Source organism: Eretmochelys imbricata, chromosome 5 (genome assembly GCF_965152235.1).
Source record: "Eretmochelys imbricata isolate rEreImb1 chromosome 5, rEreImb1.hap1, whole genome shotgun sequence".
NCBI lineage: Eukaryota > Metazoa > Chordata > Testudines > Cheloniidae > Eretmochelys > Eretmochelys imbricata.
In genome coordinates this window covers 78,489,364-78,766,260 of record NC_135576.1, presented here as the reverse complement: position 1 = coordinate 78,766,260, position 276,897 = coordinate 78,489,364, and the positions used below count along the sequence as shown (strand labels likewise).

The window sequence follows — 276,897 nt, the reverse complement described above, 5'->3', positions numbered from 1 at the left end:
ACTTAGAGAGCTGTTGTGACCAAACCATTTTTAAAGGAAAATGAAAGAGAGAGAGAGAGAGAGAGAGAGAGATTTCCTCTGACTGGGATCTTTTTCTGTTTAAATCTAAGGAGACATGTTCTTGACCATACTTCTCCTTTCTCTTAATCAACAGTATGACAGCCAGTAAGACTTTAAAATGATCAGTGACCGCTTGATAGCTAAAATGTGCCATTCAGCTTTCCAAGATCTCATCTAACGCCCCCAAAGTACACCCTGAGTGTGTTCCTAGAGTGTCTTTGATTCTAGTAGATGTATGGAGCTGAATTTTCAAAAAAGGTGCCTAAGATGTGCAGGCAAATTAATGCATGAACAGGTGCAAACAGTTACATACTCAAAATACACACAACCACTTATCTGCAGTTAGCAGCTTTGTACATGAAAGTATATTTTTTCCTCATACGTACTGCCTTATATCAAGGATGCATATTTTATGAGTACAACTTAAACATCCATTTTGGAAAAGTTTGTCCAAGCTATTTATATGAGCAGGGGTGCAGTAGAAAGAGAATCCAAAAATTATTAAACTTGTGATGGCAACAGAGGAACAGGGCATATTTTGTGTGATTATAACTTTCATATCTCAAGGCTAATATAAGTGAAATTGAATCCTAGTGTGAAAAAAGAAGGACATTAGCAGAGAAAACAAGAACCTGGACAGAGCCAGTATTTTAAAAACTTTTGGAACTTTGTGGTTTCTGTAATTCAGACTCTTGAAGAATTTTAAGATTTTGTTCCATTTATTTTAGAATGTTTTTTGGTTTGTTTTAAAGTTCTGACTTTTTTGGCTCTCCTTTCTACAACGTCTAGTTTGAAATATATATTTTGGAACAATACTAGTCTAATTATCAATTGCCAACTTGCACATTTTCTATTTAATATAATTAGAAGTAATTAAAAAATATTCCATCTCTATCCAAGGAAAGGCTACAAAGTTGAGGAGAACATTCAGTACTGAATATAGGCCTAAAGCAAATGACCATTTATGACTTTGACATTGGGAGTGCAGGCAGCATCAAAGTTTTCCTGGAAGCTTCGACTGAAATGGTTATATAATTCCCTATTCACTATGTTGACTAAAATGTAGGTATATCTCTGTTTAGTGGAACTCATCAACTATATTATTTTAGGAAAATATTGCAATAATTTGGCTTCTTAAAGTTTATAGTGTTTCTGTCAACATTTTTGCAATAGCACAACACAGGATTTTTGACTGAAATTTGTTTTTATACTGTGAAACTTCTCACACATCTTCCCCCCCCCCCAAATAAAAATACTTTTAAGCAAGATTTGGTTTCATAAATCTAACCTCTAAAGAAATTAGATATAAAAAAAAAATCCTAGGGGGCTTTGTATCATCCCACCATGTCTTAACTTTGCTGGTTTTATAAGCTTCCAATCAGCTGACTGGCAATTGTACATTTATGGCAGTTTTCTATTTGCTAATCTGCTCAGAGAAGAGTTAGCGTCCAATATACCACAACACTCAGAAGCCACTAGCACAGCCTCCATCTTTAATCAATTTTTTTCACTAACAACATTTCAAGCTTGACTATTGTTTAAACAAGTGTTTGTAAGTCTATTGCTTAACAGTAGTCTTAATACTTCTACTGTGTGTGCTGAATTAATTGAATTTATACAGACTACTTCAGGCCATTTAGACTGAGCATCTCCTGCTTTCAAAAATGTATGTCCCATAAATGGTCCAGCATAGACTATGTGCGTTCATTGCCATGGATAGTTGGCCTCTCGCCAGGATGCAAAGAAGCATGTTTAGGCATTGATGCATTTGGTGATAATCTTGACATTGTTTTACTATTTCTTCTGTTTGTGTATCAATCCCTGACCACCTCACAAAACTCCAGGCAAGCACTTTCCCAAATAGCCTTTGTGTATTTTTTGTAGCATACATGACCTGAGTTTTGTAGAAATAATTATTCTGATGCCCCATGTTAGGCAAACTTGATTAATAATCAGGTTTATTGCAATGTTGTCTAAAGGTAAACCAAGTGTTGGTCCCCAATTATGCTAGGCAACTATACAAACACAAAGAGCCCCAAAGAGCTTACAATCCAAAAAAAGACAAGATGAGCTCAGGGTGGGGAAAGGGTAGAACACACAAGCAGAGTGAACAATGGGATGGCAGCAAACAGCACGTTAGTGCCACAGTTTTTTGTGGGGGGTAAGGTGAAAGTTAGTTAGGAGGGTATAAGCTAAATAGAAGGGAAATGGAGAGGGTGAGGACAGGGCAGGGGAGAAAAGTGCAAGAGGGGCAGGTGTGGAGTGAAGCTGAGGTGAAACAACTGTGAGGAAAATGGTGGGAGAGGGTTGGAGCAGAGAAAGTCCAGTCAGCACTGTAGGAAGTTCTCTGAATGTCCAGAAGGCCTTGCTTTGGCTGCTCCTCTTCCTCCTGGCTGGAGTCTCTGACTGGTTCTTTTCTACCCATGTGTGGAGATGTGCCACCTGAGTCCTAGAGCCCCAAGACTGTGCATAGGGAGGAGCGTCTCCCCTACACAGCTCTGGATCCAAAGGGTGCTCGGGAAAAAGGTACACACTTTATTTACACTTATCTATTTTCAAGTAAATAAAGCTGGAAACAGGCGTTTGTGTGCATAAGTCCATTCATTCATTGGAATGTCATGCACTTTAATCAGTACTGGATCAGTTTTAGTTTCGTGTTGTACCATGGCACTTGTCACTGGCAAGGTTTCCATTTGTGCCACACAGAGCATATCGACTGTCTGTGGTTGCACGTTTGCATCTTTACCAATGGCAAGCATGACAAGCAATCTGCATGTGCATATTAGTTGATCTCTTTGAACTCAATATTGTAACACACAGTGAGCACCCAAGAATATTACCCTTCTCTGTAATTGTGCTGCAGTGATTGTCGGGTCTCCGCTTGTTCATTAAAACTTGAAACTAGGGGCTGATTATCTATACCCAGAATAAATCTTTTCTCTTACAGATACTGGTGAAACCTTTTAACTCCTCACACTAAACTCGGAACTTCTCTATCAACGTGAGCATAGTTCATTCCTCAAAGGTAAGAGATGTAGGAGTAAAAGCATTAGGCCTTTCCATGTGATCTGCTATCCTATGTGACATTATTGTTCCTATTCCATATGGAGAGGTGTAAATAGGTAGGCAAAGATGCATTGTAGTGTGTAAGAAGGACCATTTCAGTGACTGTAAACTTCTTGGCCTCATCAAAAGCCTTGACACACTGGGTGGGGCCAACATCATTTCTGTCCATTGTGTAACAGATCATTTAGAGAATGTAACGCTCACTGTATTAGGCAAGAACACATCTTGTGGCAGGGCTGCCGTATGGATAGCTTCAGCATTGTTTTCTGATTTATACAAATCATCTTCAGTGGTATGGCAACAGTAAGCAATTTAATCTTTGAAAAATTGACATTTTTCCTTGTTTGCTCTAAACAAAGCCTTGCAAAGTTTGCTCACAGAGCCGTGCAGAGGTTCTAGGTGTTCTTCATTAGCAGCTCCCATGGCCACTGAGTGCCAGGAGTAATATCTGTAATATCCAGTCCAAGGGTCACTGCCAAAAGGCAGTGTGGATGCTAGTCCACTAGCCTGTTATATTGAAATAAGCCCTGGAGTTTGTTAATCATGGGGTATTTCTTGTCATTGTCTTCAATCTTTATTTGTAGATTGGCTTAGGCTGGATTGATCTCAGATAAATGCTTATCACCAGCTAATAAGGCAAATATATCCTCTATTTTAGGTAATGGATATCTATCTGCATGCAATACTGGGTTAATGGTAACCTTGACATCATCACAGACATGGACAGCCCCACTCTTTGTCATTGGGCCAGAGAGAGAATGACTCTATAGCCTGGTGGTTAGGGCACCCACCTGGGAGGTGGAAGACCCAGGACCTGGTTTCCCGCCTCTAAAGACTATTTATGTATACACAATGGAACAGCTTCAACAGGAGACACTAAGGGAATGTCACATCAGACTATCCCATAGCTCAATGGTTAGAGTACTCCTCTGAGAGGCAGGAGACCCCTGTTCAAACCACTTTCCCAAAATAGACATCTTGCTGCAGTCCTGACTTAGGCACCTAACTCCAATATAGAGACAGATCTTAGGACACACCCCTCTCATTAGCATGGCCCACGGGTTACCTTATGCTCATGAAGGATAGGTCCATCAATGGCTATTAGCCAAGGTCATTACTGCTGCAACTCCAGGCTCTGGTATCTCTAAATCTCTGACTGCCAGAATCTGGGACTGGACCACAGGGAATGGACCACTTGAAATTGCCCTGTACTGATCATTCTCTTTGAAGCATCTGTCACCAGGCACTGTCAAAAACAGGACACTGGTCTCACCCAGTATGGCCATTCTTATGTTCCTTCAGTTTCACTAGGCCTCCACTGTCATTCTATTTTACTGTATTCTTGGCTTAGAATCCCATCCTCATCACCAGTTGTGTCTTCTGCTCTTTATAGAACACGCTGAGGGTGAAGCAACCGCACAGGCACAGTGAGGTCCAAATAATCATATTTACTAGGTGAACAGGACATGAAAGGCCTAGCTATTTATTACTGCTCTGACAAGGTTCTGGTAGCTTCTGCCACGAGAGGGCTCACAAACTATTTAAAGGAACACTACCCAATTCCTATATGCTGTCTCCTGAGAAATGGCTGAACTGTTTTAAACTTTGAGGGGAAAATAAAAAATACAACTTCAAACAGGGACAAAGCCCAGAAGGGTAGGGTGAGAAAAAATAATCATCCAAAGAGGTGATTGATTTTTTTTTCCAGTGTAAACAACTAGAAGTTGGGGTTTGAAATGGAAACACTAGGCAATCATAACATTTGGGATGGTTGCTCTTCTTATAATAACTAATTTCAGCTGTAGCCTTCAGCTCAGTGCCAGAACTACGGTTGGTGCTTAAAAATTGCTGTGTGACAGGACTATGCAAGCATCCCCAATTTGCCCAATTGTTTTGAGAGAACTTTACCTCATTAAAATACTCTCTACTTTTACTCATGGGTGTAAGACTCACTAGCCCTTCATTGTCACCTTGCAGACAGTTACTTCAGTGCTACCTTTAATCATACAGCATTTATATAACCATGGTGGTAAGTGCATTAGAAATATCTGCAGAAATAGATATTCCTAGCTAAGCTTTCCCACTTAAAGATTTCATCTGGAAAAGTTGCTCACCTGATTTAATTCCTCTAAAATTATAAATTAAAGACAAACACAAGTATAAACCAGATGAACAAGTGCATCTAAGAATCAATGCATTATGTCCTACACAATCCCACTTTCTCCCCTGATCAGTGGGTGTAGTCTATACTTGGCTCTAAATTTGTTTGTGAAGTTCTAGTATATTTCTAGGCTCAAAGTTAACCTTCTCAAACTTGTTTTGCTTCCTTTTAAAATGAGTAATGTATATATATAGAGAGAGAATGAAATTAGGGCTGCCAATTAATCGCAGTTAACTCTCGCGATTAACTCAAAAAAATTAATCGCAATTTAAAAAATTCTGATTAATCACACTGTTAAACAATAGAATACCAATTGAAATTTATTAAATATTTTTGGATGTTTTCTACATTTTCTAATATATTGATTTCAATTACAACACAGAATACAAAGTGTATAGTGCTCACTTTATTTTTTATTACAAATATTTGCACTGTAAAAAACAAAAGTATTTTTCAATTCACCTAATACAAATACTGTAGTGCACATCCCTGGGCCCGCACCGCTTCCCACAGCCCCCATTGGGCTGGAGCAGCAAACCGCAGCCACTGGGAGCCGCGATCAGCCGAACCTGCGGATGCAGCAGGTAAACAAACCGGCCCGGCCCGCCAGGGGGCTTACCCTGGTGGGCCGCATGCCAAAGGTTGCCAATCCCTGCTGTAGTGCCATCTCTTTATCATGAAAGTTGAACTTATAAATGTAGAATTATGTATAAAAAAAACTGCATTCAAAAATAAAACAAAGTAAAACTTTAGAGCCTACAAGTCCACTCAATCCTACTTCAGCCAATTGCTCAGGCAAACAAGTTTGGTTAAAATTTGCGGCAGATAATGCTGCCTGCTTCTTGTTTACAATGTCACCTGAAAGTGAGAACAGGCATTCACATGACACTTTTGTATTCAGCGTTGCAAGGTATTTACGTTTCAGATATGCTAAACATTTGTATGCCGCTTCCATGCTTTGGCCACCATTCCAGAGGACATGCTTCCATGCTGATGATGCTCGTTAAAAAAATAATGCGTCAATTACATTTGTGACTGAACTCCTTGGGGAAGAATTGTATGTCCCCTGTTTTGTTTTACCTGCATTCTGACATATGTTTCATGTCATAGCAGTCTCAGATGACCCAGCACATGTTCGTTTTAAGAACACTTTCACAGCAGATTTGACAAAACGCAAAGAAGGTACCAATGTGAGATTTCTAAAAATAGCTACAGCACTGGACCCAAAGTTTAAGAATCTGAAATGCCATCCAAAATCTGAGAGGGACGAGGTGTGGAGCATGCTTTTAGAAGACTTAAAAGAGTAAGTCTCAGATGCAGAAACTACAGAACCTGAACCACCAAAAAAGAAAATCAACCTTCTGTTGGTGGCAGCTGACTCAGATGATGAAAATGAACGTGCGTCGGTATGCACTACTTTGGATTGTTATCAAGCAGAACCCATCATCAGCATGGACACGTCCTCTGGAATGGTGGATGAAGCATGAAGGGACATATGAATCTTTAGGGCATCTGGCATATAAATATCTTGCAGTGGCAGGTACAATAGGACCATGTGAACACCTGTTCTCACCTTGTAAACAAGAAGTGAGACGCATTAGCTCCTGAAAATGTAAACAAACTTCTTTGTCTGAGTGATTGGCTGAACAAGAAGTAGGGCTGAATGGACTTGAGGGTTCTAAAATTTTACATTGTATTATTTTTGAATGCAATTTATTTTGTACATAATTCTACATTTGTAAGTTCAACTTTCATGATAATGAGATTGCACTATAGTACTTGTACTAGGTGAATTGAAGAATACTATTTATTTTGGTTTTTTACAGTGCAAATACTTGTAATCAACAAACAATAAATATAAAGTGAGGACTGTATACTTTGTATTCTCTGTTGTAATTGAAATCAATATATTTGAAAATGTAGAAAATATCCAAAAATATTTAAATAAATGGTACTATTCTATTATTGTTTAACAGCGTGAATAATCGTGATTAATTTTTTTAATCACTTGACAGCCCTAAATGAAATACATATAGAAAGCCAATTAAGCTCATCCATTGTTGGAGACAAACACTTTAGGAGATTTTATGATGGACAGTATTCATTTTTTACTGCAGTTCAGCATGCTAATAATGCCCTATGTCACTACACCATTATGTATGTGCTTTTGAGGGCTGCTGAATTTTCCTGTACATCACAATTTCAGAAATGCCTGATTTACATAACTTGTTAAAATAGATGCATTCACATTTTCTGAATAAACCCATTAAAATGACTCATTTATCTGTGTTGTAGCCTGCTATAAGGTACGTTGTGAATATTAAACACTAGTTAACTTGTAAGGAGGTACAGAATATAAACAGATTAGGAGCACTGGTAAAGGTAGGTAACTCAATCTGTCCTTCTCCGTCCCTCAATCAACAAGTCTTATTTAAATGAATGCCATGATTCTTTTTTTTTAAATGTGTATTGGGATGAGAAAGTAAGCTGCTCAACTCACTGGAAGGGAGCAAGAATTCCTTTTGCCCACATCTGCTCATCAAGTTCAGCCCATCTCTGGTTATTAATGTTCATATTAAATGTATTCCTGTCCGGTTTAGTTTACTTATGTTTCCAGTATGTGAACCTATTCTTTCCCCTACGTTAAACAAATCTAATGATTTGTATCCATAGCAAATGCTGAGTTGCTGAACAAATGGAAGATAAAGATGCTATTATTCCTTTGTGTTCATCTATTCCATTTAAGATTCTTGTCATGCTCTGGGCATTCTAGCTGTCTGATGCTGTTCCTTTATTTCCAATTGCAAAGCTTTCTCGACTGTCCAGAGCATTTGGTACACTGCCTAGCACCAAGCAAAATCTGCTTGCAATGTAAGAACATGTGGAGAAATTATGTGTTTTTGTCACACCCTATTAAATGGTATTCAAAACACAATGCCCCAGAAACTAAATTGATTGTAGGTTTTATAACCCTTTTCAGGCTAATGGAAACAATTTAGTACCATGAACGAAAACATAGCTAGTGCAGCTGTGGGAATCTTAAATTGCTCGGCTCAGCAGTTCTGTTCCAGCTTAAGTAGGATAAAGTAGTTAAAGTTCAGTTGGATTCCATTCTTCTAGATCTTTGACAGATCATTTCAGATTAATGTCTTCAAAGTTTTCAGCATTCCCCATAAAAGATTGTTTCTGTGGAATTCCTGATGTGTGCTTTTAACTTTTTTGCAGACCAGGAATTGGGGATGGGTAGTAAGGGATGTCAGCTGGTATATAAAACATTTTAACTTGTCTTCCTCTGTTCAGTTTATTATTATTATTCATGCACCAGTGGAAAAAAAACTCTGTTTTCATAACATTAAGAGTCTGGCTCCAAGCCACAAAAGCCAGGAAATGCAGAGACAAAACTGAAACTCTGTCCTTAAGTCCCCCCTTCATGCTTTGATATTGCAATTGACCTGGTATGTAAGATCACACCACTATTCTAAGGACCCTGACCCCAATAGCTGATCACATGAGCTATTAGAGACACACAGAGTTTCACTATTACTCATTCACATTTCTATATTTAAAATTAAATGCCATGATTAAAATCTTATCAGAGAAGAAGAAAACATGAATGTAATTAGTTTGATTAAGAACTCCAACTCTAAGCTACACTTCTCAAAACAAATTCTGTATCTTGCCACATACGAGAAGAAATCATTCATATGGCCATTAGCTGCACTGTAGTACCAGAAAAACATCTGTGAACATTATTTTAAAAACTGATCACTAAATGAGCCCTTAGCTAAAGGAGTTTTTGGATCGACTTGAGGAAAGCAGGATGCCGTATAACACAAATGCTTACAGATGCAAAACACTGATTGGGGGTGGGGGGGGGGAATGTTCAGGAAGAATAGTAGTAATAAAGCAAGCCTAGCATGAAAATGTACTCTTTCAAAAAGTAAGCCATTTATGAGACGCAGTAGTAAAAACTGCTTAATTCTCCTGTGCCTCTAGGGAGAAATCTAAGTATTTTGAGAAGTGATGGAGAGAAAAATGAAGCCAATGGTGTGTTTGTCAGTGAGAGAATGCTGTGGAAACACAGTTAGTAATTTTACTATTCTTGCTTGCCAAGAGCTGACAGGTGTGCAGTTTCTTATTGTTCTGAAAGGCAGCCAGAAACCACAGTTTAATATGCATCTACTTCTTTACAGTAGGAGAGAAAACAGCTGTCTCTCTGGCTCATGATACAAGACAAAAATATTGAGACAGGCTCTTCTGTACAGTATGTTATCATCATCTGAATGGCTTTGTTTGAGCTCCGAACAAAACATATAGCTGAGGACAGAAAGGGCTGAAGCCTAGCTCAGATAAGACCTGATCTTGCAACCTCTGCTCCCACAAATAGTTTCATTTATTTCAGAGAGACTACTCGCTTGAATAAGGATTATTCACATGAGGAAGGTTGAAGGACTGGGTCCATAGTTTCAACAAAGAGGATATGAAGATTTCCTATAAACAAGCCAATTCAAACTTGAAAGTAAACAAAAGCAGGAAAATACCAAGACTAGGTTATTTCAGATAAACATGCGGTAATCATTTACAAACACATTTAAAGAATGACTCCCATAAATCCTTCAGTTTTCATACTGCTGAGAGATGTTTGTGATTAATAAATCCTTTGAACACAAAAGGTTTCCTCACTCAAGAAAGATGTGTGCTTTCCTGTAATATGTGGCAAAGAGATCATTTTAAATCCAAGCTCCCTAGAGGAGTTTTAAAAAAATTCACAATGTACCAGATGCAATAGGCTGTAAGAAACATTAGGCTGTGTTATATTAAATTTCCTTTCTGCATGGAGTATGCTACAGTATTAAAAGCTCATGATAACTGGCTGGCAGATTGTCATGGGATATGCAGAAAATGTCTGCAGTGTGTCCAGGCTTGTATGGCTTGATCATTTGATACATGTAAATTTAGGCAATATGACTTGGACACTTTATATTTACCAGGGGGAAGGGAGGGATTATTCATTCAAATAATAAAATGGAATTTTAGAAATGCTGATGCTCTCCCCAAAGTACTGACATTTTACTAGTAAACTTCAAAAAGGCCTACACAGTATGACATAATAGTAAGACAATGATATATAATATCCCTCAGGTTTACACCGGAGCATATTATAGCAATACAATCATAACATCAATGGCGATGGGATTGAATTACCCACAAAAATAAGGCAATTCTGAGTTAAGAACAGAGCAGTCCTCCAACAGAGGGGCCTTAGCAGAGGGGCAATTTGGCTCACTTCAATGGCTCTAACTCTTGCAGTTCCTAAAATGTGTTAGCAGGAAAGTAACCATTTCAGCATAGGAGGGTTTTCTTTTTAATTTAAATTTTAACATAACCACGAAACATCAGTTGGGGCTATTGTTTTCAAGGGACACAGAAGAAAAAAGTCAGCTAATGAAGACTGGAATAATGTCAGACAGAAAGAATATTACTTTACGCGATCTACTCTCCTGGAATAATTCGTTAAATCGCTGACAGTCCTAGCTAAACCGCAGACTGCTGTTTCTTGCCTTTGTGAAAGGGATACTAGTTACTCCCCTTCATATAAGATTACCTACTGTCAGCCTGCAGCGAGACACCATTTAAACTACAATACAAGCATCTCAGCAAAGTGAGTTAAGAGCACAGTGTGAGCACTATTTTTACTTGCTTAACCCTCTTCTACCAGAGAATCACTCTGACCTCAGCTCTAAATTCCCTGGGTTTGGGGTTAAGATCAGACCATTTACATTTGTTTCAAAAAGCGAACAGGGGTAAAAATTAGGTTTCGGAAACATTAATTTAACATGTAGTAGGATACTTGTACCAAACAAATCTCCCACACAAGGTTATGGAAAATTAATATTTTCTAATTACTCTTGAATAGGCAAATCAATACATGAAGCAAAAGGAAGAAAGAGAAACTATATTCCCCCTGGGGCTGATGCACAAGTCGACTGCAGCTTTGCTTGGAACCCATCTGCACTACAACTGTCACTGGGCCAACACACATTTGTCTGGGACAGTTAAGATCATCCATATCCCAGTCTGGTTTTGTAATGTGGACAGAACATGACCTAAAGCTGTGACATGATTCCCCAACACATTTCTATAATTGTGTTGTCTAGTTCATGCAACAAACTCAAAAAGTGTTATAACAAGTATGCCCCTAACTGAGCCAGAGAGCCATGAACTACACAAACACAATTAGAGCAATGGTAGCAGTTGGTGCTAGAATTCATCATGAACATCAGTCATGATGGCATGGTGCTCCTATCAGGCCTCAGCCAATGGCTGTAGATTTTAATAGAGAGAGATCAGTCTATTAGTTATTTTTAAAGCACTTATCTTCGTATCTAAGGGCCATATCCTCAAAGCTATGTCGTCACCTAATTCCTGTTGATTTTAGTGGGCACTATGCACCTTCATACTTTTGAGGAGGTGGGCTCAGGTATCTTATTGATTCCCTGCTCTCCTGTTTGAGGATCTCAACAAGAATGCCAAATAATGATATTACGGATAGGGGAAAGATTGAGATACGGTCATCAGGCTATTAGGGAATGCATTGAGATCACCAATTTATTCCTGAGAGCCCACTGAGCAGAGATCAGCCTCTGTATATTATGAAAATCATCAATTTATTAAAAACTGGTCACAGAACAATGGGTTTCTCTTATTGTATGTGATAAACATATGTTTACCAAAATATATGTTTCTCTTAACATGAAATGCTATTGCATATTGTTCTTGTTATTTAAAGTGCTATTCAAATAGGCAGTGAAATTAATGTCAGATCTAATACTAGAGACTGGGTCTAATCAAAATGTCAGTTACAGACACACTTGGAATTCAGGGGACTTTAAAAAACAAACCTCAAATCCAAATTTGAAAAACAATCCCTATTTTATAAAGGACCAAACCAAAACCCAGATCGGAACAGCACTGAACTTTGGAGTGAGTACGGGGTTGAATTCTGGATTGGAATTTTGCATCTGGAACTTGTCTGTAATATAATATCAAATTATAATAATGCAAAGGTAAACAAAAAACACACTCACTTGCTGCTTCAAAACACCAAAAGGGTGTTATGGCTTCTACCCATAACAGTTGAGGATTATCATCCTGGTTTTTTTATTGAAGAGCTGAGAAATGCATGGTTTCATTGCCAATCTATAATCTAAAAACAGATTTAAAGATTAAGACAATTTCTGTGAATAACTCTGAGTGCAGCTAAGCTATTTCTGTACTATATTTCTACCAGCTCTGAACAGAAATGTCTGACTTTAAAATCTGAAAACTGCATTTACAAATACATAAGAAATGCTCAGTAGGGGAAATGATCACCCAGAGTGTCGAGGCGACAGAGAGCTCCCAGTGCAACAGAATGAAGACAAAAAGAACAAGGAGTACTTGTGGCACCTTAGAGACTAACAAATTTATTTGAGCATGAGCTTTCGTGATGGACAGATGCATGAAGTGGGCTTTAGCCCACGAAAGCTTATGCTCAAATAAATTTGTTAGTCTCTAAGGTGCCACAAGTCCTCCTTGTTCTTTCTGCTGATACAGACTAACATGTCTACCACTCCGAAGAATGAAGACAGTTTTTCAGCACAGGGGGAAGCCTATAGAGCAAGAGTAATCAATAGTTTTTTGTCAAGGTCCAAATTTCAGGATCAAGGTATAGTCAAGGTCCAGACTCCAGAGAAAATAATACAAAAATAATGACAATTATGATAAGTAAATAAAAAGATTTAGTGGTCCGTTCAAAAGCATGTGGTAGTCTGGATCTGGTTCCTGGTCCGCCTATTGACTACTCCTGCTATAGAGAGACTGCATACCATGTGTGTGCATGGAGCTGGATTACAGGGAGCCAACTCTTTTGAAACATTTAGGATTGGCCAAAACAACAGGTGGTCGTGTGCTCTCTGGATCCACTTACATCGATTCAGTGGCCATAAAAGGGATATTCAGGAGTCACTGGATCTATTCCAGCCCAGAGACTTCAGTAGCAGCAATGGAGAGGCTGTGGAGCTCCCCTACACCTTTCCCAAAGCATGTGGATCCCCTCTCGTCCAGCCCCCACTTAATTCATTACCCAAAGGTCAGGCGGTTGCGTCCTTGGTGTGTGGGGGCGGGGGTGTAAATTTTGTGTGTATGTAATGTAATGTATGTATGTATATAAAAGACAGCTCATACACAGGCTCATTAAGTACTTTTTAACCCATTTATTTTTAAATTGAAATTTTGCAGCTGGGAAAGGGGCTACAGTGGAAAGTGTGACCTACAGGTTAGAGCACTACACTGGGACTCAGAAGATCTGGGTTTTTACTCCGAGATATGCAACTGGCCTACTGGGTGACATTGGACAAATCACTTCACCTCCCAGTGCCTCAGTTTCCCCATAGGTAAAATGGGGATAATGATGCTGACCGTTTTTGTAAAGTGTGTTGATAACTAGGTATTCATTTATTGTTAATTGAGATTCTGACTGCAAAAAAAAAAAAGCTACTATGCACAAACTTTCCCATACCAATCCCCACCGTTGTGTTTCAATTTACTCTCCTTTGAAGTGATGACATCTAGCAACCAGACAACAGTTCAGTCCTGATTTACCTAATGAGATTATACTGTGTGATGTGGGTGTTGTCTTAAAAATGGAACAAGATTCCAATTCTTAAAATTTAACTCAGGTTACTGAACAACCAATAGGTCACAAGATTTCCAAGGTTCTTGGTGATGGCTTATTCCTTATTTGGAGTCTGAGCCTGCATGATGTCTTTAGCTTCCACTGAAATCAGTGTCTGGCAGGATCAGCTCATGCTACTTAATCATAAGGATCAGACTATTTCAGTTCAGACACATTCATTTATCAACCAACAATTACGCCCTCATTTTCATGAGCACTAAAATCACTCACAAATTAAAAGCTGAGACATGAAAAAGATGAGAGAATTGTTAAGTGTATTTGGTTCCCCCCGCCCCCATGTAGGATCCATGTGTGCTCTTGATTGTAATGGGAAATGTTAGCCAGCACTTTGAACAAAGTACCCTCTTTAGAATGGTGGTGTGCTATCCAGGGGCCAAGGAAAGATGCAAGTAAAAATCTACCAGATGGTGGTACTTGCTAGATACTAAGTTCTGAATTTAATTCTTTGTGTGTGTTTATTCCCAAGACACTATCATTTCTGAATAACGAAGGAAATGACATATTTTCCCAACTAACATACTCAGAACACAAAATAATCATTACATCATTTGAATTTCTGAGAGCAATGATACTTTTTATTCTCCTTTGTAAAAACACACACAGGAGAGTTCAGCTGTACATGCTAACTGTTAAGCATGATGAGAAGCGAGACTTCTGGAATATTTATTTTTCGAGTGACTTGTGTAGAAACACTTGATTTCTTTTTAGGATCCTGTAAAGTGAAGCTTCCAAAAAAATCAATCAATCAATCAATCAATCAATCAGAAGTTCTACTCCTCCATTACTGGTTTGGTTTTTTTTGCATTACTATATTGTACACATACATTAATATTATTACTGAGAAGACACATGGGCACACATGGTGCTTTACAGACCGAATATGAGTCCTTCTCCAAAGTTTATAAACCAGGACCCTGACCTGGCAATCTGATCCATTAGCTCAGACACCCACATCCAAGCATCCCATTTACTTCAATGGGTGCCCCAGACTAGAGATCAGATTATAGGTTACCCTATAAGCAAATCATGGGAAAATAAATTAATACACTTTGTCAGTAGCAACAAGATTTCTTTGCCTAGACAAACCAAGATCCCTCCCTACCATGAGAATGTGTGTACCCAAAGCAGTGGTGCTTTTGGATGCTACACAAATTACAGTCATGCACTAGAAAGGTAGAAATCATAGAATTATTCTTAACACTGATATTATGGTAGAGTTTAGCAGCCAGCCAGGTCATGGTCCCATTCTACTAGGCACTGTACAAGACATAGTAAGTAAGTGACAGTTCTTGCCCCAAAGAGCTTAAAGTCTAAAAGACAGGACAAAATGGATGGATGGGACAAGCACATAGATTTGAGTGACGAGTGGAGGAGTTGAAGGAACTAGACTACATGATATGAGCAATTATTAGCCAATCAGGAGCAATAGTTAAAACTCCCCACCTGTCTAGCCACAGGAAAATGCTGTGACAGCAGAGCTGCTGTAATTGGCTGGCTGACTGGGCTAGGCTTGAAAAATGATCCAGAAAAAGGGGAGATAAAATTCACAAGAATTAAAGCAATCAATAACAAAACAAATTAAGGGTTAATTTTTCCCAGCACATTGCACCTATGTTCACAGTTAGGGAGCATTGCCTCTTACGTACTTGGAGCTTCTGCCTGAAGAAAAATAAAGCAGGCTTCTGACATACACCCACATTGCCTTAGCCACTGGTCACCACTGAGTGCTGCACCTGTGATTTCCTTAAATTAGCTGGCACTGGCCTAATAGCAGACAATTGATAAAAATTAACTGAAAGCAGATTCAGATTTTCTTTCAGGAAAGAACTAGCCACTAATTTACCTTTGTGTACAAGCCTTGTCATTCACTAGGAGAATGTAAATGCAAAATACCCTATCTACAGATCCCAGGTCCACAAACAGCACAAACATACGTTCAGTCAGAATTACCCAGATTTTAAGTTAAGAGAGCAAGTGGGGGGGAAAGGTAAATGATCCATGGGAGAACAAGGGTGACCAGATGTCCCAATTTTATAGGGACAGTCCCGATATTTGGGGCTTTGTCTTATATAGGTGCCTATTACCCCTCACCCCATCCTGATTTTTCACACTTGCTATCTGGTCACCCTAGGGAGAATACACAGTGTGTCCCTTCTAAAACAATATAAACATACAATGGCTGCCTATCTCTACATACAGCAGAGTTGCTAGAGTTGTAAATATGCAGGGCAAGATGCACAAAGGGACCCACCCTCCCCATTTTATGTGGAGTTAGGTGTGCTCAGAGCATGTTTACCGGATCATGCCCCACACAGATTATAGGCAGGGGAATACCTATCTTCCCCTGGTTTGAGGATCTGACTGGGGCTTACACAGGAGATAGGAATCTGGGCACCTGCCTGAGACAGCAGCCTGCATGTCCAGATGCAGAAATGTAAGTGCCCAGAGAACTTTTGCAGCAGAAATTTATGTACCTACAGAGTTAGGTGGTAGCTGAGCAGGGGTTTTGTGGATCACAATAGTGCCTAAATCTGGGGTCTAATTAAGACTATATATATTAAAACACGATATGGCAAGCAGGCAATTCATTCATGTTCTCAGTTATTTTTCAAATATATACATATATCTCACAATCCTATGAAAGTCATTTTTGAATATGTATGTGGAAGGGGAACCACATACACATGCAAGGCTACTAGTCTGTAAAAATTAAATGTCTTTGATAAATGAAAATATTTATATCTATGATGGGGGGGAAGCATCTGAAACAATTTGTCTGACATTAAAAAGAGAAAGAAAATTTTGTGCTGTGTACCAAATTTCAGCCCACTGCATTTTTAAACGACAGAGCTATAAACCACTTCAATCAAGCTTTATAATGGAAATGCTGCTAGATCCTTAACTTTAATGGCTCTTCCAAGTGCTTCTAAAGCAGGCATTACTTTTAGTGTCATAAAATGACGTTTAAAACACTACAGAATTTTCTCAAGACAGATAAGCAGGTGTTCAAGAGGGCAGCAGTATTTAAACCTTATTGATTTATGGGATATGCTATATTAAAGGTCAAAGATCTTTATGGATACTTGCAGTAGAAATTCCAGACTTTAGCATACATAGTACAACCATTGTTTGAAGACCACTGATATGTATTAGTTTTCACTTTGTAACAACTGAGCTCCTGCATTTTGTACATGTTACCAGTAGTAAAATGTGAGCCTCATCCTGTAGAGTAAGGCTTTCTTTTTATTGGTATACTTTTCATAGTGTATTGCATGTAATCAAATCCACTGTGCAGCTACTTGATCACGTAATACTGTATCAGGTACATAGTTCCCCTACTAATAATTTTAGTGACACTATTTCTGGCTTTTTCCAAGAGTCAGAAATGGGACAGCTTTCCTCAGATGGAAGTGAAAGGGGAAATATACATTAAAACCCCACCTGCAACTATGCCCAGTGGTCAATATTCTCCTTCTGGAAGCAATGTAACCATCATAAAAGCAACCAATAAACCATTAAACCATTTTATGCAATCGATTAGCATTTTCTGCTTGTTAACACAAAAATCAATAATCGTATAGCTGTGGGTGCCAGTCCTAATGATTTAGTGAAATTGTAATTTATTGCAGAATAAAAAAGCAACACTATTAAGTCTCAATAGCAAATATAATTAGAGAAAGCTAATAGCAAAAAGACCATTATTGCTTAGTCTGTGGGTAGTGACAAAATACCTGGTACATGGGGATAATTACATCTACCTTCTCTTAAAAACCAAAGTGGCTGTATTTATTTCCTTTCAGTATATTTGTGGTGTAATAAAAAAAATAATACTTTACAATGCCATAGTACTTTCCATCCAAAAATCTCCACTGGCTGTACAAACAATGAATGTAGCTCACACATACCGACAAGATAAGTGCCTATTTATCCCTGTGTTATGGATGGGGTAACTCAAGCACAGAAAAGAGATTAAGGTCCTGATCCAGCTTCCCTTGAAATCAATAGAAGCCTTCCACTAACTTCCCTGGAAGTTGGATTAGTGTCCAAAAGACTGACCCAACATCTCATAAGAATTAAGCAGCATAACCAGAAAAAATACCCAGATCTCCTGGGTCCTTGACTTGCATCTAAAACCACAAAAGTTTCTTTGTTCCCCTTCAAGCCATTAGGGTACATCAACTGGTGTAGTTGATATACTAGCAACTAAGTAGAATATTATGTAGTGGTAACACTAATTGAACATTTACAGGATATGCAGTGCTGAGTAGTAAAATACTCTTACTATTACACTTTAGCCAATACTTTATGTTTAGTGTTCTCAAGCTAAAAGTCAGCCTTTTGGCATTTTCCACCGAGCTGTGCCATGTGAGCAAAATGATAAGAGACACAGGAAGTAGAGAAAGAACTGTACAGTGTGTGTAATCAGGGGTCTGCAGCAGAAAACAAAATAATTTTGGTACAAGAATGTGCTTTGTAGTATATGAAAGCAAATTTGCAACAGGGGCTGGTGTAGTTCTTGTGCTACTTGTACCAGCACCTATGTCAATGTTATTTAATGAATGAGTAACTAAATTTTGCCATCCAAAGTGTGATAAGACTTGCCCTGCACGTATTTGTAGGGTACACTAGGGTATTGTAGTCACTGCACGTGAGAATTGTGTGTGGGTACAAGTAAGATTAAGCATTAGGCATATCAGAGCTGTAGTAAATCTCATACCCCTTGTTTACTTGCTCCCTTACTCACAAATTCATATAGTAAAAACAGGGACAGGGTACAAGGAGAGAATTGTCCTGCCTGTGGCAAAATGGACTTGAGTGTAATCATCATCGTGGTAATAAAATACATCTGTGCAATTCCTTCATGGGTTTTTCTCTTGCTACTCTGAAGTAGTGATTGTTGGCCACAAAGCAGGTTCTCATACAGGGTGAGGTTCCCTTGCACTCACTGTTCTGCTTATCTCTATTTATCTTGAGCTTATTCACACAACAGTCCATATCTGCTCTGTGCAAAATCAAGATCTAAGATTAGAATGAATGCAAGAAAAATCAAGTGGCAGAAGTTTAAGAGCAAGTGAGAGAGAGAGACAGAAAAAATGCTTGGCCATTATTTGTCCATCAGGCAATCTAGAGATGGGTGAAAATCAAGTTCTCTCTTTGCAGGGGTTTGTGTGATTGTGTTCTTCATTATCTCCCTGTAAGGAGGTTAATGTGCCCAGATTTGGGGTTAAAATGAACCCTAGATTTCAAATGAAATTCTGGTCACAAATGTCTCATTGCATCTGCTTTTCCTCTGAAACCATACAGTACCATTCATTTCACATGACAACAGTGCAGAAACCAGGCCATGATTGATCAGATCTGGGCCTGTGTAGGTTGAAAGATTTGCCAGGCAGTATTGAACTTTTCACAGCATGTGGTCTGAGCATAGAGTTTGTGACAAAATCTACAACCAACCCCCTTTAGGTAGTGTTAGGTTTCATGTGGGCATTTTTACACTTACATACTTTCCTTCCAGTTCATGCCCCTCTATAGCCGCACCTTGAGACTGTCAAGCTCAACAGCCCCCAAAATGACCACTTTCTCCAGCCTTGAAAAATTATTTTTCTACACTGCCTAGATGATGGTGATCAGGCAAGAGGGGATAACTATGGATGAGGGGCTTTCAGCCATCCAAAGCAAGAGCTTCAACCAAGTTAAAATTACAGTGCCTTAGAAGAGTGACCAAACACCTCACAATCCAGGGCATGGAAGTTTGATGCAACCATGACATATTGTGCCATTTCCCTGAACTTCTCCTGGATCCCATTCTTCAAGCCTACAGGGAACACTATAGACAACATTGCACCTCGCTAAGGTGTTCAGAGAGCTGCCATCTTGTCCCCTTCAGTCTCCTGCTGGTTCAAACAATAGGAGTCAATAGGGAGAACAGTTCAATGTGCTTACAGGTAATCGGAAGAACTCCACATGGTGGTTGGATCACTTACCCAAGGAAACAGTAATTTAACACTCTTGCAGCATCTCTCTTCAAACCTTCTCACCATTAATAGGACTACATGAAAAAATGCTGGGGGGTTTTGTGGGGAGGGAGATTTTTTTTTTGTCCTTGCCATTTTAAAAGATATTTGAAAGGATACTCAACCTACTTGTAAAACTGCCAACCTGCATACCATAATACAAACATACAGAGTGGTCTCAATAGTCATGGGCCAGGGTGGCAATCATCTATTATTACTGAGATCACTGTAAATACTAATTTATGCACTCACCACTGTCCTTGTTATCTTGTCCTCCCACTCTCTCCCTCCGTTTTGTGAGTTTACTCACCTGCTTTGTATTGTCTAAATCCTTCTTTCTGCTATTTATTTGTATGGTGCTTAGTACAATGGGGTCCTAATCCATGTATGTGGTCCCTCGGCACTACTGCAATAAAAATAACCTCGTCTCAGTAACTTGTCCTTACTTCCTGCATATTTGTACCAGCCTGTTTCCCTTCAGATGAGTTTGAGTCCTTGCCCTTTTATATGCCACACTCAGCTATATCGCTAGTATTTTAGCTGTAGTATTTTGCTCATTTATAAATATTAAATAAATGTTATGGGGGTGAAATTATATCTAGATCAGTTTTTAAAAACAAAAATGTACAGTGCATGGCAGAGAATGTCTTTAAAACACCTTGAAGAGGTTTCCATCCAACATCCCGAGTTTTATTCAGCAAATGTGAAAATGTTCTGCCAATTTTCCACAGCAGATCAACACAAAGCTCTTTAGTACAGGTGTTTCCGGGATTGGGATTCATTATGAAAACTCACAGTGAAGTTACGGCCGTTTTAAAGCTTTAAAAGGTCTCCAGCATTTGTCAAGGTCCTGTTGGTAATAGCTATGAATTTCTGGCTAAGACAACTCATCACAACTTTGATTATTAGAAAATGGGACTACAGTATAATATTACAAAATATTTTAACCTCTAAAGAGTACTAGAGCCTGCATTTTTTATTGTCATATATTACAAATATACTTGGCAGCCAATTAGCATAGAGTCTTTAATCCCACCACTCAATCACCAAATGATGTATAGGGGCACAGTTAGGCTATTGTGATGGGCAACTATTTCTTAAAGAAACATAACTCTAGATTACAGCTCATGTTAACAGACCATTCTTACTGACTTATTGCCAGTCCTAAGAGTAACCACAGTACTGTTTAATAACAATGTGCAGTTTCTGACATTTATTTATAGTATACTAAAACCAAAATCAGGCTGGGTGGCAAGAGTTTTAGACCACCTGAGATGTCTTTCAATGTTCAGCACGTTTAAGTGCAGAAGGACTAGCAACAATCCCAAATACGTACTCATCACCGTAGGCTGATCCATCTTTTAATGTTATAGATTCATTTCAGGGAACTATTCTTCCCATCTGCCTTTTTAAAAATAAAAATGGGTTAAGTGATGGAGAAATACTTGGAAAGACAACAATGACTTTTTTTTTTTTTTATAAACCAGGCCATGTGTGCACACTGAGTTGATGGATCTTTTCTGGAATTAACTGAATTTTCTTTTACCTTCCTGTGTGCCTTGCATGATGCTAAAAGGGTGCCTTTAGTGTAAAAACAGCCTGGACAATGTCAATGATTTGTTTACAGATGTGCGTGAGTGAGTGAGAAAGAGCGCATGATTGATTGTGAATGTAAATCATGCACATTGTAGTAACTATGTGCTCTGAAGCCTTAGCTCTTTCTATTAAAGCTTTGTTTAGATCAGTGATACTCAGACCTCAGTGGTTGGGGAGCCAAATTAGTGATCAACATTACCCAAAAGAGCCACAGGAGTGTGGATTAATTCTCATTCTCTCTGTATATGTGTGTGTGTGCGCATGTATATGTATATGGGTGTGTCTGTGTGTGTGTGTGTGTGTGTGTGTGTGTGTGTGTGTGTGTGTGTGTGTATGTATATATATATATTCATCTCACAGCAAAATGACTGACCAAGTATTCTACAATTGGTTAATAACCTAGTAAAAGCATCCATATTGGTTAATAATTAAATCACATGATCTTTTAATATCATGTGCTGCAAAGAGCCACAGGAGACACATTAAAGAGCCACTTGCAGCTCCCGAAACTCAGTCTCAGTATCACTGGTTTAGATAGAGGCATTCATTAAAATAAGTGTGGGGGTCAATATGGAAGGAAGATACACACAATTAAATGACTGTATGGACAATACCATTTTTACTGAACTGTGGGACAGATTCTGCCACCCTTAATCATGCTGAATGGTTCCTTACTCCGTGAGTGGTGCCATTTTGAAACCATAAAGTACTAAGCTTTGGCCCCAATTCAGCAAAACACTTAAGTATGTGCATAGTCTTGGCTTAAAGTTAAATATGTACTTAAGTGTTGTACTGGATAACAGCCTTCCTCCACAAGCCTGACAGAAGTAAGCCTTTTCATTATTTATATCAATACAACAATATTCATAGTACAGTATTTCAAAAACTGTCTTTTCCCCCCTATTTTCTAATTTGATGAATAAGACTGCAAAGACATTGGTCCAATACATAATTTAGCTTTTAAAAAAATAGTGAAAAGAAAGCAAAATTACGATAATTGGTGTATGAAAGCAGACTGACAATAATTTGACACTTAAAAATATATATTGAACCACAGTTTCAACTGGCACAAATCAGCATAGCCTCAAACATCTGAGGGTTGTGAACCCCCAACTTCCATTTATTCATATGAGACAACGTTTTTAACCTAAATTCCACTGAACCTCGTTTTAAAATGCTGTGCTATTCTACTCGTAAAGAAAGCTGTTATGGAAAATGAGTAGAGGCACCATAAGCCGGTCATCTCCACTGGCTGACCAGTGATGGAAACGGACATTATTTCTTACCTAGACCTTTGAACTAATAGACTGAATAGGCTATGCAGCTGGAAAGACTTTGTCTGTGCTAGGCTGTCAAACAAGCTCCCATCCCATGGCCTATTTGACTCTCCGATTTTTAAGATGCAAGCATTTCTTGCATGAAACAGAACCCCAGTCCTGAGCTGGGAGCAGGTTGGGACGGGGGTTTGCTTAGGATTGTGATGAGGTGGGGAAGACAAGGCGGAGCTTATTCAGTAAAGAAGCAACATTTATTTGGGGACGTGTGGTTTTGTTTGGATGCATAAATAAAATTGCATAAGGATGATAAGGATGTAGTGAAAGACAAATCCTCGTCTGCCATTTGAAATGAAATCAAGCATTGGCTAAGTGCACACTCTTTTTGATGGTAAGTGTTTAGAGACCGCTCTGGAACTATTGGGATATACAGATATAAAGGCATTGTTCAGGAATCTCTTCCAAAAGTGTCCCTTTTTCTTCCCCTTCCTGTACAAACCTTATTTTTAATCAAATATTCTTTCTAGCCTCCATGTAGAAAAGCCAATTTGCTGTTGAAAATGCTTGCTACTAAGTGATGGAATGTGCAGTCATGCACCAACAATTGAGTCCTGAAATTCAACTTGCCCAAGCTATGAAGGAAAAAGCTCTTGGTTCAAGCGTGCACTCTATTACAAGGGGAGGAACTTAAATACATGAAGGGGAGGCCATGCATTTTATTTCAGAAAACAAATAGATCTTGGAATGTGGAGCTTTAATGTTATTCAAATGCTAACAATATACCATTTCCTCCAAGTGCTCAATACATTGGAATAAAAAGACATAATTTGCTAACATTGTGCTGAACACTTCCTGTCCAGAATACTGATCAACAATCGTCGTTCAGTTTCCAAGGCGAAGCCACCCAAAATAACCCTCAGCATAACCTTTAAATTGTTCTTCTAACACTTTAAAATTCCAGTTAAAATAATTTACCATTTTACAAAATAAAATGATGGAACAAAGACTATAACTATATTTTCACTCAGCTTCTAAAATGCAGTTCCAGTGCCCCAGGGACTCCTTTCATCTAGTGTAAGTGCTGGCATATGATGTGATTGTTAACATAGCTGGCCACCAGATGAAGTGAATTATCTAAACTGCCAAGGTTCCTACTTTCATTCCAATTTAAACATCAATTTAACACAGAAACTGAAGGGTATTATGAAAGCTTTAATATGAACCATTTCAGACATGAAAAAGAACTAGAAGGATTTTTCAAACCACCAAAACAAACAAATGTGTAATTTATTGAACCTGAAGATGAGTTGGAAAATGAACAGTTCACAGGGGCATAACAGCACATGCCTGTCTTACACTTTGCCAGCTGATAAGCTCTTCTGGTTCTTAAATTAATGTACTATACTCTGGACATCTTTTTAAAAGTAAAAAACCTGTGTGAATCCATAAGGACATTAACCAAATACAATTGTTTAGTACCAAATGGCTAAAATATTGACTCTGATGGTTAGATACATGTATGCTTAGTGCAGGTGAGTATAATTTGAAATACATTATTATTTTTCTTCTGTTCATTATGATTCCTATCAGAGAGAGGGAGGATGTTTTCTGGCAAAGGCACTGTTACAGACTGTCTGCTACAGTACAGACTGCATGTGTGGCCTTGAGTGAATCACTATCTCTGAGCCTCAGTCCCCCACCTGTAAAATAGGGATAATATTTCCTTTATCCTATGCTTTGTCTGCCTGGTCTAATTAGATTATCATCTCTTTCTAGCAAGGACTGTCTCTTATTACGCATATGTACACTCGAGACATCGAGACAACTAATAAAAACAACACAAACTGCCTTTCATGCAGTAGCCAGCTTCCTTCTCTCTTGCACAATGCGCAAGAACTCTCGGGACAAACATTCCTGGGGAGACAGGCATTTGGGGATAGTTCGTATAGAAGGGGAGGGAAAAAATATGTAAAAAATAACAGGGTTTGAGCGGAGGGGAGGGGAAATGTTAAGGAAGTACAAAAAATTACAAACTGACAGGAAGTTTTTAAAATAGTGGAAAATGTTAAATGATTTGGAAAGGTCACATTGGACACATTGTAAACTCTCGTTTGTTGGGTCTTGTTTTTAAATTTAATCCTTGAATAGGGCATGGCAGGAGCTTGAGGGCCAATGCTAGAAGATTGCAATGCAGCAGGAAGTCACCTTAATGAGACTAGTCACAGTGCATACAGTTAGGCACATACGTACGGGTTCATAGGATCAAAACCTAAGGTATGGGACCCTTTCACCTTTAGGCCAGGTGGAAAGAACTATGCTTTCAGGACAATATTTTGAACATTCAGAGGAAAGTTTCTGAGTGAAAAAGGCAGAGAGGAAGTTCCAAATGGTGGGAAGGGCATGGATGAGTACTGTAATGTGGTATGAAACCACATCTGGTATACTGTATGCATTTTGGTCAATAGATGGCAGAATGGACAATGCCATGACTGCAAAGGGCAAATTATCCCGGAGTTTTGAGGGTACATTTTGCAAGGAGAGGTTAAGGTTAAGAGGTTAAAACTTTGTTTCCAGCACTGAAGGGAAAAGGGCCAAGTGAAAGAATATGAAAGAACCAGAAAGACAGGGAATGGAATCAAGCTAATAAGATGTTCAAAATAATAACTGATTAAAAACAAGATGTTTTTATGGATGATTGTGAAAGAAAAGACCAGTCTGAACTTCTGTACATAAACAGTGACTGAGTATGGAAGAAAGTACCAAAGTAAGCAAAAGCAGTAAGTGGTGAAAATCAATTCAAAAGGGAGTTTGAAAAATTTCTGGTGAAGAAATTAATCGGTTAGTACAGTCATTAAGTGGTCTCTTTTGGAATAGCTGATGAGCCACAGATCATTTCCTTAGGTTTATGGGCAAGCTTGGATCACGTAGTATTTTTCTGCATCAATACTATGTTTACAGCAGCGTTTCCTAAAGTGCAGGGTATGAAGGACTAGTTGGGGAGCAAGGGGATGTGGAAGATGTATAAATTAATGCATGTAGGCCTTTAATGATAGACTGTGGAACTCAAGGGGATGCAAATGGTTTAAATTTGCCAAAGGGAGGCTCCACTTTCAAAAATGTAGGGGACACTGAGTTAGAGTCTGACCAAAATGATTATGACATGTAAGTACTTCCAAACTGGGGCAACTAAAATAGGCTAGGTTTGGTACTTAGAATGGTCCAGACTTGTGCTGGAGCGGGATCCCAGAATCCCCATGCTTAAATCTGCCAGCAAGATAAAAGAAGTGTTGTTGCAATTTCCCTGCTTCTGATGATTTCTATCTCCCACTTGTATGGATACTGCTCAACCATCCTTGCTCGAGATGACTTTGCCACATTGTCTAGAGTGGCTCATGACTGAAAGTGCCAACCTCAGGGCAGACTGTTACTGGCTTGCTGAAATCTAATTAAAAAACATACCACCGGTTTGGGTGTCTGCCCCGTTTTTGTTTGGTTGGTTGGTTGGGGGTTTTTTTGGACAAATATTAACCATGGAGTCATAGACAGTCCCCTTAGACTCTCCCGTTTCATCTTGCCACCCAGATGGATGGAGTGATAAATATTCGTGACGCCAGGTGTTAGAAAAAATGGTCATTACACCCCGCCCCCTATCCAACCCTTCCTCCTTTCCCTGCTCTCCCCAACCCACGTTACCTGTGGGGTGGGGGAAAGGCGGGGGGCTCAGTCCTTTCCCTGTGTGTTTCCCCTGTTCGTCTGGCTGCTCTCCCTGGCAGTTGGGCATGGTTTGCTCTCTGTCTGGGCTTAGCTGCTGGGGACAGAGCCAAGCATGCTGGGGGTGGAGGGAGGCCCTGGCTTGCTCTGCTCCTGTCCCCAGCAGCAGGGCCCAGGACCCTTGACTGTCCCCCTGCAACCCCCGCTGCTTCTTGCCGCCCCCGCCCCTGCCCAGGACTCCCCCTGCTCCCCACCCCCTGACCGCGCCGCCCTGGAGCACCAGGGCTGGTGGCGTTATAGCCATGCCGCCCAGGCGCTGGGGGAACTGTGACTGCGAGGGGGGCAGGGAGGGGCCAGGGGCTAGCCTTCGCTCTGCTCAGCACACTGCTGGGGAGTTGGGCTGGCTCCTCCACAAGCCTGTCCTGATGCTGCTCCCCGGCAGGAGCTCATGGGCCAGGGGGAAGGGTCCTGCCTTAGAGCATGGACTACAGACAGTACAAGAAAAATTAATGCATGCAGAAAACATGCATATATGCTAAAAACATATAGCGTCTAAACACTTAAAAGATTTATATAAGACTAATACCTATTTTGAGCAACACTAACCCATAACTGAACTGGTCTGGTCGACAGCTGTGAGTTTGTCAGTTCTTAGCTGATGTTTGCAACCTTGGCAAGAGCTGGCACCTCACCTGACCTGTAAACATCACTTGTCTGAAAATAGATCATGGATGATAGTGCTTTTATTGATTACTGATCGTGTGTTGAGCAACACAAGCTTGATCCTGGATTAGTGGTCTCTTCTCCCAAAGCCAGCAAATAGCTGGGTCTGGGGAATAGGTAGTAGAATTCCAGCCTTGGCTGGATTTAAGCACAGGTCATTTTCTGGATTGGGACTGTCTTCTTGTGGTGGTCCTCCCCCCAGGGACTGCATGAACTAGGTTCCTCTCTAACAAATCTTAACCCCTTTAAAAAATGAAAAGGAAATGCTCCGCAAAAAATTAATTATGCTGAAGTTAAAGTTGCAAGAAGATACCCATATTTTATCTTTCAAGAACATGAGTTTTTTTAAGTTTCGAATTTCCACTACTAGCCACAGTCAATCAAATATTTACTAAAAATCGTAACTCTGCCCCAATAAAGACAGCAAAAGCCAAAACTCATATCTGAAGGGACGGTAGCCACAGAATTCCATTACACTAAAGTGTCATCAGGACGTGCATGTGAAGTGGCTGTATTACTAAAGCAGGAAGATGGCTCCCTGCAGAGCACCTGCAATAAATACACTTCTCAATACACTCTATTGCAGATTCCATACACACATCCAAAATATCAGGTTTATACATTCTGCCACTGTGCAAGACCACTTTCAAACTCAAAGTAGACACAGGGTCGGCTCCTTTTCAGAACTTCAGATGCAAAATGATTGTCTGGTTCTAATTTAAAAATTAGATGCAATTAACTATCTTATCAAGGTGTCTTACATTATTAAAGCATTTTTAAAACCATAGTGTTTGTATATAAATGTAGTCCTAAATCAAGAAGTCAACTATCGTGCCATTCCTCCCCTTATTAAATGTTAAAAGGTGCAGACAGATCTTCAAAGTTATAGGCAGCAAACTTTTTATGTTGGTATTTACAGACAGTAAACATTTTTCAAATGACCTTCCATGCTAGACATTTGTGCACAGAGTTGGATAGATAGCCCTTAAATCAAGTCAGCAATTTCACCGTCACTCTTAACTGACCTCTCTCACTTGAAGATAGCCAGCTGAAAACACAGACATCCTTAAGCCGAACTGCAAAAACAACATTGTGCAATACTTCCTAAATCAATCTGAGAATGGTACTGTAAGGATGTGCCAACCTCACAATGATAAAAGAAATGGAAGACATAAGAGCAATACTTACTGGCTGGGAGGGAAGGAAGATAAAGTCAAAAGCATCCAGCTGCCAGGCTGCTGTAGGGCTGGAGCTGCTTGTCTCTGTCAAATTTAAAGGGCCAGCTAGCACAAAAACGTGCTGGAAAAGAACGACTATATATTGAGAAGTTTTAGTACTGACCTGAAAGGTGTTTGTAATGAAGGAGCTGAATTGTGACTTTTTTGAGGGCAAGGCATCTGGTTGAAAGTCATCCTCAGGTTTTCCATTTGGGAGCCTGATGATAAATTAGATGCGTCTTTTTTAGAGCTGGCCAGAAAACATCAATTCCATGTTGCGAAATACTGAGGTTTTGACATGTAGTTTCATTCCGATGCAGAATGAAAGAGACCTTGACAAATTTTTCCACTTGGGGGGGCAGGGGGGACGACACCTAGAGTGTTAGAGAGACCGACCCCAGAAGAGCCTGGTGGTTAGGGTCATCTTTGGGATGTGGTATACCCAGGTTTGAGTCTCTACGCCAAATCAGGCAGAATAGGAACTTGAGTCTTCCACATCCCATGTAAGTGTCCTAACCACCAGGCTATTGACTATTTTGGGGATGCGGCTTTATCTCTCTCACCCCATAGAATGCTATCAAAACTTATGATTCCACAAAACATTTCAGTTTTGACAAAATGGCATTTTTCTACCAAAAAAATTGTCAAAAAATTTTCTACCACCTCTCGTCTTTTTTATATTGTCTTTCGGTGATAAAACATGAGGTGCAACTTTGACCAACAACTTACTGCATTTGGGGTGAAATCCTGGCCCCATTGAAATCAGTGGGGGTTTTTTGCTGTTAACTTAAATGGAACCAGAATTTCACCTTTAGTGTAACACCCTAGGGCCCACATTTACTCAACTCAATTTTTGCATCTCTACTGAAGTAGTTAAGGTTATGATGGTTACGTGAGCGGTGATTGTCCAGCTTTTTGTAAAAGTGGAACCCCCAACTCAGCATTTTCTAGGTTTCTAGTATTTTTGTTGTTGTGTCTATTTTTAACTCTAATTTTCTTAAGTGGTAAGTGGCTGTCCATAAATTACGTAACACACTGGGGGCTGGGAGGGTCCTTAATTTTGCATATTTGTTTCAGTGTCACAAAATGTTACAAGGGGTGGGTGTGTCTTGGAAAATATTACCAAAAATGTGTTATGTAATTTACAGACAGCCCCAACAGACACTCAAAACACTATTTTGTGCCAGCAACCTTAATTTCATCGATTTCAAGGCCATAAGGGACCATTGTGATCATCTAGGCACCTTTCTTGAGTTTGTGTGTGAATATAAACAAGAACACACAATGCAGATCAGCCAACTTTTACTGTGTGTGTTTACAGATTTAAAATGGCCTCTGTGAGCCCATAGTTTTTAAGGTAAATTATTGATTCAAGGCAAGGCCGCACAATACAAACACATCATCCCCTTGACATGCAAATTTAACTCAGGCAACGTTTTTCAAAGATGTAAAGGCAGGTACAATCAAAATACAAATGAACACGGGGGAACACTGATTTCTTGCACTCCTCTTGAACTTGCAGATCTTACCCATTCTGCTCAAGACCATTTATAGTGGTTCCAAATGCTGACTTTGTTAATGCAGAGGCCTCAGCAGGACAAGAAGTGTTGAGGATGATTGACTGAAATTCAGAGCACCTTACAGAATGATTTGTTTGACATACCCAGTAGGAGACTCTTGTTTGTTGAACTTATTATTCATTCATGTATTCATGAAAAAAATACAATAAAAGCATAATCTCTACATAGTACCTGAATGATTACACTGAAATGAACCTAGAGCTTTGAGGTGCTAAGCAAGGTCTTTAGTTTGCAACAGAACAGTTTTACATTGCAATATCATTAACTGTGCCTCAAGTTTACATTATACTTATAAATCAGCAAGGGAAATTTAACCTGAATTGTAATCTAAGGTTATGCTGAGAATCAGACATTAAGAATACACATGCATAATAATAACTACTTATGTTACTTTTTGGTTTTCTTCCTCCTGAATGATTTAACAATTACCTTGCTGAAATGTAACTGAGTCTGTGAATCTAGTGTTTGTGTTTTGACTTTTTGACAACTGTAATACAGGCCAAAAAGAAATGGAGAAATTATACTAAACATCCTTTGGTGATTTGGGAGAATGGTTCTTGAAAGAGGCCATTGTTGAATGAGAAACATGCTGTTATTTGAAAAACAACTACTTTAAGTGATTTAACACAACTGTTTTTACTATGTTTAAAACATAGAAGTCAGCGCTTTATAAAAAGTGGCAAACCTTCTTACTGCACAGAATTTACTCTCATAAGTGCAAAGGGTGTGTATGGAAGGATATTGTGCAGTGCAGTGTCTACAAGAAAGATTGTGGTTTCCGCTTTGCTACTAAACAGTGTTGTTCTTCTTAGGCTAAACCTTTGGATATGCCCCTTCAAGCCGTAATCACAACCTATTTTTGTTAGTTTTACTTACATCATTTTTTGAAACCCATTCTCCCCATCCCCAAAGGAACAGTATTAGAGTCACTGCTGTTTCTTTGTGCATTATTACATCATTCATAGAGTGTGTGTCAAAGTGAGGCTACTCCAATAATTTATGAAGACTGTATGTTGACCGGCTTATTGGGATGTTCACTGTATGACTATATTGAGTTAAATCAACAGGAATGTTGGGAAACAGCTTCACTCATTGATTCCCCTGCCAGACTAACACCCATCCCCATCAAACACTTGTGGGTTGTAACAAGACAAGGGGATAGCCATTGACTCTGGGAGGAGGGCAAGCCACTCCCTTTGAGCTCACCAAACTGATTTTGGAGAGCAGAGCCAAAAAGCCCCAGAAACTGAGATAACAGAGGACTTCTGAATGGATAAAAGTGACACACTCTCCAGGAAGGGTATGTAATTATCTGAGACACATATAAAGGAAACAGACTGAACACCCAGATGCCAGAGGTTAGGAGACAGTGGGAAAGTGAGACCTGCCTCTACTTTTGGTTATTTTTAAATCCTTTTTCTTTTATGTTATGCTTATGCTATGTAATGTTCCTAGTATTAAGGTTAAACATACTTTAGCTGTCTGGTCACTCTATTCAATACTGGTCACAGACTAGCAAGGGAAAGAACCAAAGGTGTTGAAGTCAGTCAGACCTTGTGTGTAAGCACAGGGGATCCACAGAGACCTGTAGCCTAGGGATCAATCAAAGAGTGAGAGAATGCTTGGCAGGAAAGGTGAATTGCATGATCCAAGCCCATAAGGTCTGACACTGGAAGGGGGGCACTCACCGAGCGACCAAGGAGGGGATAGAGGTGCAACTAGTTCTGCAACTGTGATAGACTGCTGTTACTATCCAGCCCTAGATTTATTCAGTGAGAGGCCGCAGAGCCAAGTGGAGCGAGCACTGGAATATATGACTCAGGAGACCTGGATTCTGTTCCACACTCTGCCACTGGTCTGTTGTGCGACCTTGCACAAGTCACTTAAGTGCTCTGTGCAAGTTTCTCTTCCCGCTCTGCTTTGTCTATATCAACCTCAATCCTGCAAAGACTTACACACTTAACCTTATGCACTGTGAGTGGGTCCCATTGACTTCCAAGATGCCTTTGCTGGATCAGAATCTTAGACCATAAGTTCTTTTGGCAGTGAGTGACTGTCTTTTACTATGTGTATGTACAATGCCTAGCACAATACATACAAGAGTGTTCAAAAGCATTTTCAGTCTTCCAGTCCTTTCTGAGTACATGGTACTTAAACACAGTGTTGGAGATATCCCTTAAGTTTGGTTTCAGAGTATAATTCTCTTTTTAAGAGACTAACTCCATTAATATACTCATTATGGATAAAAAATGATCCTGTACACAGAAAGGTTTAAACTCCTTGTCCTTGTAATAACAGTTAAAAACAATCATTGACTTGATCATCTGCTACTGCTGATAAATATTTTGCTCTTTCACATATGCAAAGATGAATATGGATGTCTAAGACAAAAAAAGTGATATTTTGTATAATGAATTAATAGCTTTTATACATTTAGAAGAAATTTTTCACGTGCAGCATAACATCAATTCATTATCTGCCTGTCATCACTTCACCTACTACTTCTGAAATAACTTTCAGCTCTCTTTTGTGAATTCTTTTTTTCTCATGATCATTAATGGCATTGGCTATAAATCAAAACACTATAAGCATTAAAAAGGACTGGATAGCAGCTAACAAGGTATACTGCTAACAAGGCATTTGACAATAAAACTTCCACTACATTTGGGACCTGTAAATTTGTCATTTTAGAAACAATGTCAACATTGCTTAAATCAAGCGATGACTGTGATTTGAGTCAAATTGGAAATCATAGAGAAAACCAAACCTGCAAAATAAGATCACAAATTGCAGAACTCCTAGATTAAAAGCAGGAGGAGATTTTTCAGTCAAATAAGTAACTGCACAGTGCTTCTATTTAAATTATGGAGTCAAATGGCCAAAGCAAGGGCTGTTTTGGTTCAGTTTGGGGAAATAAGGCTGCATAACCTCATAGACTCATAGACTTTAAGGTCAGAAGGGACCATTATGATCATCTAATCTGACCTCCTGCAAAACGCAGGTCACACAGAATCTCACCCACCCACTCCTATTGAAATTATCTTTAAAAGAAAACTTAGGTTTTCATTTCTTTTAAATGTATGGACTGCTACAAAATATTATGGGCTCAAGTCTTTGTCGATGTATGGGCTTGAACCAAAGCTCATTGAAGTCAATGGGAGTCTTCTGGAGCCCTAACTTCCCACAATTTACTTCACTGGAGTTTTCCACATTTACATCAGCAGTGAATACGTCCCAATGTCTATTGCATTCAACAGCTCTTTATCATATTTACTTAATCCTAACCACTAGCCAATAATTCAAGTAGTACAATTTTTTAGAGGGATCAGACAGCATATCCTAAAATGTCTGCTTTGTATCCTGTTGCCTCTACCCTACTCTTTTCCAGCTTTATATCAATCTTACAGCAGTCTTTCCTGCTGCCCTTCAAGCCTATGAGCATTTTGCCAGCTCATTTCAACGGGCTGTGAAAATGCCAGTGATTAGACAAGTATAGACCCTACACACATGGAGTTCATTGCAAGGTCAGGGGTTCAGCCAATGCAGCAGCAATTTTCTTGTAATATACCAATATTCACAGTGTTACCATGGAATCCTGTTATAAGGATGGATGTGGGCAAACAATTTTGATTATTATAGTTAAATGATCACTATTTCTAGGTCCAACAAGCATTTCAGATATATTCTTAGAAGCAAAATTTCCATTTACCAAGGACAGAACAAGTTGACATAGGCATTGTAATATCAATGCCAGTCAGCTTATAATCATGCCTAACTGGCACTTGCAGAAGTTGCAGCTAAGACGCATTCAAAAAGGGTAGATTTCTGCCAAACTTGGAGATCCAAGAAAATCAAGGAAATTACTTTCAATCTGATCTTACAATAAAATGCTCAACAGTTCAATATTAAAAAGGAAAACCTCAGCACCAACTGGAAAAGGCTTTTGGAAAGTAATTTTTGATCCCAGTAGCCAACTAATCAGTACAATTGAATTTCCCTGAATATCTTAATGTAACTAAAGTAGTAAGAGGAAGTCGATTTAGAGAATGAAGTGGGGAACCTTCTGGGAACATTTAAAATACTGTAAATTAGCAGATTTTTAAAAAATATGATTTTGATCTGGTGAACTCAGCTTTCCTGATTACGATTGGAAGAGAATAGAGAAGTGTAATGGAACAGAGCAGCAGGTTAAGCAAAATAAATCTCCTCTTGACTGATGATGCTGAATGCTGTATCAGCAGTTACCAAAACACATAGCCTACTGATCAAACAGACAACCAAGCTAGGCCGGGGCATGTGTGTTTTGTGTACACTAATAGGAAAATGTGCATATTGAATACTCCCTCCAGCAAAACAAGTGCATTTTCTCTACTGGTGGCCCAAGGCACTTCTGGCCTCAAGCAGACGCTCTTCCTGTCTCCCCTTTGGATAAATCATGCAAAGCATGCAGAAGTGAAAACAGCCACTAGCTTCTTTTGTGCTGCCTGACACCAATGTGACACAAAACTTGGATAACATAACTTATTCTTGTATGGTAACAATAGTGTAAAGATGGGTTTGTAAGAGCAGGTTTATTTTGTAATTATTCAGGAAAAGGTCTCTATCTACACTACATAATTTCTTGCAGAGATACTATATCATCTGAGCATCTGAAGTTCTGTTCACCTGGCAAATGTAATCTACAATGAAGAAAAAAATGTACAATAGCATGACCATTATGTCTCTGCAAAGCAAAAAACGCCTGCAGTAAAAAACACCACACTGATTTAAGCTCCGCTGTCAACATTTGCTTCTTTTAGGCCCCAAGGACCAATACACACATACAGGGAAGCAAATTTGGGTCTTATAGACAGACAAAGCTCCTAGAAATGATTATTCACAGTCAGGTCCCCAGAAACTCTTAACACATTTCATATTTTTCAGTTTGAAAGAATGCACTACTTATCTCAAAATCTCCTTTCTCCCAGAAATGTAATCCATCAAGAAAAACATAACATCAGCAAAAAAAAAAAATTGTAGAACTAAATGTTTGCCTGTTTGTGGTTTTCCCTTAAGTGTCCTATAAATTGATATATGACTACCTAGCTGAAAAATCGTTATCCAACACTACTGTCCATAACCATAAAATTGTACTATAGACTGACTGACATGAAGCTGAGTAGAGGGTCTCCATAACTAGCAGCTCCTGTGGTAACCATCATTGTCACAGGCCCTGTGCCCTAATTGCATCTATATTTTTGCCTCTAGGGTGAGCAAGCAACACCAAGAGACTGAATTCCTGTCACTTAAGTTATTGTTATAATAATTACTCATTCACTGGCGTGTCTCACAGCTTTTCCCACCTCCTTGAAATGTAACTTGAAAATTGTTTTAACAGTCAATAAAGGATAAAAAAAAAAGAGGGGGGGCTTGTCAAGTTGGACAGGAAATGAGTAACTGCATTCATTTCAGGAAAGTTTTGCTCAAACACCTGGAAATGCTGACGTGCACGTGACTTACAATATTTTATGGTGCATTACTTTTTCTTCTCTTTTTGATGATTGACATTGACATTTATGCTTATGATACCAAGTGCAAGATAGATTGAAAAGTTACCAAAACAACTGAGAGGAAAAGAAAAGGGCATATTTACAAGAATAATTATTTCTCAGGTCCAAAGGATTTGATCTGAACTTGAATGAATGTCATTGAGGTTTGTGGTTCTTATAAGGGGGGAAAAAAGCAAACCTATTAAAGATTTACTGCATTTCACTTCATATCACAGCATGTCAAATTTCACATCCACCAACTAATCTTTTGTGTGACCTTATTGTAAAACATTCAAGGATTTCTTCAGTGTAAATGGCTGTAACTCCTCCTATTTTCCTCTTGTCTTGACACGTTTTGTAACTTGCGAATTATGCGTGTGCAAAGAGGGGAAAATACAGCCTCCCTAGAACCAAACACCCCAAAACAACAGAGGTGTTCAGAAGCTGGCTACAGATCTGAAATTTTTTGATTCATAGAGTCCAAGGTCAGAAGGGACCATTGTGATCATCTAGTCAACTTCCTATATAACACAGGCCACAGAACTTCTCCAAAATCATTTCTAGAGTATATATTTTAGAAAAAAATTCAGTTTTTATTTAAATATTGTCAGTGATGGAGAATCCACCATGACCCTTGGGTACATTATTCCAATAGTTAATTACTCTCACTATTAAAAATGTATACTTTATTTCCAGTCTGAATTTGTCTAGCTTCAAATTCCACCCATTGGATCACATTATACTTTTCTCTGCTAGACTGAAGAGCCCATTGTTAAATATTTGTTCCCCATGTAGATGCTTATAGACTCTGATCAAGTCACCCCTTAAGCTCTCTTTGTTAAGCTAAATAGATTGAGCTTTTCAGTCTATCACTATAGGGCATGTTTTCTGATCCTTTAATCATTCTTGTGGCTCATCTCTGAACCTCTTCAATTTATTAACATTGTTCTTGAACTGTGGTCACCAGAACTGGACACAATATTCCAAGCAGTAGTAGCAACATTGCCAAATATAGAGGTAAAATAATCTCTACTTCTACTCGAGATTCCTCTGTTTATGCATCCCAGGATCACATTAGCTCTTTTGCTGGAATCCATTTCTGCTTCACCAGTTCCTTTGGTAGTTTACCTACATAGGTACAGACATCCTTGGATCATATGGTAACTAGAGAAGATCTGAAAAATTTGGCAGAATGTTAGTACTAACTTGTATGTGACTTGTGTGGGCTTTTGCAAAGCAAATCAAGCTATGAAATGTAATAACAAAGGCACAGCACCTCCTACCTTACCTATAAATTCCCTCTCTATACCACCATTTGAATATTCACAAGTGCATTCAATTCACACCTGTGCAGACAGCTAGGACAATGCTCATGCACCACTTACATCCCACTTAAACCAATGGGTCTATGTCCCACTTGACCCATAGGGCATAGGCCTCATGCGGGTCCTCTGCACAGGGGTTAATTTCAACTATTTGTGAATTTCTGAATATGAAACCAGACCTAAGACTTTATACACACTGCTACATCAAAATACCCATCCGTTAAAGGTGAACTGGTTAAAGGGGAGACTACAACAGGTCATTGGGGTATAGAACGGCTTCCATATGAGCGGAGATTAATAAGACTGGGACTTTTCAGCTTGGAAAAGAGGCGACTAAGGGGGGATATGATAGAGGTCTATAAAATCATGAGTGGTATAGAGAAAGTAAATAAGGAAGTGTTATTTACTCCTTCTCATAATACAAGAACAAGAGGCCACCAAATGAAATTAATAGGTAGCAGGTTTAAAACAAATACAAGAAAGTATTTTTTCACACAACACACTGTCATCCTCTAGAACTCCTTGCCAGAGGGTGTTGTGAAGGCCAATACTATAACGGGGTTCAAAAGAAAGCTAGATAGATTCACGGAAGATAGGTCCACCAATGGCTAATTGCACAGGATGAGCAGGAATGGTGTCCTTAGCCTCTGTTTGCCAGAAGCTGGGATTGGGTGACAGGGCATGGATCACTTGATGATAACCTGTCTGTTCATTCCCTTGGGGCACCTACCATTGGCCACTATCAAAGGACAGGATACTGAGCTTGATGGACCTTTGGTCTGACCCAGTATGGCCATTCCTATGTTCTTATGCTGAAAGGTGAACTTTCAGGCTCGAGAGAAGTTACTAGTGGAGTTCTTCAGGGATCAGTCTTGGGACCAGTCTTATTTAATATTTTTATTAATGACCTTGGCACAAAAAATGTGTATGTGCTAATAAAATTTGTGAATGACACAAAAGTGGGAGGTATTGCCAGTATGGAAGAGGACTGGAATATCATACAAGAAGATCTACACAACCTTGAATCCTGGAGTAATAGAAATTTAATAGTAAATGAAATAGTAAATGAAATTTAATAGTGCAAAGTGCAAGTTCATGCACTTAGGGACTAAGACCAAGAATTTTTGCTATAAGCTTGGACTTGTCAAGTAATAGAAGTAATAGATGAGGAAGAAAGAATTGGGTGTACTGGTTGATCACAGGATGACTATGAGTTGCCAATGTGATGCAGCCATGAAAAAGGCTAATACAATATTAGGATACATCAGGCAAGGTATTTCCAGTACAGTTAGGGAAGTGTTAGTACATAGGAATGACCATACTGGGTCAGACCAACAGTCCACCTAGCCCAGTATCCTGTCTTCCGACAGTATGCCCCATGCCAATGCCAGGTGCCCCAGAGGAAATTAACAGAACAGGTAATCATCAAGTGATCCATTCCCTGTCACCCACTCCCAGCTTCTGGCAAACAGAGGCTAGGGACACCATCCCTGCCCATCCTGGCTAATAGCCATTGATGGACCTATCCTCCATGAACTTATCTGGCCCTTTTTTGAACCCTGTTATAGTCTTGGCCTTCACAACATCTTCTGGCAAAAAGTTCCACAGACTGACTGTGCATTGTGCGAAGAAATACTTCCTTTTGTTTGTTTTCAACCTGCTGCTTATTAATTTCATTAGGTGACCCCTAGTTCTTGTGTTATGAGAAGGAATAAATAACGTTTCTTTATTTTACTTTCTCCACGTGTCATGATTTTATAGACCTCAATCATATTCCCCCTTAGTTGTCTCTTTTCCAAGCTGAAAAGTCCCAGTCTTATTAATCTCTCCTCAAATAGAAGCCATTTTATACCCCTAATCATTTTTGTTGCCCTTTTTGGAACCTTTTCCAATTCCAATATATCTTTTTGAGATGGGGCGACCACATCTGCACGCAGTATTCAAGATGTGGGTGTATCATGGATTTATAAAGAGGCATTATGATATTTTCTTTCTTATTATCTATCCCTTTCTTAATGAGTCCCAACATTCTGTTTGTTTTTTTGATCATCCACACAATGTGCAGCGGTATTTTCAGAGAACTATCCACAATTACTTCAAGATCTCTTTCTTGACTCGTAACAGCTAATTTAGACCCGATCATTTTATATGTATAGTTGGAATGATATTTTCCAGTGTGCATTACTTTGCATTTATCAACAATGAATTTCATCTGCCATTTTGTTGCCCAGTCAACCAGTTTTGTGAGATCCTTTCGTAGCTCTTTGCAGTTTGCTTGGGACTTAATTATCTTGAGTAGTTTTGTATCATCTGCAAATTTTGCCACCTCATTGTTTATCCCTTTTTCCAGATCATTTATAAATATGTTAAATAGGACTGGTCCCAGTACAGACCCCCTAGGGGACACCACTATTTACCTCTCTCCATTCTGAAAACTGACCACTTATTGCTACCCCTTGTTTCTTATCTTTTAATCAATTCCAGATCCAAGCGAGGACCTTCCCTCTTATCCCATGACAATTAGACCATTAGACAAGGCACTGTTGAGACCTCATCTGGAATACTGTGTGCAATTCTGGCCTCCCATGTTTAAGAAAGATGAATTCAAACTGGAACAGATGCAGAGAAGGATTACCAGCATGATCAGAGGAATGGAAAACTTTTCTTGTGACAGGAGACTCAAAGAGCTTGTCCTGTTTAGCTTAACCAAATGAAGGCTGAAAGGAGATATGACTGTTCTCTATAAAAACATCTCAGGGATAAATACCAGGGAGGTATTTAAATTAAGTTCCAATGAGGACCCCACAACAAATGGATATAAACCGGCCATCAACAAGATTAGGGTTGAAATTAGACATAGATTTCTAACCATTGGAGGAGTAAAGTTCTGGAACAGCCTTCCAAGGGGAGCAGATGGGGCAAAAGAACCTAACTGGCTTCAAGACTGAGCTTGACAAGTGTATGGAGGGTATGATATGATGAAACTGTCTACAATGGCATGTAGCTGATCCATGACTGATAGCAGCAAATATCTCCAGCAGCTGCTGATGGGATACTAGATAGGAAAGTCTTCGATTTACTACAGAAAATTCTTTCCCATGTGTCTGGGTGGTGGGTCTTGCACACAAGTTCAGGGTCTAACTGATCGTCATATTCGGGGTTGGGAAGGAATTTTCCCGTGGGTCAGATTGGCAGAGACCCTGGGGAAGGGGACTCTCCTTCCTCTGCAGCACGGGGCCTGGTTCACTTGCAGGTTTACACTAGTGTAAATGGTGGAGTCTCTGTAACTTTAAGTCTTTAAATCATGATTTGAGGACTTCAGTAATGCAGCCGGACCTTATGGGTCTATTACAGGAGTGGACGGGTGAGGTTTTGTGGCCTGCAATGTGTAAGAGGTCAGACTAGATGATCATGATGGTCCCTTCTGGCCTTAAAAGTCTATAAGACAAAAATAGAATGTGTGCCATTTGCCACTTCTTTATGAAGTACAGTGGTGGATTATTCTATTTTTTAACACCTTTTCTGTTTGTTTTTTTGGGGGGAGCTGGAAGGAGTTAGGCTGACTGTAAGGTGCAGCATTTGAAACCATTGCTCAAGGAGGTGTGTTTATTAAGTCAGATTGTCCAAGGCCCTGTCTATGCAAGGAACATGGCCCATGTTCACAAGGCATGTAAACAATGGGTCTTTCATCAGCTGAGGTTGAATATAGTTTGGACACGCAAAGCTAATGTAAACATTCATCAAAAAAATTCTAAGGTTCAACATCTCCTGTAACCTGCAAATAAATATAACCACAATGTCTCCACTTGTTTATAACCTGCTACTACAGCTATCTTCATTTAATATCCTATGACTGTTGCAATTTCTCCACTGCTAGGAGTCTGCGGTGAAAGTTAAACTGCAGAGCAGGGAATTTCGAGTCACTTCCTGTATGGTGTCTTTGCAGAGTGTTAAACTGGCAAAGGCTGTTTAAATGTGTCCAAAAATGTTAAAATTTTGTCTTTCGAGTAGTTAATGCCATTCAGAATAAAACTCCTGATATTTTCAAATGATGATAGACTGGGTTATATCTATTATTTGAGCACAGCAATCGTACAGCCTCTTGTGTTTCTGCTGCTCGCCTAATATCTGATGAATAAAAGCAATACAGGAGGTAACAACTGAAAATATACTACAACTATGAAAACAGGAGTAACTGTATATCCAATAAAGTTAGGCCCAAACCACAGGGCCATCCTTAGGCATATACAGCATACGCGGCTGCATAGGGCACCCGAAAATTTGGAGCACCACCGGGACCATAGGCGCAGACTTCTCTCCGCTGGGGGATTGCTTGACCCCTCACCCCGCTCCAGGCCCCACCCCTACTCCACCCCTTCCCCCAAGTCCCTGCCCCACCTCTTCCTGTCCCCGCTCCTCCCCTTCCCTCCTGGAGCTTGAACGCTGCAAATCACCTGTTCGCGGCACTCTGGAAGTGCTGGGAGGGATGGGAAGAGTTGGTAAGCGCGGGGTCGCTGGTGGGCGAGAGGCGTGGGGGGAGATGGGGAGTTTGGCACCATGGGTGCTCTGCACCCACTAAATTTTCCTTGTGGGTGCTCCAGCCCCGGAACACCCACCCATGGAGTCCACGCCTATGACCAGGACAGCAGGTAAGAACAGGTAGGCTCCCGCACACCCAGCACACACTGCAGTCTCCTTATTAGGCAGAAGGCAGGGGTCGTATTCATTTTGTGTTGCTAAGATCAAGTCAGGCATAGGGGCACCAGTTTAATAATACTGCATAGGGCCCCATAAATCCTAAGGATGGCCCTGCAAACCACCAACTTTGGATTCAGACATTCCAAAGTTCAGGGGAGATTGGGTTTTGGTTTGGGCCCATTTGTACGATCTAACACCACAAATAAAGGAAGTTTTTCTTCCTCTCTCTTTTCAGACTAATTTTACTCACAGGACTTTTTAAGTACAAAAATGATATTCCTAAATGTAATTGTTCATCTGTTCTGCATGGATTTCCTCATTACACAGCTATAAAATGTCTCATTTTGGTAGATTGTTTGCATCTACTCACTTTCATAATTTCTGCCATTTTCTTCTGGAGAATCTCATGAGCCAGTGTTTCTGATGATGAGGAAGACACTTTGCAAAGGTATTTATTATTGTTATTTGTACTGCAATAGCTTTCAGAGGCCTGGTCAGGAACAGGGCCCAGTAGTATTAGGCATGGTACCACTACATGTTCTTTTACACCAGGAAGTACAGTTATACCAGTCACACCTACTGCAGTTTTTGGTTCCCTATCCATTACTAAAAGTGATGAGAAAGCATCAATTTGAAGCACAATACACATCCAATAGTTTCCAGGCTAGTGTCTATGCACTTCTGAAGTCTCACATAGGATTTATATGGCTCTGGAGATTCAGATGCCACTGACATTTCAGGGAACCAATTCTAGGGAATCCACAGTCTGCAAAGTCTGGGAGAGTTTGGAGATCACAGTATAAGGTCCAGAAGGTCCTGTTACTGGACTCATCACCGGAGACTGAAGCAGACCGCAGTGCTGAAGAAAACTTGCCAAAGGAAAGGGTTGGGAAAATGGTCTTGTTTGTGTGACCTTTCCTCTGCTGAGATCTAGTCACCAAGTAGGTGGGGATGAGAAATAAAAGCCACTTTTTCAGAAACATTCAGACACAGGTTGCTGCATTTGTAAAATATGTGATTACCTGTTTTGCACGTTGGGCTTGCTAGTTATCCATTTTGTAAATGCAATGACATATTTCTATTGGTAAGGCACTGGGAAAACAAGGAGATTCCGCGGTCTGGATCTTAAGGAAATAGAGACATAGAACTGAATGCCATCAACTTATTGTTGTCACTGTCACCCCAAATGCCTCCAAAGGAACCTGCACATTGAACTTGAAGGTTAACAGATTATAACCCAGCAGGATCTCACATGAGAAGAGCTACAGATTGGCTGAGCAATTACCCAGTACCATTTTCTGACACCTCTCATAAAGGAAGGAACAAAGCCACTAAAGAACAACACAATCCAGATCTGACAGGAAAGTCAGCAACACCTCATGGTCAATGGTATCAAATGCTGCTGAGCTAATAAAAATCTATCTAGACACCTGATTTTCATCCACTCCCCAAAAGAATTTCTTGACACAGGACACGAATATAGTCTCTTTAGAAGACTGTTAGGGACTCCTAAAGAAGCCACATTGATCTAACACAACCGTTCTTCATTTATATACACTCCCTTTCAGGTATTTCTAGGAGTGCCCTTCACAGTAGTATCTGAGTGCTACATACATTTGTGTAGATTTGCACAGGTTTGTCCATAGGACACAGTTCTGCCCATTGGCTTTCCTAGATTTTAGGAAGCTTTGATTCCTTATTTTCATTTATTTGATCTTTTGTTGAATGTCAGTAATCCTTTGTCTTCACTCATGGCAGGAAGGCTACAGGAAACTGATGGGAAACAGTGTGCTCTGAAGATGAACAGGTTTTGCTTCAATTTCATCACTGCTTTCTCAGTAACCTAATCCAGCGAGGGCAGAGATAGTATTCAATAATTAGAACATCCCTGCTGTACCAGCCCTAGGTCTTTTTTGAGAAGGGCTTACCAATTGTACCAAATTGTGTGATTATTGTGTTATGTAGTTAAATGTGCAGTAAGTTACTGGGATCAAAAGACTAAACTAATTTTCATTAGTGACCTCAGGATTGAAACTTAGCTCTCCAGAGGACAACAGAGGTTTATTAATCTTTTATGCCATTTACCCCCTTCTACTTTACTATCAAAACAGCAAGACCCTTCAACAATTAATGAAGTCTGATAATTAGAAAATCCACAAAGAACACAGAGACCTTTAGAGGCAGCTTGTCACTACGTCACTATGAGACCAAAAAAAAAAAGAATGAAGTGAAGACACTGAAAGCTCATGAAAAAAAATTGAAAGTGGCATTAAAACAATATAGATATTTAATCCAAGTCTCATCAAGTTGCACAGCCCCAGAATAATCCTTCATAGACATCTTCAAGCCCTAACACGAAAAAAATAACAAAACACCCAATGTAGACTACATAATAGAATGAGGTTCAAGAAGGTAGTATTCCTCTGAAAATCAAATTTAGGCTAGGGTCTGAGGCTGAATCAGAGTTAGGGTTCATGTTTGGATCTGATAGCACTGAACTTTCAAAAGACTCAGGGCCAAAATTGCAGAAATCTTTCAGGATTATGTGATCTCATGAGATTTCTACCACTGTGAGCTGAAAACTCATAAGAACAGCTGCTGTTATGAGATTTCTGATACAACTGAATTAACTCAGGAAATGGGTCCCTTTTGATTTTTGATGTGCCCTGAAATGACACATCTAGTTTGGGCTCAAAGTTCCAACTTTGACCCAGAGGTTTAGTAAAAGGGCAATCTGCTTGTCCCAAAACAAATAAAAATTGCAATTAGTTTTTACTAAAGTAACACTAGTAGGCAAGCACCACTTCACCAGACCTATAAACAGTCCACAAATGCAAGCATTCCATCAGCACTTCACTTAATAAAAGTGAGTCAACTCTCATTATATCAATTGTACCTCAGAGCAATGAAGGAATCTGCAAAGTGTTTTGGTCAAACCTTTGAAATCTCACTCCTCTAACTGCCCCAGCTTAACCATACGTAAATACAATTAAACTCAGCAGCTATAACCTAAATCATACACTTACTAGTCTTCTTCCCGCAAGCCTTGAAGCCTAAACGTTACCATGGAAACAAATTCCACACTTCCACCAATCAAAGGAGCCAGTAAAAAACAAAAAAGATGAAATCATTAATTACACCTCAACAAAGTATAAAAGCAGCCAACAGAAAACAGGAGCCAAATGCTAAAACTAACCAGAATGCAGCAGGAGCCCAGTTCCCTACAAAAACACAGAAAAGAACAAAGACTAAACAAAACACACTATTTATAGTATATAAAGAACCACTATTTATAGTATATTTGCAATGAGTTTAATATGTCATTGCTACTGGTAACATGTAATAAAAAGAAAAGCTACCACACCAGAGGCAACCCCATAAACCCCATTTTGGAGTGGGATAGGAATGGTGATCTTATAGAGGAGATATTACAAAAGCCATGAGTTCAATTCCTACTTCTGACACAGACTTCCTGTGTGATCTTATTCATAGATTCCAAAGCCAGAAAGGACCATTGTGATCATCTAGTCTGATCCCCTGTCTAACACAGGCCATAGAACTTCCCCCAAAATAATTCCTAGAGCAGATCTTTTAGGAAGAAAACCCCAGCCAATCTTGATTTAAAAATTGCCAGTGATGGAGAGTCCACTACAACCCTTGGTAAATTGCCCCAATTGTTTTTTATTCTCCCAATTAAAAATGTACACCTTATTTCCAATCTGAATTTGTCTAGCTTCAACTTCCAGCCATTGGATAGTGTTATACCCTTCTCTTGGGCAAATAATTTAACCTCCCTTTGCCTCTGTTTCCTAACTGACAGAAGTATTGTAAGAATAATTCTGTTAATGTTTGTGAGGTGGTCCATTCCTACAGTGGTGGGAGATATCTAGGCACGTGTATTAAAGGGCAGCCTAAAGTATGATTTTTTTTAAATTACAGCCTGTCACACAATGTTCTGTTTATATTTCATGAAAGTGGCCAATAAACTCTAAGCAGTGTGAAGGGACCATAACTAGCAAGAGAACCTGCTCCTGAATCTTTAGAGGTGACTTCATGCAAAACAAAAGATGTGTCTCCTGAGATCTATTGTTTACTAGAGTTTGACATGTTAAAGTTCATAGACACGGTGTTGGGAGTCTAGTACACACTCATCTATAGAGAAATCCTGGCTCCACTGAAGTCAATCAGAGTTAGCCACTGACTTATGGGGTCAGGGTTTTACCACAGGAATCCACTTGTCATCAGTAAAGGGCAGGGTGAACCAGAAATTGTTCTGATGTGGGAAAGCTGCTCCCAAAGTCTCCTGCCAATAGCTGACGTTGTTCTCAAATTATCTGCAATTGCAGGGCATCACCCTCAAATTCAGTCACCTAGTTCATTCTCCAAAACACTCATTATCCACTTCTGAAGTTGGTCCTTAACTTATTTAGTCCCAGCCTTGATCCCATCCTTTGAGCTTACTGAAATTGCCAACAAATGTGACAGTTGTAATGACGGTTAGTGACATGTGAACTCCCATCATTTAAGAACTAGTTTGAGAGCACAAAGGGCACTAAACAGCCATGAGATGGTAACTACTTTCAGTCTGAGTCACATTTGAAACAGTGACCTGGAGTCAATGGGTTTTGGAGCCCACTGCATATCAAAAATAATGAGCATATTGAATAGGATATAAAAATGTAGTTGAAAAGCTCAGTTTTTTATTATATTGTTATTATTAATTATTATTATTATTATTTGTACTGAGGTAACCTATGGGGATCACAATCATGGAACAGGGCCCCACCGTGTTAGGTGCTGTACAAACATAACAAAATGACACTCCCTGTTCCAAAGAGCTTACAAGACAAGAGACAACAGATGGGTACAGACAGACTGAAGGGGGAGCACAAGCTGACAATAAGACAATGCGGGTCAACCTGAAAAGCAGTAGTCAAAGCACACCAGCTGTCGCATCATTGTTGAGTTTTCCGTAGACATCAAATCAGAAGCATGTTTCAAGAGAGATTTGAAGGAGACAATGAGGGTAGCTTTTAAACATTTTTCTTAGATGGACCATTTTGCAAATATTTAAAAACATTTCCCCTACAATTGCCAAAAAAAAAAAATTAAGCACCCAACTACAAATGAGGCATTTTAAAAACAGTACAAGTTACTCTTTTAATACTTTTATCTTGGAACGTTCTCAGACAAAAAATAGTTGTCATCGTCTTGACCTCATTTGTAAAGAAGTGAAGCTAATACTGGCAGCATAGAGGAAGAAAGAAAATAACAGCAGCTTTCTAAAAAAAGACAACCAACTGTCCAAAAGAACCGGTCTCTCTCTTTTCTACAAGAAAGGGTAACAGTAACAATGGGGATGGAATTTGTTTGTTTTAAACACACTACAGAAAGACTTCTGGTGTTCCTTGAGGACAAAAATAGCTACGAAGAGAGATCCTGGTCCTACTGGAGTCAATGAGATTATCCAGATGCGTTAGGACTGCTCAAGCGAGTAATGGTTTACAGGATCAAGCTCACAGTCTGCCTATTACACTCTCTCTTTTTTTTTTTTTTTTTTTTGCCATGCAATAAAGACTTTTTTTAAATCAAATCTCAGTATGCAAAAAAGGTGTAAAGTAGCTACCAGGAAGTTAATATGCTCTTAAATCCAATACATTGGCAATATTTTTTTTTTAAAGAGCTGGATAATTTTACAACTGTGAGCAACTGTAGCAACTGAGTTTAAGATAATCAAGAGAAAACTGATGACCCCTGTTAATCAGGAAGAAATTCCATATACACTCTCCATGTATATCTTCGCAATATTGGCTAGTTGCATTATGGCAGTTTTCAGTTTCCTTTGTATCATTGATAGATTGGTCACTGCTGGAGGCAGTTTTCTAGACTACATGGACCAATGGCCAGATCCAGAATGAAACTAAACCCAACAGAACCGCACCAAGACCTTTTGTTAGCATGGCCTCAATATTCATTCATATGGGGTAACATACAAAGCCAGTTTTCACTAGTCGTATGATTGTTATCTATGAGAGAGAGAGAGAGAGTGCATGCTATAAGCCCGTTATTTTTTGGTTTTCCAACTTCATTAAAATCCATCACAAACACCAGTTTTATTATGCAAGTCTCTAATATTAAACAACTCCTTTTGCTTCCAAAGAACAGCCTTTTAAAGAGACTGTCATAGGGGGAATCTTTAGCATGCTTTTTGAGGCCCTTTACATAATTCCAGCCCTTTTGCCCAGCACAAAGGTACCAAAGTAGGGGTGAAGATCTCACCCAGAGTGTGGAGCATAGATGTAATACACTTACCACCCTGCCACACTCAGAAGGCTGCCAGACATGTTCTTCAATATGTGACATTTCCTGGCAGCCTTTGTGGTGAAGCCCTTTGTTACCTCCAGGCCAGGCTATTGCAAAAGGGCTATTAAGGTCTTCACCAGAGAGGAGAAGGCATGATCTTTTGGCCTAATGAAAGTGGGAAAGGCCATTTCTGGCCTCTGCTGTCATCGGGGATCCTCAGAAGCAGAGATGTCGCTAGTAGGACCCTGAGATTGTATTCCATTTTGACAATGGGTAAACGCATTCACTCAAATGGTGGTGCAATCATAGACTTTCCACCTCCTCCTGTCCAGGTTGTGCTTAAGCCAACTCACTCTCAGCCAAGTCCCTATTTTTGCCACACACAAAGTAGTGAATACTATCAGCATGCAGAACACAGAGACCAGGCAATAGAGAGGAAAGTCACCTTAACAGAACATTTCTTAAAGACGGAGCCATCAGCTCTCACATGTTTGAAGACTGCTTGCCCTTGGCTTGCCCTCACTTAAAGACACATTAACAATCCTTGCCAACAATAGGCCCAGAAATATACCCTACTGGCTTTCACCATCCACAAAGGGCACTGATCCAACTTGCACATGTTTAGGCAGATCTTCCAAGTGCATCTACAGACTCTGAGCGGGACACTGGATATGACTCAATTAGGGTAGACTCTGCATTTATCCCTTCCTGCCTTGATACCACTAAAACTGCTCCAGAGCAGCAGTTCTTATAGCCAATCAATCAGCCTGATCTGCAAAGTAAATTGACATATCTTCAGATGTGCCCCTCAATAAGTATCCCTCTTTTAAAGTGACATTCTTCTCAAATACCTTCAACACTAGTATTCCCTTTCTAGAAGGAAAACGCCAATCAGACTTTAGAGGATGCACATTGTTTTTAAATCATTAGAAAACATAATGCAGCTTGAGAAGGAATCCAACAAAGGAGGTTCGAGGGAGGGGAAATGGATAAAAAGGATAAAAAAAAATATTAATTTAAGCCTTGAGTTATCAATTGGTTCTGGCTACCTTTGTTGCTATCCTGCGAAATGTGTTACCATGGCCAGATTATTACCTTTGCATTTTTAGTAGTCTTATCAGCACTGTTGGGTTCCCAGACTACCACGTACATTTCATAAACCCTTGTTTGTATGGTAAATAGGCTCTATCTGGTTACCTAGGGAAGATAGAAGCATTTTATATGTAATGAATATAAAATTAAACATCTAAAAATGCAAATGTAAGAAATACCTAATGTTTTGTGCCAGTATAGGATTCATATTTAACATCTATAATTTCCTGTCAAATTTGCAAGCAATGCAAGTGAATAGTATTTAACGTAATTTAATTTTAACTCCTATGCTAATTGCCAGTGACCTTTAAACTCTGACAGTAGTGCTGCTGTCCATGTGGCAAATATAATTATGGAATTTGATTTCCTATATGTAGTAGGCTATGAAACTGTTTTAATTGACACTGATATATATTTGTAATAACTTCTGTACAAATTAAGAATCAATGCCAATTTCAATTCCCTGGATAATATTTTTTATTGAACTGCTAGTTATTTCTCAAGGGTTGAAGCATATGCAAAAGCAAATCCTTTGCTGACCACACAATATATGTTTTTAATCCCAACAGGTATGCATGTCATTCAGGATAGAAAATTGGCATGTCTTCCTCTCACACTTATGCACACATAAATCCCATTAAAACATGGCTGCCTTAGTGAGATTTTGGCCTCTAGCTGATTTTTGATTGTTGGGCACTCTTTGCATTGACTGAGTAGAGATAATATTGTACTAGCTGATATCAATGTTTCAGTGCATCAAACATATTTAAGACGGGTATTCAAGAGAACATCAAAGGAAGGCTCTTTATTCAGTAACATTTTACTTTCAATCTGTATAGGGCTGCCTGGATTAAGCAAACCTTTCTTCTTCATTCTGCTTACACAGAAATACTCTGCAAATGTTGCAGATGTGTTCCCTGTTTGTATGGTCATTTCTTTGTTCACATCACCATTGATGTAATGTGGGAAAACGGGCCATGACTATAAATATCTCAAGTGAAGTAACAACTTCATATAGAGCTTTATTTAAAAATAAAATCGAGTACTCTGCCATCTGGAGCGAGGTGTTCTTCATGAATCAGGTACACGCTAGATTATGCCTTGAATTGGGCACAACGTGCTATAGTTTAAAAAGAGAAAAAAAAGGGAAAAAAGTATTTTTAGAGTTCCAAACAAAAAATAGCTGGTTTGTATGAAATATTTTTCTGTCATCATAAAACCCATAATTGTTCATTATTTTGGACTGAAAAATTAAAAGGATACAAAAGGACACGTTTCAAACTGTGTTTAATCTTTAATAACGATAACACTGTGAGCCATAGATTGGAAAATGGACTGGAGCATAATGAAAGGAGCAGGAATGCTGGCAGTTCAGAGTTTTTTCTCTCTCTCTCTCTCTCTCTCACACACACACACACACACACACGGCTTGATCTAGTCTCACATTAGGTACATACTGCTGTGAGCATGGACTTCCTTCCTTCTTTGCATAAATCTAAATACATAAAACGGGAGTTACACGGCTTTTAAACCGGTGAGAGTGAAAGAAAAATGCAGCTCAGGAAATGCTCAGCTATGCTGCCTGTCCCATTGTTTGAGTCTCCTGTTTGTTCATGCCCCGCTATTCCTTAGCAAGACAGCTGGAAAACAGCTCCAATGGTTCACTGCTACAGAACACCAGGAGAATACTGTGCCGCACAGAAACAGCATTTCCCCCAGAAATAAAAACAGTCAAATAACGGCACCCAACTCGCATGTGCTTGTTTCTAAACAGGAACATATGTTTTACTTCCTTCAGACTAGAAGCACTAGGCTGTCACTGCTCCTCCCAGCAAGAGATCTGCCGCCAGTAAGTTTGGAGGCTTGTTAAGAATGTGTCCCCGTCCCCAGGAGAGAATTGTTGCCAAGCTAAGCACTTGAGACCATTTTCAGCACACAGGCTGGGGGGGGGGGGGGGGGGGGGAAGCTTGCTTAAGACACAGCCTTCTCTTCCAAACACAATTGATTTCTGCCAGCTTGCAGATTGAAACACACACTGCTTCTGCACATCAGGGGTTTCATTCCAAGCAACTTCTCATGAATAAATCTCTCTCAAAACCATAAACACTAGAGGAAAAAACTTTTCATCAGACAGACGCTCCAAATGGGGCAGAAGCCAACAGAACTGGGTCTAACTGTTCTTGTATTTTACGCAGTGACTAAACCTTCACCTTTGTGCATTTTTTTTCAGATGTAGGCAACAAGCACCTTAATATTATAAAGCTTATCTATGCCTGTAAAGGCCATTTTCCTACAGATATTTCAAATGTAGTGAAATAATGCCCCACTAATCTGTAAGACTGTTTTTCAGTAATAGATGTGTTTTCTCACTAAATCAATTCAGAGGCTAATTGGGGTGGAAGGTGACTATCTCTAGTGGTTATAAATACATTTGCATTGCTATCAATCTTTTTGCACGGCGGATGTTAAACGAAGCTGAACAAGATCTCAGTCTAGCTTTAGGGCAATAAAGCTCCGCACGAACCCGTAGTCAATGCTGCCATCACGTGGCCAAACTAAAAGTTGCAGAATGGCCAATAAAGTTTCCTTCACTAATGGTTATGCTGTGGTTTTCCACCCCTGGTCTGCCACACCAAGAGCACCACAGGGGCCTGCCTGGGGTACAATTCCTTTCCCACTCCCTACCTTGCCCCACTGCTTCTAATGTGCTACTGGCTCTTACCAAGGGCACTTACTGGCCAGCACCTTGCAGGGTCAGAGGCCAGACTCAGCCTCCTCCCCACCTCCAGGCTCAGGATGTGGGGGAAGAGTAGCAAAGGCAGAACACCTGTCCATATGGGCCTAGCCCCAAGGTCCAGGGAGACCACAAAGGGTGGCTTACTCTCTCCCTTACAATTCCATGCAGTCATGGCTATGATCCACCCCCAAATCCTCGGTACAAGGGTAAAAAATGATAATCCGGTAAAAATGTTTCATGCCCTGGCAGAGCCCCTGAATCATAAAACAACCACAGAGACCCTTTCCCCACATAAACATGTCTATATGGACATCTGAGAAAGAATGAAATGCCTAGTCTGCACCCTACATGGGGCCTGATCTTGCAAGGTGCTGAACATCTACCTCCCAGTGAACTCAATCAGAGGTGAGGATCCTGAGGATCTCAAGGGATAGAACCCATAATGCCTATCAACCTGAGTTTCTCCAAGCACTTCACAAACAACAGGCTTCACAATACCTCTGTGAGGTAAACAAACACAATAGCCAACAAATACTTAAGATTTGTTTCCAACCTGAAATACACATCAACCCTATTCCTAATACACAGGCCTCTACCTCAAGGATGGGCACTACAAATGAATAGGGAACAGTACTCCAGAGTTGGGGAAGCTGGGAGGAAAAGAGCTACAGCTTCCCATTTAAACTGAGAAGTGCTTCCTTGGACTCAGCTTCTACTTTAATGCACGCTTCCTAACCATCAAGTTACCTCAGACCTACCTGAGGGTTGTGTGTGAACCAGGCTGCCTCCTCATGCATAGAAGAAACCCACATGAAGGGGCCAAAGGGGAAAGACAATTCAGAAAGGTGAACCTTGAAGATCTCCTGCAAATAATCCTTCAAAGGAGGTAAAGTTCACAGGGGTCAGGGCATGGACAAGAAACCCCAGATCTATGAAGTCAGCAACTTACACCTCTGCTGCTCTCCCATAGCCTGGCAGCTTGACCCCAATAGGAACCATACTATCATTGGCCAGGTCACCCACTAACTGTTTGGTAGCATCTACACAGGGGACACAGAAGGAGTTAATGCTTAATACTACTACAATGTCCCCGCTTGAACATCCTCAGGTTGGTGAGAGGATGGCACTTTATAGTCTAGCAGCTACCTTGTTCCATCTCTTCTCAAATAATCCCACAAGGCTCCTTCCACACAGTAAGGCAGCGCTCCCCACTTCTTCCCTGAAGGATCCCTTCCTCTGCAAGGACAAGAGAAGATGATCTGAGCCAATTATTTTGTCCGGGTGTGCAACCATTTAATGATCAACCTATTGGAAGCACCGGCCACTGCAATCTCACACTTGGTGGAATGGAACACACATTCATTTTATTATTTCTTTGAGAGGTATCAGGTAATGAAAGAATGAAAAAGGTGCAATCACAATCTTTGCCAGGCTATATCATTGTTGGTGCTCTGCAAAGCTTTAGCAGCAAGAACTTACTGAGAATAGCCAGTGGCTCAAGCCCAGATGGCGAAAGGGCTGATTGTACTTCAGTCAGCTGTTATGACTCCAGCATGTTGCTTTCACGTGCCTAACGTTGCAGTAAACAGTTCATAAACTGTAAGTAATGGTATTAAGGCAGTATGGAAGAAACCCGTGTCCTAACCCTTGATTATTTAACATTTGCATACATAATATGTCATGGCAATACAATTTGGCTTCCTTGACCACGGGATGCATTACTGGGATCCTTCAGGGATGCTGTCCATAAAGAAGTGAAAAGCGCTGCCTTACTGTGTGGAAGGAACCTTGTGGGATTATTTGAGAAGGGACGGAGCAAGGTAGCTGCGTGGCTATATAGTGCATCCTTTCACCAACCTGAGGATGTTCAAGCGGGGACATTGTAGTAGTATTAAGCATTAACTCCTTCTGTGTCCCCTGTGTAGATGCTACCAAACAGTTAGTGGGTGACCTGGCCAATGGTAGTATGGTTCCTATTGGGGTCAAGCTGCCAGGCTATGCTCAGGAAGGACCAGCAGGGAAAAAAGGGAGGAGGTGTTGCCTTATATATTAAAAATGTATACACTTGGACTGAGGTTGAGATGGAAAGAGGGGACAGACTTGTTGGAAGTCCCTAGCTAAGAATAAAAGGGGTAAAAACAAGGGTGATGTCATGGTAGGGGTCTACTACAGGCCACCTAACCAGGAAAAAGAGGTGAATGAGGCTTTTTTAAAAACAACAAAATCATCCAAAGCACAGGACTTGGTGGTGATGGGGGACTTCATCTACCCAGACATCTGTTGGGAAAATAACACAGCGTAGCACAGATTATCCAACGAATTCCTGGAATGTATTGGAGACAATTTTTTATTTCAGAAGGTGGGGAAAGCAACTAGGGGAGAGGCTGTTCTAGATTTGATTTTGACAATAGAGAGGAACTGAAAGTGGAAGGCAGCTTGGGTGAAAATGATCATGAAATCATAGTGTTCATGATTCTAAAGTATGGTAGGAAGGAAAACAGCACTATAAAGATAATGGATTTCAAGAAGACAGACTTTAGCAAACTCAGGGAATTGATAGATAAGATCCCATGGGAAGCAAGTCTAAGGGGAAAAACAGTTCAAGAGGGGTGGCAATTTTTCAAAGACACATTATTAGGGGCACAAGTGCAAACTATCCCACTGCATAGGAAAGATAGGACGTATGGCAAGAGACCAGCCTGGCTTAACCCGGAGATCTTCAATGATCTGAAGCTCAAAAAAGAATCCTACAAAAAGTGAAAACTAGATCAAATTACAAAGAACGAATATAAACAAATAACACAAGTATGTAGGAGCAAAATTAGAAAGGCCAGGACACAAAATGAAATTAAACTAGCTAGAGACATAAAGGGTACCAAGAAAACATTCTAGAAATACATTAGAACCAAGGGGAAGACAAAGGACAAGGTAGGCCCATTACTGAGTGAGGCTGGGTGGAGGGGGAGGGGAACAATAACAGAAAATGTGAAAAGAGTAGAGGTGCTAAAGGAATTTTTAATTTCAGTTTTCATCAAAAAGTTTAGTAGCGATTGGATGTCTAACATAGTGAATGCCAGTGAAAATGAAGTAGGATCAGAGGCTAACATAGGGAAATCAGTTAATCAGTGTTAATCAGTCCAGGCTCCTGGGGGTGCTAGAGAGGTACATAAGAGGCTCCTCCTCCTCTCTCCCCCTGCAGCTCCTGCTGCTTTCTGTTATTCCCTCTTACCTTTCCTCCTGCCTGTTACGTCTCTTGTGTCTCCTTCCACCAGCACAGCACTCCACCATCTCTGTGCATCTAGAGCAGAGAGAATACATATGCACCAGCAGCAGACACAATTTTCTACTCTGGGTCCTAGTGGCGCCCCCACAGTCTGGCACCTGAGGCAGCCGCCTCAGTTCGCCTCATAGTAAGGTCAGCCCTGCACAGATACAAAATGGGGAATGACTGCCTAGGAAGGAATACTGCAGAAAGTGATCTGGGATCATAGTAGATCACAAGCTAAATGTGAGTCAACAATGTAACACTGTTGCAAAAAAAGTGAACAGCATTCTGGGATGTATTAGCAGGAGTGTTGTAAGCAAGACATGAGAAGTTATTCTTCTGCTCTACTACACACTGATTAGGCTTCAGCTGGAGTATTGTGTCCACTTCTGAGTGCCACATTTCTGGAAAGAGGTGGAAAAATTGGATAAAGTCCAGAGAAGAGTCACAAAAAATGATTAAAGGTCTAGAAAACATGACCTATGAGGGAAGATTGAAAAAATTGGGTTTGTTTCGTCTGGAGAAGAGAAGACAGAGAGGGGACGTGATAACAGTTTTCAAGTACATAAAAGTACGTACAAGGAGGAGGGAGAAAAACTATTATCCTCTGAGGATAGGACAAGAAGCAATGGCCTTAAATTGCAGCAACGGTGGTTTAGGTTGGACATTAGGAAAAACTTCCTGTCAGGGTGGTTAAGCATTGGAATAAAGTGCCCAGGGAGGCTGTGGAATCTCCTTCATTGGAGATTTTTAAGAGCAGGTTTGACTAACACCTGTCAGGGATGGTCTAGATAATACTTAGTCTTGCCATGAGTTCAGGGGATTGGAAATAGATGACCTCTTGAGGTCCCTTCCAGTCCTACGATTCTATGGTTTCCATCAAAACTACTAACGTTATAGCATGCCACTTTACATAGCAAATAAAGACATAGCCCTTGACCTGATGAGCTTATAACCTAAACTGATAGAGATACAAGGAAAGATATCAGGCAAGAGCAAGGGGTATCAGGAATGAATACATAGAATAAGGTTATGGGGCTGCCTAACTGGTACAGTGTGTGCATAATGTTAACTTAATGGGGAGAGGGTTGCTAGTTACATTGTTTATTTAAATTCTTGTTTAAAGGGAATTAAATAATTATCTGAGTGTTTGTGGAAACAGTTTTGAGAAGGTATTTGGGATATAGGCCACACAGTTCATTCCAAAATTAAAATGGAGTTGATCAAACTTCAGCCTTGAAGGCCTGCAGGGACACTGGGAACCAACCCTCAAATCTCTTGTGCTAAAATGTGGTACATAGCTTGTACTATTAAAATTTCTTCTCTTGAGTGCTCCAAGTGCTATTTGCATATGGACCTTTTTAATTTTTGCCTCATGTACATTTATTTTAAACAAAGATGTCTATAATTAAGGGGAAATAACCAAACAGCCCACATTTTATCATTTATTAGTTACTCAGAAATAGAGACCTTCACTGTTTATTGAAAATTGATTTGATCAACTTCCCAGTTACTGAGCACCAAATGAGGAGAATTCTAGCTAGTCCATACAATACAAATGGAAGTGTAGATGACAATCCAAACACCAAAAACACAAGCCAGGAGAGCCTTGGGACAGGCTCAGGTAAAAGTGGACCATAAATGAGGAAAGGGATGGCAGTGTTGGGTTTCTAGTTTTTATTGTTATCGGGGAGATAGGGGTGGGACATTGGTATAGCCTAGTGGTTTGAGTATTGGCCTGCTAAACCCAGGGTTGTGAGTTCAATCCTTGAGGGGGCCATTTAGGGATCTGGGGCAAAAAAAAAATTGGGGTTTGGTCCTGCTTTGAGCAGGGGGTTGGACTAGATGATCTCCTGAGGTCCCTTCCAACTCTGATATTCTATGATTCTAAAAGCTGCAACAGAAATAATTGATTCATCTAATCAAAAAGAAAAAAAAGCAGCAATATTTGGTCTGAAAGCCTAGGAAAGTGAAAACAGTCAGAAAATACCACTACAACTAATGGTGGCTCCATATGTAAACTTCCCCACCACTCTTTTCATGGTGGATAGCAATAGTGAGAGTGCTAACAGAGTCAGGCCTGCAATGGCTTAACAGTGCATTATCAAATCCTGCTCACTGACAATCTAAGACAACACCGCTCTTAAAATGCTGTTAGCCTTCTGCACCTGGTCTACACAAGAGCTCTGACTGAAACAAAAAACAATTTTGAAATTGCAGAATTTCCCATGATATGGAAATTCAGGTTCCCACACAGCTGTAGTCACCACCTGTCAGGCTCAGGACTCCTGCTAAGCCCTCGTAGTTTGGCTGTTTTCATCAAGATGGTTGAATCACAGGCCCACTGATTGATTGTTCTTGTCCCTGACAGCTCAGGGGCAGCAAGAATTCTAATCTGGGGATGGTCTTTTGGGCTTCCCTGCAAACTGAAATTGTGTCATGACCCGCAGGTCTTGAACCCAGGTCTGTAGTGCTCAAGGAAGCAGGCACACTCCAATCTTCCATCTGGCAGTGTGCTTACAACTACTTACCTAGGACCCATGAAGCCCAGTCCCACTTTGATGCTCCACCCCAAAGGCCCTATTGGCAGAGTCCCAGAGCAGCTGATTGGCCCACTGGCCCTACTTAAGCTAGCAGCAGGAAGCTGTCCGAACAACTGGGGTCCTCCTTGTTCTAGACCGTATGCCTTGTGCTTCCTGCTCCCCCAGCTTTATTTCCTGGCATCTGACTCATAGTTCCGACCTTCAGTTTGTCTCCTATCTCTGACCTCTTGGCATCCTGAGCTGGCCTGACTCCAGTTTGCAAATCGTGGTTCTGATCTCAAGTTTGTCTCCTGCTTCTGATCTCCCAGTATCCTGACCCAGCTGACTCTCAACTCCTGTTTCATGAATATAAACTCTGGCTCCTCATGATCTGTCCCTGACAATTTATGCCCTTGGCTCTCCATCTCCTCCTATAGGCTAGATCCCTCTTACGTGATTGTGAGGTTATTGAGCTTCACTATTGTATTGTTTCACCTTCATTTATATGCAAAAAGAAAAGGAATACTTGTAGCACCTTAGAGACTAACAAATTTATTTGAGCATAATCTTTCGTGAGCTACAGCTCACTTCATCGGATGATTGAGCTGTAGCTCACGAAAGCTTATGCTCAGATAAATTTGTTAGTCTCTAAGGTGCCACAAGTACTCCTTTTCTTTTTGCAAATACAGACTAACACGGCTGCTACTCTGAAACCTGTCATTTATATACAGAATCCTGAGTGATGTGTACATAACATACACTTTGCATGCAAAGCACTATGTTTACTAAAAGCAAGGCAGAAACAAATGTAACATCTGAGATGATCTTTAATATTTTAGTTATGCTACCTATTTGTAATGTTTGAATTTAAACCACTAAAGTTACCCAATATCCATCAAGTTCCATTATAAAATAGATACTTCAAAAGCCAGAACAGCCAGCCTGTTTCTATACTTCCTGATGTTGCTTTGTTTATATCTGACAGCAACATTCAGGGAAGAATAAATCTACTTCTGCAGCATGGAAGAATCACCCACATGGAAACCAAACACAGTTTTTGCTAAATCAGGCCCCAATTTATGCCACGTGTTTCATCCAGTAGAAACATATCACCTTAACTGTAATACGTTACCACGTATTAAAACAAAATTGGAATAATCTTTTCAATCCTACAGCTTGCCTTAAAATGCTCTTATAGGCAGGTTTGACCTTTACATTATGAATTGCATTTCATAGTGAGCTCTTACATTTATGTTACTGCTTAACATGAACTCTCATTGAAATGTGACCTGACAATTTCTATCTGTATTTATTCACACTGAGCTTTCTGCTTAACTACCCATCAGGCTGCAAATGTACTGGAGAAATATTATTTCCTGTTATTTCAGAACCGTGAAGGTCACACCAGCTTCATGGGAAAGGAAATGAAATGCTTCATGTTTTTCAATTGTGTTGTAGAATTTACATGCCTTTTTAAAATCGCTTGCAGTACGATGTTTGCCACTATTTATTTTTACTGTCTTCTTTTTTCCTCTAAGTTGGCTGTCCTGTTTATCATCATTAGCACTGCACCACCTACAGGATAAAGATACCACATGCAGCCATTCAAAATGTAGTAAGCCGCACAGACAAATATGGAACTGTTTTGTGAACACTTAAGGATTTTTGCTGTGGCTGAGTTTCAATCATGTGTATTTATTCTCGACAAAATAATTTTTCCTTTTCTGAATCTTGCAAACAAATGAAAGGATCCCATAGAGATTTATAAGCTGTTAGCTTTGTGTTCTTATTAACACACATCAATATTAATAAATGCACAAGTCTAGTTCCTTGATGAATGACCTGTAATCTATTTCCAATTCGGCTCCACGTGGACACCAACTTTTCAGTTTCTGGGTGGTCATTAGTATACAGTAACTATAGCTACTGCACTTTGTACTAGCTTTTGGGACATAGATTTTTTTTTTAAACACATAAAATTACATGGATAATTGGAAGATACAAGGAATCAGAATAATTATAAATGATTTCTGCAACTAATTCGAGCTCATTCACTTTTTCTATGCCAAGAACACTTAGAATTGCTGTGTTTTATATATATGGTAGTTATGTTTCCATCATAGATACCAGTATAGAGTAAAGAAAATTACCACAAAAGAGTGCCATTAACTTCAATATTGTTGTAGCGTAAAATGCAATACAATATAATACTACTTTGTAATTAATATAAATTATGGAAAAATATCTTCTAACATTTTAAGTTTCCTTAAGGAAGCTTTACAGTCAAAGTAATTATATAACTTGGTTCATTTAGAGTATTGCTCTAATCCATATGCAAACATTTGGTGACATGTTTGATAAAATTAATACAACTATAATTATATCTTACAGGATAGTTACAATATTATGGGACACCTATTTAAATGTACATAAGGATGTCAAAATTTAAGTGTTTAAAATGAAACGATGAAATGAATATTAGATTGAAAAAATGTATTTTGGTTAGGAAAATGGAGCATTTTATTAATTATTATGTATTTAATTAAGCACCTGATTACATATATTTTATTTGGAAACTGCTTTAGTAATGTAGATTATGACATATGTTAATTACAGTTATTAAATATGTATGCTACATGGTAGAAATAATGGACAAGTAATCACATATTACAAAGATTTAAGCTCTATTTAGGGTTTCCAGTATCATGATATTAACATGAGTAGAGTCAATGAGTACCCAACATGAGTACCCAAATGAAAACATCAAGCAACACACACTGTTGTACGTTTGTTTGTATGTTACGTGGCAACATTCTGAAACCTGGATGTCTAAAGTTAGGTTTCTAAAGAAAAACACCTCTGAAAAACAGGCGAAATTTTCATTTAAGAGTATAAATATGGATTTAGGAGTCTAACTTTAGGCACCCAGGTTTGAAAATATTGGCCAGAAGGTTTTATATGAAATTTCTTATTATGTATTCCAAAAAAGTTATAGACCTACTTATATGCTGCATGCTGTCTGTTGGATTATGGGATTTTTTAGGAAGTATGTTTTATAGTTGAGCCATAAGCTATTTCAGCATCAACATATTTAGTTTTATTTACTGTGCTGTCATATATTATATATGAAAATTAATATTGTTATCTTCTTAAACAACAAATTTGAAAGCCTTGTATCATTATAGAGTAAAATACTGTATCATAATACAGGGTTTCAAAACTGAAAAGGAGTACTTGTGGCACATTAGAGACTAACAAATTTGTCTGAGCATAAGCTTTCGTGAGCTACAGCTCACTTCATCGGATGCATTCACGAAAGCTTATGCTCAGATAAATTTGTTAGTCTCTAAGGTGCCACAAGTCCTCCTTTTCTTTTTGCGAATACAGACTAACACGGCTGCTACTCTGAAACCAGTTTCAAAACTGCTATTTAAAAAAAAGCAACAGAATATTAATCTCCATTCTTCTGTATTGAGTTTTCAGTATCAACTAAGAATGATAGACATGACTCTCTAAAAAAAGTGAAAGTTTGTCTGTCTGTGCTCACTGATAGCTGCATGATGTTAGTGAGCTATAATGTTAGTACTGTTAATACAATGAAATATTTATACTATAGGTGTCTTGTGTCTGAGTCCATACTAAGTGTTCAATAAATGTTAATGAGATAAATGACATTACTTGACAGAAATGACCTGAACTCTAACAGTACCACTACTAAAGCATGCCCATTGTGTCCAGAGATTTTAATTTAATAAATGACATTGTAGACATAGGCATTAAAGAAAACAAATATTTGCTACAAGGAGTCTTTTTTGTTTTGTTTTTCAAGAAAGGAGAGAAGAGAATTTCAGGTAATCGCAGAATACTGAAGCCCATTTCTTGCACCCATGCTCAGATTATTAGTCAAAGAGTTGTAGTCTGCGTCTCTCAAGCTACTGTATACATAGTTCTTTCAACACAGAGTCTGGTGGATCAACGGCCCTTATCAAATACCTGATAGTTATGTCCATAGTTTATCAGGATTCCTGCCAACATACCAAGTGGGGACCAGTTGTCAAATACTGTTTTTCACATTTTCAAAGCAAAGTAATAAATAACCATATAAAGCAGTAATGTAACTCAAACGTTTAAAATTTGAGAGCCAATGTTTCATAGGGATTACAGCTGGGCCTCAGGAGTCCAGACTCCTAGGTTCTATTCCCATTTCTGCCATTAACTTGCTGTGTGACTTTGGGCAATCACCTACCAATAGAAATAACCACAGATGCAAGTACCTACCTCAGATGTGGGTGGTGAGGCTTCATTCTGATAAAACTCTGATATCCTTAGATGTAGGCTTATATATTAGTGCAATGTGTAATAAAATAAGGTTAAAATAAACATGGCATCAGAGTTCATGTTCATGTACAATGATGTGACAAACGATTCATGGGAATGCCAAAACCAAATTTAATGCGAGCAAAAGTGCTGTAACTTCATTACAGATGTCCCCAGTTATGCCAGCTGTGAATTTGAGCTTTACCTTAAAAGAATGCAGACTACTGTCATACTGTAAACTATCATTGACCCAAATGACATGTTATTTACAGATTTCAGTAGAGTTTCTATAACATACATGTTTAATCACCTCTACGGTTCCCTCCGCTAAATTAACGAACATGGATTCTAAAAAACAACTTCATAGGACTCTGCCACATTTGACTAGCCCATTTCAAATTAGCGCTTACAGTTATGTATCTTAAAATATACTTTCTCATGGATGCATCATGGTTATCTAATGTGCCAGTAACTCATCCAGCAAATACAATAGGTACTCAGAAAAAGCTCCTTTATGGCAGGAATAACAAAGAAAAGCTGACCAGCTAAAAGCTTGAATATAATTATCTTCACTGGAGCATAAAAATAATACCTATCAATCAAAACCACACTTTAAGATGTGCGCCCTTTATTGCTAATCCTAAAAATACAGTGTTAAATAGGGCTTAATTTTCTGGATCATTCAAATCAAGACTACACAGTATCATATGTTCTTTTTGAAAACTACATATATAGGGATTAGGTTTTTCTCTTTTAAATATCTCCTGTGTGCAAAGTTCTTTATCCTATTGCCTCCTAATCTTTCCCTCTCAGATTCCTTTATGCATGGGATGGTTAATTCAACAAGTTTTACATTACAATTACACTCCAAACACAGAGAAGCCTGGAATTAAGCAGCGTAGTAGATCAATATACTAGCATTTTACCTCTGAAGAACAAAGCATAAATACCTTGTTTTGATCACATTTATAAAGTATTTGATGGAGTCGCAACTTATTTTCTAGTTGACGTTTGTCCACATCACACAATTCCCTCATGCCACCACTCTCTAGCATATTTGACAATTTCTGCCAATAGACCTACCCAGAAGTAATACCCCTTCCAACTGTCAACTCATCAAAATTAGAAACTGATAGACAGCTTATGATTTTGGTGAGCTAGTGATTGTGGACTAGAACATCTTTTGGTGGGCTGGAATTTTTAGATGCAAAATCATTTGACATCTATAAAACTGATGATAGATATATCTGCTAAAACTACCTTAAGGCACCATTAAGGCAGCAAACTCAATACACAAGTTAAGGTTGAACCTCAACCACAACACTGTGCGTGTACAGTATACATAACATACAGACTTTTTGATGACATTAATTCTCATATACACCATAATTCCTTCCTCTTAGGGACACCACACACTTTTCTCTGGGCAAGAGCACCATCTTCTAGGCAGCAGCCCTCAGACTACACAGAGCACATCGATCTACTGAAAACTTATGGTTATACTGCAGGGGTATTAAAGAATGAATGGTATCTTCACCTGGGGAAACAACAGTCTTCCCATTGTGAGTGCAGGGTTTAGCACCTCAGGAAGCTTTACAGGGAAACCTAAAGTATCCTACTTATACGAATGGGAGATACACAACTAAATGAGTAGGTGAGTCAGTTGCACACTCTCTCTCTCTCTCACTCACACACACAGAGGGTATGTCTACAATTAAAAATCCATGGCTGGCATGTTCCAGCTGACTTGGGTCATAGGGCTCAGGCTAAGGGGCTGTTTAATTGCAATGTACACATTTGGGCTCAGGATGGAGCCTGGGCTCTTAGACCTTGCAAGTGTCTCAGAACACCACAATTAAACAACCCCTTAGCCCGAACACCGCAAGCCCCAGTCAGCTGGCAGTGGCCAGCCACAGGTGTCTAATTGCAATGAGTGTAGACATAACCTTTGACAGTGAAAACCCTGAGGATGGGCATTCCACCCTGAGTGGTTTTGTTTAAACTAAGGGGGTAGGAAATACGAACCCAGGAAATTATAGATAAATGTAATGCCCACAAACCAATACTATAAACCAGCCCTTTCCTCCCAAACAACCTTCCTCCCAAAACCACACTCAACAAACGGATTCTTCTCATGCAAAGGCTAATTTTACATTTGAGGGACACAACTGACAAATGAAGAAACAGAGAGATATCCACCAAAAGAAATTAGATACTGGTTGTATTTAACATTCATGATTTGTATAAATAATTTACTTCCCTTTAATGCAGACATGAAAAGTACTTCTGCTTGGATTCACACTGTGAGTAAACTAACCCTACTGCTTCTCTGTAGCAGATTTCTTAAACTCAGAAACCTTTCTTTTTTCTTTTTAAAGGAGAGTGACATAGAAAACTGCTTCAGGATAAAAAGAAAAATCAGCAGCAAACCAACTCAGTCGGTACAGATTAAGCTAAAATTTCATGTTGGGCCGTCCAATTTTTTGGCATTAAAATGGTTTTAAAACTACTTTTATACGAAATACTAAGTAAATAACCCAACAAAAACTGCAAAATAAATTAAAATTTAGTGGCTTACCAGGCAGGCCTAAGTGGAGAAATGATCTGTTAATCTGTACAGGATACAATTGAATTATACAGCACCATCAGGTAAAAATCCAATTTGAAAGTACTTATTGAAGGGGTTTGAATGTGTAAAGGCCTTTGTGGTAGAATAGCTCATCACTGTCGGGTGGGGTGGCATGAAGGAGTTGTTCACTGATTTCTTTGGGTTCCATATTAAGGGATTTTAGCCCTTGTATTCCAAATAATCCAAATATCTCATCCAGGAACTTTCCATGATTGTTTCCTTAATGTATCGGTCAGGTTTACTAGCAGTGCCAGCAGAATTTCAACAAGCGTGACACCTGCCAAAATCCTTGATGCTTTGCAATCAGGATTCCAAATGAGGCACACCATGAAGACAGCACTTCTGGCACTAAATGATGAGCATGGATCCTAGAAATCAGTTTGCCACAGAAAAATGCGGAATTTGCGCTTTTACAAAGAATCTTTAGTTTTTACATTTTGTGAAAAAATAAAAACACGTATTAATTAAATTTTACTGAAGGTAGCAGTGTCACTTATTCAATGCATGCAACCTCCCTGTTTTGTGGTTGATTTTTGAATGCACTTTAAATTTACAGTGGAACCTTGTTTTTCTGATCTAATTGGGACGGGGGCCAGATAGGATCATCAAAAATTGAGATAATCAGAAAACTGGCAAAGAGCATTCTATTACTTATTTTAAGATGGGGGGTGAGGGGGCTCAGGCTGACAGCCAAGTCCCGGGCGGCTGATGGTTCAGTTAATACAGAGAGCTGGATAATGGAGGATAGGATAAACGGGGTTCTACTATATATCAACAAAACATTCTGTTCAACTGATACCTATATATACTGTGGCTAGGGAAACTAAAGTTCAGCGTTTCATTTTAATCGCGGAAAAACACTGATTTTAATTTTTTTTAATCAGAGATTTTTGGGGGGTTTTTGTCATGGAAAAGTAAGATCCCTGATGATAAGTTTCTCATAGCTATGGATAGAGACCACATACCAATGCTAATATTACACCCACCCTTCCCCATCGTTTAACACAGTTGATCACAATGTGCTTCTGACCGATCTACATGATGTACCTGGAATACATGGCACAGCTATGCAATGATTCCAATCATTCCTCTTCAACACAGCTCAGAGAGGGGTGGTTAACTGCTCCTTCTCTTCCAAGAGTCCTCACCTGTGGAATCCATTCTCTCTCATTTGCTCTTCAACAGCTACAACTTAGAGAGGTGGCAAGGTGCCACAGACATCCAGATGCGCAGCACATTTTCCATAGATTGTCAGCACCATCACAAGGATGCCACAATGCCTGCAAGAGATCAGCTGGATAAAAGGAAGTGGTTCAAACTTAAACCAGGCAAGAGTGAGGCAATGCTGTCTAGGAGGGGAAAAGGCTTCCAAGAGCCTGCTGGACCTTGTCCCCCTTCAGGGTACTGAGGATTCTATTTCTTGTGAAAATGTAGGACATCACCTCCACCTGTCATGTCCCCACCCAGCACAGCCCCATCACTCATTCTGAGGGCTCGTCTCCACTTACTGGGGGATCGATGCATGAAGACCCACTAAATCGACCACCAATTGCTCTCCTGTTGACTCTGGTACTCCACTGGAATGAGAAGCATAAGGTAAGTCAATGGGAGAGTTTCTCCCATCGACCCAGAGTGGTGTAGACACCACAAAAGGTCAACCTAAAGTACATCGACTCCAGCTATGTGAGTAACATAGCCGGAGTTGCATAACTTAGGTTGACTGAGCCCCATAATGTAGACCTGCCTTAAGTGGTGTGTGGGCCTTGCATTGCCCCATCACACCACAATGGATTTCACTCTGAACTAATACATCTGCTAAAAAATGGTCTCTCTCTTCAGAATTGATTGCTGCTTTTTAAAGCCCCATTCCTTTTACAGAATATCAAATCTCACCCTTTATTTCATTTTAAAATGCTCTCTTGTGTCTTATCAATATAAAAATGGCTACTCCATGTTTTGTTAATGGTAAACTATAAAAACAAACTGCACTGCACAAATAAATCACAAAAAATGCATTTAGATCCCAAGAGACTGGTTGTAATATTTTAAAACAATATATTCAAAATCAGTCCTTCCTTAATTTACATGCCAAGAGCTGAGTTTGAGATTCTGTTTCCACTCCTACTGTTGATGGCTTCACATGAACATCTCCTGTACAGCAGGGAACCAGCGCAATCTCCTTCTTTGCTTCAAGACTTAGTGCTGCCACCAGCTGTGAAATAGAAATTTGAAGTCTGACCTTGGCAGGTCTCAATTTACCTTCTAATAAAATACCAAAGATTAATGGGAAGCACGTTACTATTCAGAGTGAAATCAGCCACCACATTTAGTCTGGGAAATCAAAACAAACGCGGTACACAGCATTAAAAATAATTCTGTTTATACATTTTATTTTTTATCATCTAATCTTTGTCAATTTATTTAAAATCTACAACCAGAACATGTCTGGGCTGTGATTTGTCACACCATTCCTATATAAAGCAGGCAAAGAAGGTCACTTTTTTGCTTGTTGAGACTTCAAAACAGTATAGTGCCTCAGAGGCACATTAAACAAAGTATGAGTAATTCTTCCATCTAGCACTCCTGCAGCTAACTAATTATTAATTTAGCATGTTATTTTCTGAGTTACATTAAAGATGCTTGCTGAAGACTGGGAATGAATATCACGAACAAGCACAAAAATGCAGAAAGAAGAGCTGTCCAGACATTTGGAAAGAAGACATTGAAAAAAGTATTGGCTAAGACTAAACAAAATATAATTTTCAGTGTATGAGGTATTTCACTGTATGCTATGATAACATAGAATTTGCTCATGTGAAAAATAAAGAGAAATAACATATCTTGTCTCACAATGGCTGTTCAAGTGCTTTACAGTTTTTACAAAATGGCAATATATTTGAACAACTTCACCCACCACAGAAATGCACCCGTCTTTGAGGTGAAATAATTCTAACTGGCCGATAGTTACAGCAACATTAGCGCAAAGTAAATACCTTACTCCTTTGAAGGTACAGTGGAAATTAGGTACACAGGACTTTATCACTTAAATTGAAATTTGGTTAAGACAAGGGGCCTAAAAAGCCCAACTCTTGCAAAAGATGCCAACATTTTTAATGATAGAGATCCTTGGTTTTGCATATATTAGAAACATTGCTAGCAATAAAGTTCCCCTTGTGATCATACTGATGCATTGGTTTAGCACCAACTCTGAGAAAAGAGAGTTAGCTACTGAAACAACTTCATTTCTTGTCGCCCTCTAAGTTTTCCATCCAAGTATTGGCCCAGACCAAACCTTAACCTATAAGATCTGATGAAAGAACATATAGCTCCAGGAGACTAAAACTGCAGTCATAGATTTGAGTCTTGCTATAGCAGTCCTTATACTATTTTAAGGAAACAGCGCACGCAGAGAGGCTACTTACCCGTCAGTTACTTTAAATTGTCAGTGTGGATCCATACTCTGGGGATGCACATGCACCTAAGGTATTTAATTAGAACATTCTAGAAGGCAGTGATTGCTGGCACCATACAACTGCTTCCCCCATTTCTCCCAAACCAGAAGTTCAGTCGAAGGGTAAGAGTCAAATCCTAGTTTTTAGTTCCTTCCACTTACTCAGAATCCACAACAGACACTCTAAAGGAGTAGGAATGTGGGGAAGGGAATATTGGTCCATCTTGACCATCTCCTTGAAGTTGCACAGTTGTTGGTCAGTAACTGTTTCTCCTGGCAATCATTTTCATCCCAATTGCTAGACCAGCACCCAGTCCATCTCCCAGCTGACAAACCCACACAATATCCCCAACTAAGAGTTTTGAAATTACCCACAACCCAATGGTTGAAGCCGTTGTACATGGTTATATGCAGCCAGATACTTGAACAAAGGGCTCCCTCTTACTCTGATAAACCCCTTCTACCAGAAGTATGAGCACCTGCAAACAGGAGGGGCGAGGAGCCACTCATTGATCATCCTATTTAAACAATATTGTTTTCCAGCAACATCAACCAAGGAAGGAGACGGTAGCACTTGGCAAGCAAACACAGTAGGTGCATTTTTTTGTTCATGCTTAGTAATTTTTTAAATAACAATCTATTGAAGAGCAAAGTATAATGTAATTTGGGGAAGGAAATAGAGAAGACAATCTCAATTTGTTGCACAGAATCAGCAGCAGTTTTTAATTTGTGATCATTTTTTAAATGGGATCCCTGCATTAGTTCCAGTCTTTGGTGAATCAAGTGCCTGTTATGGGTCAATGAAAGCTTTAGTTCTCATGCTAAGAGCTCAAAATGAGGAGGATTTTGCTGAGGACAAAAGTTAACATTATAGTCAAAACCTAAGCTGCTAAGGAGCTACTATCTTTAGAGCTAGATGGATGAATAGGCAAAGAAACTACTCTTCGGTGAACTTGAATTTCTCCTGGCCTTTGAACAATCCAAAGTTCTCTTAAGGAAAGATGGCATCTCTGTATGCAAACCACTTCTGCATAGGACTTCACTGACATTAAAAAAAAAATTTTAATGACAACTTACAGCAAACCTGTAGCATGTGATGCTTCTGCTCTTGACCAAGACACACACACTGAACAAATATTTTACTTTATGGGTTGATTTTGAGAAGCATTTGCCATTCACACAGTGCTTGCACACACACATCTGATTTTCAGGTACAGTCGTTTTGTTAGTCAAATAAATGCTATGAAATGTGCCCAAAATAATTGTGGGTGCAGTTTTGTACCTGTAAAATCCAAAGGCCAGCTACAGAGTGAAAAGTTCCAGTTTTTCAGCTTATTAGCAATTAACAGTGAAAAAAGCATTTTAAAATAATTTAGTGGATGCCCATGCAAATAAGGGTAATACATAATTTTACTGCTTTCACACTAAAATGTCCTTCTTCATTAGCAGTTTGCTTCATTAAACAAAAATATCTTTGCCACTATCTTGTTCCTGCTACAAATATACAACATTGGAAATTGCTATATGTAGAATTCACTAATGAATAATTATATAAAGTGGATAAAGCAACTGAAAACATCTAATGACTACTGTGATCATGTCATCCATTATTAATTGTGTTTTTGCAATGTAAGGCCATGGCTGAATAGACATGTTTCCTGTTCCTTCATGAAGTCTCAAGAGATCCAGAGTCTTTCTGAAAAGGAAGCAGCTCTGGTTTCCACATTATCTATTTACAGATAATCAGAGGATCAAGAGAGCATAATAGGTAGATGTCAGGCATGAGGATTAAAAATTTCAGCTCATGCCCAGGCAGGTTACTACTTTGATGAAGATCACCTGGAGCAATGAGAACATGAGGGTCACATTTTAATGTGCCATTTCTATTAAATTGAATGCCAACACTGATGTCCATATAGTAGATGCCATTGCAGTAAGTTCTGCATTCTGTATTTCATTAATGTTTTATTTTTCTGTAAACAAATGTAAGACTGTCTTTAAATACCACCCTAAAGGAAGAGTTACCTAATGGTATTCTAGACTGTAATCTCTTCAGAATAGCAAGTTTTGTGTTTTATGACTGGCCTACACTTAAAAAGTTTTACTGGTAACTATGTCAAGTTAGGGGTATGATTTTTTAAAATCAACATAGTTATACCAGTAAAAGCTCTTCTGTGGATGCAGTTATACTGGAATACAGGTGCTTACACCAGTGCAGTTTATTTTGGTTTCCAAACCAGAATAAGCTATATGGGCATAAGCACTTTTATACCAGTACAACTGCATCCACACAACGGGGATTTTGCTGCTTTAACTACACAAGCAAAGAGGATTCTCTTGGAGTGAAATATATATCACGGGCAAATTGTAATTCTCTCCTTTTCCTCATCCTGCAAATAGTTACATCAGGCTACATGGTTCAACTCACCAAAGAAAAGGAGACAAAGGAAATTCATTACTCCTCTGTAAGTAGTAATGCCTCCCCCACCCTACTCAGTTGGAGTATTTCCAAAGCAAAAAGCACTTAACCATAAAACTGGGACGGGGGGTGAGGGGTGAAGTAGGATGGGATAGAGGAGAAGACAAACAAGTACAGGTAAATACATTTTTGCACACCGTTTTTCTCATCCTATAAAGAGAACACTACTGCATCATGCTGATATAGCAAGCCATGCAAGCAAATGTTTTACTTTAACCAAGGGCTTGAAATGCACACAGCTACCCATGCAGACAATGAACAGGTAGCTATTCTGCATGTTTTATCCATTGTGGTTTCAGCTTTTACCCAAGAACACAGATTTATTACAGGATAAGCCTGAATAGCTTAGACATGTTTTTACCCGCTTTCAAGCTAATTATTATTTTTAATCAATTTACAAAAAAACCCCACACCCTTCTGAATTTTTTTTAAACTTCTGTTGTTACAGCATCTAAGATGGTTAAGCTAAAATGAAAGATTAAGGGGGGGGAATCTATATTTCCAAGTTTGTTTACTTTTTGTGTTTGGCAGTTTCCCTGGTTTTAGTGCATCTTACAAACAGCAACAGGGGAGAGGGAGAAACATTTTTAAAAGATAAATATAAAACTAGGGCCATTGACAAAGGTACTCAGAGACACACACACAGAGTACTACTTTCAACTGACATTTTCACTACTTTCATCTAACTTTTTGAAACTGACTAGATTTAAAGTTAATGACATCCCTATATATTATTTAACTATTGAGGAAGCACGACCTTAGCAGCCTCTTTGCCCATCTTAGCAAAGCCTTTAGCTGAAGGTCTTTTGTGTAGCTGGATAAAATTGGGTAATCTGAAAGAGAGGTAAATAAGTCAGCAAGTCTGAAGGCAAATAAAAACAGTTCCCATGAGAGAAAATTAAAGATGGGAGGAAGGGGTGTCTAGACAACATCCCTAACTCAATGAACTTTAGACAAGACAATCTTCCTTCCAAAATTACGGAAACCTGACTCTGAGGCCCAGAGTTCTAAAGGCAACATCCTTTTTTCATTGGTGCAATTTTCTGTCAGCAAAAGTTACCACTTTGTGTGCGTGCACGCGCAAATCTTACAATTCAGCCTGATAAGTATCTGATGATGATTGTACTTGGCCACCCAAGTGACAAGGTTTGTAACTCCAAAAAGGGATGCCCAACTGAAAATTGGACCCTAATCCTCTAACTTGAGAGTCACTCTACTTCAGGATTCCAGGAGAAATCTACTAACCGAGGACTATGGGTAAATCTCATCTATGGGCACGAAAGAATCTCAGAAATAATGGATCAAATTATAGAAATTAAAGGGGAAAAAAAAATCAAACTCATTTATCCAAGAGAACCTGAAGGCTAAGATGCATGCACTCACTCATGGAACTTGTCCTAAATCTCTCAAAAATGAAATCCAGAACCTTGTACTTCCGAAGGTGAGGTTTAATTTTCCTGGCTTTATACCATCTGTAGGGAGCATGATGTAGGTGACTCTCAGAAATACAGGTTCCCATCTTGAGGTGGGACCCTACGTCAAATAATGTGATATTTACATTGAATGACAAAAAGGCCAGGGGTTTGGAATATCTGATAGTTAAAAGAAATAGAAATTAAAAGGGCCTATGTATTCCAAATCTAAAAATGATTAAGACCTAGGCATTGGACATCTAGGAAGCAGGAAAGTTTAGCCAACAGAAGACAATCACCTTTACTACCCTTACTCTCAAATCTCTGACCGTGACCAGTCAAAGTGAATAATTTCTATTATTTTATTTCAGATGGAGCAGGACAGGTTTCTCACGGGTATTATAGGCAGAGCTGGTAATACCATCTATAGTAAAGGTTACCCAATACTTCTCTTTTTAAGACCCAGTTTTCAGTTGCTTATAATTTGGCTAAACTTTAATAGTCTGTGCCTAAATTTCCCATGCTGAAAATTTTGCCTCAGGCTGATTTTTCAAAAGTTTCAGCTAAAATGGTTCAGCCATGTTTTGAGAACAAGATTAAGGAAAAATACATTTTGCCCATCTTAAAATTCTTACAACCATTTTGTTGAGATGCTCTAACATCTCCATGATCTGGAGCAAAATCTTGAAAATCAGAAGCAGGTGTGGATGGGCTGTTTTTGTGTCAGGGAGGTGCCTTTTGTAGTCCCATTGAAAAAAACTGTCCACATTTGGGCAAGTTATAACTAGGGCACTACCAAATTCATGGTCCATTTTGGTTAATTTTACAGTCAGAGGATTTTAAGAACTGTAAATTTCATGATTTCAGATATTTAAATCTGAAATATCATGGTGTTGTAACTGTAGGGGTCCTGACCCAAAAAGTAACTGTGTTGGGGGAGAGGTCACAAGTCGTACTGTAGTGGGGGTTGCGGTACTGCTACCCTTACTTCTGCGCTGATGCTGGCAACAGTGCTGCTATCAGAGCTTGGCGGCCGGAGAGCAGCGGCTGCTGGCCGGGAGCCCAGCTCCGAAGGCAGAGCCGCCGCCAGCAGCAGTGCAGAAATAACGGGGCATGGTATGGTATTGCCACCCTTTCTTCTGCACAGCTGTCGGTGCAGTGCAGCCTTCAGAGCTGGGTGCCCAGCCAACAGCCACCGCTCTCTGGCCGCCCAGCTCTGAAGGCAGCAGTGCAGAAATAAGGGTGGCAATATTGCAACCCCCTAAAATAACTTTGCAACCCCCTGCAACTCCCTTTTGGGTCAGGACCCCCAATTTCAGAAACATTGGTCTCCCCTATGAAATCTATATAGTAGAGGGTAAAAGCACACAAAAGACCAGATTTCATGGGGGGGGGGAGACCAGATTTCACAGTCCTTGACGCTTTTTTCATGGCTGTGAATTTGGTAGGGCCCTAGTTATAATCCTTTGCAAAATCTCAGTTCCTATGTGCCCAGTAGAGATTTAAGAGTCTGGCACCTAACAAGATTGTTTATACTTCAGCTCAGGCTACTGGACTCTCTGCAGAATGTTCCCTGCAAGTGCTGCTTATCGCTGCCAGGGGCTGCTGCAGTGCCAGGCACAGGAATGGAGAAGAGACTCTCCTCTGCTCTCAAATTCCCTGGAACCCTGGTTTGAGAATTGAGAGGCAAGGGGAGAAAGAGTGGGATGAGGATCTGAGGCAAGGACTGGCAGAGGGTCAGGCTTAGAGAGGAAAGGGACAAAAAGGGGGATGACAACTAAAGAGTAGTCCCTTCCAAAATTTGGGGATGGAACCCAAGATTCCTGATGTGATCATTCCTCTGCTGTCAGCAAAATATCTGTGAAACCCACTGGCAAAATGGATCTTGTCCCCCTCTAATAGCTGGTCTACATATAGGAATGACAACTAATACTGCTCTCAGTTATGTTAACTCAAGAGGCAGAAGTCCATGCTATGAATCTAAAGATTCCAACCTTACTGATAAACTAATCCTGTTTTCCCAGTTTGCTTTTTTTTAAAAAAAAAAACCCTAGCAAATTATACAGAAAAATGGGTTTTAAGTCAAGCACTCAAAAGCTGGGAAGTTCCAGAATTATGGTTGCCTGTCTAACGTTAGCCTCCCTTGTTCATATGCATTTTGCTTCAGTCTAATTGCATGATCACATCTTATTTTATTCACAGAACCCCTGCTTCATTTATTGCACAGGATGCACCTGCTCTAGGGAAGAAATAAGGTTGTATAGTAAAGAACAGTTACTAACCTTTCTGTAACTGTTGCTTTTCAAGATGTGTTGCTCGTGTCTATTCCAATGTAGGTGTGCGCTAGCCCTGAGCATCGCTGCTGGAAAGTTTTCCCCCCAGTGTTATCCAACAGGTCGGCTCTGGTGCTCCCTGGAGTCTCGTGCTTGTAGTGCCAGTATAAAGGGCCCTGCCAACCCGCAGTCCCCTGAGATCCTTCTTCCCGGTTAACTCCAACAGAGGGATGTGAGGAGTGGGTTAGATCGGACACATCTCAAAGAACAACAGTTATGTATAGGTTAGTAACCTTTTCTTTTTTTCTTCGAGTGCTTGCTCACGTCCATTCCAATGTAGGTGACTCCCAAGCAGTTGTGCAGGTGGAGGGTTCGGAGTTTATTGACATGCTGATTGTAACATCGTTCAGCCAAATCCAGCATTATCTTTAGCCTGACGGGTGATGGTGTCCGTAAGATGCAAAAGCGTGACCTGACAACCATGTTGCTGCTCTACAAATGTCTTCAATAGGAACTTGTGCCACGAATGCTGCTGAAGATGCTTGGGCCCTTGTGGAATGTGCTGTCAGGGCAGGGACCCTTGCCAGGTCATAGGATATGCGGATACATGAAGTGATCCATAATAAAAATCTCTGGGCTGAGACTGGAAGACCTTTCATCCTGTCTGCAATAGCCACGAATAGTTGAGTAAATTTCTGAAATGACTTAACCATTTCTATGTAGGAGCCTCCATTCCTTTCTATTGACATGCGGTTTCAGATAGAAGACCAGTAAGAAGATATCCTGGCTATTATGGATTTGTGAGACCACCATTGGAAGGAAAGCTGGATGAGGACGCAATTGGACCTTGCCCTTGAAGAACACAGTGTATGATCCTGAAGTCAGGACCCACATCTCCAAGGCCCTTCTTGCAGAAGTAATGGCCACCAGGAAGGTCATCTTCCAGGACAGGTAGGACAGAAGGAAGGTTGCCAGCAGCTCAAATGGGGGTACTGTCAGTCTTGACAATACCAGGTTGAGATCCCAGGGAGAGACTGGTTGCCATACCTGGGGACACAATCTCTCAGTGCCCTTAAGAAAATGACTACAGACGGTGTTTGAGAACATGAAATGACCGTTCACCCATGGTGAAAAGCTGAGATTGTGGCCAGATAGACCCTAATAGATGACACAGTTTGCCCTTGTTGTTTCAGGGACAGTAAGTAGTCTAGAACAGTGGTCTCCAAACTGGGGTGCGCACACCCCAGGGGGTGTGCAAGATGATCCCAGGGGGTGCGCGGCAGCAGGAGCACCTCTGGACAGCACTCTGCCATTTTTTTTCTTCGGCAGCAACTCTGCATGTCCACGGCTGGCGTTCACCTCTGGCGGCGCGTCTGCGGCAGGTCTGCCGGTCTTCTTCCGTCGGCGGCGTGTCTGCGGCAGGTCTGCCGGTCTTCTTCCGTCGGCCTTTTTTATATATATATTATTTGAGGGGGCTTCATAGGCCACAGTTACCAAGTGTTTCCCTTTGCAATTTATATGTGCTGATAGTTAGAAGATGTAGTTAGCACATACTGCTTAGCCGTGTTATTGGGGGCCACCACCTCCCACACATTGCTATGGACCACCCAGTTTTAGAGGCAGCCTTTTGAAAGGCCTGGTTGGATTTTTATAGCAGGGGCCCATACTTTTTTTTATGGGACCAAAGGCCATGAAGGAGCAGGCTATGCCTGTGTACTTGTAGTTAGTGAGCCTTTAGAAACAGCGAAAAGGCCACTGCTTCCGGGGAATCCCTGAGTGGGAATGGATTTCCCCGGGCCAGGCTTTACAGAGCACATATTTTTGGATGCTATGGACTTGTTGGGTTAAATATTGTTGGACCTGGGAGCACACAGAATTTTACGCTAGTTGATCCCCGGCCTCAATTATGGTTTTCATTAGTTTTTGCAAGGTATTTTGCGTGTGGAGGGCCAATTTGGCAGTGTGTTTGAGGGTGGAGGTGGCCGCTGTAAGGTGGGTGAGATTTGCATCTGTGACCAGCCTTATGGCTTTTTAAAATTGTTTTAATTGTTTTTTATGGCCCCTTGCTGAATATTTTAAATGCTAGCTGCCGTATTGGCCCCATTTTACAAGGAGCTTACTAAGGTTTGCCCTTTTTTTGGAGGGGGTCGGGACAAGGACAACATTTGCCTGAGGAGGCCAAATTGGAGGGTGGCCACCCTGGTACAATTGGGAAGACGGGGACCTGAAAGCATGTTAGGGGTAGGTAAATATTTAAAGCTTTTAAGGTCGCATTAAGGCAGATTTAGCATTGAGTGGCTGCCTCCCAGTTGGTGGCTGGTAACATCTGCCACCATCGCTGGTGGGGGGAGATGTGGAGGTGCTTTTTTAGAATTACTTTTTGAAGACTAGGGGCTAAGCGGAGGAGGCTACAATTTAGAAGGAATGCTGGAAATCGTTTGGGGCATGTAATATTTATCTTCCCACGCTGGAGGGACTTGTGTGTGGATGAGTGGGTGATATAAATACGTGATATACCAAGATTTGGAATTGTAGGGGTTAGGTTGAACCCTATATTATTTGGGGATTAATATGGCAATTACCTCCCCATGCCAGCTGTCAATGTGGAGCGTTGATTTGGACGGCATGTTTTTTGTGATATTGAAAATTTTTAAATTGTTTTTTTATTGGTGGTTTATTTGAGCTATTGCTTTTAATTTTTTTTTTTTTTTTGGTGGAATTATAAGCGCAGGCAGTATGGATAGAGTTGGGTTTTTTTGTTGTTTTTTTTTTTTTTTTTTTTTTTTTTTTTTAAAGGTAGGGGTTATTGTTTCCGGGTGGAAAAAAAAATTTTGGGAGGGGGGTTTAGGTGGCAATGTGATGTAACATTGTTTTTTGTGGTTCTACCTGGTGGGGTATGCGGGTTTTTTGGGTTAATTTTGTTTGGGATTTAATTGGGGAGGGATAGGCAGGGCCAGGGGACCTGGGGCTTCTGGCAGGGGGCCACCCCTGGAAAAATACCCAGGTAATACGTGATGTCACATTTCCAGGATGCTAAGCCACAATTGCCCCCCTGTCAATGGATAACTGACCTTTTTTTTTTTATTATGGCTAATTTTGAAGAGTGGTAAAATTAACAAAGGATGAAAAAAGCAGTGGACATTCGAGGATTTTTACAGATATGTATTACTATATATACATGATATTACATTGATGAATTTTGCAGGCCTGAAGCAGCAAGAGCAGTTCTATCACTTTTGTTTAGGGTATTTTGGGGCTTTTGCTATTATTGACCTGTTTTGTTAATAAAGCAAAAGGGGGAGGGGGAAAAACAAAGAACATAAATGCATTTATTGGAGAAACTGAAGCAGGTTTAGAAAATTTTAAGGCATTAGTTGTTTTGTTACAGCCTTTTTTGGCTTTTGTTATGGATGTTGTTTGCCTGGTTTAGGAGGTTATAACAACAATATCTTGTTTAGGGATTAGGGATTGCTATTGCTTGCCAAAGGGCTTTTTATTTTGCTTTAGGCTATTATATGAGGAAGAGGGTTTGTCCCTTTGGAATTTATGGAAGGTTTGGGGCCATCCACCAGGAGGTATTTTGCTGTGGCCCTATGGTGTTTGTTTAGACTATACATTGCCCCCATGGCTTTTTCCCTCCAGCCTTGCGCCACACTGTGGCTTGGACCCATTGTAAGCTTGAACCATGGAGAGCTCTTGGAGGGTTTTTTGTTTATTTGTTTTTTAAAATAATTATTATTTAAATGATTTTATGAACAGATGGAGACCAGGATGGTTTGGGCCAGTGGCTGGTCCACAGCCGAGGCCCATGACGCCATGACCAGAAAGCTAGGAAGAAACATATGTTTTGAGCTGATTGGCATGCGCCCATTTTAGTTTGCTGGGTAACTGAAGTTGGTACACTACTGGGGAGATGCGATTTACAATGGAGTACGGACCCACCCACTTGGCGTCCAGAGTGTGGGTCGCCTTCCCCAGCTTTTGCAACATTACCTTGTGTTTAAATTTGCTATTATTGGATGTTTTTAATGACTATTTTTTTATGCTTGGCTTTTTTTTTTTAATTTAAAGTGGACTTTATGGCTTTGTGGGTTTTATATAGCTTTTTTTTTTTAAACTGGGCAAAGTGAGACTTTTTTGATTGTGGCAAATAGTAAATGTGATTACTGGTAAACAGTACTTACATTACATTTACATTTGTTTATTTAGCAGGTTGCTAATTTTTTTTTTTAAAAGGTGTTTTTTTTTTTAAGGAATTAACACATACATATTGCCCATTATACAGTACTTTGGTTTTATTATTTAATTTATTTTATATACAGGATTTTAGTGAAATGTTTTTATTACAGGGCTTTGGAGCAACAGGCAAGGACAAGCACACCCACTTTTGAGGCATTTACTTGTTACGAACTTTGGTGTTTAATGGCCTTTTTTTCCTCCCCAGCCCGCTGGCTTGAGGTTTGGGGTAGCCAGAAGGATTTTATGTGCCATATGAGGAGTGGGCTAACTTTTTATATTTTTGCTTGTAGAGTTTGTTGGTGTGTGTTTTTAACAACAATTTTTTTAATTAAAAGGCCTGGCCTTACTATGCTAGAAACATACTGCATTTATTTGTATTGATAAGTATTAAACAGTGATTTTTTTTGCTTTGCTTTAGCAAGTGTATTAAAATTTTAGTATTTTTTGATATTACCCAAAACATTTTGTGTTTTAAGGTGGATAAAGCAAGTATTTGCATTTTAGTACATTTTATAGCTATAACAGTATGTTTTTTTTATTTTTATTTGTTTTTGTATTACGCTGTTTTGTAGCTGGGACAGAGAGCTTAATTTATTTTTAATTATTTTTAGGTTTATTGTATTTATGATTTTTGCTTTAAAACCATTTTTTTTTAATATGGTGCTTACTACTTGAGGATTTTTTTTTTGGTAGTATTTTTTTTTAATATACAACAGTGCTAGCAACAAGACAAACAACACAAGACAAAACAGAACACAGAACACAATTTTTATTGTGACAGTAGATTTATGGAATTTTGGGATGCTTTCTAGCTGGTGTTATTTTTGACTTTCCAAAAATCAAAAAAAGCTAACATGTTTTTACCCCTTTGGGGTGGCAGATTATTGCTTAAAATATATATATATATTATAAATATTTTTGCTGATTGCAGGAAAAACAGAGGAATTACTCCCATATTTTTTTGTGTTTGTTTTATAGGCAGGCCAGGTTTTAATGGCTTCTACCTTTATTAGTTAGATAATTTGCATTAACACAGGCGCTTTTTGGTTTGCATTTGGATTCAAAGCCATTAGCAGCTCAGACACTCTGTCTTAAAAGGGACACAATTAACTTTTACCAGAGTTTTGATTACATTTAATTTTTAATTTTTGTTTTTAAAACATACAACAGATAGAAAAAGAAAACAAGCTATTGTGGCTTTTTTTGGAGCCCTAATAGGATTTAATAAAGTAGCATGGTGTGTTTCCTTTTTTTTTTTTTTTTTTTTTTTTTAACTCCTTCTGCAATATACACTGCTTTGTTTTACATAGCTGTACATAGATGACTTTTTTTTTATACATTTGGGGCAGTTAAGTTTTAAGAGAAGCCCCTTACATTTTTTTTTTTTTTAGCAAATTTGACTAAATTGTTTTTAGTCAAATGATTTTAATTAGATCTTTTTTTTCTTGGATTATTTACAGACTTTTTTGGGGAAAGAGCCCTCCTCCCCCCCTTTTTTTTTAGAATGGCTGCAAAGAAATCAAGAATTTTTTATAATACTTTTTTAAAAATATTGTTATGTTTAATTGCTTAATTCCCTCCAGCCTCTGCAGAGTTAATTTTTTACTTTTTTTAAATTACTTGCTTATTTTTTAAAATGACATGTTTATTAATTTAGATTTTACCATTTTAAGTACTATTTTAGAGATTTGAATTTTTTATGTTTGCACTTACTTTTTTTTTGGGGCGGGGGAAGGGAGCTTTATGCCCTTAGGGCTTTTAACCTGTTTTTTAATTGTTTTATTTGTTGCCTGCCTGCTTGTTCGGGTCCGATCCTGTTTTCCTTGCTGCGCCATCCCTTTTCCTGGGCACAGGCTTTGTTCCACTACCAATTTAGCAAGGAGAGTGGGCTCCTTAATTAGCCCCCACCCCTCCTTGTTCCTTTCCTTAAGTATTTCTTTTAAAATTGTGAAAGTACCACAATATTACTTACAAGAAATACTACACTGCCCAAACTCATATTCTTCAGAGTTTGGTTTAACAGAGCAAGATTTGTTTAACAGGTGTAATTTTTTGAACAAAGTATTATTTTTGGATTGCTTTTTTTTAAAAACACATTTTTTACCACTATTTGACCACACTTTTATATTTTTTGAGAATTGGGTTTTATATAGAAAATACCGCCTGAACATTTTTTTTTTTTTTTTTTTTATTTTTATAACTTTTTTGTAACAATTTGTTAGTACAGCTTTTAAGGTTTTTTTAGTTACTTAAAATTTTACGTTGGCCATGCCGGCACTGGAGCTTACAATGTCCACCCCGCCTAGGCTGGAGGGAGAGACGTTAAGCCTCCCTCCATATTACTCGGTCTAATACCACTGAGGGTTCATACACCAAATAAAACCGTTCCCGGGCAGAGAGAGACACCCTAAGTTCTCCTCTTTAACTCAGGCATGCTATGGCTGAGGGTTTATGCACTGAGGATTGTTTGCTTGGAGCGAGAATCTCTAAGTCCTCTTTCTCCTATTACCCGGGACTTCTACAACCGGGGGTGTACCCACCTGCAACGGCTTCCCCCACTGCCGAAATGGACCGGGGTGGAGAGAGGAATGCTAAACCCCTCTCTATTTCTCAGGTATACTACGGCTGAGGGTGGGCACACCTTTAATCATAAAATCCTCCACATGAAATACCAACAGTGCTGGACAGAGCAAACGTGAAATACCAAGGGCAGAACAGTTGGTGTGCTCCGCAGGGCCTCTCCCCTGCCTCAATTCTCCACCAAAACTGTGACAGAGGCATTAGGTGATCAGGCTGAGGCCGCAGGATTGTTAGGGGAGGAGATAAAGGAGCACACCAAGTGACTAAGTTTAAAGCTTTATTAATAAAATTAAGTAAAACAACAGCGGAGAGTGCTGGGGGTTCCCCACGGCACTCAGAGGAAGGAAGAAAGCGTTAGTGCCCTAAACCCTAACCCAGTTTCATACTTACACATGCACTACCTGAGGCTGGCCAAGCCCGGGTGTAACGTAAGAAGAACAGGGGGAGAGGTGGATGGGAGTTCTGTCCTGTGCACAGATCATCCAGGGTTTGCTGTTGATCTCCGATTTGTTTCAGGTCCCGGGAGGGTCTTCAGTCCTGAGGGTTTTGGGGGGCGTCTTGTTCAGGGACCTCTGTCCCGCGTGCTCTTTGTACCAGTCCAAACCAGCCTTCTATGGCTTCCTCAGCTTGCCCAAAACACACCGGCTTCAAGGACACGGAAACCGTCGTTTTCCCCCTCGCTGGCCTTTACTGTTTTACTAGTTTTTGCAGCCCCTGCAGTTCTATGCAGCTGAATCCTCCTTTCTCACAGCTAGTCGGGGTTCGAATCCAGGCTGCACCATCTTTCTTGGCAGGCAGCTGAGAGTCAGTTGTGTGCGGTGGCCTTGGACTGGAGTCAGCTTATCTTCGGATCTAGCTGAAGCGTCAAGTTAACTCATTCCCGTCTCTCTCTTCCTCCTCCTTCGCCTCTCGCAACCTGCAAAGGAATATTTACTTCACACTCACACCTTTAACCCTTCCCAAAATACCTTGCAATGCGTGAAACAGTATTAGCAACATACAATGCCAATCTGCCTCCCCAAGGGACCCCCTGAGGGAGGGGGCCATTAGGTTGTGACACGGACATGCATTTGCTTGCCATATGGGGCAAGCCAGGCAAACCATTCTGAGCTCACTGATGCTGAAGTTTAGCGAGAAATCTTCTGGAGACCAGAGGCCTTGAGTTCTGAGGGACCCCAAGTGAGCCCCCCTCTTCCCATCACTGAAGCATCTGTGACGAGACACACTGATGGCTGTGGTCTTGAGAATGGGACTGTTGCACACACCACCAGTGGGTCTAGCCACAAATAAAGGGAGACATTCACCAACTGTGATGACTATGTCTAAATGATGTCGGTTTGGTAAGTATACAGATGCCAGCCATGCCAGGAGAGGTCTGAACCAAAGTCTTGCATGCTGCACCACATAGGTGCATGATGCCACGTGGCCCAGGAGCTTCAAGCAGTTCCTCACTGTGGTGATGGTGAGGCTCACTATAAGGATCACTATTGTTTGGAACCATGATTCAGGGAGGAAGGCTCTGGCTTGTATCGAGTCAAGGATTGCCTTGATGAACTCTATCCTTTGAGCTGGGAAGAGAGAAGACTTCTGCACATTTATCAGCAGACCTAAGTTCTGGAATGTTGACTGTATTAACTTTACATTGCACTCCACCTGAACATTGGTCCAACTTTTGACCAGCCAGTTGTTGAGATAAGGGTATACCTGAGCCCCTTGTCTTCTCAGGAAGGCTGGGACAACGGCCATGCACTTCATGAATACCCAAGGGACCACTGACAGGCCAAATGGGAGAACTGCAAATTGGTAGTGCACATGGTTCATGATGAACCTGAGGAACCTTCTGTGTCCCTGAAAGATTAAGATATGGAAGTAAGCACCCTTAAAATCGAGGCCAGCGTAACAGTCCCCTAGATACAGGGAGGGGATGATGGATGCCAAGGAAACCATGCAGAACTTCAGCTTCTTCAAAAATCTGTGGTCCAGATTTTGCAGGTCCAGAATCAGTCTGAGACTGTGTTTGGCTTTCGGAATTAGGGGCGGCAAACAGTGGAGAGGCTAACAGAGGAAGTTTGCCTGGGATCTATCCGAGAGGAGGTACGCTAAGTGCTGCATTAGGTGGGCTGTGTTGGTGAGTATCTGAGTGTCTGTTGCAGGGACAGTTTGTCAGTTTGACCAAGTGCTTAATTGTTTGAAAAGTGTGAATTGGGAGTGCTTTGTTCCCGGTGAGCCTTGAGTGGGCCTGACTGTTATAAAAAGCCAGTCAGTTGTGAACCAGCAGAGTGGCGAACAGCGGAGAGGCTAACAGAGGGAGTTTGCCTGGGGAGTGCCCACTGAGTCTTTCATCTTGCAGGCTTCACTGAATATTTTCTGCAACAGCTGGGGAAACTCTTAGAAGGAAGGTAATACGGATGGTGAGCATTCAGCTGTTGTTACCTGCACAGGATATACTATGTTTGTCTTCCTTCCATGGGACAGAAGCAACTTTGTCTGTACAAAGTGCAAGCTAGTCTCCATATTGGAAGAGAAACAAGTGTCGACCCTGCGTTGCATAAGAGAAACTGAAGATTTCCTGGACAGATGTCAGGATATGCTTCTATGGGCACAATATTCTGAAGAATCAGAGCAGGCTACGCAGCAGGGACAGAAGGATGGTGAAGAAATTTGGAAGCATGTGACCTCCAGAAGAAGAAAGAGGAGCATCCATATACCAGCAATGCAGATACAGGTGAGCAACCATTTTCATGTTCTCTCCACAGGTACTAATGTGGAGAGTGGATTTGATGATACATCAGAGGGAAGGGAGCAGAAGGCGACTGCACCGATTGAAAGGCGTGAGATGCACCACCCTAGGGATGGGGGTTCCATCCCTCCTTAGGGGGACTGAGTCATCTATCTGCCACCCTGACCAGGAAGACCAAGAAGTCTGCTGCTTGCCAGGAGCAAGGATTCACAATGTGACGGAGAGACTGCCGAGACTCATCAAGCCCTCGGATCACTACCCCTTCCTGCTTCTCCACATGGGCAACAATGATACTGCCAAGAATGACCTTGAGTGAATCACTGCAGACTACAGGGCTCTGGGAAGAAGGATAAAGGAGTTTGAGGTGCCAGTGGTGTTCTCGTCCATCCTCCCTGTGGAAGGAAAATGCCCAGGTAGAGACCGTTGAATCATGGAAGTCAATGAATGGCTACGCAGGTGGTGTCGGAGAGAAAGCTGTGTATTCTTTGACCATGGGATGGTGTTCCAAGAAGGAGGAGTGCTAGGCAGAGATGGGCTCCACCTAACAAAGAGAGGGAAGAGCATCTTCGCAAGCAGGCTGGCTAACCTAGTGAGGACTTTAAACTAGGTTCACCGGGGGAAGGAGACCAAAGCCCTGAGGTAAGTGGGGAAGTGGAATACTGGGAGGAAGCACGAGCAGGAGCGCACAAGAGGGGAGGACTCCTGCGTCATACTGAGAAAGTGGGACAATCAGCGAGTTATCTTAAGTGCCTATACACAAATGCAAGAAGCCTGGGAAACAAGCAGGGAGAACTGGAAGTCCTGGCACAGTCAAGGAATTATGATGTGATTGGAATAAGAGAGACTTGGTCGAGTTTAGGATCCTGACACAAGGAAGAAAGGAAAGCAACAGAATACGGACCCTGGACTTCAGAAAAGCAGACTTTGATTCCCTCAGGGAACTGATGGGCAAGATCCCCTGGGAGAATAACATGAGGGGGAAAGGAGTCCAGGAGAGCTGGCTGTATTTTAAAGAATCCTTATTGAGGTTACAGGGACAAACCATCCCGATGTGTAGAAAGAATAGTAAATATGGCAGGCGACCAGTCTGGCTTAACAGTGAAATCCTTGCTGATCTTAAATACAAAAAAGAAGCTTACAAGAAGTGAAAGATTGGACAAATGACCAGGGAGGAGTATAAAAATATTGCTCGGGCATGCAGGAGTGAAATCAGGAAGGCCAAATCACACCTGGAGTTGCAAGAGATATTAAGAGTAACAAGAAGGGTTTCTTCAGGTATGTTCGCAACAAGAAGAAAGTCAAGGAAAGTGTGGGCTCCTTACTGAATGAGGGAGGCAACCTAGTGACAGAGGATGTGAAAAAAGCTAATGTACTCAATGCTTTTTTTGCCTCTGTCTTCACTAACAAGGTCATCTCCCAGACTGCTGCACTGGGCAGCACAGCATGGGGAGGAGGTGACCAGCCCTCTGTGGAGAAAGAAGTGGTTTGGGACTATTTAGAAAAGCTGGACGTGCACAAGTCCATGGGGCCGGATGCGTTGCATCCGAGAGTGCTAAAGGAGTTGGCGGATGTGATTGCAGAGCCATTGGCCATTATCTTTGAAAACTCATGGCAATCGGGTGAAGTCCCAGATAACTGGAAAAAGACTAATGTAGTGCCCATCTTTAAAAAAGGGAAGAAGGAGGATCCTGGGAACTACAGGCCAGTCAGCCTCACCTCAGTCCCTGGAAAAATCATGGAGCAGGTCCTCAAGGAATCAATTCTAGTGATCAATGGCTCCATGTCTAGTTGGCAGCTGGTATCAAGTGGAGTGCCCCAAGAGACGGTCCTGGTGCCGGTTTTGTTCAATATCTTCATAAATGATCTGGAGGATGGTGTGGATTGCACCCTCAGCAAGTTTGCAGATGACACTAAACTGGGAGGAGAGGTAGATACGCTGGAGGGTAGGGATAGGATACAGAGGGACCTAGACAAATTGGAGGATTGGGCCAAAAGAAATCTGATGAGGTTCAACAAGGACAAGTGCAGAGTCCTGCACTTAGGACGGAAGAATCCCGTGCACCGCTACAGACTAGGGACCGAATGGCTCGACAGCAGTTCTGCAGAAAAGGACCTAGGGGTTACAGTGGACGAGAAGCTGGATATGAGTCAACAGTGTGCCCTTGTTGCCAAGAAGGCCAATGGCATTTTGGGATGTATACATAGGGGCATTGCCAGCAGATCGAGGGACATGATCATTCCCCTCTATTCGACATTGGTGAGGCCTCATCTGGAGTCCTGTGTCCAGTTTTGGGCCCCACACTACAAGAAGGATGTGGAAAAATTGGAAAGTGTCCAGCGGAGGGCAACAAAAATGATTAGGGGGCTGGAGCACATGATTTATGAGGAGAGGCTGAGGGAACTGGGATTGTTTAGTCTGCAGAAGAGAAGAATGAGGGGGGATTTGATAGCTGCTTTCAACTACCTGAAAGGGGGTTCCAAAGAGGATGGATCTAGATGTTCTCAGTGATAGCAGATGACAGAACAAGGAGTAATGGTATCAAGTTGCAGTAGGGGAGGTTTAGGTTGGAGGTTAGGAAAAACTTTTTCACTAGGAGGAGGATGAAGCACTGGAATGGATTACCTGGGGAGGTGGTGGATTCTGCTTCCTTAGGAGGTTTTCAAGGGCAGGCTTGACAAATCCCTGGCTGGGATGATTTAGTTGGGGATTGGTCCTGCTTTGAGCAGGGGGTTGGACTAGATGACCTCCTGAGGTCCCTTCCAACTCTGATATTCTAGGATTCTATGAAATAACAGGAATAGAACCCCCAGTCCCTTAACTCCAGTGGAACCTCCTCCATGGCTCCCATCCTTAGAAGCGATTACACCTCTTAGGTTAGAAGTTGCTCATGAGAAGGATTCCTTAATAGGGACAGAGAGGACAGGGGAGAACAACTGAACTGAAGGGTGTATCCCACTGCTATCGTGCTTAGTACCCCGTGATCTGAGGTAATACGGGCCCACACCCAATAAAAATGGGATAAATGGTCCACAAAGACAGGGCAGGTTGGAATGAAGTTCTGTCCTGGTACATCATTCCCAAGTGTCCCATCAAAAGGGCCTCCTTAGACCCCAGAGTGTCAGAGGCGGGGAGCAGATGCATATGAGGATTGGGGTGAGGGTCTTCTCCTAAAGCCCATGCTCCTTCTCCTATGGTAATCTTGCCAGACAGGTGGCAGGAAGAATTAAGCAGCTGGCTGAAGCTTATAAAATGTTTCCTTGAGGGTGCTCGTGAATAAAGTTCTAGGGACTCCAGGATGGCCCTCAAGTCCTTTTGGCTGTGCAGCTTTGAGTCTGTCTGCTCAGAAAATAGCAATGTATCCTCAAAAGGAAGGTCCTGCAAGGTCTGTTGAACCTCACGTGGTAGGCCTGAGGATTGAAGCCAAGAGGTTCTATGCATTGCCACCACTGAGGCCATGGATCAGGCTGGGGAGTCTGTCACATCCAAGGCTGCTTTCAGGGACACCTTTGCCACTGATTTCCCTTCCTCCATGAGAGCTGCAAATTCTCATCTGGACTCCTCTGGTAGTAACTCCTTAAATTTCAGCACAGTGCCCCAGGAATTAAAATCATATCTGCTCAGGAGCACCTGCTGATTCACGATCCTGAGCTAGAGGCCTTTCTACCTAAGAGGTCTAATTTTCTGGTGTCCTTGGCCTTGGGGGTTGGCCCCTACCATTTCCTCTAATTGGCGGCTCAAACAAAGAGCCCAGTGGTGGGCATGTGTAAAGGAATTCATAACCCTTAGCTGGGACAAAGTATTTCTTTTCTTCAGTTTTCTTTGTTGTTGGCTGAAGGGACACTGGGGTCTGTCACAATGCCTTGATGGGGTTCATAATAGTATCATTCAAGAGCAATGGTACTCTTGAAGGACCTGTTGCCATTAGAATGTCTACCAGGGCATGGGAGGACGCCCTTACCTCCTCTACCTGGATCCCCAGGTTTTGAGCCACTCTCTTGAGGAGCTCCCAGTGTGCCTTGTAATCATCCTGGGAGAATGCTATGTCAGCTCCTGTGACAGCTTCATCCAGAGAAGAGGAGGAGGACTCATGTACCAGGAGAAGGCACTTCTTCACCCTCAGCACTGGACAGATCTCGTGGTGCCGGTTCTTGATATTTGGCACCAATCTTGATACCGGAACCTGGATTTTGCCTTAACTGGAGGGGTGCTCTGAACTCCAAATACCATAGAGTATGACCTTCTAGACTGTGACTCCTCCATCAGTGGGAAAGCCCGAGGATTCCAGAAAGGCCACTGTACTGGCATCTGCCAATGTCCCAGGGGCTATGCCATGGGTGGGATGCCTTGGCCGGATAGTGCCAACTGGAGTGATGGTAACATCTCCTGCCACAGAAATATGACTCTGCCTCAGAGTCCATCTCTGAATCCTCCCTTCCTGGAGACGAGGGTGGAGCAGTGCTGACTGCTGCTGGTGAGTGATGCCAGGAGGGAGAAGATGTGAATGGGCCATCATGGCCAAATTTCCCCTTTGAAAGTACCCAGGGCTTCAATGCTGTGGAGGTCCTTCCTACCAGTGCCACATCTGTCAGCTCCCTGATGGCTGGAGATGTACCAGTAGAGAGAGTAAATCTCTTGCTGCAGCAAATGCCTCTGGCATCGATGGTACCATCAGGGCGCTGGAACTCCGGTTGTGAGGAGTCCATCAGTGCCGGACTCAAAGGTACCCATGCCAGGGCTAGAATCAACAGCGCTGCACGGGTTATTGGAGTCACAGAGTGCCTGCTGAGGGTCGCACTCTACTAGCATCTCTCTCCCCCCGCCAAACTTGGGGTTGGGGATCAACCTCTCTGAATCTTTTTCTGCCTTTTTCTCAGCACTGGTGATGAAGAATGGAACTGAGGTTCCCTAACTAGAGCGTTTTTCTTTGGCACTGGGGATGGCAGATGGTGCAGAGACCCTCAAGAAGCAGAAGGAGCATCTTTTCTCGGTGCCAGTGCTGAGGGATGGTGCTGAGTATCTCAAAGGGTAGCCAGGGTGCTCCTCACTGAGGCTGACGTGCTCGGTTCAGAGTCTGACTGATCCGGACCCAAGGGAGATCATAGTGCTGCCTCCATGAGGATAAATCTTAGCTTTAAATCTTAGCTTGTCTCTATCCTTTTTGGTACAGGGCCTGAAGTCTTTACAGATCTTACAGCACTCCCCCACGTGAGCTTCCCCAGGCACTTAAGGCAGCTGGAATGGGGGTGACTCACAGGCACAGGCTTGTGGCATGAAGCACAAGGCTTAAACCCCAGAGAGAGAGGCATGCCCTGCTACCAGGCAGGAACTAACCTCCTTGAGCCGGGTTCTCCTAATCTATTTATCTAAAAACTGAAACTTAACTACTAAGAACAAGATAACTATATACAATGAAGTTTGAAAAAAGTCCACTGAGGGAGTACTTGCAGAACACAAGGACGAGGTAGTTCCAGAGATCGTCATGGGTGGTAAGAAGGAACTGATGGGACTATGCAGGACGCTTTACACTGGCGATATGAGTGCAAAACTCCAGGGGGCACCAGAGCTGACCCGATGGATACCCCTGGGGGAAAAACTTTCTGACTGTGATGCTCAGGGTAAGCACACACTTACATTGGAATGGACATGAGCAAGCACTCAAAAAAGAATGGAAGTTGTTGTCTGTGAGATCCCTGCCTCATTTGTTAAAGAAGTGGGAAGGTGTGTAGTAAGTCAGATAGGCAACAGCAGGAAGAGAAAGGATGGTCTCATGGTTCTATTCTACATAGGTTCTTATGCCATGCTTAATCACCAACAGTGTATTAAACAATGCAACTAACATCTATCACGTTTGTTATCGCCATCCTTTCCACAGGGGAGACGTGTATATATTATGTAGGCGCACTGCTAAATGGTTATGTTATAGAGGCTAAGGTCTATGAAATGCATCCTGCACATAGAGCAGAAGGCAGTGAGATTTGTGATGGTCCTTAGTTCCTGGGGGAGTTCATTCCAGTCTTAGGCCAGATCCCAAGAAAGCTTTACTTTTATTGTATACATATTGCTGAGGAGGTATACTACAGCATTCTGTATCCAGTAGCATTTCATAAACCCTGAAGACATGCATAACTGAGACCATGTTATCATTTGCCAGAATGAGAGTCTTCTAGCCAACTGGAGGTGACAGAAAGTGTTTCACAGATGCTGCTATAAAAGAGCTTAGAGTCAGCGAGTAAACAAGGAGCACTCATATGCTACGGACTGAGATAATTGTGGGTGTGGATCTTCAAGCAAAGGAGACTTCCCTGTGCCTGCAAACTCTTCAAAATGCTTTCCTGTCCTCTGTCTTGCTCATGTTCAGCTTCAAACAGTTGTCCTTCATCCATGAACTTATCTCTAAGCACTGGGCCTTTTTTGTAGTAGTAGCATGGTCAAAAGGAGAGGTAGACTTATGTGTCATTTACATATTGCTGGCGCCTGAGGCCATGTTGTCTGACCAGTTCACTTAGTGGCTCATGTAGATGTTGAATACAGGAAATTGATCATTGTGATCATCATCCACAAGCGAGGAGTCTAGTAATAGAGGTGCAGTTTCCCATTATTACTCATGGGGTCCATCCCTCAAGGAAGAACTCAAACAATTATTGTGCATTATCCTGGCTCATTCTACCTTTGTTAGGGAGACAGCAACATCTCATGATCAACAGTGTTGAACGCTGCAGAGAGAGCCGGGAGGATAAGAATGAATGTCTGCCCTCTAGCCATTGACAGCAGAAGATCATCATCAGTGCCAGTAAAGCAGTTTCAATTCCATATTCTAGCCTAAATCAACACTGTGGCCAGTCTAGGATATTAGCTTCAATTAGATGAGCTTGAGGTTGGCCTTTGGCTAACCTTTTCTATGAGCTTGCTCAAGAATGGAAGGTTTGACACTTAATGATAGTTGTCTAGAACCAATGTATTCAGGGTGGGTTTCTTCAATGTTGGTTGAGCTATTGTGCATGTTTGAGAAAGGAAAGGAAGGTTACCTTTCATGGATGAGGCATTGGCTATTTCAGTCATGAGTGCAAACAGCTGCTCATGAAAGAAGGTCATAAGCCAGGAAGGGTAGGGGTGGAATTCACAAATTTTGAGGGGGAAGTTTTTTAGGGTAGTCAGAACTTCTTGATGAGTGAATGTATAAAACTCTGAATGCAGGCAGGCTATTGGGTAGTGGGTGGGCTATTGGTTAGTAGGATCCAGGCTGTTTAGGAAGCCTTCCTGAATGAGCATAGCCTGTCTAGGGAAGTAGGATGATAGCTCTTTGCAGCTCTTGATACTTTGTTCTGTTGCAAGAGAAGGTTACTCACCTTGCAGTAACTGAGGTTCTTCAAGATGTGTGTCCCTGTGGGTGCTCCACTCCAGGTGATGGTACATCCAGGCACCATTGATCGGAGATCTTCGGTAGCAGTGCCTGTTCGGGATGCACATGCCCAAGCTGCTGTCTCACGGTCTAGTTAGAGTCTGCTTGAGTGTGCGCGTCCACATCCCCCACAGTTCATTCTCTACTGTGGAGATGTCAGAATAGTACTCCAAAGTAGAAGGGAGGAAGGCGGGGTGTGGAGCACCCACAGGGACACACATCTCGAAGAACCTCAGTTACTGCGAGGTGAGTAACCTTCTCCTCTTCTTCGAGTGCAGTACCCACTATGGCTGGTGGGACTTTGGAGTTGCAGCAGTGATGACTGTAGACAGTATTGTGTGTCCTACTATGGTGTCTGCCATGGTATCCTGTGTGATAGCATAATGTTTGGTAAACGTATGGTCAGATGTCCACATAGCCACCTTGCAGATATCAGTAATAGTTACGTTATGGAGGAAAGCAATGGATGTTGACATCGCCCGAGTAGAATGAGTTCTGATGCCCTCAGGTGGTTGGGCATTCTGAGTTTGGTAACAGGATCTGATGCAGTCAGAGATCCACTTGGAAAGTCGTTGCTTAGAGATAGCCACACCCTTCAATCTCTTGGTAGAGAAGACAAATAGTTGAGGGGATTTACGAAATGGTTTAGTCCTGTCTAGATAAAAGGTGATTGCCCGTCTGACATTGAGGGTATGTAGAGCTGCTTCGTGCGGAATCTTATGAGGCTTGGGATAGAATGCAGTTAAGTTTATTGGTTGGTTAAGGTGGAAGGTGGACACCACTTTAGGGAGAAATTTCGGGTGCGGTCGCAAGATGACTATCTTTGGAGAAGATTGTGTAGGGAGGATAGGCCATCGGGTGCTTATTTCCCCTACTCTCCTTGCTAATGTTATGGACACCAAGAAATCTACCTTCATGGACGTGGACAAGGGATGAGGTAGCTAAGGGCTCGAAGGAAGGTTTCATAAGCCCGCGAAGAACTAGGTTGAGATTCCAGGTGGCTGCCGATGGATGAATCTCAGGGTAGAGATTTTGCAGGCCTGTGAGAAAGCGTTTTATTGTGGAGTGGACAAAGAATGAATATCCATCCAGCAAATCATGAAAGGTGGTAAGGGCTGGAGGTGTACTCTGATGGAGCTGAGGGAGAGCCTGTCCTGTTTTAGTTTCAAAAGGTAGTCTAGGATATTAGGTAGGGTCACGGTGTAGGGCATCAAGCATTTATGGGAGCACCACATGGAGAAGCGTTTCCACTTTTGCAGATAAGTCTTATGAGTGGAGTCTCTTCTACTGTGCAGGAGGACATACCGGACTTGCTCAGAACAGGCTAGTTTGTGGGTTTGGAACCATGAAGTAACCACACCGTCAGATGGAGTTTCTGGAGCTACGGAAAAAGAAGCCACCTGTTGTCCTGAGAAAGCAGATCTGGTCTGTAGGGGAGAGTCCGTGGAGGATGGATGGACATGCATAGCAGGTAAAGACACCATGTCTGTCTCGGCCAAGCTGGGGCAATAAGTATAACCCAGGCCTTGTCATCTCTGATCTTGCATAGAACCCCGTGTATCAGAGGGATCGGTGGAAAGACGTACATGAGGGAGTTGTTCCACGGGATGAGGAACACGTCTCCTAGGGATGCATTCCCGAGTCCCGCCCTGGAGCAAAATAGATGGCATTTGCGATTCTAGGTTGTGGCAAAGAGGTCTATTGACAGCATGCCCCAGTGGGAGAAGAGCTTTTGTAGTATTGTGGGATGTAATTCCCATTCCTGTTCCTCGGAGAAGTGTCTGCTGAGTGTGTCGGCGGTAGTGTTGTGACATCCAGGTAGGCATGAAGCGGTAATTTCTATGTGGTGTTGTATACACTAATTCCATAACTGGATGGCCTCCATGCATAGGGGGTGCTATCGGGCTCCCCCGTCTTTTGATGTAAAACATACATGTTATATTGTCTGTTAGGACCTGGATAGATTTGTTCTTTATGAGGGGCAGAAAGTGAAGGCAGGTGGGTCTGACTGCTCTGAGCTCTAGGAGATTTATGTGCAGACGCATCTCTGACAGAGACCAGTAGCCCTGTGCCGTGTGTCCCCCCAGGTGTGCTCCCCAACTGATCAGGGAAGTGTCCGTGGTGAGCATGAGTGCTGGGGAGCGTTGCTGGAAGGGAACGCACATGCAGAGTTTCTCTGGTCTTGTCCACCATTGTAGGGAGGCTAATATGTTTGCTGGAGGAGTTAGCATCATGCAGAAACTGTGTCTGCTGGGTTTGTAGTTGGAGTTGAGCCAACCCTGAAGACATCTCATGTGCAGTGGTGTACTTGACCATGAAGGTGGTGGCTGCCATGTGGCCAAGGAGCTGTAGGCAAATTCTTGCCTGTATCCTGGGATGAACGGAGAGCGTGCGTAAGAGATTTGTAATAGCGAGGAATCTGTTATGTGGGAGTGAGGCTCTAGTTTGAATTGAGTCCAGGTGAGCTCCAGTGAACTCGATCCGCTGTGTGGATGTCAGGGTGGATTTTTGAAAGTTTTATTTGCAGACCTAAGCTGTGGAACAGGGAGATGGCAAAACAGGTAGCTCATAATGTCTTATCGTATGAGCTGCCGTGGATGAGACAATCATCTAGGTAGGGGAAAAGTATGATCTAGTGTCTGCAGAGGTGGGCCACGACTATGGCTAGGGTCTTGGAGAATACTCTCGGTGCTGCAGAGAGTCCAAAAGGGAGTATCCTGTATTGAAAATGTTCGTGTCCGAGTGTGAATCGCAGGAAGCATCTGTGTGCCGGATGAATGGATATGTGAAAATAGGCGTCCTGTAGGCCGAGGGCTGTGAACCAGTCCCCTTATTCCAGTGCAGGTATTATTGTGCCCAATGTGACCATCTTGAATTTCTGTACACGTACAAATTTGTTCGGTCAGCGTAGGTCTAGTACAGGTCTTCATCCCCCAGTCTTCTTTCAGGTCAAAGTAGTGGGAGTAGAACCCTTTTCCTCGATGTTGTGTCGGCACAGGTTCCACTGCACCTAACTGTAGAAGATGAGCCACTTCTACACAAAGTAGGTGCTCTTGAGAGGAGTCCCTGAAGAGAGACGGGGAAGGGGGAAGCATGGGAGGGTAGGATATAAACGGGATGGAGCAACTGGACTGAACTATTTCCAGGACCCCGTTTCCAGGCATGGCAGAAACCCAGGAAGTGGCGGCCAAATGGTCAAATAGGTGGTGGAGTCAAGGGGTGGTTGCACAGACCCTCGACCAATGCTTATTGTAACTGTCGAAGTCGTAGCTTGCAAGTAGGGCGGAATGTTCCATCAGGAACATTTTCAGTCGCAGGTCCCTGTCACAACAAGGCCTGGTTTTCAGGCTGGTACAATGGACACACTTGGCAGGGACGTGTGTCTCGCCGAGGCACTTCACACAGTGTGTCTGTCGGACTGTGATATAGACTCTTGACAGGAGGTACATTTCTTAAATGCTTAAGACCCTAGCATTATTGCACTAGGAATCATAGAATATCAGGGTTGGAAGGGACCTCAGGAGGTCATCTAGTCCATCCCCCTGCTCAAAGCAGGACCAATCCCCAACTATATCATCCCGGCCAGGGCTTTGCCAGGGGCGAGTGTGTCAACAGGAGATGAACTTGAGGAAAAAGAAGCTTTTTGGTTTTTGAAACTAGATAACTATTCTAAAGGAAGGGAAATAACTGGCATGTTTCTGACTAACTATTTCTATGTCTATGTACTTGTTTCCTTCAGTGACCAGGGAAGACGTTCAGCACTGCCCCGAGACCTGTCTTCAGCCAAAGACAGTTGAGAAGGAACTGAGAGGGGTGCGGGACGCACACGCTCAGGCAGACTCTAATGAGACTGTGAGACAGCAGTTGGGCGTGTGCGTCCCGACCAGGCACAGCTACCAAAGATCTCCTATCAATGGTGCCGGGACGCACTGTCACCTGGAGCTGGAAGAGATTTGACCATTGCCTTAATGAGGTGAGGATGTGTCCAAGACAGTGGAACATTTCCGTGGAGACTTTGATTCTATCTGCCACACAGTTCCTATGTGATACTAAGCAAGTCATTTAAATCAAACTTTTCACAGTTGTAACTCACTTTTCCTCACTTTCTGGGAGTCCAACTTGAGACTCTTGGGCTGAGCACCTACAGCTACAACTGAAGTCACTGGGAACTGTGCTTTGAACATATTAAGTGCTATAAGACACTAAGTACTCTGGAAAAAAAATCAGGTCCTACATCTCTCAAATTGGGCACCAAAAATTAGAGGATGGTTCTCACAACTAACACCTCTGTGCCTCAGTTCCCCCCTGTGTAAAATCACCCCAATGGGGTGTTGTGAAATTAAATGAATTGGTGTTTGTGAAGCACTCCGTTGCTATTATGATGAACACCACAGAAATCCCCAGAATGAAGTTTTTAATTCTGTATTCAGAGCAGGGTTTGAATAGTGTGCAGTAAATAAGGCATGAGTCCACCCATTGAATCATGAGGGGAAAGCAAAATATAGAATAGTTGCTCCCTCAATATGGTCCATATTGTGCACTGAACGACGCAGGGTTGTGGGGAAAAAGTGTGATAATGGAATTAAAGGCCATCATAATGCATATGCATACAGGAAGCTGAAGTTAAGTTGTACATGCAACTTCAATACTGGCATTTCCTAACTTCTAAGTAAACTGAAAAAATAAATTCCATCACTTGGAATCATACTGACCTCCATGTGGGTCTTCCCCACAGGTTGAATCTTTAGATCCACAGTATGGATTTCTACCACATGAACTAGTGGATTAACTGGTAGCAGCAGATTTACGTTCTGTGTGATCCAGCCACTCAAAGGGAAATAAACATTTGCCGGTGGGTTTCATAGCGCTTTTCTAAATGCCTCACAATCTTTAATGTATTTAAGCTCACAACACTTCTGTGAGGTACGGATTTTTACAGATAGGGAATTGAGGCACAGAAAGACTAAATGACTGGAAGTAAGTTTGTGGCGGAGTAGGGAATTGGGCCCTAACCACTAGAGCATCTCCTGTCTGTCTCCCACTACTCTGCATCTGAATCAAACTACTTCCTCCAACATAGTGCCTGGGTTCAAGAAGCAGGACCATTCAGAGCACAGAAGAGAGTCTCCCTACTCTCAATTCCAGTGCACAGCACCACAGTAGCCTGCACAAAATAGAACTGTATGGAAAATGCTGCTCGGCCTGCAGTATGCTCAGCTGCTGTATGGGAAGAGCGCATACTCATCCCACTTGACTGAGTGAGAATCTTGAGTATAATGCTGGCAGTCTCTAGCAAAACTATACCAAGTATGAGTGAATCATGATATTCAAAGGCTTATACTGTGGCAAGATTTGGACAGGTTTTATTTATTTATTTACCTACCTGGATGACAAAAGGCACATACCTGACATAGGGATGGCCCATCTATTAACATTAGGGCTGTTGATTCATCACAGCTAACTCAAGTGATTAATTCAAAAAAAATAATCATGATTAATCACAGTTTTAATCATACTGTTAAGAAATAGAATACCAAGTGAAATTTATTATATTGATTTCAATTAGAACACAGAATACAAAGTGTACAGAGCTCACTTTATATTATTTTTGATTACTAATATTTGCACTCTAAAAATGATAAACAAAAATAGTATTTTTCAATTCACCTCATAAAAGTACTGTAGTGCAATCTCTTTATCATGAAAGTGTAACTTGCAAATGTAGATTTTTATTTTTTTAATATAACTGCACTCAAAAACAAAACAATGTAAAACTTCAGAACAATGGTGGGCAACCTGTGGCCCGTCAGGGGTAATCCGTCTCTGGGCCATGAGACAGTTTGTCACCTGAAAGTGAGAACAGGCATTCACATGGCACTTTTGTAGCAGGCATTGCAAGGTATTTACATGCTAGATATGCTAAACATTCATATGTCCCTTCATGCTTCAGCCACCATTCAGGAGGACATGCTTCCATGGTAATGATGCTCGTTAAAAAAAAATTCATTAATTAAATTTGTGATTGAACTCTTTTGAGGGAGAACTGTATGTCTCCTGCTCTGTTTTACCCTATTCTGCCATATATTTCATGTTATAGCAGTCTCGGCTGATCACTCAGCACATATTCATTTTAAGAACACTTCCACTGCAGATTTGACCAAACGCAAAGAAGGTATCAATGTGAGATTTCTAAAAATAACTACAGCACTCTACCCAAGGTTTAAGAATCTGAAGCGCCTTACAAAATCTGAAAGGGATGAGGTGTGGAGCATGCTTTCAGAAGACTTAAAAGAGCAACATTCAGATACGGAAACTACAGAACCTGAACCACCAAAAAGGAAAATCAGCCTTCTGCTGGTGGCATCTGACTCAGATGATGAAAATGAACATGCATCGGTCTGCTCTGCTTGGGATCATTATCGAGCAGAACCCATCATCAGCATGGACGCATGTCCGCTGGAATGCTGGTTGAAGCATGAAGGGACATATGAATCTTTAGGGCATCCAGCATGTCAATATCTTGTGATGCTGGCTACAACAGTGCCATGAGAACGCCTATTCTCATTTTCAGGTGACAGGTAAATAAGAAGTGGCAGCATTATCTCCTGCAAATGTAAACAAATTTGTTTGTCTGAGTGATTGGCTGAACAAGAAGTAGGACTGATTGGACTTGTAGGCTCTACAGTTTGACACTGTTTTATTTTTGAATTCAGGTTTTGTACATAATTCTACATTGGTAAGTTAAACTTTCATGAGAAAGAGATTGCACTACAATACTTGCAATGGGGGAATTGAAAAATACTATTTCTTTTGTTTTTTATAGTGCAAATATTTGTAATAAAAATGTAAAGTGAGCACTGTATAGTTTTTATTCTGTGTTGTAATTAAAATCAATATATTTGAAAATGTAGAAAACATCTAAAAATATTTAAATAAATGGTATTCTATTATTGTTTAACAGCGCAATTAATCGCAATTAATTTTTTTAATCGCTGGACAGCCCTAATTAAAATTCAAGTCCTTGCTCGACAGCATACAGATGCTGAACCTTCTCAATGAAATGGTTAAGATTTTCTTCCGTCCGGGCAACATAGGCAAACCAATGTATTTTTTCCCTAATCTCATATTTGGAAACTGTGGAGCTATTTTATCTTAAATGTTTAAAAAATTTTAAAAATTTCACCTGAGACAGGCATCTGGCATGGAAAATGTCAGCCTGAACAGTTAAAGTTTGGAGAAGTTATAAGCAACTGAAATCATGGCATTATATAGGAAACTGTTAGGCAACCAACTCCACTAGAATATTTTTCTTAAAATATATGCCAGACACTGTTGCAAATACCCTATTGCAACCATGGGCAGCTCCCAAAGAGTGAATACCACATCATAGAGCAGATTCCAATCAGACTTATGTACTTCCATCCATTTGCTGTCTAAATGCATCATCAGGCTGCCATTTTTAGTGACTTTCTTTTACAAGAGCAATGCTTTGGGAGTCCAGTCCAAATAGAGTGATTATAACTGCTTGGGAGGCCCCAGACTAATGACTTCCACTATTATATCCAACACTGTCAGAAAGGGGGGAAAAGACAAGTTAAAAAAACTACCATTTTATTTTTTTTTCTTCTTCAGTTACATAATTTTAAACAGGTATTTATTTCATTATTCTGACATTCAGGCAATGTTGACTTCATTAGTTTAGAAGGGGAAAAGCACACAAACGCAAAACGTTGGCTTAACCTGAACATACCTGCTTTACTTATTATTGACCAGTGTGTGTTGCCAGAAGGAAATGTTCCTCGGCATTAAAATTGAGCACTTAAAAATATTGCTAAAAAGCAAAATGTCTAGATACTGGTCTTTGCAGCAAATTAACAGATTTTATAATTTTTTTATATTTAAGTCCATAATTGGATTAATATACACATCTTGTTGTGTGTAAGGAGTTCAGATCATATAAACACTGTACAGGCCAAACATCCCTTGAGAATTGAACTAAACTGTATGATAAGAAAGACAACACTGCATGTATTTACAAATATTATGGAGTGACAAATTTGGTCAAATACTGCAAAGAAAGACAGGTTTTCACATTAGAATGGTCAAGTCAACCTACTTTTTCAATTCAAATCAAAATAAAGAACATTATGTAACTGTCCATGAGTTTAAGACAATCAGTAATACAAACAGGTTGAGTGGAAACTGTTGACCCAGTTATACAGTATATACTTTTGTAGGCCAAGTTCAGGTTTTTAACACAAAAATTTAACAAGAACATTAACAGCAACAGTGACAATGACCAGATTACACATTTTTGTGTTCATGTGAGCACATAATTCATCAAAACAATGCACTGCAGTTTTGGCAGTTAAGAAAAAATAAATTATAAAAAACAACTAAAATTCCCGTAAATGCAATAATGAATTCAAAGGTGTGCATTTGTCTATTTTAATACACATTTTGAATGTTACCACAAAACAGATTTAAAAATAAATAGGTATGCCAGAAGGCATATGTTGGCAGAAAAAAAAATAAGTTAGCTCTAGAAGGCTTTTTTAAAAATTGTAAGAATTAATCTGAGTTTTGGTCAACAAGTCTGTCTAGCCACTTCCGTCCTTTTATTCCATCTCTCCAAGTACTTGCAGCTAAATATGACAAAAGCATACCTCTGTCATTATGGCTTTAAATGAAGCAGACTTGAAAAAATGGAATGGGCTGCCTTTTCTACAGAACAGCTGGTTTATAGATATTGCAGGCACTTCAAAGGACTGTGGGGGAAAAGTACCTGAACCATCCTTTCCCTAATATCTTACATCAGTTGCAATATTACACAGAAAGTTAAGAAGGTTCCAGAAAACCACAGCGAAGTTTTAGGTACTACAGTCTAGTACACAGAGAAGGCATATAAGTTCCACCCATTTCCATTGCCCTTTAAAAAAAAAAAAAAGAAAATCGATGAGTAAAATAATTTACCAACAAGATCTAACAGTTACATGGCACATCCAAATTTTCAGTTTAAGGAGGATGTTGTCATTCAGCAGTAGCCTGAATGGGAATTGTAGGCTTTAATTCCCATTCCACTTTAAGCAGATTCACATTTATTTCTTCTTAGTGTATTTTATAACCCTTAAATATCTTCTCTTTTGAAGGTATTTCATCTTCCTGTCTAATGTAACCAGAAGCACAACTTATATTATACAAACATTTGTATTTTTGTACAAGCATTGCTGCCATTTCTACTATACTGCAACTCCATTAGAGCCACAACAAAAGCACATTTTCAAACTCAGAGTCGACTGATGATATCTTTTTGTTCATTAGCAATTACAGCGTAGACCACTGTCATTAGCTGAATCCATCTAGCTTCATCCTCAGTATCTCCAGGTAGTGACTGTACCATGATATCATGGAGAGGATTTAATGCTAATACAATACAGTTTGGGACTGCAGTACCATCAGTAATACTGAACAATCAATGCAGATGTCACAGACAATAAGAAATCTTAAGGTAAGACTTTTTATTATTTTTAAATGCTTGGGCAACTATACTTTTCTTTTTTCATTATCCACTTGAAAAGACTGCTTTCAACATGCTGCTATAGAACTCATCAAAAACCAGATTTATGACATATCTGATCTTCAGCTAAGATACTGCTAATTGCTTTCTAGGACAGAAGAAATGCTTTTGAAGTTTAGTTTTGCTGAAGATAGAGCAGTGTTCATTTGTACCATTTCACTAGTCCATTTACTGATGGTCAAAGAAGCACTCACGTTTCATAAAACTTTAAAGCTTCCAGAAGAGATGGATGAAAAATAAAATACAAATGAAGGACAACCAAACCAAAGCATGGAGGCATGACATTTTTGTTTAAGATGGAGTCTTTGAAAATAATTTGTAGTCACTACAGAAATGATTTTTTTTTTTTAAAATCACAAGACAGCAGATGAACAAGAAAGTAATTCCCCATGTTCTGCCTGCTTCCAGAGTCATTTGTGGCGTTGAATGGTTTTCCTTTTCCTTCGCTTGAAAAAACAACAGCACCTGCAAGTGTGACAGGAAATATGAGATTTAACAAAAAAAGGAAGCACAAAAATAAATCATATCTAATGCCATACTTGTTTAATTTAAAATATGCAGTTAAAACTCTTATAAAGTTATATACCACTGCAAGGTACATATTAATCTCCATTGAGGGTGACTGAGGCCTGGTCTACACTGCGCGGGGGGTGGGGGGGAAATCGATCTAAGTACGTCGACTTCAGCTACATTATTCACATAGCTGAAGTTGATGTACTTAGATCGACTTACCGTGGTGTCTTCACTGCGGTGAGTCGACTGCTGCCACTCCCCTGTCGACTCTGCCTGCGCCTCTTGCCAAGCTGGAGTACAGGAGTCGACGGGAGAGTGCTCGGCGGGTCGATTTATCACGTCTAGACTAGACGCGATAAATCGAACCCTGCTAGATCGATCACTGCCCACCGATCCTAACTCTTTTCACCCTTTCTTTGGAGACAGTCAAATAAGTTACATAATAGACAAGAGAGTTACAAATAAAAGTGACCATTATAGTTTCATGCCAAGACAGAACAGCCGTATTAGTTTGAGAATTATAATAAAGCATTATATATGGAGGATGAAAGGTGTATTTTTGGAAATAAAAGTGTTTTGATATCCCATGTATTACTTTTCATTAAGTGCTAGTATGACAAACAGGAATGTAAATGTATTTTAAATATTTATTTAAAATACTGACCACTACACTAAAATTCACTAATATTGCTGTTGCTACCCAACATAATTTAAAAGGCACCCTTTAAGCACTCAGAGTTTGGGAAAGGATTTGTTGGGTTTTTTTGAAATGTCTCAAACCAAACCAATGTTTAACAATAATTTTAAAATTCACATTCTGATTCAGTGCCGTGAAGAAACATCAACGAAGCTAGAATCTGAACTCAAAGTAGAATGGTACAGTATACTGGTATCCGTTCGTCTGCTTCATTATATACTGAGGGAAAATGTGAAGCTGACAAAAATTTGTCAATTGCAATGTAGTGACAGAGTGGAGAGTCAGGTAGGAGCAAAGGGGTAGGAGTATTAGAAGAGCAAACAAATACAGATGAATGAAAAAAATGAGGGAAAATAAAAAAAAAGGAGAAACACAAGACACAGAAGAAAGGAGATGTGTTTTTAAAAATCAAAGACTAAACAAGAGAAAAAATACTGGGAGAAGACAACAAAAAGAGGACCAAAGGAACAGACAGATGGAAGAAACGACACTTGTGGCATTTTCCTTGCTATGTTAGCATAAAGGAATTTAGCCCTCTCTAAAACCCCAAGATAAAACCTGCTGAGACTTCCTGGAGATCTGCTCTAAGGTTAAAATGAACAATGGAGAAAATATCCATATTATCTTTTTTATTTATTATAATTTCAGAAGTGAATGGGGCAAACTTTATTTTAGAATATAGGATAGCTGGCCCAGTACACATTCTGTGATTTGTTGGTAGTGCTCTATAGTACTGTGCTGCACACTAGGTAAGGATTGCTATCCATAGCCTCTCCTTCTCGAGGTGAGAAGTGCTGTGGAAGTGACATATTCTACAGCTACTGCAGTGAAGAGGATCAGTGTGCTTTCACTATCTCAGCAGTCCTTCAGCTCATCAAGCATCAGCATCAGTTATGTTCTAGAAGGAATCCTGCCTGCTTGGTTGAGATGTGGATTTTGAAATGGAGAAAAAGTAAGGGTCATTAGTGTTCCAAGAGAGATGAGGAATCCATCCATAGTGAGAGGAGGGAGGAAGAATCGCTCTCTCAAAATATTATCAAAGGGCAATCTGTAGCTCAATCACGAACAGAACTGGGGGACAGACTCAGACCAAGGATGGTCAGAGTTACGTGACTTTCAGTAGAAAAAAACATTAGTTATTAATAATGAGGAAACCCACAATTAGAAGACCATAGAAGAATCTATATAGATTAAATAATTATTTTCAAGATATAGGTACCAGCAATATAATGTTATTTATATAGTCCTTATGAAAAAATAGAACATAGCAGATCTTGAAGAATAACAAATGCACCTAAAATCTGTCCATAAATCCTTAGATTTTTTTGGTGATCCATGTACAAATGGCCAAGCTATGACCACTACAGTTTATGCTTAGGTTCTGAACCTGAAAGCACATCTGCAGAAATTGGTTCAATGACAACTCCTCATTCACTGAATCCCTTTGCAAGCTTTCATTCACCATTCACTACTAGCTATCACACCTTTGGAGGCATGGCACAATCACTCATCAATGCACTGTTTAACAAAACACATGGCATAATACCAGGACATTTAATCTTAGGGTTCTGGTGATATGCCACTTGGGCTCCTGCCTCCATTTATTATGTTTCCAGCTCTCAGAAGGTTTCACCTTGTATTATAGGTTCACTTAGGGCTTGTCTACACAAACATTTAGTTTGTGGCAAACTGAGGCGTGTATCTACCCCACACTAGCCTGCCATGGACTAACTGTCTGTGTGGACCATGCTGAAGCACATTAACAGTTTTTTAATGTGCTCTGATCTAGGGACGTTGGTTCTGCATGCTTCCTTCCCTATCGGGTTTCAGTCTTTCCTTAGTTGTGATCTATACATTATGCGTGTACTGCTTTACTAGTTCCTGCTCTTATTAGTTTGCTCCTTCCATGCCAACTACATGTGGACTTTGCACAACTGCCAATGCAACTGGCACTGGGCATGCAGAAAAATTCCATCCTTAACCAATCCAGACAGTATCTCCCATCAACTCCATGAACCTCATGAACTTTGAAGTATTACTATTCCAAAGATCTCTTCTATTAATGGATATTGATCTTAATTCTAACAGGGTATCTCAATTAAGAGGATTTCTCTATAAAATGCTGAAGTCATAAAGCTATTGGTAAGGGGAAATAAATCCTTGAATTTTAATATGTATTATTAAAGTTTTTTGTTGGAGGAACATAAATATACATTCCAAATCATTAAACTGCCTTGAAAGCTCTGACATTACAAATATACAATTAACATCTGAAGTGTTGGAACTCTCAAAGCCTCTAATTTTAATAAATGTCATTCAAATATATCTAAATTTATGTAAGAAAATGTAGACATCTATTTTAAAATCTCCCAACATAAAAGCTCTTATGGCAAGATTCAACATAGAGCTAAATTTATACCTTAATATACACTTTAACAGACCTAAAACCACCTTCACTCAATGATACTCCACCAAGAAGCAGATTGCGTCAGAATGGGCAACCCCTATACCACAAGAGAACATACTTCAATACAGGAAAAAAAAAAACCTTTGACTGTACACCCCTAGTTGTCACCTACCACTCCATACTGGAACGTTTACAGGTTATCACTAAACAGTTACCACCCATATTTTAAGGGGACCATATCCTGAAAGAAATCTTTCCTGAAACCTCTCTTCTGGCCTTCAAGCCTCCCCCCATCCTCCAGTTCATCAGCAGAAGCAAGTTCCCCACAGACCAGGACACCAACTCAAAGCAACACAACCTCTCCCATAACACCAGATGCAAAGCAAAACCTGCAGACGTATCTTCACTGATATGATGGTCAATACCACAACACATCTTTCAAGATCCATGGGTCCTACGCATGCCTATCACAACACGTGGTGTACTTCATCCAGTGCACAAAATGCCCCAACAACTACATGGGTGAAAACAGACAATCACTACACTCTTAAAAGAGCTCACACAGAAAATAATAAACGACAAAAAAAATATCATATCACCCATAGTTAAACACTTTTCAAGTCCTCTGTCTTCATCCTCAAAGGAAACTTGCACAAACCCAGCAAAGGATGAGCCTGGGAACTTAAATTCATAACTCTGCTAGACACCAAAATTCACAGATTCACCAAAAATCATAGATTGAATAAAGACACTGGATTTATGGCTCACTACAAAAATCTATAACCCACTAACCCTTTTTTGTCCTGTGACTGTAGAGCTGTTAAGTGCACATTTTACCTTGAATGGATTCTTGCCAAATGTGTTAACTCCTTATCTCTTCCACCCTTTAATTTAACTGTGACATTCTGAGTACCTCTCCCAGACCTGAACAGCTCTGCGTAATCTTGAAAGCTTGTCTCTTTCACCAACAGAAATTAGTCCAAAAAAAGATATTACCTCACCCACCTTGTGTCTCTAAATTTATACAAACAGTTTACAAACCCTTGACGAATACAGTTTGTAACAAAAATCCTGCGGTGTTCAAATATGCTGTCACTAGAGGGCCTCACTATCGAACAAACTATTGAACTGCTATAAAACTATTTTAATAGTCCACAAATTCTCTGTGCATTTAAATGTTTGAAACACACAGCTACCACAACTTTAAGAATGCACACAAATATCTATGGATGTTAAAAGTTACTATTATACTTATACTTAATAGGAAAGAAGGTATCCACAATCTGCAAGGCATGTTCTCATGTATTAACAAATATTTTATGCCATTAAAAATGTTTTCTATATGACAAAAGTTGATCATGTTTTCTAAACTTTTTGCTTGTGGGTGTAATAACTTTCACCTGTTGCATAAACAGCGATTATCCTACCTAAGGGAAGGCAACAGTTTATCCCCCTTTTCTACCCAAGGTAAAACTACCTTTATGATATAACCTATGCCTGCAATCTCAATGTTATGTTTAAAAGTCTTCCTCCCTTCTCCCCATCAAGTGTATTAGCAAATCTTGTTTTTTGTTCAATATCTCCAAAATACTACTTAATCCCCACTGCTAAAAATGTTGACCCAAGGTTTAGAGCTCTACACATGAAAGATAATTCAAAATGAAATAGGGTTTGAATTTAAAGAGGATTAACTATTCCTGATTAACTATGTGTGGAAATTCTTATTCCAGAATAAGAGTGCTTAATTCCAAATTAGCTTAATCGATTTTGGAATAAGAGTGTCCACAGATGGAGTTAACTATTCCTAATTAAACAGGATTAACTATTCCCTGTATAGACAAGCCTTTGTTCTTTCCTCCTTTGTTTACTGCCACTACTTCATCTTCTCTGACCTTCGAGTTCCACCTCACTTTAGTCTAGTTTATCCAAAATTTCATGACTATAAACATTTATCTACCTTACTGCTACAATGTCACTGCACTTCTCAAGTCTCTCATTGCTCAGCCTCCTTCCACCTCTCTCTCGTGCCTATCTCGAGGCAAGGTTTTTTGTTATTTTGCTCTTGCCTCTCATATACCCTTCGCTCAGTTAATTCTAAACTTTTTCTTGTTGCTTTTATCTCCTCCCTCCAAATCATGTTCTCGCGCATGCTGCTCCCTATACCTTGGGCAACGTCTTACTTCCACTGTACCAAGCAGCTTCACTCTCCTTCAATTTGCCTCTAAGATGCTAAATATTAAACCTTCTCTTTTGGCTCTGATGCTACCACACTAGCCTCCACTCAGGTACTTCCCCACGTACCACTCCTATTCTTATCCAGGATATGATTATATTTTAATGAGGCCATCATAATAAAGCACCCCCAAAAGATTTTCCCTGGTCTCCCTGTTTTATTATCACTTCGATTTTATTCATGTGTTGATATTTGTATGCATTTTATCTGTTATTTAATATTCATATTACAATCATTCCCACCGACCCCATCAGGATTGGCACTTCACTGTGCCAGGCTCTGTACATACAAAGACCCTGTCTGGGAGGGCTTACAATTTCAAAAAATTAGTGGAACTGATCAACAACTGGAAGTTCCATCCCAGGGGAAAAAACAGTTACTAATCTTTTGTAACTGTTGTTCTTCAAGATGTGTTGCTCATGCCCATTCTATTGTACGTGTGTGTGCTCGCCACATGCAGCATTGCTGGAAGTTTTCCCCTCAGTAGTATCTGTCGGGGACCGGCTCTGGCGCCCTTTGGAGTGGAACTTGTATGCACCGCTACAAAGGGCGCTGCTGGCTCCCCCATTCCTTCTTACTGGAACTCTGACAGAGGAGAAGGAGGGTGGGTCATGGAATGGACATGAGCAACACATCTCAAAGAACAGTTACAAAAGGTTAGTAACTGTTTTTTCTTCAAGCGATTGCTCATGACCATTCCATTGCAGGTGATTCCCAAGTAGTACGTCTTGAGGCAGGGACTAGTTCATGGACATGTCTATTGCAACACAGCTCTACCAAATCCAGTGTCATCTCTGGCTTGCTGGGTAATGGCGTAATGAGTCATGTACGTGTGTACCGAAGACCACGACACAGTCCTGAAGATGTCCTGGATAGGGACATGTGCTAGGAAAGCTGCCGAAGACACCTGTGTCCATGTTGAATGAGCCTTCACTATCGGTGGAAGCACAGCCCCTGCTATCTCATAGCAAGTACAGATGCAGGTGGTGATCCAGGTTGAAATCCTCTGAGAGGACAAAGGAAGGCCCTTCTTATCCTGTCAGTTACCGCAATAAAGAGCTGAGTCTATCTGCGGAAAGCCTTGGAGTGCTCCAAGTAGAAAGTCAGTGCATGCCTGACATCTAGAGTATGCAGATGCCTCTACTCATTTGTCGTATGAGGCTTTGGCTAGAACACCTGGAGGAAAAATATCCTGATTGACATGGAAGTGCAATGCCACCTTTGGCAGGAAGGTCAGATGGGGCTGCAGCTGAGCCTTGTCCTTATAGAACACCGTGTGCAGGGGCTCTGAAGTAAGGGCTCTAATCTCAGAGACTCATCTCACCGAGGTAATAGCTACAAGAATGTGACCTTCCACGACAGGTGGGAGGGAACAAGAAGCCATAGGCTCAAAGGGTGGGCCCATGAGCCTGGAGAGGACCAGGTCTCGGTCCCATTGGAGGACCAGGTCTTGGACCAGTGGAAAGAGTTTTCACGGCCTTTCAGGAACCTAATAGTCATCTCATGCGAGAATACTGATCTACCCTGGACGTGGTTCCACCCTCATATTGTCACCAGGAAAACCTTGATCGAAGAGAAGGCAAGGCCCTGGTGCTTTAAGTGAAGCAGGTAATCCAGAATGGACTGCAGAGACAACTGGGTTGGGGAGATACTCCACTCCAACACCCAGCAGGAGAAACACTTTGCCAGATAAGTTGCTCTGATAGTGGGCTCCCTCCTCTCCAAGAGGACCTGCTGTACCTGACTAGAGCAGGACTGTTCCTCTGGATTCAGCCACGCAGCATCAAAGCTGTGAGGTGGAGAGAGGCAAGGTTCGGGTGCAGGAGCCAACCGTGATCCTGTGACAGTAGCCCATGGGGCTGGGAAGTGGCCATGGGGCTGCTACAGCTAAGTCCATGAGCATGCTGAACCAATGCTGGCGAGGCCATGCCGAGGCGATCATAATGACCCGTGCTTTGTCCCTCTTGATTTCTAAGAGGACTTTACTGATGAGTGGAATGGGCAGGAAAGCATACATTTCCTGACCATAACAGGAGAAAGGCACTGGAAAGTGAGGCTCTGCTGATGCCTTGCAGAGAGCAGAACTGACGAAACTTTTTGTTCTGTCTGGTGGTGAACTGGTCCACACGGGGAGCTCCCCACTTCTGGAAGAGTGAAGGGATCACTCGTGATGAGAGAAGAAGGATCTGTGAGGTGATCTGCCAACATGTTCCGCATGCCGGGGAGGTACGAGGCTTCCAGATGGATTGTATGCTGAATGCAGAAGTCCCACAGACTGAGAGCCTCCTGGCACATAGTTGACAAATGAGCTCCCCACTGCCTGTTGACATAGAACATGGAGGCTGTGTTGTCCATCAACACCTGCATCACCCGACCAGACAGTTGGGGAAGGAACACTCCGGAAGACAGAGGAATGGCTCTGAGCTCCCTGACGTTTATATGTAACTCGAGTTTCTCTCGTGATCATAACCCCTGAGTCCACAGTATACTGAGATCTGCTTCCCAATCAAGGTCGGACACATCTGAAATCAGATAGACTGTGGGTCGCGGGCTCAGGAACAGCACACCTTCCAACATCAGAATCTGGTCAGACCACCACTGCAGGGAGGTAAGTACCCACAGTGGGATCATGAGGCGCTTGTCCAGGTGACGTCTGGCTGGTGAGTAGACCGACGCCAGCCACATCTGGGAGGGGAAACAGGCTGAGTCTTGCATGCTAGACAACGTACTTGCATGCCACCATGTGCCCCATAATCTGAGACAGACCCAGGCAGTGGTGAGCAGATGGGCAGTGATGCTGGCAATCAGATCTGACATTGCCGTGAATCTGGCCTCTGGCAGGAATGCTCTATCTCGGGTAAAGTTGAGTACCACTCTGATAAACTATATCCTTTGGACCGGGACCAACGTTGATTTTCATTCATTTATCAACAGGCCTAGAGCTTGACAAGTGGCTGGCAACGTCTCAACGCTGCACTGGACCTGGATCGGCCCTTGATGAGCCAGTCATCGACGTACAGGTAGATCTGGATACCCTGACATCTGAGGTAGGCCACCACCACCGACATGCACTTCGTAAACTCCCTTGTCACCATTGCTAGGCTAAAAGGGAGTCTGCAAATTGGTAGTGGGAAGTCCCAATGACGAAACTTAGGAACCATCTGTGTCCGTGAAGTATGTGAAAGTAAGCATCTTTCAGGTCGAGGGCGGAGTACCAGTCTCCTGGATCCAGGGAGACCATGCAGATCTTCAACTTCTTGAGATACTTGTTGAGGCTCCGCAGCTTGACGATGAGGCTTGGCCTTTGGGATAAAAACAAAGCGGGATTCAAACCCTTCCCCCCTCAAGCACAGAGGGACTCTGTCCACAGCTCCCACCCGCAGAAGGCACTGCACCTAATAAGCGAGCAGATGCTCACGAGAAGGGTCCCTGAAGAGGGATGGGGGAGGGGGCAATAGAAATAAACTGGAGGGTATACCTCCCTGCTGCTGTGCTGAGGACCCACTAATCTGATGTTATAGAGGCCCAGGCAGAGAGGAAGGAAGACAAGTGGTTGGAAAAAAGTAGGGGTGCTGAAAAGCCTCCGGCGCGGACGGCATCGTCAGGTGCCAAGTACCTCTGCTGCTTCTCAGGGTGGCAGGCAGATCTCAAAAAGGGCTCGACAACTCAACAGGTGCTGGAGTCTGGCCACCGGCTGGAGGGGAGGCGCTGCCCCGCGTGGGTCTTTGCTCTCCTCCAGCGCTCTCCTTCCCTTTATGGGACATAGAAGAACGCCCTCTCCCTGCCTTTCTTTGCTTTTTAGCCAGTACCAGGGATGGGGATTGGTGCCAGTTGGAGGCTGGTGCTGGCGGTGAACTCCGCACCAATGCTGTAGTGCTTGGAGCAGAGTCCGATCTAGCCAGCTCTGAGGCTGGTGCAAGGGCCGACTCCCTAAGGAGCGCTCTAATTCGAATGTCCTGCTCCTTTCTGATTCGCGGCTTGAAACTTTTACAAATGCAACACTTGTCACGTATGTGGGTCTCCCCCAAACACCTCAGACAGCTTCGGTAGGGATTACTGACTGCCATAGGTTTTCTGTAGTGGTCACAAGGCTTGAAGCCCGTGGATCGGGGCATGCCCTGTCCGTAGGCTAAGTCCCATAGGGTACTAACTAACTATTTCTAACTTATGCACTAAGGGAAATAATAAACTATACAAACTTTATAAGAACTATATACAAGAGATTCACAACTAGGCACAGTTGAGAAGGAAAGCATGCCAAGGCAAAGAGACGTTCCAGCACCATCACTGGTGGTAAGAAATAACTGAGGGAGGGGGAGCTGTCGGTGCCCCTTATACCAGTGCATATGCGCGCCACTCCAGAGGGAGCCAGAGCTGGTCCCCTACGGATACCACTGGGGGAAAAACTTCCGGGACTGTTGCATGTGGCAAGCCCACACACCACAATGCAATGGACATGAGCAATCACTCCAAGAAGTTTATATTTCAACATTTTAAATTTGACCTGAATCAGAACAAAAGTTAAAACATTGAAATTTTCACAGAATAAAATGTTGCAAAAAAATCTGATTTCAAAATGTTGGAACATTTTGATCAATATGGAACACTGCCGTTCGAGCATCAAAACACTGAGTTTGTGCTTAGTTTGGCTCTGAACTGCATTTGTCTGAGCTGCTGCAGTGCTTCACAGGAGTTGTAGTTCGGGGTCCTCATGTCCCCAATCTTCCCTATTAGCCAGGCTCCCTGGCCAGAATACATCTTCTGTGAAGTGCAATAGTGATGCAGCCAGAGGACAGACTGTGCTGCTTCATGGGATATGTAACTTAGTTAAGGAGCCCAACCCGCAATGGACAATGGAGACATGAAGCATCTGAAACACAAACTCCCATAAAGCACTGCAACAGCTTAGGCAGATGCAATTCAGTGTTGAACTGAACTGAGCTGAAATGAAATGTTTTGATTTGGTTCCACAAATCAAAGTATTTCCATTCAAGACAACCTGAGCCAAAACAAAATATTTTTATTGTTACTTTTGCCAAAATTTTATTTTCCCTACAGAAAATTTTGATTTTGTGGAAACTGTATTTTCCACAGAAAAAACAATGACAAAATCCCTAACTCTTAAAATTTGTTTGTGAATTCTTTGGGATAGGAACTTGGTCCTAAAGCTATAAAACATCATGCAAACTTACAGCACCATAAAATAATTAAATAGTCATACAGAAATAGAAAACATTTAATTTAAAGGTTTCAGAGTAGCAGCCGTGTTAGTCTGTATCAGCAACAAGAACAGGAGTTCTTGTGGCACCTTAGAGACTAACAAATTTATTAGAGCATAAGCTTTCGTGAGCTACAGCCCATTTCATTGGATGTATAGAATTAGTTAAGATGAGCGAATATCAGCAGGAGAAAAAAACTTTTATAGTGATAATCAAGATGGCCCATTTAGACAGTTGACAAGAAGGTGTGAGGATACTTAACTGAGGGAAATACCATTAATGGTACCAATAACTTGGGCTTGAATAGAGACTGGGAGTGGCTGGGTCATTACACATATTGAATCTATTTCCCTATGTTAAGTATCCTCACACCTTCTTGTCAACTCTCTAAATGGGCCATCTTGATTATCTCTAGAAAAGTTTTTTCCTCCTGATGATAATAGCTCATCTTAACTAATTAGCCTCTCACAGTTTGTATGGCAACTTCCAACTTATATGTATGTGTATATATCTTCTTACTATATGTTCCAGTCTATGCATCCGATGAAGTGGGCTGTAGCCCACAAAAGCTTATGCTCTAATAAATTTGTTCGTCTCTAAGGTACCACAAGTACTTCTGTTCTTTTTATTTAATTTAAAATTAGAGTATTTCATTTTTAAAAATTAGGCTGAGTGTAAATACTGTGCTGCTTTTAAATATATGACCAACACAATCACAGTACTTTTGTGATATCAAAGTATATTTGTATATTTTTTGTGCGTGCACACACACACACATATTACACTCACACACAGAAAGCACAGTAACAATACTGTTGGACTGGCAATTATAAAGTGCCCCTTGGCTGGCAATCAGATGTTTACAGGAAAACAAGCTACAAGATTCATAAGGTCAACAGAAGAGGTATATCTACAACTGGCTAAACTATGCTTGCGTCCATAAATCACTGGCAGCTAGCTGTGAGAGCAATTTTTCTGCAATCTAAAAAAATCCCTGAAACCGAAAATAAATTGTGTCTTAGAAGTAAACTGTGAGACTAATGACATTTTGGGCAAATACTAAATTCATGCTCCTGGAATATGGGAAAATATTACAAATGAAAATTTCTGGAAAGCTTTAACATTGTTCATATTTTCAGAGGGAGAAAAGACTAGGCAAAGGAACAAAACGTAACTAGTTTCTTGACAAAAGACCAAGTTTCCTAAAAAAAAAAGTTACATATAATGTCTGTCCTTAGTATGGATATGAAAAATATAGGTATACTTACATTTTACATTGCTGTCTGAACATTAAGTAATCCTCACAACACCATATAAACTAAGTTTTATTTTATTTTTACAGTTGATTAAGATTCTTGCAATATATAGTTATAAAGCACTTAATAATACCTCAAAGAATCCCTAATGCATATACCTAGTATATTACTGCTTGCAGTACTACTGTCTTTAATTACTAAGAAAACATAAAACCAGTTCTAAAAGGATGGTGAAGCAGGTGGTGTAGTTTAGATTCCATTGGCAATAAAATAGTTGTCCTCTCTGGGAAAGTGAGATTCCCATGTGTCACAAAGATTAATTGGAGTCAGACAAAGAGACAGGTTAAGATTTATTTGTTTAGTATATGAGATGCAATAAAAAAAATTAGGCCAAAATATTCAAAGATAGGCAGCTAAATAAGTGTTTTTTTTTCAGAGATGCTGAAGATAAATGCTATATAAATCAAAGGAAGCAGCAGCTTCTGAGCATCTCTTAAAACTGCCTGGACTTCATTTTTTTAGGTGCCTGAATATGGATTGAATTGTCTAACTCTAAGCTTCTACATTTGAAAATTTTGGCCTTATTCTTCATCATTTTTCCAGACATGAACACCTGGCAACAGCTTTAGTATAAGTCAAGCCAAATCTACAAATCATCTAGTATGTAGACTATTGAGGCAAGTAGTGTTTTGTAAATTACATAATCAACTTTAAGTAGCTGCCCTGAAAATCAATAACATCAGAAATAATCTAAAGTTACCTATAGCAGGGGTTCTCAAACTGGGGGTCGGGACCCCCCAGGTGGTCATGAGCTGTCAGCCTCCACCCCAAACCCTGCTTTGTGTCCAGCATTTATAATGATGTTAAAGTGTTTTTAATTTATTAGGGGGGTTGGACTCAGAGGCTTGCTATCTGAAAGGGGTCACCAGTAAAAAAAATTTGAGAATCACTGAGCTATGTTCTTTAAAAGTGCTTTGGTGAAACGAGGTCATAGCAGTGATTAAATACTACTACATACCATTAAGAATAATATTCTAAGGCAGATTTATTTGTACACTGAGTCATCTCAGAATATACTGATGGACTTTCAAAAAAGATTTTTCCACTGCAAGTATAATCCAAGAAATGTTTTGAGTTGAGATTTATTGTAAGGCTTTACAAGTGGCCTACTTCCCCCTAAGATCTCCCATCTCAATAATACTAATGTTTTGGGTAGTCCTAACATCAAAGAAGAAACACATGCGAGTATCAACTCTTTGGGGAAGGGACTACTACATCTTTTTCTAGAGATCCTAACACAATGGGCCAAAGTGCAACTGTGTCTGACCTCTGGGCACTACTGTAACACTACCCTTATCACTAGTAATAATGTACCACGACCTTCATGCATGAGTGTCTCCATCTGATGACCAACTGGACACACCGTTGTGAAATCATGTTCTCGAAAGCAATATAAAAGTGTCAGTTAAAACTCCTTATTTATTTTCTAATAATCAAGGAAAATTCGTTTTAGTCTTTACTACAAATTGCACTATTCAAATGGGTGTATTTAATTCCCACATACTATACATCAACAAATACTTTTCCCTTTCACTGTGATTTATGTACCCGGCAGTTAAGTTTTTGTAATTAGTTAGCAAGTTGTCAATGACTAATAATTTAGTAAGTACTATGTTTAAAAAAATGTGAAGTTCAAACATCCTCTAGTATTTAGTGCTAGTTCAGATAAATTAGTTATTTTCTAGATATTAAATTGTTACCTGAATATGAAAACATCTGAAAACATCAATGTTTTTCCACTAAAATGGCATAGCAAATAATATATAAAAAACACTGATATTGCACTGTCCACTTAAAAGTATTAGAGAAAATACACACAGACTACACCACTTGAAACAAACAAGAGTTGAAGCAGGCAAAACAGCTCCTTAACATGCTGGTATTTCTTCCTGCCTCCAAGACAGGCTGTCTAATGGTACTATGTACTTCAAATCCTTTTGCATAGGTTTTCCAATTGTAATTGCCATTTTAAGGCCTTTTTTCCCCCATAAAGTTTTAAGCCATGCAATGAGAACAAAGCCAATGGAGCTATTTCTGCCTGCCTACACTTCGGAACTCACCACATGTTCAACACTTTCTGGCAGCTATGCACAAAAAAAAAATAAGGGAAAAAAGAGAATCAGAACACCATACACCATGCAAAAGTTCTACAATTCTTCACGAGTCTTGTATTCAGTATAGTGATTTCAAAAGACAGTAAAATTTCTTACCAAGCTGTTAGCTAACATGTCAAAATCAAGTATGGATTTCACTACTGTAAAGTGAACAATTTGTGTTATGTTAACTTTAACTAATGGAGTCAACATTAAGGATAACAGATATTCTATTATTTAATTATTTGCAGCCCACATAATTAAAGCTCACAAATATTGAAGTATTTTGCCACTTCCTAGTACAAGTGTGCATGGTTCTTTTAATAAGTAACTAGGTAAATGAAATAGTGATTAGCTCAGTACTGTGGATCAAAACACTGGCTTTTAAACCTTAACAGATAAAACAATACATACTTTGTTTCATCCATTACTTCTACTTCTGTAGGGGCTGTGATAGGAGCATTCGAACGGCCTGCAGTTGGGTCATCTGTGTTCAATTCTCCATTTGTTGAGCTTACAACCTGCAATTACCAAAAGTATTTTAAGTCATGCAAGTGCACATATAGGATTCTGAAACTGCATAACATACTGAAAAATCCAGATTAGCGTTATTAATATATTACCATTTTAGATGCTCTCGTAACCATCATTCTTCTAATACAATTTACTAACTTTACTCCATGCACTCACTCTCCCTCAGCTACAGGAAAAGTGATCTACAAGACTGACTCCTTAAAAATGGCAGACTGAGGCTTTGTCTACATTTGCACTTTTGTCAGCAAAACTTTTGTTAGACAGGGTGGAAAAAACAAACCCCTGACTGACAGAAGTTTCACCGACAAAAGCACCAGTGTGGACAGCACTATGTCAGCTGGAGAGTGGTAAAGTCCATAGTGTAGACATAGCCTAAGTGCAGCACCCCAGATCCTCAGCTTTCTTTGATACAATCGCTAAGACAAAGCAAGAACATGATGATATTAAGGAAGAAACTGTTCTGGTCATCTGGCAAGAGAAGCAGGTAAGAGAAAAATCTTTTCCTCTTGGCTTTCTGGATGAGCAAGCTGGGTGCAGTGAATGAAGGGCCTCACCAGGTGACCTGCATTGAAGGCTGTGTGTTGGCAGGCATTCTACTGATTAGCAATTTAGGTCTGGAATGGGGCTAGTTAGAGTTTCGCCTCTGGTTCTCAAAAACAGAGCAAAAGGGTATTCAGGTGAGCCCAGAACTCCTGTGTCTAAGTTTTGTTTTCTTCATTGAGCATGAAATTCCCCCTTTACTCAGTACCAATTGCTTGTCATCCTCCGGAGCAATGGTTTTTGATATTTTCTACACTCTGACTTCATGCTACAACAAAAAAGAATTGCAGAACCTCCTTCCCATCTGGCCATAACGAAAGAAAGGTAGGCATGACAACCAAGGTTGACAACTCATTCTGTAGAACCCTTAATGCTGATGGAGCTCCCACTAACATATCCATCCCTTCTACCCTGGAACCAACATATCAGTTTTCACTGCTAGGTGCTTGAAAGGAGTTGTCTGGTTGGCTGGCAAGTGGTACTCAGTTTGCTTCGAGTTGTACATCCAACTCTTTAGTAGACTATGCACTCACATCTTTAGCCTTCCTTCCTAGTGTTTTCCTGGAGTGGGATTCAGCTGACTTGTGATTTGATCACCTGGGGAAGATGATAGGATTATGTATGGGGATTAGCTCATGCTGCTCATCCACAACATGTAATAGAAACACATATAGTTTACACGTCATCATCCAACTTTGGGGATATTATGTGATTTCAGAAACTGATGTAGACTTGTTGGATAAGATAACAATGCAGTGTAGGAATTTTACCAGATGTTCCTAAGGCCCGCCAGATTTAGTCTGAACTCTATTGCGTGGGCACCCACATAGCTCTTGCACCCTTCCTTGCATGACTGACGACAGATCTGGAAACACAGCAACCAAAGCAAGAATATGAACAAATCTGAAGAATTAATTACTTAATTTTACTCCTGGGGGAATTTGGCACCAAAAAATTAAGAATTCTGTGCACAATATTTTAAAATTCTGCAAAATTCTGAATATTTTATTTGTCAAAGTAAAATATAATCACAACAGTTTTAATTATTTGTGGTCATTTATTCAAAATACCTGTCAACAAGTATGTCTGTAACAATACAGACAACAAAGAAGATTCAGGAAATGTTTTTGACAAATAGATTCCTTACTAGGCATATGATTACAGAACTCTGAGTAACAATTCATTTAAGCTACAATACAGAACCGTATTTCCCGCACCCCTCAGAAGCAGTGCAAAGGGTTCAGGGAATCAAGGGTAATGGAGGAGCCGATGGAAAGAGAAGTAAACTGCTGGGAAGGAGCCTGGGTGTGAATTTGGAGGATTGTTGGGTATGGATGGGAAAAGTATGGAACAGATTTTTTTTTTTTGGGGGGGGGGGGGGGGGGAGCAGGAAGGGATTATTAGGGAACTTCCCCCATGCAGACCCTAGCTGACCCCTAGCCTCTCCCATTCAGTCAGGCACATCTGCCCCTGTCCCCACATGTTCCCGCATCCTCTGTCCATATGTCCCTCCACCCCCACTCAGACACCCACTCCCCCATCCCCATGTGGCCCTGCACCCTCGTCCCTATGTGACTCTGTACCTCCTCTCCCATCGCCACATCTCTGTGCCTCCACCCAGCCACTCCCCTGTCCCTATTTGTCCTTGTAACCCTCCCCCCATCCGCATGTGTCTCTGTGCCTCCTTCAGCCACCCTCTGTCCCGATGTAGCTCTGCATGCCCTCCCCCATCACCATGTGGCCCTGTACCTCCCCCCTCCCGGGGCCCTGTGACGCCACTCCCATTCAGCCCCTGCCCCAGTCAGTCCTCCTCCACTAGTCCTTATGAGCCCCTATCTGATCCCACAGCACTCCACAGTGTCTGTCTCCTCATAGCCCCTGTCTCCTGACCTGGCCTGACAGGCACTGCAAAGAAGGCAGGCTCTTTCTCTTCCCTAGATGGCTGGGAGCTGCTGCTGTGTTCTATCGCCACCACACTCTCTGGTGGGCAAAAGGTATAACTGCAGAAATTATTTTCTGCTGGGAACTGCTGCTGCTTGCGCCACAGTACCCTCTGGTGGGCAAAAGGCAGAATTGTAGCAACATTTCGGCAGCTTTTTTCTGTGCAAATAATTAAAAATATGCGTGGCTCATTAGTTATGCACACACGCAGTAGTGCAGAATTCCCCCAGGAGTATTATTTCCACAGCACCTATTGCCATGGCATATGGGCTTCTGACAACAAACATCAAGCATCCCATGTAGATGACTAAAGGGTGAAGGAGAATATTACGACTTTTCCTCAATAGTACATTCCTGAACTTTTTCCTTCAGTTTTTCCTCTTATACGCATCAATATCTTATATGGAAATGTTGTAATTTTTTAACTTTCACTGTATTGGCCAAGAACGCAGCTGTCTTGGAAGTGGGGTACAATTTTGAAAAAGGGAGATTTTGGTCTCACTTAGTCAAATGACTTTCTCCAAAGAAAGCTATCAGTCTAGAATCTGGGCTGCTGTTCCTCATCACCTTGTTATGGTTTGCTCCATTCCTAATTAGTTGCCCCACAGACTACTCTCCTACAAGCAGCCATCTGAGCTTCAGTCAAAGCTTCTTGAGCTTGGCACATGAACTCAGAAACCTGAGAACTCTGAAATTAACCACTGTATAAAAACTACAGGTATATTATAGAAAGAGAGAATAGTGATACTTGAAGTTGTCTAACATTTTTCATTATAACTAGTTGCTTGCGACTTTGTCAAACTTTTAACCATTTGGGACAAAAATTCCATGCTTGGGAATATCAGGCTTTTTTGTTTGTTTGTTTAAGCTTCAGCAAAAGTGGTTCAGCCATTTACAAGAACGAGGTTATTTTCCCTAAATGTAATGTAATACTTAGTAGTGGGAATTTGAAATTTGGCAAGGGAGCCACTTGGGGGTCAGAGGTGCCTTTTGTTGTCTTTGTGAAAATCCACCCACATTCGGTTTAATAAGCCTCTGAAAACTGAAGTTTGCACAGATTCAGTACAGGACTATTAAGAGTTTGGCAGCAAAATTCTCCTAAGAGTCCATCTGCCCTGTGTAATATTCCATGCTCAAAGAGTTGTGTGCCAAACAAATGAAAATGCTTCATCTCCCCAATGTATTCTCCAGAACTGCAAACTGCTCCTCCAACTGAGGGAGCCACTGTGCCACTGGAAAGAAGGCAGGAAGAGAGTCTCTCCTGTGCTCTTTAATGCCTTCTTGCAGCTACCCAGGCAGCATGGAGAAGAATGAAGTTCTTGATTGGAATGTGGACAGGTAAGGAGCAGATGGGGGGTAGGGGTAGGGTGAATGCAACAGAAGCAGACAGAGACATAAGAAGAGGGGAATAAGGATAAGAGGGGGGAAAGGCAGCATAGAGAAAAGCTGCAGAAAGGGGGAATATGAGCTATAGGTGAAAGGGACAGATGGCTCAGTAACTACTGGAGTACGCAGACATCTAGAACATAAAACTAAACCTAAGATTCCCAGGTTCTAATATTGCTCTGGTGTTTGGAAATATTTGTGAAGCCTACTTACAAAATGTCTCTTTTCTCCTAGTGACTGGCCCACATACCAGTCAGACAACCTCTGACCGCTTTTAGTCACTCCTTCAAGTAATGGGTCTATACTGTGGATCTAATGTTGCCAACCACGGTGATGGTTCATGTGGGGATCATGTTTTTTCAGTTTGCTTTTTTAAAAAAATATATTAAAAAAACTATGTTACAGTATGTTAATTTTGCAAAACCAAGCACTTCAAAGTTAGGAAATGGCAACGATAAGGATGCCTCTGCAATTTTTATATGCTTCCCTTATGTGTATGCATTATCATACAGTCTATAATTAAATAATTATATATTATTTTTCATAGGACCCTGCCTCATTCAGTGCACGGAGTAGAGTGTGCAGTGGGAATGAATACGGTTATGTATTGAATGAGAAGGCTATTGTCTGTAGGAGCCTCTGCTTCATTTAATGCAGAAGAAAGGTGTGTAGAAAACGAAGCCAGGGACTGCAGAAACTTGTGCCTTAATTTCTGGTTAAGGCAGCTGCATGCCATCCTGGAGAACTGGATTTTATCCCTGCCTCTTCCACACAGTTCCTGTGTGATGCTGAGCAAGTCACTTAAACCAAACTTGTCACAGGTGGCCACTGTATTCCCCATTTTCTGGCAGCCTAACTTGAGATATCTGGGGATTGCAGATGTGTTGTTACACTCAACTACAATTGAAGTCTATGTTATAAAACACCAGACTACTCTGAAAAAAAATCAAATCTTCAAAAAATTAGGTATCTCAAACCCGGCACCCCAAATGAGTGGACACTTGGAAGATTTTGACCTTAATATCTGTGCTTCAACTTCCCACCTGTAAACTGGGGATATTAATAAATAATAATAATAATAGTAATAGGGTGAAAGCTCTTTATTGTTACAGTGATGAACATCACATAAAGGCCCAGGAGGAAACTAATAATTCTGTATTCTGCACAAAGTTTGGAAGTGTGTGTTAAATAGGGCACAGAGCATATTGAACAATGAGGATAAAATAAAATATTGAACAGCTACCCAATCAGTGAACACCATCCATCCTGTGCACTGAATGTAGCAGGGGTCCTACTGGGAAAAAAACAAGTATGTAATCATGGAATTAAAGACTTTTGCTAAGAGATAGCAAAGGTGTACATCACGTCACTTCCTCTTTCTAGAGACTGAAAAATCAAGAAGCTTGACATTCTGGGTAGTTACAAACAGATTTGATGTCAGTTTATCTGAATACTTGCAAGAATCTCTTTGGCTTAGTTCCCATTTCCCTGGGACATGAGACTAATGGCTCAGCCAGTCCTTTGGAATACTGAACAACCTGACCAGGTCAGTAGCACCTGAGATCTCTGAAGTGATTTTCATGCTAACCTGTCACCCTGCAAGTGGATTGTATTGCCTGAACAATCAGCCCTGATTTGTTACATGTGACCTGAAGATCAGGAGGACCAATCTCACTGTCTACAGCTTGAAGAGTAAAGGACAAGGGCTGACTCTCGGATGGATCAAGATCCTTGGGCTGAGACAGAACATAGAGCTAACAACCTGCTGGACTCGCATCTATGTTGACAGTGAACTTGAGGAAAGACACCCCTCTGAAGAGATGTGTAGTGGTCCTTCCACAACACAAGTGCTGGACTTCCAGAATTAGTATGATTTTGGCCTAAAGCTTTCCCTCAAGTAGGGTCCACAAAACCAAAAGAAGCAGAATCAAGGAACAAGTGGATTTTCTAGCCCATGGGACCACATCTATGAATGACGACAATGCCCAGCATGTGCTAAATCCATTTGACTTCCTGATCTGAGCTGCTAAGATAACTACCTTGTTAACTGCCTTGTTTTGGAGAAAAGTGTTAAGATGTGAGATTCTGGTAGCCAACAAGGCCAAAGGATAAAATTAGGTTTGAAAATGCTCAACCCAACATTTTTTAATGTAATTATATGATGAGTATATGCAGGCAGGCAACTTTTAGATGGAGAGAAGTAAATTTCTAGGTTCCACTGTTGCTATCACTTGTCTACTTTTAATTTTCTGTAGGCAACAAAGTAATTCAGCCTTTGGGATATCAGGACCAAAATTAGACATATCTCCTTTATCTCTTTAGCAAAGCAAACAGAGTTGACCTTCTCAAAGCATTCCCGCTCTAGCACTCAAAACAACTTTGAAAGCCAGAAAATTACAGACTGCCCCACTTCTTCCTGCTTTTCTGACTGATAAGATATGGAGACAGGAAAAATCTGGGGGAACGCAGACAAAACATCCTGGTGAAACATCAAAGAATACTTGGTAGTGCTTTTGATCTGCTCTACTTTGCCAGCAGAAAAACACAGCTTAGTGCCCAGAAAAAAGGAGGAAAAAGGAAGGCTTGCTTCCATGGCATCAAAAACTCTCTACTGGCTGGTTTATGCCAACTTGGACCTGTTCTTAGGTGCTCATGCCTGGCAGGGTCTCCAGAATCCCTGGTAGCAGTATTTAACAAAGAACCCGGCAGGGCCTGAACAACACTAATGAGCAAAGGAGGATTTCTTGTGCTCCAGCACAATGTTCTTTCCCACTTGAAGCCCCTCAAGAGTTTGATCAAAGGCCTCCTGAAAAAATTCTCATCTTTCAGGTATCGCAATGATCCCGTTCTTGAGAATTTGACAAAGAGAGTACACTGACCTAAAGCAGGGAAAGCATGCAACTTTTTCAAGGATTCCCCAACAATTTCCTTGTTGTACTTGTGGAAAGGGAGCAGGCACATAGCTACTTCTGAGACCAGAATAGCCTCTTTTGTGATTATTTTCTTGAGAATCTTCCCCAGACCAAATTCAGGAGAGTGGGACTTGCTCCAGAAGCAGGAGAAGGTCCTTACCTTCCAAAGGAGCATGTCATTTTTAGAACTATCTAGGATGCTCTGGCATGGTTTTGAGGCAGGGAATGGACTCTCTCTCTGGAGCTCTCACTAATCTTAAACTTTCCAGCAAGATTTTTGATTTGACCATGAACTAGCAGACTGTGATTGAGAATGCACATCACAGGCAGGAGGGACTCTGATGGTTGCCAAACGCGTTGCAACCAGCTATTGGTTGAAGGTAACTGAAGCAATGTAACAAGGCCAGATTTCAGACTGGTGGGCTCCTTACAGCCTTTTTTTTTTTTTTTTTTAAGTCATCATAAAGACCTACCTAATGGGAAAAGTCTGCATCTAGGCCAAGAGCTCCTTAGTTCGGATACCTGTGCTGGTACTGACTTCTTCTGTGGACTTACACAAACCACAAGTACTCTGACTCAGTTTTCCCATCAGTCCCAAAACAACTTATGGCACTGATATGTCCCAGGAAGTTAATGTCTATAAAATACTTTAAAATAAATAAATAAATAAAAACATAAAAAAGCAGGAGCACATTAGGACAGATTTTAGGATCTGTCCAAACTCTACATATCACAGCTTGGTGGAGCAGGAGAAGTGATATGATATAAAGTTAACGTTTGCATTTTCCTGATCCTGGGGCAGTTCTGTGCTGGGTTGGTCCTCCAAGTTATACTGGCTTGCTAATGGCCCCAGGGACCAGCACAGTATAAGGGGTCACCTGGCACTGCTCAATATGCCAACATCAGAGATGACGAGTAGTATAGGAGTTTTCATGATTGCTCTATGCTACTGGAGGATGCCTTCTGCACTGCAGTGATCCTCTCAGGGCTTGATACACCAAAAGTATGCAGCCAGAACCTCTTGGAGCTGAGGGTACAAAGTGACTGCACCACAGAGGATCAAACCCTTTAGGTGGAAATACTACTCAATAACTATATACAGAAATCTAACCCACTGCAGGTTGATATCACTACTCCATTTATAAAGAAGTCCAATGGTTTTCCTGAATAATCTGCATAAAAAACAGCACAATCATTTATTTATTTTAGAAAATTAGGATACCTCTGTACCCATAAACATGGATATGCATGTTGCAGCTTGATGTATTCCAGCAAAACATTAAAGAAAAGACTTTCACCAAAACCTTAAAGTAAGATTTGAAATCAAATGTGGTGTGGAGATGGATAGCTAAAATGAACTCAAACTATTCCCCTATAAGTAAAAATGGGTCACTGTCTTCCAGATATCCCCACTTATGAAACTCCTATAAGATATGATACATGGTCCAAGCTAAGCATTTAATACCCTGGCAACATCTCATCCCTGTCCTTAATTTAGATCAAAATTCTTCAAAATGAATCTATTTCTGCATTATGAAGAGTCTTAATTCAAAATAAAAGTATATAATGGCGGCACAAACATCTGTGATTAGATGGTGCTGGTTTTCCTCTAACCTATGCAGCTAGGTATGGCCTAATATTACCAGAACTAAGACATGAAGAGAACTTTTTAGAGCTGTATTGCTGTAAAAGATTGACAGAGGGTTAAATGACTTAGGGTTTACTACAGCTTTGTAAGATATTCAAACATTGCAGCTCTGTGAATCCTCACAATAACACTTACGCAACTATTAAAACTCACATCAGACAGTTTTCAAGTTTTAATCTCCATGTTCTGCATAGATTTTACACATTAGAGGACACTGGAGCAAATTAATGAGCTACTTAATAAGCATAATCATCATGTACATAATCATAACATTAGGCTAAAGCACTGACTCCTCTAGATTTCCACCAAACTTCCATTGCCCCCCTACAATGAATGAGAGATCAAGTTTAGTCCTGAATACTGATCCTCCAAATGGCAGCACATCTTCAGGCAGCATTATTCTTTCATTTTACTATACAGTTTATAACATTTTTAATTTGAGATGTTCTAAGTTTATGGAAAAAAGCCTCTCAAAACCATTGACAGATTTTTATGTTCAACACCCCAACAAACAATTATGAAAGACAGGGAAACATACTTAGCAAGCAATCCCTTAAGAAAGTTAAGTTCCCTTAATAAGAAACACTGCATTCTCCTATCTAAAAAGTTCATTACTGAAGTCAGTCTATATACCTGAGCAATTCATTAGTGGCATCATAGCTCATTATGTCTCACTTCAAACACACATCAATGCAAAACTGGTTCTGTGATCCAAGGAGACAAGGTAATAATTCATGTAGAAGCTTTTGAATTTGTAAAAGTCTGGGCACTACAGCTAACATGCTAATAGCTCCCCCCCTTGAAATATTAGCATCTTGCAACTGAGAAAATATTTATTCTTATTATATTAGTTATATAAACTTTCAAAAATGTTTTTACTCCCTGAACTCTTTCCAGACCTTCCAAATTTCAGACTCTTGAATCCAATCTTTTATCCCAGTTTCTTTTTAGTGGTTATCATAGCGAAAAAATGGGGAAGAAAGAGAAGGGAGGGAACCTTTTCTCCTCTGCATTCTCTTCGAAGTGGAGCCTGTACTAAAATACTAGGGAAAACAGGAGCAGATTTTGAAGCTCTGCAAAACAACGTTGGTTGGAAGAATATTCTGAAAGTATAATTCGGCAGGCCAAAAAAGAATTGGAAGATCAACTAGCAAAAGATTCAAAAATTAACAGCAAAAAATATTTTTAAGTACATAACAAGCAGGAAGCCTACCAATCAGTGTGTCTATTGGACAATCGAGGTGCTAAACAAGCACTCAAGGAAGACAAGATTGTTGTGGAGAGGCTAAATGAACTCTCTGCATTGGTCTTCACTGCAGAAGATGTGAGGGAGATTCCCATACCTGAGCCATTCTTTTTAGGTGACAAATCGGAGGATCTCTCCCAGATTGAGGTGCCAATTGTGGAGGTATTAGGATAAACTAAACTGTAATAAGTCACACGGACCAGATGGTATTCACCCAAGAGTTCTGAAGGAACTCAACTATGACATTGCAAAACTACTAACTGTGGTATGTAATCTATCACTTAAACCAGCTTCTGTACAAAATGACTAGAGGATAGCTAAGAGGATAGCTAACGTGACACCATTTTTTCTTTTTAAAAGTCTCCAGAGGTGACCCTGGTAATTACAGCCCAGTAAGCCTAACTTCAGTATCAGGCAAACTAGCTGAAACTATAGTAAAGAACAGAATTATCAGACACACAGAAGAACATGATTTGTTGGGGAAGAGTCAACACGGCTTTTGTAAAGGAAAATCATGCCTCACTAATCTATTAAAATGCTTTGAGGGGGTCAACAAACATGTGGACAAGGGTGATCCAGTTAATACAATGTACTTGGATTTTCAGAAAGGGACCTTGGAGCCTTTGTGGCTAGTTCTCTCAAAACAGCAGCAGTCAAAAAAAGCTAACAATGTTAGGAACCTTTGGGAAAGAGATAGGTAATAATACAGAAAATATCCTAATGCCACTATATAAATTCATGGCATGCCCACATTTGTAATACTGCACACAGTTCTGGTCCCCCCATCTTTAAAAAGATACATTAGAAATGGAAAAGGTACAGAGAAGGGCAACAAAATAGGTATATGGAACAGCTTCCATACGAGGAGAGTTTAAAAGACTGGGACTATTCAGACTGGAAAAAAAAAAGATGACTAAGGGGGGAGAATATGATATAGGTCTACAAAATCATGTTGTGGAGTAAGTGAAGTGTTATTTACCCCTTCACAAAACACAAGAACCAGGGGAGTCACACAATGAAAGTAACAGGCAGCAGGTTTGAAACAAACAGAAAGAAGTACTTCACACAAGCACAGTCAACTTGCGGAACTCATTGCCAGGAGATGTTGTGAAGGCCAGGTCCATCAATTGTTATTAGTCAAGATGGTCAGGGATGCAACCCCATGCGCCGGGTGTCCATAGGCCTCTAACTGCCAGATGCTGGGACAACAGGGGATGGATCACTTGATTATTACCTATTCTGTTCGTTCCCTTTAAAGCACTGGGCACTGGCCATTGTTGGGAGACAGGATACTGGGTTAGATGGACCATTGGTATGATGCAGTGTGGCCATTCTTATGTTCTTACATGTAATGAAATTCCAGCAGTAAGAAGCAGATCTTTTGGCTAACTGGACACAATGAATCCTTAACAAAAAAATCATGAACAGCTTAATAAGGTCTTTACAAGTGCATTTAGTGTTAGTAATCCAAGAAGAGAAGGAAACAATCAATGAGTTATTCAGCTGACATTTTCGGGAACCGACACAAACTTTTATGAAGCAAGGACGTAGGAGGTTAACTAATGAATTGAAGCAATGTACAGTAGGTTGCTTTCCACTAATGAAGTTATAAAGAAGAAGAAAACAGACTGTCACAGATTCAGCCTTTTTCACATATACTGGTGGAGGAATGACTGGATTATTTCAGAGAAGCGAAGGATTTTTCCTTCATAGATCAAATTACTAGCTGACTTTAATGTGAAGTGATGCTACAAAGTAAGACTAAACAACAAAAATATATTAATTTCCCTAGCTAGCACGTCCAAAAGGTTTTTGGGTTCTTTAAGAAATACAAAACCATAATCATAATTAATGGGTAGACTTGCCCAAACCCTTTAGTACATCTAACGTTATTTTTGTTTTCAAACTCCCTGTTTCTTACACGGAAATTACATATAAAAAGTTGACTTTACAATAGTATTTGGAGTGTACATATATGCACTCATGTTGTATACACACCTACGTAAAAACTTCTTTAAAGCACACACGTAGGACCAATGAACTTTCAGTGTTACCTAATATTAATGGGATCACAGTGGGATGTTGTGTGGCCGAGACGTAACCTACAGTAATGAATCAGGAATCTCAAAGGAACAGAGAAGTTGCTTACTGCACTTGGCACTCTTATGTGAACTAAAATGAAGATTTTCTGCAGACAGAATATAGCAACCTACATTTAAACTGATGATTCAACACACAGCTGATTTAAAGTATCAATGCTGATTCATTAATTTACTTTCCTGCTAACATTTAGCTGTCATCTTTCACTATGCAGAAAAATTTTATTTCAGATTAAGTTAGGGATGCAGCAAAAAAGCTATAGTTCATAGAATTCTTGCTGGCTGCATGCTCCTGTTTTTAAAAAAAATTGAAATAACAATTAAAAATTCTCTATCATTAGATATTCTGGAGAAGAAAAATTTCTTGCAATATGAAAAACTATTACCTACCTTTCATAACTATTGTTCTTTGAGATGTGTTGCTCATGTCCATTCCATTCTTGGTGTGTGCACGCCACGTGCACAGTTGTCAGAGACTTCTGCCTTAACGGTATCCATAGGGTCGACTGTGGCGCCCTCTGGAGTGCTGCGCTCATGCATTTGTAAATCAGGCGCCACCGGCCCTATGCCCTCTCAGTTCCTTCTTGCCGGCAACTCCAACTGAGGGATAGGAGGGCGGGTAATGGAATAGACATGAGCAACACATCTCAAAGAACAACAGTTATGATTGCAGACTGTGAGATTCTATGTCCATACCTGTATGTGTATGTGCAGCAGGGCAGGATGAGGGAGCCCAGGCTGGTGGAATGGACAGGCTCAGTGGATCCCCAGCACAACAGATGGCACCCCAGAAGGGGGGCCCAACCCATCACAAGTACGTTAAACCAAGTGTCTGATTGCTCCACCATCTATTCCACCTCTAGGCCTAAGTTATGGCCATCCTTTGGAGCAGGGCTTGGTGCTTCTTAAAATCGTCCGGTGGGCTAGCACGAGAGGGTCCCACCACAGCCTCATCTGAACTGGGAGAGGGCCTAGGGCATCATTCACCATGGGGGAAGAGGGTCTCATGGTGGGCACCGGCCCTTCCACCCACCACGGCGTCCATCTGCACTTTGCGTACCGAGCCCGGTGATGTCTGATACTTGTCTGAAGCGGGGATCGACGACTGGTGTGAAAGGGGCATCGGCATAACCACTGGCCTGCTGCCAGGATGGCATCACAGAGATGGACGCAGCCTCAGGAGCCCAGTCACCATGGTGCTGTCTTGGTGAGGGGCTGAACTCCCTCTTCGTGCTGGAGGGATCCCGCCTCCAGTGACCACGGCGGGACCATCAACGCCCGAGTCTGGAGGCTAACTGTCACTGTGGGTGAACAGTCCCTTGAAAAGGTGGATCAGTGCCGGGAGCAGGGGGAACAGCACAGTGTTTGGGAATGTTTCCATGATCTAGATGATGGCGATTGACATCGTGGAAAGGGTCAGCGGGAGGAAGACCAGTGCCAATCATACAGTGACCAATGCCTCCCTCTGGGTGAATCTCGACGAGAGGGCAGAGACCAGAAGCGCAGTGCCTGCGAACTAAGGCGACCTATGCTGATGCAGAAACCAGGGGTGGGGTGACAAATTGCTCTGCCTTGGTTCCAGAGACCAGCGGCGTCCACTCGCCTTCTGGGAAGATTTCACAGATGGCTTGCCCTCGTAGGGAGCCTTTGCTGGGTCCATCGCAGCACGCAGTGCTGGCTGTGCTGCGAGAATCTTTTACTCTCTAGGCACTGTGAAGGCATTGACTCTGACATAAGTCTGGGTCCCCTACTGCTCCCTGGAGTTGGTGATGGATCCCTTGGGGGGTGTGGAGGAGTTGGGGAGGGGTAGGAGGTCCCCTAGGGGATGTGTCCCCATGTGGCCCTGGGGTGGACGGGCAGCCTAAACAAGGTCCTTTCCTGCTGCCCCTTGGTCCTTCTTGCTCAGTGCCGCGTCCCACTTTTTCGAATTCTTTTTGGGCGCTGGTGAAGGGGAATAGTGCTGGGTAGAGCCCGGCGCCAGCTCCGAGGCCGGCTGGGGGGTAGCCTCCAAGAGGAGGGCTCTCAAATGGATGTTGCGCTCCTTCTGTGTCCTAGGATGAAAGTTCTTACAGATGCAACACTTTTCTTTTACATGAGATTGCCCTAAGCACTTCAGACAGCTGCCATGGGGGTCACTAACAGGAACAGGCCTATTACAGTCAGTGCAGGGCTTAAAACCTAGAGACTGGGGCATGCCCTGCCTGGGGCAAAGTCCTTGCCAGGACCCTAAATTACTAACTACAGTAAACAAAACTATTTACAGTTGCAATACATGAAGTGAAGAAAGGAAACCGCTGACCACTTGCAGGTGGTAAGAAGGATCATGAGCGCTGCACTCCAGAGGGCACCACAGCCGATTACGGATATCGCGAAGGCAAAAGTCTCCGACAACTGTGCAAATGGGTGCGCACATACCTAGAATGGAACCGACATGAGCAAGCATTCGAAGAACCACCTAACGTTTTTCAGTATTTAACTGTTTTTTTAAAAATTAAGGTGAGCTTCCTTCAAATTTCAACCTTTTTGGTTTGTTCTTTTTTTGAGGACTTAGAGAGTTATCTGAAAATTCTGAATTTGCTTTGCTTAAACAGTAACAAAGTTATAGTTTACTGAACTCTCAAGTATTCCAGGGCAAAACAGAAATCATATTTGACACTAAGTTATTCAGTATAATGGTACAAAACGTTTCCCACCATTTCAATAAGATGTCTAGCATATTAACACATGAACTTAATTCAATCTCCAATAAAGTGGAAACAAGAGCAGTCGGCCACTGAATAGCAACAATCCTATGGCTAAAGCAAATATGTAAATATATTTCAGCAGCAAGAAAGAAGCCAAAAGTATATATCTGAATTCACAGCTACGTACGGAGAGACTTGTATTAGTTTATCCAACATTCACTTTGTTAAGTCCTAGTTATTACAGAATTCCTCTGTAAATATATTTTGTACACAAAAAACACACCACCACAATTCGTTCCAATTCTTTGCCATCTCAGAGGTACCAAGAATAAAAATGAGTCATGAAGAGTGAACTAGTTTAGAGGTGGTCCTCTAAAATGCACAAGGTAATTTGACAGAGTACGAAGTGCATATAAGGGTAAATCTTTTCCCACCACTGCTCCTATAGCACTTCACAGAGCAAGAAATACAATTTAAAGAAATACTGTACAACTTAATTGAACCCTTTATAGCTTCTGTCATACCACATACAACCTGACGGCTTTGTCACACAAGACACTCAAGAAAATTAGGACAAGTCAGCTAAAGGTGTGACGTTAAAATGCATTAAACAACTGCATGGATACTCTCATTCCACAGGGGATTAAACTGAAGCAAAGCATAGCCAATTTTCTTCTGAATGAGAGTATCCACACAAGGGTTTAAAGCATTTTAACTCCAAACCTTTGGTTAACTCCTCAATTTTTTTTCACTGTAGATAGGCCTTAAAAGTACTATAGCTAATTGTTCAAAGGAATCTAGGCTACAGTACTAGACTAGCCAATGCCCCAACATATTGGCAAAATTTGATTTAAAAAATTCAGTTATAACTGAAAGATATACATCACAACACTTATTCACAATATCAAACTCTACTGTAAGAAAAATAATTAGCATATTACATTATTTCATAGTATCTGCTACTAACAAACATTACTAATCCTTTGCCACTATGTTACAAAAACAATCAATAACTCAATAGGTGTGCAGTTATCTCCTATACCAGAGATTCTCAACCTTTTTGTTTTTGAGGCCCCCCCCAACATGCTATAAAAACTCCATGGCCCACCTGTGCCACAGTAACCGGTTTTCTGCATATAAAAGCCAGGGCCTGTGTTGGGGGTAGCAATCAGGTCAATTGCCTGGTGCCCCATGCCACAGGGCCCCCATGAAGCTACATTGTTCAGGCTTCAGCCCCGGGTGGTGGGCCTCAGGGACCTGGGCTTCAGCCCTATGCGGTGAGGCTTCGGCTTTCTGCCCTAGGCCCCAGCAAGTCTAATGCTGGGCCTGTTTCGAGGCCCTGCTGAAACTTGCTCGAGGCCATCTATGGGGCCCTGGACCCCTGGTTGAGAACTACTGTCCTATACAACATCTAACTTTAAAAGCAATGGGATGATTTAATACTATAGTTTTGCTTTTAAACTAAGCTTTTTGCAGGAATTTAACTTTGCTGCCAGGTTACCTAAAAGGTCTGTACTCTCGTAATTTCTGTTTTCCACTATTAAAGAATTAAATCAATATCTGCTATTGTTCTGTACCTACAGGACACACCGTCACCATTTCCTAAAAAATACTTTCTTTTAAAGGTAAATACTGAATTTGCCCTGTAGCTTTAAATGGACCAAAACGTTAAGATAAATTAAAAACTGCTCTTGGGATGGTCATGTTTTTGGGTTAGAAAAAGCAAAGTACTGAAATTTTTCTCAGTAAATGCTGGGATTGTTGAAGTAATTATTTTGAATAAAGTACTGAATGCGCCATAAACTAAATGCACCAGAACTAGATAAATTCAAGGAGGATAGGTCTGTCAATGGCTATTAGCCAGGATGGGCAGGGATGGTGTCCCTAGCTTCTGTTTGCCAGAAGCTCGGAATGGGTGACAGGGATTGGATCACTTGATCATTTCCTGTTCTGTTCATTCCCTGTTCATTCCCTCTGGCACTGGCCACTGTCAGAAGACAGGATACTGGGCTAGACGGACCTTTGGTCTAACCCAGTATGGTCGTTCTTATGTTCATAAACTATTTGAAGTGTTCCACTGATATGTTAAACACAGATAGAAATATTTCTTAATTTAGCCAGAAGGTACTTAAGAAATCTCAATTTTATCCAGTTTAATCTCAAATCCAATGCTAATTGCACATTCTAATATGGTTCAAGGAGGCAAATCAACTACTCTCCTTTTTTATTTTATTGATTTGAAAGAGTTGCTGTGATCAGAACACTGGTCTGATAGTCAAACTGCTTGTTACTAGTAAGCTAAATAAGAATTAATTATTTTTATAAAAAGGTTTAGAGCAACCAACTCTTTGATTAGTTGCAATATTCACTTTATTTTATTCAGTTACTTTATTCTACACAAACAAGAGCTTTTCAAGCATCAGTTTAGAATTTTGCAATTTAATTCAAGACTCAGATTTTTTAAAAGATGCAAAAAACTTATTGTACAGAATTAACAGGGTGAAGTATGCAATTTTATCCCTGCTCTTTGCCTTGGAGGAGAAAAAAACAAACAAGATATTTTAGAAAAAACTAAAATATAAGAAATAGATGGAGCTCTCAGTCTCAGGCTCAAAAAGCGTATTGAGCACAAGGAAAATACACAATATGTTCTATACAACTTCTTGTTATAATACTACATTATTATGATTTTGATTGACATGACAAACAATTACTAAGAACAGAGTGTACGCACATAAACAGGGCAGCTTTCAAGCCATCTGATGTGACAAGTATCTTCTTGATTCTCGTGCCCTACATTTCCCAAGAATTACTGCAACCACATACATCACATACACAAGGAAAGCAAAACCGGGTTGAAAGCTACAATAATCTGATAAAGGAAATTAAGCATTCAGGGAGAAAGAGTTTGGACTATAACAGGGTCTGGGTGGGGAATTAACATAAGACAATGAGTCAGCATTTGACTTAGACAGAAACTCTAAATTGGCCAACCTTAGTGATTGAATCCCCTTAAGCTACTGTTTACAAATGAGAAATGGACTGGACTGGGAATCATACCTCATTTGAGCATTTTGGTGGTTGGCAAAGAAACAGAGCTGTTACTGCTGCACACCATTAAGCAAACAAATTAGTGAATTCAAAAGCTTCCCGAGTACACCACTTTGTTCAAGTTTTGATGCGATAACCCACTTCCATTAAACAGAAATTAATATCATGTTTTTCACTTGCAAGTGGAAGTGCAATAAAATTAGCTTTCTGGAGGCTCTTTAGTCACTATGTATAACTACATTCCTCCAACATCTTAAAGGGATGCCATAAATTCCATTACTGTCTGAATATTTTTAACTACTATTCTTAAAAGCAAAATCTAAGACACTGAAAAATGATCAGAAAAAAAATTCCCTGTTTTTAGTTTTCTACTTTGTGAATTTGACAGCACTGTGTATATGTAAATTCACCATGTCTGGTCAGATAGCCAGTTTTGCCTTTTTTGCATTGGCCTCTCTATCAGGAGGGGAGAAATACATTTGTTTGGTAGGGACAAGTATAATATCTAAAGCTGCTGTTATACTTACTTGTAGAAACTGACTCTATTTAAACAGATATTTAATTGAAATAAAGTTTTAACTAAATATTACTAATATTCATTCGTTTTTCATTTTTTACCCTGGTTAAAAAATATAAAGTGCTGCACTGTGCCAAGTTCTCCAAATTGGCTAATATTAAATAAACTTGAGTAGTTAAAATCTACTTAAATATATATAAAATTAAAATGAACTAAAGTCATAACGTTAGAGGATTTAGTTGATATAAATTTTAGAAAGCTATACTGCTAAACTACAACAGGCATTTGTAGAAATTCAACATACAAAAAGTCAAACTTTCTGCACTTTTCTTTTCCAGTTTGGCAGTTGCAGAACAAAAAGAATAAGGGAATGTAATTATGGACATAACTATGAAGCAAACTTTTCAGCTGAAAACAAGAATCATGCCAGGAGTTACAGGGGAATAGGTTGCAGCATGTGGAAATAATCAATCATGCAAAGAAGCAGAAAATACCTGTACCGAGCCACCATGTCTGTCAGCTGCAAGGTGAGCTCTCAAGTGATGGGGGTTTGCCTGCTGGGAGTCCCAAGCTGCCCTGTGGTCTGCCGACTGCCAATTATATAATGCATTAAGCATGCAAGGAAGAGGAGGGAAAAAAACCCAAAACATATTAAACCCCTCATGCTAGTATTACAATGTAAAATAAAAATCCCACAGGAATACAACACACAAACAGAATGTAACCAGCTATGTACATATGCACATGAATGTATATAGTCTTTAAGTTTAAACATGTATCTAACAGATTTATTTGGGAATAAGCTTTCGTGGCTAAAAACCCCGGTTCTTCAGATGCATCTGAAGAAGTGGGGTTTTAACCCACGAAAGCTTATGCCCAAATAAATCTGTTAGTCTTTAAGATGCCACCGGACTCCTTGTTTTTTTTGTGGATACACACTAACACGGTTACTCCTTGATACTTGACACGTTTAAACTTTGCTATTTACTATAGCTAAAAGTTGTGGAGTAGCTAAAAACAAAAAAATGTATACGCTCAAACGTAACTACCAGGCAGATTAAGAATCTGGAAATAGCAGAAAGCATAACAATAAACAAAAATAAAAAACCCCAAACCAACTGTTTTTATTATTTTAAGTAATTCCAAAATGGTTATAAGTCTCTTGGGGTATGCAAAATTTCTCTCGAACATAGCAAGATAATTAAAAATATGATGAAGACTCCAGAAGAAAACAAGAATTGATGATTACATATGTTTAAAATACAATGCTGCAATTGCACATCATGCATGTTATAATAACTGAAAATATACATTCAACAAATGCAATACAAAATGCAGCGCACAATTATTATATTGTATATTCCTACCCTTGCATCAACAAAAGCCTGAAATTTTCTGAGAAACAAATTGAAGTATAAAATCACAATACTGATCAAAGTTATCAGCTTACTGTAATTCTCCACTAGTTTGGCAACAAACTCCTAATGAAATTCTCAGACTATATCCTTTAAAATAACTGATTTTTGTACAGAAACCTTAAACCTTTTAGGGCGAAGCTTTTGAAACTAGTCACCTACATTATGTATGCAAATCTCATTTGTATGTATAAAGTGGGTAACTATGTGCAGATGCACTTTTTTTTTTAATACTAGAATAAATCACATGTGCATATGCATATGCATATATATATATATATATATATAGGGTGAAGTTTATATGTTCACTTGGGAAGCTTGACCCTTAAACTGTACAGCATATCAAAGTAAAATATGATTTATATATTTTGTACAGATACTATTTCAACCTTTACATAAAACAGTTATTGATCTGTAAGAAAGTACTTAAAAATACATTTTTCTCATGACAGCATTCTGGTAATCTCACCTCAGAATTGTATACACTCTGAGCACCAGGTAACAATGGCGAATTCAAACCTTAAGCAGTCCATCTGTTCTTATAGCCTATGATTGAGCATGAAGTGTTTTCTCTAAGAAAAACTTGACAATACTTTTAACAGAAAATCTAGAATTCTCACAAATTTTACTGCCTTTTGAATTTACTAAGGTGGCAGTAAACTATAAATATGATGGGACAAAAAATGCAATCTTAGGAAAACAGAACCCTCTAACACTAGTGGGTGATTCACTGTACAGGGTGCAAAGTAAGAGACTGTAAGATTAAATAGAAAAACTAAGGAAAAAATACAGCAATGCTCCTTAGGATGCAGTTCATCAAAAAAAGACAAAAACCTCCCACTTATTTATAATTACAACTTAAAAACACAATAGCCCTTTATGACCTTTATTTAAGATTTACAAACCAAAAACATTCATGCATTAATAAGGCTACCTTCAGCAAACATAGAAAAAAAATGGACAGCAGAAACTGGTGTCAATTTGAAAATATGTAACACAAGCAATAGCAAGGCTGTTTTGGCACAAAGAACCAACTTTATAAAAAGGATGACATAAAATAAAGCTGATAAAATCTTAGGTGAGCAGCATACCTGATTTTTGGATTGTTGCATCTTATCTCTGTGCTGATGTGCTTCTCTGTTTGATGACAGTGCGGGGTCCGAATGAATTGAGCCCACTGGAGTAGGCTACAAACATAATATATTATGTAGCAAATTGTTAAAAAATATTTAAGTTTTTTACATACCAACAATTATTGAATTGTAATCCAAAACATGTTTCTGAACCTGCCATGGAAATGTACAGAGATGTGGCCATACAAAACCAACAGCAAGTCATGAAGCAGATCCTCACTAATTCTTAAACTTGGTAATTGCCTCACAAAAACCAGTATCATGCTCTCCCTTCACAAAAATTTAGGAGCAACTTGCTGCAATGATGTCTGATTATAAAGACTTCACTAGTCTATGCTGCAATGCATTCACTAGTATGCTAGGACATGATGAGTTATTGTAAAATGGTCCAAATAAAAAGTGTATTTTGTGAGGAGTTCCTTAAATTTTTGTTTGCTTACATTTTAATTTGAAAAGTTTGCCACTACTCCAGCTAGAAGTGTCAGTCCCACTACAATTAAAGTTGCATCAAGTATCCATTCTAACCTATTTCGGTTACTGATAACTTCCTGTAAGATTTCAGGCTGAAATCTTCTATGACTAATCTCTGCCCTCTTTGAAAGTATGAAGAAAAAAAAAGAGGATTAAGCCACTTTTAAATGTGAACACAGTGGAAATAAAAGATATTACCATCTTACAAATTTTCTTCCAACTTTTTTTTTTTAAAAAAAAACAGATAATGAAAATGGCTGGGGTTTGAAAGATACAATTTTGTCTGGGGAGAATGCTTACTGAAAAGCAGTGCATTTCATTGTTCCAGAGGAAATTTGAGTTCACCACCTTATTCGCTTTTGAAAAATTGTTTACCAACTATTCACAATGGTATTTTTTCACTTAGTTTGTAAGATGTGTAGCTAAGGAATGATTCACTGAGGCTATTTTCAAGATTAGCTTAGCTAAGTAGTGAAAGTTTATAAAGTTGTTCAGGACAGAAGGTACATGGGGACTGAGAAAAGCTTCTGTAAACATTTTAAGATGCACAGCAGGGAGTCCCACTTTGATCATTCCCAAGGAAGGTGTTCCTTCCTATAAACGATCTAAGCATGTGTGGGAGAAGGCATTCTGGTGATGTATAAATAGTTCCAGACTGTAGAATTTTAACACACTTCAAATTTGTAGAAGCTAACAGAATTTCCAAATCCTAAACAGGGAAATTCCTACCTTTTCACTTTAAGTAAAGAAAAATCCATAGAAAGATTATATCCTTAGAATGTTAAACAAGCATGGGTAAGTAATCAAAGACAGAATGTGCCAAATAAAAGATTTCAGATGCCCTCAAACTTGGACTGTCCCTTTCTGAGTGCTACAAAATATTAACTTCTGTTAAAAGCCACAATACATTTGTTGCTATAACTTTATGTGCAGCATACTGTAGTACTATGTAAATACCATAATCCTATAAAATCATGTACATAAAAAGCACAGTTGTTTCATAGGGAACTGACACAATTTCCGACACTTAAGAATCAATTGTGCACATGATCAAAGTTAGTTTTGAAGTCGCTGCTTCATCCCTGTATACATTATCGCATGTAAGTAAGGACGAAGAGAATATGTATGCTGCTGTCTCTCATATTAGATTGTTGGCTCTTCTAAGCAGGGAGCACATTTAGTTGTGTTTTTATACTGCCTAGCACAGCAGGAACCTTATCCATGACAGGGCCCCTAGGCACTACTGCAATACAAAATAATCGTTATCATGTACAAAAAACCCCCCAAACAAAACAATGCTATCAGAATGTTATTTGGGTTGCAAAGCCAAGCCCTCAAAAGTTAGAAAGAGCCAGATAAACAATTAATCTAATAACAATAATTATAGTGTAGACTATTGGAGTACTGACAATCTTAGTAAAATATGATTGGGAGAATAAGTTACGAAAAAATATACACAAGTAAATAAGGATACGTATATACAGGAGCATGACATTAAATTTAGTGTAAGTAAAAAAAGAAGAAAATGTTACAAGATTATTTCAAGTTGTAGAAAAAATTCTGTAAGTCAAATACAGAGTTTTGTAAAATGAAAGCTTAGAATAGATAATATTGGAGCATGCAACCAAAGTTCTATTGACTTAGACTATGTTTTCCATGAATTTTTGACTGTACAAATATTTCTGTCTGGCTTTTCTCAAAAAAAGTTTTGGTCTTTTTGGGCAAAAATTGAATTTTTGTAATTTTTCAGTGAAAAGACAGAATTTTCTACAGATAACACCCCCACCATTTTCTGATCAGCTGAGACCCTAACTGTGGGGGCTAATCCTTTAGTTCCTGGCAGTAGCCAAAAATGTTTTTAAAAGGACATTTTTATTGAGTATTTTAACAAGATACTTAGAAGCTCCTTCAAGCCACCTGTCTCAGCAAAAGCTTGCAAGCAGCAGCTCATGTGCCTGTCAGGCTGGACAGGCAAGGTGTGCACTTTGATGTCACAAAGGGAATGAGGCTTTAGTATAGCTTCAGCTTAGTATAGTTTCAGCTATAAACCTCAGATGCTGAGAAGTGATTTCTCAGTTGCTTAAAACTTTCCCAAAATGAAACCACCATACACTCCCAATGACGACTCTGTCCTTGCAAAGTTTCAAATGACAATCTGTTACTCTGCTCAAAAGATGATTAGAATTCCTACAACCCCCTATTATAAAACAGAGGAGGGAATTTTATTTGATGTTTAAAAAAACACCACACCTTTGGTAAGAGACCCAGTACGAAAAAAATCTCAGACCAAAAGGTGATATTTCATAAATTTCACAATATGTAAAAACAGGGGATTACAATGGAAACTGTTCTGCAGCTTTCACAATAGTATCTTGACTCATAATCTTAGTAAATTTTATAATACAAGAAAAATTATACACAAATATTAAGACTAACTATGATAGCTAAAAAAACTGGTTAGACAAAAATACAGCATCTTTGCTTAACTGAACTCACCAGCTGTTTCCCAATCCAGTCATATTCATAATCAAACATATAGCCCTTCCGATCAAATAAGTCTGTAAAGAGTTTTCTTAAGTAGTCATAGTCTGGTTTTTCAAAAAAATCTAGCCTTCTTACATAACGCAGATATGTAGCCATTTCCTCTATACAAATGAGAAATATTCATAATTGCCATTTCTGTTTTATTAATGGTTAAACAATTTCATTAATCATTGGCATTTAAAAACAAACCAAATAAATCTTTAGCTTTCTATATAAAATTCAGATTGATTTTGTCATGTTAATTTACTTTATCAGTTAAGTTTTCATGTTCCACAGCAGTTAATGCATTTTTCCCTTTGAAACAATTATGCACCTATTAACTTTATGTTCATGAGTATCCCATTCAATTTAATGGAACTGCCATATGTCTAAATGCTTGCAGGATAGGAGCCAAAAAAATCAACTTTTAAAAATCATGCTAAAATCTATCATTACTAGACGTGAGAGATTTATACAGCAGAAAACTCCCCCCCCCCCCCCCCCGGCTTATTTTATACATTTGATAGAAGTTTCTTGTTTAGTCAATTTCATGGGTGCTTCTGTGTAGCAAATTAGTTTCATATGTCTGAGTCTTTTACAGAGAAACCAGGGAAATAAAATATCTTTTTGTATAGGAAAATGTAACTATAATACCACAAAAATTGTTAGGGGGACTCAGAGGCAGGAGTAGTGCCCAAAATGAACTGTAAGTAGTTTTAAGTAAGTCAACTTCAAAATGATGGTCATCTACCAGTAAGAAAAGTGTTACAATAAATATTTTTAAAAAATATTAAATCTGCTTTCTTATAGATGAGAAGGAGACCAAAATTTTATGCTTCAGGACAAACTGATCACTATCTGGAACTGGAAATAAACTTCCTCCCCTCTTCCCTCCTCCCCACAGAATGTCAATACATTGAACAATTAGTGATTTTCGGCCTCTCTCCTAATCCCCCAGCTTCAACAACAGTCAGTGACAAAACTCTGTAATGTTTCATTATATTTTAAATTACTTGCATTAACACAATATATTTTATGATATGTATTTGAAAGCCACTTTTCTTAGTAATGTATACAGCCCTACAGTACTAAAAACAAAGATTTACTGCAGCGTCATTTTAAAGATAAATTCACAGATTCATCTTCATTAACACAGTTATTACCTGGAAAGTTTTCGCACAATACTTCGACAGGTGTTGCTCGTTTTGTGTCTCCAATTTTCTGATAACGTTCTTTTAATGTATCAGCCTATGATGTGAAAGATAAATTTATAACTTCAGAAAGTATTTTAGGAGACAACTTTACTAAGGAAACACCATGAAGAAGATGACTTTTTTTTTATTAAAAAAAAGAGAGAGAGATGAGGATATTAAAAACACTACCTTTAAACCTTGCCACGGAAGGCTCCCTCTGAGAAAATACATAAACATATGTCCTAAAGCTTCCAAATCATCTCTTCTACTTTGTTCTGAAACATAAAATAAAAAGGTTATTAGAACGTTACGTCTGCTTAAAGTATACTTTAATTTTTCACATGATTTAGAAAAAGTTTTAATATATTTAGACGTTTAACAATATAAAAATATTATATTAAAGTAGTGCACATTTTTGCCTATTGCGGACCCTATTAAAAGCAGAGTTAAACAGAAAATGCCAATGCAGAATATAGATATGTTCATCTTAATAATACAAGTCATTTTTGGTATAAAAGGAAACTGATCTGATATTTAAAATTACACTTTCAGTAAACATGTCCACATTTTTCAACTATGTTAAATGAGAACAATTTTACAGTCTGTCATTGAACAAATTTCCTTCTTAAAATGATGAAAATTAATGTGGTACATGGAAAAAGTAATATTTGTTCCACATCTATTCACTTTATGGAGTTTTTTAGGAAGCCAAAGGTTTTATTGGGGAAGTAAGAAGTCTTACATGGAAGATCAGTCAAAAAGCACCATTGAGGAAGTGAGTAGCTGTAGCTTATTCCCCTATCTAGCTGACTTTAGAGTGGAACTGTGAATGGAATTACTTTGCAGTAATACAATTTTTGCTTACATTAATGAAGTACTAATCAGCATATTAGAATTCCGGAATTTAAGCCACAGTATTCCATAAAGTTTCCAAGAGAATAAAATAAGAAAACCAACAACAGTAAATTCCAAAAGATAACTCAAGTGATTCAAATGTGCAAAATTCACAAGTGCCCCTTCGGTTTCTGAAATTCTAACTATTAAAAGCAAAAACACATTTCTTATTGACAAGGTATTATTCACATTTTAAATTACAGATATCAATATATTTAAGAGTCTTCAATATAGGTAATTCAATGATCTTTAGATTATTCAATTATACAATGTAATACCCCAAAATCTTAAAGCCAATAGAAAAATTACTGCTGCTAGTAAGCATTATCATCCCTCTACTACCGGAGATGAGGCATACAATTATATAGGATATTTTTTTTAATTAAGGTGATTCATTGGATTGAAAGCAGTTCCATAAATACACAAGTAACTTGTCAGTCTCAATAGTAAAATGTTGTTTGGTCACCCAGTTTTAAAGCAACAACAGATTACTACTACTACTAATTTACTTTATAAAGAGTATAGACATGGCTAATGCTGAACAAATTTATCTACTCTACTCCTTATAGTAGATCAGGAAGTTCATAGCAAAAAATTTGCCTTTACAGACCGAATCTTAGGGCATTGCCACACTGGAAACTTCAAAGCACTGTCGCGGGAGCAGTCCTGCAGCAGCGCTTTGAAGTGCGAGTGTGGTCATGTGCAAGCGCTGGGAAAGAGCTCTCCCAGCGCTCCTGGTAATCTACCTCCATGAGGGGATTAGCTCAGAGCGCTGGGAGCACAGCTCCCAGCTTTAAAGCGCTCTGACTTGCTGCACTCAGGGGGGTGATTTTTCACATCCTTGAGCCAGCAAGTTAGAGCTCTATAAAATGTAAGTGTAGCCAAGCCCTTAGACACAGTTAGGGGATTGTGAATTTACTTTGCATTGTGATGTCCTTACATTTGACTGTTGCTTCCCTTCCCAACAGAAGCAGTTTTAAAAAATGCTTATTCCTTTAAAAGGACTCGACATTAAAAAGAAACAGCATTTTGACAAAAAGGTAGCATATTTTACAAACTGCTTAACTTGGAGTTCTCTTGCAAAGAACAGTTGATGCTTTGTTTCTAAATAGTATGTGTTTCATGATTCAGATTTGCTGTATTTTCCCTCTCATTTGCCATTAAGAACAGTTGCAAGAAGATAATAATGTACTTTTCTGAGTTGGTGTACTTTTTCCTGACAGGTTTTCCTAAGTTCCTGTGGTGATATAAATTTCCATTTCCATGAACATGATTGAGACCACAGATGGGAAAGCAACAACAATTTAAATAAACTCTTCCGTTTCCCTGCAAATGCACTTAGTAATACAGAAGCAAAGAAATGAGAGGTGTCAGACCATAGTATGAAGACAACTGTTTCCAAACAGAATATTTATTGAAGTTGTCAAAGCAATGCCAGTAGTTATTTAAGGATCCTATTAATGGTTGCTTTTGACTCATGTATTTTAATTGAAGAAAAATTTGCTGTGATTAATGCTTCTTTCCCCATCTCTTCTTAGGTTATCGCAAATGGTGAAAAACATTGCTACAAAATTTTTGTTCATCTGAAGCAATTTGTGAAGTACACAGACCAGTTTTTTGTTTAAGATGTAATTAGAAAAAGCCACACTGTAGGAGTCACCACTCATTTTAGTAGACCTTTTATAGACAAAAAGATAAATGGCCATTACTCGTAGAAGAGAATATGCTGTTCAACAGCTAAACCCATTTAATGTGTTCTAAATTAGAGTTGTCTGAAAAAGGTAGATTTGAAGTACTTGTCAATATAAGAGGAGATTAAAATGTTCACAAAGAGAAGCAAATTAAAAACACCACATTTAGTAGCATAGATAAAGCTTAACAATTTTAAAACAGCAAAGAGAAGCTCTATTAGCAATTCAGATGAATTTGTAATTGTGCAAGATGAACAAAGAGGCATTCTCTTTCAGAGCTGTTCGGTGGGCATGACAAGAACACACACCGCATCATGCATTAGGATAATGCAGATTGCTCCACCAGGTGTGTCAGCCTTACTCTGCAGACTTGTGCAGTAAGAGGACATGAACTTGTCTCCTAAATCAGGTGAGAAGGGCAGTGCTTAATTTGCAACAGGGCTGAGCCCCAGCTCTTCTAGACTTGACAGTTCATAGCCTTGGCACGTCTGAGCTTGCTGCATCAGTTATGAAAGTAGAAAAATGGCTTGAGCCCCAGCATCTCTTTCATTACAAATTAAGAACTGGAGAAGGGGTGAGTCAGCCCTGCTTACAGGGATCAGCTCCTGGTACAGGGCACACGAGAGGGCAGAAATTAAAAAGCTCCTATAAGGGCAGATCACAACCTAGTCCTAAATCAGTAGTCCATTATCAAGAAAACTTGACTGAACTTACATTCAAAACACATTTTGTTCAGTTGATCCATCATGCACTCAATTTCAAATTAACTTTTATTGTATTGCATGAGTATATAACATTACACTAATAAGACCTAAAGGTTGAAAATTAATTGCGTAAGTCAGAAAATTCAGAGATGATGAAATTTGGACTTTCATATGTAATATACTAAAATCACATTGGACAATATGGCATTCTTTATAGACAATAGAACAATTTTGCTTTCCCATAAAAATCTGTCAGCCTGGGGACGTGCAGGGTCGGCAGCTTCTGGAAGCAAGGCCCCCTCTATACACAGAAATACATCTGCAGTATCGCTCCAGAAAGAATCTTCCCAAGATACAACTGTAAGAATCAAAAATTATTAAATACTATGTGAGTCAGCCAGAAGGATGTGATGGTCGTCAGAAACATTTTTCACAAATGAAAAAAAGCAACTTTCTAGCAAGGGCTCAAAAATGGGGTTGTTATGCCCTTAATTAACAAACAGAGACTTTGACATTCATTTTCTTCACACTGCAGTCACAAGAGAGGTACCAATTTTAGAAAATATTCTCCAAAACTATAACATACTGTGGAGGTAGATTAATTCTACCTTGAAGAAAGAAGTTTTTAGTCAAGAGAGAAAAACAAATTAAGAGCTTTAAATTCAAGATTCAGGCTGTAAAGTTCATATTTTTCCACACACTCAAGCAAATTCTGGACTTTGTCTTAGAAAGTCCAAGAAGATATTGCTATAGTCTCCATGAATGCTATCTATCTCTATTAGAGCTGTTCATTAATCGAAGTTAACTCACACGATTAACTCCAAAAAATTAATCGTGATAAAAAAATTAATCACGATTAATAAGTTTTAATCACACTGTTAAATAGAATACCAATTGAAATTTATTAAATATTTTCAATGTTTTTCTACATTTTCATATATATTGTATTCTGTGTTGTAATTGAAATCAAATTGCATATTATTTTTATTATAAATATTTGCACTATAAAAATGATAAACAAATGAAATAGTATTTTTCAGTTCACCTCATACAAGTACTGTAGTGCAATCTCTTTGTTGTGAAAGGGAAGGTTACTCACCTTGTGCAGTAACTGAGGTTCTTCGAGATGTGTCTCCCTCTCGGTGCTCCACTTAAGGTGGCAGTACATGCTGCCACAGTCGATTGAAGATTTTTGCTAGCAGTGTCTGGTTGGGGCACGTGTGCACAGTAGCTGTCTCGTGGCACCGCTGGTGGTTCTTCTAGCACGTGCACACCCCGACCCTCTCAGTTCCTTCTCTACTGTGGAGCATTTAGTTCTTTTACTCCGAAGCAGAGGGAAAGAGGGTGGGTAATGGAGCACCCACAGGGACACACATCTCAAAGAACCTCAGTTACTGCACAAGGTGAGTAACCTTTCCCTCTTCTTTGAGTGCCGTCCCTGTGGGAGCTCCACTTCAGGTGAATGTAGAGCAGTGCCCTCATGAGAATGGAAGAAGTTTCAGAGTTGAGCCTGTAGCTGCAGCTAGGACTGTGAAGCCTACCCTTGTGTCTGCGCTCAAGCTGAGCTTAATGACATAATGATTAATGAATGTGTGTTCAGATGCCCGTGTGGCTGCTCTGCATATGTCTACAATGGGTACACTGTACAGGAATGCTATGGAAGCCACTACGGCTCCTGTCAATTGGGACTTCTCCGTTACATAGGGAGTAGCACAACTGAATACAGTTTGATATCCTTTTAGATAGTCTTTGTGTGGATGTAGCCACACCCTTTGATCTTTCTGTCATTGACACAAATAGTCTGGGAGATTTAGGGAAGGCCTTTCTTCTGTCAAGATAAAAGGCCAGGTTGCGATGGACATCTAAATGTATGTAACACCACCTCTTGGGGGTTGTTGTGTGGTTTCAGATAAGTGAATCGGTGGAATGAGGACGATATTTTGAGCATGAATTTAGGGCGTGTCCTAAGAGTCACTTTGTCCTTGTAGAATATTGTGTATGGGGGGTGAGCCATGAGTGCCCCATCTCACTCACTTTTTGTGCCAATGTGATGGCTATCAAGAATGCCACTTTCATAGATAAGTGAAGAAGACAATGCTAAGGATTCGAATGGTTTTCTGGTTAGGCATTTGAGCACTAAGTTTCAATCCCATGCTGGTGTGGCTTCACAGATATCCAGGTACACATTCTGTAGCCCCATTACAAACCTCTTAGTAGTGGGATGGGCAAATACTGATGTCCCATTCATCTGTTGATGGAAGGCCATTATGGCAGTGAAGTGAACTTTAATAGAGTTCGTAGCCAGTCCTGAGTTTAAGGATAGTAGGTAATCCAGGATGATAGGAAGTGGTGCCGGTTGTGCAGATATTTGTTTGGTTTGGCACCACAGGGAAAATCTTTTCCATTTCTGGAGGTAAGTAGAGCGTGTGTTATCTTTCCTGCTAGTACTCAGTACTTGTTTTACATGGTCAGAACAGGTTAATTCCTCAGGACAGACCCATGAAAGAGCCAGGCGTTCAGGTGAAGTTTCCCCAGATCCAAACGGAGGGTTTGACCATTGTCCTGTGACAAGAGATTGTATAGATAGGGGAGAGTGAATAGCTTGCATATTGCCTTGCGAGTCAGGCAAGGGAACCAAGTCTGTCTGGGCCCTGTTGGCATTATAAGGACTAACTTGGCCCTGTCGGTTCGTGTTCTGTGTATGACTCTGGAGATCAGAGGAATCGGAGGGAAGGCATGTAGGAAAGTGCCGTTCCACTTGATAAGGAATGTGTCTCCCAGTGATTGTGCTCCCTGTCCTGCACGTGAGCAGAACTTTGGGCATTTCTTATTTGCTCACATCGCAAACAGGTCTATCACTGGAGTTCCCCATCTGTGGAAAATATGATGTGTTATTTTGTCATTCAGTTCCCATTCGTATTCTTGCGAGAACTGTCTGTTCATTGTGTCCGCTATGATATTCAGGCGGCCCAGTAGGTATGATGCTATTATAGTGATATTGTGCTTTATGCACCAGTTCCATAGTTTTAGACCTTCCACACATAAGGAGCAGGATCATGCTCCACCTGGGCAGTTGATATAGAACATACATGCGATGTTGTCTGTTAGGATCCATAACTTTCTCTTTCTTATGAGAGAAGGAAGAGGCAGCATGCATTGCATACCGGATGTAATTCTAGTAGATTTATGTGTAAATGTGTTTCCGCAGGGGACCATTTGCCCTGGGTGGTATGTTGGTTCAGGTGAGCCCCCCATCCAATCAGAGAGGCATCTGCTGTGATCTGAACAGATGGTGGTTCCTGTTGGAATGGTACACTGGAGCAAACGTTCATTGGGTTTGTCCACCAGCATAGTGATTTTATCACCTTTGTGGTGGGTGTGATTCTCTTGTTTAGACTGTGTCTCTGTGGGATGCATACTGCATTCAGCCATCTCTGAAGGCACCACATGTGTAGCCTGGCATGTTTTACAATGAATGTGGTAGCAGCCATATATCCCAATAGTTGTAGGCATGTCCACACATGTACCCAGGAACTGTGAGACCACCTATAAGGGAGACCACGATATAAGGGAGGTCATTGTTGTGAATGTGGCCTTGGTAGCGATTCTCTGGCCACGAGGTAAGCTCCAATTAACTCTAGTTGCTGTACCAGAGTCAGGGTGGACTTCTTTTCATTGATTTGCAGTCCCAGGGAGTGAAAGAGAGAGATGGTTATTTGAATGCTTCGTTCTGTTTCTGTCTTTGTGGTGCCTTTGAGTCAGCAGTCATCTAAGTCAGGGAATATCGGTATCCCCCGTCTGCGTAAGTGAGCCGCTACTACCCCAAGTGTTTTGGTGAATACTCTCAGTGCCGTTGAGAGGACGAATAGTAGCACTCTGTATTGGAAATCTTCTTGTCCTACTGTAAACTTAGGAAGCATCTGAGAGCCGGATAGATTATAATGTGAAAGTATGGAATGTGAAGGTATGCATCTTGTAAGTCGAGGGCTGCGAACCAGACCCCATCTTCCAGCACAGGGATGATTGAGCTCAGGGTGACTATTCTGAATCTGTGGGCACGGATGAATTTGTTGAGTCTCCTTAGACCAAGGATGGGTCTCCACCACCACCCCCATTTTTCTTTTGGGTCAGGAAGTAATGGGAATAGAATCCCTTCCCTCTGGGATGTAACTGAACTAGTTCCAGTGCACGTATTTGCAGAAGGTGATGTACCTCTTGTCTCAACAGGTGCTCATGAGAAGGGTCCTGAAGAGGGATGGGAAAGGGGGGCTGGGCAGGTGGGAAAGATATAAAGGGGATGGTATAGCCTGTTTGAACGATTTCTAAGACCCACTAGTTCAAGATGATGGAGGCCCAGTTGCTGTAATATGCTCTGAGTCGGTGCCTAAAGCAGGGGTGGGCAAACTTTTTGGCCCGAGGGCCATATCACACTGAGAAACTGGCCCCTGCCTCTGCCCTCTCCCACTTCCCGTCCCCTAACTGCCCCTCCTGGGACCCCCACCCCAAACCACCTCCCCCTTTCCCCCCGTACCCAACATAGCCACACCCCCTGACAGGCCCCCCAGGACTCCCACACTCTATCCAACCCCCGCTGTTCCCCGATCCCTGACCACCCCAGAACTTCTGCCCCATCCAACTTCCCCCCGGGATCCCCCACCCCTAACCACCCCCTGGTCCCTGTCCCCTGACTGACCCCTGGGACCCGCTACCCAACCCCCTCACCGCTGTGCGCTGCTCTCTTACCATGCTGCTCAGAGTGTCAGGAGCTCACAGCCCCGCTGCCTGCACAGTGGCATCACTGCATGGGAGGGGCCAGGGGCAAGCTTCCTGGGCCAGAAGCTCAGGGGCCAATCAGGATGGTCCCATGGGCCGGATGTGGCCTGCAGGCCATAGTTTGGCCACCTCTGGCCTAAAGATTTGGGTATTGGTCATTGACGCTGTTGTTATGGAGAGGTTGTGCAGACCCTTGACCAATTCTTCACAATTGCTGCTTATTTGGTGGTTGTTGGGATGCCACATTCTGTGATTGTCTCTGTGTTCTGTGTCTCTTTCCCCGTGCGTCTTATGGTCTCTGCTGGCGTTGAGACGTATTGTCTCTCTCCTGTTCTAGGGCTGGTATCTTTGTCTCCTATTAAGTGGTATGTATATCCCTAGGGTCCATAATGTTACTCTTGACTGAAGGACTTTGTCAGTTTTTGCGGAAAAGAGCTTGTCTCTGTCAAAGGGCAGATCTTCTACTTTGTGCTGGAGCTCTCTATGGATTCCTGAGGAGTGAAGCATGAGGCCCTACGCATTACTATGGCCGTTGCCATCATGCAGGCTGCTGTGTCTGCTACATCGAGGGCAGCCTGGAGTGTAGTCCTGGAGCTAAGTTGGCCTTCATTGACGATGGCCCAGAACTGGTCTCTCTTCTCCTCTGGTATGTCCTGAGTGAATTCTGTCAGTTTATTAAAATTGTCATGGTCATAGTTTGCCAGTAGCACAGTGTGGCCAAGGTGTAGACTTTTCAGCCTAATAACTCCAGTCTCTTCCATTCCTTGTCCTGAGGTGTGGTCTTGTATTGTTTGCCCCATGGGTTGACTGCATCCACCACTAATGAGTTTGGTGGTGGATGGACGAACAGGAATTAGATGCCCTTATTTGGCACATGATATTTCTTGTCCGTGCATTTGTTAGTTGGGAAGATGGAGGCCGGGGTTTGCCACACTACATCTGCTGGTTTCCAGTCCTGGATTGGAACAGTGCCGTTTTCTTCGGTGCCGATTGTTTGTGTGTGGCTTTCCTCGGCACCGTCGTAGTTTGTTTCGGTTATTCCATGCTCGGCCCCAGCTGCGCTTGGTGCCAGTGGGGGAGCGATGGCCTGCGGTGCAGGTTGTGATACCAAACCCCTTGCTGGGGTAGACGGTGCCATGGAGGAGGAGTCTGTACAGTGCCTACCATTCGACTCCTTTACCTTGCTGGCAGAGGTCACTGGGCGGACGGTGCCGGAGGTGCCTGGTGCATCGAAGGTGCTCACTCTTGATGAGTTCGGCACCGATGGCAGGGATCTCACCAGAGACCGTTTCTTTAACAGTTCGTGGCTTGGTGAGGACAAGGCCCTTTTTCTTGATTTCTGTGAAGATGAGGCACTCGCTCTGTCAATGGAGACAGCCTCAGGGGAGCCACTTGTTGAATCTGTTGCAAAGATTAGGGATTTCGCCATGAAGATTAGTTTCAGATGGCGATCCCTATGCCTCCTGGCCCTTGCCTGTAGTTTGCTGCAGTGAGTGCACTTCTGAGGAATGTGCGACTCACCGAGGCACCGGACAAAAAGTGAGTGTCCGACTGAGATTGGAAGGCATCTTTACAAGACGCACACTTTTGAATCCTGGGATCCAGGCATTTTTAAGCGTCCCTCTTTGAGATTTGGGGACTTAACTAAAAGAGAAAAAAATTTTTTTGAACTTCAACACTAAAATATGACTTCTACAGTAAGATAAGACTAAATAGTTTAACTCACTATCTTAATCTGAAAACTATATTTTTCTAAAGTTAGTAGGGACACCACTAACAGACCCCATCTCAAGCTGAGAATGGTTGAGAAGGAACTGAGGGGGTGAGCACATGTGAGAAGAGGCACCAGCAGCACTGTGATACAGCTACTGCACACACATACCCCAACCAGACCTGGCTAGCAAAAAATCTCCGATCAACGGCAGTGGGACACACCGCCACCTGAAGTGGAGAACCCATAGAGACAGCACTCGAAGAAGTGCAACTTATAGATTTTTTTTTGTTACATAACTGCACTGAAAAAAACAAAACAATGTAAAACTTTACAGCCTACAAGTCCACTCAGTCCTACTTCTTGTTCAGCCAATCGCTCAGACAAACAAGTTTGTTTGCACTTACAGGAGATAATGCTGCCCTCTTCTTATTTACAATGTCACCAGAAAGTGAGAACAGTCATTTGCATGGCACTTTTGTAGCCAGCATTGCAAAGTATTTATGTGCAAGATATGCTAAACATTCGTATGCCCTTTCATGCTTCAGCCACCATTCCAGAGCACATGCTTCCATGCTGATGATGCTCATTGAAAAAACAATGTGTTAATTACATTGGTGACTGAACTCCTTGGGGGAGAATTCTATGTCCCTTGCTCTGTTTTACCAGCATTCTGCCATATATTTCATGTTACAGCAGTCTCAAATGATAACCCAGCACATTGTTTGTTTTAAGAACACTTTCACTGTAGATTTGAGAAAATGCAAAGAAGGTACCAATGTGAGATTTCTAAAAAAAGCTACAGCACTCGATCCAAGGTTTAAGTATCTGAAGCGCCTTACAATATCTGAGAGGGATGAGGTGTGGAGCATGTTTTCAGAAGTCTTAAAAGAGAAACACTCCAATGAGGAAACTACAGAACCCGAACCACCACCAAAAAAAAAAAAAAAAAATCAGCCTTCTGCTGGTTTCAGAGTAACAGCCATGTTAGTCTGTACTTGCAAAAAGAAAAGGAGTACTTGTGGCACCTTAGAGACTAACCAATTTATTTGAGCATAAGCTTTCGAGAGCTACAGCTCACTTCATCGGATGCATACTGTGGAAACTGCAGAAGACATTATATACACAGAGACCATGAAACAATACCTCCTCCCACCCCACTCTCCTGCTGGTAATAGCTTATCTAAAGTGACCACTCTCTTTACAATGTGTATGATAATCAAGGTGGGCCATTTCCAGCACAAATCCAGGTTTTCTCACCCCCCACCCCCATACACAAACAAACTCACTCTCCTGCTGGTAATAGTTCATCCAAAGTGACCACTCTCCCTACAATGTGCATGATAATCAAGGTGGGCCATTTCCAGCACAAATCCAGGTTTTCTCACCCCCCCCACCCCAAACACACAAACTCACTCTCAGATGATGAAAATGAAAATGCATCGGTATGCACTATGTTGGATTGTTATTGAGCAGAACCCATTATCAGCATGGACGCATGTCCCCTGGAACGGTGGTTGAAGCATGAAGGAACATATGAATCTCTAGGGCATCTGGCATGTAAAAATCTTGCGACACAGGCTACAACAGTGCCATGAAAATACCTGTTCTCACTTTCTGGTGACATTGTAAACAAGAATCGGAGAGCATTATCTCCTGCAAATGTAAACAAACTTGTCTGTCTGAGCAATTGGCTGAACAAGAAGTAGGACTGAGTGGACCTGCAGGCTCTAACATTTTACATTGTTTTATTTTTGAATGCAGTTTTTATATAATTCTACATTTGTAAGTTCAACTTTCATGATAAAGAGATTGCACTACAGTATTTGTATTAGGTGAACTGAAAAATACTATTCCTTGGTTTTTACAGTGCAAATACTTGTAATCAAAAATAAATATAAAGTGAGCACTGTACACTTGGTATTCTGTAACTGAATGTATTCAATTGTAATTGAAATCAATATATTTGAAAATGTAGAAATCAAAAAATATTTAAACGGATTCGATTACTGTTTAGCAGTGAGATTAATCGCACTATTAATCGTGATTAGTTTTTTTAATCGCTTGACAGCCCTAATTTTTATCATTGACCTGGAAGAAAACAAAAACATCACTAATAGAGTTTGCAGATGAGAATAATTTGGGGAGGGCTAAAAATGAAGAGGTCAGAGTCACTGATTCAGAGTGATCTAAAGCACTTGGTAAACTGGGAGATTTAGATCAAACAATATACATTATAAATGCAAGTGTATACATTGAGGAACATGGAACTGGGGACTCTATCCTGGGAAGGTGTGACTCTGAAAAAACGTGGAGCTACTGACAGATTGGCGAGTATCTGGGAGCTTGTGTTACGTGAGAAAGGGTCCTCTTCAGAGAAAGAGAACCTTCAAGTACAGGCCTGATGTACTGGAGTGTCCCTGTGTAGCTATCCTGAGAGCTTCTGGCCTGTATATTCATTAGAGAACATCTGAAGTGTCACATCTAAGAATATTAAAAAATTAAGGGGAGTACTGTACATAGTCAGAACATGTTTTTTAATTAGTTTTTTCTTAAGTTTGAATGCTTATTTTGAACAAAATTCCATTAAAAAAGCAATACATTCAGAAGCATCCACTTACCTAATGTGCCTCTGTAAAAGAAAGCAAAAGAAGTTTCCTGAAATCTGAAACAGTATTTTAAAAGTCAATCTAAAAAAATGATTCCAAACACATGGAGAATGAGAAGGTTCAACCCAAAGAAAGATTCTAGAGCCACCAACTTTAATAGAGAATTCTGTTTGAGATTTTGTTTTCTTTAAACATACTAGTTGCATTTGGCCCTTTATTTAGCATTAGCTATCCCGGTAGCACTATATTTCACACCAAAAAAAAAGATAGTCAACAGAATTCCCTATAATATGGCTCAACTCCTCCTCTTCAATGATTTTGGGGAAAAAACACCAAAAAAGTCAAGGAGACCTGGAACATAACACTAAATGTTTCTAATAGGGATTAATATAACAATTCACATAAAAACCTACATACCTTAGAGCAGTTAGGACTGTCTGACTAAACTTCCCTGAACCAAAAAGTTTAAAGAGAATGTAATAAAATGCAATATAAAGTTTTCTGAAATTAGGGAAATACCAAAAACCAGAAAACCCCAAACCAAGCATTGTTTAATTAGGATTTCAGCAAATGTAGAGAATCTTCAGACATCTAGAAATTTAGAAGACAACTTTTTTTCCATTTTCCTTAGGCTTCTTCCAGAATCTAAACTCAAAGCCTCTCTTCCTGAAAAGGAATGAGAGAGAAAAGAAGATGGAGGCCTACTTATGCCTAAACAAGCAAAAGGAATGTATGTGTGCGAGAGAACTAGGTATCTCTTTATAAGGGTTGTAGAATGGGTCTATTTCTCTCAAATAAACAGAATTACCTGTTTTTAAAGTCTAAAGTAATCTTTTTATAAATCGGGGAATAAAGCCATATTATTTTAACATGTGGGAAAACCCACACCCTTCTAGGGAAAACCAAGATTCACAGCTACCATGCTTAGCCTCTCCACATTTGAAGATTTCTAGTAACATCTGATTAAGTTCTTTACTACCCAAAAATAGGCTTCAGAGCACACCAGCAATTTCACCTTCCCTCCTAAGTAAAGCAAAATGTACACTCCTGTGAAAGAGTGGGCACCATATTGCTTACATGAGATTTAACCGACAACCTGGATGTATTAGGTCTCACTAGTTTGAACAGATTTGCATTGTCAAAGAGTAAACTTAAACCTTCTTTCCTTGGATCCTTCAGTGTAGATCAAAAGACGCTATAATTAACCTGGAATTTGGATCACAGACAAGGCATTCAGAGCAGACAATTTTTCTCTCATCCAAAGTTCACTGGTTTTCAGGAGAGCCAGTTCAGACACCATGGACAAACAGACAGTTAACAAGCACATCAGATTTGCAGCTAGATCGTTCAAGCTGCAAGAAGAATTTGTCTGTAGAAATTAGTTTAATAAAACACTGGCATCAAATAATTGTTTGGAGTTAATATTTTTGATCAAGGCTACATAGGTCAGTATGCTGTATTTTGAGGTCCTGGCAACACTTGGGAGTACTAAGGCTAGGGAGAAGCACACAACTTAATAGTTGCGGTGAATTTTCCATCTGCTGCTGCCATCTTAGTTAGGTAGATGACAAACAGATTTCAGTTCTAGAGGGCATTTTATCTCTTATAAGTAAGGCTCTGTGTCTGTCAAGGAGGTCATGGAAATCACAGATTCCATGACTTTCTGTGACCTCTGTGATTTCTGCAGCAGCCCCTGCGGTTGACCCGGGAGCCACCTGAGCAGCTCAGGCAGTCCCTGGGCCAGTTGCACCTATAGCTGCTGGGGCAGTCTCGGGACCCCCTGCACCACTAGCAGTAGGAGTTTGTGTGTAGGGGGACTCAGGGCTGGAGTGCGGTGCTTACCGGGAGGGGGGCTGCTCCCCAGAAGGGTGACAGGAATTCTGTTCCCTCAGCTCCTAGCTCCACATGGTGCCTCTGCCTGCAGGCACCGCCCCCGCAACTACCATTGGCCGCGGTTCCCAGCCAATGGGGCCTGCAGAACCAGGGCTTGGGACAGAGCGGAGGCCCCATGTGGAGCTAGGAGCTGGAGGTCACTGCTTCCTGGGACCTGGGTAGGGAATCTCCCCCAGCCCTGCCAACCCCTTACCCCCAAGTTTTAGTCAGGGGTATATAGTAAAAGTCATGGACAGGTCACGGGCCGCGAATTTTTGTTTACTGCCTGTGACCTGTCCATGACTTATTAAAAATACCTGTGATTAAAATGCAGCCTTACTTATAAGCTACAAAAACAAGTCCCAATAAAATTAATGAGAATTGTTGAATTTTTTCTATTCTGAATTCAGTCTTCAAAATAATCTATTTCTCAAAGTCAATCTTTCAAAAAGGATTGTGTGACAGCTGACATGATCAATTAATCTTTCACTGCAGAGTTTTCCTGACAGTACCTATAAATAGATGCTCTGAAAAACCTATACTGTGGTTAAGAACTTTGAGACAAGTAGCAGCTCTACCTTGTTTATACTGAGAAGGCCTCTGACAAGACGCAAAGTCCACTTTTTACTGTGCAAAGAAAGAAGGCTCCTCCAACATGACTTTGGCACATTTGTTGTAAAGGATATCTGAAGAGGGTAAATTAATTCCACAGCTGTAGGTTTAAAATGAGTTAGCAACCTTCCATGCACTGTGGGAAAGTAGGACGGTGAAAGTGGAAGCCTTAAGTGTATTGTACAATACCACTTCTTAGCCCTGACACAGAAAGCCTTGAGTGATAACCTTCTCTAATGCCCCACTCCAAGCAAACTTATGGTCCTCAGCTTTTGTGTCCAGGAGTCTCCCTGCGAGGGAGTTGCTCATTTGATGGATGCCCAGGACTGAATTAAATCAGCGGAAGAACAACTTTGGAAGGCTGGGGACTATAAATATCTTCCACGGAGCTCCAAGATTCCACTCCCTGGCAAAATAAAAGATAATTTCTCATCTGCTACCATTGTTTTTATGTGATGACCAGTTTTAGTACAAGTAAGGTGGTAGTTGAGGTAAATTTGCATGTTTATATGTTTTTGACACATTTAATTGTGTGAGCCTTTAAAAATAACTAAATTAAAAGCAGAGATTGGGCAATATAGTAATGATGATAAACAGAACAGTTAGCAAAACATCTAGTGCTGTTAGCTGCTTATCCACACAATCACAAACCACTTTACAAGGTGTTACAGGTACCAAGAGTCGAAATCACTCCAAGAAACCCAGTTACTTATGATAACTGTGGTTCTTCCAGGTGTTTGCCCACATGATCCACTCTTGAAATAAGTGCGCTCCTGGTATGTGAACACAATCTTCTAGAGCGGAGTCTCAGGTGAGGCCACTCACCCCTGTACTAGACTCTCTCGTACAGTGTTCCAGTGGCCTAAAAAGAGGAGTGGCCCCAGCTACCCTTCAATTACTTTCACTAATTCAATACAGTTCTTCTTCAGAGTTGCTTCTATAAGAAGATGGGCAGAAAGTCTGGATTCAGATGGATGATCTTCAAACACACACTTACAGAGGCAAAGAAATTTTTATATTGAGAACTGCTCCTATGAATACCCACTCTTGGGAGATTGAACACTTAAGTCATAATCATGTGTATGATCCATTTGGACAGCCTTTCAGAACTGGTAACTTGATCTATGGCCTTAACACCACATATCACAAGATGCCTGTGGAACCTATGAATAGATGTGATCTCTTATACAGACATCTAAAATATGGAAAGTGACCTCCCTACCTATAAATCAGACTTTGGGGGAAAAAGAGGCAGGTTAATGACCTGATTGAGATAGAATCAGAGGTCATTTTAGGTAAGAATCTGAGGGTGAGGATGCAGGACCACCTTACACCTGTGGAACAGTACAATCATGCTGTATTTTGATAGCACTGAACTGATGTCATATACATGGAGGAAAGCTATGCATCTTCATACAAATGGTACAGAGAACAGTTAGACAAGTGTTTAAATAGAGGTTCCATTAGTTTTGTGAGAACAAGATTAGAATTACATGGTAGAGCTAGCAAATTTATTTGAGCATAAGCTTTCGTGAGCTACAGCTCATAAATCTGTTAATCTCTAAGGTGCCACAACTACTCCTTTTCTTTTTGAGAATACAGACTAACACGGCTGCTACTCTGAAACATGACAGAGCTAGTTCATGCACCAGCAGAAAAATGGAGGAAATCTTTCAGAAACTTGTTAACTGCAGAGTGAAAAAAAATTTTTTTCAACCAATTCAACCAGGAAGAAAAAAAACAGATGGCAGCCGAGTGAGCATAATGTAAGATCATTCATATTCTTCAGAGTGTAACAGTCTAAGATAAAAGCAATGGATCACAGTATTGGTTCTACTCACTTTTAAGCTGCCAAAATGAAAATCTCTCTTCCACTTCATCAAGTGGATATATCTGCTTGAAAGCTTCCTGCAGATAGCATATTTTATACCTGAGTAGAATACTTTTCAAGCTAGCATGCCCAGAAATCCCAAAGCTAGACTGTCAACTTGAGAGAGAGACTGGAGCTGGGTGAAGAATCTCATCCCAGACACAAAAGACAGAAGCTATGATACAGTACATCGGGTCTTACAGTGGTGGTATCAATTCAAGTAGATCAGAAGATCAAAACTACAGAGCCCAGGCCACCGTATCTTGGTGCTAACCTGTAACTTTCCAAATAAACTTTTAAGGGAATGAGTACAGGAAGTTCTGTCCCCAGTCCAGGAGAGATATCTGCCATTGATGCTGAGTTCTGCCTGCACTGCTAGTATACTCAGTGATAATACAGCATTCCCTATAGCAGCAAAGATCCAGAATGGGCAATGGTGTCACATAAGCACATGGAATCATTAGGCCTAACGTTGGTAAAAAGCCACAATATACTTTTCAGACTGGGATTATAAAAGGATTCCGTCTCCATAATGGTATGAAACATATCCCCTCTCAAGAAAGCTTTTGCAGTCATGGAGTCTCCACTTAACTCCATCTTTTGTGCCAAGATGAAAGTGGATTTTTCTTTATTAGAATTGGAACATGTGCACATTTTCTTGAGAGCCGAAGACATAGCATGGGGCATGTGATCTGTTCAGTTTATTATTTTAAATATAAGACGACATGGATGCCAAACTGTCTGAAAAAAGCAGTTATGACAATTAGGCATTTGGTGAAAGCTTTCAGTGCCATACAAATACCAAAGGACAATATTCACCGCTACACAGGACCGGGAATATATTTAATGAGCCAAAACAGATCATGTGAAAGCAGGTGTCTTTCAGGATTGTCTCAGCTAACCAGTTGCTTGAAACTTGATGCGAAGGATCAGCTGCTCACAGTAGAACAATACTGTTAAGAAGACTTCTGTCAAACCTGAAGTCAGGAAGAGCTTTGCCTCTGGAGCTGGGACTGGAAATCCATTTTCTGTTCTTCTTGGGCTGATCTAGAAAGGCCAACATCTTAACCCATGTGAGGAATTCATGCTTCTCGGTAATCTGTAATTCTCATCTACTATGTAGCAGATCAAAGATCTGAAGTCTGCTGAAGCCTGTTGAGTTTTCTCACTGACCAATGCCATTACCAGAGACGCCAGAGTGAGTAAAAATATTGAAACCACCTTTTGAGTGTCTTGATACAGTGAGACCAAGATTGAGGTTCCAGGACAGCAAGGCTAAACTTACTCTCTCAGAAGCATGGCCCTTCTTCCCTTACTACTTCTTCCATCCAGGGACAGAATCCTGGATGCTCAGAAGCTGATAGCAACTTGGAATCTCCAGCCCGCTTAGCTGGGCTCAAAACAGGAAAATCAGGGCACTAACCTTCAATGTCCTTTAACCCAGGCGAGAGCAACAATCTCAGTGCTGCTTATGCTCAATACAAAGTCAGGTTAACAAGTCTTCAAAATCAACATGCCTCAATGTTGGTGATGGATGTTTGGTGCCAAATTCAATTGACAAGGAGTTTAAAAAGCTCCCTCACACCCCCTCATCAGTTAGATTTTGAGGCAGTACTTCCAATCTTTGCAGGCTCCCCTGAAGAAAGAGAAGGAAATCACGTGCCTGCTTGAGCTGTGACCTTTGCCCAGCACTGGAGATACTAAACATGGTCATCTGTAATAGTTTACATAAAACAAACTACCAAGGGAAGTGGTGATTTCATCTCTTAAGGTCTTCAAATCAAGACTGGATGCCTTTCTAGAAGATGCGCTTTTGCCAATCAACTTTTTGGGCTCAATACAGTGGTAGCTGGGTGAAATTTAATGGCCTGTGCTATACAGGTCAGACTAGATGATCTAATGGTCCCTTCTGGCCTTAACTCTATGAAAAAGCACTGTACATGAAAAAACACTGGATTTTCTTAGCTACTTCAGCCATGCTACCTGCAGAATTAGAGAACCCATACAAGGAAAAACACCTGCAAAAAAGAGCAATCCTATTAGGACTGGCTTTAGGTGAAGACGATACAGCCCAAGATGGCTGGGTTCCAGATGATGCCTGCAATGGCAAAGGTATGGATTTTTTTTTTTTTAAATACACAAAAAATCTCTGACTATACACACAAAAAAGAAAGTACTCAAAGGGGCAGGAGAGAGGAGTATTTGGGGCTTGCTTTAATTTTTGCTGCCAGAAAGAACTGAATTTCAGTTGCAGCCATTCCCCTTTATATATTGTCAGAACTCCAAGTGGTCCTTTTCCTGAATCTTTGTCTAACTCACTTGGTGGTGGCAGCAGTACCCGTCCAAGGACAAGGAAGGATTTGTGCCTTCGGGAAGTTTTTAACCTAAGCTGGTAAAAATAAGCTTAAGAGGTCTTTCATGCGGGTCCCCACATCTGTACCCTAAAGTTCAGAGTGGGGAGGAAACCCTGACAAAGGCTTAATGTGTCTATGTGCAACACGTTCCCTTTAGATAACATTTAAGAATGTGTTCAGGAAGACAGAGGTTAATTAAGTCACACAGGTTATGTCAATATTACTTCTTGAAGAAGCTCTCTCTCAGATAACACTGGATGTTTGGTCTCTGCTAGTCATGTGATTTCTATTACTTTTGTTTGATGGATCTGTGTATGTTAATACATTAATAGCTGGGTTCTGTACTATGGAGTGCTCCTCAAAAGTTTTATTTTTCTTTCCATGTACATTACGGTGTGCACAAACACAAGTAAAATAAAAAAATTCTTAAATACATAATCCTTAATACCTAAAATTTGCTGTGACCATATACAGGTCTTTCAGTCACCTACATTAATTTAATCAAAGAATACAATTCTTTATGGAAAGTGTTCATATCATAACTGACACCCCTACTTGGTAGTCTGAGCAGAAGGGCAAAAGACTGCATCGGCATCAAAACTAGAACTACCTTTGAAACCAATGAGTGGTCTTTCTCCATGTAAGGGATCAGGCAAGCTGGCAAGATAGCATGGAAATCTTGTAGTGTTGCTGTCTAAACTGTACCTATTATTGCATTTAGAGAACTTCAATCCTTTCACACCCAATATATTCACTTTGTAAGTTAAAAAACAACAAAAATTGTGATATTTCTAAACACATTTTGGAAAGAAAGTTAATCACACATACTTCATCCTCATTGTATAACACAGGTGGCCAAACTGTGGCTCGTGAGCCACATGCGCCTCTTTTACCCTTAAAGAGCAGCTCGCAGAATGTCCCCACACACACATCCCATTCTCCACCTACCAGATATGAGGCGGGACTCAGGACATCTGCCTTGCAGCGGGTGCTAGGGTTGGGGCTTCTGCCCAGCTAGGAGTGGGGACTCCAGGCTTCTGCCCATTGAGGCTCACCTGCCAGGGCTCAGTGTTTCACAAGGAGTGGGGCTGAAGCCCCAAACCCATTCAGATGCCTCCCGCGGGTCTGAAGGCCTGAGCCCCAGCAGGTGTGCCCCGGCTCTCAAACTTCTGAAAATAGTCGTATGCAGCTCGGGGGGATCAGTAAGTTTGGTCACCCTTGTTAGATAACCATTCCATAAGACAAAACATACTGTAATATTTGTAAACAGATAGGATCATGATCTGAGATAATATGGTGTAGGATGACTTTAGAATCAAGAGAATCTTATTTTTATAGTGTTTTAATAACAATTTAATTCAGTGCAAATGTCTTTAGTTTTTGATGAGCACAGATTAGAAATCGTTTCTTTAACAATCTGCAAACTGGATGATTCAGAGGTAAATACCAATTCATACAAAGATAGTATAGTTGTTGAATACTAGTTTCTGCATTTAAAATGCAACATACCTTTTCCTAAATGTGTGTTTATACTCATGTATCTGGCTGTTCCTGTTAGGCTCTTGTGTTCTCGATATGGTATGTGCTTCTTTGTTTCTGGATCTATATACTCCTTTGCCAAACCAAAATCTATAATATGAATAATTTGCTGGGTTTTGTTTCCTGGTCGTCCTATTAAGAAGTTCTCAGGTTTTACATCTCTGTATATCAAGTTCTTTGAATGGACATATTCCATACGAGAAATCTTTATTAAAGAGAAGAAAGGACAGAGTTTAGTTTAAGCTTCAAATTACCACAAGAAAGCATGGTAGATGCAAACAAGTATTGTTACATCAGCTTTATATATATGGAAGTCTTATCACCTTTAAAACAAACTGCAGACAACTGTTTTCCTCTCTACATATCCCTAAATTCCACTTAATGTTGATGAGACATGAGCACGTGTACAGAGGAAAATAGACTCCATCACTTGCATATATAAAACAAAAAATCTACATTTACAGCTTCATATGAATCACAAAAAAAGAAACAAAGTAAAGTCAGCCATGAACAAGCTGTATTGAATGCATTTTCGTGCACGATTGGATATGAAAACAAGACCTGGAATTATGCTGTCTTGCTAACAGCATCAAGGATCCGTAAGGACACACAATGTTCTGTACATATAAATATTAGCCAGTGCATCGCCAATATGAATATAGCTTTCCTCCTAAATGTGTAAATTAAGGTTTGAAAACCATTTTTATATTCGGAAAAGAATGCTTGTTAAATTACTTTGTATTTGTGCTGCTGTAAGCCTTTTTAATGGAATCTTTGCTATTCATGCCATGAAATGGATATCCCCCTCTTCAGTGACATTTAAACAACACTGATTATTTAATTTTAAATGCCATTATTACTGAAATACTGGCACTTAAAATGCCCAAGTGGCTTTTAAAATTTTTACCCATGGTGAAAAAAAAGTGGTGCGCTATATATCTGGATTTTAGAAGATGCTATTACTTAGTAAATATAAATCTGCGACAATGCAAATAAACCAATATTATTTGGCTTTTATTCTAATCTAGTCTGACGGCAGGCTACTCAGAAAAATGCCTTGAAACCTCTGATTTTCCATTTAAACAATTTTGCTTGTATCATGCATTTTTGTATTGTCCTTTCCTAATTTTATGACTAAGACAATGTGTGAAGACGGCAAATGCCTATGTTAAGAGTTTAATTTGCTTACTCTAATGGAAACGAGCGTGTCAAACTGAGCCTTATGACTTTAGGCAATTAAATGAGCTCTTCAAAACAGATACTGAATTTATGCAACTGCCCTTAAAGACTAAGGCAAAAATTATGGCACAGAAAAAAATGACAACTAAGTAATATTTCATTGTTGTGTGTCCTTTAAAGGACTGCAATACAGCCAACACAATTTGAGAGACTGTAAACCAGAGGTGGGCAAACAATGGCCTGCGGAACCATCCTTGAGCTCCCGAATGGGGAGGCTAGCCCCCGGCCCCTCCCCCTGCTGCGCTGCCAGCATGCTGACTCGCTGCTCCGGCCGGGCAGCGCGGTGGCGTGGCTGGCTCCGGCTGGGCGGCAAGCTCCTGCTGCTCTGATTGGCATGGTGAGGAGGCAGGGGTTGGATAAGGGGCAGGGACTCCCGGGGGCAGTCAGGGGACAGTTGGATAGGCGTGGGAGTCCTGGGGGGCCTGTGAGGGGGTGGGGGTGTGGATAGGGGTCAGGGCAGTCAGGGGACAGGGAGCAGGGGCAGTTAGATAGGTCAGGGGTTCTGAGAAGGGCAGTCAGGGGGCGAGAAGTGGGAAGGGGTATATAGGGGGTGGGGACCAGGCTGTTTGGGGAGGCACAGCCTTCCCTACCCGGCCCTCCATATAGTTTTGCAACCCTGATGTGGCCCTCGGGCCAAAAAGTTTGCTCACCCCTGTTGTAAAGTATAGATCCTTTATCAGATAAATTAGTATTTAATCTACTACAAAGACTGTCCACATACTGGACTAATGAATACACTCAAATTATTATATATATAAATTCACATATGTTTATACTTACCAACTGTATAGCTATCATAAGAACGGTTTTAAGAGAAAACGTCCTATCACACAGGTCAAATAGGTCTTCCAAGCTAGGTCCCAGTAGTTCTAGCACCATGGCATTGTATTTGCCACACGGTCCAAAATAGTAAACCTGAGGTATACCGTCTGGAAAAGAAAAAATATACGTGTGTGTGTGTGTATAATTAATTATAGAGTACTTACCTAAATGTAAACATATACCTTATTTCTTGCTTACAGCAATATTCATTTTAAGGCTTATTAGTTGGATCTACACTTTAAAACTTATCTGTCTGATAAAAGACCTGATATTAAAGCTGTATGAAAAAATTATAAGTGTTAAAGCAGTTAACTTCATTATTCCTGCTGTATGCATTTCATAGCTTCTTCTGGAAATTAGGTATTTGACAATTTTGAAAGAATTAAAGCCTTTTTAAAAAAAAAAAAAAAAACAAGAGCTACCCATTACACGTTAAGGGCAAATTCAGTTCATGAAACTTTATTTCAACTTTTGTTCTTTGTCCCAGAATGAATAAAAGTAATTTTGTTTGTTTTTAAACAACAACAAAAATCAGATTTTCTTAAAGTAGATTTTTTATATAATTCAAATACATTTTCCTTTTTTAAAAAAAAGTGGGTTTAAAATTTAAATTTGAAATCATGACAAGCTATGTTAAGGTCTAAACATTATAATTTATTAAAATCATTTACATAAATAAAATGGACTGCATCGATGAGCCCTCCTCAAATAATAATGAGATAGAGGGTGCTGCTCTTTTCAGTTACATAAACAGTCAAGTGAAAAACATATTTAATTTCTGAGGTCAACTCAGCCTTTATAAAACAGGTCACAATTTCATGTACTGCATTAAATATCTGTATTATTTTCAGTCTTTACAACACAGTGAATGATGGTATTTACATTTTTCCAAACGTTAAGTACTTTCAATTGCTGTTGTGCACAAAAGATTTTGCCTGAATTATTTTTGGTTTCAGTTTAGCAAGCAGGTGCAGAGAACACTTCCTTCATCTGGACTAGTTAGAAATCACTTGGGAGTCGAAAAAGCAGGAAAGCTTATTTTCCTCTTCCAATTTTCAAAGATATTCAGGCACCTAAATATGCAGATGGATGCCTAGTGGGATTTTCAATGGAAAACAATGGGAGTTAGGCACCTAACCATGATTTTTTTTTTTAAGTTTCTTTTATGCTGTTAACATCATCTTTCATCATTAAAACTGGAGAACTAAACTTTATGCTATTGATATTTTGCATTTGTCTTAGCTTAGACAGGAAGAAACAAGCCAATACCTAATCCATTTAATTTCTGGTCTCTTATGCAGTAGCGCAAAATAGCAATGCTGGATTGCAAAATATGTATGGGAAGATTTGTTAGAAAATCCTTATCAAATGATTTATTTTTATTTAAGTTCATGGAAACATTTTGACTTTTGCAAACCTTGTTTTTACAAAACCTAAATTTAAAGTCATGTGTGTTCTGGCAATATCTCTTCAATATTATGAATTTAATATACAAGATGAAGTCTTAGGCCTGGGCTACAGGGGAGATGGGGTTTTCGAACTAAGATACACAACTTCAGCTACGCTATTCGTGTAGCTGAAATCGCAGTATCTTAGTTCGACTTACCTGGCCGTCCTCACGGCGGCAAGTCAACCGCTGAGGCTTCCCAGTCGACTCCTCTTACTCCTCCTGCCAAGGTGGAGTACAGGCATCAATTTGGGGATCAATTTATCGAGTCTAGACGAGACGCAATAAATCGATCCCTGATAGATCAATCACTACCCGCTGATACAGCGGGTAGTGAAGGCGTACCCTAAGCTGCATGGATCTTGCTCACTTTTGAGATTTAGTATCTAAATTAAGTCCTATTTTACAAAAATCCACTTTTTACTAAAATATGTAGGAAATTGAATAGTACAAGGATACTTTAAAAACAAAAAGTGCATTTATGTAGGCATCCAGTTTTCCTATTATTTTTTCCATAAATGCCAGGTAGAATGCATGAGGCATTATTATAGGCTATCTAAAAATAATTAATTTTGGTGACTACTAGAGTTCTTCATCTCACTCAACCAGAAACATTAACAGAAAACACACACAGGAATGCGTGTTTCTCAACACAGCATCCAGTGCTGTAGCCATAGAAGTATCTTTTGGAAGTAACACAGTGACATTAATAAAATCCTGTGTGTTGAGTTGAGAAAAACTGTTACTGAGTTTGCATTACTGGCCATGTCTACGCTAAAAGCACTTTCCCAATATAGCTATACCAGTATACTATATCAGTAAAGTGCTCCTAGTGTGGATGCAGCTTATATAAGCAAACTGCTATTTTACTGGTATAACTGTCAACTACATAATGGCTGGCAAAATGGCTTTTGCTGGCACAGTTGTGTCAGTTGGTGATCACACTTCTTCACACCCTTGACCCACATCTTTGCCAGCAGAAGTTTGCAATGTAGACATGACCACCTTCCGTTGGCCACATGACGGCCTTAAATTACTGATTCACATAAGAATTAATTACTTTATCAATATACTTTCTGAGGAATGGAATAAATAAATGGAAACATTTGATAGAATAAATTTAGAAATTAAATGAAGACTGTAACCACTTTTAATACTTTAAAACAGTGTTCAGTCTCACTTACAGAACTGTAATTACAGCTTATTTGGCATCTTTATACTGTTCTCACTCTCTCGTTCATATCTCTTTTCAGGTTATTGGTATTAAGAATAGCACATAGACTCTATAGATAGTAACAGAACAACATGATCCTTTGCACTTCCTAGAGATCTTCCTGGGATCTACAATTAGAAAGCATGCTGGCAAACTCAAAAACTGGGATGTTAATAGGATTATTTTTAGGTTACCCTAGACCGTATTCAAAACGTACTTCACTTAATCTTTTTCCAATTCTTTCTATGTTTGAGTGGTATATTTGATAAGAAATGTCTATTGGCATTTCAATTTAACTCTTTATGGGGGTTTTAACATAGTCTTTGTCAAGGCATTGAGACTAGAAGTGAAGACAGTCCTCCATTATTCTCACGTAAGTATAATGTAGAATACACCCAAATATATTGCTTTGATCCCAAATCTCAGACACCATCACCGTATTAAAAAGCTGTTAGATGAAAAACCATTTGGGTACTAGCATACAAGAATACAAAATATCTAATTTTGATTCAAAATCTCTATATATCTAATATTCTCAAAAAATAATATTTTTTCTAGCTTAATATGATTTATTCAGAGCTGTAATGCAGCCATGGACATATTTCTCCTTAGAGATCACCAGCTGGGTACAACAAACACGTTTGGGGAATGAACACTCACTGTGTCTACTTGATTCTTTTTTAAAAAATTACTTTTTAAACTCGTACTATAAATGCTCACAAATTCTGTTGCTAATTTTTGTGGTTTTATAGTAACCTTTTCTTATTTTGTTTAATGTTTTTTCTTGTCGGTCACTCTGTTAAAGACTCATAAAAAGCATAAAAATGACTAATTGACTACACATGGGAAACTATGAAACAGATTATACATGAAGTACTGTAATATACGCAAAGTGATAAAAGTTTTTCTTTATAATCTTTCACTTATAGTACTCTTAAGTAATACTTTCAATAGTAAGTAAAAAATTCAGACCCAACATGTGGCTTAAAATTTTCTAGGAACACTATTTTCACAGACAAATATACACAAAGATAGAGTTACAGCTGAGAGTACATATCACTAATTAAAGGTAAAAATCCATTAAAGTGATTATGTAATTATCCCAAGAACAAATATTCTAAATTTCATGGATTTATAGGTAAGGATAAACTCAAAAGAAACCCAAACATGTTAAGGTATAAAAATGCTGTAAAGGCATCAAAGCAATCTTAAATCTGCCCTGTAGTGATGTCACACAATAACCATAGAATTATGACTGCTGCATATTAGTGCTAGAATTAAACTGATTTCTAAAGGCACATTAGATTTTTTTCATATTTTTCCTCATGATGTCACTACAAGATAGAACTAAGTTGTTTAGGTGTCTTAACTATGCACCCATCTTTTCTGACCCAGAATCTACAACCGGTTCTGTGTATCTGTCCTGCAACTAAAATCCAGCAATCCTTTGCAGGTGGTCTAACATTTGAAGGTCTAACACTTTACCCTTATAGCAGGCCCTTGCATGTGGGCATGTGTGGGTGGTACCTGACTGTGGGTGCCACAAATGTAGCAATGGAAGCAGCTGCCACCCTCCATGTGTGCCCCACTGAAAGCATCTTTCCTCCTTTTTCGCTTGTTACAGGTGGTTGTAGTAAGAACCATTTTGCTAGACCATAACAGCAAACCAGTTTGGTTGCTTTTCCACCTTCTGAAAACAATTAAGGGCTTTATTAGCTCACAAATGTACCACTTTATCTAGATTGCTACAGTTAAAGTAATATAACCTCCCCAGTGTGGACACAATTATACCAGTATATAAGTATTTATATCAGTATAGCTTATCTACATAAGGGAAAGGATATATGCTATACCAGCATAAGGTACATTTGTACCACTATAATTGTACACATGCTACTGCAGTGACCACAAAAAACACAAACAAAAAACCAACAAACAAAAATCATACCCTAGCTTGTAGACCAGACCTAAGTCTATGGCTTTATATATACGAAAAAGGATATCGTAACTCAAAATTTTAAGTGGTTTGTTTCCATTTTCTGGAACCCAAACCCAAACTTCTGGCTTATCCAATGGACCTGTAGGTGCAGAAATCCAAGAATGAGAGCCAGAAGATTTAGAGAAAGAGGAGGCATAGACAGTTGGAGATATAAAAAGGAGAAAAAAAAGAGTAACTGTAACGGGATAAATTGACATGCAAGGAAAACATGTTTATGGCAAGGAAAAAATCATACCTTTAGAATTTTCTATTTCTGTATGTGTACCTACAAGAGTGGCAAAGTTGGGAAAGCAAAACACATTTTTCACATCAAGTACTTTTTTCTAACAAAAAATGCAGCAACTGAACATTCCATAACGATCATTCAGCTGAGGAATGTTTAGCACAAGGTAAAACTGTTGCAAGCAAACAGCTTGAAGGGGGGAAAAGAAAAGTTGAGAATAATGAAAACGATAGTCCACAAAGTACTTAGTATAGTTTAACACTTCACAGAATTGAAGATACATCTTGTTAAAAAATATTGTTGCGTACACCACCACAGTTAGAAACAGAACTATTTTTATTATCACTGGATCACAAGTAAGAGATTTAACTCCAAAGTCTCAGGAATTGTTCATCTCCACTGCCATCTTTGTTGCCCATAAATACTGCTTTTCAATATGTTTGTAGTATTTTAAGGCATTCAAAGTACTTGTGAAAAACCTATGGAAACTAGTAGGCTTTTTTGGGTTTCCTTTAGAGTTATGTAGTTCATTTCTACAGCTACATGCTGGTTACGGAGGAAACAGCTGTAGAATGGAATTTGCTTTGCTGCATTGTCAGATATGTAGGCAGAGTTAACGATGGCAGTCATGTATGGGAGATGTGCCAAAACATGTCCATAACTCCTTTTTTCTACTTCGCAATGTTATTGAGGCATTGGCAGACACTATACAATAAGGATAAGTCTGTTTTTCCAGTCAAAAACAGACTTTAAATCCCTCTTAGACATGCCAAGGGTAAAACTGGTTGTGTTTAACATCATTTATTCTAAAGGCATAGATTGAATTTTGGGGAAATCTGAAGTTAATTTAAAGTTGGTGAAATATTATAAACATGTCTATTGTTATGGAGATCACCAAACCAGACAGACAATCGCTACCCAAAAGAATAAATGGACACAAATCAGACATCAAGAATTATAACTTTCAACAACCAGTTGGAGAACACTTCAACCTCCCTGGTCACTTAATTTCAGACCTAAAAATTGCAATTCTCCAACAAAAAAAACTTCAAAAACAGACTCCAACGAGAAACTGCAGAATTGGAATTAATTTGCAAACTGGACACTATTAAATTAGGCTTGAATAAAGACTGGGATTGGATGAGTCACTACACAAAGTAAAACTATTTCTCCACACTAATGTTTTTTGTCAACTATATGAAATGGGCCATCCTGATTATAACTACAAAAGGTTTTTTTTCTCCTGCTAATAATAGCCCATCTTAATTAATTGATCTCATTACAGTTGGTATGGCAACACCCATTTTTTCATGTTCTCTGTGTGTATATCTATCTATCTATCTATCTCTTCCTACTGTATTTTCCACTGCATGCATCCGATGAAGAGGGTTTTAGCCCACGAAAGCTTATGCCCAAATAAATTTGTTAGCCTCTAAAGTACTCCTCATTTTTTTGCTGATACAGCCTAACATGGCTACCACTCTGAAACAAAGTAAATTAGTGTTCTCTTTTTCTAAAAGCACTGAACATTTTTATGAACACACTAAACCTCTGTGGCTGATTAATATAAAATAATGTGAAGGGGAAAGGAGTCCAGGAGAGCTGGCTGTATTTCAAGGAATCCCTGTTGAGGTTACAGGGACAAACCATCCCGATGAGTCGAAAGAATAGTAAATATGGCAGGCGAGCAGCTTGGCTTAACAGTGAAATCCTAGCGGATCTTAAACATAAAAAAGAAGCTTACAAGAAGTGGAAGGTTGGACATATGACCAGGGAAGGGTATAAAAATATTGCTCGGGAATGTAGGAATGAAATCAGGAGGACCAAATCGCACCTGGAGCTGCAGCTAGCAAGAAATGTCAAGAGTAACAAGAAGGGTTTCTTCAGGTATGTTGGCAACAAGAAGAAAGCCAAGGAAAGTGTGGGTCCCTTACTGAATGAGGGAGGCAACCTAGTGACAGAGGATGTGGAAAAAACTAATGTACTCAATGCTTTTTTTGCCTCTGTCTTCACTAACAAGGTCAGCTCCCAAACTGCTGCGCTGGGCATCACAACATGGGGAGTAGATGGCCAGCCCTCTGTGGAGAAAGAGGTGGTTAGGGACTATTTAGAAAAGCTGGACGTGCACAAGTCCACGGGGCCAGACGAGTTGCATCCGAGAGTGTTAAAGGAATTGGCAGCTGTGATTGCAGAGCCATTGGCCATTATCTTTGAAAACTCGTGGCGAACGAGGGAAGTCCCAGATGACTGGAAAAATGTAGTGCCAATCTTTAAAAAAGGGAAGGAGGAGGATCCTGGGAACTACAGGCCAGTCAGCCTCACCTCAGTCCCCAGAAAAATCATGGAGCAGGTCCTCAAAGAATCAATCCTGAAGCACTTACATGAGAGGAAAGTGATCAGGAACAGTCAGCATGGATTCACCAAGGGAAGGTCATGCCTGACTAATCTAATCGCCTTCTATGATGAGATTACTGGTTCTGTGGATGAAGGGAAAGCAGTGGATGTATTGTTTCTTGACTTCAGCAAAGCTTTTGACATGGTCTCCCACAGTATTCTTGTCAGCAAGTTAAAGAAGTATGGGCTGGATGAATGCACTATAAGGTGGGTAGCAAGTTGGCTAGATTGTCGGGCTCAATGGGTAGTGATCAATAGTTCCATGTCTAGTTGGCAGCCGGTGTCAAGTGGAGTGCCCCAGGGGTCGGTCCTGGGGCCGGTTTTGTTCAATATCTTCATAAATGATCTGGAGGATGGTGTGGATTGCACTCTCAGCAAATTTGCGGATGATACTAAACTAGGAGGAGTGGTAGATATGCTGGAGGGCAGGAATAGGATCAGAGGGACCTAGACAAATTGGAGGATTGGGCCAAAAGAAATCTGATGAGGTTCAATAAGGATAAGTGCAGGGTCCTGCACTTAGGACGGAAGAACCCAATGCACAGCTACAGACTAGGGACCGAATGGCTAGGCAGCAGTTCTGCGGACAAGGACCTAGGGGTGACAGTGGACAAGAAGCTGGATACGAGTCAGCAGTGTGTCCTTGTTGCCAAGAAGGCCAATGGCATTTTGGGATGTATAAGTAGGGGCATAGTGAGCAGATCGAGGGACGTGATTGTCCCCCTCTATTCAGCATTGGTGAGGCCTCATCTGGAGTACTGTGTCCAGTTTTGGGCCCCACACTACAAGAAGGATGTGGATAAATTGGAGAGAGTCCAGCGAAGGGCAACAAAAATGATTAGGGGTCTGGAACACATGACTTATGAGGAGAGGCTGAGGGAACTGGGATTGTTTACTCTGCAGAAGAGAAGAATGAGGGGGGATTTGATAGCTGCTTTCAACTACCTGAGAGGTGGTTCCAGAGAGGATGGTTCTAGACTATTCTCAGTGGTAGAAGAGGACAGGACAAGGAGTAATGGTCTCAAGTTGCAGTGGGGGAGGTTTAGGTTGGATATTAGGAAAAAACTTTTTCACTAGGAGGGTGGTGAAACACTGGAATGCGTTACCTAGGGAGGTGGTAGAATCTCCTTCCTTAGAAGTTTTTAAGGTCAGGCTTGACAAAGCCCTGGCTGGGATGATTTAATTGGGGATTGGTCCTGCTTTGAGCAGGGGGTTGGACTAGATGACCTCCTGAGGTCCCTTCCAACCCTGATATTCTATGATTCTATGTCTTTGTTTCAGTGACTTAAATATGTAGTAATCTGGATTGATTACGTTATGAAGGCTTAAGAGTACATTTAAAATATAAAGTCAGTTTAGAAATACTGATTAAGAAAATGTAAAACAGAAGAGCTGCATCATGTATTCCATAATATTTAATGTTGTATTCAGCAGGACAACTGACTTGCCCTTCCTACAAAGTTTTTGCAAATAAATCTCTGACAAACTTCAGGGTATATCAAAATACCTGTGACTGACACGTTTTATTCACAAATTTAGTGCTTTTAATTAGGTACCTTCTGCATGTCCAATCCTCACCATCTGGCATGCAGTGGAAAACATGCTCCATTTTGTTTTGAAAAAAACATTCTTCTGCAATTTCTTTCTAATATCCTTTGCTTCATTTGGGTTCAGGGATTTGGCTGGAAGGGGATGAGCAGAGAGGGGGAGGGAAGAGAGGAGCAAGACAGTGGGGGCGGGGGAGCCTGGGACAGAGCTGGGGTGGAGTATGGGTGGGGCCACAGGCAGAAGAGGTGGGCTGGGGAGCTAGACTCCCCAAGCAGCAGCTTCACCCACTGCCCATGACAGCAGCTAAGAGCGGGTCAGCTCCACACACCCAGCATGCGCTGCAGTCTCCTTAGGCAGGGGCCATATTCACAGAGTCAAATGTGCTGACACCACGCATTCTGCGTGAGGGAGAGGATACGGGGGTCTCTGCGGGGAACTGCGTGAGGCAGGCTGGGCGACTATGTCCTTGCTGCCTCGTTCCTCCCCTCCCCCCCATAACCATTAACTGATATGTCAGTTAATGGTTATTAGTTAAGATGGTCAGAGATGCATCCCCATGCTCTGGGTGTCCCCCTCCCTCTGACTGCCAGAAGCTGGGACTGGATGACAGGGGATGGATCACTCAATAACTGCCGTTCTGTTCATTCCCTCTGAAGCATCTGGTATTGGCCACTGTCAGAAGACAGGATACCAGGCTAGATAGACCACTTGTCTGATCTGCAGTATGTCCATTCTTATGTTCTTAAGGGTGTTACTGGTTGAGTTACCTTTGATATCACAATGGTCTAGGACTCTAGGCATGGCATAGACATACGCCTTGCTGTTGCATGCGTGTAAGTCATTAAGTCAAAACGATTGCGAATTTAAGAACTGGTTTATAACAGTCCACAAATCTGTGATTAGGACTTCTTACGGCTAATGCTGGCTATGCATTTTGCATAAGTATGACATCAATTACTTGTTTGTGAACAGAAACTATAGGAGCGATTATGCAAGCAAATGATCAGACAGCCTACCATAATGAACCTGGAAGAACATAAGCAAACAATTGCTGTGGAAGGCTGGTTTATTACGTATTTACAACAACAGAGTACTGAACACAAAGCATAATGCTGCATGTGCAGTAAGCATTAACTATATTTGAACATAATATTCTTAAATACTCAACTTACGTTTAGCCTATTTTATAATATTCTTTACTTGTTTATAATTGTTGACTTAAAGGTTTAACCATTTAATTCCATGGTTAATGTAATGGTTTTTGTTCTTGTTTATTGTTGACAGTACATTTCAATTTCTTTGTATTTAACTTCCTGTAGTTTATGTAAAAAAGAAAAAACCGTTTGAGCTGCACATTTCCTTTTTTTGAACTGTTCACTATATACTTTAAAGTAATCTGAATACCAGAATGAAAGCTATTTGTTTGACCTTGAAGGTTCAGTATAAGGAGACTTATAGAAGGATTATAATAGGGAAAATTGAGATTAAATAGTGAAGATAGCCAAAGTTATTTTAGAATTCCCATTTGGAATGACTACCTGCACTGAGGATTAGAGCCCTCGTGGGTAAAAGTTATTGTTGAGGCCAATAGGGTATTGTTATCTCAATGTTTACAGATAAAAGGGAGAAGTATGCCCTACTCCATCACTATTTTGATAATCCCTTAACTCTCCTCCAATATTGATAGTCTTTGCTGAGAAGTGTGTTGTGACTAATAGCGGGCAGCTGAAGTGAGCTCACAAAAAACACTGTGGTATATTAATATACAGGAAAGTATCAATAAAACTAAATTTAGTAAAACTAAATTACAGTACACTTGTCAGAATAAATCAGATTTTTTTTTTTAAAAGTCCAGAATTGAAATTTTTCTTACTGATCACTAGTCTAAGATCAGTATTTAGAAAAGTTTTTTTGGTACATTTATGCTGGTCCACCAAAGAGTTTTTAGCTGTGAGAAGGGGTGAATTAAAGGCATTAAAACCCATTATTGTGATTACTTTCTCACCTTCTTCCCACTTTCAATTGTAACATAATTCTAGCAGCCACCCTAACAAGTTGTTTTAGAATTACGAATTTTCTGTTTAGTCAGAAAATGCATCAAGCATCTCTTGCATATGGAGATGGGATATTATTGATTTTTAATTGCTGTACTTTAAGACTCAACCATGACAATCTGTCTTCCAAATCCTACATAACCCTTTTCAGGTCCACTAGAGTCAATCATTAACCCTCAATTCCACTGTGGCAGCCACTTGAGTGGTGAGCAACTGCAGATCTCAAGTAATTTGCTTTTGCGGAGCTGCAAGCTTTGATAACTAACCCTTTCAGCAGCTGCCTCCTCTACAGAACTTGAACCCACCTTTTTGGTTTCCCCTATAATACCCACCTTTTTCATAGATTCTCAGAGTTAAGACCAGACAGATAATTAGATTACCTCCTCTGCATCGTCCATTACATTTCAGCCAGTTACTCTTACATTGAGTCCAGTATCATGCATTTGGCTAAAGGGTATCTTCCAGAAAGGCATCCAGTCTTGATCTGAAGACATTAAGGGATGAAGAATCCACCAGGGTAGATGGCAATGTGTTCCAATGTTTAATCTTCCTCTATTATATTTGTGCGTGTTTCCAATTTGAATTTATCTGACTCCCAACCACTGGTTTTTGTTATGCCTTTCTCTGCTAAATTAAGAAGCCCTTTAGTATTGTCTGCGCATGAAGGTACTTATATACTGTAATCAAGTCACCTCCCAAATCCTCTTTTTGATAAAATAAGCAAATTGAACTCTAGGTCTCTCACTGTAAGACATTTCTCCAGCCCTCAAATAATGTTGGTGGCTATTTTCTGCACCCACTCCAATTTGTCAACACCCTCTTTAAAATGTTGACACCAGAACCGTACACAGTATTCCAGTATTGGTTACACCAATGCCGTGGGATACAAAGATAAAAATAATCTTTCTACTTCTATTCACTACTCTTGTTTATACATCCAAAGATCACGTTGTAGCTATTTTTGCCACAGAATCACACTAGGAGCCCATGTTCAGCTGCTTGTCCACTACCCCCCTGAACCTTTTTCAGAGTCCCTTCCTTCATTCCAGGACAGAGATCCCCATTCTGTAGGTATGGGTTACATTCCTTGTTTCTAGGTGTACAACTTTGCATTTGGTTGTATGGCTATTCTGTCATTATTTACAACTCCCTCCATTTTTACATAATCCACAAATTTTATCAACAGCGATTTTATATTTCCAAATCATTGATGAAAATGTTGGACAGCATTGGGCCAAATATAAATGCCTCCAGAGCCTCACTAGCAACAGCCCTATTTGATGAAGATTCTTCACTGACAAACACTTTGGGTCTGTTAGCCAGTTCTTAATCCACTTGGTGTATTTTATTGATGCTGTATATTGCTAGTTTTCAAAATCAGAACTTCATGCAGCACTAAGTCAAATGTGTTACCAAAGTTGAATACGTTTATAGAGTTACCTTTACCAACCAAATTGATAATCTCTAAGAATTAAATCAGGTTTGACAAGATCTATTTTCCACAAAAGCATGTTGACTGGCATTAAAATATATTCCTATTCTTTAGTTTTCAGTTGAATCCCATATCCATATTTCCATTATTTTGACTGGGACTGATGTCAGGCTAACAAGCCTATAGTTACCCATGTCATCACACTTACTCTTTTTGAATACAAGCACAACGTTAGCACTCTTCTGGAATATTCATGGTATTCCAAGATGTATTACAGATTAATATCAGCAGAACAAATCTCCTCAACCAACTCTTTTTAGAACTCTCTGGAGCAAGTTACCTGGACCTGCTGATTTCAAAATGGTTACCCCGAGTAAATGTTAGCATCCTGCATAGTTACTAACGGACTGGAAAGTACTTCTTCATACTCATGTGATACAAGTACATCACCCTGCTCCTTTCCAAATACAGAACAGAAATAAAGACTTATGCCTTTTCCACATCATTAACAATTTTGCCATCTCCATCTATGCCACTGCTAGGATTTCTTTTGTTCCTAACATTTTTAAAAACTCCTTGCTGTCCCTATTCCTGCCACCCAGAGATTTTTTCCTCAGGTCTTCAGCTTCCCCTATCAATTTTCTGCATTTCAGAATTTGAAATTTATATCGACTGCTATTCCCTCTTTTTTTCTATTTGCTACATATTGATTTTTTTAGCTTCCAACTCCTGCCTTTTCTTTGCTACTGAACCAGTATGGGCTTTCAGCCATTGCTGCCCTTCTTGCTTTATTGTGAAATTTTGGTTTTTGGGCTATGTCAAACTATTCAAGAACTCCAAATTTTCATTCACATTTTTCTAAGTTTTGGCCTCATAATTAATCCTGCTCATAAGTTTCCTCAGCCTTAGAAAGTTCTCTCTTTTGAAGTACCAAGTACATACGTTACTGGTTGGGTCTATCCTCAAGTTGCCCATATGTATATGTAATGTAATCAAGTCATAACCACTGGTAACTACGCAACTAGCTTCCAGTCCAGTGACTAGTTCATCTTTATCCATTACAAATAGGTACAAAATAAAGTTACCTCATGTTGGGTATAATACCTTTTGTGTTAGAAAATTATCTACAGTTTTTAGAAACTTTCAGCGCCTCCCCCCAATTTCCTGATCATTGCAGTAGCTCAGAGCCTCTCCAAGTCTTTCCCTAAGCCTACATAGGCCCCAGTGCCATCCACTCCATTTGGCAAGAACTACAGGTGAAGTCCCAAGGTCACCCTATACATATATGCAGTGTAAAGATGGTCCTACCACTAGTGCTTGTATTTCCATCACCCTCCTAGCAATGTTATTGTTACTAAAAAGGCTGTTTTGATGGCTAGATGGAATAGGGAACATGTAGCTAGGAATTCAAAAAGGTGGATCCATCAAACCTGTCAGCACAATGTTGAAACTCCAAGGAGGTGGCTCCCTGTCTAGCAGATATATCTGCATAAGCACTATGTAAGAGTTACGTGTTATTATTGTGTTTCATTTCTTAAAACAGACTGTCAATGCGTATCAGTTCGACAAAGTTAAAGAAAACGTTCAATAAAAATGTAATTGCATGCATAGGAAACAAAAACTTCTGCATTCACCTTTCCTATTTTTTGGATACTTTTAATTTTTAAATTAAAAACCCTTCAATATACTTGTAATAAGTATAACATTAAAATGAATAGAAGAAAAATGTTTTAAAGCAAAAGGTTTATAGACTATTTAAAAATTTCTTTCATGGCTTGTTTAATTTGGGCATCTATCAAAGACCCAATCCAAACAGTCAATAATCCTCACTCGATCACAGTTTTGTAGTCTAATTTTTCCCCTACAAGGTTAAGAGTTAGAACACAGAAGTGTACAATTCCTGAGTTTTCAAGTAAATCCAAATTAGCCTAAGATCTATAGAGAATATCCTGTCATAGAAAAGCATTTAAACAGCTCTTCCTCCCTTTTAAAATGGTCATTTCAGTCTCAATTTAGGTCTTAAGGCTAATAAAACTGTATACACCACTAGAAATCTAAAAGTAACTTATTTGTAAATTGCCAATAATTTTATTTCAACTCCGCTTTGCTATTTCAGTAGCATAATTTCTTGTCACACTAATACATAATTCATCTGACTATAGAAGAAAATGAACCTCACGTCAGATTTTAGAACAGAATTAGCATGCAATGTCACCTTTTGTTTTACATTAAGATGGTAAATAAATATTTACAACAACTGCAGAGTTCTTAATTGAATACAAAAAAATCAACCTTGGTATGCAGCTGCTAAGTACAACACTCATATTGAATCCTACCACTATCAAAAAATGTCCTCACAGAATTACTGCCTTGTACTAAAAAAAATCCAAACTGTCATATTAGGCCAGAATACTACACCTATAAAATTCTTCTCTTTTCTGTACTTCCACCCCTTCACCTACTCAGCAGTTAACCACTGTGGTTCTACGGGAAACTTTCAAACCTACCTTAAATTCATACTGTGAGCGTTTCTACCATCTTTGCTAATTACCAGTGTATTAAACCATGCAATCTGTGCTCATGTCCCATCTTTTATTATTTGACCTCTAACTAAAGTTATAGGACCAAACAAGACACTGTGTATGGAAAATCCACTGAGCTCCAATTACAGCCCGTACTGTGCTCCCACAAATAAGACAACTAATTCCCAAAGCAAGAAACTAATACGATGACAGGATTATAATTTTACTGAAGAACAGGAGAGGATAGGATGAAGAAAGCTGTTATAAAAATAGAAGTCTTCAGTAGCAGCAAAGGAAACTAAGAATAGCAGCGAAGTAAAATTTTGTCCATACATTTTTTAAAAGTTCAATGTGTTGTGAAATTTGTTTAAGATGAAAATCATTCTGAAGGAGCTCAAGAGCTCAGATCAGCAATCTTTAAAATGCCTCATGACCCAAAGAGACAAGGTGGGTGAGATAATATCTTTTATTGGACCAACTTCTGTTAGTGAGAGAGAAGCTTTCAAAGTCACACACAGCTCTTCATGTCTGGGGAAGGAACTCCTAGCATCACAGCAAAACACAAGATGGAACAGATTATTCAGGAAATTAGTTAGCACATACTGTAGAGGACCATTCAAGGCAGAGCGGCCCATTTTTCCATTCATGGCCCAAACTCAGACTAATAATTTCCTTGCAAAATTAGAACCATAAGTAGAACAAAACAGAAAAGGGCTATATCCATTTTGAGACAGACAAGCGTTAACCCATATTTTTGGGTCTAAATTTGGCTTAGGTTCCATCTACATTAGACAAGACAAACTGCAGTAGAGACTAGCCTAGAGGGCCAAATTTACTATAATAATAATTTTGTACAATGAATTCTGAAGTAATTGCATTTTTAAAATGTATTTATAATTTCAAGAGTCAAACCCTGCTATAACAAGCTCTATAAAATTCGGGGGGGGGGGGGCAGCGGGGGGAATTAATGTTAATTTTAAAAAGGAAGAATCAAGTAGAAGCACACATCCAAAGTACCACATCGCTTATCTTGAAAGTAGCTATATTTTACTTGTTGTATGCAAAAAGGGAATCTGAGGAATTTCTTTCAAAAACACAACAGACTGGAAGTACCGACAACAAGCAGAGAAATAAACTGCCACATCAGTAACATTCCTTCTATTTATAGTTTTTATTGGATTTTATTTGTAAAGGTAACAGCTAACCAAATAAGTATTTGAATTCTGTTCCTACAGATTTATGTGGACATAAGCTTTGGTGGGTAAAAACTCCCACTTCTTCAGATGCATGGAATGAAAATTACAGATGCAGACATAAATATACTGATACTGAAGATATACTGAAGAGAAGAGAGTTACCTTACAAGTGGAGAACCAGTGTTGAGAAGGCCAGTACAGCCAGGGTGGATGTGGTCCACTCCCAATAACTGATGAGGAGGTGTCAATACCAGGAGAGGGAACCAGAGAAACCACAAACACAGAAACACTAACCCAGGAACCAACCCCTGTAATAAACCATGTTGCCTACTCTGTCCCCATATCTACTCTAGTGACACCATCAGAGGACCCAACCACATGAGCCACACCACCAGGGACTCATTCACCTACACATCTACTACGGTGATATATGCCAACACGTGCCAGCAGTGCCCCTCTGCCATGTACACTGGCCAAACCGGACAGTCTCTAGGTAAAAGAATAAATGGACACAAATCAGACATCAGGAATGGTAACATACAAAAGCCAGCAGAACACTTCAGTCTCCCTGGACATTCAATAACAGATTTAAAAGTAGCCATACTTCCAAAAAAAACAAAAAACAAAAAAACAAAAACAAAACTTCACAAACAGACTTCAAAGAGAAACTGCAGTAGAGCTACAATTCATTTGCAAATTTAATATCATTGATTTGGGCTTGAATAGGTACTGGGAATGGCTGGCTCACAACAAAAGCAATTTTTCCTTTCTTGGTATTGACCCCTCCTCGTCAACTATTGGGAGTGGACCACATCCACCCTGACTGTATTGGCCTTCTCAACACTGGTTCTCCACTTGTAAGGTAACTCTCTTCTCTTCATGTGTCAGTATATTTATATCTGCATCTGTAATTTTCACTCCATGCATCTGAAAAAGTGGGGGTTTTACCCATGAAAGCTTACGCTCAAATAAATCTGTTAGTCTTTAAGGTGCCACCGGACTCCTTGTTGTTTTCGTGGATACAGACTACATGGTTACCCCTGTGATAATTGTGTTCCTAGTGACTCATCTACAATACCAAGTCTTCTCTGTAAACCACAGTATAAATTTACAGCCTCACAGAAATGTTTTTGAGTAAAAGTGAATTCTATACTAGCCTTGTTAATAATGCACACAATACCAAGAGCCCAGCCTCCTGGAATAAAAATTGCATATATTATGACAAATTTATACATCTAAAGAAAGAACATTAATGGTTCAAACAATTGATACAAGTTTGTCCTAAATAAAGCTAATCATAAAAACTAACCTAGTGGGAATCAGTACATGGATTACAACAGTGGTTCTCAAACTTTTGTGTTGGTGACCTCTTTCACACAGCAAGCCTCTAAGTGGGACCCCCCGCCCCCATTAAAAACACTTTTAAAAAAATATTTAACACTATTATAAATACTGGAGGTGAAGTGGGGTTTGGGGGGGAGGCTGACCCGTAATAAACTCGTGACCTCCTAAGAGGTCACGACCCCCAGTTTGAGAACTCCTGGACTACAGTCAGGTACTTTTTCACTCAGCCAATCATTTATTTTGAAGTATCTTTAATATTAATGTTCCATGTCCTAGGACATATACTGACATGCTATAAAAGTATTTTCCCCATAAAACTGTGTTTACATACGAAAACTAAGTTTATTCTTAACTACTGAGATGAGACTTGCTAACTCCATAATTTATTCCTACAAATTTCTTGTCTTTAAAACAAGATTTTTTTTGGTAGAAATGTACATAGCGTGCCTGGATTAGAAGGAATCATAAGGAATTTACCATCTGAAGGTGTGTCATAAATATAAAAGGAAGGATAAACACCTTTAAATCCCTCCTGGCCAGAGGAAAAACCCTTTCACCTATAAAGGATTAAGAAACTAAGATAACCTCGCTGGCACCTGCCCAAAATGACCAATGAGGAGACCAGATACTTTCAAAGCTGGAGGGGGGGAACAAAGAGTCCTCTCTGTCCCTGTGATGCTTTTGCCGGGACCAGAGCAGGAATGCAGGTCAGAATTCCTGTAAAGAGTTAGTAAGCAATCTAGTTAGATATGCATTAGATTCTTTGTTTAAATGGCTGATAAAATAAGTTGTGCTGAATGGAATGTATATTCCTGTTTTTGTGTCTTTTTGTAACTTAAGGTTTTGCCTAGAGGGATTCTCTATGTTTTGAATCTGACTACTCTGTAAGGTATTTCCCTTCCTGATTTTACAGAGGTTTTTCTTTTACTTTTTCTTTAATTAAAATTCTCCGTTAAGAACCCGATTGCTTTTTCATTGTTCTTAAGTTCCAAGGGTTTGGGTCTGTGTTCACCTATGCAAATTGTTGAGGATTTGTATCAAGCCTTCCCCAGGAAAGGGGGTGTAGTGCTTGGGGGGATATTTTTGAGGGGGAGACATTTCCAAGTGGGCACTTGCCCTGTTATTTTTGTGAGATGCTTGGTGGTGGCAGCATAAACGTTGAAGGACAAAAGGTAAAAGTTTGTACCTTGGGGAAGTTTTAACCTAAGCTGGTAAGAATAAGCTTAGGGGGTCTTTCATGCAGGTCCCCACATCTGTACCATAGAGTTCAGAATGGGGAAGGAACCTTGACAAGGTGTGACAATGATTTACACTTTCAGTAATCTGACTATGGCTTCCCTAAGGTTGTAGTAAAAAACTTATGAAAACAGCCACATTATACTATATTTGCGTTATTAAACATTGCATTGGAGTAGTTTTGTGAAAGCCCCTGGTTAAAAAATTGTCCTTTGGTCACCATGAAGCAGAATCTTTTACTAGAAATCATATGCCTATGTCTCTTTTTCTTAAAATGATAACCATGAAAAAGCAAACTGAAGTAGACATTTACATGGGTTGAAGGAAATTTGTAGTGCTTCATAACAGTCCTTAACATTTTGGCAGCAAGAAGCTGGGGATCTGACACCCAAAACGTAAAATAAATCAATTAAGTTTGGGGTCCTTCCCAAGTACTAACTCTCTAATCCACTGCAAAATCCTGGGGATAGTTTTATGCACAGTGGAATGACCACCACACGAATCAATCAGTTATACTGGAGAAGAGGGAGGTGTACAAAAAGTTATTTCACAAGTCCACCCCAAACTGCTACATTTATTAACACTTATTAACATTTTCAGCCCTTTCTGGGGCTGAGACTAAGAGAATCATGGAAATGTAGGACTGGAAAGGACCTTGAGAGCTCAAGTCCAGCTCCCCATGCTGAGTCGGAACCAAGTAAACCTGGATCATACCTGACAGGTGACTGCTCAACCTATTTTTAAAAATCTCCAAAGATGCGGATTCCACACTTCCCTTGGAGGCCTACTCCAATGCTTAACTACCCTTTTAAAGTTTTTCCAAATAGCCTAAGTCTCCCTTGCTGCACAGTACTTCTCATCCTATCTCCTCTGGACATGGCAAACGATCACCCTCCTCTTTATAACAGCCCTTAACATATTTGAAGACTGTTCGCAGTTTCCCCTCAGTCTTCTTTTCTCAAGGCTAAACATGCCCTTTTTTAACCTTCCTTCATAGGTCAGGTTTTATAACACTTATTTTTTGTTGCTCTCCTATGAGTTCTCTGCAATTTGTCCATATCTTTCCTAAAGTGCAGTGCCCATAATAGGACACAGTACTCCAGCTCAGGCCTGATCATTGTGGAGTAGAGTCACTGGGACAATTACCTCATGTTTCCTATATGACACTGCTGTTAATACATCCCTGAAAGATAAAAACTTTTTTCACAACCGCATCATATTGTTGACTCCTATTCCAATTGTGAGCCACTATAAAACCCTAGATCTTTTTCTACAGTTCTACCACTTAGCTAGTTATTACCCATTTTGTAATTGTGCCTTCGATTTTTCCTTCATAAGTATAGTATTGGCACTTTTCTTTATTCAAATTATCTTACTGATTTCAGACAAGTTCTCCAATTTGTCAATTTGAACACTAGTCCGGTCATCCAAAGTGTTTGCAATCCCTCCAAATTTGGTGCCACCCCAAAATTTTATAAATATAGTCTCCACTCCATTGTCCAAGTCATTAATGAAAATATTGAACAGTAACAGATGCAGAACTGACCCCTGCAGGATCCGACTGGATACATCCTCCTAATTTGACAGCAAACCACTGAATCTTTGAATAGTCTTTCAACCAGTTATGCACCCAACTTATAATCATTTCATCTAGAGGACATTCTCATCAGCAAACTAGGAAAGTGTGATGTGGGACTGTGTCAAAAGCCTTACTAAAAATCAAGATATATCACCTCTACTGTTTCCTCCCTGCCCCGTCTACTAGGCCAGAGATCCTGTCAAAGAAGGAAATAAGGTTGATTTGACATTATTTGACAAATTCATATTGGCTATTCCTTATAACCCTGGTAGCTTTTAGGTGCTTACAAATTGATTGTTTAATCATTTGTTCCAGCATCTTTCCAAGCACTGAAGTTAGGCCAACTGATCTATAATTCCCTAGGTCTATTTCATTCCCCTTTTTAGAGACAGGTTCTATATTTGCCCTAAAGCAGTCATCTAAGACCTCACCCTTCCCTCACCCCCTCTGAGTTCTCAAAGATAATTGCTAACAGTTGCAAGATTGCTTCAGCTAGTTCTTTAAGTACCCTATGATGAATTTTTATCAGGCACTATTGACTTAGATGCATCTAACTTATCTAAATATTCTTTAATCTGTTCTTTCCCTAATTTGGCTTGTATTGTATGTCCCTTGCTAGGTGTGACTAATTTTGTGCCACAGACTTTCTGATTTTCTCCCTACATGCTTCTGCAATTCTTTTGTATTCTTCCCTAGCAATTTGCCCATGTTTCCACTTTTTGTAGGGTTTTTTTTTTTTTTAATTTTCAGGTCAAAAAGAGTTGATGGAGCCAAATTAATCTCTAATTATTCTTCCTCTCTTTCATCAGAATAATTGGCAGTTGTGCATTTAATATCGTTTCCTTGAGAAACTGCCAGCTCTCTAGAACATATCTTCCCCCTTAGATTTTCTTCCCAGAAGAGGCTACCTACTAGTTCTCTGAGTTTGTTAAAATCTGCTTCTTTGAACTCCACTGTCCTTATTCTGCTGCTCTCACTCCTTCCTTTCCTTAGGATCATGAAGTGCGTCAATCATGATCACTTTCCCGCAAACTGCCTTTCACCTTCAGATTCGCTACCAATTCCTTCCTGTTGGTCAAAAATTAAGTCTAAAATGGCTGTCCCCCGATTCCTCCCCCCCCTTCTGAAATGAGACACTGCCCCCTAATACATTCCAAGAATTGATCAGATCCTTATACTTTTCTAACAGATGTCTGGGTAGTTAAATCCCCCTGTTAATACCAGGTCTTACATTTTGGATATTTCTATTTGTTCTGGAAATGCCTCCTCCTCCTCCTCCTCCTGATTTGGTGGTCTACAGCAGACTCCCTACTATAACGTCGTCCTTATTTTTGACCTTTTATCTTTATCAACAGACATTCAACTGGTCTGCTTCAACTCATTCTAGACCTCAGATCAAGTGTACCGTATATACTCGTTCATTAGCTCGTTCGTTTCTAAGCCGACCCCCCAAGATGGATAGGTAAAAGTAGTAAAAACTGTATGACCCTTTCATAAGCCAACCCTATATTTCAGTGGTTGACAAACTTTGGCTCCCAGCGCGCCAGGGTAAGCCGCTGGCGGGTTGGGACATTTTGTTTACCTGGCTCACCAATTCCCACAGCTCCCGTTGGCTGGGAATGGTGAACCACGGCCACAGGGAACTGAGGGGCTCCATGCCTTCAGACGCTCCAGGTAAACAAAACGACAATGTATTAGATATTCAATTCAATGATTTCGTAGTGTTTAAAATAATCACATTTTGGTGTAGACCCGTTTATAACCTGACCCCCGCTCTTTGATGCGTCACTTTTTTACCAAAAATATTTGGCTTATGAACAAGTATATATGGTATGTATTCTGAACCTATACTACAATATCTCTTTCCTTTTTCCCCTCCCTGTCCTTCCTGAACAAGCTATATCTCTCTATACCAATAGTCCAGTCATGAGACCGCCAAGTCTCAGTGATACCAATTAAATCATAATTTAGCTTATGCACTAATACTTCCAGTTCTTCCTGTTTACTGACCACACTCCTTGCATTTGTGCCTAGACAACTAAGATGTTGACCAGATTCTCCCACTGTTTTCCCTCTTGTTGCTCCTACAGCACTATTGTAATTTGCCAGGTCTTTCCCAGAATCTACCCCTTTTTTAGGCTTACCTGTAGGCCTTTGTCACCTTGCTCCTTTGAACCTAGTTTAAAACCCTCCTCATCAAGTTCATGAGTCAGTGTCCAAAGATGGCTTTCCCCTTCTTGGTCACATGGATCCCATATCTTCCCAGCAGTCCTCCTTTCCAGAACAGCATCCCATGGCTGAAGAAGCCTAAGCTGAATGCTGCTCACACAGGCAGCTATCATGGCATATGGACCCCTAACATTGCAGTCGCAACTGCCACCAGGGGAACGCCCGCTCTGCACCAGTGACCAGTACTGCTAAGAGCACACGCTTCCCCCTTCCAGTTGCAAAGAAAAACAGGAAGGGTCATACTCTCCAACTAGCCCCCTGAAGGGCCTATTTCCCTACTGGCCACTTCGCTAGGCACCAGAAGGGACCCGTTTTCGATCCACCCATCCTCTCTATAGCCAACAGGTCAGGCAACTTAAAATTTTACCTGTCAATTACTGGTTATCAATTAATTGGTTACTGATGGACAAATTATTGATCATTCACTTATCTACACTAGCCTTTTAAAATACAAATAGACAAGCTAAACATTGCATTAAGACATTAAGTGGAAGAAAAACACTCAGCTGTTTAACAGCTTCAAGCTATGTTTATTCCTATTATTCAAAATGTTTTTAATTTTTAATAGAGAAGTGGGAGGATATTAATTCCTATTATAAGCAAGGTCCTTTTGGGTAATAAACAAGATATTTAACCAAAGGATTTCAGGAACATGTTCAAAAAATGAGCATATCTGCTACATAGTATTGAACAGCAATCTAGCTGAAGGTAGCTTTTAACAACATGTAGTGTCAAATCTATAAATAAACTACTGCCTCTCAACTGAGGAAGGATTTACACAATTGAGAATTTTCTTTAAATCCCAGTAAAGGGATATCAGCTAAACACAAACAGTAAACAGTAATTAATGTACAGGAGGCAACATGTATATAGTATATAAGAAATGAGTTACGTCACTCATCTTGTAGCTTTTCCCATGAAACTCTATCCTGCTGTATGCCTTATACGGTATTAGACAAAAATTATATTAAAAGAACATTAAGGCTACAAAGTCAAATGCTCAAAAGGTACGAAATGCCAAAATTAAGGTCATCTGTACAACTTTACTTCAGTCCGCTTGCACATACGCATGACAGACTTTGCCAACAATCATGTAGGAGGTGTCCAGCTGAACCAGGGAGAATACTTAGCTCTGCTGGGTCTTACTCTAGTGCCTTAAACATAAAAGACAACATTCCTTTCTACTTGCAACCCTCTATCTCATTCACTGTCCATCTTGTGCACAGAATGAAACAGGGATCCGACAGAACAAATAGTGTAATCATGTAATATTAAAGACAATACTGTAATGCATGTGAACAAAGGGTCTGAATTAAGACTGAATGGCAGACTTTATTCTCTTAATATATTCTTTTCTGTAAGATGACAGAGTGGAACACCTTTTTACCAAAGCCATTAGCAGAAGCTTATGTATAGCATGTCAAATTTGCAGAAGTTATGAACAAACTAACCCAGTGGCTGCTCTACAGATCTTTGTATGCTGTGTAAGATATTCCAGCCCAGGAAGCTATTACCACTCTAAGGTTATGTCTCCACCATGAGTTAGGGATGGGATTCCCTGCTCAAGTAGACATACTCCTGCTTACTCACAGCTGATCCAGCATGCTAAAAATAACAGAGTACCCATGGTAGCATGGGCAGTCGCAACATGTGCTAGCATCCCCGAGCACAAACCCACCTGAACCCAGTGGGTACACAAGGGGCGGCTAGCACAGTGACACAGCTTCCACTGACTGTGCTTTCGCGGCTACACTATTATTCTTAGAATGCTATCTCAGATGAAAGCTAGCACCAGTATGTCTATGAGCTGGGACTCTCACCCCTAGTTTGTAGCATAGATGTAGCCTAAGACTAGGCTGTCAGGTTTAATGCTGGGGAGATTCTCAGACTTTTAAGCCTCATGAATACATCTCAACCATCTTGAAATAGATTTTTAAGTACTTTTGCTCACGTGCTGGATAATAAAGAACAAACAGAAGGTTGGAATGCATTCTCAGGGTTCTGCAGACACCCAAGATTAAGCCAGGGATCATTGTTCCCTCTAAGCTGTGCGCGTGCTCACACAGATCCTAAACGCCACGCACATGGCAAAACACAGCACGCACAAAAATTGCACAGAAGCACAACAATTTGCACAGAAGAAATTTTTTGAGCACACGGCCTGTCAAAAATTAGAGGGAACATTGCCAGGGACGGAATCAAATGGTTTGAGACAAAAGAGGGGTGCACAACTTCTTGGATTCTATGAAAAATATATTAAACACAAGGTCACCTTTTCACCGATCCTCGACGGACAGCAGATGTTATTGCTATCAGAAAGGCCACATGAAGAGAAATACAAGCAAGCTTTTCTGAGAGGTTTGAATAGGTGTCCAGTTAGGGCATTAAGAACCAAGCTGAAGTTCCATGGAGGAACTCAATGAATCCAGGAGTGGGAGAGAGGGGTTGGGAAACAGAGACTAATGATGCAACTCTGAAAAAGAATCTGATACCTGCATTCAATTAAATCCTTCTGCATGCAGCACTCAATATACAAAATTACCATAGCTACTTGACATGTTAAGGGGGAAACTATGACAATTGTGTTCAGGCAATCTAACATCTGAGATGTAGAAGTCTACTGTGAAACATGCAATTTTCTGAACCATCGTTCGAACTTCGTATTCTGAGGAAAGAAAAATTGGTAGAAACTTTTTTACACATGACACGAGACAACACCCTCTAAATATACTATTTTCCTACTCGTGCAAGTCCCTCAAAAACCAGGAAGGTACTCTGGCTGATAATTTGATCAGAGACAGCAGATCTTGCTTTAGAGAGTTTGTGAAGTTGCGTAAGCCATGTTGAAAATACCAGAAAACCAAGGCATCCTTAGCCAAAACAGAACTACTGAAGTTACCATTGTCTTTTCATTCCAGGTCTTCTGGATGACTCTTGGTAGTTGTGACAGAGGCTCCTCAGAAAAGGGTCCCCCGTTCTGTGCAAAAACCTCTCATCTCAGACCTAACAAACTCACTACACCAAATGTGTTGTGCAGGATATTTATCCATAAAGAGTAGCATGTAAGGCTGTGGTGGGTAACCTGCGGCCTGCGGGCTGCATGCGGCCCGCGGGCTGCATGCGGCCCGCGGGCTGCATGCGGCCCATCAGGGTAATCCGATTGCAAGCCGCGAGACATTTTGCTGACGTTGACCATCCGTAGGCACAGCCCCCCGCAGCTCCCAATGTCTGCGATTCTCTGTTCCCGGCCAATGGGAGCCACAGGAAGCGTCAGCCAGCACATCCCTGCAGCCATGCCTGCGGACGGTCAAAGTCAGCAAAATGTCTCGCGGCCTGAAACCAGATTACCCTGATGGGCCGCATGTGGCCCACGGGCCACAGGTTGCCCATCACTGATGTAAGGTATATAGTTTATATAAGTATATAGTATAGTAAAGAAGTATCTTAATGGTCTTCAAGTAAAAAAGTTAGTCACTGGAGGATAATGTATTTTGGTAATAGCTCATTCACACAAAAAGAAGTTGTCACTCCTCTCTGTTTAGCCAGTGATTTAATGCAAGGCTCAGTTGTCTAACCTTGCTCCATCTCAAGACTATGAATGGAAAAAACTATCACAGGCAACTGCAAACAAGCAAAGCCACAAGGCGGTAAAAAAAGGAACATTACAGACAGAAGTTCGCCTTGTCTATGAAAAAAAGACTGTTTCCGCATAAAAGGAGGGAGGAAAGATTTACTCTGAGGAGATGTCTTGCAGGATCAGGTATATTCTCACAAAAAACTGGTTCCTCGTTCCTGAGAAGACAGCCAGCTGTACAACTGATCTTCTGGGGTGAGGGGTAGGGAGAACCTAGTTTATTAGACAGGAAAAGTGACTATTAATCAGTGTAGACCTAGGTTTCAGTTTTATTATTTTGGTTTATATTTTAACTATTAGTTACCACCACTCTTCTGTTCCTAGTTAACTTTCTATTCTTTCTTTAATAAAGCTACTTTTGTTTTATTATAAGTGCTTGAAAATGCTATGTGGTTTACAGGACCAGTGCTTTAAGGTAAAACTAACAGACTGGGGCACGCTGCTCCTTTGGAGGCAGAGAAGCTGGGATTTCTGAAAGTAGCCAGGATATCATAGGGAAACAACTGAAAGGGACTTGGGGACCAAAGGGCACCTATTGTTAACCTGCAAAAGCAAACACAGGGCTCATGTAGCCCAGAGGAGAGTACTTGAGCGACTAAAAGACTGGTGGTGCTAGGAAGTTGATATCTAGCTAAACATAGGCAAGACTCCCTCAGGCTGGAGGTAGGAGGCTATAAGGGGTCTCATAGTACTGGCTGTCCTGAGATTGATCACAATAGTACAGGGAAAGGAGGAAAAGTTACACAGACCTTTCAGCCACCTCTGGGGAGAGCATTTTTATCTGGTCCTTGGATCCCTCTTTACAGAAATATGCGGTAATCCCATGATTGATGGGTGACGCAGATATGACCATCTTTGGAGCATCAAACATGCTCACCAAGAGCTAACATACCTCTGGATGAAGACTCCACTCTCCCTCATCTAGTTCTTCTCTGCTGAGTCAGTTGGCAACAATCTTTCTCCTTCTCTGGATATGTAAAGCATGGATGGACTTATCTCAGATGGAGCAGAATGTTATCAGAAGACAAGTCTCCCATTGTAGGGATGATTATCTCATTCTACCCTGCTTGATAACATGGGCTGTGACTCTGATATTGTCCGTCAATCAAAATTTGAATTTTTTACCCCTAGAAAGAATGCGTGGAGTCCATACCATATTGTTTTGAGTTCTAACCAGCTTATACTACATTTTGTTTCCTGATTTTTCCAAGTAACATTAATTGATCTCATGTCATGTGTGAGCTCTCCATCCTGAAAGTCTGGCATTAAAGAGGAACACGAATGTGTCTGGTTCAGCTATCAAACTAGTGCTTGAAGGCACTACAGTTAAGCCACCATCTGACAGAAGTTAATATATTTAGTGGAAAGCAAACTTTCTTGTTCAAATGGAAGACGGCAGAAAAAATTAAAAGGTCTTGTGTGAACTTAAATACACTGCAGCTTGTCATGCACAATACTATCATTCCCAGCAGTTACAAAGTGGAAACAGACTTCACTGCAGTTGACAACCCACTTGGTCAAAGACAATTTTTTTCTGTCTCTCTTAAGAAATGAAGACTTTGTTGCTCATGTTAATTTCCACTTCCACACTATATATCTGCTGAATTGGATTTTCCCAAATTTAGCATGAAATCACAATCATCCACAATCCAGATTATTCTTGACCTGTCCTGTATCAGTTTGTCTCTGGATAAGGCCCTCAAATAATGTAACCAAGGAAAGGGGGAGGGGGGGGAAGGGGAGATGGACACTTTGTTCCGGTGCAGCTTTTAGGACAACCAATACCTACATAGACATGTAAAACATTTTGTTTTATACTTTCAGAAACAAAATATTGGTATATCTGCTATATTGGATGGGTACCAATATTATCTTAATGGGCAACTCAACACTTCCAGTGTTAAAATTTAGAATTTCGCAAAAAGAAAAGGAGTACTTGTGGCACCTTAGAGACTAACCAATTTATTTGAGCATAAGCTTTCGTGAGCTACAGCTCACTTCATTGGATGCATACTGTGGAAACTGCGAAAGACATTATATACACAGAGACCATGAAACAATACCTCCTCCCACCCCACTCTCCTGCTGGTAATAGCTTATCTAAAGTGATCACTCTCCTTACAATGTGTATGATAATCAAGTTGGGCCATTTCCAGCACAAATTTATAAATTTAGAATTTATAAATAAGCAATCTAGGTTTTTAAAAATATTTTATATATTTGGGTGCTGACTAGCCACCTCCTTTTCTAGAAAAAAGCCTCACCCATCTTTCCAGAAAAAGGCCCTTGATGAGAATGCTATTCTCAGTTAAAAAGCAATTAGGAGCACCTGTAGGCACAAAGGTGAAGTACAAGCTGCCTGAAGAAAAGAGTAAATGGGCTACTGTGAAACTAGGGAAACATCTGTGCCTCACACCCTCAATATAATTTGGCTGTTTAGAGAATCTGGTGTTAGGTAGAAATACATTCCCACAGGGCATATTTAGGGTCACTGTCCAGCGGGTGGTGTCCAAACTGGGACAGCCTGTCTAACAGTCAGCAAGAGTGGGAAAAGTCTGGTATGTTGATTGCCAGCCAGCAAAAAAAGAATATGTGTTGGCTGAGTATACTGTATTTCTGACAACTGTACACTCACATTATTCTTGAATGGAATTTTATCCAGATGCTGGAGAATATGGAGTGGTGACATTTGTAAGTAACATTACTGACCAGGACAGCCAGTTCTGAAACCATGTTCTACAAGTGTACCTATCTCAATCTACAGGATCTAGTTGAGACAGGCCTCAAACGGAGTCTTCTCTTTAATTCAGTAGTAGAAGAACAGTCTCTCTGGGTTCTTGCACGGGGTTTTACCATTATAAAACATGCATCTTCCAGGTTAGCTTTCTATTGTAAAGGCCAAGCAGAGTCCTTCACAGAGTCATCAAGCTCCTCTCCCTTCTCTGGTTATAGGAAACTGCTTGGTGTAGATTTTTTATGTTACTGGTACGAGATGAGGGTGGTGGTTGTAAATATCATTCCAAATACAGTGGGAAACTTAGCTAAAGGGAAGGTCTTGCAGTATAACCTCAATGTAAGACAACTCTGGATTAGTTTCATCTCAAAGTTTGTTCCACAGCCTTGAATGTTTTGTCACAGGTTCTCACGTGCTTCATCCTGGGTTTTTTCCAGAGGAGCTGAACTGTCTTGATAGTTCATAGATGGAGATTTGTTCTGTAATATAGCGAAGAACAGACATAGAAGGCTTTGAAAATCAGAACCAAGGCTTTGAACTTGCAGTGTAAAGGGACTGGGAGCTGGTAGAGACATCAGAGTATGGGGTGATGTGCTCATGGTAGTTTAGCCTGTTGAGGCAGCAGGAAGCAGGATCCCTTACATGGTTCTCCCTTTCAGCTTCAGGTACAGTGAATTCCAATAATCCAGCCTGGATGTGATAAATATATAGACCTTTGTAACCAGATCCTCAAATGAGATAAAGGACTAAAATTTCCCAGCAAGCTGGAGGTTCAAAAAAAAGCTAATCACTGATGATACCCAAACACAATGGCTCATTAATGAGCTTATTGGGACCACAAGGTTTTTCACCTCTTTGACAAATGTGGTGCTTATGCCCAGTGGATGGGAAGGACAATATCCAAATTATCTTTAAGCATCATCTCCTCTTCCAACCAGCATCACATTGGTATTGCCTAGAACAAGTATGAGCCAGCTGCTCTTCATCCAGAAGCTAGTCTCTTGTAGGCACTGCAACATGTTAGTGGTGATGGTTGCATCTGGGGAAAATGAAACATACTACCAGGGCTATGTCCAGTGTTATATCCTGGTTTGAAGCCCAATTCATATCATTCACAATGTTTGAATTTATTACAGGTTTCATGAGCTTGGTGTGTGGGGAAAGAGAAGAATGTTGGCTGCCTAAGAAGCTCTCAGAAAGAAAGGCCTTGGGTCCTAGCTTGCACAATTCCTCCTTTAATACAGTGACTCCTCACTTAACATTGTAGTTATGTTCCTGAAAAATGCAACTTTAAGTGAAACGTTGTTAAACTAATCCAATTTCCCCATAAGAATTAATATAAACGGGGGGGGGGGGGGCGGTTAGGCTCCAGGGAAATTTTTTTCACCAGACAAAAGACTATATTATTGATAGACAGATAGACAGACAGACAGACACAGAGTATACGTTTTAAACAAACAATTGAATACTATACATAGCAATGATGATTGTGAAGCTTGGTTGAGGTGGTAGAGTCAGAGGGTGGGATATTTCCCAGGGAATGCCTTACTGGTAAATAACGAACTAGCGCTCTGCTGAGCCCTCGAAGATTAACACATTGTTGTTAATGTAGCCTCACACTCTACAAGGCAGCACAAATGGAAGGAGGGCAGACAGCATGGCAGACAGAGAGACACACAGTGTGTGTGTGTGTGTGTGTATTTTTTTTAATATGAGAGAGAGAGAGAGATGTGCATTACCCCTTTAAGTATGCTGACCGCACTCTAAGTACATTGCCTTTTTAAGTAGATCAGAAAGTTGAGACAGCAGCTGCTGCCAGCAAGCTCCCTCCATCCCTAGCCCTGTCGTGTCCCCTCGCCCCCTTTTATGGAGATGGAGTAAGCGGGAGGCACGAGCAGAGGGGAGGGGGACACCCTGACATTAGCCCCCCTCCTCCCCGCACAGCAAGCAGGAGGCTCCCAGGAGCAGCTCCAAGGCAGAGGGCAGGAGCAGCACATGGCAGTGGGGGGAGAGACAGCTGAACTGCAGGCAACTGATAGCCTACTGGGCAGCTGCCACACAGGGAACTTAGGGGAGCGGGGTGCTGACGGGGGGCTGCTGGTCCACCCTGGTTCCAAGCCCCCACCCAGCTAGCTCCAATGGGCTTCTCTTCCTGCAAGCAGTGGACAAAGCAGGTGGCTGCCAAACAATGTTATAAGGGAGCATTGCACAACTTTAAACGAGCATGTTCTCTAATTGATCAGCAACGTAACAACAAAATAACATTAACCGGGACGACTTTAAGTGAGGAGTTACTGTACACCAAGATGAGAACAGATTTCCAAGGTACAGGATCACAAAGCCAACTTGCCTGAACAGTGATGGATGATGCTCATATCATCCATACATATATGACATGAACTGAGAAAAAAGTAATATGCACTGATTAACTGAGTGTTATTTATGATCCCGGGTCTAGTTTAATTTCAGATAAGAACCAGTAACAATACCTTTCAGAAGTTCCCTGTATGTAAAGTGTTCTGGACTGCAGTAAGTGTACATTTTATACCTATGACTATCAGTTTTATTTACTTATCCTGTAGTTTTGAGTATTAGAAACAGCAATTAAATTACCTTTTAAATTTGACTTCTCAGTTTACTGCCACAGTGCTGACAGACTGATCACTTGCTGCGTAAGTAAGTATTTCCTGCCAATAATTCACTGAGTTATTCTTACTTTTGAATTGTGACTGTGTAAAAAGGAGTGATTGAGTTTTCACAAAACTTTTCAATTGGGTATGACGCTAAAGAAAAAGCACATCATTTATGTGAAAAATCGATAACACGATCTAAGGAAATTAGTTAAATATATTGACTAATCTAATTTCAGAAAACTAGTTTCCCCAATTAATTTTCACTAAAGCACCAGCTCTGTTGGAATGCATGGCCACCAGAAGGGTACACACCAACAGAAGTCCATGTTTTTTCTTCTACACTCCAGAAAGCAGCAAGAGGTGCTCCCAACTGTGTCAATGCACCCAAAGATCTTTGGACCCATTTGCACTACTCTCCTAGAGCATCTTATTCTTCGGGTCGAGATTCCTATATTGTTTATAGGAAGGGTACTCCACAATCTAGAAGATTCATCCCATTCTCTTTGCGCCATTACTTATCCCCCAAAAATTGCCACGATGCAAGTTGTATTAAAGCACTCTGAGCTTCGTACCTTATTACCCCTGACTTTTGAAATATGGTGGGACACACAGAACAAGAGATTAAAAAAAAACAAGAAACATTTGCCTGGAAAGCAAAGCATAGGAGACTTGACTTATGATAATTTAAATTACGAAAGGCCTATATAATGTAAACTGATCAGTTCCCTCTATTTTGCTCCATTCCACAATGAAAGATCAAGGGCTCAATGACCTTAGCAGCAAGTCAATTTAGAACCAATGAAAAAGGAAGTACTATTATATAATGTATGATCATCCTGCAGAATTTATTGATAAAGGAAACCATTAATTCAAATGTTATGGCTGAAATTCCCCCCACCCTCCCTTAAGGGCTGGATAATTTTTACAACCACTGCCAACTGTACTAGGACAAGCTAAAGTAAGAGTTATCAAATTCCATGCCTCACGATGAAATCACTTGCAGAAACTAAGAATTGATTCCCCATCCCACTTCAATGCACAACTGGCTGGGCATATATTTTGGGGGAGTGGGAAGTCACTTTCCACTGAAGCATCAGACAGTGGTAGCTGCTGATGTCAAGCTAGAGAACATAGTCCGATCTAATGTATGGAAAATATGTAGAATTTGACCATGTGTATCTGATTATCAACATCACAATTCACATTAGAAAACTGAAGATTATTTTCGGAGCATATTTTAGAATTAAAAAGTATAAGTAGCAAGTTAGAGTACATTTACCCTTGCTTGCCAACAACGTAAAAGCACAAATTGAGTGGTGAATCTGAAAGTTAATGAGGTACTGGATTAATTTAATCCACATGTCCTTTCACTATTACATAATGGATTCATACAAGAGTAAATCAGCCCAGACATTGTAACTGGTTCTGGATTTTGTGTATAATTGTTTTCAAGGCTTTTTTCGGAGCAAGAGAGTGAGAGCGAAGTATGAGGGGATTCTCAGGCTGTTTTTTTAAACAAAAGATTTTTTTTTCTAGTCTATGACTTCACAGATGTAGAAATGCATCAGTACATCATTCCATGGACAAAAGCTACTAAAGATTATGCAGAAAGCCCTGTCCTACAAATGTGTTTTGTCAGTTACTATTGCAACTAAAATGCTATTATTATTATTAACTATCATTATTATTGAGTTATTATTGATAACTCAAAAAGAACATCTTCTGTCAAGTGGCACACTACATCACTACACTAAAATTCACAGATCAGATATCAGCAGGAGTCAATTAAAATGAAATCACAGGAAATGTTATGCAGTTTCTATAACAGTTGACTAAGTAAAGGTGAACATATTCTATAAAGGCTTTATTATTTCAGCTTTAGAGAGTTACCATTGATGTCACTTACATTCAAAACAGTTGCTCCTAATATTGTATTATAGGCAGAACAGGTAGCCATGCTTAACACATAATGTTAACAAAACCCTGTTTTGGTAACTTATAACTGCAAATTTTAACGGTTTGCGCTGAAGTTTCCATACCATTTGTCTGCCCCAGGCTGAATTATTTACTTTTTTTAAATTATTAATTTCAGCTAAAACGTTTCAGCTATTTCTCAAAGAGATCAGGAAAAAATATATTGGTAAGCATATCTTTAAAATATTTACAACCACTTTGTTAAGAACCTCTTATGCTTCCATGCTTTGAGGCATGGATTTGAAATTTGACAAGTCACAACACCCTGGTATCAAAGGTTTGCCTTTTGTCATCCCTGTGAAAACCCACAGGAATTTGGCCATGTTATAAGCCTCTTAATATCTTAGTTCACATAGTTTGGCAGCTAATTCTCTGAATATTTCATCTGCAGAGTGGTTATATTTCAGCTCAGGAATGTTGAGACTGAGGACTTGCTTTGCAATTGCTCCTCCAGGCAGCCAGGGTCTGTTGTGGCAATAGCCACAGAAATCAAAAGCAGGGACATCATCTCCTGTACTCAATGCTCCTCCAGCCAGCACTAGGCAGGGAGGAGAATGAGAAAGTAGCCTGATTTGAATGCAGAGAGGTGGTAAGGGGAAGACTGAGTCTGGGCCAGGAAGCTAACCAGGTTGCAGGGAGAAGTCAAGGAAAAGGACAGGCTAGAGGGCAGAAGAGTCTATAATCTCTAGAGTACACTCCCCTCCGAATCTGGAAAAAAACCTCTGTTTCAACAATCCTCTGCTGTCAGCAAATATATGTGAAACCCACTGACAAAATGTGTACCATCTACCTCTAGTGGTTGGTCCACAGAAGATGACAAACCTACTGCAGCTTTCAGTTACTGTTAGAATTCTGCCATCATTTGAACTGTACTGTAGATCTGGAAGTTCTATCCCTCCTGTTGAAGCAGGAGGGAGTCGCTATGATTCTACATGATGGAATTTCTTTTCAGCTTGCTTTTTTAAAGGAAATTACATACAAAAAACTATACTAAAAGATTAAGATTTCAAAGTCAAGCAGTCAAAACTTAGGAAATGCCAGAATTAAGATTGTCAATACAACCTTAATTCAGCCCCCTTGTTCATATGCATGATGATAGTCTACACGATCACATACCATTTTTTTCCACAGAACTCCTGCCTCATTCAGTGCGCAGGATGAATAGTGCTCTGGAATTCATTACAGTGTATACTGAATGAGGCTGCTGTCTATACTACCCTGGCCTCATTTGTTTCAGAAGAAAGGTGTGTAGTAATTGAGGACAGGGACTTCAGTAACTAGTGCCTTAATTTGTATTTAAGGCAGCTGCATGCCATTCTGGAGAACTGGGTTTTAGCCCTACCTCTGCTACACAGTTCCTATGTGATTCTGGGCAAGTCACTTAAACCAAACTTTTCACAATCTGCCACTAACTAGGTGTTCCTCATTTTCTGAGAGCCCAACCTGAGACAGTACGGCTGCAACTGAAGTGAATGGGACCTGTGCTTAGAATTAACAAGGCATCATAAAATGCATGAGTACTCTGAAAAATCAGGACCTCAAAAATCACGTGTCAGATTATTCACCCACAATTAGTGGACAGTTGGCAATTTTGTCTAATTTCTATGGCATGGCTTCCCACATCTGTAAGTCAGGGATAAAAATCACCACCTCACTTCACATAGAAAGTGTGAAGATAAAGATTCACAGGTGTTTGCGAAGCACTCAGGTGATGGCGTGCCATGTAATAGACCACAAGGAAATTCTGTATTCAGTGCACAATTTGGACTGTCTGTACTGAAGACAGCATAGGCCCACACAAATCAATTAAAAACAAAACAAAATATTGAATTAAAAACAAACAAGGTGCAAACAAGGTGGCTGAATTAAGTTTGAACAATCAACCTTAATTCTGAAATTTCCCAACTTGAATGCTTGACTGTGCAGCCTTAACAATCTAATAATGTAGTTATAAAAAAAATATAATCCACTATACCTGATCTTAAAAACCTTCAGTGATGAGGATTCACAACCTCCCTTGGAAGCCTGTTCTAGTACTTAACTATCCTTATAGGTAGAAACTTTTCCCCCCTAATATCTAGCTTAAATCTCGCTTGCGGCAGTTTAAGCACATTACTTCTTGTCCTGCCTTCACAGTGGACATGGCAAACAACTGATCCCTATCTTTATAATAGCCATTAGCTTATTTGAACACTTTCTCAGGTCCGTCTCTGTCCCTCGCCCCCAGTCATCTTTTCTCAAGACTAAACACATCCAGTTTTGGGAGTTTTTTTAATCTTTCCTCTAGGTCAGGTTTTCTAAACCTCTTTTTGTTGTTCTCCTCTGGACTCTCTCCAGTTTGTCCACATCTTTCTTAAAGCATGGCACCCAGAACTGGACACAGTACTACAAGTGAGGTACTCACCAGTGCCAAGCAGAGTGGGACAGTTACTTCCCATGTTTTACATATCATATTCCTGTTAATACATGCCAGAAAGATAACAGCCTTTTTTGCAAGTGCATCACACTGACTACTCATCCATGATCCACTATATCGCCAAATCCTTTTCAGCAGTGGTAGCAGAATAATCTAGCCACTTATTTCTCATTTTGTAATTGTGCATTTGACTTTTCCTTTCTTAACTGTAGTACTTTGCACTTGTCTTTGTTGAAGTTCATCTTGATGATTTCTGACCAGTTATCCAATTTGTCAAGGTTGTTTTGAATTCTAATTCTGTCCTCCAAACTGCTTGCAGCTCCTCCCACCTTGGTGATATCCACAAACTGTATAAGCATACTTTCCACAACATTATCAAAGTCATTAATAAAAATATTGACAAGTACTAAATCCAGGACAGACCCTTGCAAGAGACCACTAGATACCATCCTCCCATTTTGACAGCAAACTATTGGTAACTACTCTGAGTATGGTCCTTCAACCTCTTATGCACCCAACTTGGAGTAATATCATTTAGAACACATTTCCCTAGTTTGCTTATGAGAAGGTCAGGTGGAATTGCATCAAAATCCTTACTAAAATCAAGATATACTGTAGCTACATAATTGAAAGATGGGTAAGGAACTGGTTAAAGGGAAGACTATAACAGATCATACTGAAAGGTGAACTGTCACACTAGAAAGAGGTTATTAGTTGAGTTTCTCCAAGGATCAGTCTTGGGACCAATCTTATTCAACATTTTCATTAATGACCTTGGCACAAAATTTGCATATCACACAAAGGTGGAGGTATTGCCATTAAGGAGAAAGACCAGAAGATCATACAAGAAGGTTTGGACAGCCTTGAAAACTTGAATAAAGAGAAATGGGATGAAATTTAATAATGCAAAGTACAAGGTCATGCACTTAGGGACCAAAGAATTTTTGCTATAAGCTGGGGATGCATCAGTCAGAAGCAATAGGAGGAGAAAGACATGGGGATATTGGTCAATCGCAGGATGATAATGAGCCACCAATGTGATGCAGCCATGAAAAATGCTAATGCAATCTTAGGATGCATCAGTCAAGGTATTTCCAGTAAAGATAGGGAAGTGTTATTACTATTATATAAAGCACTGGTGAGACTTCATCTGTAATACTGTGTGCAATCCCCATCTCCCAGGTTTAAGAAAGATAAATTCAAACTGGAACAGCTGCAGAGAAGAGCTACTAGGATGATAAGAGAAATGTAGAACCAACCTTCAGAGAGGAGACTTAAGGAGCTTAGCTTGTTTAGCCTATCAAAATGAAGGATATGGGGAAATATAGCAGCTCTCTATAAATACATCAGAGGGATAAACACCAGGGAGGGAGAGGACTCATTTAAGTTAAGGGCCAATTTGGCACAAGAACAAATGAATATAAACTGGCCATCATCAAGTTTAGGCTTGAAATTAGACAACGGTTTCTAACCATCAGAAGAGTGAAGTTCTGAAACAGCCTCCTCCTCCCACACACTAAATGTTCATATGCGCCCTGCTGGCATGCACTAAAAGTTCCCTTGTACGCTTTAACGTGCTCCCATTTCAGAAAGGGTAGATTACAGTACTACGAAATTTTAGTGTGCATCAGAAGGCTCTACATGGATACTTGGAGAGCAGCACACACGAGCTTGCCACAACTATAGCCTGGTCTACACTGGGGGGAAATCAACCTACATTACACAACTTCAGCTATGTGAATAACGTAGCTGAAGTAGACGTACTTAGATCTACTCACCACAGCGTCTTCACGGCAGTGAGTCGACTGCTGCCTCTCCCCCGTCAACTCCGCCTGTGCCTCTTGTGCCAGTGGAGTACAGGAGTCGACGGGAGAGCGCTCGGGGTAGTATAGACATACCTTAAGTGTTTGTACAGACAAGCCCTTAGCACACCAATTCACACCCACAACTTCTATAACGTCTAAGGTTTGAGTACTTGGAAGCTATATTTTTCAATAGGTAAAAAACTATCAGTTTACAATAAATCGAAGTTAAATACATATACGCACAATTGCAAAAACAGTGTATAAATATACTACAGAATATATTTCCATCAGAGTGAATAAGCCAGTACAGACATGAAAATATTCCAGCAATAAAGTTATATATGAAACCAAATGGCTTTCAGTCTATTTTTTGTTTTGCTGCTATGGCTACCTGCTGATTTAAAAAGATGTTATTAAAGGACAGTTACACCCCAAGATCAGTCAACTCATGTTTAATCCATTGTCAGTTTTCACATTATTTTACAGTCTGATACACTGTACGTATGTTTACCTCCAGATCCTAATTGCTTGTAGAATCTATATTCCAAATGTAGCTGTGGTGCTCTGGACTTCATTGGCTCCTGATTTTAAAAAAAAAAAAAAAAGGCAAACAGAAAGGATTTAACCTTTAAAATAAGACAGTTTATCTCAATTACAGTTTTTGCATTATTTACTATCCATTGCTCTAATAATCAATATATAGCGAAGATGTCTTTACCAAAAAAAAAAAAAAAAGTTTTACACTGCCAATACTTAGTGAAAATGTACACAGTGAAACGAACTGGTGTTAACAGATTACAGAAGGTTAAGCAGTCCCCATCCCAAACTAATTCTATATTAGATGGTAAAAAAAGAAAAACGGTCAAAACAGGATTATTTGGGTTGCGAAGGCAAGCACCTGAAAGTTAGAAAATGCCAGATTTACAGTTGCCCATGAAATCTTCATTCTGACCTCTGTGTATTGAAGGAGACAGGAATCATGTGGGAAAAAAGTATGTGATCATGTAATTAAGTATGTGATCATGTAATTATTCACACGCACAAGGGGGTACAATTAAGATGTAGAGGTTAACTATAAATCTGGCATTTCCAACCTTTTGAGTGCCTGATTCTGCAAACTAAACATTCTACCATAGTTTTGGTTTGGTTTGTCTGCCTGTTGAGAGGTTTATTTTTTTTTTAAATAAAGTTCTACTGAGTGCAACAACCCCTCATTATGTATCAGTGGGTAATGAAGCCTGAACCTTCACCATTACAGCACAGACTACTAACTCTTGAGTTACAGGACCAACTACAATAACTGACAGTAGGCAAGGCTGTTATCCCAGTGCGGCGGGGGGGGGGGTATCTACAGAGTGTATTTTGTTTCCATAGGTAACAATATTGAGAACACACACAGTTGGCTGTAATAGATATCTCTAGCAAGATACAAGAGCATACTTAAAGATAAACTCACCTTGTCCTTGAACTTGAATTTAAATATTGTAAAGAAGATTTTTCTTTACTATCTAAACTCCATCTTAATAAAATTTGCCCAAAAGCAAATAAAGCAAGTCTAAAAGCAATAAACAAAGACTATATACAAGAATGCTTAAGTAAGAAATCAAGCGTCAGATTTAAAAGCAGAAAAATATAATTTGTTTTATGAGCTGTTAAAGACATCCTACGCCAAGAGCTAGAACTATAGTCCCAGAGATTTACCGGAGTGTGCTCTGAAGTATCTACCACTACCCTAACTTTTTCTTGATGTTCAAATGCTGAGGGATCTAAACAGCATACTGTGCTCTCTCAAAAGAGGCATAGTGAGCTTCTTCAACTATATAAGCACAAGACTTCGTTATTTTCCATGTGAAAAGTTGCCTCACAAGCCTTACAGCATTCCTTAGATCATTAGTTTTTTGTGAAGGCTTTCTCCAGAGTCAGTTTTACATCCATGCAGGGCCAGGATTTTTTAAATTATATTCAAGTTTCCATGCAAAGGAAAGTGTCCCTTGTTTTCCCTAGATGAGAATGGTTCTTCCTCTGAAGGATAGTCTGGTGGTTAAGACTAGGCTGAACTCTTGGCTCTGCCGCATGCTTATTACAAAAACTTTAATCTCGGTCTCAGTTCCCTACCTGAGAAACAGGAACTGTTCCTTACCTCAAAGGAATGCTGTTTGAATATGAACAGCTTCTGTGAGATGCTCATATAGGTTATGATGAGAGAGACTCTCTTATGTTAAACAGATACACTTGTCACAAATATTTGAGTGCTGTGTTTTTATTGCATGTTAATTTGTATACTCAAAGCACACCAGGAAACAAGAGATCATTGGCTTATTCATTTCCTTCTATAACAATTTGATAAAAGAATTTAAGCATTGCAGAAGACAGTTGCTCACCCTAGTCCTAAGGGCAAAGACCCAGGGTCTATGTAAACGTTGTCCTATGACAACGTCAAAGTACACAGCTGCATATCACTTCATTTCGACAATTTTTAGCTCCACTACAGCCTCACAGTCCAATGGTAACTTTTACTTATTGCAGAGCTGCTACATTGTACTCCTTCAGTCTCTTTTGTATACTCTAACAATGCACCAGTCTGACTACAGGATGGTTTCAGGGAGCAGATTCCCATTGGAGACAGGGGTCATCACATGAGTATTGCTTCTTGTTGACCGCTCATTCCAGGAACCATACCAGCCTGTTAACTTTTTATTTTATACTTGTAAATACAGACAAACTAATCCAGGTTATCTCTGCAGGTATTTCAGTATATCATCATTCTGGGCAGCAATAACTGATGATCTCATCTCTAAAAACTTAAATGTCCTGTCTGCCTCCTGGATCCAAAGGGTTCTTCCAACTTCTGGGATAGACTACACCACAGCACTTTTGTTTCCTCTTCATTCCCCTTGGGAAATCATATCTTGCAGAGGTTCAATGGAGACTGAATAAGCTGATTCGAGGCTACTGACGACAAAATAGCAGGAACTTCCTCTCAAACATTTTATCAATCTGATCATTCAGTGACGGAAAGAATTATTATTTTCAGATTGGTGGAGCATTGAGTAGCAATTTTCTTCTACTAGTGTAACTTCAGTTTTTTAAAAAAAATTGTCTTGCATATGATCTAATCAGAGGATCTGCCATACTGTATCAGACTAATTGTCTATAAAGTCTGTGACAAAGTTCCTCCTCTACCTTGGTGGGACTTGTGCTTATTGGTGGATTTGCTCACCTTGGAGCTTCACGGCAGCCCTCAGTTTGGCCGTTTTCTTGAACCCACAGTCCAGGTCAACTCCTCCTGTGTCTGACCAGGAGTTGGGAGGTTTGGGGGGGAACTGTCTAGAGTGCTTCCTGGAACAGCTGTGCGACAGCTACAACTCCCTGGGCTACTTCCCCATGGCCTCCTCCCAAAACCTTCTTTATCCTCACCATAGGACCTTCCTCCTGGTGTCTGATAATGCTTGTACTCTTCAGTTCTCCAACAGTATGCGTTCTCATTCTCAGCTCCTAGTGCCTCTTGCTCCCAGCTCCTTACGCGCGCACCACAAACTGAAGTGAGGTCTTTTTTAAACCCAGGTGCCCTGATTAGCCTGCCTTAATTGATTCTAGCAGCTTCTTGATTGGCTGGAGGTGTTCTAATCAGCCTGTCTTAATTGTCTCCAGAAGGTTCCTGATTGTTCTGGAACCTTCCCTGTTACCTTACCCAGGGAAAAGGGACCTACTTAACCTGGGGCTAATATATCTGCCTTCTATTACTCTCCTGTAGCCATCTGGCCCGACCCTGTCACAAGTCACATATCCTACTATTACTTTATTATATAAATTGCTCCATTCGCTCTTCAGACAAAACAATCCCTGCCATAAATAGCTTACAGTGTATGCTTAGATACAGCATGGCAAAGGAAAAACTACTGAGTGTGGGGAACTTTGGCAAGACTGGACATGGTTGCTTTAGGTAGTTGTGCATTTATGTTGATGGGTCTTTTTTTTTTAGAAAGTTTGTTATGAACTGTAATAGATGTTTATGAATAAAGGTTTGGGGGGAAGCTTATTTGGTTGGTGGTTTAACATGCAGAGTGGGTGAATTTGTGGGAGCAAAAGAGAAGATAATGGAAGGAGTGGGAGAGTCTGAAGCATGACATGTGGCAGGGCAACAAAGGAAATGTGCTTGCCAGAGAGGGCAAGATAATAAAATAAAAGTAAATGAATAAAAATGTTAACAAGATACGGAGTGCACGGTTCCGATGTTCCCAAACTGTGGTCAATGGAGAACTGACTGGTCATGCGATGCTAGTTATTCATAGATATTTAGGTCAGAAGGGACCATTATGATCATCTAGTCTGACCGCCTGCACAATGCAGGCCACAGAATTTCACCCACCACTCCTCAAAAAACCTCTTACCTATGTTTGAGCTACTGAAGTCCTCAAATCGTGGTTTAAAGATTTCAAGGAGCAGACAATCCTCCAGCAAGTGACCCGTGCCCCATGCTACAGAGGAAGGCGAAAAATCTCCAGGGCCTCTTCCAATCTGCCCTGGAGGAAAATTCCTTCCCGACCCCAAAATATGGCGATCAGCTAAACCCTGTGCATATGGGCAAGATTCACCAGCCAGATACTAACAGAAAATTCTTTCCTGAGTAACTCAGATCCCACCCCATCTAACATCCCATCACAGGCCATTGGTCCTATTTACCGTGAATATTTAATTACCAAAACCATGTTATCCCATCATACCATCTCCTCCATAAACTTATCAAGTTTAATCTTAAAGCCAGATAGATCTTTTGCCTCCACTGCTTCCGTTGGAAGGCTATTCCAAAACTTCACTCCTCTGATGGTTAGAAACCTTCATCTAATTTCAAGTCTAAACTTCCCAATGACCAGTTTATACCCATTTGTTCTTGTGTCCACATTGGTACTAAGCTTCAATGATTCCTCTCCCTCTCCGGTATTTATCCCTCTGATATATTTACAGAGAGCAATCATATCTCCCCTCAACCTTCTTTTAGTTAGGCTAAACAAGCCAAGCTCCTTGAGTCTCCTTCCATAAGACAAGTTATCCATTCCTCGGATCATCCTAGTAGCCCTTCTCTGTACCTGTTCCAGTTTGAATTCGTCCTTCTTAAACATGGGAGACCAGAACTGCACACAGTATTCCAGGTGAGGTCTCACCAGTGCCTTGTATAACGGTACTAAAACCTCCTTGTCTCTACTGAAAATCTCTCCTGATGCATCCCAAGACCACACTGGCTTTTTTCACAGCCATATCACATTGGCGGCTCAAAGTCATCCTATGATCAACCAATACTCCAAGGTCCTTCTCCTCCTCCGTTACTTCTAATTGATGCGTCCCCAGTTTATAACTAAAATTCTTGTTATTAATCCCTAAATGCATGACCTTACACTTCTCATTATTAAATTTCATCCTATTATTATTACTCCAGTTTACAAGGTCATCCAGATCCTCCTGTAGGATATCCCTGTCCTCCTCTAAATTGGCAATACCTCCCAACTTTGTATCATCCGCAAACTTTATTAGCGCACTCCCACTTTTTGTGCCGAGGTCAGTAATAAAAAGATTAAATAAGATAGGTCCCAAAACCGATCCTTGAGGAACTCCACTGGTAACCACCCTCCAACCTGACAGTACACCTTTCAGTAGGACCCGTTGTAGACTCCCCTTTAACCAATTCCTTATCCACCTTTCAATTTTCCTATTGATCCCCATCTTTTCCAATTTAAGCTAATAATTCCCCATGTGGCACGGTATCCAACGCCTTACTGAAATCTAGGTACATTAGATCCACTGCTTTTCCTTTGTCTAAAAAATCTGTTACTTTCTCAAAGAAGGAGATCAGGTTGGTTTGGCACGATCTACCTTTTGTAAAACCATGTTGTATTTTGTCCCATTTACCATTGACTTCAATGTCCTTAACTACCTTCTCCTTCAAATTTTTTCCAAGTGCATACTACAGATGTCAAACTAACAGGCCTATAATTACCCGGATCACATTTTCCCCCCCTTCTTAAAAATAGGAACTATGTTAGCAATTCTCCAATCATACGGTACAACCCCTGAGTTTACAGATTCATTAAAAATTCTTGCTAATAGGCTTGCAATTTCTCATGCCAATTCCTTTAATATTCTTGGATGAAGATTATCTGGGCCCCCCAATTTAGTCCCATTAAGCTGTTCGAGTTTTGCTTCTACCTCAGATATGTTAATATCTACCTCCATAACCTCATTCCCGTTTGTCATGCTACCATTATCCCTAAGATCCTCTTTAGCCTCATTGAAGACTGAGGCAAAGTATTTGTTTAGATATTGGGCCATGCCTAGATTATCCTTGACCTCCACTCCATCCTCAGTGTTTAGCAGTCCCACTTCTTTCTTTGTTTTCTTATTTATATGGCTATAGAACCTTTTACTATTCATTTTAATTCCCTTGGCAAGATCCAACTCTATTTGACTTTTAGCCTGTCTCACTTTGTCCCTACATGTTCTGACCTCAATAAGGTAGCTTTCCTTGCTGATCCCTCCCATCTTCCACTCCCTGTATGCTTTCTGCTTTTCCTTAATCACCTCTGTGAGATGCTTGCTAATCCAGCTTGGTCTACAACTCCTGCCTATGAATTTTTTCCCCTTTCTTGGGATTCAGGCTTCGATAGCTTCTGCAGCTTTGGCTTAAAGTAATCCCAGGCCTCCTCTACCTTTAGATCCATAAGTTCTTCAGTCCAATCCACTCTCCTAACTAATTTCCTTAATTTTTGAAAGTCAGCCCTTTTGAAATCAAAAACCCTAGTTGCAGATTTATTTTTGTTAATCCTTCCGTTCAGTTTGAACTGAATTAACTCTTGATTGCTTGAATCAAGATTATCCCCTACAACCATTTCTTCTATGAGGTCCTCACTACTCACCAAAACCAAATCTAAAATGGCATCCCCTCTAGTCCAGTTTAGCAACTACTTGATGAAGGAATCCATCAGCTATCGTGTCTAGGAAAATCCGAGCCCTATTATTATTGCTAGCACTCGTCCTCCAGTCTATACATGGGAGACTAACTTCCCAGAATCACGCAGTTTCCATTAGTATTTACTTTATTAAAAACATTAAAAAGGGCTCTATCCATATCCAAATTAGATCCTGGCAGTGTGTAGCACACCCCAAGCACTATCCCAGGGGAGCCTCTAGTAGTTTTCTTCCCCAATGTAATTTTTGCCGAGATGGACTCTGTCTTATCCATTCCATCGCTTATTTCTTTACATTCTACCTCATCATTGATATACAATGCTGCTCCACCACCTTTACCTTTATTTTGGTCTTTCCTAAACAGCACATACCCTTCAATACCCGTAGTGCAGTCATGACTACTATTCCACCATGTTTCTGTTATCCCTCTAATATCTGGTTTCACTTCCTGCACCAGTAGCTCTAGTTCCTCCATTTTGTTACCTAGGCTCCTCGCGTTGGTGTACAAACATCTTAATTTTTGCTGTTTGGCCTCACTCACATTCTGTACCCTATTAGGCACGGTCATTCTACAGCCAGTACAACCTATTAGACTGGTATCCACACTGCCCATCCTCCTGATATACATTCTCCTACCCACGGCTGTATCCTTTCTTACTTCGTTTTCTTCCCTCTCAATGCTAAAATCTGGCGTGGAGATTACCTGGACATCTCCCAACCATCTCCCCCAAATTCCTAGTTTAAAGCTCTCTTAATCAGTTGTGCCAGCCTCCATCCTAGAAGTCTATATCCTTCCCTACTCAGATGAGGTCCATCCCGAGAGAACTGTCCTCTGTCCATGAATGCCTCCCAGTGGCCATACATCCCAAAGCCCTCCTTATAACACCACTGCCTAAGCCATCTGTTGATAGTCATAATCTTGTCACACCTTTGTTGCCCTTCTCTAGGAACAGGCAGAATCCCACTAAAGATCACCTGAGCCTCGATTTCCTTAAGCGTCTTCCCCAGCCTAGCATAGTCTCCTTTAATACTTTCCAGCGAGAATCTAGCCGTATCATTTGTTCCCACATGAAGGATAATTAGGGGATTCTTTCCCGCTCCCTTTAGGATCCTTTTCAACATCAGGTCTACATCCCGTATCTTAGCCCCTGGAAGACAGCATACCCTTCTATGCTCTGGATCAGCTCTGGTTACAGGCCTGTCTATTCTTCTCAGTAAAGAGTCCCTGATCACGTAGACCTGCCTTTTCCTGGTGACGGTGCTATTCTCCAGTCTATCCCCTGTTCCCTCTGGCTGCAAGTTCTTTCCTTTCCTATTCTCCCTTATAATCCTCTTCAACCCATCCTGTATCCTCCTGGGGCTCATATTTGGTGTAGTCTCCATTTACTCTTCCTTTTTTCCTATAGGACTAGCTGCTCTTCTCCTCTTCCTTGCCCTTCCACCTTCAGTGACTACCTGCTGAGCCCCTTCTTCATTTTTCAACTCTGCAAACCTATTCCTGAGCTCTATTTCTCCTTCACTAGCCCATCTTTTCCTCTGCCTGGTTCTTTTAGTCACATGCTTCCACTGACCACTTTCCTCACCCAGTCTCCCCTCAGAATTCCCCAGGATTATGTTCAGATCTTAAACGGAGGCTTTGTGTACATAGAACCAGCTATACCAACATAATCCCCCAAGTAAACACACATTCAGATTTAAAGAGTGGCTTTTTTCAGTTTTAAATTTAAACCCTTCCCAAGTAACAAACTAACTTGGGAGGGGGGGGGAAAAAAGACAGAAGAAGAGCATGTCTATCATTGGGCTTACCAGTGAAACAATCTGTTTAATTCACACCTTAGGTTATAGAAAAAATTCTGCATAGATAAGGCCCGTGTTTACAGAAAAGTAAAGCTACATGAAATGTTTACCCAGTTTTTTCCCCATACAAGAACTCCAGCAACTTATACAGGGATGTGGGGGGATCCTAAATGGGAAGGAAGGTAATGATATTTTTCTGAACAGAAAAAGAGATTGCTCATGAGAACCTATTAAGACTTGGTCCACACTATGAAAAATTCGTGAATCCCTAAGGTCAGGAGACTATGGGTGTAAAAGCACTTTCTGCTGCTGTCAACCACAGGCAGCTTGCAGAAGAGTGCAAATACCTGATGTTTCAGAAGGTTAAAATAAGTAATTCATTTAACCAGTTGTGCAATAATGTATGTAACATTTAAAAACACTAAAGTTTGCAAGTAACAGCCGTGTTAGTCTGTATTCGCAAAAAGAAAAGGAGTACTTGTGGCACCTTAGAGACTAACCAATTTATTTGAGCATGCATCTGATGAAGCTCACTGATGATGCTGTAGCTCACTTCATCAGATGCATGCTCAAATAAATTGGTTAGTCTCTAAGGTGCCACAAGTACTCCTTTTCTTTTTTCTCCTTACAATGTGTATGAAAATCAAGGTGGGCCATTTCCAGCACAAATCCAGGTTCTCTCTCACACACACACACACCCCCCCCACACACACATAAACTTACTCTCCTGCTGGCAATAGCTCATCCAAACTGACCACTCTCCTTACAACGTGTATGATAATCACGGGCCATTTCCAGCGGGGGCGGGGGGGGGTGAGAAAACCTGGATTTGTGCTGGAAATGGCCCACCTTGATTATCATGCACATTGTAGGGAGAGTGGTGACTTTGGATGGGCTATTACCAGAAGGAGAGTGGGGTGGGAGGAGGTATTGTTTCATGGTCTCTGTGTATGTAATGTCTTCTGCAGTTTCCACAGTATGCATCCAATGAAGTGAGCTGTAGCTCACGAAAGCTTATGCTCAAATAAATTGGTTAGTCTCTAAGGTGCCACAAGTACGCCTTTTCTTTTTACTAAAGTTTGCAAATTTTTTCTTTGCTTACATAAAGAGCATAATAAAACATCCTTGTGAAAATTAAAGCATAAAACCACAAACAGTTAAAAACTCATTTCATGCCAAGAGCACCATCTCCTCCTGAATATCAGTGTGTGATGAGGTGGACTAGGCCCTGACTCCCTCTGCTGAAGGCCTCACAGCCCTGCCATACCCCACCCCAGAAAAGGGCAGTGGAGAGAGTCCTCCAAGTTGCCTAGAGTGGTGGCGTGGGCTGCAGCTAGAGAGGGGCAGCAAGGAGCAGCTAATCCGGGTTTAGCAAGACCATATAAAAGGAGCTGAAGTGCAGAGCAGAGTTCAGTTCTTTGCCGGAGGAATGTGGGTGGTGTGCCTGACTGGCTGAGGGAGCTACAGGACCTAGGACAGAGCAGTACTAGCAGAGATTGGGGGGTGGGGAGTAGAGGCCGAGAAGGAGCTCTGGGCTGGCCGCTGGGACTCAACAAGGACCAGACCCTGGGTAAGAGTGAAGAACGTGCTGGGGCCACGGGGAAGTGGCCCAGGGAATTGTAGCAGCGACTCAGCTTAGTTGAAGGGACATGGTGGATGGTTGCTATCTTTAGTGTCTCGGTAGGACAGGCCCAGGGCCCCCCCGACCAAGTGGCCTGGACTTTGATGCATCCCTGGAAGAGGAAACGAACCACAGTGATCCAGCTGGATAGCTTGGGCCTGAGCAACCCCGAGAGGGCGAAGACATTGCCTCCAACGAGGGAGCCTTGGGGCACCACTCTATACCAGAGCAAGGACAATTTGAGAGATCCCAGAAGGGGCTGAGAGACCATCGAACCAGGGTACTGTGATAGGCCCTGCTGGACTGATTGAGGAGTGAGCGCAGAGATAGGGCTGCAAATAAAGCAACATTACAGAGGGTGCTGAGATAGGCCTCCCTGTGGGACTTATACCCTGGAAGGGGTTTGATTTTTATCTCACATACAGACTGAGAGACTCTGCCCAAAGGGAAGAGTTGCTGAAGATTCCACTGCAAGCCAGAGAGGAAGTGCAGGCACGTGCACTCGGACAAGAGGGCACTTGCGAGAGGTGAGTGCCACCCTGTTACACAGTATCTATACCCAACAACAGTGAGAGTTAGAGTTTTGGCCTTAACTTTGAATTTCCTGCCTTTTGTTAGTTTATTATATGTTAACACACTACTTCCTTTTCATTGCTTCAAGTGATCAAGTAATTATAATTCTGTCTTGCACATTGTAATAACATACACTAGGGCTTTACCAGAAGTAGGACTCTTTCAGAACTTCTAAAAGAAGGTATTTGAAAATGGTTCTTACAGCTTTCTACACAGCTTTAAGTGAAGATGTTGTAAGACTCAGAGGAATTAGCAAATCAATATGGCAAAACTAAATTGCCAAATCACAATCACTTCAGAGGTTGAATGAAATTAATATAGAAATACCTTAAACTCATTATTTTATAAATAATTCATAAAGTGGCAATGTTTATGGATGTGGCAATTTACTCAAAAAATCCATAAAATGAACCAAATAGTATCAGATTTACATTTTTCCTTAATCTGGAGTACCATATAATTAGTGCTCCAAAATCACCAATCATGCAGAAGACACTATAAAGGTTTATTGTGATTACACTACCTCAGCAATTATTACATTTTGAACACAGAAATAACTCAGCCCATATTCACCTTGTACTGGACTTAAAAGCATTTCAGGCATATTTTAAAAGGAAAATTCATTTTAAAATTAAGGCTACACAATTCTGCTCTTTGGGAAAAAAGTTAGTTTGGGATGTTTTTTTACACCAGTTCCTACCTGTGGAATGAACTTTGTATTTGGCAACCCTGATTTAACCATGAAGTAGTTTGGTAGAAGTTCCTCTCATAAGCTTACTATATAATTATATTAAAAGCATTTACTTTTTAGACTTGCCATTTTTTATTTCGCTATTCCACAGCTCAGGTTTTCATATTCTAAATTTCACTTTATATAACCAGAATGTTCGATATATAAGGTACTGCAAAAAATATTCTACGGATGATTTGGAATAACTCCATGGCATTCATTAGTGGAGCCAAGAGACAGTTATGCAAGTTTTTCCAAAAAAAGTGTTCATAAAAGTTACAGCGCTTTACACCTTCATACATTCTTTGTCGCGGTTTTTTTGTTTGCTTTGTTTTTAAAAACCTCAATCCGTTCTGAAATATCTTCATTATTATAGAAACTAACATTGGTTTACCCACAGCTTAGGGCTTGTCTACGCTTACCAGGGATCGACGAGCGGCGACCAATGCATCGGCAGTTGATCTGCGATCAATAACCCACTAAATCGCTCTCCTATCAACTCCTGTAGTCCTCCAGATCAAGAAGAGTAAGGAGAGTCGACGCGACAGCATCTCCAGTCAACATCGCGTAGCGTGGACCCCGCGGTAAGTAGATCTAAGCTATGTTGATTTGAGTTACGCTATTCATGTAACTCAAATTGCGTAGCTTAGATCGATTTTCCCCTGTAGTGTATACAAGGCCTAAGTCACATCCACAAGCACAGCAGAACTTCAATTTAAATAATGGTTGAAACTTAAGACTCTTCTTCACGGGGGTGTTAATCCACAACTTTTTGGAGTTAATCCACTCTGAAAATACTTGCATATAAACAATGAAATTCATTATAGCGCACTCACTCCATATTTATCACAAATTCCAGAGTCCTGCTTCAAAATGAATTAACTTTGCTGAAAAGTGAGAGTTGGTCCCATCTATTGTTCATGTGCACGGAATGCTGCTGAGAACTACTTTGACAGTCAACCAATGGCTATCCCACATCGCTTTACAGGTGACCATTACGGACTTGTCTGTTTACTTGCATGCCCTATCCTGCTCTGTCCCCTCCCCTTTTTACAAATGGCATACAACACCATTTTATCCATTTGCTCCTGGATGCCAGTTTATTGCAATACCTGAAAGAATACTACAGAAGCCCTACAACACCCTGGATCTCATTGCCATGTGAGCAGAAGCATTTGTGCAGGAAAGTCTTGTAGCCTCCCACCGCAATTAAGACATTTTTGTGGACATTGCTGGGCAGATGTCCATGAGGGGCCACAACCGGGATGCTGAACAGTGTCAGATACACAGCAAAACAGCTCAGAAGCACCTACATTAAAATAAGGGCCAACAGGAAAAAACTCCAGTAGGGGACATATAACCTGTCCTTTTTAAGGTGCTGAATAGGATTTTACATAACTACATAACCACCCAACCCAGGCAACTAACGAAGCTTGCTCTCCCCTCGAGGAGCACCAGCAAGACACCCCAAATCCCAGGCAGCAATCCAGAGAAGGACTGAGGCTGATCCTATGGAAGGAACCTTTGCATGTACTTTTTTAAAACAAAACAAAAAGTATTTTAAATTATAATTTGTTAACATGCCATACTAGCTTCCATGCTGGGTGCCCCACAGCAGCAGCTATTGTAGGTTGATGTGAGACAGAAGCCTTTCTAACTGAGGTCAAAATCTCCCTCCTGCCCTCGACCCAAACTGTCCATTTGCCACCTTCCCACCACCACCCATTCACTGTTCCAAAATGGCGGCTACTCGAGCCAGGTAATTGGTCTCCATCTCAAGCTAAAGCCCCATCTACCTAACATTTTTGGGCCCATGGCCATATACGTATTTTCTTTTCTCCTTTCTCTTCCCTCAGATGTCCTGCCCAATACCACCCCCACTCCAAACACTATTTGCCACCTCAAAATGGCAGCCAGCAGCATGGCACTGCTACAGTCTCTCCCTCACTCCATCCCACAGCAGATTCAAATAAGGAAAACATTCTTTTGTGAAAAATGCAAAAGTTTATTGAGCAGTGATTACAAGAAAAGCAGCACTCTTTTCATGAGACAGACAGACAGTGTATGCCCAAAACTATAAAAAGTACAGCTCCCCTATAGAAGCCCAATAATATGCATTCTTACAGATTGGTAACGGTGAATGTTTCAAATAATCATTGCAGAACCCTGTCTGTTTTACTCTGTACTTTCAACATGTGTTCAGGTAAAAAAGCAAAATCTAAGGCTAAAGAATTGTTCAATTTTTGTTCAGAAACTGAGGAATAGCTGCATAGCCTTCCCCAATGGGATAGTTTGCAACTCATTTCCACTCCAGCACAACTTCTAGGGGGACCATCTTAGTGAATAACTTCACAGCGTATCTCCCTGGTCTGCCCTTTGCCTTTTTGAATATGACCATTCTCTGCATCCTAGTCACCTGCCTCAGTGCAACATCATCCAGAGTCAGGACAGCCTTCTGGTGATGTAGAGGGAATTATGCACCTTGTTTATTATGCAGATTCTCCCTGCTAATCCCTCCAACATCATATAAGCACCTCCAAGGCACAGCAAAACTGCAAAGCAAGACTGAGAACACAATTCCCAATCACAACCTCCTTTCCCTTCCCTGCACCCTTACCCTCAATCCTCCAAGGCACAACAGCAAAGCCACACAGCGTAAATTTTTTATTAAAGCTAATGTTAAAAAAAATTATATAATAGGTTGAGAAAAGAGTATTTGTACATCTGGATATAGTGCTTAGATTATTCACAAAGTTTGTTTTTAAAGTCATAAGATACATATAGTGCATAATCAGCAATAACCCAAATTTAGGTGAATGAATTTAAGAATACAGTTTAGATATCTAGCATCCATGCATTTGGGTACATTACTCCTGAAAAAAGTTACACAGAGAATTGGTGGTGGAAAGCAAAATATATCAATGAGCGAAGATTGTCCCTCCCGGTATTGCTGATGTCCGGTGATGTGTTCTACGCAGATGTCCCTTGACCACCTGATGGCGTCTGATACCATGAGTTGCCGCATCAGCCGAGCGTAGCATTGACCGACTCCACATTCTCTCAGCATTCGCTCATTACCAGGGTCCTATGGGCCCAGGGCTTCAACTATCAGTGCATGAATTTGTACCTCGTAGCCCCTAGCTCTCAGGGTGTCAGCATATTTCTCCAGCTTTCGAGATTGGGCGTCGTGAAAGCTGTGGTCCTGTTTTCAAAGGGCACGGTGACGTCCACCATGATGATCTTCTTCCAGTCCTCGTTGGTAATGACGATGTCTGTCGGTTCCGGAAACGGTGGAGTTCATGGTGACCTTCCCTATGGACATGGGGTAGTGTCTCATTGGCATAGCTGCACTTCCTGCATCGGTTGTCCTGATTCCTATAGTGGACAGCTCCATTCAGTGAGACGCAGGCCTGGTGGATGAACCTCCAGTCGGCAAATCAGCTGAAGCTGCCAGGGAGGAAGTGGTTGCTGGCATCCCACTTGCATGTCACCTCGAAGGCCTTGCCCTGGTCCGGCTTCTGTTTCAAGTTTTCCATGTATTGGCAACGGATAGCATCCTTCTGGGTCCTCTCCAGCATGGTTCTAGCTCTGGGAGTGATGGTGCGCTCCATGTTCTTCACCTCTGGCACCAGGACTTCCAGCTCCCAACGCATGCATGGCTTACTATTTCAGGGGTTCCCCAAAGACTTGGAAGAATCTCAGAGAGGTAAAGCCAGAAATGCATAAAAATGTTATCATAGCCTCTCTAGAATACTCCTGTCTCATTTTTTAATACCCCCAAAGCTACAGCACCCGCACTGGCCAGACCTTCAAAGACAAGGCCTTTGTCAGTGGCTGGCAAACCTGAGGGGGAAAAAACAGAAAAATTGTGAAGAAATGTTCATAAATATCATTAGAGTCTCCATCACAAAAATAAAATAAAATAAAGAGAAAAGAGATGGAGGCAGTAACTGAGGACAGAGAGTGAATATATGACAAGGAGCTCTCCCAGGGAGTTCACTGCAAAGGACAGCATAGCAGTTGAACTGCCATGGCCAAAGTCAGTATGGAAAAAGACAGGGAGATGGTAGAGGCAACTCCTGGAGAAGATAGGAAGCCAAAAGGCTCTGTTGTAGTGCATGATACTATTAGGGCAGCAGGCAATACAATACTGCAAATCAGCAGCTAGCCAAGTTATGTAGGCCATGGACAACACTGGCTACTGGGAACAACTCCTCCCCACTACACTCCCGCAGAACTGCTCCCAGAAGCCATTCCCCTCATGGACACCAGCTCAAGGCACAGAGAACAGGGCACCTGGCACCCCCTCTTTTGAGCCCTCTATCACCCCAGGTAACTTTTGAGCCTTGGCACTCCACTTCAGAAGAAGCAGAGCCAAACTGTTTACTCTGCTGTGACTTTAAGTGCCCCGCTCCTTGCATACTTCCCTGCACTGAACTGCTGCACTTTACTGTTTTGTTTCACTGCTGATTTAATGAAAAGGTCATTTGTCATTACATAATTGTTGCATAGTAGATTTTTATTAAACAACCTGACAAATAAAATTTTAAAGGCATCAACAGTTCATTTTACACAGAAAATAATTACATTTTCACTAATTCATCAAGGTTTGCAACCACATGCAGATAAACACACACGGTGCAACAGGAACTGCCACAACACAACACCCATAAAAACAATACAGTACAGCTTTGCAATTTCAGGCCTGAGGTTCAAAATAAGATCAATAGGCCTTCCTTACAATATCACCCTGGCTATTAGCATTTTGTCCTTGACACTTTGCTGGCTACTCAAATGGCTGAGCAAATCTCTGCATCTCCACCTCCCACCCATTGATAAGGTTTTCTCTCTTACACTCACAAATACTGTTCAAACAGATAACATTTGGGATTTTTTTCTGCTGCTTCTAGTCTATTCCACAAACAAAGCCATATCCCTTTCCAACAGCCAAAATAATTCTCAGCTGTCTTTCTGCAACTATTGAGGCAGTAGTTAACAGTTCCTATCTTCTAAGCAGCCAGTTCAAAATGATCTGGACAAACTAGAGAAATAGTCTCAAGTAAACAGAATGAAATTCAATAAAGACAAATGCAAAGTACTCCACTTAGGAAGAAAATCATTGTACAAACACAAAATGGGAAATGGCTGCCTCGAAAAGAGTACTGCAGACAGAGATGTAGGTGTTATAGTGGATCACAAGCTAAATATGAGTCAACAGTGTAACACTGTTGCGAAAGACGCAAATATCATTCTGGGATGCATTAGCAAGAGTGTTGTAAGCAAGATTTGAGAAGTAATTCCTTCACTCTATGCCATACTAAGGCATCAGCTGGATATTGTGTCCAGTTCTGGGCGCCAGATTTCAGAAAAGATGGAGACAAATTGGAGAAAGTCCAGAAGAGAACAAAAATTATTAAAGGTCTAGAAAATAATGTTCTGAGGAAAGATTGAAAAAACTGTGTTTGTTTAGTCTGCAGAAGAGAAGACTGAAGGGAGACACAATACCAGTTTTCAAGTACATAAAAGGTTGTTACAAGGAGGAGTGTGAAAAATTCTTAACCTCTAAGGACAGGACAAGAAGCAATGAGCTTAAATTGCAGCAAAGGAGGTTTAGGTTGGACATTAGGAAAAACTTCCTAATGGTCAGGGCAGTTAAGCAGTGGGACAAATTGCCTAGAGAGGTTGTGGAATCTCTGTCATTGGAGGGTTTTAAGACCAGATTAGACAAACGTATCAGGAATGGTCTAGTTATTACATAGTCCTGCCTTGAGTGCAGGGGACTGAACTGGATGATCTCTTGAGGTCCCGGTCCCTTCCAGTCCTATACTTCCATGAATGGCTTCACTAACCAGGGAAGCAGAGGGTAAGCCAGGTCTCCCAGGATAAAACTGGAGGAAAATGTCCATGCTAGTAATGTCTATAGTGTTCCCAGGGCCAAGGAGTCTTACTTCTATTAATTTAAATACACCTAAATTTCAAAAGATCCTAACACTGTGGACTCTTCCAGACCACCCTGAAGTTATGCCTATAAACTTGCAATAGCAGTCAACAAGCCCTTGGAGTACCATGGAGAAATACCTCTTTCTCTTTATGAATTCTGAGCCCTGACTCGGGGAGGAGAAGAGGAAGCCAAGAGGCACATCGGTCCCCATGAGTTGTCCCAATACAATCTGAGAATCACACGAGTACAAAAATCAATAACCTCCAGAGCATTACCAAGCTTTATAACCCAGGGGAGCAGTACCTTTTCCATGGCATCACACACTTGCCTGACAATGGCCCCAATGGGCATGACGCTTGTCCACATGTACAGGGCACCGAAAGTTGGTTCACTGCTGCTGTAGCTGCAGGGTCAGTTCAGAACATATCTCCAAAAAGGTTGGCCTCCCAGAAATTTTTTCACCAATGAAATTCTTTCATCCCAGGTCTGCAGAACAATCATTTCCCACTAATCCATGCTGGTTTTCCAAAACCAGAAGTAGTGCCGCATGTTGTGAAGCTGCTCCAGGAACTAGTCCTCTACTCAGTTGCTCGGTGTCTTTCTTGTTCTGCCACCACTGGAGATCCTCCTGCTGCTGGAGGAGCTGCTGCCACATTGTTTGCTTAACGGTGAATCAGGCAAAATTCAAAACTGAATTCATCCAGCTTTGAGTGTTAAAATACAGCCCAAGTAGGCTATGTGTATATCAGGGTTGCCAGCGTACTGGTGCCAAGCATTGTTGGGCCCAAGCTCCCCACAGCAATTCAAAAATGGTGCTACCAATCCTTAAAAAGGGCAGGGGCAGAGACAAATGAATCACAGGATTTTTAAAAAAATAATCAGAACCCGCCTGGCTTCCACTACGCATCCCACAACAGACTGAAAAAAATCCCAGAATGCACACTGCTCAACAGCAAAAGCAAAGGAGCGCCCTTACAGAGTGCCATACGCGCAGTTCGCAGCAAATCGCTCCCGAGTGTACACAATGATGCGTGTTGACAAAGGGTACAGTGCCTTGGGTGCAAGCTATTACTACAGCTTCCGTAACATGTGTTACCTGACAGCAAAAAGCTATGAATTAAACCCCTCTGCAGACAAGCCCTTAAATGTGGGAAAGAATGTCATAAGCGTATCACATCTGATATAGAAGTATTCATTAGTAAATTACATCAAACATCTCACATTCTACAGATATTTCAGTAATTAAAAAGGCAGCTACCTGTTCACAGTGAGAAGCAAGAGTAGAAGTGATGACAGACAAGATAAACTGAAAAGTTGGGAGTTAATTGGAAAAATAGTCATCCAGGATCTCCACTGCTGCTCTCCTGCTGGACAGAAGCAGAATTTCTAGATTCTTTCCTCTGGGTTTTCTCTGTCGTCACATTTTTCAATCCTCTACTGCTACTGCAGTAGAGAGGAATCCACCTGGTATGATTGGTGGACAGATTTCTGAAATAGTAGTCAGTCTGGTTCACCCATGAAACTAGTGACGAGCTGAAACTAGTATAATTCAGTGGTAATACACGCAAGTAGACTTAGTTGCATATAAACAAACCATTATTTGAAAGTAAATTTCTAACCAAATTCACATCTCAAATATTGAGAAAAGTCAGTCTGAATACAAAAAAATTAACTTACCAGCTTAATTGCCACATATTCATTTGTGTACAAATTTTTTCCTTAAAGAAAGACAAAAACAAGAATGTCAGACTCTGCCAGGAGTTGCTTTTAAAGACACAGAATTGAGACAGATCCGTTTTGCCAAAAACTACATCCACATAAAACATTAATGAGGCTCCACTATGGCTATTTGCTTCAGCAGCTAAACGCACTATTTGCCAAAGAGCTTATTGACAAAGTAGCACTCAGGCTTGTGACCAGCCTAAATAGCACCCTATGTTTTGCTTTCATTGCACTGAAGTAACACATGACCTTAACACATGACCAAAGAATGAATGGCAATTCACCCAACAGGTTGACAAAAGGGTGATTCCAACACTCTTCCTTTGCTTGCTTTTTATTTATTTGGGGGGGGCAGGGGGGAGAAAGGGTAATATTTCAACAATTAAATTGAAATATTCCTTTAAACTTAATACATAATTGATTTTAAAGTGTATTTTATCAAAAATAAATTTGCAGTGTCAATATTGGCAGACCACAAGTAAAGCAGAATCAGCTATAAAACTTACTCATTAACACAACTAACAAGATTTGCTACTGTTTACTTCGTCCCCAAAACTCCAGGCCTATCTCTGTTAAATACATGACTGAATATAGATACAATCGGGGGGATTAATGTTTTCAACAGAGTAAGAAAATATTTAATTGCTAGCGAAATACAGAAAATCAATGAAACAAGTAAGCCTGTCTGAAGAACACATCAGCGTTATGCACGCCTAGATTAAGGAAATCAAATGCTGTTATAATTTTAAACCCGATTTAAGCACTTTGATTACAATTTCAAGTTTAATATGGATTTTTTTTTTCAAATAAGAAAACTAGAGGTTGCATGAGAAAGAAAAATCAGTGCAAACAAATTAAAACAATATGCACTGTTCTAACAGAAAGCTCAAGAAGTTAATTGCAAGAAAGGGTACATTTGTACCCTAACAACTCCTATTTTCAGTGATTTGTAACTCAGTGGAGGTTTAGATTTTTTTTAAAGCTAGCTTTCCTCTTGCTATTTCTTTAAAAATGTATTTAACTAAGCTGCTAAACTTTAGTGGCATAGGTTTAAAGAAGTGAATTTAATTATTTTAATACTACATTATCAAGAGAATGCATTTCACAAAGAACATGTCCTAAAGAGCATCAAAAGCTGGAAATGTTGCTGAGACACAATATAGGCCACTGACCAATGGTACAGAAAGCACTGCCGGATTCCAAGGCTATTCTGTGGCCCTCAGTGATTTTACCTTGTTAGTTAGCACCAGTTCCTAACATCTTTGTTGCTATTTGGGAAATGAAAGTTAGAAACTGAACAGACAGGAGAAAAGTAAGAACACTGAGATGGAGTGAAGAGGTGGTGAGAGAAAAAGAGAGTCTGAAAAACTGGTATTCAAGTGGAACAGTGGGGTGCATTTGATTACTGTTAATTTCACGGAAAAACATGCTTGAAGAAAAACTTCACAGCCACGATACTGAGACTGTAAAAATTTACTAGTGCAAATAATTTCAGATTTGGGGTTTGTTTTAAAAGATGAGTATCAGCCAATTGCATGAGATAAACTAACAAGGGTTGCAGTTTTGTCATGAAAAATTTTAACAGAGTTAAGGTAAAACAGGGTAAAAGCTCATTGTTAACACATAAAACAACCTGTTTGCCAATATTTTAGGAAGGTTTACTGGAGAGGAGTTTGCTATTTTAAAGATACCATCAATTTGAAAAATCGCATTTCAAATCAGGAAAATTTTGTACTAACCATTAATACAACAAATCTGTATGGTTATTATGGCTAAAAGACCACAGAATTATTTCTCTTTTTTCAGTTTTACTTCATATACAAAATGCTGTAAAATGCACATTTTCACTGTTTTGTTGACTGTCAATACTGTATTTTTTAATTCTCCACTAAAAATGTTTTGACAACTAATATAGGGTGTTCTATCAGAAAACTGACTCAAATTAAATTAAAAAATTCAAGTCAATTGTGTCATTTTAAAATATATTGACCTTATAAAAGGCATCAGATTTGACAGCTCTGGAGAGTTAATTCCTCTCTTTAGGCACATGATGTACCATCGGTTATAGGCAGCAGCAACATAAGTTTTCCCTCATAGCATCATGGATGCACGGTTAAGTTGAAAACAATAGGAATTGCAAATTAAGTCCTATTAAGAAAAATAAGACTGTTTAGTTTGTTGCAACTTGAACACAGTGTCTAGTGCTTACAAAGGCTAAAAGCGCCAGCTCCCAAAAGTCAGTCAGATTCTGAATTTTGCTGGTGGACTATGTGCCTGTAAGAGGAGGAGAGACCTGAAGTCTTTGTAGACTGATATTTCCATTTTGATAACCTCTACTCCCCAAACCTATCGGGAGGGGGGAGAGAAGATTCCAAAGTGCACAGAAACACAGGAGAATCTACCCCACATTATGGGTTATATGATGGGAGCCCTGTCATCACACACTAGAACCAGTTAAATGCCTGGTGTGAGAGAGCAGGGGAGTGGGCACACTGCCCAGTGTTAAATTAATCCAGTTGTGGCCTACCACTTAAATACATCCAACGTGTCTGTTCATTCGCTTGCATGTCCTGATCAATTTACCATGTCACCAACCTCTATAAGCCATCAGAAAGATATGTTAACACCTTTTTTTTCCCAGCATGGACAGATCACAATGGCTTCCAAGTTGTTGCTAAGTTCCTTCTACCTCAGGGGTTCTCAGACTGGGGGCTCTGACCCCTTAGGGGGTCATGCGGTTATTACATGGGGGGGTCACAAGCTTTCAGCCTCCACCCCAAAACCCTGCTTCACCTCCAGCATTTATAAACATAAAAAGGGTGATCTGAATTAATTGGGGGGATGGGTTGCACTCCAAGGCTTGCTGTGTAAAAGGTGTCACCAATACAAAAGTTTGAGAACCATTGTTTTATCTAATAGTCTCCCATTTATCCCAGGTCTTAACTTTGTTGCTCTACATTAAGACTGCAATCCTGTAAAGATTTATGCCCGTGCCTCAACTTTACGACCTGTAAGTCATTTCATTGAAATGCATAACATTAAGCACATGCATAAGTCTTTGTAGGATTGGGGCCTAAATTATTTATCACCACATTCACACATGCAAAATTCTAAGTATCAAATAATCATAGGCTTTTGTTTTAAATTACAAGCAGAGTCCATGACAAATCTACTTTTAATCATAACTTTTAATGTGAATGATCTACAAATCTAAATGATTTTATATAATACAGTCTGATAAGTACACTTTTCATGCTCTGACCAGGCATTCACTTTTAGCAGAGGCAGATAAAGTAAAGGCGGTCAATGCACATGGCTGCTGTAAGGGAAACACCACTGTTCTCCTTTCCTTACATCTCTCCTTCCCTGTCAGTTATCCAATTCTATTTCTCTTAGGTTCATGCTCCCCTGTCTATCGCTCAGAGTGCAGCCGATGGGCTTTTTTAGTTTCAATCTCATATTCATCTACGTCTAAAGTCAGCAGATTATCCACAGCTAACTTTGCATCTTACGCACACTAGCAAGTTGAGCTGTTGAGATAGAAGTGGACTTCTCTATTAACTTCAGCTGCTTTCACATTTAGGAAATCCCAATCACCACAAGCAGCAAAGTAAAAACTTACAAGTACTGAGTCTATTTCTCCCTGCTTCCATTCTACTTACTAGGAAAACCAAAACCTTGTCAAAATATATCAAAACAGATACACAATAATAAATATATATTTATGTGACAGATAATAATAGGTTCCTACAGGCTATGTCAAATTTCACAGACCTTATTTCTCATTTCTGTGTTTATCAAAAAAGGAAGAGAGACCGGACAAAAATAAGTTCTGTTATGAAATGTCTAGGGGGAAAAAAACTTCCTGAATTTCTTATAGTTGTCTTAACAAATGATATTTAAGAGAGTTAATACACTGGTTCTATTTAGTTCATACAGTGTCTGAAATCCATTGAAAAAAATCTAGCAAAAAGAGAAGTTAGGATATAGTTATAGCCTAAATTCTGAACTTCATAGGTATGAGGACAAACTTAGATCCTCAATATTATTTTAAGTACATCAGTATTTATACATCAGTATAAATCAGTTTTATTACAGCCACAAATGATTAGAACGCAACTAACAGTGTTTCCTGCCAAAAGCGCGAAAGAGGAAGGAAAAAAAAAACAGTAACGTATCTGAATTGCAGTTAAATCACCGGATAATCTAGAAGTGCATACAGTATACCAAAGTCTGTACTAACAGATTAGTTTATAAACTCTTACTATGAATAAGCATGTTGGAAAATGAAAACTTTGAGAAAAATGCACTCTTGGACTTAAACCAGTGCCCAGAGTAATGTGCTTTACAAGGGTTGGATATTGTTAGAGAAGCTATCCTCCTCATGACAAACATTCAACTGTGGTCCCCTATTCTGCCCTGCAGTGATTATTCATAGCTTGTCTGTATTCCATGGTACTCTTCAGAAAATTAGTTGGCCTGAACAGCAACCTATCTCAAAATAGAGTCAGGTGTGAGACAGAGTGCATACTTGTGTTACTGCTGAGCACAAAATGGTTATATTTTTTAATACCAGTACTGCAGTAACTGCATAAGCAAACTCAATCTGAGATACTTACAACACAAAAGCTACTGTACAAAACCGAACTATTTTACTTAGCTAGATTTTAAAACTATACCCAATAGCGTACCTAACGCAAATAAAATAACTTTTAAACACTGCAACCTTTATAATGTTCAACTCAACCTTTTAATATAAGGGCTTAAATATACAATATGTATATTTTACGTAAGTGTAGATCTCTGTTTATTCTTCCCTTGCATCAGAAAGTTGTGAATTTAACTTAGTCTGAAACAAAAAAGTGTTCACAAACTCAGCATAGTAATACTGTAGACAAAGTAATGACTTCAATTGACATATTTACTTGTGTTTTTATATATAAAGTCATTACTTTGTCTGCAGTATTACTTGATATGTATACACAAACACACACACATACACACACACCCTGCACATTAAAGACTAGGTAATTCTGTAAGAAAAATATTTCAAAAGGTGTGATAAAGATGTTACCTCTGCAACACGAAAAAAAATTGAGTACTGTAATAGGAAAAATAGTTTATATGGAAGGTAAACATATTGTGAATGTTTAATTTGCATGTACATCTTGAATCAGATAGAGTGGAATAAGGAATACCAGTCTTACCTAATCGTAGTTCTCCAAAATTACCACATCCAATTTTTTTGCCAACTCTAAAGTTAGGTCCAACCATTAACACTCCAGAGTTCGAAGAGCCAGTGCCACGTGGATTGTGACCTGAACGCCCACTAGGCCGTGCCATTCTATCATCTGGTTTGTCCTTGTCTTTCTTTTTACCATCCATATCAAGTTTACGGTACTCCACTTTGAATTTTTTTTAAAATCAAGACAAGCAAACTCAAACGGGATAATGTGAAAACGGAAACATCACTAGTTAAGTGCTCCAGCTGGTTAATCAGTCACTAAATTGTAGTCGATAAGTAGTCAGTGGCTGCATATTCATCCCATTCGCAAAATAGTTTTCCTTGGTAGTCTTTGAAGCAAAATATATACTCAGTGTGTATCCTACCAGCAGGATTTACAGAGACTCTGTAAACAAAAAAGAAAATTAAACAGAGTATACATATTTGGAACAAGATATCTTCCTACAGTGTCACATGATTAAAGTATAATAAATAGAACTTTTTTATATACCCATGTTGCACAACATTACCATAGTGACTAAATTTTTGCCCCCAGATTCATAAACACAACTCCCACTGATTTCAATGGGAATTGTGCAGGAAAATCTGAAAGCAGAATTTGAATACAGATTGTTAAGTAATACATTACTTTTTGCAAAACATATCCAGCCTGAACTATCTAGTGTAAAAACTTGATACTGTAATTTAAAGAATATCCATAAAATCTCAAATCAGTTATGCCAATTTTGAAGCAACTGATCGAGCACTTCAGACAAACACCATGTACACTCACTCTCTGAAGCTAATCAACTCATTAAAGTTAAAAGGAAAAAAAAAAGATTCAAAACTACGCTTATTTCTTTTCCTTTTTCTGAATGGTAAGACATCTTATTTTTGATGCTTAATGTAACGCTTAACAAAGAGTGCCAAGTACTTTTCATATATTGTTCTCCATTATTTCTAGTACTGCCAGCTTTGAAAATAAAAGCTATTTCCTTACCAACTTTGTTTTTTTTCTTTAATCATAAAAGGAATAAAAGGAATTTGTCATCACACACTTTTTTGGTTCAATTCACTTCATTGCTTAGGCACTAGTTCCAACAAGACTTTCATCAAAATGAATATTATATGTTAGTGTACTGCTGCCATAAAGTCCAGTAGAAGGATCAAAAAAGGACTTTATTTAGGCCCTACATGAACTGTGGCTATTGTTTGCTATTTGAATCACTTGATAAGAGTCATTTAAAAACTCCGAAGTTCAGATGACATGTACCCATCACATTCCAGTAATCTTAGAGAAGGTCAAATTTTGGTCCCAAGACTATTTAACAATATCCTTTCACATATATTCTATTTTAAATGTTAGGATTACCTGAAAGTTAAATCCAAGATGTCTCTCTTTAGAGCAAACTTTATAACTATCACATTCTAAAACACATTGTTTTTGGAATATTATTCTCTCTTTAATTTACATTATTTTCAAACGTAATTTTAGCAGAACAGATGTCACCTTTTTCATCTGCTTCTGGCATACACAAAAAGTAATACTATATTCTGTTACACTAAATCAATAGACATGACAACTATCAGAATGCTACAAAATCAAAGTGCAAATACAGAAAGGAAGAGCCATGTTGCCATTCCCTGCCTAGATGGTACAAGAGTGCAAGGAAGAATACCCTCCCCACTGTTGACTTCTGCCAATTAAATCATGGTTATTTCTGATATGATCTTAACTGGTGGCTTTAAGCACCAATCAGCCAGCAACTGGGCTGTAGACTCATGTCAACTCAGAGGGAAGTACATAAGACATGGACAGTTTGGGGAAGATACCAGATCACCTAACTCTCAAGAGTACATTTGAGGGTATAAAAGGCATGCTCTGGGACCATGAATAAAACAAAGGCCTGTTTCCAATCTGATTGTCTAAAACATTAGATACTCAGAGTGGGTTTCTGCTTCATTCAGAAAAACCCAAAAGGATTTGGACAACTGTTCATACCACCATGGAGGTATAAGGTCATTTTGGATCAGCATTTAAGTATGGTCTGCAAGGTTATTCCTGTCCATGTTTTTTGCCACAGGTTGTCGGGAGCAACTGTGGGAGGTCTAAGACAACAGAATTTTATTTTTGAGGGTGAGGGGGAAGCAAAGGAGGACCTGGGAGAACATGATTCATTTATCACCAGCTTCAACCGCATCTCACTGGGTCTGGAGGGTTACATTATCCACACTAACTACATCTCCATCTCCAAGAACCAGTTACTGTAGGGTAAGTAATAATTCTCTTCAAGTATTTGTCAGTGTGGGTCCCACTGTAGATGACTGGCAAGTAGTGTCCTCTTCAGGATGGCAGTAATGTGGAGTACCAACTGAATCAGAGACCTGAGCACTCTTCTCCCAAATCTAGTATCAGATTTAGCAGTCAAGTCCAGTGCTTTACAAGTGTGAGCAGATTTTGGAAACAGACTGAGGAGGTTACTTGGACTCTGGTTGAATAAGCTTTGATCATCAATAAGGGTGGTACTTCTGTGGCATCTGGAAAAAAAAGTGAGAATCTCCAACTGTCTAAATGGACAATTCAGTGTAAGTGGCCTGGCCTTTAGAGCAACCAACTATAGTCACAATCAGCCATGGCAATAGTAGGAAATACTTAGTCCTGTCAGAGTAGTAATATAGGGCATGAGATATATCCTACATGTGCAGTTTTAACTCGTGCATGGAATTAGGTTTAAGGAAAAAAGACAACCAACCCACTCATCTGTTTAAGTGAAATTCAGATACCACATTGGGGATTAACTTTGCATGACATCTCAGAACCACCTTGTCCTTGGGGGTACAAGGAGTATGGGGGTTGGACTGTGTGTGCCTGAAACTTGTTCACTCTCCTGGCTGAGGTGATAGCCACTAGAAAAACTATTTTAAGGGTTATATGATAGAGGGAGCTACTGCAAGTCGGACTCCATCAGCTTCAGAAAGACAATGTTGAGGGCCCACACAGGCTGTTATCAATGGGTAAGCATGCATTAGACCTGAGGAATTTCAATATGGCTGGAAGAGAGAAGACCAGGACCAACTGTATCAGAAGATGGCACGCCAATATTACTACTAGGTGTGCCTTGATCAGACCAGAGAGTCCAGACTGTTTCAACTGCAATAAGTAATCTAGAATTTTAGTTAACAATACTTGTTCAGGCACTAGGTCATATCGGGTCTTCCATATGGAAAAATCTCTTAACTTGAAAAAAATAAAAGTCTTCCTTGTGGACCGGTTCCTTCTTTGTGCCAGGATGTCCTGAACATGTGAAGAGCAGTCCTTTTTCATGGTATTCATCCAGCCAGCATCTGAACAGTTAGTTGTAACGATGCAGATCAGGATTCAATACTTGTCCCTGGTTCTGTGACAACAGGTCTAGGAGCCTGATCTAGGGGCTGTGGAAATGTGTTCACCAAGTTCATCAGCCAGAACTTTCTCAGACAGTAGACAGCTATGAGGATGAGTCTGGCCCACAATCAGAGAAAAGGCATACAGCAGCCCTTATTTCTACTGCAGTAGGTAGACTTCCAACCAGGATCCTGGACTCATGGAGACTTGGGAACAGAAGCTGGGACACATTGCATTGTTTCTGATGGCACACAGATCTATTACCAGGACTCCTATGTTGATGAAATAGGAATTTGTGAGGGACTGCAGCAACAACCACTTGCGGCTAATGGTCAATGGTTCAAGAAATCCACAAAGTTGTTGCTGGTTCCCAGGAAATGCAAGGTTGTCAGGATTAAGCCATGCAGGCAACACCAGCTCCATAGTATGACTGCCTCTCTGGACTGCAGGGGGTGGGGGATGAAAGGAGGTGGGAGGACCAAAGGTGGTGCCCCTTTGTTTCTTTTATGGTATATTGCCAACGTATTTATCAATGTTATACTATTAATTGCCAGTGGACCAGGAGGAATGCTTCACACACTAGCCTGATGGTCCTGAGTTCCAATACTTTTATGTGTAGCCTCATGTCTTCTAAGGGTCATTCCATTTTGGACATGTCCATCACTAACATTTCAAGCAATGAAGGGATCTTGAATGGTACTCCTTTGTTGACACTGCTAGGGTATAGACACCAAGACAGTTCCCTGAGGATGTGAGATGAAGTCGCAACTGTGTTGCGCATAATGCTTTGCCAGGGAATAGACTGACCTGAGACAAAGTCATAGGGATCTCAGGAAAAGCCTGGCAAGCAGTGTGTCACATATGTACAGATGGCCTAATAATGTGAGTTAAGTCCATACTCTCATTATCAAGCAAGCAATTACCCCATTTATTAACAACTGAAACAAGAGAACTCTATCTTGAGGTAAGTATGATTTTAGGTGTCAGAGTGGACCGAGTCCTATAAATTACAGTATGTGTTGTGATGAGAGAATCTCTCAGATTACTAGGAGGTTCAAATGGGGCAAGCAGGGATAGGGCATTGTCAAGGTTTGTCAGAGTTTCCTAATAAGATTCCGGTACAGGTAGACATAGATAACTTGATTCTTCAGGTACTCTGCCACGTGAGTGAGGCACTTGGTAAAGGCACAATGCTGTGGAGAGGCCAAAAGCGTAGTGGACTGATGGATTCAGCCTACTGTAAATTTGAGGAACTTCCTGTGGGCCAAGTGAATGGCAATGTGAAGTATGTGTCTTGCAAGCCAAGAGCAACAAACCTGTACCTGAAGCAATGGAATGATCAAGACAAGTGTTACCATCCCTGAATCTGCGGTAGTATATGTATTTGTTGAGTCTCCTCAGACACAGGATAAGACAAAGTGCCCCTTTCTTCTCTGGAAGAGGAAATAATGGAAGAAGAAATTCTTGCCCTCTATTCTTGAGAATCTTCTTCAATGGCTCCAAGACTGAGCTATAAGGCTACATTTTGTAAAAGGCTCTCATGAGAAGGATCCTTAAAAAGGGATGAGGGGGGAAGGAGAGTTTACGGGTATGGAAAGGAATTGGATGGCGTAGTCATGGGTAACTATGTCTAGTACTCATGTGTTAGCCAAAATCTCTGCCCAAATCCAATAGAAGGGGGAAAAGAGTTTCCAAAAGTCAACTGTAGGATCCTGGTCTTAGCATGGCTCCTGACAGTCACAGGAAACCTACTGAGTCTGAAATAGAATTGGGCGTACATGAATGACTGACACCTTTCTAGAGCATTGTGGTCACTTCCAGTATGGTTAGTCTGAATAACGAGTCTAGGAGAAAAATAGTGTTCTCTGCCTCTAAGGGGACTGTTACCAGAATGGGTTCCATCCCCTTAAACAGCATATCTTTGGTGGTCACCTGGACCTTCTTAGTGATGTCTGACCAAGATGCCCAGAGCATCAAGATAGCCATGGCAGGCCAGAGTTTAAACCCCAAGGACTTAGTGTCTGCCTTTAATGATTGTGCTACTTTGCCTTGCCGTACAGGAGGTTTCTCTGTTATCTCTCTTCTATTACTTTTGTTTTTTTTTTGGGGGGGGGGGGGGTGGAGAACGGAGGGGTAGAGGAGAACATTCAGCTAAAAAAGACGATTTTCAGAAAGTACAAAAGAAGTGCAGAGTATTTCTTCCGACAAATTTGGAGCTTAGACAAACACCCGTGAGAGTCAAGCACAGCCCAGGTTCTGTCCCACTAGCACAAGAAGTAAGAAGGAATTGAGGAAGCGCTGCAGCCACTCTGCACTTTATGCTTTCACACTGGAGCATGAGGCAGCATAGGATGCTTGCATTAATGGACAAAGCTATGCAAAAGATTCTGAGCTCATGTGTCTGAGGCCCATGCACATCTGTAGCGGGATCCATACAGAAACACACAAAGAAAATGTTGATACATGATAGTCATGGAACCTTCACACACACACACAAAATAGATCTGTTTGAATATATCAAAGTAATTTTAAAATGTATTTCCTTCATCTAGCATAACCTCATCTTGGTACCATATATACTCGTTCACAAGCCGAATATTTCTGGAAAAAAAATGACACATCAAAGAGCGGGGGTGAGCTTATAAACAGGTCTACACCAAAATTTGATGATTTTAAACTCTATGAAATCATAGAATTAAATATCTAATACATTGTCATTTTGTTTACCTGGAGCGTCTGCAGGCATGGAGCCCCTCAGCTCCCTGTCACTGCGGTTCGCTGTTCCCAGCCAATGGGGACAGCAATACTTCCCGCAGCTCCCATTGGCTGGGAACAGCGAACCGCAGCGACAGGGAGCTGAGGGGCTCCATGCCTGCAGACGCTCCAGGTAAACAAAAAGTCCTGACCCGCCAGTGGCTTACCCTGACAGGCTGGGAGCCAAAGTTTGCCAACCCCTGAAATACAGGGTCGGCTTATGAAAGGGCCATACAGTTTTTACTATTTTTACCTATCCTTCTTGGGGGGTCAGCTTAGAAACGAACGGGGGCTAACAGGTATTTCTTGATACTGGAGTGCCTGCCTCAGTCACCAGCTGTGCTTAGCACATAGCCTTGTTAATCCAGGGAGACAGATTTTGCAGCTGAATAGCATGGGCAGGGCATGAAAAGTGAGAAGAGATGTGTGGGGAGCATGACCGGCACATGAGATAGTTGAGGACAGGGCCATGGGGGACTCCAGTGGCTGTATTAAAGACAATGGGAGTATAGATGAAGTCCAGTAAGTAACATTTCCAGACTGAGGTGGGAAATTCATTTTAACTATTTAATTAAGGCTTTTTAAAAGGGTACATATTTGTATGAAGAGCCTTAATCCTGAACATCTGCTTCATACCTAGACATGTGTAGCCACCACCAACAGCAATATTTTCAATATTTTTCTCTTTCAGTGGAACAAGTTCTAGATTCTAGTCTTTGAGGCTAGCAGGGAGCCACTGGCAATGCTGCAGTTCATATAGACTCTTGGTAAATACCAGCAGACAGACTGATAAAGATAATAATGCTGGTAACCTGGTGGAACTACTTGGCTGGTGTTCAAATATGCACTTCCTTCTTAGTAGGTCCCAGGTCACCAGCAATCTGGCCTTTCCACCGGAATAAAAGGGAAATGTCCCAGTTTTGTGTCAAGAACGAGAATGATTTATTTACAGTAGATATGTTATTTTCTTTGATGCATTCTGAATTTGCAAATTACTACTCATTTCTCTCATAACCATGTAAGGCTCATAACCATATCAGGTTGCATTAGTAACTAAAGGTTTTAACCGTACTGATGACTCATGTGGATGACAATATGATGTTACATGATGGCATTTGTTCAATTTTTTAAATAACCCAAGAAATTATACAAAACAGCTACATTAAAAGAATACTATAGTTGTCCCAAGTTAAGCACTCAAACCTTAGGAAATGCCAGAATTAAGCTTACCTGTGCAAACTTAATTCTGCCCCCTTTTGTATGCACATTATGACACAGTCTTTAATTACATGATCATATATGATCTTTCTCGCAGGACTCCTGCCTCATTCAGTGCACAGAATGAACCTGCTCTGGGAATGAATCAGGGTTTTGTTGTGAAGGAGTCTCGTTTGTAGGACCACTGACCTTATTTGTTGCAGAAGCTGGAAAGTATGTACTGACTGAGGCAGAGGACTGCAGGAAGAAAAAGGATGGCCATTCAATGGTGCCCTGGAGAACTGCGTTCTAACCCTGCTTGTGTCAGAGAGTTCCTATGGGATGCTAGTCAAGTCACTCAAATCAAAATTTTGATAGGTAATCACTAACTGAGAGTTCCGTATTTTCTGGGTGCTTCACTTGAGACACGGGGGTCTGACTTTCGGAAGTGCTGAGCACAAGAGGTAAATGAAGTCAACAGGAACTATGCTTTGAACATATGAAAAGCTACATAATACTAACACTCTGAAAAATGAGGTCTTAGCAGTCTCAAATTGGCTACACAAAATGAGTGGATTCTTTTGACTGTCAATTCTGTGCCTCACCTTCCCCATCTGTAAAATGGGGATAATACACTCCCCCGTATCTCACAAGGTGGCTGTGAAAATATTTGTGAAACATTCACAAATTCTAATGAGTATAACAGAATAGCCCATGAGGAAATTAATAATTCTGTCTTCAGAGCAGGGGATGAATAGCATAAATAAGATCTGGGGCTACACATTGAAGAATATTTAATAGCTGCTTATTAAATGAGCACCATCCATCCAGTGCACTGAATGTGGTATGGTCCTGTGGAAAAACAGTATATCATGTAATCAGAGACTGTCATAATGCATGTGCACCAAAGGACTGAATTAAAGTTGCACTGGCAACCTCTATTCTGGAATTTCCTAACTTAAGTGCCTGACTTTGCAATCTCAATAATGGTTTTAATGCAGGAGTTTTTTCCCCGCCTCTCGTAATTGTATATAGATAAGTAATACGTGTGGAACTAAATATGGACACCTCCCTAACTGGAGCTCTACATCAGTACCACATACTTTCATGGGATCAAATGAAAACTCAGTGGGATGGAGGCTAGAAAGGCAGCATAATGCTTTGCACACTGAGACTTAAGGAAAAGTTATCAAAATAATGCCACAACTTCACAATTAATGGATATCTAACCTAAAGTATAATAGTGTAAGAATAGTATGACTTTAGCTCAAACTAAATTGAAGTCTTATTAAAAAGTTAACAATTACTGAATAAGTATTACTACATATTTTAACTATAACATTCTAAACTAGAGTCAAAATATATCAGCTTCTAAGAAGAGTACGGTGATGGTTTTTTGTACAATAAAGGCCACTCAACATGAGAATTGGGCTACCTTCAGACAGCTACAGTGGCACAGGAGCCAGCAAAGAGACCTGTAAACAGGGGAGTTTGAGTGGGAGTTTGTATTGTGGTGCTTCTTTGCGGTTTGTTTTTGTTGTGGGTGGTGGTGTTGTGGTGTGGTTTGTGTTTCCCAGAGTAACAGGATTTAGGTGGGAAGGCTATGACAGATACAGAGGCAGCAGTGGGAGTGACTCATGTTCTGGAAGACACAATGCAGATGACTGGATGTGGAAGCTGCGGTATGTACATGATCCTGAAGGGGGTACCTGGTAAGAGTTTTGTCTGAATGAAATGCCGCCTGATAGAGCTGATGGAAGAAAAGATCTGAGGTTTGGAGATGCAGGTGGAAAGTCTGGTTGAGTTTAGGAAGGGGTTTGAGCAGATTATGGAGCAAAGACATGAGGTTTCTGAAGTGAAAAGCTAAGACTTGCAGATGGAAGCAGGACTGAGGAATTCTGAGGGGAGACTGAGTGAGGAAAGTGGTCAGTGGAAGCATGTGACTAACAGAACTAGGCAGAGGAAAAGACGGGCTAGTGAAGAAGAAATAGAGCTCAAGAATAGGTTTGCAGAGTTGGAAAATGAAGAAGGGGCTCAGCAGGTAGTCACTGAAGGTGGAAGGGCAAGGAAGAAGAGAAGAGCAGCTAATCCTATAGGAAAAGCGGGAGAGTAAATGGAGACTACACCAAACATGAGCCCCAGGAGGATACAGGATGGGTTGAAGAGGATTACAAGGGAGAATAGGAAAGGAAAGAACTTGCAGCCAGAGGGAACAGGGGATAGACTGGAGAATAGCACCGTCACCAGGAAAAGGCAGGTCTATGTGATCGGGGACTCTTTACTGAGAAGAATAGACAGGCTGTAACCAGAGCTGATCCAGAGAATAGAAGGGTATGCTGTCTTCCAGGGGCTAAGATACGGGATGTAGACCTGAGGTTGAAAAGGATCCTGAAGGGAGCAGGAAAGAATCCCCTAATTATCCTTCATGTGGGAACAAATGATACGGCTAGATTCTCGCTGGAAAGTATTAAGGGAGATTATGCTAGGCTAGGGAAGACGCTTAAGGAAATCAAGGTTCAGATGATCTTTAGTGGGATTGTGCCTGTTCCTAGAGAAGAGCAACAAAGGTGTGACAAGATTATGACTATCAACAGATGGCTTAGGCAGTGGTGCTATAAGGAGGGCTTTGGGATGTATGGCCACTGGGAGGCATTCATGGACAGAGGACAGTTCTCTCGGGATGGACCTCACCTGAGTAGGGAAGGATATAGACTTCTAGGATGGAGGCTGGCACAACTGATTAAGAGAGCTTTAAACTAGGAATTTGGGGGAGATGGTTGGGAGATGTCCAGGTAATCTCCACGCCAGATTTTAGCATTGAGAGGGAAGAAAACGAAGTAAGAAAGGATACAGCCGTGGGTAGGAGAATGTATATAAGGAGGATGGGCAGTGTGGATACCAGTCTAATAGGTTATACTGGCTGTAGAATGACCGTGCCTAATAGGGCACAGAATGTGAGTGAGGCCAAACAGCAAAAATTAAGATGTTTGTACACAAAAGCAAGGAGCCTAGGTAACAAAATGGAGGAACTAGAGCTACTGGTGCAGGAAGTGAAACCAGATATTAGAGGGATAACAGAAACATGGTGGAATAGTAGTCATGACTGCACTACGGGTATTGAAGGGTATGTGCTGTTTAGGAAAGACCAAAATAAAGGTAAAGGTGGTGGAGCAGCATTGTATATCAATGATGAGGTAGAACGTAAAGAAATAAGCGATGGAATGGATAAGAGAGTCCATCTCGGCAAAAATTACATTGGGGAAGGAAACTACTAGAGGCTCCCCTGGGATAGTGCTTGGGGTGTGCTACACACTGCCGGGATCTAATCTGGATATGGATAGAGCCCTTTTTAATGTTTTTAATGAAGTAAATAGTAATGGAAACTGCATGATCATGGGAGACTAACTTCCCAGATATAGACTGGAGGACGAGTGCTAGCAATAATAATAGGGCTCAGATTTTCCTAGATGCGATAGCTGATGGATTCCTTCATCAAGTAGTTGCTGAACTGACTAGAGGGGATGCCATTTTAGATTTGGTTTTGGTGAGTAGTGAGGACCTCATAGAAGAAATGGTTGTAGGGGATAATCTTGGTACAAGCGATCATGAGTTAGTTCAGTTCAAACTGAACGGAAGGATTAACAAAAATAAATCTGCAACTAGGGTTTTTGATTTCAAAAGGGCCGACTTTCAAAAATTAAGGAAATTAGTTAGGGAAGTGGATTGGACTGAAGAACTTATGGATCTAACGGTAGAGGAGGCCTGGGATTACTTTAAGCCAAAGCTGCAGAAGCTATCGGAAGCCTGAATCCCAAGAAAGGGGAAAAAATTCATAGGCAGGAGTTGTAGACCAAGCTGGACTAGCAAGCATCTCACAGAGGTGATTAAGAAAAAGCAGAAAGCATACACGGAGTGGAAGATGGGAGGGATCAGCAAGGAAAGCTACCTTATTAAGGTCAAAACACGTAGGGACAAAATGAGACAGGCTAAAAGTCAAATAGAGTTGGACCTTGCCAAGGGAATTAAAACAAATAGTAAAAGGTTCTATAGCCATATAAATAAGAAGAAAACAAAGAAAGAAGAAGTGGGACCGCTAAACACTGAGGATGGAGTGGAGGTCAAGGATAATCTAGGCATGGCCCAATATCTAAACAAATACTTTGCCTCAGTCTTTAATAAGGCTAAAGAGGATCTTAGGGATAATGACTTTACCACCATTTTCTGCCTATTGGTGAAAAATTCTTATTTGTCAAACTGCAGAAGCCACAAGACCAGAACCCACCATTCCTAACCAGTAAGATCATTTATCATCAAAGCTAAAAGTCTCCAATGATATCCTGGAAGCATATTACTTTTCCATTCACAACTAAGAATAAATCTGTTGAGGGAGGCCTCATTCGTGGTTCTGCACAAACAATGAAGGACCTATCCCTATATGTCTAGAAAGCGGCAAAAGTCCCATCACAACAGTATCTTTGAGACCATAATAAGATTCTGATGCTGCAGAAACATCAAGAAACAAACAGAACTCTTACTGAGACAAGTAAAGGGATTTGTTTTTGTATCTAGGTGATAAGTGATCTGGAAAGGTACTCAAAAAGCACACACCAAAAAAAAAAAAAAAAAAAAAAAGAGAGGTTCAAAGGAATGACGAGAAAGATTGTGTACGCTTACAGGTACCAAAATTAGGGCAATTCTAACCAATCCTTGTTGGAATAACTATGTCTGAATAAAGAGATTCCAGTATCAATATCTTAACACTTTTGATTTCAGCCTTAAAAAAACATTAAGAAGATTCAAAAGTGGCACCACATACAGATGCTACAGAATGCTAGTCAGATATGTCTTTTTACAACTAACAGCTACAATCCCCAAGGCAACAGATAAGTAACTTTACACTCAAAGATAAATATATTTGTGAAAGCACATCCAAATTTTCACCATCTGATCAGCAGTTAGCATATAATTTACTAATTTTTTTGTTAATGCTGTCACCATTCACAAAATTGTAAGAATCACATGTTTAAACTTGTAGGATATTTAGTGAGCAAAATGATTACTAAATATTTTTCTAAAATATAACATTAAAATAAATTGTTCTGGGATATGGGACACACACACTTCCATTGAAATACCTTTAAAGGGTATTTCAATGGAACGTATAGCAATAAATCAAAGAATAATAGATCAGCAACTACAAGTTTTAGTTTTCAAAAAATTCTCAATTATGTGGCAATTTATGGGCTTGTCACTTTTTGTTTGTTGATTCAACAGATGTTACCTGTTACAAAATTAAATTCTATAGACAACTACTGCTGCTTGTTCTTAACAGTATTTACATAAGCTAAAACAACTAGTACCTTGATAGGATTCCTACTGCAGAGACACAGGACGTTCTTTTAATATTTAACAATGATTGTATTACTGTCAAAAAGGAAGACACCCAGCCCTCTTATCTAAGCCTCTTTCTTTCTGGTCTTGAATGTAATGTTGCACTTTCCTATACTATACAATTTCTATCTAATCTGAAGTAAACAGAATATGTAGGATGTTTGCTGCCAAGAACCTCCACTATAACAAATTGTGGATCATGTCTCCCTCACATACATAATGTGGTAAGTATTAGAATTCACAAATCACACTTACCCAAGAAAGCGGTACACTGTTCATGACAATGCCTTTTCTTCAACAAAAATGTTCATGTTTTAGATGTAAATAGCATGCTAAAAGTAAAGAAATACATATGTAATATTGGCACTCATTCATGCATGTAAATATTTCTGATGCTTTACTCAGAATTTATACAAATTAAAGATTTAGTACTGTTTTTCTAAATCAAAGTAGAAAGCAAGCTTCTATTAATATCACAAGTGTGAGTGTGTCCTATATATACCAGAAGCCTTCTAAACACAGAGGAAGTCATACCCTTCTCCAACTAAGCGTACCAACTAAAATGACTGAGCTTAAGAGAAGGTAAAGGGATAATTCATACAAGCAAGATGATTACGATAATATGGAAGTGTCTTATAAATTACATTTGCTACTTTGTTTGGTTTGATGGATTTGCTACACCATTCACCCCACTCTCCTGCTACCACAGCAATTTCCCATTGGGTATTTTACTCTCCCTCTACATAAACAAGCAGTTCATCCAAGTAAAAACAGATAACTTGATTAAATTGTTTCTTGTAGACATCATGAAAGAAGAGAGGGTGTCGCGAGGTGGCCACCCTGCTCCAGCCCTGAAGGGGTTAAAAACAGCCCTGGGAAAGGGCTGCCCCAGGGAGTCAACAGGAAAAGGCTGGGAGGCAGCCAATCAGGGCCAGGCTGAGCCCTATAAAAGAGCTGCAGGGCCAGAACGTAAGAGACTCTCTCTCTAGCTGTGGAGAGAGAAGAGGTACCTGGAGCGGAGCAGGGCTGGGGAAAGGCCAGAGGAACTGGGGAGCTCCAGCCTGGAAACTCCCCAAGCTGAGGCCTTGGTAAAGGCCTGCGAAAGCTACTGGGGCTGCAGAGTGGCAGCCCGGGGATAGGCAAGGGCAGCAAGTCTTACCCCCTTGCCAGTGATGAGTGGTTTACAGATTGCAGTCTGCCCCAGTGAGCAGGGGCTAGATGACGACTGGCAGTAGCCACTGAGGCAAGGTGGGGGTAGTGGGTTGGGGGTTCCCTGGGGAGGGGAGACCCAGAGCGTGGGGGTTCTGCAGGGGCCCTGAGGCAGGTGAGCCACCGGCCAGCAGAGGGCACTCCGAGCTGGAATTGAGCTAATTCCCAGGGTAACCAGCAGGCGGCACCGCACTGGTGAGTCTCAACCTCACTACAGAGGGATTTAAATGAGAGGCAATTGCTTTGTCCACCATATCAGGAAAAGCATTCTATAATTAGGGAGCAGTATGAAGGGGGAGGAGGGGGAAGGCATCACAGGTGAAGTGGAAAGGACAGGGCAGTGACATTATACACAACAAAGAGCTGAGTTATGAGCGGGCCCTGAATATAAACACAACAAAGTTTAAGTCTGATCCCAATGAGAGGACCCAGGAGAGATTCCAACAGCAGGGATATAGTTAGAATACTGCACAAGAAAGTTGGATCTTAACAGCTACAATTTGTATTGACTTGAGGTAGGGAGGTGAAATGGGCATCAGGAAGGCCAGTAATCAAGAAGGGAGATGACAACGGTCTGTAAGAAAAGTTCTAGCTATTTGCCGGAAAGATAATGTTCCTATGTTCTCAAGTGTTGTAAGGGGAGAAACAGCAAATTCCAACACCGCCTGGAAGGTGAGGCATGGGGCAGGGAAGACAGTAAGAGAGGAGACAAATGTGATGCCCTAGTAGCAGGCCTAAGTTGATGGTAAGTGCAATGATGTATTCAAAGTGACAAAGAACAGGAAAGGAGAGAGAAGAATCACGAATTCAGTTTTAGCCATGTTAAGGTTAAGTTATTAGTCTCTGGCAACAGAACTACATGTAATATACAAAATCATTTTTAAAGTTTAAACATAATTAAACTTAAGAAAACTTGCATTAATTCCCTTCCTAACACATTTTTTTATGTATTTAACATCATCATCAAGAAGCAGTATGAGGACCACTTCAGTGTCTATCACAGCCAGGACATGGAGGAAAATTAATTTCCATTGCTGCCCCATGGCAGGTCTCAATTAAGTATCAATGTTTTCAGGGCATGCTGCTAGTGGACATAACAGTTAAGTACACTGTAAAACATTCTGAGACATAGCTGTAATTAGTTATTACAATACAGGCCTTTAAACAAAAGCAAAAAGGTATTATAACACATAGTCAATCACAATTTTCATTGTAGTTTTAGACCCTACTGAAAGCCATCATAGAACCACAGAGAATGCATTATCTCCAATTCTCAAAAAACCTCCCTTTGTGTAGTGACACCATTGTAAAGTGGTGATATAGAAGCCTATTTACATATCTTTCTATGAATGGTCTATTTCTTTCTATTTCTGAGTCAGTGTCTCTCAAGTATGTTTTAAAATAATTTTCATACCCAAAAATGTCCATATAAATCCATAAAATGCACCAGAGAAAAAAATTCTATACCCATATTCATGTAAACCTTCATTTACATGAATATGGGTATAGATTAGGAAACCATGTGCCTCTAGAACACTGGATTCCATGCTGCAATATAAGGATATTCTCTAGTAATGTATTATGTATGTGGCGAAAGGCTACAGGGAGGAGGGTAAAATGAGGTTGCAGGAACTAGAGGGGGGGAACAGAGGAGGAGTGGGACAGAAGCCTGATGAGGCAGTGGTGGGGGAGGGGAGAGAGAGAAGAGGAGAGAAGGAACTGGTGGGAGGGTCTGATTAATAGCAGAAGTGCAAGAGGGGCAAGGGCAGAGGGAAGACACTGACACTAGAAACAGAGGCATAAGGGTCTATAACCACTGAAGCACAATGCCACAGGACCTAGGGTTGAATCCAGGAGTCTTCAATCTCTACATTCCTTTGCTGTCAGGAAATAGCTGTGAAACCCATGGCAAATTGTGTTTTGTCCCCCTCTAGTAACTGGTCCACATAGAGGATAACAGATTTACAGCGCTGCCAGTTACTAAATTAGCTCAAGTGACAGGAGTCTGTGCTGTGGATCTAAACGTCTGAACACTGTCAAAGGCCGAAGACAGAGCCAAAACCACACAATGGATTTTTTGCAGTTAAATTTTAAACTTAGGAAACTACATTAAAAGATTAAGGGTGAAAAGTTAAGCACTCAAAAGTCTGAGAATGCCAGAATTAAGGTGTATCTGTGAAAACGGCACTCCAGGCTCTTTTCTTGGTCTTGATGACTTCCATATCAAATTTCCTTAGTTAACAGGTAAAAAGAAGTTTTCCTCTGGCAGACAGTTCTGAAAGTTCAGCCTGCAAGTTGAAATTCCAGCTGTGCTATTTCTGCATCACCACAAGTAACAGATTGTACTCGATAAATTCTGCCCTCTCTTATATCTTGTGCAACCCAACTGACTTAATGGTGTTGTACAGGTGAGAGGGCAGAGGTCCCTGCAAGTCAAACTTAGAAAACAATTCATTTATAGATGCACTAATCAAAGCAAAATCCTGCCATTTCCCATAGCTCTATTAGCCATGAAGGATAAGGATTAAAAAAGTAGTGAAAACTTCATATTCTAGTTATAAAAATTAGATATGACAATACCTAAATTACAAAAGTGAGCTTACGAAACAGATCTATTGTCACTTCAGAACAAAACTACACTAAACTGAAGTATTATACCCACTACAGATAAATTACTTTTTCAATAAACATGGATATAAATCACTCAAGAATATGGTGATCTACAAGCAGTCAGTCATTTAAAAGTTCTTAATTTCTGCAAATCAAAAGAAATCACATTCAGTTACTGTACATGATGAACACCACAACCAAAACACAGTAAAAGGAATTTTCAGCACACAGTGATTTAATGCTCATAATTTCCCCTTATAGGTCATTGACATACATCTTCACTGTTATTACTCCTGCTTGGTACATTCCCCCACTTGCATGCATACATGTCATTGTATGGAAGATGAGTATGTAGGCAGTCTACAGAAATATCATGAAGGTGATATTTTCTTAATGAGTGCTGCATGAGTTAAGATTTTGTTAACCATCTCATCTTTTTGTGTGTGTGTGTAGTATTGATAACGAAAAACAAATAAGCAATACAGCAAAACAGGCAATGGGCAATAAGAATCACAGGAGAACAGAGGTAAGGTTATGATACAATAGCCTTCAATATCATAATCACACAGTATTTCATAACTCCCATTCAATGCTTTGGTGACATATACAATCTTTAAAAGCTAAACAAAAGCAAAGAGTGCCCATGTCCAAAAAGATAGAGACTTCTACATCACCAACAAGGAAAAAGAAACACTCTCCCATCCACCCAAGATGCTCTTTTCTAGCAAAAATAAAGGTATGTTGCTGGAAACTGAGTAGCCAATTTTACAACCCTGGGGAGTTTCTATACAACAACAAGAATGGCAGCTTCCTATCCTCTTGTGGATCCTTAATGAAGTCAGTGGAGTCCATGCAAGAACAAAGCTTCACCCCTGCAGTCAATTTCAGGATTGGGGTCTAACAGTTGTCAGAAAAAGTTGGTAGTTGAACCACCAAGAGAAGCTTACATTATATTACAGGGAATAACACAATAGCCCACCCAGAACGAACACCTTCAGGCCATGTCTAGACCACAAAAAATAGGTCATGTCTTAAAAAAAATTAGTTAAAATGTGTTAAATGCCAATGCAGACTAGGTGAAGCCTAGGGCTGACCATGATTAGTAACATTTTTAATGTTAGTAAAATTTTAAATCCTGTCTATACTAGTGTTAAAAAAACAGGTTTTCTAACACAATTTACACAGAGTGGTAGCCACATTATTTTTTCATGTTCTCTGTGTGTGTGTATATATATATGTATATGTATAATCTTCCTACTGTATTTTCCACTGCATGCATCCGATGAAGAGGGCTTTAGCCCACGAAAGCTTATGCCCAAATAAATTGGTTTCTCTAAGTTGCCACAAGTACTCCTCATTTTTTTTGCTAACACAATTTAGGCAACCAACATTTTTCGTCCATACATAGCTTTAGACAGTTGCTACTGCAGCGTTAGAACTTTGATTTTGCACAAGAGCATAGATCCAATAATGGAGAACAGTTTTAGTGACTAACTTCACAGAATGCTAATATTTCTTCAAATTTGCAGATCACCTTTAGTATAAAGGTTACTTGATCCTTGCTAATGCACTTTCAGTTTAAACTTGAATAAAATACTATTAAAAACATTAAGACTGAAAACCAAAACATTGCAGAATAAGTGACGAAGTTAAAACGAAACATGTAAATCTTAATTGCTTCGTTGGGAATAAGCATTACCATATATTTTAATTACATGATAACATACTACTACTCCTCATACTACGATAATACACAATTTTCCTATAAATTTACAGCATCTAGTAAAATGAGAATTGGAGAAGCCAATGAAATTGAAACTAGTTTCACACAGTAAATTTTAATTTGTCCTCAGTAAACATATTTCAACATTTCTCTTCTACAGACTTCCAGGAGCCTTCCCTCAGCACCTTTCTAGGTGCATGTGGAATTAAGCACCTCCTGAACAGGCCTTGTTTCAGGTAAAGTGCACTTCAGTGCACTTTTTAAATATGCATCTACCTCAGCTATGCATACAAGTGCACCACTTCCTTTCAGATCATTAGGAGCTTACTGAGAAAATCCTTTTCACAACCTAACAGCCATTTTCACCATATGCCTGCAAAATCAAACCAAATTTCCATATGAAAACAGACTTGTCAAGGACAGCATCAATACCAAATTTAAACTTTCTAATTCAGACTGTAGAGCTGTTCAAAACCACATCGGATTGTTTATTATACGGAAAGTATTTGGCCCTTGCTATCCTAACTCAAAGATCAATGAAGCGTTTTTCCTCAAGCTTACCATGAGAATTTCCGTGCAGGCACAGGCCAACCCTGGAAAATTTCAACACAATAGATGAAAGCTTCAGAATTAAAATTAACCAAAACCAGAATTTAGAACTGAAATACTTAATTATGTAAGCTTTCTAACAACTTTTGTGATGAGACCAAACTACCAGAAGGGAGTTCTAAAATCAGCGTCAGTCACCTGAAGCTGTAGCTCACGAAAGCTTATGCTCAAATAAATTGGTTAGTCTCTAAGGTGTCACTAGTACTCCTTTTCTTTTTGTGAATACAGATTAACACGGCTGCTACTCTGAAACCTTAACTCATCCTACTACATCTACATGCAACATAGACTCTATATTCTTATGTCGCATCCCTGAACTAAGAATAATTTCCTGTAGTTTGTACAAAAAGCCTACAAGTGCACACTTGGGCCAGATTCTACAAACACTTATGGACAAAAAATAACTTTATTCACAGGAGCAGCCCCACTGAAATCCACTGGTCCACTTGCATGAGAAAGTTATTCACCTGAATAAGTACTGCAGAATTAAGCCTTTTTAAAAAAATTATACACTTCCAAGGCACAGACTATTTCATCTGCCAACCCACATAAATTTACATAATTTAATCCAAAATTACGTTTAAAGTCCTCCAAACTTAATTGCCGTACATAATGTTTTCTAAATATATAATTAGTTCAAATTTTCAGAAACACACATTTATTCTATTCTATGCGCCCTTTGTGCAGAAAAAAATTGTCAGTAAACTATATAATAAAAGAAAGTTTATTTAAACACTGAGGTCTGTTGAGAGAAGAAAGTTGCAACAGTTTAAGGAGTGATTTTACACTGATTTAGTTAAACTTGTGCAAACCCCTTTGTGGACATGGTTTAAGCTAAACTAAAATACCCAATTCCTAATCACTTTAAACTGAACAGGTTTAAAGCCAAAACAGGCGTGCACACAGACTTTTGCATTAGTTTAAAACCTCATTTTTAGTTAAATCATTGCAACATTCTCATGTCAAGATCTAAAGTTAAAACTTAGAAATTCAGAGATCTACCAAGCCCAATTTTAGTATCCCAATTTGTCATGCCTAACTTTTTCCTTTTTAACATAGTATTTTCTGATCATCAATGATACACTGTCTCCTCTGAATTCTTTAATTGTTGCAGCGCAGGTCAAAGTTAAAACAACATTAAAGGCCAGCTCCACCACCCCTTTTACTCGACACAGCCCTATATCTGAAAATATCAGAAGCAACATAAAAACTAGGATCCCAATACACCAAAGCCAATCATTTTCTCCAATGTCAGAAAAGGCACCTCTCTCTCAAACAGGTTATAATGTCCAATGCCAAGTGAAAGTTAATGCTGAGTTAGCCAATACTACATAATGGATGCTCCATTTTCCTATAATGGTCACTGTACGACCAGTGTCATTACACAGCAAAGCAAATTAAAGTGTCTAGAACATCACATTAAAAAACTCTGCTTAAAAAAACCGCAAACTTGCAAAAATCAAACACTCAGGTTACGAAGTGTAAAATGGGATTACCACCAGCTTCTACAGTACTTTTTTCACAAGTATGTTGGGAGGAGACAATCATTACTGTCTGAAATTCTGATACCATGATGAGCATCACAGAGAAGTCCACAAGGAAATTAATAATTCTGTGTTCCACGTAGGGTTTGGATGGTGTGAGGTAAATAAAACATGGGGCCACACACGTAATTGTGATGACAAAATAATATATTTCTACCCATTCAGTGAACACTGGCCATCCTGGGTACTGAATGAGCTGTGTGGATCCTGTGGGGAAAAAATAGCACATGATCATGTAATCAGAGATCTTACCATCATGCATAGGAACAAGAGGACCAAAACTTAAAAGTTGCATGGGAAACCTTAATGTTGGCTTTCCCAACTTTTGAGTGCTTGACTTTGCAACCTTGCTATTCTTTGAATGTAGAGAGTCTGGCATTTTGTTTTTCAGTAATTCCTACATTTCTGGGAAGCAATCTGAAAAAAATCCCATCTGTGAATTTATACATGCCCCTCACATGGATCATCAACAGTGATGGTACCTTGACAGACCTCTACCAGTTAAGCTAACAGTACAGTTGAAAGGTATTATGCTCTATGAGGACCAGCCTCTAGGAGATGAGACGCTTAACCAGTGTGTTTTACTGCTATTTACTGTCAGCAAAGGAATACTGGGACTCAAACTCTGGGTTCTACAGTAGACCTTCAAAGATACAAACACGAGAGTTACAGACTGACTGGTGAACCAGACACCACGTGAAACTGGAAGTAACCAATCAGGCAGTAGCAGAGACCCAAAAAAAAAAAAGGGCAAATATTGTACTATGCCTGTATTCCATACTCACACCCCTGGCACCCTCTTACAGCCAGGAAGTGAAGATGCTGAGATTCGCAGGCAAAGCTGTGAGCCCCTGCTGCCAGCCCAAGGCAGCTGGAGCAGGAGCTGCGCTACTTTCTTGTAAATCATGGGTGCTGTTTTCACATACACACCCCGCCTCCAGCTGAGGAGGCGTGCAGCGCTGTTCTCACACACACACAAGCCAGGAGGGAGACGTGTTGTTTTCACCACCACCCCCCCACCTCAGCCGGGAGGGGGACACAAGCTTGCCCAGGCCGGGGAAAGAAGCTGCCTGCAAGGAAGCTGCCTACCTGGAGTGTGAACTGCTGGAGCCGGAACTGCATTTTGTTCAGAGTTACGAACAACCTCCTTTCCCAAGGTGTCCATAACGCTGAGGTTCTACTGTATTCCAGATTCGGGCAGGGAGTTCTCTAATAGTTACATACCCTTCTGTTCCCATTCCAACAGCCTTCCCCTCTCCTAAACATGTTCCCACTGCACCTTTGTCCCCAGCACGGATAGCAAAGGACAGAGTCTCCCTCCTCTCAATTCCAGTGCTTAGTGCCCCAGAGTTCCCCAACACCCTGGAAGCAGTTGCAGAAAACATCTTGCTCAGCTCTAGAACCCTGGACTGGGGCATGCTCAATGTATATTGGATCTTTACAGAATTTAGCTGCCAAACTCTAAGAAGCCTCTACTAAGCATGTACAAGTAGAAATATTCTTAAAACTCATCCAAATGTGGGAGGATTTTCATGGACCAGCAAGAGGCACCTCCTAAACGTGGGCTTTTTCATGTCAAGTTTCCAGTCCCTGCTTCAAAGCAGGGAGGTGCTAGAACTTCTCAATAAAACAGATGAGAGGTTCTGTTTTTTTTAAAAAACTGTGACGAACCATGTACTTTTCCCTCAACTCACTCTCAGAGATAGCTCAATTTGATTTTGCTGAAATTTCAAAAATCAGCCAGGCACCTGGCATAGAAAGTTTAAGTCCAAACAGACAAAGCAACTGAAAACAGGCACTGACAATGGAAAGTGTTAGGCAATCTTAACTACAGGCATTGCTCCTCTGCCTATGATGAAAGGACCAGCAGAAAAAATGTGACTGATACACAACATTACAGGAAAAAAGCTGACAGAGTGAACTTCAAGTGAACTATACTTATCAGTTTCTGATGATGTCAAACAAGCAGCATGAAAGTCAAATGGATCTTGACGTTATAAGAATCTCCAAGATCAGGGTGGATTTGATTTAAATCAAACTGATTTAAATCATGATCTAAATCACTAGTCAGAAACACTATTTAATCATGGATTTCCACATAAAAGTGCATTCTTGTTGGTTGTTATAACCATAATACATATTCCTCACAGCTCAGAGATAGATGTAAGTTTCATTTTTAGAAGGTACACACTATACATTTTTGAAGTGATTTATTTTGAAAACTTTTCAGATTAGTTTTACAGCTATATTAGAAAATGAAAGATTGTTTGGTTATTTCATTTACCAAAAGTAATTGAAGCAGACAGTTCATCTTCCAAAGACTTCATAAATATCTCCAATTCAACAGGTTAATCATAAATATTTGCAGGATTTTCTTGCCATGTTGCATTAGGAGAAGATCACCACCAGACAGACATTTAAAATTGTTTTATTTAACTAAAGCAAAAATATTATGTAGTCTGGATTTTTTTTTCTTCAACAGCAAACATAATATTTTAACAAAACAAGCACATAAATTTTTGAATTTAGTTAAATGTTCAAGTATCTTAAAATCAGGTATTTTTTTTTTAAATTGTTTTTAACTAAAATAGTTAAATGAAATATTTTTTAAAAAAATTAAAAATCAACTATGTCAGCCAGGTCAACATGAGAAACTTAAAATATTGGCTTCTGCAGTTAACTCAATCTTCATCTTCCAGTTTGTTCATAATCTGGAAAAGAAAAACAAACTTTTCTGCTTTTTCAGGTCCCAAACGATTTCTCAATTTGGAATGAATTAGTCCAAAGGAAGAAAATATTCTTTCTACACCAGCAGAAGAAGCTACTGCTGTTAAAAGTGAGATTATCACTTCAACAGTCTCTGAATCCAAGTGCCGAAGTGACTTCCACCAGTTTACTGGTGACTTTCTTTAAAACATCATCAGCAAATATATATTTCTTGAATGGTTCTTATTCCCAAACTGGGTCTCTTTCACGGCCTGCTGCCATTATAGATTTTCCCTTCTAGTGAGAAAATGGTATGATAGATCTCAAATCAATGAAGGCTACACTCAGAAAGACCTCAAGATTTCTGGAATATGCTGCTCCAACAGTTTCACTTTTGTTTCTACTACCTGTCCCTTCCTTCTCACATTTATCTGCAGACTTCTTCTCCTTGTCCAGATCTATTCTGCCCCCAACCATCTTCTATTCATTGAACTTTTTGAAACTTTGTACTTTGAGAGAGAGATAAGAGATTGACTCTGTGCACACAAATTTGCAGAGGGACCAAGGGTTGAGGTCTGTTATTTCTCACCTCTATAAATTATTTATTTAAAAACCATTTTTACTGTTAACAAGTATGTTATCTCTAGAGACACAAATCCACAGTTTGAGAACTGCGAAATTAAGCATCTCTGATGGTATCTTCTAGACTGAGCACTGAGTCCCATTGGGTGGGTAGATAGAAAGATTAACATAAATAATCTACACAGAAGCCCCTGGAACCCCATAAAATTGGGTCCCTAATCCATGAACTATTGGGACTCATTTCCAAAACTTTTCTTAAACATTACATGAATATATTGTCGCATACTATAGAATTAGAATTTATAATCCCTGTTCCACGATGAGATATCTTTGTGCTATAATGTATCTTAATTAAAACTATCTTTAGATTGGATTTTTTGGATAAAATGCTTTTTGAGGAAAACAATTTAAATCAAAAATTCCTATTTTTTTAAATCACTGATTTTTATCCACCCCGTCCAAGATGCATCTTCAGTCACAGCTTACTTATTTTAATTACGTATATGCTACCAACAGCACCAACAGCTGAACATCCCAACTGCTATCACAGAGTCTTCCACTCTTGCAACTCTAACCCCAGACCTTGAAATACTCAAAACACTTCTGTTATAACCTATTTGCATCAGAATGTCACACTTTGCAGTAGCTCCTACATTTAAACCTTTTTATATTAAAAGATTATGCAAAATAAACCTAATTAACTTTAGTAAAACAGTAAAATGTAAAAGGAATCACTGGCACCAATTAAGCAAGCCAGAATCCTCCTTTATTTTAGCCAATTAGTCACTCAATGTATGAGAACCTTCTGAACATTCCATTTCAAAAGAACCCAGCATTACTGATGAGTGACTGGTCCTCTGCTGTTGAAGTCAACTGAAATCTTTCCACTGACTTCAGCAGGTTTTCGATCAGGCCCTAAGACAAGCACACAAGTTCTTTGCTGAATCAGGGCCTAAAACCGTTCTCTCACCTTCTCTTTCTAAAGTGTTAAGAACTTGTATTAAACTGAACTACAAGAGTAAATGTGAACTAAGCTTTTTTTTTTTTTTTTTTTTTTTTTTTTACACACACATTAACACTGCCAATGTAAAGTCCTGATCCCACTGAAAACAAAGGGAATTTTGCCACTGGCTTCAATAGGATCAGGTTTTCACCCAGAACGTCCACCGATTTTAAGGAAAAACAAACTGAGCTTCAAAAAACCAGTTACAACTTTGTACATTTCCTCTATATTTGAGACTAATTAAACAAAAATTAAACCTGGTCATAAATTACATCTCCTTTTCTTGATGAACAAAAAAATTCAAATGCAACCTAAACAGCTCAGAACTAGAGACTAAAAGTTTTTTAAGTCCCAAAAGGGTATCACAAGTTACATTTTAAAAAATGATAGCTAAGATCATCAAGTTAAAACTTACCAAAAAAAGCTTAGGAAGACAGACTTAATGTTTACCCTACCTTGTTTTTACTTCATCTGTTTATGAATTCTTTTGTGTTTATTCACAAAAAGAAAAGGAGTACTTGTGGCATCTTAGAGACTAACCAATTTATTTGAGCATAAGCTTTCGTGAGCTACAGCTCACTTCATCGGATGCATACTGTGGAAAGTGTAGAAGATCTTTTTATATACACACAAAACATGAAAAAATACCTCCTCCCACCCCACTCTCCTGCTGCTAATAGCTTATCTAAAGTGATCACTCTCCTTACAATGTGTATGATAATCAAGTTGGGCCATTCCCAGCACAAATCCAGGTTCTCTCACAGGGGGAGGGGGGGGTGAGAACTTCATTATCATACACATTGTAAGGAGAGTGATCACTTTAGATAAGTTATTAGCAGCAGGAGAGTGGGATGGGAGGAGGTATTTTTTCATGCTTTGTGTGTATATAAAAAGATCTTCTACACTTTCCACAGTATGCATCCGATGAAGTGAGCTGTAGCTCACGAAAGCTTATGCTCAAATAATTTGGTTAGTCTCTAAGGTGCCACAAGTACTCCTTTTCTTTTTGCGAATACAGACTAACAAGGCTGTTACTCTGAAACCTGTCTTTGTGTTTATTAGTATTATTTATTGTTATACCATACCTGTAAATCCAAGTTGTATTATTTATTATCAAAAGCCAGGGATGGACAGATCTTAACCTATCAAGTCTGGAAACAAATACAAAATATAATTAGTGTTTGGGATCCTTACTCTCTACTGTGATACATGAGTTTTAACCAGATCAGCTATCAGACCTCAGACCTGCCTAAGGCCCAAGGATAGAATATTTCCAGAACTCGAACCAGAGTAGTTGAACGAGGAAATCTTACATTTGAAGAGAAAGAAAAAGGCGATTTTGCAGCAGATCATTAAAATCAAAAACTTATACCTATTTGAAAGCTATTTAGAATATTAGTGACAAATAAGAATGTTTAGTGGTCAGTGCATAGGCGAGGCAGTCAAAGGCACAAAATACACTATCATGCAGATTCAGCAATTTTTCAGATTTGGTGAAATCCGATGTGGATATCCTCAATATATTTGAAAATCAATAATGGCATGGGGTGAAAAAAGTTTTATCGTCATTTCAGCTTGTCAGCATCTTCATGCCTGACAGCACCATGATTCAGTTATTAAGGTCACCAAATGAGTACCCCATCACAAGTTCTGTCATTTTTAAGTGTTTTATACAGTTATTTAAAAAGCTATTGGTATCAAAAAATACTTCATATCCTTCCACACGTAAAGTCAAGCTGTCTTCATTACCACAAGTTCACTGCACAGCCCTCAAAGGAAAATTTTAACTAACAGCTTAAAAAAAACTAAGTTACTTAAGAACTTTTTCATACATAATGTTTTGATTTTATGAAGTGATATTTATTAACCTAAAAGACCAGGAAACAAGTGCTTTATACCCAGGACAAAGTGTATTCCATGACTGCAAAGCTACAAAATTTGCTACAGAATCTGCCTGTTCCTGAAGCTGTACAGCAGATTCTAAACTTTCGTTTAAAATATTACTCTAACCCTTGCAGTCTTACAGATATGAACCACATGAAAACTGTTTCATAGTTGTCTTCCTAAGCCTGCAGACAGCCTGAAGCAATGGCTCTGAAAGATTGAATTGCAATCAATCACCACCAGCTTCTGATTAAATTCCCTCCTTTTTCCCCAAATGTGGAATCCCCACTATCACTCCCCATTCACATTGGTTTGAGGCTCAACAAGTGAAAATCTGTGAAATACAGCAGCCGCATAAAACTGAAAGGCTTCAAATGTTGGAAGGAGAACTGATGGACAAAGGTTAGTAGGCAAACAGTAGGAGAAGCAGTCACTGGAGCATGAAAAAAGCAGCTGTGTCATATGAATTTAACTACCACACTCAGTATGTGAATTTTCTAACACAGTTACAATGTTTAAATATCCTCCCTGCAACCTATGCCATAAAGCTCACTGTGCTATCATCAACTGATGTGCAGGTTCAAGTAAAGACAATTCTCTGACCCATTATTCATCTGCTTTTATAAAGCTTCCTTTTGTTTCTATTCCTTTACAATGAAAGCTATCGCCTAAACATAGGGCAGCAAACGAACACTAGCAATATCAGTGGCTAAATGCACCCGCGTGTGGGTTTTTTTTTTTATGGTACAATACTGAAGATGGATATTTATATACATCAAATAGCAGCTAGATCTGGAAAGTATCTACAGTAGAACCTCTGAGTTACGAGCACCACGGAAACGAAGGTTGTGCATAACTTTGACCAAACGTTATGGTTGTTCTTTCAAAAATTTACAACCGAACACTGACTTAATACAGCTTTGAAACTTTACTATGTAGAAGAAAAATGCTGCTTTTAACCATCTTAATTTAAATCAAGCACAGTAAGATTCCTTGCCTTGTCAAATATTTTAAAATTTCCATTTTTTAGTAGTTTACATTTAACACAGTACTGTACTTGCTTTTGGGGGGGGCGGGTGCATCTCTGCTGCTGCCTGATGGCATATTTCCAATTCCAAATAAGGTGTGTGGTTGACTGATCAGTTCATAACTGGTGTTTGTAACTCTGAGGTTCTACTGTACTTTGTATTGAAGATGACTGCCATTACCCACTGGTAACTATGCTGCTATGTCTCAATTTCTTGTATTATAAATTTTAACATTCACAAGATATATAATTTAAGCACATGCATATAGTGGCATTCTGTTTAAAAATACCCGGTAAAGGAATAAGTTTGCAAAAAAATGTGTAATTATAGTGAAGACTTCTTTAAAAAAATATTTCAATACATAAAGAGATAAAATGCTGTTCATCTGACCTGGTAACATAATTAAGTAGGTAGATTAACAGATTTTATGCATATCAAAATTTTTCAATACCTGTTAAAGGTATTTTTGGTGCAAAATAGTTATCCATTTACTTTTTGGATACCAATACACCATTTACCATTACAAAGATACAAAGCAGATGAGCCAAAAAAATCTGGCTCATCCATGTTTTTGAGTACTCAGCTCACAGTATTTTACTATTCACTATTAAAGCATTTGTCAATTGACTGGATGCTGAACTGAAGGTGTAAAGCATTTTGAGCTTCTGTAACAAACAGGAACTAAGATTGACAACCATACTGCAACAGAGATTGGTGTTTCCATTTTCCAGATGAGGAAATAGAGGCACTGAAGCTGGCTCAGACCAATGTAGAACCCATATATTCTGTCTACTAGCTCTGTACTTTAAACCACAAGCCCATCTTTCCAGACTACTTTCCTACTATCCTATTTCCACAGAGCTAAGATTTAATAGAGCCATTCATTTTAACTGAAGGAGAAAATATTAATAGATGTTTACTTAGGCTACCAATCCATTTACACACATGCTACAAAAATAAACATGTGACAATTAGCTGAATATTTGCCTCAATTTTTCACATTTAATAATCTGAGGAAAGCCAACTGCATACATCTCTAAAATCGTAAGTAAATCAATAACAAAATGTGAAACATACACAAATATACACCTTAGACTGAATGAATTATAGATTGTCGTCATTGCACCTCTCACTTTTGCTTGCTCTTGTAGTTTGGATTTGTGGTTTCCCAGCAATTTAACTATTAACATGCAAGACTCCCAGATTCATTGCAAACTTTGAGTTCCATCATGTCAATTTTGTTCTTCACATGGTTTGTGGTCACTCTTATAACTGCAATAGTAACTTTGTATCCCATTTCAAAATAACAGTTTAAAAAATAAAAATCAAAGTTAAATGATAAGAAACAGCTTAACTTTTTTTTATTTTTTGAGAAGTGTAAAACGGTCCTTTAAGTGGGAATGAACTACACTGTGCTATAACTTTTTTTTTCCCCATTAAACGCTACAGCTACCCCGCTAGAGGCGGGCATTTAAAATTATTAAACACCATTTTGCAACTGATCAGTATACTGTTCTTCAGCATAATTATTTCTGTAATTTGATACCTCTGGAAAATTTAGTAGGCAACAACTACCTCCACTTCGCTCTTCAACCTGGATGATCTACCCTTAATACACCTGGGTCCTAATAAACACATATTAATTCTGTGTGGCTCAAGACTTAAGAATTTTTTTAAACTAGGATATGATTCTGCAAAACAAGTTTGGGGCTTCTTTTTTTTTAAAAGAAATACAAATAAAACACTTTGACCCCAGAACACCTAGATATTACAAGTTGGTTACAAATATCCCCTGGGGTTACTTAATCCAGTTATTTTCTAAAAATAAAGATGGATATTGCAACAATCCTATGTTTACAAATGCAAGCTTCCTCAATATGCTCTTAAGAATTTTTTTATGTTTTGGTATGTTGTACTGCCAAGATTAGAGAAAGACACTAACCATATTGCTCCTGCCAAAAGTTATTATGGGACAATCTAAGAAATAGTGAAACATGATCACAATGAATCAAATTAGCATTGTAGCAAGCAGATAATTGGACTGGCAAGAGGGCCTTTTTCCAAAGGTAAGTTTATTTTGTGGGAGAAGTGTTAAGTTGTCATCAAAAATCTGACCTGCAATTCTTCAAAATCAGGCAGATAAGTAGAAACTTGACTGCCCAGGAATGTTTTCATCTTGGTCCAGCCCTAAAAATACTGACTCCCAAAACAAATATTTTTGAACATAGAACTCAAAGCATTAACATGGTACACGAGATCTGATTTATTCTGCTTTCTTATTCTTAAATGAACCAGCTAGGGTCATTTAAAAAGGTAGTCACTTTGAAATTAGAGGTTTTAAAAAAAAAAAATCAGTGAATTGAAAAAAAACAAGTTCACAGAACCCCTGTTTACTAAAGTTAATGGAGACTTTTTAAAACATCAACACTAGGTCACTTGGACTCGTTTTACTGTACACTCAACACCCTAATATAATGTACTTAACACAGTCCTACAGACAGAAAATATTAACCTATTCCCACCAAAACAGATCATTTCTTGGATATTATTAGTTATCAGTAGTATGCAATGAATGATTAAAGTCATGAAAGGAAAAGTAAGTCAGTAATGCTTCTCTAATAGTAATAACAAACAGAATAGAGTTAGATGATATAGAATGACTTTTGCACCAAACAGGAAACAAAGCAAAAGAAGTACTGAGGTCTGACCACTCGATTACCTTATTACACCAAGCTGGAAAGGGCTACGCACAGCACAGGGCAGTGCCAGCAACAATAGCGATAAACTCCCCAGAGTTTTAAATCTGGATTCTGGTCTGTTGAGCCGTGTCCCTTCATGGATGAGATTAGACTCCCGATTCCCTTCTGGCTCGGGGAGTCAAGCCGAGATTCCCCCCACACACACGCCTCTTCCACGAGGACAGAGGCGTCTCTGTGTCATTTCCACCCTCGTGTAAGAGGAGCACTCAGGCACACAAACACAGCGCAGCAACACGCTGGGGGTGCTTGTTGAGTCACAACCAGACGATCATGCCCTACTCCCTCCCACCCAAGAACACAGCCAACCTCCCTCACAGCGCCCGCATACGCACCCCCCCGCCACACAATACACGCTCTCCACCCGGCCCCAGCTACCTCCTCGTCCGCAGCCTCCACCCGCCCTACCGAGGCGCTGCCCACGCCGAGCTTGTTTCCAAGCAAGCGCCCCACGTCACAGACACCGGGCGAGTCCCCCGATCGCAGCCCTCCGCTCGCTGCTTAGCCCACACGCCCGGCTCCCGTGCGCACACAGAACCTGCGACCCCCCCCGCCCCGGCCACCCCCGCAGCCGCCTGGCTCCGAGCCGGGGAAGCGGCGCTGGCCTCGGGCGGCCGGCATGCGAGTCACACCCCGGGGCAGAGGGGCAGTTACCTCCCGGGCACTTGGGGCAGGAGACGCCGCCGCCGCTGCAGGGGGTGGAGAGAAGCCGGCTCTGTAGGCGCCGCTCCCAGGCGCCGAGAGCTCGCTGGGGCAGTCCGGACGGCGGCGAGTGCCCCCAGCGCGCTGACCCCTTCGGAGCCTGCCCGGCCGCCCTCCCCGCTTGCGCTGCGAGCAGAAAAAATGGGGTCAGAGGGGGAGGGCGCAGCCCGAGAGGGGTTCCGAGTCAGAGGGAAACGGCGGCGGAAACCGCCCCGGCTCTAGCTGCGGCGGCGACACACACACACAGCGCACGCCCCTTCCCGCCCCGCCCCGCCCCGCAGGCGGGGCTAACCGAGACCGGCAGGAGGGGCGGGGCGCGGACTCTAGCGCAGGAACAAGCCGAAGGAGAGCTGGGGGTGGGGAGAAGGGAAGGAAAAGGGCGGGGGCACATGAGGCCACGCTCGCAGGTGGGCGGGGCCTGAATAACACGAGGAAGGAGGGAAAATGTGATTGGAGAAAGGAGGGAAACCTAGACGGTCTCAGGAGCCACCTCTTTTCCAAGGCTGCCTTTTCTACTAGAAAGCGACAGGCCTCTCAGCCAATCAGCGCAGAGACCGGTGGACTTGAGAACAAGCCAATAAGAAGCGTTGGGTGACTCGCGAGATCGTGGATTCAACCGCTTCAATGAAACGCGGGGTCTGTACTATAAGCGGCTCCGGGGAGCGCGCCGCGCCGCGCCCCGGCCCGTCCCCTGGAGCAGCCACCCGCCGGCGGCAGGCTGCGCTGCCCACGCCTTGCGGAGGAGCGTCTTTGCTGTGGGCGTCGTTCCCGTCAGCCCAGGCAGCTCTCTCCTATCGCTGCCGGGAGCGGCGGGCTGCGGGCACCCGCGTCCCGGCACCTCCCGTAGGAGACTCGCAGCTGTCCCGTGAAACACCTGCAGTGCCAGCCGCTGGGTTGCGAAGATCAGTTTGGAAACGTGATGGAAAATAAGAAGGGCTATTGGGGTGTGGAAGGAAGAACCGGCATGTTGGGTCTGGCCAATGGGCTTCCAGCTCAGTCGCCGCTTTTTGACTGGGGTCAGGGCCTGATGCCTCTCAGGGGATGAACTGAACAGGGCAATTCGCAAGTGAGCCATCCCCTGCCATCGAGTCCCAGCTTCTGGTAGTCCGGTCTAGGGGCATCCAGGGGCATGGGATCGTTTCTCTGACCATCTTGGCTATTAGCTATTGATGGACCTGTCCTCCATGAATATACCTAAGCCTTTTTTTGAACCCAAGTTAGACTTTTGGCCCTTGCAACATTTCCTGGCCACCAGTTCCGCAGGTTGACTGTGTGTTGTGTGAAGTACTTCCTTGTGTTGGTTTAATCTGCTATTAACTTCATTCTGTGACCCCCTGTGTTATGTGACAGTGTAAGTAATACTTCCCTATCCACTTTCTCCATACTGTTAATGATTTTATAGACCTCTGTTATATCCCCCCTTAGTCATCTCTTTTCTAAACTGAACAATGCAAAGTCTTTTTAATCTTTCCTCCAAAGGCAGTTGTTCTACCCCCCCAATCATTTTAGTTACCCCTCTCTGTACTTTTTCCAATTCTATCATAATTTTTTGAGATGTGTGCAATTCTGATCACCTAGTATTCAAGGTTCACGATTTATATAGTACGTGATATTGTCAATATTATCTATCCCTTTCCTAATGATTTCCTAACACTTAAGTTGTTTAATGCTGCTACACATTGAGCAGAGGTTTTCAGAGAACTAGCCACACTAACTTCAAGATCTTTTTTGAGTGGGAACACTGAATTTTGGCCCCTTCATGTATTGTGAGGTTTGTTTTCCAATGTGCATTACTTTGCATTTGTCAACATTGAATTTCATCTGCCATTTTGTTGCTAGTCACCTAGTTTTATAAGCTCCCTTTTTTGTAAGTCTTCATGGTCCATTTTGGACTTAACCATCTTAAATAATTTTGTATTGTTTGTCGACTTTGCCACCCTTTTATTTATGTCTCTTCATTGTGAAAACTGACCATTTATTCCTACCCTTTGTTTCCCTTTTTTTTAAAAAAAAAAAAATTTACTGATGCATGAAAGGACCTTCCCTCTTATGCCATGATTGCTTATTTTACTTAAGAGCCTTTGGAGAGGGACCTTGTCAGAGGCCTTCAGAAAATCCACATACACTATATTCATTGGATCACCCTTGTCCACAAACTTGTTGAGCCCCTCAAAGCATTCTAATACATAGGTGAGTCATGATTTCCCTTTACAAAAGTGTTGACTCTTCCCCCAACAAATCATGTTCATATATGTGTCTGATAATTCTGTTCTTTACTATAGTTTCAACCAGTCTGTCTGGTTCAGGTATACTAGCCTGTAATTGCCAGGATTGCTTCTGGAGCCTTTTTTAAAAATTGGCATTACAGTAGAAATTCTCCAGTCACCTGGTACAGAAGCTGATTTCAGTGATAAGCTACATACCCCAGTTAGTCTTGCAATTCCATATTTGAGTTCCTTCAGAACTCTTGGGAGAATACAGTCTTGTGTGGGTGACTTATTCCTGTAAAATTTATCAAAACCACCTGTATTGACACCTCAATCTTGGCAGCTCCTCAGATTTGTCTCCTAAAAAATGGCTCAGGTGTGGGAATCTTCCTCACATCCTCTGCGGTGAAGACTGATGCAAAGTATTTTAGCTTCTCCACAAGGGCTTTGTCTTCATTGAATCAGCCCCACTAATTGTTTGGTATGCTTCCTGCTCCTGCTGTATTTTAAAAACAAAAAATACCTGTTTGCTTGTATGTCTTTTGCTAATTGGTCTTAATTCTTTTTTGGGCCTGTCTTTATACTTATACTTTTACACTTGACTTGCCAGAGTTTATGCTCCTGTTTTCTTTAGGAGGATTTGACTTCAGTTTTTAAAGGATGTCTTTCTCTGTTTCTTTTACACTACTGTTTACTGAGAGTGTTAGTTGTTTGGCCCTCTTATTGTGGGGTATGGGGTCTTTCTTTGGGGGGGGGGGGGAAGGGCGCGGGAAGTGTTGTCTCCTTTTTTAAACCAGTCTTGTGCTGTTGCAGAGTAGTAGCCGTGTTAGTCTCTATTCACAAAAAGAAAAGGAGTACTTGTGGCACCTTAGAGACTAACACATTTATTTGCTGAATTGGAATTAATTTGCAAACTGGATACAACTACCTTAGGCTTGAATAGAGACTGGGAGTGAATGGGTCATTACACAAAGTAAAACTATTTCCCCATGTTTATTCTCCTCCCCTCCCCTCCCCCTCCCCCCGCCCGTTCCTCAGATGTTCTTGTCAACTGCTGGAAATGGCCCACCTTGATTATCACTACCAAAGGTTCCCCCCTTCCCCACTCTCCTGCTGTTATTAGCTCATCTTAAGTGATCACTCTCCTTACAGTGTGTATGGTAACATCCATTGTTTCATGTTCTCTGTGTATATAAATCTCCCCACTGTATTTTCCACTGAATGCATCCGATGAAGTGAGTTGTAGCTCACGAAAGCTTATGCTCAAATAAATTTGTTGGCCTCTAAGGTGCCACAAGTACTCCTTTTCTTATGCTGTTGTGAGTTCTGAGTCATGAGTTTTAACCATGGAGTTTGATAATAGGGGACCCTTCACTTCTACTCTTGAAAATTTACATCAGAAATTGAAACTCATTAAGCAGGTTATAGAGGTATTTACATGGCAGGAAGGAAGGAATCCCCTCCCTTTAAATTTTTCCCCTATCAGTAATTTATTTGTGCCCTCAGTATTAGATCTGATACATAGTGCCTTCCCCAGTTAGGCAGCAGATGCTGGAAAGGTATATATGTAAAATTAGCTCCTTTACATGGGGGCATTTGCCTCTTGCAGATGGCCTTCTGTGTACATTTCATTGGTCCATGGAGTGTTTAATTTATGGACCCCTTCTAAGATTCCTCTCTCAGAAGCATCACGTCTTTGCATCATCTCAGTCCAGCATCATGATGCTGTCAGAGGCCTTCTGCCGTTTACTGTGTACTTTTTCACCTTTAGTGTTCTGTCCTCCAACATCATAGTCCTTTCTGCCACCATTTCCACTCTCCACCATCAATTCTTCCATGCTCCCTGCCAACCTCCTTTCTACCCCTCAGCATTCCTTGTCCCATGCTTTCTTACCTAAGACTTAATCCCACCCTGCCTTCATCCCATAACACGTGTATGTACGTGTTGATATTAAAATACCACCTAAATAGATACACAGAAATAGTGATATACACAAGTGAGGTGATTGAGGCAAATGTGTCCCTTCCCTTCCCAACACACACATTGTCTTGTGTTTTAACTGCAAGCTCTTCCTGTTGTAGACTACTCCTTACTTTCTTCGTACAGTAAACATGGCAAAATGAAGCTGCAGTCCTGGTTGAAGCCTCTAGGTTCCGTTTTATAAATGGTATAATAGAGATCACACCTGTGCAGATGAAAGAATTTTGCTCTTGGCTCTTTTCTTTTTTCTTCCCTCCCCCACACCTGCCCAGGTGGGAGGATAGAGCTTTGAACAGGTGAGGTAACTAATACCTGAGTCAATACCTTGACCTTCATGATTTTAGAGAAATAAAGGAAGGAAAAAATCAAAAACTCCTTGCATCTGCTGTGTTCCTCACCTGAAGGTGGAAAGTATAGTAATTGTTTTGAATGTTTGAGTATATATTGGTATTATAAAACTGAGTTTTAAGAGATGGATAAAATATTAGATGATGTAAATGGGATAGGGGCAGTTGTCACATCTTCTTATTGCTTGCACAAAACCATAGTTTAGTGGAACACATGAGTATTCCCCATTTTCACCAGAAACCTTTAGAAATACAGAAGAAGTGCTCAAATATGAGGATATAGAAGGAGCTGGTGCTTGCTGTATTACTTTAGATAGCATAAATTGGCCAAAGGTGTCCAACATTAAACAAGGGCCAGACTTTAGTGACAGAGGCCTCAACCTGCTTAGTGCCATGGCAACCACCCCATTAGAAATCCTTTTTATCTTTTATTAAAGATAATGAAATACAAAAAACAAAGCATTTGAAATGTAGAGTATTAAAATTAAAGCCTTATTGAACATCCCTTGTTCCCTCTCTCTTTAGCTGGAAAGAGTTTTTCCAGCAGAGAAACCCCCTGGTGTAGGAGCCTCGGATGGTAATAACTGTCCTGGGTCAAGTGACTGGTTCTTTGGGACTGGGAGTAACCTAGAGTATTGTGATTTTTGAGTAAGGGACCACATATCACAAAAGCAGGCTTACTTGGGTGACTAAATAGATCGGAGTACCTAAAGGGACTGTCTGACTCCAGGGTTAGGCTGTTATAATGCCAGAGTTCACACTTTGTATTTGGCTGGGGAAATACAATTTCATCAAAACAGCTCAGTACTTCAAGGGAGCATATGTACAGCTACAATGGCTGTACAGTCAGAGTTCTGTCCAAGACAAACTTTTGACTATAGACTTATGGGGAATTGGTCAGGCTTAGGGTTGACCAGCAGGTATCCACCCGAGTCCCTCAAATAAAATAAAGTTCTGTTGAAAAGAAAGGAACTAGTTCTGTCATGAGCAAATAAAAGTCTTGCTTCAGTCCAATTCTGAGTTTATTAGGCAGAATCTTTCCTCAAGTACGTAAAATAGAGAAGATCACTTTAGATAAGCCATTACCAGCAGGAGAGTGGGGTGGGGGGAGGTATTTTTTCATGCTTTGTGTGTATAAAAAGATCTTCTACACTTTTCACAGTATGCATCCGATGAAGTGAGCTGTAGCTCATGAAAGCTTATGCTCAAATAAATTGGTTAGGCTCTAAGGTACCACAAGTACTCCTTTTCTTATAACACTGAACAACATTCATGCATGCTTATCAAAGTGAAGCAAAGTGCTTCAAGTGTTAAATCACAGTCTGCCAATTATTGTGTTCATGGCTTTTCAATGTTTTGAAAATATCTTGTGCATACAGTAAAATGGCAGTTTTTCAGTATAAAAAGTCCCTTAATTTTGCAAAGATTTTATTTTATAGAGTGTTTTACCAAAACGTTGACAAGTACCAGAAGTGTAATTCCCCACCAGGACCTTCAACTGCTAAGTTTCAGTATTCATTGTTTTGCACTGGGAAGTCTTCAGCTGCAGTTGCAAGAGGGTAATAGTGTCTTCGCTTCTGTAGCTTTTTTCAGATGCCATGTTAAAATACAGTATAATTGTTAAATATTTTATATTTCAATACTGCTTTTTGGAAGAGTCTCTATTAACTGGTTTCAGAGTAACAGCCGTGTTAGTCTGTATTCGCAAAAAGAAAAGGATACAATTTATTTGAGCATGAGCTTTCGTGAGCTACAGCTCACTTCATCAGATGCATACCGTGGAAACTGCAGCAGACTCTATATATACACAGAGAATATGAAACAATACCTCCTCCCACCCCACTGTCCTGCTGGTAATAGCTTATCTAAAAGCCATTTCCAGCACAAATCCAGGTTTTCTCACCCTCCACCCCCCCACACAAATTCACTCTCCTGCTGGTGATAGCCCATCCAAAGTGACAACTCTTTACACAATGTGCATGATAATGAAGTTAGGCCATTTCCTGCACAAATCCAGGTTCTCTCACTCCCTCACCCCCCTCCAAAAACCCACCCCCATACACACACAAACTCACTCTCCTGCTGGTAATAGCTCATCCAAACTGGCCACTCTCCAAGTTACAATTTATTTGAGCATGAGCTTTTGTACAATTTGGAGAGTGGCCAGTTTGGATGAGCTATTACCAGCAGGAGAGTGAGTTTGTGTGTGTATGGGGGTGGGTTTTTGGAGGGGGGTGAGGGAGTGAGAGAACCTGGATTTGTGCAGGAAATGGCCTAAACTTCATTATCATGCACATTGTGTAAAGAGTTGTCACTTTGGATGGGCTATCACCAGCAGGAGAGTGAATTTGTGTGGGGGGGTGGAGGGTGAGAAAACCTGGATTTGTGCTGGAAATGGCTTTTAGATAAGCTATTACCAGCAGGACAGTGGGGTGGGAGGAGGTATTGTTTCATATTCTCTGTGTGTATATATAGAGTCTGCTGCAGTTTCCACGGTATGCATCTGATGAAGTGAGCTGTAGCTCACGAAAGCTCATGCTCAAATAAATTCGTTAGTCTCTAAGGTGCCACAAGTACTCCTTTTCTCTATTAACTGACAGCAAAATGCATTAAACATCTAATATAAAGAAACATTTATAACAGAAAATTAAACAATCTAATATTTGTATAGATTTTCACTTTGCACCTTTGCATATATTCATACTCCTGTCACCTGCTTGATGTAATAGATACATGGTTTATGATCAGGAAAGAAATGTATGTATTTCAGGCTACTCTGCAGTGTTGTCATTTGCCTTTACAACGGCCATTATTCAACTTACAGCTTTGCTCCTTCCTGGTTTTGCTGACTCATCACAAGTTATGCTGTTGATCTTTCTGCTTATATCAAAGAAGAAGAATTCAAGAATTGGCATGAGTGCTGTGTAGATCAAGCTGTGTATTGTATTCTTCCTCACCACTCCCCTGGAAGGAGGATATTAAGTTTAACCTTTCACTCCATTACTGTGGATTTTGGCATTTTGCTTCCCCACCTACCTCTTGTTTCCCTATTGATTAAATCACGTGTAGTAACCACTAACCAAGCTTGGATTCTACTACAGAAAAGTAGTATGTGACAAGTATCACAAAAGTACATTAACAGGCCAACTGTCTTACATGCCAAACCTCACAGTATCCAACCATTCTTTCCACTGCTCTTCCTCAAAGATTCCACTCACAGGATCTCCTAATCATTCCCCAAACAGGTAATATGAACAGCCAGGCACTGACAGAAGTTCAGGAAAAAAACCAAAAACCTTACACTTTCCCAGCTGCTTATGGCCACCTCCATCTGCCTTCTCTCTGCTCCTAGTAAAGGTTCCCCAGCCTGAGGGATGGAGCAAATTGTTCCATAATAATGTTAAGGTGTGCTGAATACAGCTAGGAATTTTTTGTCAAATACAACAGGAGAGAAAAATGGGTGTAGGGAGAACAATATTGAACTGGATTGCTAGGAATATCACAACAGAATTCTTCCTCTGAACTACCAATTGTTTTTTCATTTAGCGTGATCAAGAATATGTAGTGAGTCATTTTTTGTATTGCAGTAGCACTCAGAGGCTCCAGGCCACAATGTGCTAGGCACTGTGCAAACATAGGAATACACACTGCCTCTGCACTGAGGATATGAGATGGGGGGGGAGGGCAAAGGAAGTTACATCCATAATGAGATAAATCTTGTTTTAGTAGGTTTGCGAGACTACTGTCTAATTCAGAGTATATTCAGATTCAGGGTTCTTCTAATTTGCTCATCCAACTGTAATTATACTTTTATACTCACTTTTGAAGTCTTCTGAGGGAGCTTCTTAGGTTTCACAGGCTGTAAATCAGGATGGAATCTAGCCCCAAGAGTGAGTCCTGCTGCCAGCCTGCCTTCAAAGAGAAGAATCAACTCACTTTAATTATGTTAATGTCTACTCTAGTAATTACCAAGAGCTTCTTCAAACTTCCTTCTGCTGTACAAGTTAGAATAGGTGTAAGTTTATTTTGTCTACTTACATTTAGTCTAAAAGAAATGCCAACCTAAAGGATCTAATTTCAGCACAGGCTGAAATTGTGGAAAAGCAGCATCACTTGCCCCATAACCTCAGCCGTGCAGAAGAACGCCATCCACAGCCTCAGAAACAACTCTGACATTATAATAAAAAAGGCTAACAAAGGAGGTGCTGTAGTCATCATGAATAGGTCGGAATATAAACAAGAGGCTGCTAGACAACTCTCTGACACCACATTCTACAGGCCATTACCCTCTGACCCCACTGAGGATTACCAAAAGAAACTACACGATCTGCTCAAGAAACTCCCTAAAGAAGCACGGGAACAAATCTACGCTGACACACCCCTAGAGCCCTGACCAGGAGTATTCTATCTGCTACCCGAAATCCATAACCCTGGGAATCCTGGACGCCACATCATCTCAGGCATTGGCACCCTGACAGTAGGATTATCTGGCTATGCAGACTCTCTCCTCCGGCTCTATGCTACCAGCACTCCCAGCTATCTTCGAGACACCACTGACTTCCTGAAGAAACTACAATCCTTTGATGATCTTCCAGAAAATACCATCCTAGTCACTATGGATGTAGAAGCTCTCTACACAAACATTCCACACAAAGATGGACTACAGGCCATCAGGAATAGCATCCCTGATACCATCACGACAAATGTGGTGGCTGAACTTTGTGACTTTGTCCTCACCCACAACTATTTGAGATTTGGAGACAATTTATACTTTCAAGTCAGCGGCACTGCTATGGGTACGCACATAGCCCCACCGTATGCCAACATTTTTATGGCTGTCTTAGAACAATGCTTCCTCAGCTCTCGTCCCTTACGCCCGTACTCTACTTGTGCTACACTGACGACATCTTCATCATCTGGACCCATGGGAAGGAGGCCCTTGAGAAATTCCACCAAGATTTCAACAATTTCCAGCCCACCCTCAACCTCTCCTGGACCAGTCCAAACAAGAGGTCCATTTCCTAGACACTACAGTGCTAATAAGTGATGGTCACATAAACACGACCCTACAATGGAAACCTACTGACTGCTATACTTACCTACATGCCTCCAGCTTTCATCCAGACCACGTCACACGATCCATTGTCTACAGCCAAGCTCTAAGATACAACCTTAAAACTACAATACCCACCTGGTGAAGTGAAGAAACAGATTGACAGAGCCAGAAGGGTACCCAGAAGTCACCTACTGCAAGACAGGCCCAACAAAGAAAATAACAGAACGCCAGTAACTGTCACCGACAGCCCCCAACTAAAACCTCCCCAGTGCATCAAGGATCTACAACCTATCCTGAAGGACAGCCCTCTCTCTCACAGACCTTGGGGGACAGGCCAGTCCTCGCTTAGAGACAGCCTCCCAACCTGAAGCAAACACTCATCAGCAACTATACACCACACAACAAAAACACCAACCCAGGAACCAAACCCTGCAACAAACCCCGGTGCCAACTCTGCCCACATATCTATTTAAGGGACACCATCATAGGACCTAACCACATCGGCCATACCATCGGGGCTTGTTCACCTGCACATCTACCAATGTGATATATGCCATCATGTGCTAGCAATGCCCCTCTGCCATGTACATTGGCCAAACCGGACAGTCCCTATGCAAAAGAATAAATGGACACACATCTGACATCAGGAATCATAACATTTGAAAACTAGTAGGAGAACACTTCAATCTCCCTAGCCACTCAATAACAGACCTAAAAGTGGCAATTCTTCAACAAAAAAAACTTCAAAAACAGACTCCAAGGTGAAACTGCAGAACTGGAATTAATTTGCAAACTGGACACCATCAGGTTAGGCCTGAATAAAGACTGGGAGTAGTTGGGTCATTACAAAACCTAAACTTAATTTCCCCAATGCTAATTTCCCCCACTGTTACTCACACCTTCTTGTCAACTGTCTGAAATTGGCCACTCTCATTACCACTTCAAAAGTTATTTTTCCTCCCTTGGTATCCTGCTGTCAATTGAATTGTCTCGTTAGACTAACCTCGCACGTGGTAAGGCAATTCACATCTTTTCATGTATTTATACCTGCTCCTGTATTTTCCATTCCATGCATCTGATGAAGTGGGATCTAGCTCACGAAGGCTTATGCCCAAGTCAATTTGTTAGTCTCTAAGGTGCCACAAGGTCACCTCGTTTTTTTTCAAGAAATCCATGACTTTCAAACATGAATGTTCAAGATGATTTCAGGAAGCATGTTCCATGAAGACTCAGGGCCCTATCCAGTCTAGAATCATGGAACCTGTCTTCAACCCAGGACTTTGCAGAAAAGGTCTCACTCCACCTAGCAACAGGAGCCTCTTAGAGTGCCAGGCAGAGCATGAGGAATGAGAAAATATATCTTGGACTCATTTATAAAGGTTGCTGAGCAAAACCAACTTCCATCAAAGTCAGCAGGAACTGCAAGAACTCAGCATCTGTGATAATCAGGCCCCTGGCCTTTTTAAAAAAGTCCTACTCCGCATTTCAGAGCTACTCCATTATTTATCTAATGGAGTTGCAGAGTCCAACAAAGATTCAGTAGACTCACATACTCAGACTTCAAGGTCAGAAGGGACCATCATGATCATCTAGTCTGACCTCCTGCACATTGCAGGCCACAGAACCTCACTCACCCACTCTTGTAATAGACCCAGAGCCTCTGCATTACTGAAGTGCTCAGTTCATGATATAAAGACGTCAAGTTATAGAGAATCCACCATTTACACTAGTTTAAACCTTCAAGTGACCCATAATGCAGAGGAAGGTAAAAGTAGCTTTTTATTGAAGTTGGCATAGATCTTAAACGAATCAGGTTACTACATATTTACAAGCTATATTCCACAAACAAGTGTACATCTTTTGCCATATTACCACTATTTTTGTAAAATAAAGTAGTAGTTAAATAGAATATTGTGAAGTTTACATAATAAAATAGGAAATGTCCCTAATATCCAGTATTGATATTGTACATTATGAAACCAACAAGTGAAGAATTCTCTACTGTATTCTGACACTTGACACACAAATGATTTACTCTTTTCAGACTACTGCATTTAAATTGGCCATATGTTCATTTTTCTCTTCTGTTTTTCCACAGAGCACGAGCATGTTCTACCATGCAATTTAAGAGAGGAGGACATGTCTTCAAAGTTTTTTAGTTTTTGAAATAAGTAAGTCCAAAACTCCATTTCTTCCCCAGGCTGCATAACAAATCACTAAGAGAAGGAGACTTCCACTTTCTTTATATAGCATGATTCCCAGCTAGAATTAACATCCTTACAATTATTGTGGTTCTTTAGGTGCCTTTTCAGTATTGTCTATTCCAAAGATAAACTCCTCCAGAGAGAACTTAATATTTTTTAATCCAACTATACTTTTAGTAATATTTTCTACCAGTAGTTCTATATTTTGGGGCATTCTCACTGCACTTTCTCCAGTGCTACTTGTATGACACTAATTTCATGGGCCACAGCCTTTCAGTCATATACTTAGACTCTCTGTAAAAGTGTATATGGTGTTTCCATCAAGTTGCAGGCAGTGCACTGCTCCTAATAGATATTATTTCATTCCATTCTCTCTCTTCCATTTGGAAGGCAAAAGATTTCTAATTTATTTTGATAGCACCTGTTAATATATACAAGTTTACATAATTTGAATAATACTCTACCTATAGGTTTCAGTGGTAGCCATGTTAGTCTGTATCAGCAAAAAAAAACGAGGAGTCCTTGCGGCACCTTAGAGACTAACAAATTTATTTGGGCATAAGCTTTTGTGAGCTAGAACCCACTTCATCAGATGTATGAAGTAAAAGATACAGGAGCAGGTATAAATACATAAAAGGATGTGGGTTGTATTACCATGTGTTAGGTCAGTCTAATGAGATAAATGAATTAACAGCAGGATACCCAGGGAGGAGAAATAACTTTTGAAGTGGTAAGAGAGTGGCCCATTACAGACAGTTGACAAGGTGGTATGAATAACAGTAGGGAGAAATTAGTATTAGGGAAATTAAGTTTAAGTTTTGTAATGACCCAACCACTCCGTCTTTATTAAGAGTCCAGAAACAAAATTCTCAGTTATTCCACTGCATATTTGTCTTACCATTTTCCCCAGCAAAACTAACAATTGGAACTATAAGTATTAGGGGAAGTTATGAAGTCTTTTCCTCTTTCAGTTTATTATCCATTTTCAAATAGATTACTGTTGTGTTCTGTACCACTTTCTAGTAAAGTCTTTTACCTGTCATTTAAATGTTTTGTTTAAACACATTAAGTTCAGTAATTAGAACAAGTGGAGTTAACTTATGTGTCAAATTTTAAAAAATTGAAGTCCGTATACCCAACAGTGTCATAATTTAAAAATGTTGTCTACAGCTATATTCTTTACATTCACCACAAAAAGTGAAGAAGAACTGGACAATCTCTTTTTCCATCTTAATATTCTGAGTTCTCCTTTTAAGCTAATAAATGATATATGAAAAATGCTGGTTTATCTAATTTTGCCTGCCATTCTACTTTCACTTATTAAGTTCTCTCCCTATTTTTAGAAGTGATCTACATTACTATTAATTTCTAATTTTTTTTTTTTGCATTTTTGCTATATGCTCCCTGGCAATTTGACTCAGACTCCAGTAGGAACCACCCAGCAGACAGATAGTAACACCCATAAATTATAAATTAACTTGTAAACTGAACAGATGCATAATTGAAGAAAATGAAAAAACATGGAATTCTATTATACACTTTTTATATATTTCATTCAGAGTAGAACGTTACTTGATAAAAGGCTAGGAATTGTGAGATAGGTAAATATTCTTACGCTGGAAGATGGTAGTGGCAGCCATCAAGCAGGTCTTTGATCTACAGACAATCACAGACCTGGTTAAAGCTAGTGAGTGTGTTAAGCACCCATCTTTCTGACTAAATGGAAGGAGAAATTACGCCCATTTCATATAGCAATAGCTGGAAACAACAGGAAGTCACCACCCAAGGAAGTGTTGCATAGCAAGGCCTGATCAGAAGGTAAGACATGTAGGTTGAGGTGTTCCCCAGTTGCAAACACAGGAACTAGGAGATTGTTTAACAAGCTGTGTGTTGGAGAGAGAAAGCTAGCAGACAGCAAGAGAAGCAGTCAGAATCAAAGTTTGAGGCCAAATATTATTACTACGGGCCACAAACATTACCCAGACACCTGCCCACTAAATCAACAACCAAAATTAGAACAAAATGTTGCAGCCCTCAAGAGGCTAAACTATTGCATGCCACAGACAGAGAATAGGAGGGCCCAAGGTGCACCACTGCCCAAGGTCCCCGCAATGAGAGGGAACTGATTAATTAAGATACTTGCCAGGTGATCCTGATAAGTTGTGAGCATATCCCTGGAAGGGAGAAGAGACATAAAGCACTAAGGTGCTAAGTAGAAATAGTGAACAAGGACATTGCCTATTGTTTGTTTCTGCTGTATTCAGGAAGCAGGCCTTTGTGTATATTCTTTATAAATAAAAAGAATTGCACTAAAGAATTTATCTTACTTGTATCATCCATTTCTTTTCCTAACAGAAACAATCCCTCAAGACCTCAAATATTGGCTAACTGTTCATACCAAAAGGGGTCTGTGATGGATTCCCTAGGGTGCAACCTGGAACTGGGGTACTTCTGAGTCCTCTGTCCCTCCAACCTCAGCTTCCTCTCACACTGTGATGCTGTTGCTAAGCCACAAACCTCTGTTAGGTATTGTACTTACTCAGACATCCACAGGCAGGACACACTTAGCTGAGTTACAGGAATGCTTTTGCCAGCCACTCATGAACCAACAATAGATAGGCTCCAGCCAATTCCCGCAGCTCCCCAACATAGGAACCAAGGGCTGTACCTTCTTGCCCTGGTCAGAATCTTGACCAGTGTAAATTTATTATCCAGTCCGCCACTTCTACAAAGGAAAGTGGACCTGCACCAGCCCTTGCAACATGAGCAGATTTCACAAGCATTTCAACCAAAGCACAAGGTTTCAGGTAAAATATAAAACAGATTTATTAACTACAGAAAGATAGATTTTAAGTGACTATAAGCAATAAGCATACAGATCAAAGTTGGTTACCTAAGAAATCAAACTAAAATTGCAATTCAAGTTCTATAAAGTGGACAGGATTTGAATCAAGCAGTGTTTCACACTGATAGATAATACAAGCAGGTTACAGATCTTCCATACACAGGCTGGGACTCACCTTCAGCCTGGGACCACCTCCCCAGTTCAGTTTTTGTTCAATGTCACTTCCCCTCTTTTATAGCTTCTTCCAGCTTGCTAGAAAGAGCCTTTTCTATGACATGGGTCAAGCAGTATTTTTGAATTACTGCATTTTCACTAAAGGATTCTTAAATGTAATCCTGTGTATCTGTCCTTTGTCTTTCATCAAAATCATACACTTCCCTCACATCCACTTCAGCCTTAGATACTGAGATGTAAAATAGCATAGCATAATACATCTGGTGAGATCCTGGACCTATTGAAACCAATGGAAATTTGCCATTGTCTTCAGTAGGAACAGGATTTCACCTTAAGGGTATGTTTGATTGCACCTGGGTATGTCTGACATACCCTTTAGAGCAGGGTTGGGCAAACTTTCTGGCCCAAGGGCCACATCGGGGTTGTGCAACCATATGGAGGGCTGCGTAGGGAAGGCTGTGCCTCCCCAAACAGCCTGGCCACCGCCCCCTATCCACCCCCTCCCACTTCCCGCCCCCCTCACAACCCCTGACCCATCCAACCCTCCCGCTCCTTGACCCCTGACTGCCCCCTCCCAGGACCCCCCATCCCTAACCCGCCCTCTGGAACCCCACTCCCCACTCCTGTCCTCTGACTGCCAAGACCCCTATCCACACCCCCATCCCTAACTGCCCCCTCGAACCCTACCCCCATCCAATTCCCCCTGCTCCCCTTCCCCTGACTGCCCCCCCCCCAACTTCCGCTCCATCCAACGGCTCCCTGTCCACCCCTCGGAACCTTCTGCCCTGTATCCAACCCCCACCCCGCTCTCCGCCCCTTACCATGCTGGAGCCAGCCATGCTGCAGTGCGGCGGTGTGGCTGTGAGGGACGGGGGACAGTGCGGAAGGGCCCAGGGGCTAGCCTCCCGAGCCGGGAGCTCAGGGGCCAAGCAGGACAGGTCCGTGGGCCAAATGTGGCCCGTGGGCCATAGTTTGCTCACCTCTGCTTTAGAGTCTAAAGTCCAAATCATGGTTCAATTGCCATTCAATGAGACAAGGACTAGGCCCTTAATGAGAGAAAGATACATTTTGATACATGTAATGCTAGAGTAGATGGCTCGAGTAATCTAGGTAAACACAACACGAATCGTCTGAAAATGAATTACCTTCTTACTAAATAGTAGTTCTAGTAAAAAAAACTGTCTTTTTTTTTTTTAAATGAAGAAAAGACAGGAAAGAATCATAGAATCATAGAATATCAGGGTTGGAAGGGACCCCTGAAGGTCATCTAGTCCAACCCCCTGCTCGAAGCAGGACCAATTCCCAGTTAAATCATCCCAGCCAGGGCTTTGTCAAGCCTGACCTTAAAAACCTCTAAGGAAGGAGATTCAACCACCTCCCTAGGTAACGCATTCCAGTGTTTCACCACCCTCTTAGTGAAAAAGTTTTTCCTAATATCCAATCTAAACCTCCCCCACTGCAACTTGAGACCATTACTCCTCGTTCTGTCATCTGCTACCATTGAGAACAGTCTAGAGCCATCCTCTTTGGAACCCCCTTTCAGGTAGTTGAAAGCAGCTATCAAATCCCCCCTCATTCTTCTCTTCTGCAGGCTAAACAATCCCAGCTCCCTCAGCCTCTCCTCATAAGTCATGTGTTCTAGACCCCTAATCATTTTTGTTGCCCTTCGCTGGACTCTCTCCAATTTATCCACATCCTTCTTGTAGTGTGGGGCCCAAAACTGGACACAGTACTCCAGATGAGGCCTCACCAATGTCGAATAGAGGGGAACGATCACGTCCCTCGATCTGCTCGCTATGCCCCTACTTATACATCCCAAAATGCCATTGGCCTTCTTGGCAACAAGGGCACACTGCTGACTCATATCCAGCTTCTCGTCCACTGTCACCCCTAGGTCCTTTTCCGCAGAACTGCTGCCTAGCCATTCGATCCCTAGTCTGTAGCGGTGCATTGGATTCTTCCATCCTAAGTGCAGGACCCTGCACTTATCCTTATTGAACCTCATCAGATTTCTTTTGGCCCAATCCTCCAATTTGTCTAGGTCCTTCTGTATCCTATCCCTCCCCTCCAGCGTATCTACCACTCCTCCCAGTTTAGTATCATCCGCAAATTTGCTGAGAGTGCAAATGAGAAAATGAGGTTTGGTTGTTTGGGGTTTTTTGCAAAATCCTTCCTCCCCGATTTTTTGATTAGTTCTAATAATTTTTGTTATTATAAATAACAGCGCTGAACAGGAAACACTTTTCTCATCCTGTGAGAGTTTTTTTTTTTTTTCATCCCCCAGAAAATTCTTGTTGTGAATCAGGGCAGAGAGTAGTAACATCCATTTTTTGACAATGAAAAATCTGGAAAAAATTCACTTAGTCAATTCAATGTTTTGGTCATTAAAAAAACCTCACACATTTATGTATATTAGAGACAGCACACCATTTTTTTGTCACACCATGGCTCAACATTTCTCCCTGTGGCATTGGAGGATGGCTGGAGTAAATCACTCTTACTCTAGAAGTTTAATTCTTAACATTGGTTTATTTACAATATTTACAGGGTAGATCCCAAGAATGGCTGAAGAGGTTTCTTTAGACATTAGAGAAAATGTATTTGTTATTTTATTAACTCTCCTGGAATATTATCTCTTTATATACAAGCTACCAGCCACCATCCCTAACCCACTCTGGGCCTATCCTCTCCTCAAAACAGAAATAAACACAAGAGTGCTCTTAGAAAGAGAAGAGGAAGAAGAAACCTTCTCCCTTTGCTACATACAACACTTCTGCAGCTTGCTTTTCTACCACTGGAAGACGTTTTTAAAGGTCACAGTCTGCCCTTAATTGGACTCAGTTGTCTATAATTAACCTGTGGTAACCTCTTTCAGTTCACAGGAAAAAGGGCTTTAACCATTCTATACTCCAAAGATGTGTAAATGAACACTGTACTTTCAATAAAATAGTTTCAAAACATGTACAATGTGCTTATGATTAAAGGGAAAAGTTTGCCACTTGGGTGCTACATCTTGGTTTGTCAGCCAGTTAGTGGGTTTTCAAGAAGTGCAGGATACATCTTTTCATTATATATGTGCACAGCATGTAGTATAATGGGACCCTGATCTCTACTGGACATCTAGACTCTATGACAATACAAATAATAACCAACAATAATAACAAAGGGATCCCGCATACAGTTTAAGAAGGGATGCATCACCTGTTTGTGGCATTGTTTGCCCCTGTATTATCACAATAGATTAGTGGATGCTCGTCAGTGTTATAGATATTTAACTAGTTAAAATTCATGGCCACTGCCACCTTAAACTTAAAGTAAGTTTCACTGGGTCAGAGTTTGTATTTATATCTCATGGAACACCATAATTTCAATGGAACTGGATAGCTGCTAGTGAAGACAGGCTCTGCCCCACTAAATTATATTGGAACCACTTTGGTGTAGGGAAGGTGTTTTATCTATATTTCATAAAGCACAGTGTAGATTTTCAGAGCTATGTAATAAATAATAAATAGTAATAATAATAGCAGCAATGAGGAACATACATTCTTCCTAATAAGGAATGAATATGGTAAAGAAAGGAGGCCCAGGGCAGAAAAGTTATCCAGCTAAAATTTATTAAATCAGTGAGATTGCATAAGTGGAAGACTTAATTACTTTTCCTGCTTGATAGGTCTCATGCATGGAATACTGGGCACAGTGCGGCACAAACCAAGTTCATTCTTGGTAGAATTCATCGGGTCAGTTCTAATCTTTTCCCAGAAGCTCTCTCCACCTCAAGTGTCAAAGTGGACTTTCTTTGGAAACACCAGAAGGAAAGTGTCTTTATTCTTTGTGTCTTCTCTGCAATTTTTAATGATATTCAATTTAACTATGTGAAATAGCTCTGGCATTATCTTGGTGGTGAGGAAAGAACATAAATGTGATGAGGAAAGAACATAAATCAGCATACAAGTTGCATTGTACTAATACTCAGATAACAACATCCCTCTGAGGTAAGTAAGAATTATTATCCCGGTTTTACTGATAATGAAACTGAGGCACTGAGGTGAAGTGACTTGTCCAATATCATGGAAGAAGTCTGTGGCAGAGCCAGGATTAGAATTCTTATCTCCTGACTCCCAGTACTGATTTTTTTAAAATATCACCTTAATTGCAAAGCAGGTGCCTGCAAAACCTTATGCCCTAAGCCAAACTCCTTCAATGAGTTCTCCTCAACTTTCTCTTTTCAGTGGGGGTCCCTCAGTACTCTCTCCTTGGGCCTCTCCTCTTCTCTGCACCCTATGTCTGTGTGAACTCAGTCATTAAAATTGCATTTGTTACATTTATGCATCTTTAGCTTGATGACTCACAAAACTGCCTCCTCTACTATGGACATCTTTCCCTCCATCCAAACTAAAATCTCAGTCTGCCTTTCTGATTCTAACTCCAGCTTTGACCTGGACCCCTCTTTCAACTCACACATCCAGATCACATCTAAATCTTGCCATGTCTTCCTGCACAACATCTGCAAGATCTGGCTACGTTGCCCAAACTGCTGAAACTCTTGTCCAAGCTCTGATAATCTTGAACCTGGCTACTATAATCTCCTCCCCTCTGCCATCATAGCCTGCACCTCTGTCAAGACCATTCAGATTGCTGCTATTGAAATCAACTTTCTGGCTCATTGTACTGTGTCACCCTCCAAGTTCCTCCACTAATTCTTCATCTTCCACTGAATCAAACACAAGCTTCCTATCCTTACTTTTAACACCTTTCATAACCTAGCTTTGCACTACTCATCCGGCCTTTTATCTTATCATTTGGTCAACACCCACCTTTAGATGCCAGCCTCAAACAGCTACTTCTCCAACAAGCTCTTTCACACTTATTCCCATACCACCCTTTACAAATGGGAAAAGCTCCCAGTCATAATCTTTAAAGCCACAAGTTTAACCTCCTTCAGGTCTCTCTTCAAGTGTCAGCTCTTCCATAACTCATACAGAAAACTGCACCCAGACAATGGCTAGGCAGAGAAGAGTTGTGATAACTACTCCCGATTGGTGAATAACTGTGCACATCCTATTACTTTTTGTCTCTCTGTCTCTCCTACCTTCCTCAACCCACCTGTTATATTTTCTCTTTTCTATCTGCTTGCACAGGGTCTAGCACAATGGGGCCCCTACCTGGTTGGTCTGTATGTCCTACTGCAATATAATGTTAAATAATAATATTTACATACAGGGTAAGTGTCCATCTACCTATCTGTTTTGCATGGTGAAATGCCTAATTGTGTACACAAATGGAGGGTCTGAAATAGCTTGCAAAAGCTGATGGTGCAGTATAGACAGACAGTTTCAGAAATTTTGGCCCTTAGTATGTTTATTTTTACCCACTGCATAGAATTTTAAATAGTGATTTCTTTCTGTTAAAGAAAAGCCAATTGTTTTATTACCGTACTTTCTGTTGTGCTTCCAGGTACCTTCATTTTAATCTGCCTTGTTACACCGAGGCAGCTTTGAGAGACGTCAAAGTGCACCAAGCCTCAGCACACAACAGTGAATCCTCAAAAACACCATGGGAAGCATTGTAAGAGAAACATCAAAAAGCATCACTAATCACTGACGGGCACTGGTTTCCAAATGTCTATAACTCATCCACTTTTTTTTCTTTTTAC

The 276,897-nt window shown here is 40.4% G+C and overlaps 1 protein-coding gene across 5 annotated transcripts; it reads right to left on the bottom strand.

Moving 5' to 3' along the window:
- Positions 1-98,723: 98,723 nt before the first annotated feature.
- Positions 98,724-256,612, bottom strand: CSNK1G3 (casein kinase 1 gamma 3). 5 transcript variants are annotated; one of them, XM_077817379.1, is made up of 15 exons: positions 256,383-256,612; positions 238,330-238,406; positions 225,331-225,753; positions 220,079-220,119; positions 201,291-201,360; positions 163,126-163,274; positions 161,077-161,311; positions 140,667-140,752; positions 140,448-140,532; positions 139,258-139,406; positions 136,249-136,344; positions 134,237-134,332; positions 115,599-115,705; positions 115,152-115,175; positions 98,724-101,171 (listed from the first exon to the last, which is right to left on the bottom strand). In XM_077817379.1, the coding sequence occupies exons 3-15, from the start codon at positions 225,506-225,508 to the stop codon at positions 101,117-101,119; spliced, it is 1,371 nt and encodes a 456-aa protein (XP_077673505.1). In that variant the 5' UTR covers positions 225,509-225,753; positions 238,330-238,406; positions 256,383-256,612; the 3' UTR covers positions 98,724-101,116. The 5 variants fall into 5 exon arrangements, with proteins under 5 accessions (XP_077673505.1, XP_077673507.1, XP_077673506.1 ...); XM_077817382.1 differs by lacking the exon at positions 98,724-101,171 and adding an exon at positions 104,335-104,420; XM_077817381.1 differs by lacking the exon at positions 115,152-115,175.
- Positions 256,613-276,897: the final 20,285 nt, after the last annotated feature.

Coding starts and splice junctions, on each gene's coding strand:
- CSNK1G3 (XM_077817379.1), bottom strand. CDS start 225,508: ATGGATGGTAAAAAGAAAGACAAGGACAAACCAGATGATAGAATGGCA. Junction 161,312..163,125: donor TTATGATAGCTATACAGTTG/GTAAGTATAAAC, acceptor TCTTTAATAAAG/ATTTCTCGTATGGAATATGT. Junction 139,407..140,447: donor ATTGTGCGAAAACTTTCCAG/GTAATAACTGTG, acceptor TCATTTGTATAG/AGGAAATGGCTACATATCTG.